The sequence below is a fragment of the Diceros bicornis genome (genome assembly GCF_020826845.1).
Source record: "Diceros bicornis minor isolate mBicDic1 chromosome 30 unlocalized genomic scaffold, mDicBic1.mat.cur SUPER_30_unloc_6, whole genome shotgun sequence".
NCBI lineage: Eukaryota > Metazoa > Chordata > Mammalia > Perissodactyla > Rhinocerotidae > Diceros > Diceros bicornis.
The window spans coordinates 835,965-1,124,322 of NW_026690904.1; the positions used below are offsets into that span (position 1 = coordinate 835,965).

Sequence of the window (288,358 nt, forward strand, 5' to 3'; positions counted from 1 at the left end):
TCAGACAGAGCCCCCTACGCTGACTAGCCCCCTATCCCCACCCCTTCTCAAGTTGCACTACTGCCAGGTCACCAGAGGGAGCCGGTCATGCACAGAAAACAGGACTTGGACCTAGGCCGGGCTCTGGGCTCCAGAGAAGCAGGACTTGGGGGAGAGGCTGAGGGACCTGGTAGCACAACCCTCTCTGATGACAGACTTGGAGGCTGAGGCCTCAGGCAGACAGGACTGCTCAGCCACTTATGTGCTGCCTGACTTAGAGGGGTCCGAAATGTCTCTCCCTCCATGGGCAGCATGGGAGGGAGATGCTGAGTCCAGCTCAGATAAAACCTGACGCAGCTGTGCCGTCAGGCAGCTCTGAGCTTCCCCAGCCTGAGGAACCGGAATAGGTGTCTCAGGTGGAGCCTCTGTTCACTCATCCCTAAGATGGGCCTGATGCTCCAGCTCCAAGGGGGGGCTGAGAGGCTCTTATGACAGGAGATGTGCCAAGTGCTGAGAGCACAGATCTCAGTTCGGGGGCTCCCCATCCCAAGGCTCAGGATCCTGGTCCTCCCTGCCTGGTCCTCAAGTGCACCGACCTCGAGATTATCACCCATCAGCAGGTCTAGCAACAGCAGGTGACCAAGGAAAGTGCCAAGATACGGGATGACACTCTGTGACATCGGGGTGTGGGTGGGATGAGTCCTTGCTCTCAAGTCGGCCCCCTGCAGACCCTCCCCTGAAAAGTACTCACCCTCAGCCCCTGGCCCACCCCAGTGTTCCCAAGGGGAGCAGCCTAGGACGCTTAGCAGCCTCCCCTCAACTCCTCCTCCTTTCACAGCCCAAGAACACCACACTCCTCCTCCTCACCTCCCAGTGCCAGCTTCTGGCAAATCACAGGGTGTGCGGTCCCTGGCCCTCCCCACAACAAACCCATCCTGCACCAGCTCTTCCAGGCCATCCTCCTGGTCACTTCTACTGGGGAATTCAGCCACTGTGGCACCAAGATGAAGGGGCCTCCTCTCTTGATTTGAGGGCCTCCAGCTGGGAGGGCAGAGCCCCTCCCCCACAGGCACACTCACCTGTTGCTGCTGCTTCTCCTGCACTATCTGGAGGCTGATCTGTGGGGGGGGCAAACGTGGATGGCCCCTGCTGCCAGGGTCGAGGAGAGTGTCAGTAAGGCCATAGTCCCCTCACCGCATTTCTCTCCAGCACCACTGGCCTCTGACCCTGGACATCTGACTCCAGGCAACTGGTACCAATAGCTCTCTATCCTCCAAGGTGTTGTGATTCTAGAACAAGCCAAGCTCCAACTCTCACTCTGGGTGTGAGCTTTAGCTTTGGGCCAGGCCTCCCCGAGCCTGTTTCCTCATCTGGAATGTGTGAGAACTCAAGCTACCTCACAGGTTCTCCTGAGGACTCAGTGTCACATGACATTGTTCTCGCCCTCGCCCTTCCAGGTGGAGCAGGCAGAAAGCTCCCACAGTCCTTTCTTCCCTCTTACCTCATCACCACCCTGTGTGGCCTGCAACTGAGGCTCAACTGGGGGAGGACTGGTCCCCAAGTTCACTCTCAGCTTTCAGGGTTCAGTTTGGACTGAGAGCCTGAGTTTCTTTCTGTCTGTTGGCCTGGGCAATCTCGTGCTTCTCTCCTCTCTAGCAGTCCACACTGGGCAGCCCGAAAACACTGGTATTTGATTCCTCAGTTACAGAGATTCGACAGAGTGAGAGAGAAAGAGAGAGAGATGGAACATGAAAGAGGGAGTAAGTGGAAGTGAGAGACTTTTTTAGTTAAAATTTAGACAAGACATCCCATCACTTTGGCTGTTATTATGTTAAGAAGCCAATTACTAACTACTTAGTGGTTCCACGGGGATGGCTATACCATGGGTGGGGCTTACTGGGTACCACTGTGGAGATTGCCCACCAAATAGGCCAAGGCAAGACACTTGGGTCGCATTCTCCATTAAACAGGAAACAATTGAATGGTTTTATGCCACAGGATGGCAGTATCTAAATTTCCATTAGTTTCAACCCCCTCATGATGCTGACCTGAAAATGAGGCGAAGTTGGAAGCCACTGTTCCAATATCACATTGCTAGAACCCAGGTCTGTTTTGAGTGGTGTTCTGTGCTACCTGTCACCCCTTCTTGTTATTCTTCCATCTGTAAGTTTGTGCCTTAGGTACATGTGACACCAGCCCACAGGGGTAATAGATATTGTGTCATATACACCGGGTGACATCCCTAGGAAGTAGATTCTAGCCTTATCGCCATGGTGCAGGTTTAGAGACTGTGGAGGACCTGAGAGGTACAGGGACATTCTCAGGATGAAAAACTGGGAAGAAAAAAGAGATCTGCATTCATCTCTGTCTCCTCAAAGCTAAGAACCGACTTAGGTTTCCAGGGAGCTGTGGCTAGGGCTGTGTAGGTTCCTTGTGTACAGTTCAGGAGATGACATGGGGGAGGAGGGTTAGCAGCCAGGGCACAGGGGGCAGCTCTGGACTAGTCTGATTGAGGGAAGGGGCCCAGGTAAAGGAATCTTGAAAAAAGACCTCACTTCCTTGTTCATAGACCTCAACAGATCTTAGAACTCTGGTAACCAGGCACCCACAGCCCCCCATCCAGCTCACATGACTGGAGACAGTCAACAGGCAAAAATATTTTGTTGTTGTATCTCAACTTTTGGAGGATCTAGGCTCAAAAAAAACCAGAAAGAGAAACTTTTTGGTCATTGCCGACGTTGGCTCAGCCCTCATCCCTGACGCCTCTGGGCGTCTGGCAGGAGGCAGTAAAGGGTAACACGGGGCAGCCCAGGAAAGGCTAGTGCAGGCCAGGACGCAACTGTGATGCCACTTGATCAGCCCCACACCCCTTACCCTTCATTATGTGTGTGTGTGTCTGTGTGTGTTTGTGTGGAGGGGAGAAGGCAGGGTATGAGGGGCAGGCCATTCCTGGGCAGGAGCTGGTTGTTATGTGTCGGAAGCATGGTGGGCCTGTCATGTTCATAGCCCAGGTCATGGCTGGCAGCATGAGAAAGTGAGCTCCTGTACTCTTATGTTACTGAGCCATAGAGGTTTCATCTCTTTTCCTGCCTGACCACAGTTCTTTGCAGGGATGTCCCTCTGTGACTGAACTGAGGAGAAGGCTTTCTCTTGGGGGATGACCCCAGTGGCAGTGTGCAGGCAGCCCCTGATTCCTTCTGGCCCAGCTCCAGAGCAGTCTTTGCAGAACTCCAGTCAGAAGGTCATCGAGGAGCTGCCCAATGGTTTCAATTTCACCAACTCACTAGGAAAGGGGAAGGTGCCTGAGGCCACAAACACCATCCAGTGCTGCTCTGAGATGAGAGCAGGAGCAGAGGGTCTCCACACTCAGGACCTTGAGATGACCAGGTTGGACCAGAACTAGGGCATGACCAGACTGGGGCTGTCCCTTTTTCAAGCTAAAGGGGATGTACACGCAGGTAACCTTGCCTGGTTTGGAGCTGAACTGCCATGACCCTCTTACCCTTGCCCGGTGTGAGCTTCTGGAGGCCACTGAGGCAGAGGCAGAGGGTAACTGGGACTGCAGGCTGGATATTCCTGGAAGGGAAGTGGGATCTTTCCTGTGTTTAGAAGGACACATGGAAAGTCAGCTATATGAGTGAATCTTTCTCTTTATCCCACTGTAGCACCAGCTGCAGAGCTCCAGCCAGTGGCAGAAGCAGAGCAGTGGGCAGTGGTGGAGGTAGAGCTGGCTACAGCTCCGTTCACATCACCCTTTCTAGCGCTGGAGGCGGCGTCCCCTCCATCAGCAGTGTTGGAGCTGGAGCAAGGGCCGACATCAGCTCCAGCAGGAGTGGGAGCTGCATAGCTGGAGTCACCTGGACCATCATTTCTAGTGGGAAGTCCGTCTCCACCTGTGGCTGTTAAGGAGCATGAGAAGAAGCCCAACCTCACGGCCTTCTCTCCTAAGCTGGTGGTGGAGCAGTTGACCGTGATGCATGCAGTGAGCACCTGGGCTCTCAGGGCGGGGTGGAGCAGGCCTTCCCTCTGCCATCGTTGCCCCAGACCTGATCCAGACTCCCATGATCTGTGCCCAAATCCCAGCTCCACCCCTTACCAACCATATGACCTGGGCAACTTCCGGAACCCCCAAGCCTTTGCTGTCCACCTGCAAACCGTAGAGGTGGACACTAACAGCACCTGCTGCACAGAGTGGCTGTGCTGGCTCCATGAGGTAGAAGAGATGGAAAGCTGGGCAAGGCCTGGCCCATCAGTGGTGGAGGGGAACTCACTGTGTGCAGCCAGGTCTACGGTGGCCCAGCCGTCTCCTCAGGAGGCTCAACAGCCTCAGGACTTGAAACCTGATGTGTGCTTCACTACAAGGGAGACAGACAAGGCCAGTGGTTGTAGCTACCACGGGGGAATGTGCATCAGAATGGGGAGTGGGACCAGAACGGAGATCAGGGTGGTGGAAGATGCCCCCTTGGCATGAGCAGAGTTGAGCCACCGTCTGGAGTTTGGAGTTAGCCAGGATGTGCTGGGTGCAAATGCCCCTCTCCCTTCCCTGTCGGGATTGGGTCCTGGGTCATCCTGTGCTGGGTACCCTCGGTGGACAGAGAAGAAAACCCATGGACTCTCACAAGGCTCAGGCCACATCCCGAGCTTCCTGAGCTCCAGCTCTAAACTGTGACACCTGTGTCGGACTTTAGGTGCTGTGGACAGAGAAGTGGCCTGTGGCAGGGCTGGATGACACTCCCCCTGTTCCCCAGGGGCTCTTCAGGAAGGTGGTGCCCTCTCAGTGCCTGGGATCCACCTGGCACAAGAAGAATAAGCCTGGCAGTGAGCACTAGACACCCACCATCCAGGCCACCATCGACCAGTTCAGAAGTGTGGCCAGGCTCGTCATCACCACCTGCCTCGGGGACCCGATCATGACAGCCGAGGACAGGGCGAGGGTGGTAGAGCACTGGGTCCAGGTGGCCCAAGTGTGCCGTGGGTGGCCCAATGGAGCTCCTCTCTGGAGACTTGGGAACTGCCTCTCCACCTTTATCAGCTCCCAGGATTGAAGAGTGTGGTCTAAGTTCCTGCAAGTCCTTAGTCCCTTCCTGCCAGGGGCCCACTGACCTTGACATCAGGTCCCAGTGGGAGGATGCTCACTTCCTACCTGGTTAATTCCCTGAGTTGAGCTAAACTCCTCCTCCTTGTGAGTGTTTCTCTCTGGCTCATAAATGTCCTTCTGGGGCTCCCTGAGCATCTGTCTCATCCAGGAGGGGCGATTTAAATAGAAGGGGACTGAAGCTAGAGCAAGCGGGGCTCCAGTGCCCAACCTCACACCTCATTCTCTTCCCTTCCTCAAGAGTGCGAGATCTGGAAGAACTTCTCCTCACCCCGCACTGTCATCTCTGATCTGCAGAAAACCTCCACAAGCCACCTGAAGAACACATGGGGGGAAGTTTCCCCGTGGGTAGGCCTCTCTCCATAGGAAGACCAGGATGGATGGGGGATCTCTTGTATGACTGCCATTGGCGCCTCAGTCAGCCGGGAACTCCTGGGAGGCAGCAAATTCTAGGGACAGGGCCTGGGCTTCGGCAGTTGGTCTCTAAGTCTCCTGGTGTCCTTAGTGAACAAGTTCTGCTTCAGTACTCGCTTTCCCTAAATGTCAGCTACTGGGTTGAGCCACATTGGAGATTTTCAAGTGTTTATAACAACAGAACGTTATGGCCAGTTGAAACTCATAGTGGTCAGAACAGAGCTGCTCTGTAGAGCTGGGGAGTGGAGACCTCAGTGACCAACAGGAGAGTCCCCTCCCAGTCCCATGAGACCTTAGTGCTCAGAGGAGCCCAGTGAGAACACTCCTCCAGGCAGGTTCAATCTCTTGGTTTCTCAAAGAAAAGGGATTTGCACTCAGACCCCTCACATTATCCCTAAATTTATCCTTCCCTCTTTCCCCTCCCCTAGAGTAAAGCTCTCAAAAACTTAAGGAACTCTATAGCCAAGACGAGTACTTGAGCAGAGAACTGATGATCAAGATAGAGTGGAGGCTGTGGGTCTGGAAAGAGAGGAGGGGAGAGAGGGGCAAGTGTACTGGGCAGGCTGTGGGTTTGATAGTTTCTCACTTGAACTTTCTCTGAAACATTCCCATCTATCTTGTCCAGGTTAACAAGCAGAGGAATCTGTTCCGCCCATGGGCAGCAGGGTGCCATTTTTGGGCAGGAGGCCCTGGTCATGGGACACAGTGGTGTTGGCTGGGCTGTTCCAAGAGGAGTTGCCGAGCTGGTACCATCAGCAGGTCTCTGACTTCCATGCACGTCCATCCTGCTGGATGTAGCTTCTTCCAGGCTGTTGCGGTGGGTTTAGCCCTCAGCCTAAACCTATCCTTAGGAAACCAGGCCCCTGCTGCTCCTTCTGTGTTCACCATGTCTACGAAGACGTGACTATCATCCTTCTTATCATCCTTCTTTTCCTCTTACCCTACAAAAAACAATCATGAAAGTGGGTCGAATGATAAAGGAAGCCTGCCTTTTTAGGACAATCATCCTGGCTGTTTTGTACTTCCACCTTCTCCCGATTCCCTGGGGGTAGATCTGACATGTGTCCTGGGATGTTAACAGGCAGGTTTGCATCAAGAACAGAAAGTTCAAGGTCAAAACTCAAGGCTACGCCAGATCATTGCTCCCCCTCCATCATGTTAACACCGCTCCTTGTTTGAGTGTGATTCTATTCTCTTCTTGTCCTTTTCACTCTCAACCTCACAAGTCCTGGCACTCCCACTCAGGACAGTAAGTCCCCAGTACTTTACTAACTCCCAATTCTTACCATTTCTGTGTTTTATGTCTACTCATTTGCTTAATCCATTGACCACGTGGTGTTCATAGAGGTTAAATCAATAGTGATATTATCAACCACCCACTGCTAATGACTTACTCCCACATCCCAGATTTCCACATAATCCAAGTGGTTGTGTTCAAAAGTAAATAATTCAGAAATCATATTCACCCACCAAAAATTCCTGATCTCTAATATTTTTCTTAAAACACTCATACAGTAAATACCTGTCCCTCAAGATCAGAAGTAATGCCAGATCACCAATCCTCACCTTAATTTTCTCCTCCACCTATGAAATCCTGTATTCCATGGACTATGATAACAATAACTTCCTTGGAAAAATAAAAAAATCCTTACCACTCATTTATTTTGTAAACCTCCAAATCCAGAAGATCCCGATTATCGGCCATGCTGTAGCTACTGCTGGTCTTATAACAAGTTGAAGAAAAAACATGAAACATGATCTTTTGGTACCACTGTAAACACAAAACCATCTGCATCAACTGGGAAGGATCCATAATGCCTGGAAATTTTGCTCTCCTTTTTTTTGTGTTGGCTTAATAACAAAAGACAAATCAATTTAAAAAATGGGCAAGGGACCACAATAGACTTTTTCCAATGAAGACATACAAGTGGCCAATAGGTCTATGAAAAGGTGTTTGGCATCGCTAATCATCAGGGAATACAAATCAAAACCACAGTGAGCTATCACTTCACACCTGTTAAGATGGTGATTATCAGAAAAACTAAAGATGAAGAATATTGGTGAAGATGTGAATAAAAGGAACCCTATGGGAATGTAAACTAGTACAACCATTATGAAAAACAGTACGGAGGTTCCTCCAGAAAAGAAAACTAGCATATGATCCAGCAATCCCACTTCTGGTATACACCCACAGGAATTGAAATCAGGGTCTCAAAAAGATACCTGTAATCTAATGTTCATTGCAGCTAATTCACAATAGCGAAGATAAGGAAGTAACCTAAACGTCACTGATGATGAATGGATAAAGAAATGGAATATTCTTCAACTTTGAAAAAAGAAGGAATTCCTGCCATTTTTGACAACATGAGGGACCTAGAAGATATTATGCTAGGTGAAATAAGGCAGACAGAGAAAGACAAATACTTATATGTGGAATGTAAAATTGTCAAACTCATACAAGCAGAGGTTAGAATGGTGGTTGGCAGGGGCTGGGGAGATGGAGAAATGGGGAGCTGATTGTCAAAGGATACAAAGTTTAAGTTATCAAGATAAATAAGTTATGGAGATGTAGGATATGGCGTAGTGCCTTCAGCTAAGAAAACTCTATTGCATACGTCACATTTGCTACTAGAGTAGATACTAAGTGTTCTTACCACAGAATGATAGTAATAAAGGAGGTGAGAGAAAACTTTGGAAGATGATGGATATGTTTGTGGCCTTGATGGTGCTGACAGTCTCAAGGGTGTATACTTATGTCCAAATTCATCAAGCTGTATATAGAAAAGTATGACAGCATGGTTGATTCTTCTGCACCCTGAAATATGTCATGTATTCATCACAAGACAAAAACATTAGTAACTATGTATGGGGACGGATGTTAACTGGAATTATTGTGGTGATCATTTCAATATATACTCAAACATTGAATCATTACGTTGTACCCCTGAAACTGATATAATATTGTATGTCAACTTTACCTCAATTAAAAAAACACAACAAACAAAACCATTTGAATATTGTAAATGAGTTCAGTGAATCCCTGAAAGTGCCCCATTCCCATATGAGAGTCACAGGAAGCAGAGAGGATGAAGTAAATGGAAGAAAGATGTACAAAACACTATTCAAATTAAAATCACTTAAGTTTCTATCAGCTCCTTATGGCAAAGTTCTGTGAGCACTGATCTTCTTTCACATTTTTCCTGGAAAAGCATACTTTCAGATCCAACCCATAACAATTTCATCATTTCCTCTAAGAAGACAATTTCAACTTAATAAATAAAACCAAAAGCATCCCTTATGTATGAATAAATTTAGTGAACTTTACACAGAAAAGAGCATATTTGCACAATCTCAATAAAGGAAACAGAAGAACTGAATGATGATCAAGTCTCATTCAAGCTTATCTTTGAAAACAAGTAAGACCAGGTTATCTTTTCAAGGATGTGTGTAGAGCTGTGAGCCTTGGAAGATAGAAATAGTGGCCTCCTCTGGAGCAAAGGGCAGCCTTGCTTACTGCCCAGTTTAATAAAAATAATACCCCCCCCAGGGCAAAGGTTAGCAGACATCCTGCCTGTTATCAAAGATTTGAGTTCCTTAGGCTCTGAAATCTTGCAACCCTCTCCATGTCACCTGGCCCACTGTGTATCACCCCGTAGGAAGTGGGATTTAGTGAATCAGTGCAAATGCTGATACTCTGGCCACTGCTATTGCTGTGTCATTAAGTCCTTTGTCTCTGACCCATGTGTCTCATGTCTTTTGCCAGCATCTGTAAAACCATTGTAGCCTAACTTATTAGCTTGCAGGAAAGGTAAAATATCAGACCTTTCACAGTTCCTGACAAGCCCTTAAAGTAGCTAGTAGTCTTAGGAACCGTAAGCTATCCAGAACAATATGCATGGATGGTCTTCATAGAAGACTTCATGCAACCAAAACTTTAATAAATCTCTCTGATCTCTTTTATTTCTACCCCAATTAGAAGGAGAGACACCAAGCTATTACAGACCTAAGGCTTGTGCAGGCCACCTGGAGACCTAGTAACCAGCAACTTCCCATGGGCAGCAAAGACAGATGGGCATATTTCCAAAATGGACCCATATGCCTCCCTAGCATCCAAAAGACAGTACACTATCTTAATTTATGATGATTTGAGTCATTAAAATCTTGTGATGGGCCAAAGATACACTTATACGAAGAATCAGGCACGTAGCAGTTATAAGCAGATTAACACACTTGGTGAATATCAAACGCTGAACTAAACGTAGTGTTCTAATCAATTATAAGGTACATCAAATTTAATTAGGTCAATTAAATGATATTTGATAGTATCCTTGATTATCACTCTCTAATAATGAACAAGAAACTCACGTAGATAACTATAATTGGTCTTACTTTAAAATATAGTAGTCAGAATTGTTTGAGATAAACTGGAGATAAGGAAGGGGAGAAATAGATAAAAATTAGCTGCTCTGAAGCCACTGTCAAGACACCTGGATCTACATGTAACCCTGGAGATCAAGGCAGAAGGCTTTGTGCCTAGATCCCCCTGCACTGTGGTTCTCAGTGATGTCACGGTGCTGAAGCAGCTTCCTGAATCGTGTTTACATGTCCATGTGTACAATACCCTTCACCATGGTGATGAACAACCAGTCAATCATCTCTTAGAACCCTCTAATTAACAATTAGATTTCAAAATCATTGCATCATTACATGATCATTTATTCCTCAAACCTTTGGGATGCCGAGCTAAAAGAAAATTAAATCTCAATGGTTTCTTTTTTGTGAAGGACCAAAATGTTCTTTCACACTCGGAATCCGGGTTAGAAGATAAATCCATCAAATCAGTGGAAACAACTTAAGAAATAGACAGAGGGATATTTCATTCATATATATACACAGTTTGCACTGTGGCAAAAATAGAGTTATATTTTTAAAAATTAGAATTTTTTGAAATTTTATAGATATTAATGACTTTGTTCTGCTTATACTCCATTTGGTTTACCAAACCAAACTCACTCTTTAATGGACATTTCTAGCATTGAGTGCTAATAACAGTAGCTTTTTTAAATTCTTATTTCTCCCAGGTCCAAGACCAAGGGCAGAGATCATCAAGAGATCAAGTCTAATCTACCTACAGATGTGGCAGGCTTAACTAGGGATGTTCAAGCCAGACATTGCCAGCAGAACCACATCTCTTTACCCATAGGTGAGTTTTTACTAATAATCACAGAGCCTTAAGGATATCAAAGGAAATTCTTTATTCAGAACAAAAGATATAGATTCCTATGTTGAGTTCATTACTTTGAATTTTTGAACCAAATCACATATATCGATTGGACCATGTTCAATTCTATGATCTTTAGAAGACACAGCCTACAGCTGAAGAGAAATAGATACAACACCAATATCTTACCCTCTCTGAAGCCCAACTGAGAGCCCCTGGAGTCAGAAGTTTTCAAGACAAGAAAAAGTCATCCTTCATCTAAACAGAGAGAATAGAGGCTATTCAAAGATTCAACTCACATTATTAACATGACTTGTTAGAATGTGATGGAGCAAGCATAATAACTTCTAAATTTCATGACTTTTCTCCAGAATACTGAGATGGATGACCTTGAAGTCCAGCCTCCGCATAAATGTGGTTATTCGGTGATAAAATTAATTTCCCTATAAAATAATTCCCATAAAAGTGTTACAAATATATCATAGTCTCTGACTAAAAGGAAACAAAGCATATTGAGCAGTTGAAAGCAGTGTAATAAATTCCATACAAGGATCTTATAGCAGCATTATGTATAATAGTGAAACTGGATGTCATCCCTTTTCTATCAAAGAAGATATAAACAGATCATGGTATACCTATTCTTTGGAATACCTCTAAAACTTCTAAAAAGGTAAGTTAGAGTGATGTGCACTGATAAGGAGAGAGGTCTATGAGATAGGGTTTGGGAAACAGTAAATTTCAAAACTATGTAGTTATGTAATTTATGTTTAAAAATAAAGTTGTGTATTTATAAATTCATAAGAAATTTCCAGAAGAATAAGCCGCAACCTCTTAACAATAGTTCCTTCTGAGTAGGAGAGTGAGGGGAATGTTTCACTTTATTCTACATAGATCAGTGCAATTTGACTTTTTTTACAGTGTGTATTTGTTTCATAATTAGAAAAATGAGTGATGTGACCATTTGGTGCAGGGCAACAGTATTATGTTCACCAGTCTCTGTACTCTATGTTACTGCACAGCATGGACTGTACGAGAAAGCCCAGAGGAGCAATGAAGACAAAGAAGACATGACACCGGCAAAAAGTCAGTGGAGTATTTCTACATAAACCTTCCAGGTGAGTGACATTCAGTATCTTCCACTGCTCCAGCTCTCGCCATGAACCTAGTACCTTCCAGAGTAAGCCGGAGGAACATGCCCCACTAGTCCAATCCCTGCCCGGAGACTGTTTGTGCAGGGTGACTGCCATCAAGCAGACAATGGACTCAGGGTGGGGCAAGTGCCTTTGGGGAGACTAGAAGAGAGGCATAAAGTGGAACACCAGCTAAGTGCTCACACCTGAGAAGCGGAGCTCCAGGTGGAGACACAAAATGTACTAAGAAACTGTGTCACGTGGAGGAAGCTACTCCATCTCTCTGAGCTTCAGTGTCCCTCCATGTAAAATGGGGATCACAGGACTACTTCACACAGCTGTTGGGGAAGATACATAAAAGTTCCTGTGACAGCCAGAGTCCACATTATTAACAAAGTCATATCCGACTTCAAAATAATTGGTGAAAAGAGTAATGGCAATGAGACCAAAGACGGGATGCTCAACTTCATAAGCAGCCCCAGCAGCATGAGAATGAGAGAGGCTCCTAGTAAGCAGGGTTCTTCACAGCTCCACTGGAGATGATGAACACGGGCTACACCAGGATAAGTCACTGTTGTACAGTGACTCGTGTAGTGAGGGTGGGTCCCTAAAGACACTGTGAAATCCAGTTACACACAGTGGATCCTAGGAAACAACTACAAAGCAATCAACTCAGCAGATAGGAATGGGAAGGGGGCGAGCATAGGAAGGTGAGAGCCACAAAATTTGACGGAAGACACTGAACCACGAGCGCTCAGCTCTGTCAACAGCTGCTGTGGTTGCACCAGGAGATCACATGTCTGAGACAGCCATTGTGGGGACTGCTGGGAGCACAGTGGTCACTGAAGCCACACCCCAACAGCAGATGCATCGGAGCACACAGAACCCGAGACTTTCCTCTCCATTATTCGTTGTTTTAAGATGATGAATATCCTCATGTTACAATGTCTCCTTCCAACCCTTGTGGATGAGTGTCATCAGAACCCCCTGAAGATGTCACAGGCCAGAGTAGGATGGACACTGGGGCTGGGGGAGTGGCGCTGCACGTGAACACACGGACTATCACCCGGGTCTATTGAACACGAGAGAAGAACTCGTGGATGTGGTCTAAAGAGAATTCCCCGTCTTCCCACATTCAGAGACACTGTAGAGTTTCTGGTCCGTTCTTTACAAAAATGTTAAAGAATTCGTCATTAATTCATAAAGAGGCAAATTCTTCACATAGTGACAGGCTCCATTTTCCATGACCAGCTTTTTCAGTTGGTTTGATAATATCCCACATTCAGGAATCGGAAATGTAACTTATTGGGATGTGTAATATAAACAAGGAATTTTTTCCTGTAGATCAACACCCAGGTATTTAGGGAGGACATGAATCATGAAAGTTGCTAAACATTCCTCCACAGGTTTCAATAAGACTTTTAAGTAAATTTACCAAGCTCAGGAAAATATAACTTGGCAATTCAACTTTTTTGTTTCTGCATTCAAGCGTACAGTACAGACAAGAGAATGAGGAGAAAAAAATTAACAAGAAGGTCTTGCTTGCATTTCATCTTTTGCAAATAATCAGTATATTTTATGCTCTGTTCATTTCATTACTCTAATCAATTTTTAAAGAATACGGTACATTTGACTATCCCTGGGCATATTTATCCTGGAAACTTGCCAGAATCTAAAGCAGAGATGTTTAAACTGACGGGTTTCAAATGCTGCCCAGGTGCTGTCTACCATGAACATGACTCTCCCAAAGCTGGACCACCAGTATCTTCCTGAAGGATCAGAGTCATCACTCATGTCCCTGAGAGACTGGCCACTCAGGCCCGAGCTGAGATTAGGTGATCAAATAATTAAGCTATTCTCATCTTAAGGATGCTGTTTCGGAGGCCTCTGCACTGGAATGGGTTAGTGAAAACGGCCTACTAGATACTTGCCTGGGAATTGTGTTGTTCCCCTCTGCTCTTAGCAGATCCTGGGGAAACCAATGATTAACCCCAAGGATGCCTCAACTTCCATATATGTGAAAAAGGCAAGCAACAGCTAATGTTACCACCCAGCAAACTCTTAAATTGTGCTTGCAAGAGGGGCCACAAGGGCGAATGTCTCCCAAAAGCTGATGAAATGATGGCACTTTGGCTGGAGAAGGCAGAGGTCAGCAGGCAAACTGGAAAGTCTCTGGGATGTCAAACCAGTTCCCATAAGCACTTTAGAGAAGCACCTGACCTTGGACTAGGTAGGAGGCTGTAGAAAGACCCACATGCATGCAGGTGGGAGGAGGAATCAAGCAACAGAGGGAGGTGGTGGGGAAGAGGCGCGAGTCCAGCTTCAATTTTGGACAGAAGCAGTTGTACGCTGCAGGCCCGCGGCTGCCCATGCAGCCGCCACACCCTGCTAACTCCCTGGTCACTCTCATCCCGTCACATCCCTCTGGGACTCAGTCCAGTTGGAGCGGGTGCAGGGCCAGAGTCCTGATTCAATGGGGGTTTGGCCTTCGGCCAAGCTCACATTGCCCTGTTCCTCCCCCCAGGGCTAGGCACGGCCCTGTGCCCAGAGCATCCTGGGAGTTCTAGTCCTGCAGCTCTACGGGCTGCCAGCTGGGAGTGGTTAAGAGAGAAAAGCTCCCAGCATGCACAGCTCGTGACCCCGACTCGTGCCTTTTCTCTCGGACCCTGGGCCCCACGCCTCTGATTCTCCATCCAACCCTCTTTTCTATACCACGCCCATTCTCTATGCCTTGCCCACCTCCCATAGTATGCGCAGTGTGGTTGGGCTGCATCCCTTGAGGCCGGTACTCAGGTAGGAGTGGGGTTCACCAGCATGGCTATTGCTGAGGTTGCTTGCAGCCCTGGTGGAAGCTCCCTGGCCAGTATTTGAAATGCAAATTCAATATCTAAAATGGAAATACCAGGTGCCTGGGATCCTGGAATTCGCCTTTTCAAGGCCACCTGTCCTACCATCCCCTCATGCCTTCAGGCTGCCATGATCCTCCCTCTGAACCCATGGTCAGGGTTGCTGCAGAGATCCTCCCTTTGGACCCAATCTGCTTGAACGGCCCATACCTTGGTCAGGAGTCTTAGAAGGACTGTCCTGAGCCATGTCATAAAAAGGAGAAAACATCACATTGGACAGCCCCAATTCCTGCATTATACAGTCAGGAAACTCAGGTGCACTGGTTAGTGGCCCCTAAGCCACTTCAGGGGACCACACACATGCCCCTTCTCCCACGCTACACACAGGCTGGTTCACTGGACTTCCTTATCCCTGTGTGGACCTCTTGGCCTCATTAACATAGGCAACAACACCGAAACTTCTCTTTGGTCCTTCCCACAGTGTTAGGCAAGTTTGTGCAGGAAGGTAATATACAATTTCTGCTCTACAATAGGGCTGGCTCCCTGGGAACTAATTTTAATATCCCTGTTTAAATATACCCTCAGAATCACAAAATAATTTGTTGCTGTGGGGGGTTATGGTGATAATTCTCTGAAGTCGTTTTTCCATTTAGCTTTCCTGATTGATTCCAAATACTACAGCACCACATGCTCCTCAGACTGGTGGATGCACAGCTCCACTTCTTTGCAGGGAGGACTCACAACAGCAGAATATTCGTGGCCTGACTTTCTGGAGCATCAGTATTACTACAAGATTTGGAAGAAGCAAAGTTAGGTCATTTCCAAGGTAAGGAATTAAAAACTTAACACTAAGATGAGGTGAGAAAGTCATATGCCGTTAATAATTGTCAGTAATCTCTGCCTGAAATGTCAGACTTTCTCTGAGAAAGAACTCTGAGACCCTATTTCCCATTGTTTTAAATAGGAAAAATTAGAAGGCATAGCAAATCTATTGAAAAACTCTACCAATTTCCTAAGTCACAATATGGCACCTAGACATAATTTACGAACATCATGTACTCCTCATTTTGTTCCTCATTCAACCCAGTCCCACAGGTCTTGAGTGCATGCTGTGAACACGGCACTGTACTAGGTGTCGAGGCCTTGGTGAGCATCGTGGTGGGGGTGAACCTTGCTGGAGAAAGATGGCCTCATAAAAACTCAAATCCATGCCACTTACAAAACTGAGGCAAAAATGGAAAGACCCAGGAGCCATGCAAAGATGAGGGCATTAATAGATACTTGGGAGTATTAAAATCCATCTAATGGTGTCATGAGTGAATGTGTTCCACTTTAAAACAAAACACTGCTGTTATTCTGAGATATTGAGTTAGGATCTTTTTGCAAATATGCAGGATTTAAAATGTTTATTGATGAATAACATGCGTACAGAAATAAATGGAGAAGTCATCCACGTAAATCTCAAAGAATTATTACAAAGTGAACGCACTTCTGTGACCAAGAACTAGCACCAGCTTCACTCAGGCCCCGACAATCCCTTTCTCCCTATTTCCTCCCCAAAGGTAACTGATATCTTACCAGCGAACACTGTATATCGAGTTTGTCTTCTTATACAAGTGTTTTATTACAGAACAATTTAAACAATATACAAAATAAGCAAAATAGCATAGTAGGCCCGTCACCCAGCTTCAACAACTACTAATCATCTGCCATTTTTGTTTCTTCCGCACTCCATCCCATTCCCACCTCACTTTATTCTTCTTTTAAGCCTTTGTGCGTGTGTGGTGAGTAAGATGTATGCACACTGAAAAGCACAAATCTCAACCGTACAGTTTTGGCAAATAAACATGCTCATACAACTTTCATCCCTTTAAGAATAGGATAATTTCCATCACCCCCAGAAAACTCATTCCTGTTCCTTCCGAGGCAATATTTTCCTTTCCCCAATGCAACCCCTGTTCTGGGTTTTTCAGCATAGGTTCATGGTGGCTGAAATCATCCCATGTGTGTTTTTTTCTGTCCAGCTTGCCTCCCTTAGCACGAGGTTGATGAGTCTCTCTCAGCATGTGTGTGTCAGCGTTTGCTCCTTGGCACGGCTGAGGGCGTTCTGCTCTGTGGATGCCCCAAAGTACGCTCATCTTCCTCCTGGGGACGTGCAGGTCATCTCCTGTGAACAGTCTTGTACAAAGGTTTTTTGGTATGCTGTTTAATTCCTTTATTAGCATTTAAGTGACACACCTTTGCATTTTTACTGGTTGATCCAGATTACAATATGCATCTTTAACATATCACAGCCTACCTAGAATCAATAGTTCACCAGTTTAATCAATGTAAAATATGGAAGAATTGCTACAGAATAGTTTCATCTACATCTGTCTGTCCTTTGTGCTATTGTTGTCATAAATTTTACATGTACCCATGTTATAAATCCCACAATACAGTGTTATAATTTATGCTTTAAATAGTCATAGGTATTTTAAAGAAATAAGAGAAATAAGTTAAGTGTTTGGAAGGAAATGCTTTGAGACTCTGCAATTGTACTGTTTCTTCTTTAAGTTTCCTCCACAGTTTTTGCATTCATCAGTCAATCTTTCCAACAGTAATTATTACTGTAGCGTTCTAATGGCGATTTTCAATTTCCTGCTATCTAGCACATTTATTATTTGGAATTCTGTGAGGAAGATTCCCCACCCTCCCTATCCCTTCTTTCTTCCTTTCTTTCTCTCTTTCTCTCATTCTTTTTTTTCCTTTTTTTCTTTCTTCCTTCCCTTCCTTTCTTATTTAATCTTTTTTATATCAGTATAGCCTCGTGGATATTTATTTTATTCTCTGGGTAATAATACAATGCTACCATTATTTATTTTGTTGCTCACAGTTTTCCAGCTTGAGTCATTGAGAAGTCTTCTAGACTGATTCATTTTGACACGTCCCATCATTTTCTGTGTGTGTGTGTGTGTGTGTGTGTGTGTTTTTAAAGCACTTTCCTACTTTCTGGCACTACAAGATGATCCAGGCTCATTTTGTATTTTCTATCTCCAACCATAGAATTAGCCATTTCTCCAAGAAAACCTGGTTCCTTTTATTGGAGTATGATATTTAGAAAACAAGATCTGGGAGCTAGATGTGCTCATTAATATTAGAGTGTCACTGCTTCTAGTCCCTCTCAGCAGAGCTTGGAAATGTATGTATGAATATAAACTCAAGTATATTCATCTGTCTATCGATCTATCAATCTGTCTATCTTTTTTGATAGATATATTAAAAGAAACATGGATTCATACTGATACTTCCAACTCCAAGCCAGCACCACAGGGTTTATTCTAGCGTTCTTCTTTTGTTTATTTGTAACTTCTTTCACCAACAGTGAGAAACCTAACTCCAGTTAGCTACAATATGTTTACTGTGTCAACTAGGTTCAGAATTGCTAATCCATACCCTTATGAAAAACAAATTTACCACCTAGAGTACAGTGTTTGTGTCCAGTACATTAGTTTTACAGTATCCCGTCAAAACACTGTCTTCCAAAGTAACTTAGGTCAGGATCTTTCATCCCCACTCCTTCTGTATGGTTATGTCACATGCTTGTAATACAGTGAGATTCATTTGTCACTGCATTCCATCTGGGTTCCCCAGCATCCTGATTGATTTTTAAAATTTGCAGAGTAAAATTCACTCTTTGCTGTGTACAGTTCTATGGTTTTTGACTTTATGGTCATGCATCCATGTCCACAGTACCATACAGAGCTGTGTTTTTCACCCCCAAAGTTCTCTCATGTTATCCCTTTGTATTCAACCCCTTCCCCTACTTCATCCCTTGGCAACCACTGATCATTTTCCATCCCTGTAATTTTGCCTTTTCTAGAAAGTCATATAAATGGAATTATATTCTATACAGCCTTTTGAATATGGTTTCCTTCACTTAGGGAAATGCAGCCAAGATTCATCCATGTTGTTGTGTGAATCAAGAGTTTATCCTGGGGCCGGCCCGTGGCTTAGCAGTTGAGTGTTTGCGCTCCCCTACTGGTGACCCAGGTTCAGATCCATGGTGCGCACTGACACATCGCTTCTCAGGCCATGCTGAGGTCGTGTTCCACATACATCAACTAGAAGGGTGTGCAAATATGACATACAATTATCTACTGGGGATTTGGGGGGAAAAAGGAGGAGGATTGACAATGGATATTAACTCAGGGCTTATCTTCTTCACACACAAAAAAAAGAGTTTATCCTTTTTATTGCCAAGTAGTATTATGATATACCAATGCAACACAGTTTCTTTCTCCATTCACCTGATGAAGGACATTTAGTTTATTTCCAGCTTTTGGCAATTATAAATAAAATGGCTATAAAGATTCCCACAAAGATTTTTGTTTAAACATTAGTTTTCTTTTTTCTTCAGTAAATACCTAAGAGTGGGATATCTGAGTCATATAATAAGTGTATGTTTAGCTTTATAAGAACCTGCTCAACTGTTTTCTGAATGCAACTATCATGTTGCATTCCCAGTTCTAATTGCTCCTAGTCCTCACCAGCACATGGTATTTGCAATTTTATTTTTTATTTCAGCCATCTAATAAGCGTGCAGTATCTTATTGTGGCTTCTACTTCCTTTTTGAAAGTGAGTTCTGCTAAATATACAATTTTGTGTTGACTTTTGGGTTTTCTTTCTGCACTTGAATGATGCCATTTTGTTGTTGAGTTGTATCTTTTGTTTTTGATAGTACATCATCCACATTATTTCTCCCTGTATGTAATGTTTTCCACTGTATGTGTGTATTTCCCTGACTGCTTTCAAGATTTTCTTTTTATCTTTGGATTTTAGTAGCTTGACTATCATGTACCTAAGTATGCTTTTCTTTTATATTTTATTTTGTGGGTTTGCTGACTTTCTTGGATCTAAAATTTTAGATTTTCCACCAAATTTTGGAAGTTTTATGCTATTACTTATTGATTTGCCTTTCTGCCTCATTTAATTTTTCTGTCTCTCTCCTCTCTGCTTGGGACTCAATCATCTCACAGGTAATAAGGCTCTCTTCATTTTTCTTCAAAATTTTTATATTCTTTTCTTCAGACTGGATAGTTTCTATTGCTGTATCTTCATGTTTTTTCTACTATTTCTAATCTACTGGTAAACTCAAAAGTATTTTTTTATTTCATCTTCCTATTTGGTTCTTTTGTGTAATTTCCACTTCTCTACTGAGTTCCCACATCTGTTCATTCATTATGGGAATATTTTTCTTTACCACTATGATCATCTTTATAATAACTGCTTTTGTATTCTTGAGTGCTAATTACAACACATTGGGGAGAGTTTCTACTGCCTGCTTTTGGTCACATATGGATTACATTTTCCTATTTCTTCAAATCTCATGCTTCTTTTAAGTTGTGTACTAGAAATCATGAAATATAAGTATGGAGGCTCTGGATTCTATTGTATTCCTTGGAAGAGTTTTGTTATTTTTCTAGAAGGGAATCAACTTGGCTAGACTGAAATTCCAATCCTATCTCATTTACAGTGGGCACAGCTGAAATCCTAGTTTACTTCTTTGATCTTCCAACTGCTGTTTTTACACTAGGCCTTCTGGGGCCTACCCTGCATGTGTGTTGTTCAAAGATCTGCCAATTTGGAGTGTGAGGGGTGAGACTTACATATATATTTTGCGATTTTCCTCTTTGTGGCTCCCTCCCTTCCAGAATTTCTCCCCTATCTTTCCAGCTACTCTGCCAGCCCCAAAATACATCCTCTAACATTACAAGTAAGACTGTAGTTTTTCCCCTGTCTAGGCCAAGTACAGATTTTGGAATGCTTTGAGGCAAAAGACTCAAGCTTGCAAATATCTCCTGGTACAATTCCCATCATTAAGGGAAGATTCCCTCTCAGTTCTGCTTGCTTTTGGAAGTGATTTATACATACACACAAATACACATTTACTATATGTGTATTACATATAGACACACGAGTCTGTATAAATATATATAATATTTTGTGCAGATTTTACCATTGTTATCTGTAAGAGTGTTAGTTCCACAGGCTACTCCACCATTAGTAGAAGCCAGACCTCGGTTTTGTTTCTTTCTTGGATTTTATATAAATGCAATTATAAAATATATAGCCTTTGGAATATAATTTCTTTTATGCAGCATTATGGTTGTGATATTCATCCATGCTATTACATGTAGCTAGTGTTTGTTCATTTGTTGAAAATAATTTTTTAATGGTCATAAAATATGCATAACATAAAATTTTAACCATTTTTAAGTGTACAGTTCAGTGACATTCGATACATTCACATAAGTGTGTAAACATAACCTCCCACCATCCACAGAACTATTTTCACCTTGCACTGAAACTTTGTGCACATTAAGCAACAACTCCTTGTTATCTCTCCCTCTTGCCCCTGGGAACCACCATTCTCCTTTGTATTCCTATAAATTTGACTACTCTAAGTACCTTATATGAGTGGAATCATACAGTATTTTTCCTTCTGTGACTGGCTTTATTTCACTTAACATAAATTCCTCAAGGTTCATCCATGTCATAGCATGTGTCAGAATTCCTTCCTTTTTAAGGGTGAAGAGTATTCCACTATGTGTATACACCACATTTTTTTGTCAGTTCGTCAGTGATGGACACCTGGCTTGATTCCAGCCTCTGGCTATTTTGAATAATGATGTTAAGAACACGGGTGTACACATATGTCTTTATACATCTGCGTTAAGTTCTTTTGGATGTATACCAATGAATGGTGTTCTCAGATTCACTTTTTCACATGTAGGAGGGTTCCCCACACATCCAACAAGCAATTCTTGGAATGCCAGCTGGTTGCCATGTAATTCAACTCAATTTGATGTTGACAACCCAGAGATACATCAGATTCCACAGGTTGATGGCTCCGTCCTATAAGTCTACACACCCACCCAACCTCACATCAACTGCAGATGCCAGTTACAAGCCCAGGCTGTTACCTATACTTCTGACTTACTGGCTAAAAACCAAAGCTTCCCACAACCTTCTCCTTGGGTTTGATTAATTTGCTAAAGTGGCTCACAAAACTCAGAGAAACATTTACCTGATCACCAAGTTATTATAAAAGGATATAATTCAAGAACAGCCTGTTGGAAGTGGTGCATAGGGAAAGGTAGGGAGATGGTACACAGAGCTTTCATGCCATCTCCAGGTGGACCACTCTCCAAGCAGTCCTTGTCATTGCCAACCTGGAAGCTCTCTGAACCGCCTTCTCTTGGGATTTTTATGGAGGCTCTCTCACATAGGCATGATCAATTATTAACTCAGTTTCCAGCCCCTCTCCTCTCTCTGGAGGATAAGGGGTAGGGCTAAAAATTCCAAGCTTCTAATCAGGGCTTGTTCTTTCTGGTGACCAGCCACCATTCAGGAGGCATCCAGGAGCCCACCCAGAGTTGTCTCAATAGAACAAAAGATTCTCTTAGTGTTCTTATCACTGGGGAAATTACAAAGGTTTTAGGAGCTCTGTGCCAAGAACTGGACGCAGAGGCCGATAAATATGTTTTTTATTATTTTACAACCCATAAGTGGAATTTCTAGATCATATAGTAATTCTACTTTTAATTTTTGAAGGAACTACCATACTGTTTTCTACAGTTTTATATTCTCACCATCAGAGCACAAGGGTTCCAATTTCTCAACATCCTTGCCAACACTTGTTATGTTCTGATTTTGTGATAGTAACTATCCTAATGGGTGTGAAAAGGTAGCTCATTGTGCTTTTATTTCACATTTTCCTGATACTTAGTGATGTTGAGCATCTTTTCTTGTGTTTCCTGTTCATTTTATGTCTTCTTTGGAGAAATGTCTATTCAAGCATTTTGTGCCTTTTTAAATTGAGTTTTTTTTTATTGTTGAGTTGTAGAAGTTCTTTATTTATTCTAGATATTAATCCCTTATCAGATTTGTGATTTCCAAATATTTTCAACCATTCCATGGTTTGCCTTTTTACTCTCCTGATAGTATCTTGTGATACAGAAAACTTTTTCATTTTGATGAAGTCCAATTTGTTATTTTTTTTGTTACTTATGTCTTTGGTGTCATATTAAAGAAATCATTGTTACAATGGCATTTGGACCCAATGACACACAAATTTTACCATGTGTTTTCTTCTAAGGATTTTATAGCTTCAACCCTAACATTTATATCTTTGATTCATTTTGAGTTAATTTTTGTATACGGTGTAAAGTAAGGGTCCAACCTCATTCTTTTGCATGTGGATATCCAGTTTTCCCAACAACATTTGTTGAAAAACTGATCTTTTCTCCAATGTATGGTCTTTGTACCTTTGTCAAAAATCATTGGATCATATATGCAAAGGTTTATTTCTGGGGTCTCTGTGCTATTTCATTAGTATAATGTGTGTATTTATGCCAATACCACACTGTTTTGATTACTTTATAGCAAGTTTTGAAATCAGGAAGTGTGAGTTCTCTAACTTTGTTCTTCTTTTTCTAGATTGTTTTGGCTATTCAGTGTCCCTTGAGAGTCCATATGAATTTTAGGATAGATTTTTCTAACTTTGCCACACCATCACTGGAATTTTTACCTCTTTGAGTATGTTAATTCTTAAGTATTTTACTCTTTTTGATGCTATTGTAAATAAAAATGTAAAGTTTTTAAATTTCTCTTTTAGATTACTTATTATTAATGTATAGAAGAACAACTAGTTTTTGCATGTTGATTTTGTGTCCCACTACTCTGCAGAATTTTCTATTTCTAACAAATTTTTGATGGAATTTTTAGGGGTTTCAACAAATAAGATACTGTTTGTAAGCAAATATAATATTACCTCTTCCTTTCCAATTTGGATGCTATTTCTTTCTTTTTCTTGTCTACTTGCCTTGGCTAGAGCTTCTAATACCATGTTGAATAGAAGTGGTGAAAATGGGCCTTCTTGCCTTGTTCCTGATCTTAAAAAAAAAGCTTTCCTTCCTTCACCCTTGAATATGATGTTCTCTGTTGATTTCTATATATGGCTTTTATTATGTTGAAGTAGCTTCTTTTTACTCTGAGGGGTTTTTTAGTGTTTTTAGCATGAAAGCATGTTTAGTTTTGTCAAACGCCTTGTCTGCATCCGTTGAGATGATCATGTGTTTTTTTTTCCTTCATTCTGTTAATGTGGTTTTTCACATTGATTCATTTTCATATATTGAAACATCCTTGTATTCCAGGAATAAATCCCACATAAAAATGTTGTATAATCCCTTTAATATGCTGATGAATTTAGTTTATTACTATTTTATGGAGGATTTTTATATCAATATTCATCTAGGATTTTGACCTATAGATTTGTTTTCTCTTAGTGTCTTTGGCTTTGATATCAGGGTAGTGCTAATCCCATAGGATGACTTTAGAGGTATTCTCTCCTCTTCAACTTTTTGAAATAGTTTGAAAAGAATTGGTGTTAGTTAATTGAAAAAAAAAGTCTTTGGCCCAGGAATAAATTCAGCATAAAATAAATACAAATAAATATTTTTTAAAAATATGAAAAAGATTTCTTACTAAAAAAAATTAAAAATTAAGCAAGTACATCACTTATCACTTTATTTCTAAAAAGTTTTTAACCTACTAGTAAGCATGAACCAAGTATTAGAATTAAAATGACTGAAGTGTTAATTTTCTTCATTGCAAATTTTCTGAGACAAGTATATGCTGTCATCATGTATGATATCTTTCATGAAAAAATGGTCATTTTTTGTAGTATTTGAGAATATTATGAATTTTCCCAGTGGCCTCTGACAATACTCTGATATGCAAAGTTATCTTTTCAACATGTATGTCTCATCATCATCCTTACCAAATTAACAAACTCAGGTGCTAATTAATCAACTACTTTTCATATGATTCAGGTTCTCCACCATCAACTTCCCTGAGCATCAGGAAATTCTACAACTTCTGCAAGATTAACAATTTTACCTTATATTGTATTCATCTCATGTGGTTTAAAACAGCCAAAAATCATTGATAAACTGACCCTACCTACACTAAGCATTGTGAATTATAAAAGGTGGTCTCTGTTAAGTGAGGAGGGATTTCAGCTTGAACTTAATTTTGTAAGTGGTCAATTTATTACAGTGTATTGTTCTGTTATGTATTTCACTTCTTTTCTAAAAAAAAAAGTGATAGCTGAGGGCACTTAGACAAAAATTTGAGAAATTAAGGAACTGTTACACACTGTAAGCATCAAATGTTTTCAAGCATAAGATACAATAAGAACTAAAACTACGAAATGGCACAGGAAATAGAGATAAGAGGATGAAATTGCAAAACCGAATCTATAATAATATCTCAATGGCTAATGTTGTGGTGCCAGGAAGGTGGTGAAGTCAAAGAATTCGTAAAGATGATAATAAACACACTACAAAGAAAAAAGATTGAAATTTTCATAGAGAGAATTTTTACAGTGATATGACAGATAGAGAACAGGGAAGAGAAGTTGGAGTAAGAGACTATCTGCTTCTTAAATTATTTCCACTGTTGAGAACAAAACTCCAATTTGCTGAAATCTTTATTCGCCTCTATGACCCTATGTTTACCTGCAAAATCTCAGCATTGAAATGATGTCACAGTCCAGCTTTTCCATGCCTGGGGAACAGAACAATTTATCCGATCTGAAACCTCAATTGCTCAGGCTGTGAAAGAAGGCCGGCTATCCATTCTCACAGAGGAGCCAACTGGAGGTAGGATTTTTGGTTCTGAATTCAGCTAAACATCTTCAAAGAATTGTATCTGGCCTTCCTTATCCAGGGCTATCAGTGAAGTGCTGGCTGGCTTTCAGAGAAGAGCAATTTACAATCAGTGGAGATATTTTGTGTTGAGCTCTCTAGAAAAGGTTGTGGTGCTTGTCAGTAAGAGTTGATTTCTATGCGGGTTATATTTTTTAATTTCATTCAGAGATTTACAAAGAAATTTACATGGTAAGTATTATTATCAACATAAAACGTTGTCTAGTCTCTGGTCATTAAAGCAAAATATTCCTCTCAGGGTCCACCCATGGACAAAGCCCAGATTTATTCTCCAAGAGTCAGCCAGGTACTCTTTGGTCCATGGGAAGCCCTCAAGTTTGCAGCCTGTTTCCTTGTGTGCTTTGCTGGTGTTTAATCTTCCTTCTCTTCCTGGTACAACTAGACAGATGCCTATCAAATCATCAAGGGAGTTGACATTCGAGAAATGTACTTTTCATTATCTTTAGACTTCTACACTTTTCAAAAAGACTCTCAGCATGTCCAGTAATTGTGCAGCAGTTTAACCAACACTAAGGTTCTCACTATTAAAAGTTAAAATAAATAAATTTTGAAAAGGAAAAAGTGATCTTTGCAATTTTGTACAGAATTTATATAATGGGTGCATCCTTATAAATGGAGGTGATGGTGTTCAGTGCAAGCTAACCCAGGAGGCACCACTCTTCTATGCAGATTATTTTGAGCTGGAGACAATAAGAACTCAGAGAACTCAGGGCGAATATTTGAGTTTCCCTTCCCAAACTGCCTAAAGAATTTAAAACAAAAGATCTGTTTCAGGAAGGAGTTATTATCATGATGGCTGTAAAGATAATGTAAGATAGAGGTTACAACAGGAAAGGCACCAAGCCCCTTTTATCAAAAACTCTATCTCTCCCTGACCACATTATCTATAGATGACCCTGAGAAGAGTTGTCAGGCAAACATTTGCATTTCTGTCTCCATGTGAGTTGCCTTCTTGCCCTCTGAGGTCCCAAACCACTACCCATCCCCAACACCTTCCTCGTCTTTAGCTACAATACTTAAGCGGGCAGCTTAGACAGAGGGACGAGTTGTTCATTTCAGAGTTTCTCCCATGTATACATGTTATTAAACTTGGTTTTATTTTCTCCTGCTAACCTGGCTTGTTAATTATTTGGCAAGCCATAAGAACCTTAAGATAGGGCAGAGGCAGATACTCTCTCTCCCGCAACAGTTTTTGCGCCCAACGTAGGGCTACACTGGCTGGCAAGTTGCATTCTCTGGCTGGAAGAACTGTCTTCTCCCTGGATTACTGCAAATGATGAGATACGGGAACGCCTGACAAAAGCTGGCAAAATGTAAGACTTCTTACCACGTCAGCCCCCCAGAATCTCTACCTGTGGAGTCCAGTGGAAGGAAGTGGTGAGAATTTTTTTCTCTTTCTAAATTTAGATTGGCAGAAGAAAATATTTGGGAAACTAGTTTCTTGTGCTTTTAGTGACGCTGGTAAATTTGGTAGAGTACCCTTGGTTTTGATCTTGATCCCTTTTCTCCCCAGAGATAGTCTCTGTTTTTCTCTTTTGTCTCTGTCTTTTGTATCGTGTGTCATAAGAAGGAAATACCATAGGGTAGGACGCAGGCATAGGCCCTATAAGCCTACGGTCCGGGCCGGCCCCACAGACTGGTGAGTTTGCGGGTCTCTCCAGACTGGCGTCTATTTAGACAAACTTTGCTGTGGGTTAATAGGCACATGAAGTGAAGGCCATTGCCAAGGGAATCTTGGAAGCCAAAAAGGCCACAAATTTGGTGGGCACGGGTCGAGCAGTTAAGAGCCATTAGGGCGCTCGCCACTTTCAGGAGACTCCTGTGACAGGATAAGTTGGGTTACGGAACGGGGTAGATGACACAGGTCCCCCGCAAACTGCAAGAAAATGTCCATGCAATGACGAGGTACTCTGTAAAGCACACAGTCTCCAACCCCGCAGCACCTCCCCCTCTAGGTATTATTCTGACTCCAAGAGACCTAATGTGTGGCTAAAGCTGTCATTGTGCACATAAGAAAAAAACTGGAGGAGGTTTTTCCTTCTGTCTTGTTCTGTGTCCTGAGACAACTTGGACTTGTGCCAAGTGAGAATATTCTCCTTGGTCTCCACTATACAGAAGGAGCATTTACTGGGGTGCCCCTTGGTAGCCAGTCGAGTAGACTGTGGTTCTGAACTGTCTCTTTGTTCGGCTGTGCCAAGCTCTCAGGGGAGTTTGTCATAAAGGACCCAGTCCATAAGGGTTTTTGTCATCTTAACCTTCGTTGCTTGTTAGTGCTGGAAAAATCCCATTCCAGTATCGCCTGCCCGGTGTCACAGATTAGCGGGTCTGTGACTGGAGGCGTCCCACACTATTGTGGAAGACCGGAGACATGGTTTTCACTACACTATCCTTACCGCCTGTGCAACGAAGGTCTTTACTTTCTCTGAATATATTTGATATTTAATTCTGTGGAACATGGGGGCTACATCATCTGCGCCTTCACCAGGGACGCCTCTTGCGTCCATGGTAAAGATTTATTCTAAGCGTGGTAAGTTACCTCTGGGTCTTTCCTTAAAAAGTCTTATTGGATCTAGTCACTATTGGAATAAATATACAAATGAAGATCCTACTTGTCAATGACCAGACGATGGATTCTTTGAATTGGGAAAACTTCTAAATTGGGGGAAAAATATGTTTTGAGAGCTCTCACACAATTGTTTAATTGGTACCTAAAAAAAAGCCAGAAAAAGGAAGGGAAAATTTAAATAGCCTTAAGACCTTGACTCAGGTTACAATTGAATTGAGAACATGTAAAAGTGTAAGTGTTGATAAGATTATAAAAGTTGGAATGTTTGAGCTAATTTTATATAAAGAGGTTACATCAACTTTGCCTGAGTATATTTTAAAATGTCTGACTGGGAATTCCTCCCTTGTCCAAAATCAGAAGACCAAGACCTATTAATAAAAATCTTAATGATAACTATGTTTAAAGGTATAAGAGGTGATGAAATTTACATGAACTTTTGTACAAAAAACTGATGTTATATCTATTACAGAACTGGTTAACAAAAATAGCAATTTAAATGATGGCTAATTTTATCTAATGTCTTATGAAGTCTTATAGACAATCTAAATAATTATTGGGAACAACTAAATAGTTGTGAAAAAGATGAATGTTGGATGAACTTTAAATAATATTTATGTCTTATGGTGGTTACAGCTTCCAAACTCTTTTTGGTGACATAAAACTTTAGAGTTTTGCTAAATTTTGTGATAAAAATTCACTGAGTATCATCATTTCCAAATAAGATAAGATATTAGACATTGATTGCTAAACTTACATTTGTCTACTTTTGACATTTCATTACAGGAAAACTAAAAGGTGTTTTGGGTCTATTGGTAAACGTGTGTCTTATTAAAAGATTGTACTATAAAGTAACATATTGCTAGAAGTTATGAAGTCTTTATAAATTTTCCAAGCCACAAGATCCTAGTGTAAAAGAAAGTTTATAATTGTTTACTTTGTTTGTACTTACAAATTAGGGTTTCTAAGAGTTAAAATTTCTAATTAGTATATGTGATTGAAGCTACTAAATATTAAGAAAATTATGTCTGTGTACAAGGAAAGTAAGATGTATAAAGAAGGAACAAAGAATGGAGATATTTTATTTGATTGATTAAGAAAGATAAATTTGTCTTCAAGTAGTAGGAGGGAAAAGAAAGATATGGGACAAATTCTGAATGTAAAAAGAAAGTTATAGGTTTGTGGAAGAGGAATTCTGGAAAAGGTGTTTTTGTATGGTCAAGTTGGCTCAGATTGAAATGAATCTAATTAAGTAAATGAGTTTTAATATCAGAAGGAAGCAGGTACAAAATTATAATTTGGTCTTATTTCTCTTAAAAGGATAATTTTCTTGAACTTGATAAAGAGGTTATAAAAGATTTTTCGTTACCTTTGGGTAAGTCTACCTAAAAGACAGAAAAAAAAATCTGTTAAAATAATTTCCTGTGTTCAAAAGACTGAGGTCTCTCTATTAAGGTTTTCGGACTGTCAATGTTCTCTTTGCTTTAACGTTTTATATTTTTGACAAGCTCCCCAAAATTCATATAAATAAAGTCTTTTTTTTACTTTTTTTCTTTGATAATTTTCAAAGGGCCCTGGAACTTCTCAAAGAAATTTGCTCTCTTCCGATAAGGGGAAAGACACTAAATTTATTAGGCTTATTCAGTATGTTAAATTACATGGAAAGCATTGTCAGACAAGTGATGATAAGTCTGCTTAGGTGCTGTTATGTGGGTAAATGTTATTGACATAGGTGTTTTAAAATTGTATAACATTACTGAAATTCTGATCTGTCCTGATTGTCAGTTATATTTCTGGTTATTATTATTTTAAAGTGTTGTATGTCACAAAATTAACCAAATTTCTCTGTCAATTGCCATTTTGAGGTCTTGTTGTTTACAGACTTATTTCCTGGCTCTAATGCTTTTGCAAAATGTTTCCACTTCAGAAAAAATCATGGAAAGTACTCTGGCATTTACGCTGGAGTACAGGTTTCTGACAGACTTTCTGATCATAAAACTGAACTTAGTAAGAAATTGCAGAAATCTGATGGAAAGACTGATAACTTCATGAAGCTGCTAACAAAAATATTGGGATCAAGAATGGATTACACAGGACTGAATGAACTGATAAGGATAATTATAATTCTTATGATTTTTCATTTGAAGTATTGCTGAATTTTTAATGTTTTGTTTTTTTAGATTTAAGGAAAACTTTTTCTCTTTTCTCCTGAGCTAGCTATGACATATAACAATTTGGTAAATGATATTTTTGTAAGTAAAATTGAAGAATTTTTCTTTCTCTCTCAATCTGATCCCTCGAATTTGGAAACTCTTAATAAGTGAGTATTGTTTTCATGGCAATATAGTTATTTGCATAAGTTCAATAAGAATCTGTTCTCCTTATAACAGGACACAATTGGAAACACTGGTTATAGTACCAAGGTTGTGATGGAACATCATATTTGCGATATAACCATACAGCTTTTGAGGAATGAAGATTGGACTGTATGGAATAAAGCCACGTGGAAATATTGGCCTGGTACCTTATGTTCCAAGCAGCACTTACCAGGATAAGTAAAGAATGTCACTTATCTGGCAGGTACAAGGAACCTCGAAATATTTTGGGGGAACCTCGGAGGAGAGGAATTCACCCAAATCTGTAGGTATTACAGGCAAATTCTGATGACAAAATCCTTGGCTTGGCTTTCCTGGCCTGGAGAGGCCTTTAAAGTTCAATCTGAGATTCCTTATAAAAAGTTCCAGCAAATCAGATTTAAAAGAGCCTATGTGATCAATTGCTATTCTTGCTGTACTTATGTAAATAATTGTGCCAACTCTATTGGAACTAGACTTATTTTGCAAACTACTTAGTTTTAATTTGTCTATCTTTGATAAAAATGAGGGTGATTTTAGAAAGAAAAATTATATTTCAGTAAAAACTATAGTGTACATTTGCGGATATTAGATCTTAGTTTTGTTAATTGTCTTTTAAGGGTTTTGTTTTATATTGTTGACTTTACTGGATCCTGATTTCTTCTAGTCTCCTCAAATATCTGGCTACAGATGTCCAAACTAACGTTTTTCATTTTTTCCATCATTTTTATTTGGAATCACTGAAAACTGAACCTGCCCTTTTTCCTGAAGCCTTACAAACTGAAGCTGATGGACTTGATATCAACTTAAGAGATTACCCGATGACATCATCAGAGACATTTTAAACTGCAAAAGCTGCTTTGACGCTGACATCTAAAAATCTTATCTGGCGGTCCTCTAAACTCAGAAACTGCTTTACAACTTGCTCCAACCATTAACATTGTTTTTCTTTTGTTTACATAGAAATGTTTCCATTAAATACTTGATTTCTTGCCTCCACAATATAGCTGTAACCTTGAGAGCTCACCTGCATCACCACATTCTAAAATGTACGTAATTGAACTATCTATTATCAGAACTAAGAAATGTGCTCAGTGAGATGAAACAATCTACCAACTCAGCTTCTGGACTATGAAACTTCTTTAATTTTCAAAAGGACTGTGAAACTTCTAGGGAAGTTTCAGAGGAGGGAACTGATGGTGCTCAGGGCAAGTTACCCCAGGAGACACCACTCTGGTATACAGATTATTTCGAGCTGAAGACTATAAGGTCTCAGAGAACTCAGGAAGAATATTTGATTTTCCCCTCCCAAATTGCTTAAAGAATTTAAAACAAAAGATCTGTTTCAGGAAGGAGTTATTATCATGATGGCTGTAAAGATAACATAGGATAGAGGTTACAACAGGAAAGACACCAATCCCCTTATATCAAAAACTCTATCTCTCCTTGACCACATTATCTATAGATGACCTTGAGAGGAGTTGTCAGGCAAACATTTGCATTTCTTTCTCCATGTGAGTTGCCTCTTGCTCTCTGAGGTCCCAGACCACTACCCACCCCCAACACGTTCCTCGCCTTTAACTGCAATACTTAAGTAGACAGCTTAGACAGAGGGATGAGTTGCTCATTTCTGAGTTTCTCCCATGTATACCTGTTATTAAACTTGGTTTTATTTTCTCCTGCTAACCTGTCTTGTTAATTATTTGGCCAGCCATAAGAACCTTAAGGGAAAGGGCAGAGGGAGATTCTCCCTCTTCCCCCAACAACAAGATTGTCTGATTCCCAGAAAAAGAAAACATTACTATAACATTAAGGCTACAACTGTCAAAATGAAGCCAAGATACACTCAAGTCAAGCTTTTGCTCAAAAGTTAATTGGCTCCTCTTTGAAACTTTATCATGTTTATTATGTAAGCATAATATAGAGCCTAGAATATAGAAAGTGCTTATTGGTAAGTTAACATTCTGATCATTTATTTTGTAAATGTTAGTATGAGAGATGTAATTTATTGTCTAGTATATTCAGATTTTCAAGTTCTGCTAAATCTAAAGCCACATTACTGGCAAGTGGGATACCTCTAGACATATGAAAAATATGAATCCTAAACAGAAGCATATAAATTCTCTATTCATCAGGTTCTAAGTTCTAAAACATTCTAAGGTTTTGGAACAAATCAATGGCATTCCAAATTTATAGTAAGGCTACATGTGCCACACAGGATCCTACAGGAAGAGAAATCCAGATTTTATGTAGAGGAAATTATGCACAAAAATAAAGGAGGTTTTCAAGTCTAAAAGGGGATTTCAAGAAAGAAGAGACTCTCAGAACATGTGGGAAGTGGTAAATAACTTACTACAGGCTCTCTAAAGGAGAACATCTTGTGGACAAAAGAGCTTCACACCAGAGAGCTAAAATGGCATCTCGGGAATCCTTCCAATGAAACAGATGCTGAACTACTATTTCCTGAAACTTAAAGTGCACCTTGGGCAGGCCCCATGGCTTATCGGTTAAGTGTGCACGCTCCGCTCCCTGCGGCCCGGGTTCGGATCCAGGGCGCACACCGACCCACCGCTTCTCTGGCCATGCTGAGGCCACATCCCACATACAGCAACTAGAAGGATGTGCAACTATGACAAACAACTATCTACTGGGGCTTTGGGGGAAAATAAAAGGAGGAGGATTGGCAGTGGATGTTAGATCAAAGCTGGTCTTTCACAGCAAAATGAGGGGGATTAGCATGGATGTTAGCTCAGAGCTGATCTTCCTCACAAAAAAAATAAAAATAAAATGTATCTTATCCTCCAAACAAATACCACCTCCCTGCCTTGCAGCTTACCTGGACATAGTGTTGTATTGGAATCGTTTTTCTAATTCATTGGTTCTTTTTTTTTTTTGAAGAGGATTGGCCCATGTTAGCACAAGGCTGACCTCCTCACAAAATTAAAAAAGATAGGCCTTGGATGAAGCACGGAGTCTGCAGGTGGAGGAGGCCAGGAGGTGGGAAGCAATGCTGGGCTCCTGCAGGAGGAAACTGAGCTGCCTCTCAGTCATGGGAAGACTGTGCCTGTCATGGCCTCCCCACCCCCATGCCCAAATGCCAAGTTCCTTTCTACTTCTGTACCTTTCCTCTCTTCTCCCATCTGAAATCCTCACCCTTTCTTCCCTCCACCTGCTCAAAAGTGGTCCCTTGGAGGACTTGATCTAGTCCACCTCTCCTTAGAAGCTGTCCTTAATTACAATTTCTCGATAACTTTCTCATTTTTTAAGGTTCTGTAATACAACATACACTAAATACCTTGACAGAATCAAATTATATCTTGCAAACAATTTCATGTATGTAGAGGAGTTTGGAACCTTATAATTCTTTACATTTCCTTCAATACCTATCACAAATAACTTGCACATAGAGGTCAACGGATGTCCAGTAAAGTTAAATAGAGTGGAAGCACACTTTATAAGCTAAAACTTTTATGAGTTCAGTTATTTCTTTAGATCAGCTGCTTGAACCATTTTTTTTTTCTCCACAGGTCAACAGTGTTGCCCAGCACAAATGAATTTTACACCTTCTCAAACTCAATAGAGCAAAGATGGAACTTCATTCCCCTTGCAAGCCTTACTGCCCCAGAGAAAAGCAAAAACATGTGATGTCTAATTCTTTCTTCACATTCTCATCTCAAATTGTAGCTGTTTCCCAGTTGCTAATTGGTGTTCATTATTAAAACTGACAAAAAAGAGTGACGTCAGCATCATGGCAGAGTGAGCTTTCCCGTGAACTCTTCCCCCGACAAGATACAACAAAAGCAACAGCCACAGACCAACAACGGAATCCCAGACAGTGAAAACCTAGAGCAGAGGGATCCACACTGCCGCACATCTGAGAGCGGAACGTGCTGGGCCCCCGGAGGAAGTGGGGAGAGGTAAGGAGAACTCCGCTCCCTCCCCATCAGATCAGCAATCCTGGTCCGCGCGGCTCCCAGAGACGGGGGAGGGGCGGCCCTCAGCGGGGAAACCGTGGCTCTTTGGACTGTCTCAGCCAGTGGGAAACTCCAGCACAGAGGACTCAGAGGAGCCACAGGGCTACCATCAACATCTGAGCACCCCAGAGAGCGGATAAAGAGGGGCAAAGGAGAAGTCTCCCACGTCAGGGACCCAGAGGGCAAAAGAGAGAGCTCCCCCCTCCCCGCAACCCGGAGTCTGCAGCTCGACCAGACCAGACCTAGCGATCTGAGGCAGACCTGATCAAACGACTGGACCCGTGGATCGCAGCGGGAAAAAAAAAAAAAAAAACGGTGGATCGCAGCAGAAAACCGGGGCAGAGCACAGGGGGCTTTGACTACACAGCCCTTTACCACCAGACAGTGGCAGCAGACGGAAATTGCAAACAGATACTTCCAGGATGAGGAAAAACAAAACCAACACAGGAACCACAATGCAAAAATATATGAAATCACCAGACCAGAAACAAAATGACAAACACCCAGAAATCAACCCCGAAGACACAGAAATCCATAAACTAAATGACAGAGATTTCAAAATAGCTATCATAAAAACACTCAACGAAATACGAGACAACACAAACAAACAATTCAATGAGATTAGGAGTTTCTTCACAAAAGAGATTGAAATCATAAAGAAAAACCAATCAGTGCTGATGGAGATGAAGAACACAATGGAGGAGATAAAGGAGAATCTGGAATCTTTAAAGAACACAGCTGACAATATGGAGGAAAGAATTAGTACTTTAGAGGATAGGAATACAGATATACTCCAGATGGAAGAAGAGAGAGAACTAAGACTAAAAATAAATGAAGAAAGACTCCGAGAAATATCTGACTCTATTAGAAAATGTAACATAAGAATTATAGGTATTCCTGAGGGAGAGGAGAGGGAAAGAGGAACAGAGAGCCTATTCAAGGAAATAATAGCTGAAAATTTCCCAAATCTGGGGAAGGACCAGGAAATACCAGTAAGCGAAGCCAACAGGACACCTATATATATTAACAGACAAAGGCCTTCACCACGACACCTAATGGTAAGGCTAGCCAGGGTCAACGACAAAGAAACAATATTAAGCGCAGCTAGACAAAAACAAAAAATAACGTACAAAGGAACTCCCATCAGGCTCTCAGCGGATTTCTCAACAGAAACTTTTCAAGCTAGAAGAGACTGGAATGATACATTCAAAATACTGAAAGACAAAAACTTTCAGCCAAGAATACTCTGTCCAGCAAAAATATCCTTCACATATGATGGAGAAATAGTAACTCTCCCATATAAACAAAAGCTAAGGGAGTTGATGGCCACGAGACCCCCACTACAAGAAATACTCAAGAAGGCTCTCAGGCCTGAAATAAAAGAAGAAAAAGGGAACACAAAGTTTGGAGGAAGGAGAAAAGTAGGTAGACAAAATCAGAGAAATAGTAGATCTTTACCGGAATAGGTTAGCAACCACTTAAATACTAAACTCAAAGATTAAAGGAAGAAATTCACCAAAAATAAATTTAACCTCATCACTGTAAACACACAGCCACAACACAAGATAGAATAAGGTATAACAAGAGCAACTTAGAAGGGGAAGAGGAAAGTGACTGAATTGACTTAGTATAAGGAAATAGGAGGCTATCAGATAATGGACTATCTCATACACAAGATTTTTTTGCCCAAACCTCAAGGTAACCACTAAACAAATAATCAAAGCAAAACCACATATGATAAACAAAGAGAAAACTAGAAGAATCATAAGACAGAACAACCAAACTGAATTGGCAGTCCAAAACAAATGGGACAAGAAACAAAGGAAATGCAAAAGAACCAGAAAATAAGTGACAAAACAGCAACACTAAGCCCTCATATATCAATAATTACCCTAAATGTAAATGGATTGAACTCTCCAATCAAAAGATACAGAGTGGCAGGATGGATTAAAAAGCAAGACCCAACAATATGCTGCCTTCAGGAAACACACCTTAGCATTAAGGAAAAGCACAGGCTCAGAATGAAAGGATGGAAGACAATACTCCAAGCTAATGGCAAACAAAAGAAAGCAGGTGTTGCCATACTCATATCAGACAAAGTAGACTTCAAGATAAAACAGGTTAAGAAAGACAAAGAAGGGAAATATATAATGATAAAAGGGACACTACATCAAGAAGACATATCACTTATAGTAGGGGATGTTAACACCCCACTTACAACAATGGATAGATCATCCAGACAAAAAGTTAATAAAGAAATATTAGACTTAAATGAAAAACTGGACGAGATGGACCTAATAGACATATACAGAGCACTCCATCCAAAAACAGCTGACTACACATTCTTCTCAAGCGCGCATGGAACATTCTCTAGTATAGACCATATGTTGGGAAACAAAGCAAGCCTTAATAAATTTAAGAAGATTGAAATCATAGCAAGCACCTTTTCAGACCATAAGGTTATGAAACTGGAAATGAACCAGGAAAAAAAAAACTGGGAAAGTGACAAAAATGTGGAGATTAAACAACATGCTACTGAACAACCAATGGATCATTGATGAAATTAAAGGAGAAATCAAAAACTATCTGGAAACAAACGAAAATGATAACATGCCATATCAAACCATATGGGATGCAGCAAAAGCGGTCCTGAGAGGGAAACTCATAGCGATACAAGCGCACCTTAAGAAACAAGAAAAAGCCCTAATAGGCAACCTTAAATTACACCTAACAGAACTAGAAAAAGAAGAACAAACAAAGCCCAAAGCCAGCAGAAGGAGAGAAATAATAAAAATCAGAGCAGAAATAAATGATATTGAGACCAATAAAACATTAGAAAGTATTAACGAAACAAAGAGTTGGTTCTTCGAGAAGATAAACAAAATCGACAAACCCTTAGCCAGGCTTACTAAGAAAAAAGAGAAAAGGCTCAAGTAAATAAAATTAGAAATGAAAGAGGAGAAATTACAATGGATACCATGGAAATACAGAGGATTATAAGAGAATATTATGAGAAATTATATGCCAACAAATTGGACAATCTAGAAGAAATGGATAAATTCTTAGACTTATACAACCTCCCAAAATTGAACCAAGAAGAAATGGAGAATCTGAATAGACCAATCACAAGTAAAGAGATTGAAATAGTAATAAAAAACCTCCCAAAAAATAAAAGTCCAGAACCAGATGGCTTCTCCAGTGAATTTTACCAAACATTCAAAGAAGATTTAATACCCATCCTACTCAAACTATTCCAAAAAATAGAGGAAGATGGAACACTTCCTAACTCATTCTATGAGGTCAACATCACCCTGATACCAAAACCAGACAAAGACAATACAAAGAAAGAAAATTACAGGCCAATATCGCTGATGAACATTGATGCAAAAATCCTCAACAAAATATTGGCAAACCGAATACAACAATACATTAAAAAGATCATACACCGTGATCAAGTGGGATTTATACCAGAGATGCAGGGATGGTTCAACATCCGCAAATCAATCAACGTGATACATCACATCAACAAAACAAAGAATAAAAACCACATGATCATCTCAATAGACACAGAGAAGGCATTTGACAATATACAACATCCATTTATGATAAAAACTTTCAATAAAATGGGAATAGAAGAAAATACCTCAACATAATAAAGGCCATATATGACAAACCCACAGCTAACATCATACTCAACGGAGAAAGACTGAAAGCCATTCCTCTGAGAACAGGAACGAGGCAGGGCTGCCCACTTTCACCACTCCTGTTCAACATAGTACTGGAGGTTTTGGCCAGAGCAATTAGGCAAGAAAAAGGAATAAAAGGAATCCAAATAAGTAACGAAGAAGTGAAACTCTCACTATTTGCAGATGACATGATTGTATATATAGAAACCCCTAAAGAATCTGTTGGAAAACTATTAGAAACAATCAACAACTACAGCAAAGTTGCAGGGTACAAAATAAATCTACAAAAATCAGTTGCATTTCTATATGCTAATAATGAACTAACAGAAAGAGAGCTCAAAAAGATAATACCATTTACAATTGCATCAAAAAGAATAAAATACCTAGGAATAAATCTTACCAAGGAGGTGAAGGACCTATACAATGAGAACTACAAGACATTATTGAGGGAAATCCATGATGACATAAAGAAATGGAAAGATATCCCATACACGTGGATTGGAAGAATAAACATAAATAAAATGTCTATATTACCTAAAGCAATCTACAGATTCAATGCAATCCCAATCAGAATCCCAATGACATTCTTCACAGAAATAGAAAAAAGAATACTAAAATTTATATGGGGCAAAAAAAGAACCCGAATAGCTAAAGAAATCTTAAAGAAAAAGAACAAAGCAGGAGGCATCACAATTCCTGACTTCAAAACATACTACAAAGCAATAGTAATCAAAACAGCATGGTACTGGTACAAAAACAGACACACAGATCAATGGAACAGAATTGAAAGCCCAGAAATAAAACCACACATATACGGACAGCTAATTTTCGACAAAGGTGCTAAGAACATACAATGGAGAAAGGAAAGTCTCTTCAATAAATGGTGTTGGGAAAACTGGACAGCCACATGCAAAAGAATGAAAGTGGACCATGTGCTATCTCCATTCACAAAAATTAACTCAAAATGGATCAAAGACCTGAAGGTGAGACCTGAAACTATATAACTCATAGAAGAAAATATAGGCAACACACTATTTGACATTGGGTTTAAAATGAATCTTTTCAGATGACATGCCTACCCAGACTAGGGAAACTAAAGAAAAAATAAACAAGTGGGACTTTATCAGATTAAAGAGCTTTTATAAGACAAATGAAACCAGAATCAAGATGAAAAGACAACTAACCAGCTGGGAGAGAATATTTGCAAAACATACATCTGACAAGGGGTTGATCTCCATAATATATAAAGAACGCACACAATTGAACAACAAAAAAACAAACAACCCGATCAAAAAATGGGCAGAGGAAATGAACAGACACTTCTCCAAGGAAGATATACAGATGGCCAATAGGCACATGAAAAGATGCTCAACATCACTAATCATCAGGGAAATGCAAATCAAAACAACACTAAGATACCACCTCACGCCTGTTAGAATGGCTATAATCACCAAGACAAAAAACAACAAATGTTGGAGAGGATGTGGAGAAACAGGAACCCTCATACACAGCTGGTGGGAATGCAAATTGGTGCAGCCTCTATGGATAACGGTATGGAGAGACCTCAAGGAATTAAAAATAGAGATGCCCTATGATCCAGCTATCCCACTACTGGGAATCTATCCAACGCACCTGAAATCAACAATCCAAAGAGGCTTATGCACCCTTATGTTCATTGCAGCATTATTCACTATAGCCAAGAAGTGGAAGCAACCTAAGTGTCCCTCGACTGACGATTGGATTAAGAAAATGTGGTATATATATACAATGGAATACTACTCAGCCATAAAAAAAGACAAAATCATCCCATTTGCAACAACATGGATGGGCCTGGAGCGTATTATGTTAAGTGAAATAAGCCAGAAAGAGAAAGACAAACACTGTATGATCTCACTCATATGTGGAATATAAACCAACACATAGACAGAGAAAACTGGACTGTGGTTACCAGGGCAGTGGGGGTGGGGGGTGGGCACAAGGGGTGAAGGGAGTCATATATGTGGTGATGGACAAACAAAAATGTACAACCCAAAATTTCACAATGTTAGAAACCATTAAAACATCAATAAAAATAAGTAAATAAAACTGACAAAAAAGTTTCTCATTATTTCTTTCTTTCTTTTTTTGTTTTATGAGAAAGATCAGCCCTGAGCTAACTTACAATGCCAATCCTCCTCTTTTTGCTGAGGAAGATTGGTCCTGGGCTAACAATTGTGCCCATCTTCCTCTACATTATATGGGATGCCACCACAACATGGCTCGACAAGCGGTGCATTGGTGTGCGCCCGGGATCCAAACCTCTGAACCCAGGGCTGCTGTAGCGGAGTGTGTTCACTTAACTGCTGCACCACCGGGCTGGCCCCTCTCTCTATTTCTAAAGCTAAAATGTCTAAATCTTTCTCTGGGCTAGTTGGAGTTTCCATAAAATGAAAATGTACATTCCAGAAAAATCCTTAACTTTTCCAGAATAATCTTTAAGGTGATAAAAACCTTGGCAAAAATGTCACTGATTTTCAATGTCAGTGCCTCCACAAGGGTATCCTTGCATTGTCTCCCCTCCCAACCACCTCTCACTTTGGCCCTCCCCAGCCTCATGGGGTCAAACTGTTTACTGAGCACTAGGAATGATCAGAGTCTGAGGGAGACTTCATGCATGACTAAGCCATGGTTTCTGACCCCAACCATCACTCTCCATCTCTGCTTTAACCTCTATTTTTCTTACTCTGGTTTCTACTTTAGTTGTTTACTTGTCTTGTGAATTGTTGTTTTGTGGTTTATAATTACCATGTAAATTCATATTACTTGTTGCCTTAGAATTTAGAAAGAACTTACATTAAACAATGTTTTTTTCCCAGCCCTTTGATGTGTTTAATACCTTTCAATGAAATTCAAGTGGCTTCTTGTTTTTACTTCTCCATCATTATTTAGAATTATGTTCACCCCACATTTTTGAACTGACTAATGCTGCTTTACTCTTTAAACTTTTCTATGACAAGACTCACGTGAGGAATCCCTGAAGCACCATCAGCTAGGCATCCCCACATTCCTCACATCTGTTTCCTTGATTTGTTCCTAACTAAAGATGTTTCTGAAACTAATATTGAATTGTACCAAGTGGTCATTGCATAAAAAGCACTATCACAGATACCTTAAAGAGAACAAATGGAAAAGAATATTCAATTCCTCAGATAAGTTTGCAATCAAATGAGGCATTGAGGCGACCTGGGGGCACTGATCAGAGCAGGAATCTAAGAGAAGAGTTTTAAGTCAATTTCAAATGAGGGTAAAACTGGAATGAGACAGTATTTTAACAGTTATCTGAAATCATAAACATTTTTCTGACCTTTGAGAATTTATTTGCATATAAACTGTACATGTGGGGTAAGAGAGTGCTGATATTGTTTAATTTCTTTTTATTATTCACCACTTTGTAATAGATGTGGCTATTCACAATTAATAAATATCATAAAGTAGAGAGACCCAACTGCCTCTTGTTATCAATTCTTACAAAAAGCTAAAGTTTTAAAGATCAAACTTCATTCTAGTAACCTTTCAACTAGTCTATATCAGAAAGATGCTGAGTCTTAGGAAAATACTTCAAAACACAAATTTTATATGTAATTTCAAAAGCAAAATATGAGTTAAAAATTGCGAGGTAACCAATTTTGCTGCTATATATTAAACTTTAACATGGGAGCAGACATTTTTAGAGAATATAATTGATATTTGCCTATTTATATGTTAAAGGATTTACAGTTTTAATAGTATTTCAAATGCCAGAGAATAAAAAACAGAACTGTTTCAGTTTTATGAAAAAGCTTTTTAGACATAGCAGATTTTCAGAGCATATTACTTGATAACAAAACAATCAGTTAGTGAGGTTTAAGCCATGTGGTTTTATTTTAAACTTGCTCATTCCATAAGAGCAGTGAAAGCCCTCCAGCAGTAGCTGACGCTCTTTCCTTCCGCCTGAGCACCAGCTGCATTTTCTTCAAGCATCAGTCTCTCGAGCAACACCATAGCCCTCAACTCCGTTTAGTTGAGAAAAGGCTTTATGTGTCATGTGTTGTTTCTAGGGGTATGGAGCTCCCAGACTTATTAACTACAGGGAGAGAGTAAGAGTCTGAACACATTCAATAAACTCCAATGTGCTCAGGTGAGAAGACAGGTGCCTGAACTCACACCTGAAGAAGAACTTAGAGGATGCTTTCTGACTCTGTTTTGTGCCTCTGACTAAGCAATCCTGGACATCCCCGTTACGGCCACGGAATAACACAGGCAGTCTTGATGGACCAGAAGTCCTCCTATGTCCATCATTTGTACAGAGCAAACTGGCTTAAGATCTCTCATTTCCTGCTGCAGTGGTAATTTACAGAGATACAGAACTGCCATCTAGTGACTAAGAGAGCAGCAAAGTGCTTTACATGAAAAGTGAAATTCTGAGTTTTATAAAACAGAACAGTGAAACACTAAACTTGGTAAAGGTGACACAATATGGCACACGAAAGTTATAGCAAACCTGAAAAATGTGTAGGTGAACTAATCAGTTGCTCTCTATGCCTCTAAAACATGTCTTGACATCCTACTCATACATAGTAGAGTTTAAATATAATAGAATAACTTTGGAAACAAACTTCTCATCTCATCTCATCCAATGCTGTTGGCAGGAGCCGATATTAAATAGTCAGATGGTGAGTACCCATGTTGAAGCACCATTTTTATCACAATGGAGAGAATATGAGGCATAAGCCCAACGGACTGATGTTCAGATCTTCCCTCTTACCCTTGATTAATTTTGTAAACATGGTTTTCTTTATCAGTTAAATATGAATTATAACAGTTACTTTAAAGGATTATTGTAAGAATCGCATAAGGGAATACAGTAAAGGAACTGGCGCACAGTAGATTGAGTTAATTCTCCTTCCCTGTCTCTCTTCTAAGAAACATACAGAAATAATCTAAGAATAGAACCCGTGTATAAAGTAAACTTATGACAAAGAGTCAATTGCTCCTGAAGTAAGGGACATCATTGTTGAGTGCTTAACCTCAACTGCCTCCAAATACTGTTAACTCTCAATTAATTTTACGTGTTTTCTGTCTTCCAGACACTTCACTGGCTACAAGGAAAGGAGAAGTGTGTAATTAATTTCACCCTTGAATGGCCTAGCTGTAACAACAGGTGTTTTAAATCACCTAGTTCTTCAGGTTTTTTGCTTATTACTATATAATTTAACATGGTTCACAGCTGGATAAAATAAGAAAATCATTATAATTTTACACACACGAATATGTCTTGACTATTACAGCTGGACTCTTAATTATAGGGCAATGTTGTACATGTTTTGTGCTTGTTGATAGTACAGAATACTTTTCTCCAGGTTTTCTTTAATTTTACAGAAAGGAATACTACATTCCAGGGAGCCTAAGTACGTTGTCACACACTAACCAGAAACAGACCTGGGTCTAGAACTCAGGTCTGAGTCACCTGACTTCTACTGGACCACACTCAAGGGAGCACACCCTCTTCTTACTGGTAATTTCTAATACTAAGTTATTTTCAAAAGCACAGTTGAGAGAAATTGTAAATAAATGAAACATGATTTTATAATAAATTAAAAGCTGCGACACACAATTTCTATTCCATATGAGTGTTTCCTTTCTTGTAGGTTTCTTGTTTTTAATACGAAGTCCATTTTGGTAACAAGAAAAAAGACATAATGTTTAGTTTCTTTAGTAACATAAAAAAAGCTTCTGTGGAAATTAAAAAGACACTAACTAATGTCTCGTCTACTAAAGCAACTGAAGAATATTATTTGATTTTAGGAAAGCTCTGAGAGATTTTTTTAAAAATCATATCCACGTGACTATTAGTCCAGCCAGGCACAACTCCACGTGACATCTCCTAGAGTGTCCAGTTTTCTGCTGGATCCAGCTATTGTCAGGCCCAATGCTCTGGCTGAGTAGAGAATGATGTTGCTTCTGAAAAGCATGTACTCAGTTCCACTTCAACGCTGATTGATGGAGACACTAGGAAAGGAAAAGATGAAAATATTACCCTAATCAATGATGTAAAACACAAGATATGAACAACCGTTAAAAGAATTTTCTATGAAATTGATCAATTCTACTATCACTACACCGGGCTATTTCCTATCAGTAATTTGACACATAAACAAATAGAATAGCGTATTTAATGATATCAATTCTTTTAGTTGTGTGCTTTTCCTTTTAAAACTACATATGCTTATATGTGTTTGTTTTATTTTCAGGTGGTGTCACAGTGTCAAATCCTCGCGGGCAGGTGGGGCCTTCACTGAGGACTCCCAAGGCCCCCCCTACCCCTGGTGGCTGTGCATGTGCCCTTGGCCTCATGGGTTAAACCCAAGGCCGCAGGGCTCCCATAGCGGCCAGAGAAAGAAGGGCCCATGAGAGAGGTATGCGAGGGGCGCAGGCTGTGCCAAGTTCCTCTTCTCAGGTCCCTGAGAGAGAGAGACAGAGAGAGAGTGAGAGAGCGAGAGAGATCCCTGACCTCTGCATTGCTGACTCCACCACTGGTGCCATGTCACACACCATCCCCCTTCCCCCAGCATCCACATGCCAACCCTGGGAAGACACCACCACTGGGAGGCCTGTTCCTGGTCACCTCCTTGTTGTCCCTTCAGGACCAGAGCCCAGTGCAGGGGAGTTGGTTCAGACAAACATTTACATGTCCCTCTCCATGAGAATTGTCTTCTGTCATTCTCACATCCCAAACTCCACCCCCAACTTCCTCCTTTGTCTTATCTGAAGATAGTATTTAAGAGGAGCATCTCTGCCATTCTTTTGAGAGACTCCATTTCTCATGTGTCTCCCATGTATACATGTTATGAGCCCAATTTAATCAGGCATGGATTCTTTTACTTGCCTATTTGCATCAGGAACATAATTACTAGCTAGAGAATTAATTAGAGAATATTCATGGTGAATGAAAGATGTTATTTATAATAACATAATGGAATTCCTTGAGGCTTTATTCTTGGGACATGTGTAGGATTAAGTCAGGACACACTGTGAGAGTGATAAATAAGTTCTATATATTTTTCTTCTTCAAGTCCATGAATTTCAGCCACAGTTCATACGCATCTACTTTGCAACAATGAAAAACAAACAATGATCTTGAATATTTTGCCCTCAGATTCATTAGTCTTTAACGTATTAATTGAGCAATTTAAATCTAGATGAGTGAAAGACTATGTAGACTTCTAGAATGTCACGTTAGGTCCTTTAGAAGTGAAGAATTGTTTTTATAAAACATTTCTATTCTTTCTTATACCTTGACAATAATGTTACTCTGAATCTGTTTTAAAGAGGATAATGTCAGATTTACTTTAATTGCACCCTTTTTTAAGTACATTTACCTAATATTTCTTAGTCTCTTGAAAACTTTTATCTTTAGCTCAATCTTCATTTAAATCACCAGAACTATTTGATGAAGGCTATATGAAAATTTACTCAAAAACTCCTCAGAAAATTACTAATTTAATCTGTACTCTGGACAATCCATTGTAAAACTCAAACTGGATTTGCCAGACCCCTCAAAACGGTTCATAACTCTGTTTGTACATTTATCTGGGAACATACTAGCTGAAGGTAATTGTTCATCCCAAATGCTTTCTTTAACTCAATCAGCAATACTTCCAAAGTTTTAATGTAAATGAGACCAATTTGGTGAAATCCAAGTGACTTTTTTTGTTTTTGCATGCCAATGAGATTAAGAAAATAAGTATTTTAATTATTGTTATTGATTTTAAAAATCAGAGATGAAGAAAACAAACTTCTTTGTCCAAAGACATTTCTGCAAATGAAATTGTCTGAAAAACTGACAGCTAGCCCCCCGTTTTAACCACTAAACCATAAGAAATGTAATACCGTGGGCAAACACTTGAGAGTTGTCACCTGCAGGAGTCCCCAGCGCTGTTGCCCCATCAGGGCCACGGATCAGGGGAAGGAGCCAGTGGAGGGGAGTCAGCTGGGCCCTCAGCATCCTTCCTTCCTTGGTCAGAACCCAGTCCCAGCTGCTCCCTGTCTCATCTTCTGGGGAAGCAGAGAATTCTTCTGGAGACACAACACACTGGGTGTTAAGGATGTCATCGTTCTTTTATAAACAGATGCTAGATCGTGTAATGGGCTTCTCAGGACAGGAGAAGCCACCTCAAGGGAAGGCAGAACTTCTCCAGGAGCTGAAGGTCATCCAGCGAGAGCATAGTCAAGGGCTGCACAGCGTCAGCCTGCTCCTGCTCTCCCTCTCATGGACACCTCGGTCCCCAATCCCCGACACCCCTCCCAGTGCCCCCACAAGGGTTCCCACTGTATCCAAAGGGTCCCGCGCAAGCGCAGGACTGGTGCTCAGAGTGGCAGAGGGGCCGCCGAGCTGGAGAGCCCCAGGTCGCATGCACTGGGGGCGGAGTCCCTGATGCGGAAGTGGTGGCCACTGGAGTTTGTGTGGGGGGGCTCGGGCAGTTTCTGGATCCTTCCTCCAGGATTTTCAGCGCGGGGAACTCTCCTTTCTGCAGTGTGGAGGAGCACTGGGCAGGAGCGGCGCTGAGGTAGGCGGTGGGCAGCGTGCTCGGCGTGGAGATCTCCGCCGCATATGGCGGGAGCGTGGTGTCCGGGGCGGCAGATGGGGTCGGGCGCTGGGGCTGCTGGCGGGCTGCACCAGGCGGGGGAGCCCAACCTCTGTCCCTTGGAGGAGCAGAAAAGGGCCGCTTGGCCAGCCTGTCCCTGTGCCTTGGCGGGGCCCCACCTCAGCGGGGCCTCACCTTGGCGGGGCCTCCTGCCCACCCATCCGAGGTGCAGGGTGCGGCAGGGAGTCGCCTGCCCTGTGTGCCTGGCCTTGAGTTCGCGCCCCCTGGGACCCCGTCTAGGCCAGGTCGCGACATGTCTGGGTGAAAGCTTTCCTTCGGAAGAGGGCCTGTGGTCAGCGCTCCTCTGCCTGACTCTGCTCAGGCTATTGGGCTCCTCATTGCCTTCATTAAACAAATGAACGGTTTCTACATCCTTGGGACCACCTTTATAGAAAAGCCTGATCGCATTCCTGGTTTCTGATAATTGACTCTATATTGGCAAGGTGAACTTTGAAGCCTGTGAATTGTTGTAAACTGCATTTAATGAAAGGAGCTTTAAACAATCTTTGGTGCAAATTGTGTAGCTTCCTAATACTAACTCACCTTCTGTTAACTTAGACTGATGACTGATCAATTGATGATTGACGTAATGTGTATGGAATTTTGGTTTCAGTTGAAAAGATTTTCTTGGCAGTTGGTGATAAAATTAAAATCTGATAAAGAGGAGGATTTTGGAAGTTGTATGTAGTGTCTGTTTTGTCTCCATACTCATTTAGAATTGTAAGAATTTAGATTTGGAAAACCCATAGAACAAGAAGTTTTAAATTTTGATTTGACTGACAAGGGAAAAGGTCAAATATGGTAGGATTTCATTTATGTAATATTCTAGAAAAGATAAACCATAGGGAAAGACAACAGATCGTTAGTTGTCATTAGTTTTCATATTTAGTTAATCATTTAGTTTAATAGTTTAATCATTAGTTTTAATTTTTCTTATTAAAAATACATTTTAATGATAGCATTCTAATTATGCTTTTGGATGATACCAGAAGTTAATAATCTATTAAATTCTGCAGTAGGAAGAAATGACATGTTGGTTATTGGTGTCTTTGAAGTGTAAGTATTGGCGGTAATGAAACTTTTAAATGAGCTTTTTTGGATTCTAAACTACTGATTTTTTTACTAGATCCTGTTGGGCATGGCATGTTACAAGTTTTAAAAGGCTCTTTAAATTATTGTAGCATGCTGAAGCTGTTAAATTATAATGTAAGCTCTTTATAGATGAAACAGGCAAAAATACGAAAAGCCATTCATCAATTTATCTTTGTTAAATAATCAAGTATATCTTACCATACACCTGAATGACTTTTGGCTAGACAGACCTGACCTTGACAAGATAGACTCATTGGTATGGGGAACTTCTTTCGGAATGTTAATATGGGAAAGGATATATAAATTTTACCTGAGGGTGACCCAAGTCGATATGGCAGGTTTAGTTGCTTTTACACTCTTTCTGAATTATGATCTTGATTAAAAACCTGGTCATAGACATTCCAAGACAATTGGAACATTTTATGTATCAATATATTAAGATGTCTCATTTCTCTGATACTTTCTGATTTCAGGGTGTCTGGGAAAAACAGTTTCTCAACATAGGTACTTTGGAATATAATTTTTGATTGTTGACTTATTGAATCATTGAACTGTTGAGTTGGAAATAATTTTAGTGGTTTGGAGCCTAACCTCTTCAATTTCCAGGAAATGGAAAGTGAGGTTTCTTGAGTTGTCGTCCACAGTCAGACTGCTACTTTAGTGGCAGAGTTGGAACTAAATGCTCAGATGCTTGTCTCCAGATTCCTAGTACAGTGCTTTCTGTGCTACGTACTATTAAGTAAACAAACCAATGAGTTATCTTCTCATATCATATAAGTAGCCAGCAGCGTTGATTATTTCCCATATGCATTTCTTTCCTTTCTTTTTTAAATAACTTCTAACCACAATTAATTTATTCCCCTACCATGTTTTTTTGTTTTGTGAGGAGATCAGCCCTGTGCTAACATCCGCCAATCCTCCTCTTTTTTTTTTTTTTTTGCTGAGGAAGACGGCCCTAGGGCTAACATCCGTGCCCATCTTCCTCCACTCTATATGGGACGCCGCCACAGCATGGCTTGCCAAGCAGTGCGTCGGTGCGCGCCGGGATCCGAACCAGCAAACCCCGGGCCGCCGCAGCGGAGCGTGCGCACTTACCTCTTGCGCCACCGGGCCGGCCCCTCCCCTGCCATGTTTAATGACTATCCTTGTGTGTGTCTCCTCGAGCACACGTGTGAACTCCCTAGAATGGACACCTGCCTGTGATTGGATTGTTGGGCCAGAGGCTGATGTGCATCTGCATCTTGACGAGCTGCAGCCAAATCATCCTCTGAAGTTTTAACAATTTCCATTCCCTCCAACAGTGTTTGAGTCATCCTTGCCCTGGGAATTGTCAGATTGGCATTGTCAGATATTTTAATTTTTGCCAATCTGATGGGTGAGAAATGAAGTATTTGTTTTCCTCTTTTGACAAACGCATAGAGCTGTGCAACTCCCAAAATTGAGATACAGAACAGTTCCAGCACCCAGAACTCCCTTGAGCTGCTCTTTTGTAGACAACCCTTCCCCTAACCTTAACCACTGGTGGCTAATGATCTGTTGTCTTTCTCTATGGTTTGTCTTTTCTGTAATATCATATAAATAGAATCCTACAGTATTTGGCCTTTTGAGTCTGGTCTCTTTCATTTAGCATGATACATTTATTTGAGTGTTCATCCATGTTGTTGACTGTATCAGCAGTTCCTTCTGTTTTATTGCTGAATGTAGTATCCATTGTATGAATTTACCACAGTTTATCCACCCACCAGTTGAAGGACATTTGAGTTATTTTCAGTTTTGTCTTTTTTGACTATGAATAAAGCTGCTATAAATCTTTATGATTTGAGAAAACAAACAAGTTTTGTATGATCTTGTCTTCTTCTCCTGGGTAAGCACATAGAAGTGGAATTGCTGGGTCATATGGTATGTGCATGTTTAACTTTATTTTAAAAACTCTTTGTGGTAGCAAATTCATGGCCCACAAAGATGTCCTAATCCCTGAACCTGGGAATACATTAGTTTACTTGGCAAAGGTGAATTAAATTTGCAGACAGAATTAAGGTTGCTGATCAACTGACTTTAAAATAGGGAGATTATCCTGGATTATCCAGGTGAGTCCAGTGCATCTCAAAGGCCCTTAAAAGGGAAAGAGAAGCAGTAGAGTAGAGAAAAAGATAGAACAAGGGAAGCAGGGCCAGAGAGATCCCGAGTTCTTGGTTTTGAGGGTGGAAGAGGGGGGCCATAGGGTAAGGAATGTGGTGGTCTCTAGAAGCTTGAAAAGGCTAGGAAATGGATTAAGCTTTAAAGTCCCCCAAAAAGAACCTAGCTCTGCCAACACCTTGATTATAGAACAAAGAGACCCGTGTCAGACTGCTAACCTACAGAACTGTAAAACTATAAATCTGAGTTGATTTAAGCCATGAAATTTGTGCCAATTTGTTACAGTAGCATAACAAACTCCACTTTAAAACTGTTTTCCAAAGAGGCTGAACAACTTTGTGTTCCCCCCAGCAATGTAGGAGTGTTCCAGTTACTTTCCATCCTCATTAACACTTGGTATGGTCAACCTCTTTAATTCTAGTCATACCAATATGTACATAGTAGGATCTCAATGTGGTTTTCATGTGCCTTTTTCTCATGATTAACGACCTTCAGCATCTTTTCATGTGCTTATTTGCCATCTGTGTATCTTCTTTGGTGAAGTGTCCAAATCTGTGACCATTTTAAACTTGGATTTTCTTATTGCCGAGTTTTGAGAGTTCTTTATAGTCTTGTCAGATATGTGATTTGCAAAGGTCTTCTCCCAGTCTGTGGCTTGCCTTCTCCAGCCTCTCACGGGTGTCTTTGTAACGTCTGTGTAAGGTAACTCGAGAGGTTTCACATGACCTTATCTTCCCTCAGATACAGAAAAAGAGTGAAGTTGGAGCACCTGAGTCCAATCAGACCTTGATCTGATTTGGGTCTGAGTCTCAGTTTTAGTAAACCCAGGCCTTCCACTTTCCCCCTGTTCCTGTTTGCGGTGCTCCCCTTCCCCGCACAGGGGTCTGGTACTAAGTCTGGTAGATCTCTGTCTCCTCAGGTTTGGGAGCCCACAGAAAACTTAGCTACGCCTGTCAGACATTTCAGTGTAGCTCTCCAGCCTCCTACCTTACATTGTTCACAATATGGCAAATTCCCAGTAGGTCACACTAGCAGTATGTTTGACTTAGGCCACTTCGACCACTTCTGGAGGTTTCCCTTTGCTTTGTGGAAGCTTTTGGCCTATTACCCCAAATTCCTGTGTGGCACCAAAACTTAACGGAGATGCTGTGAGGAAGAGAAGTTGTGTGTCTGAGAGCCTTCAGGTTTCCTCTGCCACACCAAACTAGAAGTTTGGCTAGTTTCTCTTCTCCCTAGCCGAGGCTCTGACTGAGCAAGCCAGATCCTCGGCAAGCACCCAGAATCAGAATATGCCTGCAGGGGAAAGAAAGATAAAAATCCCTGCTCACATAAAAGAGTTTTCTTCTTTCTGGAATTTTAGTTGGTTGGTTCTGAAGTTCTCTGATGCTCTAAAAATATATTTATAATTTATCTGGCTTTGTCCAGTTTTGCAGCAAGAGTGTTTTCCTGTCCTAGTCTCCTCTAAACCAGAAGTTCCCTTGTCATTAGTTTTTAACTCCATCAGTTATACCCTGTCAATATTATTATTGTTTGGTAAAGTCATGTTTTCAATGATTTATTCAGACGTTTACCCTTTTTTATCCTCACGATCCATTTTTACATCTTAGCATTTCTTCTTCTATCAATTTCTTCTTAAAGTACATTCTTTTTCACTTTTTAATTTTTTTCCTTGAGGAAGATTAGCCCCGGGCTAACATCTTTTCCTATCTTACTCTATCTTGCATGTGGGTCACCACCACGGCATGGCTGACGAGTGCTGTAGGTCCACACCTGAGATCCAAACCCATGAACCCAGGCAACCAAAGTGGTGCGTCGTGAACTTAAACCACTACACCAGGTGGCTGGCCCCCTTAAAGTACATTCCTTCGATGTTCCTTAATGAGCATTTGTTGGTGGTAATACTCTTAGTAAATGTTTGCATAAAAATATCTTTAATTCACCCCAGTTCTTGAGATATGGTTTGATTGGGTATACATTGAAAGTTATCGTCTCTCTGTACCCTGAAGAATTAATCCAACTCTCTCTTGCCTTCCATTGTTAAGAAACGTATCATGGGACTAAATGTAAGTCTCCATAAGTGTTCTGTCCCTCTGTGGGGCTTTGAATATCTTCTTTTGTATTTGGTGTTCTTTGGTTTCCCTGGATGGATCTGACTCTAGATTTATTTTTTTTAATTCTGCTTGAGATGTATTCAGCTGCCTGAAGCTAGAGTAGAAGAATTTTATCAATTTTGGAAATTTCTGTTATTATGTCTGTATATTCCTTTAAATCATATATGCATTTATATTTTTAAATTCAAATATATATACACATTCTTATTTATACACATTCAATATATATTCATTATATATATATTTATATTGTTTAACACAATGTATTATATTATTCAATATAATGATTTATGTTATTCAAAAAAATACATATATTATTCATATATATAGTTTCCTTTACTTGACCAAACTCAAGCCAGGCTCCTTTGAGCCCTCTTCTTCACTAGGCCTTGATCTTGGCCTATAATAACTACAGCCTCTCAGCACAAATGGTTTCACCCCACACACACACATTAAAGACTTAAACACTGACATAGTTTCTAACAGCTCAAATCCACATCCTTACGATGACCCCTGCCCCCTTACAGTGCCTGCCTGAGAAAGCTCAAGGCAGCCAAAAGATTTGACTGTTTGTTCTGGCCAACACTCGATCATTGGCCCCTGACATCCGTTTCTTAGAACATTTACCCAAAAGTGCTTACAACTCTGAATCTTTCCTCTGTCTTTTTGAGTTGTGTATGTGTCTCCTATAACTGCATTTCTCAAGGACCTGAGAGCCATTCCTTGAGTGGAGGACAGGGTCTCTGTCTCCCAGACTCTGTGAGAGGAGAGAAGTTAAACTTTGATCATTTCCAACTAGCCAACACAACTGGCCAGATCACACTGAACTGACCAACACTCTGTAGCTTTTCCCTCCCTGACTCTACTGAGCCCCTGCTCACCCCTCTGCCTGCTCCCTCATTCTCCCTTTCAAATGCCCAGTCACCTATGTACAAATCAAATTGAGTTCAGCCCTGTTCCCTCTTCCCTACTGCAGTGGTATATTACTGATTAAAATCTGTTCTGATCATTTTAACTAGATTCTGGCTTTGTGTATACTCTACATTTAACACACATTCTGATAATCTCATGCATATGCATATACCAACACAACCATGTGCCCTCCAGGACCAGTTCAGCTTACCCCATCTTATCAACAGAGTAGTTCCGCATTTTCTTTCAGGAACTGACACCCCTCGTCCAGTTCAGACCACCAACCCATCAACCGGGCCTGCGCACATGCTTGATAAGTGACCTTTTTGACATCGAGCTAAAAGCTCCATCCTCAGATCATGGTAACACTGCCAATTTGTGAACACACATCTGATGAAGAGTCATGAAGCTTGACTTTGCTTGCTTGAGATCATCAATATCCTCATTTTTCCTTACTTCCAATCATCTACCTCCACACATCAGACCACACTGCCCTTCATCCCATAAATTGTAACCCAAGCCCTGGCTCAGGGAGACGGATCGGAGACAAACACGTGCCCCCGTCTCCTTACAGATCAATCTCACAAAATAAAGCTACAATTCTATCCCCAAAAGCTAATGCCAGAATAATTGCGTTTTTTAATGTAGATTGAGCAAGAGAACCTCAATATTGTGAGGTAACATCAATACATATATATATATACTTAATGGATGTTTTATCTTCTTTTTCTTTTTCTTTGCTGAAGAGGATTCACCCTGAGCTAATATCTGTTGCCAATCTTCTTCTTTTTGCTGAGGAAGATTCACCCTGAGCCAATCTCTGTTCCAACCTTCCTCTATTTTGTATGTGGGTTGCCACCACAGAATGGCCAACTGATGAGTGGTGTAGGTCCATGCCAGGAACTGAACCTGGGCCGCTGAAGTGGAGTTCTCTGAATTTAACCACTAGGCCATGGGTCTGGCCCATCTCTAATTGTTTTAAAGATGTTACTAGGGATGTAATTGAAGTTTCACTATGATCTCTGGATTTCCTTGCTGCTCCTTTAGTCCCTCACTTCAGTGTATGTGTTTCTTGCTCCATCTTTCATTCTAGAGGAATTCCTCGAATATCTAGTGGTCCATGGCTACCCATTCGTATTTCTGTGATGAGGAGGAAACAGCTGAGTATGATCTCTGTGGGCCTGATGTGGCCTGTGTCTGTCTGGACTCAGTGTTTCTTCAGGGGTGTAGAGTGTTGACATAAACAAGCAAACAATGTTGGTACCCACGCTCTCTGTCTTTTTGTGTTAAATAAGTTAACATACTTATTCCACACATTCCCACAATGACAGACATCCTCTGAACACTTGGAAATGCTGACAACACACACACACAAACATACACACTATTTACAAATGACCAGCAGCATTCAGACTGTAAACTGCACCTGATAGTGCACACTGATAATCAGAACATAAACACAAACTCACACTCATACAGACCACTCACTGTCTCAGAGCCCACAGTGACTTGAACTCTCTAAACACACACAGACATCAACAAAACACACCTTCACATAGATGCTATAATAGCCATGCACCCTGTGACCATACAGAATTGCTGAACACACACACATCCACACAACAAGGAACGTGGCCATGCACGTGTGGGCTTGATCAGGGGTTTTTTCACACCTCAGCATCAACATGGACACCCCGGGGCGAGAGGGAGAGGCAGAGGGAACAGGGAGAACATGTGGGGAGCAGAGAGGAGGCACTTGCATAAAGCAAATATGATACTTGCAAAGCTGGTTGCTAAATGACATATGACTCAAGGGTATGAGGAGCCAAGAGGATCTGAAATGGTACAAAGGAGGTGACTGATACAAACCCATCACAAGATATTGAAATGTAAGGGACGGTGATATTTTAAAAGGCACTGAGGAGAGTTCATCAAAGCTTAGCTATAATTCCAGACAATTAGTGACATGGAATTCTGGCCAAAGAACAGCCATTATTGCTGTTAAAATGCCTATTTAAATGTTTCTTATAAAATTATACTCCTTGAAAAATGACAAATATTCATTGGTTTAAAACATTTAAAACATTTTAGGATAAAATTACTGCAGGTTCCACTTTTATTGAGTAGCTTTCTTGGGCAGCTATAAAAGCTGGACAAAGCACACAGAACAGCTGCTGGAAGGGTCAGAGAACATCCCGTGCAGGCAGGACTTGGGGGTCTATAATCTCTGAGATGAGGGAAGCACAAGATTGTGAGCACCAGCTCCATGCAGCTTCTCCCCTAAGGCATTTGCTATTTCAACAGTGAGAGAAGAGAGTCTGAGTAGAAAGAGGAGGAAAAATGAAATGAAATTTGGATCCAGCAAAGTCCAGTAACTTCTACTTCCAGTCAGATGTAAAGGCAGAGCAACAATTAAACATTGATTTAATAAATACAGTGTGTTTGAAAACACCAAAGGGATGTGGAAGAAACAAGACTAGATGAAATAAAATTTCAAAAAGGGAAAAGCCTTTTTAGGTGAGATTGGCAGACATACCCTCACCCAGGGTAATTTGCATAATCTGGACTGTGGTAACCAGACTTGTGTTAGCAGAAGACAATAGTAAGTATAATCTGTCATAATTGATCTATGTTAGTTTTTAATATCACAAGCTTTGTTTCCCTGTTAAATTTTATTGCCTCCACTAGAAGACTCTGTGAAGGGAAGGAAGTTGTATCATTTGACACGTGATCTCCCAAACATTCTTCAGTTGGGGCTGGATGACTACTATAAATATTTGTTAATTGTTGGTTTCATGAATGCTATGGACTGAATGTCTATGTAGCCCAATTTCATACGTTAAAATCCTAATCCCTGACTTGATGGTATTTGAAAGTGGGGCCTTTGGGAGTTAATTAGATTAGGTGAGGCCATGTGTGCAAAACCACCATGATGGGATTAGTGCCCTTATAAGGAGATGGAGGGCCAGAACTCTCTCTGCCAGATGAGGGTAGAGCAACAAGCTGTCTTTCTGCAAAACAGGAAGACAGGTCTCACCAAAAACAAATCAGCTGGAACCTAGATCTTGAACATCCCAGTCTTGAGAACTGTAAGGAATACATTTCTGTTGTTAAAAGTGCCCAGTCTAAGGACAGCACAATGGCGCAGTGGCTAAGTGTGTGTGCTCCACTTCGGCGGCCTAAGGGTTTGCAGGGTCGGATCCCGGGTGCACACTAACGCACTGCTTGTCAAGCCATACTGTGGCAGCGTCCCATATAAAAAGTAGAGGAAGATGGGCACAGATGTTAACCCAGGGCCAATATTCCTCAGCAAAAACGAGGAGGATTGGTATCAGATCTTAGCTCAGGGCTGATCTTCCTCACACACACACACACACACACACACACACACACACACAAACCCAAAAGTGCCCATTCTAGGGGCCTGCCCCACCACCCAGTGGTTAAGTTCAGTGAGCTCCTCTCCGGTAGCCTGGGTTCGGTTCCTAGACACAGACATACACCACTCATCAACAGCCATGCTGTGGGGGTGACCCATATACAAAATAGAGGAAGACTGGCATGGATGTTAGCTCATGGTGAATCTTCCTCAGCAAAAATATAAATAAATAAAGTACCCCGTCTATGATATTTTTGTTACAGCATCCCATACTGACTAGGACACTGAGTGTGTGAATAAGTTCATCTAGATCGATGATCCTTCTTCCACATGACACATTATTGCCAATGATTCCTAATTTGGTGTGAGTCAAATTTCCCTTAAGGATCATAAAGACGTTAGGACCCTTCTCCGTAGTTATGCACATATTGATACACATGAAAACGTTGCATCAAGTGCTATATCGATGCCTGAGTCTCACACCTCATCCCATTAGCCTTCCACGAACCTCAGTGTTACAGCCAGTGCTTTGGGAAATAGAGGAAAGTCCCTGGATGGAAGAGGGGCTGGTATCCATCGTGCAACTCCTGTCCTCTGCCCAGCCAGCTCCCGCGCAGGGTCAATTTATAAGATGGGCTTTCCTCCAGGCAGCTCTGTCTTTCTCCCAGCCTGTTCTCATTTAGGATGTTCTCACCAAGAACAATGAGTGGAAATTGGAAGAGAAGAGCTACAGAAGGCATCTGCCAGGGGAAATTCTTTGTGGTTACATGATCTAGAATATGGACACCCGGCTGCTCTAAGGTGTCCTGAAAATGGAACCCTTCCCATGTCTGCAATATCACTCTATGTCCTCTTTCCCCACCATCTCTCTGTTCTTGGTGGCAAAATTCCCTTGGCAACGACAATATAAAAATGCAAATAAGGAATGGTCCATTTCCAGTCTCAGGATTCTGTGAAATTTTACTGCCTATCCCCAGTCTCCCATGACTAATGCCCTTTTTACTGTTTTAAGATTAAATCACATTTTAATCTCCTTGAATCAGAGTTTTCTCTCATCCTTGTTATGTATATGCATTTTCTAACACAGAATATTGAAAACATTATTTTTGGCCCTACAATTTCCAGATTAATTCGCAGCTATTTTCTGATGGATGCATGCCTTTTTAATTATGTTTATAACTCCATTAACTATAGAAATTGACTAAATGATGAGTAGTAATGTACTAATACAGGAAAATGGTCCATTTTTATTCATCATAAAGTTTCATGTTTTCATCAAGACAAATACACGAATACTTAATTATTCAGCAAAAACTCTTACTGTGTACATGTAAGCAATTATAAATCTATTGGAGTTGGTTTACCTTGTCGATTATTCCTTGTTTCTGAATTGTCCCTTCAGCATTTCCATGAACATTTTGGAATCCTGCATCCTTTTCCTAACATTTTAAATACTAGGTCATTGACAAAAGTCCACGTGACTTATCCAGTTGTGTGCTAGTGGGTCCTTTGTAGGGTGTCTTTCCAGGTACGTTTTCCAATGTTAACTCCAGCTGATGGCCTTGTGACACCGACGTAAATACTGGTGTCTCCACATATCATGGCGCCAGTGGTGTATGGTCCTTTACGGAGTCATATATAACCTAATACTTTTCATTCAATCAGTGTAAACAATGCTATGGAAAGTAGATTGGGGACAATTAATAAAAGAAGATTGATTATGAACATGCTGTTAGGGAGAAAAATTGAACCTCTGGCTATAAAGGTTTATGTTTATGCAATTAATCAGCCACCCTAACAAACCCCGTTCATAGGCAGGGCTATATACATATATATATTATATTAAGATTGTATCATCCATTAGTTTGAATGTGCTTTTGTAAAGTATGCCTTGTTTCTCTTGCCCTTTCATACTGGGAGAAATACGGAATAGATAGAAAACGACGGGGTTTCTCTGGTCCTAACTCAGATCATGTAGGGCTTGAATCGTTGAACAAATGAGCCATTAACGGTGGCTACACCATTGGGATTTCCTGATCTAACATCGGTTATACACCCTATTGTGGATATGGACTCTAGAATCGGATTGTGCTGTTATCCTGAGGGTAACTTGTTCTGTTGATCAATATTTTAGATCAATAAGTGATAAAATATTTTGACTAGCTGGTCTAGATTTTAATCACTCGGTGGTTATTTTCTTCTCTGAGGTCACCACAACCAAAATTGTTAGTCCATTTAAGTATTGTTATCCCTTGATTTGGCTTATCTTTGTTTTTTTTTTTAATTAATTGAAGCTCCATAGAGTCTTCTTGTCTTATTTTGTCATTCCCGCCTCTTCAGACAAAGGTCAATTTCACTGTTTAAATGTAAGACAGAGTAAAACCCTCGAGTGGCCGCTCATACAAGTTCTCATTTAGACAACAAATGATGATGTTGCCTTTGCAAAGTCTGGTCACCACGGCTTTTACACCGTGTCACTGAGCAAGCAGTGTCTGTAACACCAGAAATGCCAGAAAGGATGCTTTAGGTAAACTGATGTGGGCTGTGTTTGCCGATTTTCTTTTACTTCGTAAAGCTTTCCTTGAATGCCTACCTGTGTTGGGTTAACAATTAATATAATAAATAATTATTGGGTTGAATTTATTTTATTGTTAACTTTTGGTGATTATGTGTTCTGATATAAGATTATGCAAGGAGAAACAAATCTTAATCCTCATAGTAACAGTACTAATTCTATGAATTAATAGATTAATGCAGTATTAAATTAGGAGTTAGTTTCTGTGATTGAAATCAAGATAAGTATATTGTCGAACCTGAAGGCTTTCTTAATTTGTGGCTGAATTTAGGCCAACTAAGGTATTGTTTGTACTCCCTCTCTAAGGAAGGTTGTAGCCTGTATCTAAAAGGCTGTACCTCTTTAGGGCTGGGTCGGGAGGATGCAGGAGTCTGGACAAGTGTGGAGCTGGCTCTGGCCCAGAGGGAAGAGCAAGAGACACAGGGCTCCTGCTGCCGGACACAGCTGCAGCAGACATCACTCATCAGTCATGACTTGCTTGGCTGCAGAGCAAAGAGAGCCCCCAGTCCTCAACAAGGTGCACTCCGAAGCCACTCCCGGGCAGAGCAGGGGACTGGGATGAACCCATTTGCACTCCCTGCTCCGCTAAGAAGTGCTTCAGGCCTCCTCTCCCCACTTACTTCAGCAGCTCCTCACTGTCCTCGGGACTCAGGCCTTCAAGGCCTGCCAGCAGGCTGCTCCAGCACTTCTCCTTCCTTATCATCGTCTCACCTCTCTGCTCCCAATCTAGTTCCAGGGCAAGTTACTTGTGGCTCCTGAGTGCTGTTCCTTGTCCTGGAAGGCCCTTCCTTCACCCCATCCACCCTGTGCACTCCTACTTACCCTTCAAGACTCGACTCCAGTGATGCCTCCTCGGGAAGAACTCCCTGATGCTCCATCTTCCCAGGCATGCTCTGGGCCACCACTCTGCCTCCTGCCTACGTCCATCACTGCCGGGAACCTTGCTGGGCCCTTATCTGGTCTCCACGTCCAGTCTAGCCCCTAAGTGGGGGAGGAAATGCTTAGGCTCAGACAGTGGAGCAGACTCCTGGACCGTGGTGACACTGCCCACCCAAGGAGATGTCATTCTTTGACCCACTTCCAGCTTGGGCCCAATGCAGCTCAGGGGGAGCCAGGACACAAGGAGGCTGGCTCTGGTCTCCACAGGTCACAGGGTCAGACTAGAGAAAGGGGACAAGGGACCACAAAAAGGGCCTCAGGACAGAACTCCAAGTCAACAATACGCTTGCCAAGGGCAGCAGGGGCCAAAGGCAGCTGCACAGGCTGCAGGAGGTTCTGGTGAGCTTTTCATCTGCTCAGAGAGGCCCAGGGCTGGATAGAAGGAACTCAGGAGGCCCGTCTGAGGTGGAGGCCACCTCGGGGGCATGTAAGCAGAAGCTGAGGTTCCCACAGCAAGTGGAATCTGAAGAGGTGACCCTCAGACCCCTGGCAGCTCTAACGTCTCCGAGTTGGAAGTCAGTGCCCTAAGTCACAGACTCTAGCTGCCTGCTCACAGGGCTGTGCCTCTCAAACACAGCTCCCAAGGCAAGTGGAGGCTGAGGGTGAATCAAACTTCCTACCCATGAGAACCTCTGTGATCCTGGCTTCCCACAAGTGGCCAGGGATGATGAGCAAGGGACAGAGGGACTGACCCACACGACTTCCCCATGGATTCTGAAGATACTTGTGATTCACGGGGCCAATTAGTATCTGTCCTCCTGTCCACTCCTCTCTCCCCAAAAGTACATGTCAGTATTTACTATGACATCCACAGACACATCAAGGGCATCTGGGAAGAATCATGTGTACACCTGGAGAGAAAGAAACTGTGAAAACCAGTAATATCTGCATCCATGTGTGCAGATACTGACATCCACATACAGCTGTCACATTGCTCCAGCAGCCCTGGAATACTCCACAATCACACTGACAGGTTTTGGCACATGGCAGCCAAACCAACTGGTGGTGTCCCCGAATGCCACCACTGCTGGGGCCTACCTTGAGATTGGGGGGAGCCTGGGTGCCATGCCCCATCTCACAATGTTCTGGCTGGTGTCCAGAAGGGTCTCACAGCCTTTGAGGATCATGCACTCCATGGCTATGTTTTTCTGGATGCTCTCTGTCTCGTTTACTTCATTGTTCCTTATCCTCTGGGGACAGAAAATAAGCCAGAGACAGGCTGCCCCCACCTCTCAGGGAGTAGGGAATGCCGGGCCTCTGGCCAGACGTAGGAAGAAGACCTGGCACCCAGGATGCTCAGGTGGAGCCTGTGGTCATGAAGGGGGAGAGAGCATGCATATTGAATACCTGCTGTGCTGGGCATTCTATGGGCATGATCTGACATCATCCTTCTGACAGCCCAAGGAGACAGATGGCCTTATTTCAGAGAGACGGAAATGGAGATAAATAGCTAGAAAGCAGGTCTGATCTAAAAGTCTGAACCATGTCGAACAGAGATGGCAAAACTGGGAGGAGGACGGGTGTATAGGAAACAACCTTTCTTCATTACTCTGCCCCCCACACCACTGTTGGCCTTATCTCCATCCATAGAAGTCCACCCACTCATCCTGCCTCAGGGCCTTTGTACTTGTTATCTCCTCCCTTCACCCAATGCACTTTATACAGTTCTTCCTTAATGTTTGGGCCCTGGAGTTGCTTAGCTTTGGAGCACCTGGCAATCCTACTTGCTCATGGAAAGACTGACTTCAGTAGGTTCCAGCACACCTGGGAGGGAGCAGGACACACCTTGCCCCTTAATCTGAGAATAAGGACAACTCTCCTATTTGTGCTGTTCTGACTGCTGCAACAGCTCTCCTCTCCAGGAGGTTGAGCCATTTAACTGCTTTTGAAAAATAACATTGGTGGAAAAATAGAAGTGTGAGTTGCCAACTTTGCTAAGAGCCTTGGTGGGTTTTCAGGAGTCTTAGGAAGTTAGTGATTTTGGAGGGAAGAGTGTCTGGAAAAAATACCCCACCTACTCCAAGAAAAGCACAAATCCTCTTATTTGTCTGCTGATGCCTCAAATTCTACAACCACGACCAGATCGCCAAGAGGGCTGTTTAATATGCATGGCTTTCGAAGTTCTCTCGTAGACACTGTCCCATTTAACCCTCCCCGCAATAAGAGATGACACTGGTGGGTCTGGATCCGTGATTAACGAACTCAGCATGATAAGCAAATTACTGGACCCTTCTGACCCTCAGTTTGTTCACCTGTAGAAGGTCGGAGTGAGGATGGAAGAGAACGCATTTCACGTGCTGACCTCAAGCTCATCACATGGAAGGTGCTTGAGTAAAGGTCCATGATGACTGTTGCTATTATCACTGGTTGCAAAGGTGTTATTATAAAACTATTTTTATCAGTTGTTTTCTGGTTATCAGACTGGGGCATGGAGATGGGGTCTCTTCCTTAGGAGCCTCAGTCCCTCCCTCCAAGCAGTGCTCTTCTCAGCAGCTCAGGCCCTAGCCCTGTTCTAGGATTTCAAGGATACGTTAGTTCCCTGGATATGGACTCGTTTTTGGAGGTTAGCAAAGGTAATCAGAACAATTTCTTTTGAAGAGGGTGGGGATTTTTCTGAGGAGGGCTGTATTTGCTAAAAACAAGGTGGCGATTCCAGACTAGCAACACTAGTTTCACTCTTAGACAAGTGCCAGCTGCAGCTGCTCAGGACTACTGCCAGCCCCGGCTGGGGATTGTACTGAGAGCCACACTGTCCACGCAGCTGGGGAGGAGTTCCCAGGGCCACAGGCTCCCGGGGGGACTGAAAGTGACGACCTGGGTTACAGTGAGCCCAAGAGATGAGGTTCAGGAGAAAAAGCGGGACAAAGGCCAGAGGTAGGAGAGAGTCAGCCCCAAGGGAGGAGTGTTTCTGAGCACAGCCAAGGAGGATAGGTTATCTGATGGCTTCTTGCAGGGCTGGGAGCCTTCCTCAGTCCCCAAAGGGAAAGAGAGAGAAGGATGAAAGGGCTGCTGTCAGGGTGACAGGAAAATCCTCTTCTGTGCTACTAGGGCTGGGTTCACGCCAGGTGCAGGTGATCAGGTGGGACAACGGAGGAGTAGGCTTCAGGAAAGAGGATCAGGGTCTTGGGACAAAGGTCTTGGCACTCGTGTGCCTTCCTCACTCCTGCCCGCAAGGGAACAGGGCATCCCGCAGTGACGAGGAGCCTCGCTGGAGCCCCAAGTCTTCTCCTTGGGGAAGTGTGCAGGATTTGGCTCCTTGAAGCACGAGAAGACTGGGGTCTCCCCAACACAATGGTTTTTGTTAGTCTGCAATCACACTCTGATTGCATTTGCTCCCTGAATGAACCTCCACTCCGGGGCCTGTGCCCTGCCTGGTCCAGCCTTGTCCTCCCTCTACCCAGTTGGGATCCGCGGCCCTACTGGCTGCCTTTTGCTGGATTCGGGAAACCATTTAGGGCACTGAGTGGTTGGCAGGGCTGGGTACTGGACCTCACATACTGCACACCGACACTCCTTTGCAGTTTGTGGCAGCCCAACACTGACTACGAGGCTGTTGATCATCTCTTGGCCTTCATAAAGTGGAGACCCCAAGGCTCAGCTCTTGGTGTGCATCTCGTTCCTGCCTAAACTCACTCCCCTGGTGATCTCACCAGTCTTGTGACTTTAAATACCATCCCTGAGCTGATGGTTCCTGAATGGCTCCCTCCCTGAAACCCCAGACTCAAACGCCCTCCTCCCTTCTTGTCCTCTCCACCACTGTTGTCCATCTCAAGTTCAACATGCCCCCAGTAAAGCTCCAGTGAAGCAAGAAAGACTGCCCCTCCACACCTGCCCTTCCTGCACCTTTCTCCATCTCGGTTAGCAGCAACTCCAACCTTCTGCTTGCTCAACCAAAAACGCTAGACTCACCCTTGACTCCCGTCTTCTCTCTCCTCACATCTAATGCATCAGAAACTCCTGTTAGTTCCATCTTCAAAACACACCCAGAATCTGAACCTCCTCCTCGTCTCCACTGCCACCACCTGGTACAGGCCACCGTCAACTGCTGCCTGGGTTGTTCTTGGTGCCTCCTTCCCGGCCCCTCTGCTTCTGCCCCAGCAGAGGAAGGTTGCCCCGTACTTTGGTGACTGAAAGAGGGGCAGGGGACGGGCCTTGACCAGAGGACTGGGGCCTCTGACACTGGACTAGTCATGGGTTTCTCCACCCATGACACTGCCTGTTGTTGACTGCAGCATTGGGCACATGGAGGCCCATCACCCAGGACCCCTCTGGGGCTCCTAAACCACAGATTGTGACACATTGACACTGGAGAACAGAGGAAGTTGGCAGAGTGCCTGTGAGTCCCTGGGCGGTTCCCCATCTTGGCAGGTGGGCTCACGTGAGTGCCCAGGGCCCTTCCTCGAACCCCATCTGTGCCCAGGACAGCACAGCACCCACACCATCCCACCAAGTGCCCACTGGGCTTCAGCTGTGACCTCCTCAGTTTGCAGGTGGGGCAAGCTGGGGGACCCCCAACTCTCACCACTTGGGATCTTATCCTGAACATGAGCTTTTACCATCTGGGGGACAGCAAACTCCCGCTGGGAAGCATCCTCAGCCTTGGCTTGTCCACTGGCGGGGGCACCCAGAAGCCAGGCTCACCCAGACAGCTCCTCCATTTTAACCCTGGTGTCGTCTAGGCTGTTGGCTTGATGTGCTCGTGAAAAGTGGGCCAGGAGCTCGTGCAGTGTAAGAATGTGCCTGGGAATCTGCAGCAGGGAGAGGTAGGGGGAGAGGAATAGAGGCAAAGATGGGGAAGGAGAGAGACAGTGATGAAGCAAGTCAGAGAGGGAGCAGCAACATAGAGAGGGAGAGAGAGAGAGACAAAGCAGATGGAGAATGGTTCTGTCAGCTCCGAGCACTCCCACGAGCAGTGCTGAGGATGGACACCCACAGCACTTCTGATTTCAGACTCTAACGTGGAGCCTCTTCCAGGGTCTTGTCTGGGGCAAGAGCCCAGAGCTTGAGGCTCTAAGCCGACAGGAGGAAGGGCTTGGAGGTAGGCTTAGGACCCAGAGCTCCCCCTTATATTCCCACACTACCTGCTCTGTGGAGCTGGACAGCCTGTGGTCCACTGGGTCAGGGGCTGGATCTAACCCCATTCTCCATGCAACCCAGAGCTGGGGCCTGTTAGGGCCTGGGACCTCCAGGCCATGGGCCCCTGGTGCCCCCAGGTGTGGCTTCCTCCCAGCTGGGGCCCTCACTGCCATGGCCCCCGAGTGGGCTCCCCAGGCATGTGCCCTCAAGGACATGGTTAAGACTTTTAGATCAGACCTGCTTTCTAGCTATTAATCTCCATTTCCATCTCTCTGAAATAAGGCCATCTGTCTCCTTGGGCTGTCAGAAGGATGATGTGTGATCATGTCTATAGAGTGCCCAGCACAGCAAGTATTCAATATGCATGCTCTCTCCCCCTTCATGAGCACAGGTTCCACCTGAGCATCCTGGGTGCCAAGCCTTCTTCCTACATCTGGCCAGAGGCCTGGCATTCCCTTCTCCCTGAGAGGTGGGGGCAGCCTGTCTCTGGCTTATTTTCTGTCCCCACAGGATAATGAACAATGAAGTAAACGAGACAGAGAGCATCCAGGAAAACATAACCATGGAGTGCCTGATACTCAAAGGCTGTGAGACCCTCCTGGACACCAGCCAGACTTTTGTGAGATGGGCCATGACACCCTGCCACCCCCAATCTCAAGGTAGGCCCCAGCAGTGGTGGCATTCGGGGACACCACCGGTTGTTTGGCTGCCATGTGCCAAAACCTGTCAGTGTGATTGTGGAGTATTCCAGGGCTGCTGGAGGAATGTGACAGCTGTATGTGGATGTCAGTATCTGCACACATGGAGGTAGATATTACTGGTTTTCACAGTTCCTTTCTCTCCAGATGTACACATGATTCTTCCCAGATGCCCTTGATGTGTCTGTGGATGTCATAGTAAACACTGACATGTCCTTTTGGGGAGAAAAGAGTGGAAATGAGGACAGATACTTAGTGGTCCCATGAATCACAAGCATGTTCAGAATCCATGGGGAAGTCGTGTGGGTCAGTCCCTCTGTCCCTTGCTCATCATCATTGACCCCTTGTGGGAGGCCGGGATCACAGAGGTTCACATGGGTAGGAAGTTTGATTCACCCTCAGCCTCCACTTTCCTTGGGAGCTGTGTATGAGTGGCACAGCCCTGTCAGCAGGCAGCTAGAGGCTGTGACTAAGGGGACTTCTCCCTGGACTACTGCAGATGATGAGATACGGGAACGCCTGCTGAAAGCTGGCAAAAGGTGAGACTTCTTACCACATCAGCCTCCCAGAATCTCTATCTGCAGAGTCCAGCAGAAGGAAGTGGTGAGAATTTTTTCTCTTTCTAAATTTAGATTGGCAGAAGAAAATATTTGGGAAACTAGTTTCTTGTGCTTATAGTGATTCTTGGTTTAAATTTGGTAGTGTACTCTTGGTTTTCATCTTGATCCCTTTTCCTCCCAGAGATAGTCTCTGTTTTTCTCTTTTGTCTGTGTCTTTTGTCATAGGAAAGAAATACCATAGGGTAGGACACAGGCAGAGGCGCTATAAACCTGCTGTCCTGGCCGGCCCCACAGACTGGTGAGTTTGTGGGTCTCACCAGACAGGAATCTACAAACTTTGCTGTGGGTTATTATGCACATGACGTGAATACCATTGCCAAGGGCATCTTGGAAGCCAAAAAGGCTGCAAATCTGGTGGGCACGGGTCGAGTAGTTAAGAGCCATTAGGGCGCTCGCCACTTTCAGAAGACTCCCGTGACAGGATAATTTGGGTCATGGAATGGGGTAGATGACACATGTCCCCCGCCAACTGCAAGAAAATGTCCATGCAACGACGAGGTACTCTGTAAAGCACACAGTCCCCAACCCTGCGGCACCTCCCCCGCTAGGTATTATTCTGGCTCCAAGAGACCTAAGGTGTGGCTAAAGCTGTCATTGTGCACATAAGAAAAAAAAAACGCGATGAGGTTTTTCCTTCTGTCTTGTTCTGTGTCCTGAGAAAACTTGGCTTTGTGACCAGTGAGGATATTCTCCTTGGTCTCCACCATACGGAAGGTGCATTTATTGGGGTGCACCTTGGTGGCCAGTCGAATAGACTGGGGTTCCGAACTGTCTCTTTGTCCGGCTGTGCCAAGCTCTCAGGGGAGTTTGTCATAAAGGGCCCAGTCCATAAGGGCCTTTGTCGTCTTAACCTTCGTTGCTTGTTAGTGCTGGAAAAATCCCATTCCAGTATCACCTGCCCAGTGTCACAGATTAGCGGGTCTGTGACTGGGGGCGTCCCACACTATTGTGGGAGACCGGAGACACCATTTTCACTACACCATCCTTACCGCCTGTGCAACAAAGGTCTTTACTTTCTCTGAACATCTTTGTGAGTGAATTCTGTGGATCATGGGGCTACATCATCTGCGCCCGCACCAGGGACGCCTCTTGTGTCCATGATAAAGATTTATTCTAAGCGTGGAAAGTTACCTCTGGGTCTTTCCTTAAAAAGGCTTATTGGATTGAGTCACTATTGGAATAAATATACAAATAAAGATCCTACTCGTCAATGGCCAGACGATGGATCCTTTAAATTGGAATAACCTCTAAATTGGAGAAAAAAAATGTTTTGAGGGCTCTCACATAATTATTTATTTGGTACCTAAGAAAAGGCCAAAAAAACGAAGGGAAAAATTTGACTAGCCTTAAGACCTTGACTCAGGTTATAATTAAATTGAGAACATGTAAAAGTATAATTGTTGATAAGATTATAAAGGTTAAAATATTTGAGCTAATTTTATATAAAGAGGTTACATCAACTTTGCCTGAGGATGTTTTAAAATGTCTGACTGGGAATGTTTCCCTTGTCCAAAATTAGAAGACCAAGACCTATTGATTAAAGTCTTAATGATAACTATGTTTAAAAATATGAGATGATAAAATTTACATAAAATTTTGTAGAAAAAAACTGATGTTATTTCTACTACAGAACAGGTTAACAAAAATAATAATTTAGGACCTGCCCCATGGCTTAGCGATTAGGTGCATGCGCTCCGCTGCTGGTGGCCCAGGTTCGATCCTGGGCGTGCACTGACGCACTGCTTCTCCAGCCATGCTGAGGCCGCATCCCACATACAGCAACTAGAAGGATGTGCAGCTATGACATACAACTATCTACTGGGGTTTTGGGGGAAAAAATAAAAAAATAAATCAAAAATAATAATTTATATGATGGCTAATTTTATCTGAATTCTTATAAAGTCCTGTAGGCAATCTAAATAATTATTGGGAATAAGTAACTAAATAGTTGTATAAAGGATAAATGTTGGATAAACTTTAAACAATTATGTGTTATGGTGTTTACAGCTTCCAAACACTTTTTGTGACTTAAAACTTTAGAGTTTTGCTAAAATTTCTGATAAAAATTCTCTGAGTATCATTATTTCCAAATAAGATAAGATATTAGACATTGATTGTTAAACTTACGTTTGTCCACTTTTGGCTTTTCATTACAAGAAAACTAAAAGGTGTTTTGGGTCTATTGGTAAACATGTGTTTTATTAAACGATTATACTATAAAATAACATATTTCTAGAAGTTATAAAGAGTTTATAAATTTTCCAAGCCACAAGATACTAATGTAAAAAAAAGTTTATAATGGTTTACTTAGTTTTTACTTACAAATTAAGGTTTCTAAAGGTTAAAATATCCAATTAATATATGTGATTGAAGCTACTAAAAAATTAAAAAAAAATGTCTGTTTACAAAAAAAATAAGATATATAAACGTACAAAAAATGGAAATGTTTTGTTTGGTCGATTAAGAAAAATAAATTTGTCCTCAAGTACTAAGAAGAAAATAAAAGACATGGGACAAATTCTGAATGTAAAAAGAAAGTTATAAAAGGTGTGAAAGAGAAATTCTAAAAAAGGAGTTTTTGCATGGTCAAGTTGGCTAAGATTAAAATAAATTTAATTAAGTAAATGAGTTTTAATAGCAGCAGTAAGCTGGTACAAAATTAAAATTTGGTCTTCTGTCTCTTAAATAGATAATTTGCTTAAACTTGATAAAGAGGATACAAAAGATTGTTCTTTACCTTTGGGTAAGTCTACCTAAAAGACAGAAAGAAAAAAAAAACTGTTAATTTCCTGTGTTCAAAAGACTGAGCTCTCTCTATTCAGGCTTTTTGGACTGTTAATGCTCTGTTTGCTTTGACTTCTTATATTTTTGACAAGCTCCCCAAAATTCATATCCTAAATAAAGTCTTTTTTTCTTTGGAAATTTTCAAAGGGCCCTAAAACATCTCAAAAAAATTTGCTCTCTTCCTATAAGGAAGAAAACAAGAAAATTTGCTCTCTACCTATAAAGAAAAAGATACTAAATTTATTAGGCTTATTCAGCATGTTAAATTACATGAAAAGCATTGTCAGACAAGTGATTATAAGCCTGCTTAGGTGGTATTTTGTGGGTAAATGTTATTGATATAGGTGTTTTAAAATTGGATAACATTACTAAAATTCTAATCTGTCCTGGTTATCAGTCATAATTCTGGTTATTATTATTTTAAAGTGTTATATGTCACAAAATTAACCAAATTTCTCTGTCAATTGACATTTTGAGGTCTTGTTGTTTACAGACTTATTTCTTTGCTCTAACGCTTTTGCAAAATGTTCCAACTTCAAAAAAATTCATAAAAAAGACTGACATTTACACTGGAGTACAGGTTTCTGATAAAGTTTCTGATCATAAAACTGAACTGGGTAAGAAATTACAGAAATCTGTTAGAGAGACTGATCACTTCATAAAGCTGCTAACAAAAAGATTGAGATCAAGAATTGATTACACAAGACTAAATAAACTGATAAATATGATTATAATTTTTATGATTTTTCATTTAAAGTATTGCTAAATTTTCAATGTTTTTTTTTCAGATTTAAAGAAAACTTTTTCTCTTTTCTCCAGAGCTAGCTATGACATAACAATTCGATAAATGATACATTTATAAACAAAATTAAAATATTTCTCTTTTTCTCTCTACCTGATCCCTCCAAAATTTAAAAACTCTTAGGGAGTAAATATTGTTGTTTTCATGCAATATAGTTATTTACATAAGTTCAATAAAAATCTGTTCTCCTTATAACAAGACACAATTAAAAACACTAGTTATATTACCAAGGCTGTGACTAAAACATCATATTTATGATATAACCATACAGCTTTTGAAAAATAAAGATTAGACTTTATAAAATAAAGCCACATAAAAATATTGGCCTAGTACTTTCTGTTCCAAACAAAACTTACCAAGATAAATAAAAAAGTCACTTATCTGACAAGTACAAAAAACCTCAAAATATTTTAGAAAAACCTCAAAAAAAAATTCACCCAAATCTATAGAAATTACAAACAAACTCTGATGACAAAATCCTTGACTTGGCTTTCCTGGCCTAGAAAGGCCTTTAAAGTTAAATCTGAAATTCCTTATAAAAAGTTCCAACAAAGCAGATTTAAAAGAGCCTATGTGATCAATTTCTAGGCTTACTATACTTATATAAATAATTCGGCCAACTCTATTAGATCTAGACTTATTTTACAAAGTAGTTAGTTTTATTTTGACTATCTTTGATAAAAATGAGGGAGATTTAAAAAAATTATATTTCAATAAAACTATAATATACATTTAAAGATATTAGATCCTAGTTTTGTTAATTGTCTTTTAAGGTTTTTGTTTTATATCTATTGACTAGACTAGATCTTGATTTCTTCTAGTCTCCTAAAATATCTGGTTACAGATGTCCAAACTAACGTTTTTGATTTTTTCCATCATTTTCATTTAAAATCACTAAAAACTAAACCTGCCCTTTTTCCTAAAGCCTCACAAACTAAAGCTGATAAACTTGATATAAACTTAAGAGATGACCTAACGACACCATCAGAGACATTTTAAACTACAAAAGATGCTTTGAGGCTGACATCTAAAAATCATCTTAACTGACTGTCCTCTGACCTCAAAAACTGGTTTACAATTTACTCCAACCATTAACCTTGTTTTCCTTTGTGTACATAAAAATACTTCTATTAAATACTTGATTGCTTGCTTCCATAATATAGGCATAACCTTGAGAGCCCACCTATATCACCACCTTCTAAAATAAACTTAATTAAACTGATCTATTATCAAGACTAAAAAATTTGTTCGGTGAGATAAAACAATCTACCAACTTGGCTTCTAGACTATAAAACTTCTTTAAGTTTCAAAAAGACTGTGAAACTTTTAGTTTCAAAGACGGGACTGTGGGAGATCAAGATTTGGCCATCCTAAAATATATCTCTTTACCTTGATTGTTTTCTCTGAGGGACATTTGACCTCCTCCACTAACTGCCTAAAAAATTTGACATGGTGGCTCCGCCCTGGAACAGATCTATCATGATGGCTATAAAGATAATGTAAGATAGAGGTTACAATAAAAAAGGCACCAACAAGCCCCTCTTATCAGAAGTTCTGTCTCTCTGGCCACATTCTCTAGATGGCCCTGCGAGGAGTTGTCAGACAATCATTTACATTTATCAGGAAAATCTCCATTTCTAACGGTATCTCCCTCTCTGTTTTAGAAAGAGTGGGGGATGGCCTTATTTCTAGAGGCTTATCAATGTAGAAGGTGAGGCATTAAATCTACATAATAACCTTACTCTTGTTTACTGTGCTTTAGTGGTAATCTCCTATAACTGACTCTCCCCACCCCAACATCCTCCTTTGTCATTGGCTGAACATGGTAATTAAGACGAAAATTTCTGCTACTGTGTTAAAAAACGCAGTGTCCCTGCTTTCTCCCATGTATACATGTTATTAAATTGATATTATTTTCTCCTGCTAACCTGTCTTGTTAATTATTTGCCCAGCCATAAGAACCTTAAAAAAAAAGGGCAGAGGGAGAGTCTCCCTCTTCCCCCGACACTAATGACTCCATCTTGTCAAGTTCAGGTCTGTCTAGCCAAAAGTCATTCATGTATATGGTAAGATTTACTTCATTTTTTTAACAAAGATAAAATGATGAATGGATTTTCATATTTTTGCCTGTTTCATCTATAAAGATCTTACTTTACAATTTAATAGCTTCAACCTGCTACAATAATTTAAAGAGCCTTTTGAAGCTTGTAATATGCCATGTCCAACAGGATCTAGTAAAAAAATCAGTAGTTCACAATCCGAAAAATCTCATTTATATTCATTACCAACAATACTTACACTTCAAAGACACTAATAACCAACATATCATTTGTTCCTACTGCAGAATTTAATAGGTTGTTAAATTCTCGTATCATCCAAAAGCATAATTAGGATGCTATCATTATAATCTATCTTTTTATCAGAAATATTAAAACTAATGATTATTAAAACTAATGGCAACTAACGACCTGTTTTCTTTCTCTATGGTTTATCTTTTCTAGAATATCATATAAATGAATCCTACCGTATTTGGCCTTTTGACTTTTCACCCTATCAGTCAAATCAAAATTTGAAAATTCCTGTTCTATGAGCTTTCCAAATCTAAATTCTTACAATTGTAAATGAATATAGAGACAAAACACACACTACATACTACTTCTAAAAAGCTCCTCCTTATCCGAGTTCAATTCTATCACCAACTGCCAAGAAAAATCTTTCCACTGATACCAAAATTCCCTACACATTATGTCAATCATCAATTGATCAGTCATCAGTCTATGTTAACAGAATGTGAATTATTATTAGGAAGCTACATAATTTGCACCAAAGATTGTTTAAAGCTCCTTTCATTAAATGCAGTTTACAATAACTCACAGGCTTCAAAGTTCGCCTTGCAAATATACAGTCAACTATCAGAAACTATTAATGGGATTAGGCTTTTCTATAAAAGTGGTCCCAAGGAAGTAGGAATATTTATTTGTTTAAAGAACGCAATGAGGATCCCAATAGCCTGAGCAGAGTCAGACAGAGGAGCGCTGACCACAGGTCATCTTATGAAGGGCCGTGTTCACCGGGAGATATCCCGACCTGGCCTAGACGGGGTCCCGGGTGGCACGAACTCAAGGGCTCGTCCAGAGGGCAGGCGACTCCCTGCCGCCCGCTGCACCTCTACTGGGTGGGCAGGAGGCCCCGCTGTGGTGGGGCCCCGCCAAGGCACAGGGACCGGCCTGCCAGGCGGCGCTCCTCTGTTCCTCCAAGGGGCAAAGTTGGGTTCCCCCGCCTGGAGCAGCCCTCCTGCAGCCCCGGCCCCCGCCCCCGACACTGCGCTCCCGCCATCTGCAGTGGAGATCTCCACACCGAGCCTGCTGCCCACCGCTTACCTTGGCGCCGCTCCTGCCCAGCGTTCCTTCACACTACAGAAAGGAGAGCTCCCCAGGGCTGAAAATCCTGGAAGAAGGATCCAGAAATCACCAATCCCCCCACACAAACCTCCGAGGTAGCCATGTCCACACCAGGGACCCCGCCTCCAGTGCACAAGTTCCGGGGCTCTCCAGCTCGCCGGCCCCTCTGCTGCTTTGAGCGCCCGTCCTACGCATGCTTGGGCATCTCCGAGGATTCAATGGGAACTGCTGGGGTGGACGCAGGAGGGGTTGGGGACTGAGGTGTCCCTGAGAGGGAGAGTGGGAGCGGGCTGTCCCTCTGCTGCTCTTGACTCTGCTGTCCCTGGATGACCGTCAGCTCCTGGAGAAGATCTGCCTTCCCTTGAGGCGGCTCCTCCTGTCCTGAGAAGTGCGTCACATGAACTAACATTTGTTTCAAAAAGAATGATGACATCCTTAACACCTGATGTGTCGTGTCCCCAGAAGATTTCTCTGCTTCCCCAGAAAACTAGACAGCAAGCAGCTGGGACCGTGTTCTGACCCAGGAAGGAAGGATGCTGAGGGCACAGCTGTCTCCCCTCTGCCGGCTCCTTCCCCTGATTTGTGGCCCTGATGGGGCTATAGCGTTGGGGACTCCTGCAGGTGACAACGCTCAAGTGTTTGCCCATGGTATTACATTTCTTATGATTTCTTGGTTAAAACGGGAAGCTAGCTGTCAGTTTTTCTGACGATTTCACTCGCAGAAATGTCTTTGGACAAAGAAGTTTGTTTAATTTCTGATTTTTATAATCAATAACAATAATTAAATACTTTTTTTCTTAATCTCATTGGCATGCTAAAACAAACAAGTCACTTGGTTTTCACCAAATTGGCCACATTTTCATTAAAACTTTGGGAGTATCGCTGTTTGAGGTAAAGAAAGCATTTGGGAAGAACAATTATCTTCAGATAGTATCTTCCCAGATAAATGTACAAACACATAGTTATGAGCCCTTTTGAGGGGCCTGGGAAATCCAATTTGAGTTCTACAATGGATCATCTGAAGGTTCAATTAGTAATTTTCTGAGGAGTTTGCAAGTAAATGTTCATGTCGCCTTCAAATAGGTCTGGTGATTTAAATGAAGGTTGAGCTTAATGATAAAAGTTTTCAAGAGAAATATTTCAAGAGAAATATTAAGTAAATGTACTAAAAACAAAAAGGTGCAAATCAAAATAAAGCCTGACATTATCTTCTTTAAAACAGAGTCAGAGTATCACTATTGTCAAGGTATGAGAAGGAATAGAAATGCTTTATAAAGTCAATTCTTCACTTCCAAAGGATGCAAGGTGACATTCTAGAAGTCTCCACAGTCTTTCACTCATCTAGATTAAAATTGCTCAATTTATATTTTAAAGACTAATGAATCTGAGGGCAAAATAGTCAAGGTCAGTGTTTAATTGTTTTTCATTGTTGCAAAGTACATGGGTATAAAGTGTGGCTGAAATCCATGATCTTGGAGAATAAAAATATATAGAACTTATTTATCACTCTCACAGCATGTCCTGACTTAATCCTACAAATGTCCCAAGAGTAAAACCTCAGTGAATTCTGTTCTGTTCTTCGATATCACATCTTTCCCTCATAATGAATATTCTCAAATTAGGCTCTAGCTAGTAATTATGTTCCTGATGCAAATATGCAATAAAGAAGAATCCATGCGTGATTACATTTCGCTCAAGAAGACTACTTAGAACCCAAATTTGTTTTTTGCTTTGTTTTTCTTTATCGATTTATTTCTTTCTCCTCAGCGGAGTCGGCAGATAGATGACACAGAAAGCTGAGAGAATAGAGGGCAGTGTCTTGAAGAATGTGGGATTTCCTAATCTTCCAGATCTTTTTTATCTTTAAAATTCTACTATTTTTCTATTTATATAGGGGTTCATTTTTTTCATTATTTCTAATAGTGATCATAATAGTGAGACTAACAAAACTTAGCACTTGTGGAACTTTTTTCGTCATAAAATTTATGTTATTTTGACAATTGTTAATATATTAAAAAGCGACTAAGAGCTAATCTGATCCTCAGAGGATTTTTAGGGTAGTGAGACTGTTCTGTGAATAATGGTGGCTACATGTCACTATATGTGTGTCAAAACCCATGGAACTGTACAACAAAAAGTGTGACCCTTAAACTAGAGACTGTAGTTCATAACAACATTTCAATATTGTTCATTCATTATAACAAACGTATCACACTAATGCAAGGTGTTAATAATAGGGGAAACGGGGCTTGGGAGAGAGGAGAGAGGCAGTGTGGTAGGTGTATGGAGCTCTATGTACTATCTGTTCAATTATCTGTAAATCTAAAACTGTACTTTTAAGCATAAAGTTTTTTAAAGTTTTTTTGAAAGGCACCGAAAGGTAAGCTAACACTGTAGGGCATCTATTTTGTGCAGAAGGGCAAGGAAGAAGTTGAAATGATTTAAAAAGTTCACCTTGTGAAGGTTTGAATTGTGGTGTGTTTCTGAAGCCTTAGACAAGGGCAGGACATGGAATTTGAGACATGGATGAAATAAAGGAGAAGGAAGACATCAGAGTGATCAGACCTGATCAATTAAATTTAGGACAAATTACTAAATTGGATGGATTTGTTTTTATTTTCTTTGCTTTTTAGAAACCTTACACCTTTCTATGAAAGCCACATGTGCACAGTGTCCACAGGTATGTTTCCTACCGAGCGGCACCTGCTTCTCTCCCTCTGCATCTTCTATTTCCTTTCCCCCTCCTCTCACTACCTCTGACTGATGGTCGCTGTTTCTATCTCCCTTCCTTACTCTCCCTCTCTCCTGTTGGTTTGTTTGTTTGTTTCCTTTATCTTTGTGTTTTCTTCCTGCTCTTACACATCAGACTAACCATAACCTTCCTGGTCATTGTTTAGTTCCACTGAAAGAACTCAGTGGATTCCATCAAGAAATGACCGATCAGTGTTCTGGGAAAAAATTCTCTATTTCAGCTACTTCACCCTCAATCTGAAGCAGGAAAATTTCTTGAATGTTGAATCAATTTTTTATATTTTTTTCTTTTTTGAATCGACATTTCAGAGCTCCTGGTCATATTGGAAAAATTCCTGAAGATGGCTGCCTGGAGTTGAGCCATAGGAGTTCTTCCTATGGCCATAAAAGGGAATCCTTATTTTGGCCATGGGGCCTCAGGAGAAGCCCTCGTGAGAGAGGAATCTTTGCTAACCCTATGTTGTACCTACGACTGGCTTCTCCTAAGACAGTGGTTCCTGAACTACAGTGTGCATTAGAACCGTGTGGAGGTCCCCTACAACACAGAGTGCTGAGCCCATCCCAGAGTTTGTGATCCAGCAGGATGGGGGGACCCGAGAATTTACGTCTCTGATCATTTCCCAGGTGATGCTGCTGACCAGCCACACATTGAGAACCACCGGCTTAGAAACCCTAGGTTTCAAAGGATGCTTTGCTTGAGCAGACAGCCAAAAGTATCAAAATCGTAATTAAGATTCACCAACAACTTGAATGTGTTGGCATTTGGATCTAGAGGCTCCTGAATTTTCAGGGGCTAAAGCAAACATTACTCTGAGTTCAGGACTTGTGACTCTCCTAAGTGTCACACAATTCCTTTGCTTGCTTCCCTTGAGCCCTACCTGGCTAGGAAAGAATATTAAAAACAAAGTCAGCTTTGATTATTTAATCCTCAGTCAATTAAGACATTTTTGAGTGAGGTTTTTTTGACAGAATAGCCAACTTTACTTACACTATTGGAAACGAATTATTACTGATAACAATGGTTATTTACTAAGGTCCCAATGCGTCTCAAGCCCTTTACATACTTTTATTTATCTGCTTCTCAGAGCCCTACAGGATCCCAGGTGTTTACTCTTTCTCCAGAACTCCTCTAAGGAACCCCCCAGAGCACACTCATAATTGACCTCACCATGCCTTCTCTCATTTAATTTAGCAGTAGATTAAAATTACAGAAGAATCTTGAAGGGATCTTGAGCCCCAGCAGGAGAAGTTCTAAAGTCTACCCAGGACAAATGGCTTAATGTTTGTTTCTGACAAGTTTCCAGGGACAAAGACTCCACAACCTCCAGAAACCAGTTCTGCTGATTATTAATATCTCTAATCAATGATATACATTAATTGTTTTTTTATTTATTCGTTGATTGTCTGCTATATTACTTTGCCATATAATAAAATTTTTGTGTTATTTAAATAATTTTCATTTTATATCCACTTTTTAAATTTAGCCTTCTCTGGACTTCCTCATACATTGAAGATGGTAATTGTCACCTAATAACATTTTCCTCTTCAGTTTAGATAACCTCAGTTTCTTTACTGTGTTAAAAATATTTAATAAGTGTAGTGCTTTTTTCTCCAGTTCTTCTCTAGGTTCAACTTATTGGGTAGTATAGCGGAAAGATGACTTCAGAGGTCCTGTGTGGTAAAGAATCTTCTCTGTATTGTATTCAATGTGAATAAAATCTCTATTAGTTTTGTGTTCAGTCTAATCTAGAATCTGAACCTTTCCTTCCTTCCTCCCTCTATTGTCTGGAATAGTTAATAGTCCCAGACCTAGAGTTTTGCTTGTGAAAAATGTTTGTTGTTTTTGTTGGTTAGTTGGCTTGACGTTTTAACAATTCAATTTATTTAGTAGATATGTGATTTTTCCTATTTTATGTTATATTTTGTGTCAGTTTCAGTATATTGGTTTTTTATAAAGTGAATTTTGACCTTTGTTGTCTAATTCACAGTCCTAAGTATTTCACAAAATGGTGTATCTCATTAAGATCTAAGCATTCTGTAGAGATTTCTTCTTATTTGATTTCTTTTTTTTAAGCAGGAGAAAATAATACCAAGTTTAATAACATGTATACATGGGAGAAACTCAGAAATTAGCAACTTGTCCCTCTGTCTAAGATGCCCCCTTAAGTATTGCAGTTAAAGACGAGGAAGGTGTTGGGGGTGGGTAATGGTCTTAGACCTCAGAGGGCAAGAGGCAACTCACATGGAGATAGAAACGCAAATGTTTGCTTGACAACTCTTCTCAGGGTCATCTATGGATAATGTGGTCAGGGAGAGATAGAGTTTTTGATAAAACGGGCTTGGTGCCTTTCCTGTTGTAACCACTATCCTACATTATCTTTACAGCCATCATGATACTAACTCCTTCCTGAAACAGATCTTTTGTTTTAAATTCTTTAGGCAGTTTGGGAGGGGAAATTCAAATATTCTTCCTGAGTTGTCTGAGTCCTTATTGTCTTCAGCTCGAAATAATCTGCATACCAGAGTGGTGCCTCCTGGGGTAGCTTGCCCTGAGCACCATCAGTTCCCTCCTCTGAAACTTCCCTAGAAGATTCACAATCATTTTGAAAATTAAAGAAGTTTCATAGTCCAGAAGCTGAGTTGGTAGATTGTTTCATTTCACTGAACACATTTCTTAGTCCTGATAATAGATCAGTTCAATTAAGTTCATTATAGAAGGTGGTGATGCAGGTGGGTTCTCAAGGTTATGCCTATATTGTGGAAGGAAGCAATCAAGTATTTAATGGAAGCATTTCTATGTAAACGAAAGAAAAACAAGGTTAATGGTTGGAGCAAGTTGTAAAGCAGTTTCTGAGTATACGGGACAGCTAGTTAAGAAGATTTTTAGATGTCAGCATCAAAGCATCTTTTGCAGTTTAAAATGTCTCTGATGATGTCATCGGGTAATCTCTTAAGTTTATATCAAGTCCATCAGCTTCAGTTTCTAAGGCTTCAGGAAAAAGGGCAGGTTCAGTTTTTAGTGATTCCAAATGAAAATGATGGAAAAAATGAAAAACGTTAGTTTGGACATCTGTAGCCAGATATTTTAGTAGACTAGAAGAAATCAGGATCCAGTCCAGTCAACAGATATAAAACAAAAACCTTAAAAGACAATTAACAAAACTAGGATCTAATATCTGCAAATGTACACTATGATTTTTACTGAAATATAATTTTTCTTTCTAAGATCACCCTCATTTTTATCAAAGATAGACAAATTAAAACTAACTAGTTTGCAAAATAAGTCTAGTTCCAATAGTGTTGGCCCAATTATTTACATAATTACAGCAAGAGTAGCAATTGCTCACATAGGCTCTTTTAAATCTGCTTTGCTGGAACTTTTTATAAGTAATCTCAGATTGAACTTTAAAGGTCTCTCCAGACAAGAAAAAACAAGCTAAGTATTTTGTCATCAGACTTTGCCTGTAATACCTACAGATTTGGGTGAATTCCTCACTTCCGAGGTTCCCCCAAAATATTTCGAGGTTCCTTCTGTTTGCCAGATAAGTGACATTCTTTACTTATCTTGGTAAGTGCTGCTTGGAACATAAGGTACCAGGCCAATATTTCCACGTGGCTTTATTCCATAAAGTCCAATCTTCATTCCTCAAAAGCTGCATGGTTATATCACAAATATGATCTTCCAGTCACAGCCTTGGTAATATAACCAGTTTTTCCAATTGTGTCCTGTTATAAGGAGAACAGATTCTTATTGAACTTATGCAAATAACTATATTGCCATGAAAACAACAATACTCACTTACTAAGGGTTTCCAAATTCGAGGGATCAGATAGAGAGAAAAAGAGAAATATTTCAATTTTACTTACAAAAATATCATTTACGAAATTGTTATAAGTCATAGCTAGCTCAGGAGAAAAGAGAAAAACTTTTCCTTAACTTTGAAAAAACAAAAAATTAAAAATTCAGGAATACTTCAAATGAAAAATCATAAAAATTATAATTATCCTTATCAGTTCATTCAGTCCTGTGTAATCCATTCTTGATCCCAATCTTTCTGTTAGCAGCTTCATGAAGTTATCAGTCTTTCCATCAGATTTCTGTAATTTCTTACCAAGTTCAGTTTTATGATCAGAAAGTTTGTCAGAAACCTGTACTCCAGTGTAAATATCAGAGTCCTGTCCATGAATTTTTCTGAAGTTGAAATATTTTGCAAAAGCATTAGAACAAAGAAATAAGTCTGTAAACTACAAGACCTCAAAATGGCAATTCACAGAGAAATTTGGTTAATTTTGTGACATACAACACTTTAAAATAATAATAACCAGAATTATGACTGATAATCAGGATAGATAAGAATTTCAGTAATGTTATATAATTTTAAAACACCTATGTCAATAACATTTGCCCACATAATAGCACCTAAGCAGACTTATCATCACTTGTCTGACAATGCTTTCCATGTAATTTAACATACTGAATAAGCCTAATAAATTTAGTATCTTTCCCCTTATAGGAAGAGAGCAAATTTCTTTGAGAGGTTCCAGGGCCCTTTGAAAATTCTCAAAGAAAAAAAGTAAAAAAATGACTTTATTTAAGATATATATTTTGGGGAGCTTGTCAAAAATAGAAAACGTTAAAGCAAACAGAGCATTAACAGTCCAAAAGCCTTAATAGAGAGACCTCAGTTTTTCGAACACAGGAAATTATTTTAACAGTTTTTTTTCTGTCTTTTAAGTAGACTTACCCAAAGGTAAAGAAAAATCTTTTATAACCTCTTTATCAAGCTCAAGAAAATTACCCTTTTAAGAGAAATAAGACCAAATTATAATTTTGTACCAGCTTCCTTCTGATATTAAAATTCATTTACTTAATTAAATTCATTTCAATCTTAGCCAACTTGACCATACAAAAACTCCTTTTCCAGAATTCCTCTTCCACAAACCTATAACTTTCTTTTTACATTCAGAATTTGTCCCATGTCTTTCTTTTCCCTCATAGTACTTGAAGACAAATTTATCTTTCTTTATCAATCAAATAAAATATCTCCAGTCTTTGTTCCTTCTTTATACATCTTACTTTCCTTGTACACAGACATATTTTTCTTAATATTTAGTAGCTTCAATCACATATACTAATTAGAAATTTTAACTCTTCGAAACCCCAATTTGTAAGTAAAAACTAAGTAAACCATTACAAACTGTCTTTTACATTGGTATATAGTGGCTTGGAAAATTTATAAACACTTCTTAACTTCTAGAAATATGTTACTTTATAGTACAATCTTTTAATAAAACATGTTTACCAATAGACCCAAAACACCTTTTAGTTTTCCTGTAACGAAAAGACAAAAGTATACAAACGTACATTTACCAATCAATGTCTAATATCTTATCTTATTTGGAAATGATGATACTCAGTGAATTTTTATCACAAAATTTAGCAAAACTCTAAAGTTTTAAGTCACCAAAAAGAGTTTGGAAGCTGTAACCACCGTAACACATAATTATTATTTGAAGTTCGCCCAACATTCATCTTTTTCACAACTATTTAGTTAATTGTTCCCAATAATTATTTAGATTGCCTATAAGACTTCATAAGACATTAGATAAAATTAGCCATCATTTAAATTACTATTTTTGTTAACCAGTTCTGTAATAGAAATAACATCAGTGTTTTGTACAAAAGTTCATGTAAATTTCATCACCTCTTATACATTTAAACATAGTTATGATTAAGATTTTTATCAATAGGTCTTGGTCTTCTAATTTTGGACAAGGGAAGCATTCCCAGTCAGACATTTTAAAACATACTCAGGCAAAGTTGATGTAACCTCTTTATATAAAATTAGCTCAAACATTCCAACCTTTATAATCATATCAACACTTACACTTTTACATGTTCTCAATTTAATTGTATCCTGAGTCAAGCTCTTAAGGCTATTTAAATTTTTCCCTTCCTTTTTCTGGCCTTTTTTTAGGTACCAATTAAACAATTGTGTGAGAGCTCTCAAAATATATTTTTTTCCCCCAATTTAGAAGTTTTCCCAATTCAAAGGATCTGTCGTCGGGCCATTGACGTGTAGGATCTTCATTTGTATATTTATTCCAATAGTGACTTGATCCAATAAGCCTTTTTAAGGAAAGACCCAGAGGTAACTTTCCACGCTTAGAATAAATCTTTACCATGGACCCAAGAGGCGTCTCTGGTGAGGGCATAGATTATGTAACCCCTATGATCCACAGAATTCACTCCCAAAGATATTCAGAGAAATTAAAGACCTTCATTGCACAGGCGGTAAGGATGGTGTAGTGAAAACGGTGTCTCCGGTCTCCCACAGTACTGTGGGACGCCTCCAGTCACAGACCCGCTAATCTGTGACACCGGGCAGGCGATACTGGAATGGGATTTTTCCAGCACTAACAAGCAACGAAGGTTAAGACAACAAAAGCCCTTATGGACTGGGCCCTTTATGACAAACTCCCCTGAGAGCTTGACACAGCTGGACAAGAGACAGGTCGGAACCCCAGTCTACTCGACTGGCCACCAAGTGCCACCCCGGTAAATGCACCTTCCGTATGGTGGAGACCAAGTAGAATATTCTCACTTGGCACAAAGCCAAGTTGTCTCAGGACACAGAACAAGACAGAAGGAAAAACCTCATCCGGTTTTTTTCTTATGTGCACAATGACAGCTTTAGCCACGCCTTAGGGCTCTTGGAGTCAGAATAATACCTGGGGGGGAGGTGCCATGGGGTTGGGGACTGTCTGCTTTACAGAGTACCTCGTCATTGCATGGACATTTTCTTGCAGTTGGCAGGGGACGTGTGTCGTCTACCCCGTTCTGTGACCCAAATTATCCTGTCACGGGAGTCTTCTGACAGTGGCGAGCGCCCTAATGGCTCTTAACTTCTTGACCCATGCCCACCAAATTTGCGGCCTTTTTGGCTTCCAAAATGCCCTTCGCAATGGCCTTCACTTTCTGTGCATATTAACCCACAGCAAAGTTTGTCTAAATAGATGCCAGTTTGGTGAGACCCCCAAACTCACCAGTCTGGGGGGCCGTCCCGAACAGTAGGCTTATGAGGCCTATGCCTGTGTCCTACCCTATGGTATTTCCATCTTATGACACACAATACAAAAGACAAAGACAAAAGAGTAAAACAGAGACTACCTCTGGGAGGAAAAGGGATCAAGATCAAAACCAAGAGTATTCTACCTAATTTAAACCGAGAGTCACTAAAAGAAAAAGAAACTAGTTTCCCAAATATTTTCTCCTGCCAAACTAAAATTAGAAAGAGAAAAAATTCTCACCACTTCCTTCCACCGGACTCTGCAGATAGAGATTCCGGGAGGCTGACGTGGTAAGAAGTCTTACATTTTGCTGGCTATTGTCAGGGGTTCCCGTATTTCATCCACTGCAGTAATCCAGGGAGAAGGCATTTCTTCCAGCCAGAGAACACAACTTGCCAGCCAGTGTAGCCCCACGTTGGGCGCAAAAACTCTTATTTGATTTCTGATACTGGTGATTTGTGTTTCATTTCTTTTTTTTTTCTTAATCAGTTTTGCTAGTGGTTTATTAACTTTATTAATATTTTTAAAAATAACTTTTAGCCTGATTTGTTTCTTTAATATTTTTCGATTTCATTGATTCTCATCTTTATTATTGTTTCCATTCTGTACTTTTTCCAGTGTGATTCTCTTTTAATTCTTAAGACAGAAGCTGAGATTATGGATTTCCTGTCTTTCTTCCATATTCATACATTCATTAAAGGCTACACACCATTGACTTCTAAGCACAGATGTAACTACTATCTCTTGTCTTCTCTAGTGTATTTCTAAACTCTGTGCTGCAAGCCATGTCTGTCCCATAGGATCTCCAGCCCATGAGCCTGCAACAATGCCAACCTTCGTGTGTCTCCATCCCTCTACCTGAAGCTGATATCTACTGTCCAGTGTCACCCTCTCATTTGATTGTAGCCCACGTCTGACCTTTTGGGTTGTCAAGGTTTTCTCTCCCCTCTGTCCATACCACCTCTCAAAAGTCTCCATTCCTTGTTCTTGTAGCCCATGGCAACCCATATATGTCTCCATTCCATCTCTCTAAAACCCATGTCAGACACTTAATTTCATTCTCTCACATACTTGCAGCACATATCTTTCCTCGAGTGTCTCTATCTCTTGTGCCCACATTTGATACCAGACCTCACATGTCTCTCTCACTCCATGTGTCTGCATCCCTTTCCATCCCTGAGTGTGCCTGTCTGCTGTGCTTCAGCCCATGCCAGCTCGTCTTTGTCTACGTTCTCTATGCCTCCAGCCCATCTAGACAACCATTGTTTTCATCTACTGTTCCTTTAGGCCCTGTCTGAACTCGTGTGTTTCCTTACCCTGTGCCTGTAGCCCATGTGTTCCTCAAGTATTTTCACCTAGTGTCTCACAATTGGGTGTCATTCACCTGTTAAAGGATATCATAGTTCCTTCTAGGTTTTGGTCATTGTGAATAAAGTTGCTTTTTAGATGTTCTTAGGGGTCTGTGTGTGGATGTATATTTTCACGGTAGTTGGAGAAATACACTGGTACACAATTGGTGCATTATATAGTGACACTATACTTAGCTTCACAAGAATTAATAAGATGTCTTCTTAAGAGGTTATACTATGTGTATTCCCATCAGCAATGAATGAGATTTCCTATTGTCCCACATCCTCACCAGTAATTGGTATTGTCAGTTTTGGGTTTTTAGCTATTCTACTAGAAGAGTAGAGTATCTCATTAGTGTTTTAATTTGCTTTTTCTTAATGCACAATGGATTTTATTTTCCAATAATTCCTTGTTGTTGAGCAATTTATATATGCTTATTTCCCATGTATATGTATATATTTTTGGTAACGTTTATTCATATTTTGGTCTATTTATTTTAATTTGGGGAGTTTGTTTTCTTGTTGCAGCGTTTGACTGGTTCTTTGAATAATTTGCATGCAAGTCTTTCTGCAGATATGTGTTTTACAAATGTATTATCTTAGTCAGGAGTTTGTATTTCCACTCTGTGAATGCTGTCTTTCCCAGATTGGAGAATTTAACTTTAACCAAGTCCACATGATCAATTCTTTTCTTCATGGATTGTGCTTTTTGTGTTGTATATGAAAACAAGTCATCAAACTATAAATCATGAAGATTTTCTCTTATTTCCCTGTATGATTTTTATAGTTTTGTATTTTAAATTTAAGTTGATGAGTGATTTTGAGTACATTTATTTCTAAGGTGCAAAATTTGTGTCTTTGTTCATTTATTTCCATAGGGCCGTCCTTTTGTATCATCACCATGGTTGATGATGACTAGAGACTAAAAGACTAAAGACTAAAAATCTATTACTTTTTATGTTGGAGTGCATTTATTGTCATGACCATGATCAAGTTGTCTGTACTTGCAGAGGTCTATGTGTGGACTTTCCATGTTTTTTCATTTACCTTTGTGTCTATTCATTTTAAAATATCACTGTCTCTTGATTATTCTAGTATTGTAAAATAGCACAGTCTCTTGACTTTGTAATTAATCTTGAAATTGAGAAGTGTGAGTTCATCAATTTATTCTTCATCAGGATTGTCTATCTGACAAAGAAAGTCTGTATGTCTGTGTTATATCCAATGCTGAAAACTAACAAGCTTAAATAAGCTTTTATTTACCAAATATTATTTCATATCATGTTAACTGGAAAAACATTTGGATTTAGAAATAATTTTTCTAAGCACTTACTTCAAGTTAACTGAATAGAGCTCTTAATTTTGACCATACCCTCCAGAGGTAGAATACCGTTCACATATAACATACATGTAGACAGACACGTATAAAGAAGAGACAGATGTTGGCGCTGACCCTGTGGCTTAGTGGTTAAGTGCGCAATCTCCGCTATTGGCGGCCCGGGTTCATATCTTGGGCGGACACTGACGCACCGCCTCTCTGGACATGCTGAGGCTGCGTCCCACATACAGCAACTAGAAGCATGTGCAACTATGACATATAACTATCTACTACAGCTTTGGGGAAGAAAAAAAGGAGGAGGAATAGCAATAGATGTTAGCTCATAGCTGGTCTTCCTCAGCAAAAAGAGGAGGGTTAGCACGGATGTTAGCTCAGGGCTGATCTTCCTCTCAAAAAAAAAAAGAAAAAAAGAAAACCGGTACTCAACTCGGCCTGTCAGTGGCAGTTTGGTGAGAAACTGAAGAGCCAGATTGTATGTATAACTGAGATCAAATGGTATTTGTCTTTCTCTGTCTCAGTAATTTCACTTAGCATAATGACCTCAAGGTCCATACATGACATTGCAAATGGCAAGATTTTTTCTTTCTTATTGCTGAATAATATTCCATTGTAAATATGTACCACATTTTCTTTCCTTTTTTTTGTGAAGAAGATCAGCCCTGTGCTAACAAGTGCCAATCCTCCTCTTTTTGCTGAGGAAGACTGGCCCTGGGCTAACATCCGTGCCCATCTTCCTCCACTTTGTATGGGACTCCATCACAACATGGCCTGACAAGTGGTGAGGCAGTGCACTCCCAGAATCTGAACCCCGGGCTACCACAGCGGAACACATGCACTTAACCACTATGCCACCAGGCTGGCCCATACATTTTCTTTATCCACTCATCTATTGATGGACATTTAGGTTGTTTCCATATCTTAGCTATATAAATAATGCTGTAATAATCACAGGGGTGCATATATCTTTTCAAATTAGTGTTTTCATTTTTTTAGGATAAATACACTGAAGTGTATCTATTTATAATTTTTTCAAGAACCTCCACTGTCTTTTCCATAGTGGCCACACCAATTTAAATTTAAATTCCCATGAACAGCGCACAAGGGTTCCCTTTCCTTCACATCCTTGCCAACACTTAGTATCTCTTAAGGATGATCACCATCCTTACACGTGTGGGATGATAGCTCTTTGTGGTCTTGATTTGCATTTCCCTGATGATTAGTGACATTGATCTCCTTCTCATGTATGTGTTGGCCATTTGGATGTCTTCTTCGGACAAATGTCTACTTAGTCTTTTGCCCATTTTTCGATTGGATTGCTATTTTCTTATTGGGTTGTATGAGTTCTTTATAAATTTTCTTATGGGTTGTAAAAGTTTTTTATAAATTTTGGATATTTAACCCTTTACCTGATACGTGGTTTGTAAAATTTTTCTCCCAGCCTTTTGATTTTGTTGCTTGTTTCTTTTGCTGGGCAGAAGCTTTTAAGTTTGATGTAGTCCCATTTGTTGATTTTTTCTTTTGTTGTTTGCGGTTTTGGTGGGCTATCCACAAAATCATTCCCAAGACCAATGTCGAGGAGCCTCTTCCCTATGTTTTCTTCTAGAAGTTTTACAGCTTCAGGTCTGAGAATGCACAAAAGGCCGGGAGGAGCAATGTCCCTTTTTTTCACAGCTGAACAGATTCAGTCTCTCATTTCTCTATCAAGCAGTTTTTTTCATAGCTTATAAACACAATTCTTTCCAATTTTAAGCCAAATTAAAAAGGTCAGCCTGCCTCATTCACTCCAAAAGTGTCCTCTAGGCTTCTCTGGTCTAGGAAATACCCCCCTGAGTTTCTCTTTCCTAGGAATGTTCCCTGGGTTCCTCTGACCTAGGGTATGTACGGGTACCCCCTTAAGACACCTAGCCTTAAGACTGGAAAACAGCTCAAATAAATTCTGAACTCTTGACTTACAATAAGGAGGTCCGAGTTTCAGGAGAACTCACAGGGATCACCTGAAGAATGCACTGATCTGGGGGGCACAATGGGCCCCTATTGGTACCCAATGCCAGTTCAGTGTAGATTCTAGGTGGTCTCTGGTGGGTTTCTCTGAAATCCTGCCATGATTACACCAACAAATGTCTACGTCAATAATCCATAATCAATCTATAAATCAAAATTGGAGTGAGTTTATTATGAGCCAACTTTTGAGGACTGTGCCCCTGGGCCTTCCTTCCCTAAGGAAGTAAGGGCACCAAAGAAGTGGGGTGTACAGAGCGGTTATATACCGTCAAAGAGCATGTATCACATAGGATTATAATGTCCCTTTTACTATAGCGACAAGATCAGCCTGTCAGATTGCCTGGACAGAATAGCTATTGATGGACACAGCAGGGAGCAGGTCTGCTATCTCGATGGGCTTGGCTGGGTCAGGTCTGTTGTCTCGAACTGGGTGGTCACAGGATGACTGCAACAACCAAATCCTAGCTTAGGGAGAAATGCTCATCCTTAAGATAATGTCAATGAGGGGGATATTGCATCCTTATCTTAAGGGCATTTACTCTTCTCTTTGGGACACGGGAAAGCAGATACACAATGCAGGAGACAGGCCATTTTGGAAAAACAAACTCTGGCCAGATTAGTTTTACCCCAAATGGCTTCCTCATGTGCTTTAATATATCCTATTGCTTGCCATTTATTTATCAGTTCCTTAGTACTCAATGTGTGTCTGTTATGTATATAGAATATGTAATACCCTGGGGAAAACAAGGGCCATACTATATGGTGCCTGGAGGCAGGGAGCATATAACCCTACTTGGAAAATAACTACATTTCTGAAATGCTAAACAGAAATAGAGCAGAGAAAAAGACATGCCTCGATGGTCGAGGAAATGTCACAGCAAAGTTATTAATTGAATGCAAAACAGTGACAATCAGCATAAATGCCAAGAAAGCTCTGGAGACTCAAGTTTGCTCAACTAGCATCTCATAATAAAGCAAAGATTCAGCACTGGTTCTGGAGAGACCTTGATGTGGACATATGGTGATGACATTGAATTCTTCTGAGGAGGATTTTTTAATTTTTTTTGTGTGTGTGTGAGGAAGATCAGCCCTGAGCTAACATCCATGCTAATCCTTCTCTTTTTGCCGAGGAAGACCAGCTCTGAGCTAACATCTATTGCCAATCTTCCTCCTTTTTTTTTTCCCCAAAGCCCCAGTAGATAGTTGTATGTTATAGTTGCACATCCTTCTAGTTGCTGTATGTGGTACGTGGCCTCAGCATGGCCGGAGAAGCGGTGCGTCGGTGCACGCCTGAGATCTGACCCCAGGCCTCCAGTAGTGGAGCGCGTGCACTTAACCGCTAAGCCACGGGGCCGGCCCTGAAGAGGATTTTTTAAACACAGGAAATAATGTGTCATTATTATAACTAAACATAGATTTTTAAAATCTCAGAACAAGTGGTACTCCTGGTGGGTTATTTCTGAATAACAGCTGTCATTGTCAGCTCTTTCTGCATAGTAGTTACTCCTGCGTCACACCAGCCCTATGAACAGGGCCAAGGCGAGTATCATTCCTGATTTCCTGGTGAGAACGCTGAGGACTTGTAAAGTTAGGAGATCTGTCTGGGCCCCAGTATTGATGATATCCTATGATTTTTGTCATAGGCTGAAAGCCTGGTGGACCAACTGAACTTTCCATATATATATAGTTTATATGGGTTTGTATAGAGTGCTTATAGCATACATTGTATTGGTGTGAACATGGAATCCTAAGTGAAACCATTTATCCCTTTGGCTGTTGGTGTTGCCTGTTTTATATGGAGCCAGTGAAGTCCAAGACTGAGTGGCATTCTGTTAGGATGATGAAGCGCTCTAGGCAAGAGTCCCTTAATCGGGGTATGTGCAGCTCGCTACCCGGATAGATGCCCGGCTACACCTTCCATGAAAGTTTCACATGATACAGATATGAAGGAGGCAAGATCCTGTGCCTAAAGGCTGGCAACAGGCAAGGAGACATTTTCCTAAACCAGCAGGTGGTGCAGCACTGTCAGGACATCACCCCTGACATCCTCTCTTGCTCGACTCTTACCTTCTTCCTCTAAGTATGAGGATATTCTCTGATGTTTCGGCCAATCCACGTATATGGAATCCCTTCAGTTTCACCAATGAGAGCTCATTTCTAAATTCATGCTAATTAAACGAACCACTCCTTTGACCAGTGAAAAGCTATTTCTGATATTCAGTAAGCTAAGTAGCAAATCCTCTGGTGCTTATCAAGATATGACTAGCTTAAAGAGACGTGAATAGCTGAAATGCACAGCCAGGTCTGAAATGTGACACTTTCTGATACAAGACTAGCTGACTCCTGGAATGTGAATTCTCTATTATGGTCAATGACTCTCCCTGAAGGTAAAGCTTGAACTAACTGATCTATGCATTGTATATTACCGTCAATGTTGAAGAATATTTTATGAGTTTTTTAATTTGTTAAAAAAATTTCAGAAAGAGCATCTCCTGTCCATCAGTTAATTCAGTTTGCTTTATAGTCCCAACACGATGACTACAGTATGTTTTTTGTTTTTAATTTGCTCTTTGCCTCTGCCACACAGTTATTCTCTTCGCTTTGCTTTATAATCAACAAAGGTTTAGGGAAATATACATATAAGTAAGGCAAATATCATGAGGAGAACCCGGGACATGCATATATTGAACACACACATCCTAAACAGTTGTTGTTCTGAAATCCTAATGAGTAGTTTTGCAAGGTGCTTATAGGCCTCAAAGTGGCCTCCCTTGTGAGATTTCCACTTTACTTCCTGGTGCCAGGTGTAGTTATGAGCCTTCTCATTCTCTCCAGATTCTATTGGTCTGTAGCTGGGAAAAGTATTTTTTGCCATCAGATCCCTGTCTAATTCTTTTATTCTTGTCTGGTTTATTTACTTTTTCACTATATTTCTCCTAAATAGTTCCCAACTTGGACCCAAGATAAGTCAGTTTCCTGGACCTTTTGTTGTTGAAGGCAGGGAAGCTATTATCATCCTGTGGTGCCTAGTATAGGCTGTCCTTTGACTTTGCCACACATATTCAAACAGATGTTAAAGGTACAGCATATTCGAATGTATTAAAGATGCTAAAAAGTTGCTTAAAAGATGCTTAAATTTCAGGGAGTTCTCCGATTGAGTGTCTGGATTTTCTGATCTTATAATCTCTGCCCATATGCCATCTCTACCTCTAAAGAAAGAGACATCTTCTCAAAGAAACAGCTCTTAGTTTCATTGAACGTTTCTATTCTTTTTCTAGCCTCTCTTTCATCTATTTCTGCTCTGATTTTTGTTATTACTGTCCTTCTACTGACGTTAGGCTTTGTTTATTCTTCTTTTTCTAGTTCTTTTAGGTACCGTGTTAGATTGTTTATTTGGGATTTTTCTCGTTCCTTGATGTAGGCTTCTATTGTTATAAATTTCACTCTTAGTACTATTTTTGCTGCATCTCATAAGTTTTCATATGTTGTTTTTCATTTTCATTTTTCTCTAGTAATATTTTGTTTTCTCCTTTGCTTTATTCATTGATCCAATAGTTGTTCAGTAGCATGTTGTTTAGTGTCCAAATGTTTGTGACTTTTCCATCTCTTTCTTGTAGTTGATTTCTAGTTTCACACAATTGTGGTCAGAAAAATGCGTGATATGATTTCCGTCTTCTTAGAAATATTGAGGCTTGCTTTGTTTTCCAACATATGTCTAACTTTGAGAATGTTCCATGTGAACTTGAGAAGAATGTGTAGTCTGCTGTTTTGGGATGAAATGTTCTCTATATATCTATTAAGACCATCTTGTCTGATGTTTCATTTAACGCCACTGTTTCCTTGTTGGCTTTCTGTCTGGATGATAAATCCATTGATGTGGGTGGGGTGTTGAAATCCCCTAAAATTATTGTGTTGCTGTCAATTTCTTCCTTTAAGTCTGTTAATAGTTGCTTTATATAGTTTGTTGCTCCTGTGTTAGGTGCATGTATATTAATGTGTTATGTCTTCTGGCCAACAGGCACATTAAAGGTGTTTAACATCACTAATTATTAGGGGACTGTAAATGAAAACTACAATGAGATATCACCTCACACCCATCAGAATGGCTATTATTAAAATGGCAAGAAATAACAAATGTTGGAGAAGATGTGGAGAAAATGGAACCCTCATACATTGCTGGTGGGAACGGAAACTGGTGCAGCCACTAGGGAAAAATGATGGAGATTTCTCAAAAAATTAAAAATAAAAATACCATAAGATCCAGCTACTCTACCTCTGCATATTTATCCAAAGGATATGAAGTCAGTAATTCAAAAAAAGTATGCACCCTTATGTTCTTCACAGTGTTATTCACAATAGTCAACACTGAGTAGCAACTCAAGTACTTATCAATGGATGAAAGAATAAAGATGTGATATATATACATATATACCATGAAATACTACTCAGCCATAAAGAAGACAATCTCATGCCATTTGTGACAGTATGGATGGACATTGACGGTATTATACTAAGCAAAACAAGTCCGATAGAGAAAGAAAAATACTGATTGATTTCACTCATATGTGGAAAATAAACAAACACATAGATAAGGACTACAGATTGTGGTTACCAGAGGAAAAGAGAGAAAAGTGTAAAGGGACACATATGTATGGTGATAGATGAAAACAAGACTATTGGTGGTGAACATGATCCAGTCTATACAGAACTGAAATATAGTAATGTAGACCTGAAATTTACACTTATAAGATATATGACCTCAATAAAATTAAAAAGAAATTTATTTTTAAATATAGCAAGACCCACTTTACACCTGGGCTGCAGGCAGCCCACACACTCACTGAATTACACAGAGGGGCAGTTTCCCAGGTGATTCCTGTCTGTTTTGCCACTATCGGAACCTCCTGATGAAGAACACAGGCCCAAGGATGCTGAGGCATGTGGGACCCCTGGAGCAGGGAATGGTCTGAGAGTGTGTGACACAAAGCATCTGTGCAGTGCATACTGGGTAGTGAGTTTGTGCTTCTCTTCAAGGTATGCCTTTGATCATAATCTGCAGATAACTCAAGGAAAATCACTGGTAGGCTTGTTAAATGGAAAACTCTCATGTCCCAACTTCAATGCTGCTGAGTTAGAATTCCAGGGAAGGGGACACTGGACTTGTGCAGTTATTACCGTGTAGACTGAAGTCTGAGAAGCACTGCTGCTGGCGTCCAGCTGTAGCCACTGCCCGAGGTCAAAGCTCCACATCTTTGTGAGGCCTGAGACGGCTCCCAGGGGAGATTTCTGTCTGTCGTCTGCAGAGGGGCAGCCACCTTTCCTCTTCCCGCTGACTCGCTTCCCTAACTGGCTTCCTTGTGCCTTTCTTAGTCCTTTTCTTTACCTTCAGAGATAACTGGGAGAGGCAAGATAGAGATACAAATTTTACTAAATCTAACTTTTAAGTAATCTTTAAAAAATTGTACAGCGTTCAGATATAATATTTAATTTTCTTTTGGGTTGTTTTTTGTCTTTGTGCCTTTTGTTGTTTTAAAGTATTTTGTGTTATTGGCTGGGAAGATAGCATGAGATTAACATCAGCTTTATATGGAGCCGTAAACCAGGAAAGCACTTTATATTTGTCACACGGCATTAAGAATCACATTTGTGTAATGATGTATAAAGGAATTTGGTTGTTTTATTACTTGTTTTTTCTTCTTTTTGGCATAATAAAGTCACAGTTTCTTCTTGGTGGACTGAGCAGGACTATTGATGTCTGATCTATAAGTGAAGAGTTAATATAAGGGCATTGTTACTATTCAGAAATCTCTCCCTCACCAACTTTTCCTAAACGGTAGCATGGGTGTTAGAGTTAAGAATTTTGATTTTTCCCCCATTGGATTATAGAGAGAAATATAGTCATTAGAGACTTCACTTGGAGTTGTAGTCAAAGAGCATAACATAAGAGCACTGAGCTTGGGCTCTGCCATTTATCAGCTTTGTAACCTGGGTGAGTTTTCTAGCCACTGTACCCAGTCTCTTCATCTGTAAAATGGTGAGAAGAACAACATCTACTACATCAGGATCTTTTGAGGGATATAGTAGTTCATGTATGTTCAAGCACAGAAGTAACATTCAGATTGCCGTGCCTGGTTCAGTAGAAGTATTTGCTGCTGTTATTATAATTATCATTATTTTATCTCCTTATCTTCCTCATGAGATCCCTGTAAAACCAACAATGGTCCACAGTGTCAACAGTTTTATTCTAGGTCCCTGCTTAAGGGCCTGCAAAGGGAGCCTCGTGCTTATAACCTCCTGTTTTATTCCAGTCTCTGGAGGGATGCATTGACCTCTTTCTTCTTTGCACTAGGCACTGAATGGGGGCCCACACCCAACCCCGCATGTCCTCCTTTTAGTATCCGATGCTTTTGAAACACTGCTTGGTGTTTACTTGGTGGACTATACTCCCTGACATGAACAACTCATGGGAGATAAGATGTAGGAAACATTGCCCTATGTAGGTCTCTGAGTTTATCCTAAAGCAGAGTACAGTTGATCAAGGGCCAAGGTAGAGTTCCTTAATGCAAAGATCTTCACAGATGAGGGTGTTCTAATATGACACCACCTGAAAATAAAGGAAGAACATAAAAGCATATGTAGTTTTACAAGGAAAAGCACACAACTAAAAGAATTGATCCCATTAAATACACTATTCTATTTGTTTATGCATCAAATTACTGATAGGAAATAGCCACGTGTAGAGATAGTAGAATTGATCGATTTCATAGAGAATTCTTTTTAACAGTTGTGCATATCTTGTGTTTTACATCATCGATTAGGGTAATATTTTCATCTTTTCCTGTCCTAGTGTCTTTATCTTTCTCAATTTTTCTAAGAGATATATTTATATTATCGTCTAAAATTCTAGGGCAATTTTAAAAAAATTATGAAACATTTTAAGTTGTTGATATTATGTATTGGAGGATCACTAGATTGCAAGTGAATTAGTGATAATTAGAGTTTTAGTTTGGTGAAAGATGGCAGTTGGAATTGATACCAGGATGTTTCTAACTCAGTTTTTTCTCCATTTTTTGATGTAGTTTTCAAAATGACAGAACAAGTAATTTTTAATATAATAACTTGTCTCATTTTAAAATATGTGTTCTTGGAGAGGGAGATGGAGGTAGGTAGAAAATAGTTTAATGTAGTGACTTGTTTTTCTCCAGTTGATCTGTTATAAACCCAACAGCCATACAGCATCCTTTTATCCAAATGACCTGATGGCACTTTCTTGACTTTTCTTACTGTGACTCTGGCAATCTGAGGTCACACTATCTTCTCCCTCCTAGTCATGTTTTCAGTAGTAAGAGTGACATTGTCAATAATATAGTGACAACATTGCACACAGTCTACTATTTACTAAAATATATACATCAATTGCAAACTTTGATAACATAATTGTTAAGTTTGAACTATTTGCAGTGCATTTAACAACTGATTGTTACCCATTATTTTGTAGTGACATCATGGTTAAAATCATTATTTGCAACATGTGACCACTTTCGATTTTATTTTAAAGGAAAGGGTTCAATGACTCTTTTCTTTTTGAAGAAGAAAGACTTGCATTTCCATCTTAGAAAATTGAGAACTGGTTTTTTGCCTTTATTTTTTTGTCTTCAGCTCTTCTTCCTACTGGTTACTAATTCACACGTCCAATTACTTCAGATTCATGGTGCTACCTCCTCTGCCTTTTTCATGGCTCTCACTTTAATTTTTCCATAATCTCTTCTGTGAAAGAGGTTTATCTCCATCTTCATAGATCAAGAAAGGAACCGACCCTCCTTTGTATGAACTTCGAGACAGAGGCCAAGGTGAAGCCTTGGTGCCCCTCCCCACCAGCGAATTTCAGATGGGCTGCAGATTCCTGTGAATCTTTTGCTCCCCTCCTGGCTCCCTACATACTTGGCATTGTCTCCAGGGAGGAGCTCAGCTTGGTACAATCAAATTTTTAAGTCTATAGAAGCATGCTGAAAGATAAGACTGGCTAGAAATGACATCCGCAAGCAGTGTGCTCCAAAAGTTGATAGCAGAAACATTAAGAAGAAGAAAACATTTCCGTTTATCTTGTTTTCCCTTTATCTTCTCTCCCTTCTGTTTCCTTTACCTAGATGGTACAAAACCTGTCCACCCCCACCATGGTGGTTGTTTTTTTCCTCAAAGCACCTGTACATTGCTATATATCTTAGCTGTATGTCAACCCATGGTGGCTCTTTTCCTGGAGTCCCATGGCATTTTCTTCATATCTCTTTCCTTCAAATTATTTCTGTAGTGTAATTTATCTGTTTATACATATGTGTTTTACTTGCAGACTGCCAACATTTCAAGACCTTTGGGCACATAGTATATACTTAAGTATTTGAGTAAATAAATGAAGCTCTTTTGTTGAATAAGATCTAAATAAATAAAATACTTACTCAGCACATGAATGCAAGCATTTGAAAGAGAGTTTTGTGACTGCTAAAGCAGACTGTGGATCAGTTTAGGGACTCAGTGCCAAAGTTACTCAATAGATTTAGATAAAATGAAAGAGATAATTAACTTTAGTTTTAAAATTCATGGAGAACAGGAGCAGGATATCTATGTGTGAATCAGGACTTGATCATTCTTGTTGCATCTTTGGAAAATCCAGTCCTTTATGTTTCTATGAAAATGTCACTGGCCAAGAGAATGAACAGAGGACTGATTTTCAGAAAGGCAATTTGGTCACAGGAAGTCCTGGAGAAAAATATATGGAAGGAGAGCTGGTAGAAACATGGCAGAAACGTTTTGTGTATAAACCTTAAAAATTGGGTTTACATGCTGTCTGAAAGTACTGTAACCCAATATTTCTCCAATATAGATTTGAGCAGCTTTTAAATACCTAGGTATACAAAAGGATTACAAAGGAAAATAGATCAAACTGAAAGGAGTTTAGAATGGAACAATGCAATGAAGCTGAAGTAAGCCAGCACACTGAAAAGTGTTTCGGAAAGACCTGCAGTTTTCTTTGTTTTTTTTTCCTTCTTTTTATTTATTTTTTCCCCCAACACCCCAGTAGATAATTGTATGTCATAGATGCACATCCTTCTAGTTGCTGTATATGGGACGCGACCTCAGCATGGCGGGAGAAGCGGTGCTTCGGTGCGTGCCCGGGATCCGAACCCGGGCCGCAAGTAGCGGAGCGCATGCACTTAACCACAAAGCCATGGGGCCGGCTCGGAAGGACCTGAAGTTTTTAAAGATAGTTGGAAATGTATCCCTCAGGTTTAAAGTAGAAAGGGTAATGGGAACAATTCTCTATCATCTCATGTCTATGAGATTAAAAGCAACAGTCTCTCAGAGAAGCAAAACTTTTCTGGTCTCTAATGTCCCAAAAAGTGTTTTGAATGGTACCTAATGAAAGAGATTCTGTGTCACATAATGTAAATACGGTATCATCAACTCATTTCCAAGTTTAGTTCAAACATTTTAGGACATGTTCAATTGATGTAATGCAGAATTCTATAAGGGGCCAAGGAAGAGGCAGACAGCATTCTCTCTCAGCTTTTCACTTGATCAAGTGAGAAAATGTTCTTGAACAGATTGACCAGGTCTCCTCAAGGCAATGCTCCATTTTCAATTTTTCTTTTTGTAAACTCAGCCTGCGTTTCCCATTACATATGCAAGCTAAAGCCAGTTTGTAGACATCCCTCGTTGGCAATGAGGAGCAGATCCATACTATTGAGTAATCAAATAAGCAGAACATCTGGTTGGCCCTTTTTAGGATAATGACAGGTTTAAGCCAACCTTCATTGGTGGAAGGACATGGTATAACAGAATTAAAATATCTACCATTTATTATGCAGCTAATCATAAGTCATGCTATTTAAATGAAACTGAATGAATTCTTCTTCTATTAAGTTGACTAGATTTTAGTCAAATTGATGTGTAATTTTATATAGGTGCATTTTTACTTAAAATGTAAAACTCTTTAGAGACCTCTTCATTCAGTTTTAGAGGCATATTTTATATATTTTGGTGATTTTATTTATTTTCCTTCACAGCAGAGAGGCACATCCTACTCTTTTTCTTGCTGCCCTCTCTCTCCAAGATAAAACTCATCCAAGTTTATTTTGTTTTATAAGGCATAGGCTTACATTGTGATGATAAAGAGATTATTTCTGAAACATATTTGGAACTGTAGGGAGCACAGAATTTTAGATTATGCTCAGAATTTTGTGAGGTACCTTCAAAAATGATGGAACATTTAAAGTTTTGCCAAGAAAGTTTTCTCCTACTTTTCGCCACAGTAATTAAAAAAAAAAAAAAAGTATAGTTTCTTAATTCTTCAGATGGGTGAGTGTAGGAGTTGGCAGGATTATATGTACCCTTGAGAGCTCTCTCTCTGAGTTACTTTTTCAAAACAACCATCCTGGGCAGGCCCCATGGCTTAGCAGTTAGATGATCGCACTCCGCTGTTAGTGGCCCTGGTTCAGATCCTGGGCGCGAACAGACGCACTGGCTTCTCCGGCCATGCTGAGGCCGCATCTTACATACAGCAACTAGAAGGATGTTCAGCTATGACATACAACTATCTATTGGACCTTTGGGGGAAACAAATAAATAAATAAAATTTAAAAAAAAGTAATTAAAAAAAAAACATCCTACTTCATGAATATTTAATGGGGACCCTGTCAGTCCCAGAGCTGCTGAGAGAAGCAGTTCCCAAAGCTCCAGCAGGTCCTGGGAGAGGAGAGTGATGGTAATCAGTGTCATCAGTGTTTGGATGAGCAGTAGTCATTCTCTGGATGTTAGAACTGAGTGGAGTTTTCAAGAACTGCCCAATGACTCTAGACCTGAGCCCTGCTCAGAAGCCAGTTGACTTGTCATTCGCTCTGAGCATGGTGTCTTCCCTCTGCTCGTGCCCTTTTTTGTCATTTCTCATGCTTCTCCTGACTCTTTCTCTTTCCTACACCAACTTTCTTCTTTTTCTCTCTTTCTTACTTTTACTCTATTATATTCCTTCTCCTTAGCATTTTTTCTTCCTTGTCTTATTGTTCTCATTCATTTTCTTTTTATTTGATAGTACAGTTACTCCGTACATCACTTTCATCTTAAAATCTTGACCCTCTACAATTCTTATACTTCAGTTAGCTATTTTGAACAGAGTATTTTGATAAATTTCTCTTAGATGTTATAACATGCTGATTCAAGGAGATAAAAACTATCACTAAATGGATGGGGATGGAGAATGAATTCAGTTCAGGTAGCCATGGAATTAGACAGAGGGAAACTGAGAGCTTAGCTGTGGGTGTTCAAAATATTTCCTGATACATCTTTGTTGATCATTGTTGTGGTAAACTGCACACAGTCTTATTTACTGTTGGAGCCCAGAAGTTTGCTCCTCTGGGCAGGTCAGCAGGTCTCGGCCCATAGAAAAGAAGCTAAGAAACACTGCATGCATTTCTAATGTAAAGAACTGTTAGTGTTTCACCAGGAGACATTTTGGGCTGTTCCCTGCACTATCTGAATAGAAAAAGAGGAAGAGAAGCTTTTCTCCATCTGCACAAAACCAGGACTTTATCTTCAGTTTGAGAGAGTTTGCATGTGACTGAAAACAAAAGTTTTCCCGAGTTTGGATTTGCTTTAATAGGATCTATTGGCTGGCTTTGATGTTAAAGGTTTTTATCCAAAATTGGTTACATCTAGTGCTAAGTTCAGAGTGGAGATTTGTCAGTATAAGAGAGAAGAATCCCTTTTGGATTAACTCAGTGAAATATAGTATTTGGGAAAAAGATTATATTTGAAGGCCACTTGTTAATATTCTGTCGCCGCAGTGAAATCTGTTGGTAAGTGACTATTTCATGCTATTCTCGATGATTTCTGTTTGAAAGACACACCCTGAGCTTGATAAATAAATGGCAAGCAATAGGATATATTGGAGCACATGAGGAAGTCATTTGGGGTAAATCTAATTCGGACTGAGTTTGTTTTTCCAAAAGGGCCTGTCGCCTGCATTGTGTATCTGCTTTGCCGTGTCTCAAAGAGAAGACTAAATGCCCTTAACATAAGGATGCAACTTCCCCCTCATTGACATTGTCTTAAGGATAAGCGTTTCTCCCTAGGCTTGGATTTTACTGCTGCACTCATCCTGTGACCACCCAGCTCCAGACAACAGACCTGACACCAGCCATGCCCAACGAGACAGCAAACCTGCTCCACGCTGTTTCCATCTATAGCTATTCTGTCAGGGCAACGTAGCAGGGCGATCTTGTGGCTATTGTAAAAGGGACATTACAATCTTATGTGATACTTGCTCTTTGACGGTATATAACCACTCTGTACACCACACTTCTTCAGTGCCCTTCCTTCCTTATGGAAGGAAGGCCCAGGGCCATCGTCCTCAAAAGTTAGCTAATAACAAATTCACCCCAATTTTGATTTATACATTGGTTATGGATTATTTATGTAGACATTTGTTGGTGTAGTCGTGGCAAGATTTCAGAGAAACCCACCAGAGACCACCTGGAATCTACACTGATCTGGCATTTGGTACCAATAGGAGCCCATTGTGCTCCCCAAATCACTGCATTCTTCAGGTGACCCGAGTGAGTTCTCCTGACACCTGAACCTCTTTATTTTAAGTCGACGGTCCAGAGTTTATTTGAGCTGTTTTCAAGGCTTAAGGCTAGGTGTCTTAAGGGGGTACTGATGCATTCCCTAGGTCAGAGGAACCTAGGGAGGAATTCCTAGGAAAGTGAAATGTAGAGAGAATTTCCTAGGCCAGAGGAGCCTAGGGGGAACTTTTGGAGTGAATGGAGCAGGGTGACTTTTTAATGTGGCTTAAAATTGGGAAAAATTATGTTTCTAAAGTATGAACAAAACTGCTTGATAGAGAAATGAGAAACTGAATCTGTTTAGCTCCAAAGAAAAGGGGCATTGCTCCTCCCGACCTTTCGGGAATTCTCAAGCAAATGAGAATCTCATCGGGGGTGTCAGAGACAAACCCCATGACTTGTAACCCTCTTTCCTATAGCGAGCTCCACTATCATTAATGTTAATTTATCACAGGTTTGTCAGGGGACGTGCACGGGACGGTTAGTCACCCGCACTCCAAACCCCCACGGCAGTACCTAGACTGCGGGCGGGAGAAACCAAGGCATGTAAAAGAGTGATTATGACCTTTCTTTAGGGATTAACACTCACAAGCAGCACACTCCTGACCCACTACACAGTCCCTAGAAATTGTTCAGACTTTGTAGCAAAATAAAAGAAAAGGAAAGTGGGAAATTGAGTTTGCTTGAGCATTCCCGGCTGGGCTGCCTGGCCTCTGAACCCAGGAGACTTGCGCAAGCGCTAAGACAGCAGGAGGCCTAAGACTGAAAGAAAAAAGAAATTGGAAGGAAGCTTTCTGCAGATGGAAACTGCTAAATTTTCTAAAACAGCGGCTATAAAATCTTTGTTGCATCTGTCTGTTCTTTATGTGTGTGTCTCTACATGTATGTTATATGTGCGTGGTATTTTACCTCCAGAGTTTATGGTCAAAATCAAGAGGTCTATTCAATTAACTTGAAATAAGCACTCACAAAAGTTAGTTCTAAATCCAAATGTTTTTCCAGTTAACGTGATATGAAATAATCTTTGGTAAATAAAAGCTTATTTAAGCTTGTTAGTTTTCAGCATTGGATATAATGCAGATATGCAGCTTTTATTCGTCAAATAAACTGATGTTATTTCTACTACAAAACTGGTCTCAAAAATAATAAATGATGGCTAATATTATCTAATGTCTCATAAAGTCTTGTAGGAAATCTAAATAATTATTGAGGGGCCAGCCCCATGGCTTGGCAGTTAAGTGCATGCACTCCGCTGCTGGTGGCCCAGGTTCGGATCCAGGGCGTGCACCGAGGCACCACTTCTCCGGCCATCCTGAGGCCGAGTCCCACATATAGCAACTAGAAGGGTGTGCAGCTATGACATAGAACAATCTACTGGGCCTTTGGGGGGAAAAAATAAATAAATAAAATCTTTAAAACATAATAAATAATTATTGAAAACAGGTAACTAGATAGGTGAGTATTAAGTGAACTTTAAACAATAATCATGTGTTATACTGTATATAGCTTCTAAACTCTTTTTGGTGACTTAAAAATTTAGGATTTTGCTAAATTTTATGATAAAAATTCATTGAATATCTAGATCATTTCCAAATAAGATAAGATATTAGACATTGCTAAATATAGGTTTATCTACTTTTGGCTTATTACAGAAAAATTGCAAGGTGTTTGGGTCTATTGGTAAACATGCCTTGTGTTTTATTTAAAAGATTGTACTATAAAGTAAGATGTTTCCAAAAATTATAAAAAATGTCCCTATATATTTGTCAAGCCAAGAAATGCTAATGTAAAATAAATTTTATAATTGCTTCCTTAGTTTTTTACTTAAAAATTAAGCTTTCTAAGGGTTAAAAATTTCTAATATGTGATTAAGCTACTAAAAACTTAAGAAAAATATGTTTGTATTCAAGGAGAGTAAGATGTGTGTTTTCATTAAGAAGATATAAAAAATGGAAATATTTTTGTTTGGTTAGGAAAGATAAATTTGCCCTGAAAAGTACTAGAAGGAAAAAACAGGAGCGCATGGGAAAAATTCTCAATGAAAACAAAAAGTTATAGAAGGTTTGTTGAAGAGAAACCCTGAGGAGTTTTATACATGGTCGAGTTGGCTAAGATTAAACTAAATCCCACTAAGTAAATGATTTTTAATATCAAAAGTAAGCTGGTACAAAATTCAAATTTGGTCTTCTTCCTTTTAAAAGGATAATCTTATTCTACTCTTTTTTTCCCCAAAGCCCCAGTAGATAGTTGTACATCATAGTTGCACATCCTTCTAGTTGCTGTATGTGGGACGTGACCTCAGCACGGCTAGAGAAGCAGTGTGGTGCGTCGGAGCGCACCTGGGATCCGAACCCAGGGCCGCCAGCAGCAGAAGGACACATCCAACCGCTAAGCCATGGGGCCGGCCCTATTCTACTCTTAATCTTCTCTTGATAGAGGTTATTACGTAAAAAGATTTTTCTTTACATTTGAGTTAAGTTTATCTAAAGAACAGAGATCTGTTTTGTTAAGGTAATTCCCTATGTTCAAAAGACTGAGGTTTCTCTATTAATCTCTTTTTGACTGCTTAAATGTTGTTTGTTAATTAAGCATGGTTTCACTGCGACAAGAACAGGAACTCCTTGATCTTGTCTGACCAAGTGTTTAAAACCTCTCTGTATTTTTGACAATCTCCCCAAAATTCATATCCTAAATAAAGTCTTTCTTATAACTTTTTTCCTTGAGAATTTTCAAAGATCCATGGCAATTCTCAAGTAAATTTGAACTCTTCCCACAAAGAGGGAGATACTAAACTAATTAGCCTTGTTAAGTATGCTAAATTGCATGGGAAGCATTATCAAGTAAATGATAAAACTTCTTAGGTTACACTGCGTAGGTAAATATTACCCATTATTTTAACCCTGCTATCTTGCTTCCAACATTACAAGAGGAAGGACCACGACTGCATTCTATTTAATTTGGTTTACAGATGGGTCTTACTTAAATGATAAGCAAGATATTACCAAGCTGGATATGCTGTCCAGCCTCGAGAATCCCTGTGTGGGGGAAGAAGGAGAATCCTCCTCTGCCCTTTCCCTTAAGGTTCTTATGGCTGGCCAAATAATTAACAAGACAGATTAGCAGGAGAAAATAATACCAAGTATAATAACATGTATACATGGGAGAAACCAGGGACACTGCATTTCTCAACAAAATAGCAGAAATTCTCATCTTAAATACCGTCTTTACATAAAGACAAAGGAGGAGTTTGGGGGTGGGAGGTGTCAGTTACAGGAGATCACCACTAAAGCACTGTAAACAAGAGTAAGGCTATTATGCAGATTTAAGGCCTCACCTTCCACATTGATAAGTTTCTAGAAATGAGGTCATCCCCCCTCTTCCCAATACAGAGAGAGAGATACGTTTACAAATGGAGATTTCCCTTATAAATGTAAATATTTGTCTGGCAACTCCTCACAGGGTCATCCAGAGAATATGGCCAGAGAGACAGAATTTCTGATAAGATGGGCTTGTTGGTGCCTTTCTTATTGTAACATCTATTTTACATTATATTACAGCCATCAGATAGAAGATCTGTTGCAGGAAGGAGTTACTATGTCAAATTCTTTAGGCAGTTAGTGGGGGAGGTCAAATGTCCGTCAGAGAAAACAATCGAGGTAAAGAGATTTATTTCAGGGTGGCCAAATCCTCATCTCGCACACCTGCTAATTCCTATAACTCTGCTAACACAATAAAAGACTTCTTTCCACAGGCTTGAAAGAAATCGCCACGGAAGAATAGAAACAGATATAGCAGTCAAAAGGGGGAATTTTTATCACCCCCTCACAGCTGTGGCTTGCACCTAGTAAAAAAACCCATAGTACTGTGGGGAGACAGGGAAAATCCCCCTCTGCCCTTTCCCTTAAGGTTCTTATGGCTGGCCAAATAACCAACAAGACAGGTTAGCAGGAGAAAATAATACCAAGTTTAATAACATGTATACATGGGAGAAACTCAGAAATGAGCAACTCGTCCCTCTGTCTAAGCTGATTGCTTAAGTATTGTAGCTAAACGTGAGGAAGGTGTTGGAGGTGGATAGTGGTCTGGGACTTCAGAACACAAGAAGACAATTATTTTCAAGGTCATCTATAGATAATGTGGTCAGGGAGAGATAGAGATTTTTGATAAAAGGGGCTCGGTGCCCCTCCCATTGTAAGATCTATTTTACATTATCATTACAGCCATCATGAGAGAAGATCTGTTCCTGGAAGGAGCCACCATGTCAAATTCTTTAGGCAGTTAGTGGGGGAGGTCAAATATCCCTCAGAGAAAACAATCAAGGTAAAGAGATGTATTTCAGGGTGGCCAAATCTTGATCTCCCACAGTCCCGCCTTTGAAACTAAAACTTTCACAGTCCTTTTGAAACTTAAAGAAGTTTCATGGTCCAGAAGCTGAGTTAGTAGATTGTTTCATCTCACTGAACATATTTCTTAGTCCTGATAAAAGATCGGTTCAATTAAGTTCATTTTAGAAGGTGCTGATGCAGGTGGGCTCTCAAGGTTACGCCTATATTTTGGAAGCAAGCAATCAAGTATTTAATAGAAGCATTACTATGTAAACAAAAGATAAACAAGGTTAATTGTTGGAGCAAGTTGTAAAGCAGTTTCTGAGTTTACAGGACAGCCAGTTAAGAAAGTTTTTAGATGTCAGCATCAATGCATCTTTAGTAGTTTAAAATGTCTCTGATGATGTCGTCAGGTCATCTCTCAAGTTTATATCAAGTCCATTGGCTTCAGTTTGTAAGGCTTCAGGAAAAAAGGCAGGTTTATTTCTCAGTGATTCCAAATGAAAGTGATGGAAAAAATGAAAAACATTAGTTTGGAGATCTGTATCCAGATATTTTAGGAGACTAGAAGAAATCAGAATCCAGTCCAGTCAACAGATAGAAAGCAAAAACCTCAAAAGACAATTCACAAAACTTGAATCTAATATCCACAAATATACACTATAGTTTTTACTGAAATATAATTTTTCTCTCTAAAATCACCCTCATTTTTATCAAAGATAGCCAAATTTAGACTAACTAGTTTGTAAAATAAGTCTAGTTACAATAAAGTTGGCCCAATTATTTACATAAGTACATCAATAATAGCAAATGATCATATAAGCTCTTTTAAATCTGCTTTGCTGGAACTTTTCATAAGGAATCGCAGATTGAACTTTAAAGGCCTCTCGAGGCCAGGAAAGCCAAGCCAAGGATTTTGTCATCAGACTTCGCCTGCAATACCTACAGATTTGGGTGAATTCCTCTCTTCTGAGGTTCCCCCAAATATTTTGAGGTTCCTTGTACCTTCTAGATAAGTGACATTGTTTACTTACCCAGTAAATGCTGCTTGGAACATTGAACGTAAGGCACCAGGCCAATATTTCCACACAGCTTTATTCCATAAAGTCCAATCTTCATTCCTCAAATCTTTATGGCTATATCGCAAAAATGATGTTCCAGTCACAACCTTGGTAATATAACCAGTGTTTCCAATTGTGTCCTGTTATAAGGAGAACAGATTCTTATTGAACATATGCAAATAACTATATTGCCATGAAAACAACAATACTTACTTACTAAGAGTTTCTAAATTCTGGAGGGATCAGGTAGAGAGAAAAAGAGAAATATTTTAATATTGCTTACAAAACTATCATTTACTAAATTTCTGTAAGTTATAGCTAGCTCAGGAGAAAAGAGAAAAAGTTTTCCTTAAATATGAAAAAACAAAACATTAAAAATTCAGCAATACTTCAAATGAAAAATCATAAAAATTATAATCATCTTTATCAGTTCATTCAGTCCTCTGTAATCCATTTTTGATCCCAACCTTTTTGTTAGTGGCTTCATGAAGTCATCAGTTTCTCCATCAGATTTCTGTAATTTCTTACCCAGTTCAGTTTTATGATCAGCAAGTTTATCAAAAGCCTGTACTCCAGTGTAACTGTCACAGTCCTTTCCATGAATTTTTCTGAAGTTGAAACATTTCGCAAAAGCATTAGAGCAAAGAAATAAGTCTGTAAACAAGACCTCAAAGTGACAATTGACAAAGAAATTTGGTTAATTTTGTGACATACAACACTTTAAAATAATAATAACCAGAATTATTACTGATAACCAGGACAGATCAGAATTTCAGTAATGTTATACAAGTTTAAAACGCCTATATCAATAACATTTACTCACAAATACCACTTAAGCAGGTTTATCATCACTTGTCTGACAATGCTTCCCATGTAGTTTAACATACTGAGTAAGCCTAAGAAGTTTAGTATCTTCCTCCTTCTAGGAAGAGAGCAAATATCTCCACACTATGATGAGAACAAGACAACATCAGTTGTAGACAGCTGCCCCAAGACTCCGGACCAGGCCTGTATTCTCAACCTTAAATCCACTCATTTAAACCTTTATTATGCTTAAACTGTATACCTATTTTATAATTTGATGGTGCTCTGGGCAAGCTACCCCAGGAGGCACCACTCTGGTATGCGGATTATTTCAAGCTGAAGACAATAAGGACTCAGAGAGCTCACGGAGAATATTTGAGTTTCCCCTCCCAAACCGCCTGAAGAATTTAAAACAAAATATCTGTTTCAAGAAAGAGTTGTTATCATGATGGCTGTAAAGATAATATAGGATAGATGTTACAATAGGAAAGGCAGCAAGCCTCTTTTATCAAAAACTCTGTCTCTCCCTGACCACATTACCTATAGATGACCCTGAAAAGAATTGTCTTCCTGCACTCTGAAGTCCCAGGTTACTACCCACCCCCAACACGCTCCTCACCTTTAGCTGCAATACTTAAGCAAGCAGCTTAGACAGTGGGACGAGTTGCTCATTTCTGAGTTTCTCCCATGTATACCTGTTATTAAACTTGCTATTATTTTCTCCTGCTAACCTGTCTTGTTAATTATTTGACCAGCCATAAGAACCTTAAGGAAAATGGCAGAGGGAGATTTTCCCTCTTCCCCCGACAAATTGTTACAGTTAAGATTTTCAGAATACTATCATACTTAAGGAAAGTGATTGATTTGGAACAGACTGGTCTTAAAGTCCAGGCATTTATCAGGAGGCTCCTAATATAACTTAATGGTTATATAGAACAAATCTCTGGCCCTTGACTACTGGCCTGATGGCTAAAACACCGCACCTGATCTTCCCTCAAATGCAGGGAAGGATTCACAGTGACAACTGCTGCCAACATTCCTCTGCTTAAGGCCAGATGGGCTCATTCAGTGTTCCCCTGGTATCACCACCGAGCAGCTAGCTATATTTGTTCCTTTTTTAGGGCTAAATGATGTCACATCACATACAGAAGCCCTTAATGACAGTCAAGCAGGAATTGCCTTATTAAATACTAAGTAGTCTTTAATAAAAAGACTGTCCTTCAAAATAGAATGGGCTTAGATATTTTAACTACATCCCAAGTTGGTACACGTACAATCATTCAAGCTGAATGCTGTGTTTTCATACCTGACGAGTCTTCCAGTGTGTCATCTCTGCTAAAGCACATGAATAAGCAGGTGAATGCCATAAGCGATCCTGCGTTCAGTCTTGAGTTTTTTGGTTTGCTCCCTTCTGGTATTGGTTCCCTTTTTCGATCTGGACTGAAATTCCTATTTCTATTACTTCTTGGAATACTTGTATAATCATAATATTTAAACTAATTGCTGTTTTCTTTACTCAGTGCTGTGAGACTGTCATGTAAGCTGGAGTAATGAAAGCTGAGGTGGCCGATTCTTCTTAGATCCTTGGACAAACTTCCTTTTTTGATAAGGACTAGGCCTAAGAACTCATTTTAAACTAATCTTTTCAAAGATGTTAAATTATTATCATTGTTACTGTACTTGTTTTATAATTGTGAATAGCATAAATACCAGGAGTCATAAAAAGCACATATGCAGTGTTTGTGCAACAACATAAAATTAATCCAAAACCCATGAAATGCTTCCTCTATTAGTATATATATATATACCTCTTTGTTTGTCCACTATATCTAATTAATTCCCCCCAAGGTGGACAACTGGGCAAATAAATGAGACAAAAGCCTGGCACCGAGGGACATGAGGGACCCAGGGCAGGCAGCAACCACTCGGGGGCCGAAAGACAATATTTTGATCATCAATACTTTTTATCAAAAGATTATAGATCAAAAAGGAGAAAACGATAAATAAATGGGAAGCAATAGGATATATTGGAGCACATGAGGAAGCCGTTTGTGGTAAAACTAATTCGACCTGGGTTTGTTTTTCCAGAAGGGCCTGTCACCTGCATAGTGTATCTGCTTTGCCATGTCCCAAAGAGAAGAATAAATTCCCTTAAGATAAGGATGCAACTTCCACCTCCTTGGCATTTCCTTAAGGATAAGCATTTCCCCCTAGGCTGGGATTTGACTACTGCACCGATCCTGTGACCACCCAGCTCCAGACAACAGATCTGACACCAGCCACACCCTCCCCACTGTGTCCATCAATAGCTATTCTGGCAGAGCAATCTGGCAGGGCGATCTTGTGGCTATTGTGAAAGGGACATTGCAATCTGATGTGAAACATGCTATTTGATGGTATATAACTGATCTGTACACTCCACTTCTTTGGTGCCCTTCCTTCTTTAGGGAAAGAAGGCCCTGGGTCATGGTCCTCAAAAGTTGGCTCATAATAAACTCACCCCAATTTTGATTTATAGATTGATTATAGATTATTTACGTTGACATGTTTTACAAGTAATATCTTGAAAGGAAAAAACAATAAAGCAGTAGCCCTGCATTACACATGAAAGTTGTGCTCCCCCTGGAGGGAAAATGAGGATACAACATTGGTCGAGTACTTGATTTTATAATCCACTGGTGCCTTTCAAAAATATAGTATTATTGTAAGAGTAAAGATATCCTTAAGAATACTGTCACAAAACAGGTTTTCCAGCTTCTTTTCGTCAGAGATGAGACCGACATCAGCCTGGGGCACTTGAAGAGGCATGGTGGACTCAGCTGAGGGTTATTTAATTACTGTGAGTTAATTAGCCAATAGCTAATAAGATGCAGAATGATTAAAAAGAGGTAAAGGGACATAAAGTTGGAAATAATTAAGAAAAATAGTGCCTTCAAAATATCCTCTCATTATTTTTATAGCATTTGTTTTGAGGCATGACTAGGATAGTATGTTAGATTTTTCTAAATCCTTATCTCCAGAGCATATATTACTGAGTTCTTCATTATATATGATAATGCCAAAGAAAACCTTGACAAAAGTATTCTGTACTATCAACAAGGACAAAACATGTACAGCATTGCTCTATATATTAAGATTCCAGCTGTAATAGTCAAAATATATATTCATGTGTGTAAAATTATAATGATTTTCTATTTTTCTCAGGCCGTGAACCATGGTAAAATATATAGTAATAAGCAGAAAACCTGATGAACTAGGTGATTTAAAACACCTGATGTTACAGCTAGGCCATTCAAGGGTGAAATAGATCAATTTAAATTTCACACCTTCTCCTTTCCTTGTAGCCAGTGCAGTGTCTGGAATACCGAAAACACATAAAATTAATTGAGAGTTAACAGTGTTTGGAAGCAGTTGAGGTTAAGCCCTCAACAATGGTGGCCCTTACTTCAGGAGCCATTGACTCTTTGTCATAAGTTTATTGTATAGACGAGTTTTATTCTTAGATGATTTGTGTATGTTTCATAGAAGAGAGACAGGGCAGGAGAATTAACTATCACTCTACACCTGTTCCTTTACTGTATTACCTCATGCAATTCTTACAGTAATCCTTTAAAGTAACTATTATAATTCATATTTAACTGATAAAGAAAACCATGTTTAGGGGCCTGCCTGGTGGGACAAGCAGTTAAGTGCGCGCATTCCGCTGCATCAGCCCGGGATTCACCGGTTCTGATCCTGGGCAAGTGCCAATGCACCGCTTGGCAAGCCATGCTGTGGTGGCGTCCAGTATAAAGTGGAGGAAGTTGGGCACGGATGTTATTCCAGGGTCAGTTTCCCTCAGCAAAAAAAGATGAAGATTGGCAGATGTTAGCACAGGGCTGATCTTCCTCACAAAAAAATATTTTAAAAAGACCATGTTTACAAAATTGATCAAGGGTAAAAGGGAAGATCTGAACATCAGTCTGTTGGGTTTTATGCCTCATATTCTCTCCACTGTGATAAAAATGGTGCTTCAACATGGGTACTCATCATCTGGCTATTTAATACTGGCTCCTAGCACCAGCATTGGATGAGATGAGATGAGAAGTTTATTTCCAAAGTTATTCTATTATATTTAAATTATACTATTTATGAGTCAAATGTCAAGTCATATTTTAGAGGCATAGAGAACAGCTGATTACTTCACCTACACATTTTCTAGTCTTACTATAACGTTCGTGTGCCACATTCTGTCAACTTTGTGTCAACTTTACCAACTTTAGTGCTTCACTGTTCTTTTTTTAAAAACTTACAATTTCATTTTCCATGTAAAGCACCTTGCTGTTTTCTTCCTAGTCACTAGATGGCAGTTCTGTATCTCTGTAAATTACCATTGCAGCAGGAAATGAGAGGTCTTAAGCCAGTTTGTTCTGTACAAATGATGGACATAGGAGGACTTCTGCTCCATCAAGGCTGCCTGTGTTATTCCGTGGCTGTAACGGGGATGTCCAGGACTGTTTAGTCAGGCATGAAGCAGAGTCAGAAAGCATCCTCTACTAAGTTCTTCTTCAGATGTGAGTTCAGGCACTTACCATCTCACCGGAGCACACTAGAGTTTATTGAATGTGTTCTGACTCTTACTCTCTCTGTGTAGTTAATAAGGCTGGGAGCTCCATACCCCTAGAAAAAAACACATGACACATAAAGCCTTTTCTCAACTAAACGGAGTTGAGGTCTATGGTATTGCCCGAGAGTTTGAGGCTTAAAGCAAACGCAGCTGGTGCTCATATGGAGGGAAAGAGTGTCAGCTACTCCTGGAGGGCTTTTATTGATGCTCCTATGGAATGAGAAAGTTTAAAATAAAACCACGTGGCTTAAACCTCACTAACTGATTATTTTATTTTCAAATAATATGCTGTGAAAATCTGCTATGTCTAAAAAACTATTTCATAAAACTGAAACAATTCTCTTTTTTATTCTCTGGTATTTGAAATACTATTAAAACTGTAAATCCTTTAACATTCTACAATATACAAATAGGCAAATATCAATTATATTCTCAAAAAATGTTTGTTCCCATGTTAAAGATTAATATGGGTTACCACCCAGTTTTTAACTAAATTGTTGCTTTTGAAATTACATATAAAATTTGTGTTTTGAAGTATTTTGCTAAAACTCAGCATCTTTCTGATATAAATGGACTAGTTGAAAGGTAACTAGAATGAAATTTGATCTTTAAAACTCTAGCTTTGTGTAAGAATTGATAATATCAGGCAGTTGAAAGTTGGGTCTCTCCACATTATGATATTTATTAATTGTGAATAGCCAGATCTATTACAAAGTGCTGAATAATAAAAAGAAATTAAACAATATCAGCACTCTCCTACCCCACACATACAGTTTATATGCAAATAAATTCTCAAAGGTCAGAAAAATGCTTATGATTTCGGATAACTGGTAAAATACTATCTCATTCCAGTTTTAACCTCATTTGAAATGGACTTAAAACTCTTCTCTTAGGATCCTGCTCTGATCAGTGCCTCCTGGTCCCCTCAATGCCACATTTGATTACAAACCTATCTGAGGAATTGAATATTCTTTTCCATTTGTTCTCTTTAAGGTATCTGTGATAGTGCTTTTTATACAATGACCACTTGGTACAATTTATTATTCGTTTCAGAAACATCTTGGGCCAGCCTCGTGGCTTAGCAGTTAAGTGTGCGTGTGGCGCTACTGGCAGCCTGAGTTCGGATCTTGGGCGCGCACTGACGTACCGCTTCTCTGGCCATGCTGATGCTGCATCCCACATATAGTACCTAGAAGTATGTGCAACTATGACATACAGCTATCTAGTGGAGCTGTGGGGAAAAAAAAAGGAGGAGGATTGGCAATAGATGTTAACTCAGAGCTGGTCTTCCTCAGCAAAGAAAAAGAGGAGGATTAGCATGGATGTTAGCTCAGAGCTGATCTTCCTCACACACACAAAAAAGAAACATCTTTATTTAGAAACAAATCAAGGAAACAGATGTGAGGAATGTAGGGTCAACTAGTATGGTGCCTTTTTTTTTTTTAATGTTTTGTTCATTACAGTAACATTGGTTTATAACATTGTATAAATTTCAGGTGTACATCATTATACTTCTATTTTTGCATAGATTACATCATGTTCACCATAGTGGCTGCACCAGTTTGCACTCCCACCAACAGTGTATGAGACATCCGTTCTCTCCACATCCTCTCCAACACATGTTGTTTCCTTTCTTGTTAATTATAGCCATTCTGACGGGCGTGAGGAGATATCTCATTGTAGTTTTAATTTGCATTTCCCTGATAGTTAATGATTTTGAACATATTTTCATGTGTCTGTTGGCCATCTGTATATCTTCTTTGGAGAAATGTCTGTTCAGGTCTTTTTCCCATTTTTAATTGGGTTGGTAGTTTTTTTGTTGTTGAGATGCATGAGTTCTTTATATATTTTGGAGATTAAGCCCTTATCAGAAGTATGGTTTGCAAATATCTTCTCCCAATTGTTTGGTTGTCTTTTGGTTTTGTTGATGGTTTCCTTTGATGTGCAGAAGCTTTTTAGTTTGATGAAGTCCCATTTGTTTATTTTTTCTATTGTTTCTCGTGCCCGGTCAGACGTGGTGTTTGAAAAGATGTTGCTAAGACTGATGTCGAAGAGCGTGCTGCCTATATTTTCTTCCAGAAGTTTCACAGTTTCAGGTCTTACATTCAAGTCTTTAATCCATTTGGAGTTAATTTTTGTGTATGGTGTAGGGTAAGGGTCTACATTCATTTTTTTGCACGTGGCTATCCAGTTTTCCCAACACCATTTGTTGAAGAGACTTTCTTTTCTCCATTGTATGTTCTTGGCTCCTTTGTCAAAGATTGCCTGTCCATAGATGTGTGGGTTTATTTCCGGGCTTTCGATTCTATTCCATTGATCTGTGTTTCTGTTTTTGTGCCAGTACCTTGCTGTTTTGGTTGCTACAGCTTTGTAATATATTTTGAAATCAGGGAATGTGATACCTCCAGCTTTGCTCTTTTTTCTCAGGATTCCTCTAGCTATTTGGGGTCTTTTGTTGTTCCATATAAATTTTAGGATTCTTTGTTCTATTTCTGTGAAAAGTGTTGTTGGAACTTTGATAAGGATTGCATTGAATCTATAGATGGCTTTAGGAAGTATGGACATCTTAACTATGTTAATTCTTCCAATCCAAGAGCATGGAATATCTTTCCATTTCTTTGTGTCTTCTTCAATTTCTTTCAGCAATGTTTTATAGTTTCCGTGTACAGCTCTTTCACCACTTTGGTTAAGTTTATTCCTAGGTATTCTATTCTTTTTGTTGCAATTGTAAAAGGTATTCTATTATTTTTGTTGCAATTGTAAATGGGGTTGTATTCTTTTTTTTTTTTTTTGAGGAAATCAGCCCTGTGCTAACATCTGCCAATCCTCCCCCATTCTTTTTTTTTTTTTTTTGCTGAGGAAAAGTGGCCCTAGGCTAACATCCGTGCCCATCTTGCTCCACTTTATATGGGATGCCGCCACAGCATGGCTTTACAAGTGGTGCGTCGTTGCACACCCAGGATCTGAACCGGCGAACTCCGGGCTGCCGCAGCAGAGTGCCTACACTTAACCACTTGCGCCACCAGGCCAGCCCTGGGGTTGTATTCTTAACTTCCCTTTCTGCTACTTCGTTGTTAGTGTATAGAAATGCAACTGATTATTGTAGGTTGATGTTGTATCCTGCAACTTTATCATATTTGTTTATTACTTCTAAAAGTTTTCTGGTGGATTCTTTAGGGTTTTCTATATACAAAATCATGTCATCTGCAAGTAGTGACAGTTTCACTTCTTTCTTTCCAATTTGGATTCCTTTTATTTCTTTCTCTTGCCTGATTGCTCTGGCTAGGACTTCCAGTACTATGTCAAATAGGAGTGGTGAGAGTGGGCATCCTTGTCTGGTTCCTGTTCTTAGAGGGATAGCTTTCAGTTTTTCACTATTGAGGATGATATTAGCTGTGGGATTGTCATATATGGTCATTATTATGTTGAGGTACTTTCCTTCTATACCCATTTTATTCAAAGTTTTTATAATAAATAGATGCTGTATCTTGTCAAATGTTTTCTCTGCATCTATTGAGATGATCATGTGATTTTTATTCTTCATTTTATTAATTTGATGTATCACGTTGATTGATTTGCAAATGTTAAACCATCCCTGCATACCTGGAAGAAATCCCACTTCATGATGGTGTATAATCTTTTTAACGTATTGTTGTACGCGATTTCCTAGTATTTTGTTGAGGATTTTTGCATCGATGTTCATCAGTGATATTGGCCTGTAATTTTCTTTTTTTGTGTTGTCCTTGTCTGGTTTTGGTATCAGGGTAATGTCGGCTTTGTAGAATAAGTTAGGGAGCTTCCCCTCTCCATCAAATTTTTGGAAGAGTTTGAGAAGGATAGGTATTAAGTCTTCTTTGAATGTTTGGTAGAATTCACCAGGGAAACCATATGGTCCTGGACTTTTATTATTGGGGAGGTTTGTGATTACTGTTTCGATCTCCTTACTGGTGATAGGTCTATTCAAATTCTCTATTTCTTCTTGATTCAGTTTTGGAAGGTTGTATGATTCTAAGAATTTATCCATTTCTTCCAGATTGTCGAATTGTTTGGCATATAGCTTTTCATAGTATTCTCTTATAATCTTTGGTATTTCTGAGATGTCTTTTGTAATTTCTCCTCTTTCATTTCTGATTTTACTTATTTGTGCCTTCTCTCCTTTTTTCTTGGTGAGTCTAGCTAAAGATTTGTCAATTTTGCTTATCTTTTCAAAGAAGTAACTCTTGGTTTTATTAATTTTTTCTATTTTTTTTTTGGTCTCTACATCATTTGTTTCTGCTCTGATTTTTATTATTTCCTTTCTTCTACTGATTTTGGGCTGTGTTTGTTCTTCTTTTTCCAGTTCCTTTAGGTGCATTGTTAGATTGTTTATTTGAGATTTTTCTTGTTTGTTAAGATAGGCCTGTATTGCTATAAACATCCCTCTCAGAACCGCTTTTGCTGTACACCATAAATTCTGGTATGTCATATTTTCATTTTCATTTGTCTCCAGGTATTTTTTGATTTCTTCTTTGACTTCTTCGTTGACCCAGTCGTTGTTCAGTAGCATTTTGTTTAATCTCCATGTATTTGTGGCTTTTCTGAGTTTCTTCCTATAGTTGATTTCTAGTTTCATACCGTTGTGGTCAGAAAAAATGCTTGGCATTATTTCAATCTTCTTAAATTTATGGAGACTTGTTTTGTGGCCTAATATGTGATCAATCCTGGAGAATGTTCCATGTGCATTTGAAAAGAACGTGTATTCTTCGGTTTTTGGATGGAATGCTCTGTATATATCTACTAGGTCCATCTGTTCTAGAGTATCATTAAGGCCAATGTTTCCTTATTGATCTTGTGTTTGGATGATCTATCCGTTGGTGTAAGTGGAGTGTTAAAGTCCCCCACAATTATTGTGTTACTGTCTATTTCTCCCTTTATGTCTGTTAATAATTGCTTTATATATTTAGGTGCACCTACATTGGGTGCATAGATATTTACATGTGTTATATCCTCTTGTTGGATTGTTCCCTTGATCATTATGTAATGCCCTTCTTTGTCTTTTTTTACAGTTTTTGTTTTAAAGTCTATTTTGTCTGATATGAGTACTGCTCCTAGCTTTCTTTTCATTGCCATTTGCATGGAGTATCTTTTTCCATCCCTTCACTTTCAGTTTGTGAGTGTCTTTAGGTCTGAAGTGTGTCTCTTGTATGCAGCATATATATGGGTCTTGTTTTTTTATCCAGTCAGCCACCCTATGTCTTTTAATTGGAGCATTTAGTCCATTGACGTTTAGAGTAGCTATTGATAAGTATGTACTTACTGCCATTTTTTAACTTTTTTTCCTTACTGTTTTAGTAGTCCTTCTCTGTTCCTTTCTTCTTCTATACAGAATTGATGGTCTCCTTAGTTTGACCTCTGTCTGAAAGCTCTACTCTTTAACTTCCCTCCTCCCTCCTTTTATGTTTTTGATATCATATCTAACCTCTTTTTCTGCATTTCTATCCATTACCCTCTTATGATGGAAATAAATAATTTTTCCTATTTGTTTTCTTCTCTTTTCCCCTTAAATCAGTCCCTTTAACTTTTCATGTAGCACTGGTTTCTTGGTGATAAACTCCTTTAATTTTTGCTTGTCTGGGAAATTTTTTATCTCTCCTTCCATTTTGAATGATAACCTTGCTGGATAGGGTATTCTTGGCTGTAAGTTTTTTCCTTTTTAGCACTTTAAATATCATGCCATTCTCTTCTAGCCTGTAAGGTTTCTGCTGAGAATTCAGCTGATAGCCTTATGGGGTTTCCTTTGTATATAACTTGTCTTCGTCTTGCAGCTTTTAGAATTCTCTTTTTATCTTTAATTCTGGACATTTTGATTATGATGTGTCTTGGTGTGGGCTTCTTTGGGTTTATCTTGTTTGGAGCTCTCTGTGCTTCCTGTACTTGGATGTCTGTTTTGTCCCTTAGGTGAGGGAAGTTTTCATCTATTATTTCTTGAAATAGATTCTCTGCCCCTTTTTCTCGCTCTTCTCCTTCCGAGACACCTATCACACAGATGTTAGTGTGCTTGATGTTATCCCAGAGGTCCCTTAGACTGTCCTCACTCTTCTTAACTCTTTTCTCTTTTATTTGTTCAGCTTGGGTAATGTCTTCTAGTCTTTCATCCATCTTACAGTTCCGTTCTTCTGTATCCTCTACTCTGCTTTTGAGTCCCGCTAGTGAATTTTTCATTTCCAGTATTGTATTCTTCATTTCTGATTGGTTCTTTTTATATCTTCCATTACTTAGTTGGCATTCTCACTGAGATCGTCTATTCTTCTCCCCAGATCAGTGAGCATCCTTAACACTCTTTGTTTGAACTCTCTGAAAGGTAGGTTGCTCATTTCTGTTTCACTTAGTTCTTATTCTGGGGTTTTGTTCTGTTCCCTTACTTGGAATGTATTCCTTTGCCTCCTCATTTTGCCTGTTTCCCTGTGCTTGTGTCTACATATTACATAGGTCAGCTACATCGCCTGCTCTTGGATAGGTGACCTTATGTAAGTGATGGCTTAGGAGGCCTGCAGTGTGCTTCCCTATGTTCTCAATGTTCCAGGGGTGACCACTATGTGGGCTACATGTGTCCTTCTCTTGTGGCCAGTTTGCTCTCCCTGTAGGCGCCCAGGGAGGCTGAGTTATGCTCCTGGCCAGCTGTTGTAATGCTCAGCTTCTTGTATTTGTTGTGGGCCCTTCAGTCTCCTTATCAGGTGTGGGGAGCCCCAGCACAGTTGGCTGCAAGTTCTAACACCACATTTGTGTTGCAGTATTTCTTTTAAGTGAGTAGGCCCCCAGTGTGGCAGGTTGTTAGGCTCAGGGCCTTACAATTGCTATAAGCCTCCAGCCTTTAGGTCTCCTGTCAGCTCTCTGAGGATTGCAGCTGGGTGGGGCTGGCCTCAGGCATGGGAGCACCCAATTGTTTCAGGCTTTGGAAGGTGGGGCAAACCCCCTCTCTGGGTCTTTGAGAAGCATAAATCTTCTGCAGCTGACAAGCCTTGCAACCCACAGGTCCACACACACTGTCAACACAGTCCTGCCCCATATGCGCACCCCAACCTCCCGAAGCGGACCCAGTCTCTCCATGGCTGGAACCCCGCACACTCCACCACCGCCCCACACTCTCCACCTGCTCATTGTGCACACCCTGCCCCAATGAAATTGTCTCAGTTGCCAGGCTGCAGAGAATACTGTCACCAATCTATGCAGGCCCACAAGTTGCCTGAGGGCTTGCTGTTGGGTGGGGCCAGTCTCTAGGGTGGGCTGCCTGCCCTGGCTGAGCTGGATTAAATTGGTGCTCTAGCGGGTGGGACAGACCCTGGGCTAGCAGACCTAAGGGAGAACTCCAATGGCGTCTATGTCAGCACGCCCACACCAGGCCACAACAATATTCACCACCAATGTCCCAGTCCCTGGAGATGTCTCACCTCTCACCAAGATGCACACAGGGCCTATTAGGTGAGTCTCTTTTCACCAAAGCACTGTGCACCTTTCTTTCTGGTGATTTTAGGTTGCTTTCTGAAACAGGTGAGTTTGTGCATGGGCCCTTTAAGAGCCGGTTTCTAATTTGATTGTGAACCAGCTTTTCTGGTCGTACTCCCTAATGTTTTAGTAACAGGCAAAGTCAGTTATTCTGCCACTCGTCTCGATTGTGCTGGGTCCACAACATGCCCACAGTGGGGGTGCTCCCCGTCTCAGCGCCCCGCTCCTCGAGGGAGGGCTGCCTACCTTTGGGTGACTCCTGGGCGGCCGTGAGGCGCTGCGGCTTGTGAAGGTGGCATTTTTCCTCTCCAGAAGGGACTTTCTTCCTCTTCTACCTCAGTTAGGATTGTCCGTTGTTGTAGGAGTTCCTCTTATCCAGTTTTCAGTTCTGTCTCAGCGGTAATTTTTCCACGAGTAGTTGTAAATTGGCCGTGTCTGCGGGAGGAGGTGAGTTCAGAGTCTGCCTGTGCTGCCATCTTGACTTCCTCCTCCTGATGGTGCTTGAGGCATTTCTAACGTGAGTCTTGGCATAGAAAAGTTTAAAGAGTAAAGCAGCATTGGTCAGAATAAAAGTGTTGGATGAACATAATTCTGAAGGAATAATGATGGAGACATAAAAACAAGAAGCCACTTGAATTGCTTTGGAAGGTATTAGAGTCATCAAAGGTCTGCGAAAAGCACCTTGTTTAATATAAGTTCTTTCTAAACTCTAGGGCGAAAAGTAATATGAATTTACATGGTAATTATAAACCGCTAAACAACAATTCACAAGACAAGTAAACAACTAAAATAGAAACCAGAATAAGAAAAAGAGAAGTTAAAGGAGAGATGGAGAGTGATGGTTGGTGTCAGAAAACATGGCTTAGTCATCCTTGAAGTCTCCTTCAGACTCTGATCATTCTTACTGCTCAGTGAACACTTTGAGCCCATCAACCTGGGGAGGGGCAAAGTGAGAGGTGGTTGGAGGGGAGACAATGCAAGGATACCCTTGTGGAGGCACTGACATTGAAAATCAGTGACATTTTGCAAAGGTGTTTACCATAATATATTAAGGATTATTCTGGAATGTTAAGGATTTTTCTATAATGTACATTTTCATTTTATGGAAACTCCAACTAACACAGAGAACGATTTAGACATTTCAGCTTTAGAAATAAATAGAGGAGCCACCCCTGTGGCACAGCGGTTAAGTGCGCACGCTCCACTGCAGCGGCCCCGGGTTGACAGGTTTGGATCCTGGTGCGCACCAACATACCGTTTCTCAAACCATGCTGTGGTGGCATCCCATATAAAGTAGAGGAAGATGGGCACAGATGTTAATCCAAGGCCAATTTTCCTCAGCAAAAAGAGGAAGATTGGCATCAGAAGTTAGCTCAGGGCTGATCTTCCTCACAAAAAAAAATAAAAATAAAAAATAAATAAGTTGATGGTCCAGGAGTTTATTTGAGCTGTTTTAAAGTCTTGAGACTAGAGGCTTTGAAGGGTACCAGTACATTTCTTAGGTGGAGAAAAACCTAGGGGGAATTTCCTAGGCCAAGGGACCTTAGGGGAAGCTTGGAGTAAACTGAATTGGTTGTCCTTTTAATTTGGCTTTAAAATTGGAAAGAATTATGTTTATAAGGTGTGAACAAAACTGCTTGATAAAGAAATGAGAGTCTGACCTTGTTCACCTATGAAGAAAATAGACATGGCTCCTCCCGGCTGAGAAGGCGTTTTACAGGTGACGGAAAATCCTCAGTAGGAGTGTCAGAGGTGAACCTCACGACGTATAGCGATCCTATAGGGCGTTCCATTATCATTCACATTAATTAATTATAGCTTCGTCCAGGGACTGGCACATGAGGGCTTGTCACCCGCACTCCGAACCCCCTCGGTGGTCCTAGACTGTCAGCAGGAGAATCGAGACAGGTAAGAGAGTGATTACGACATTCCTTTAGGGAATAACACTCAAAGCAGCACACTTGTGACCCACTACACAGTTCCTAGAAGTTGTTCAGACTTTATAAAAAAACAAACAAAAAAACAGAACTAAAAACGGGAAACCATGCCCCAAAAGCCTGCTGGCTTCCAGATGGACAACCCCCCACGGGGACTCCCGCTGGTTTCATGTATACTGCATACGGAAAAAATCCTTGCAAGTATTTAACTAAATGGGAAAGGTTAACTAAGGATGACTTAGGTCATAAATGGCCAAAATTGTGAAGTTTGACTTCTGAAAACTACTGTATTTGCACACACAAGTTGAAAAAGCCTGCAATAAAACCAAAACAAAAGAAGAGGAAGCTTATTATGATTGACACTTAGAGGCTTCAAAGAATAATAATGATAAAATGACTTCTTTACGGGAGACTAACCATAAACTGACTGAGACCATTTCTGAATTAAAGAGAGAGAAGTCACAAGCTGTCCACCCCCCTCACCTCCTCTACCTCCTCCACCGCCGCTGCTTTCAGCACCTCAGAGCTCATCTCCTTTCCCTCAGCACCCGTGTATCCTTTCCTTTCTGAGCTTCCATACCCTGACCTATCCACTTCACCTCCTCCTCCCTCACCTTCTCCTCCTCCGTCACCTCCTCCTCCTCCCTCACCTCCTCCTCCTCCTTCACCTCCTCGTCCTCCTTAACCTTCCCCTCCTCCTCCACCCCTAGAGAAAACAAGGAGTAACTCTCAGGGAACAGATACTGAAAGTCCTAAAGTTGTAGTGGCTGCCTTTAAGCAGAAACCTGTTACTGGGTGAGGTGAACCCGCTCTTGTGTATACTCCTTGGACTAGAAGTGAATTTAAGAATTTGACGAAGGACTTCCCAGACCTTTTGCAAGATCCTTTAGGGTTTGTGCAAGAATTTGATTTTATTGTTAGAACATATGCACAGGATATTCAGATTTATATCAGCTTGTGCATTTGCTGGTGTCTGAGAACAAAGCAAATGAATGGATAAAAGAGGCAGATTGGAGAGACCCCCTGGAGGATTTCCATAGGCATGAGCCTCGTGACCTTAAAGAGTGTAGGGTTGTCACTCAAAACTTACACAAAGCCATTCCAGTAGTTTTTCCCAGGAAGCTAGATTGGGCTAAAGTCGATCAATGTAAGCATAGACCCGAGGAATCTATCTTTGATTATTTTGCAAGGCTTGAGAAAACCTTAGAACAGCACTCTGGGCTGGCTCCTGAATGTTTTGAGGATCATTACAATGATTCAATTTTCAATTCAATTTCCTTAGAAGGATTAGATGAGGAATTAGCAATGTTAGTTAAGAGACATGAACTGGATTGGACTTTAATGCACACTAGTGCTCTTGTCACTATTACAGATAAACTATCTAAAACCTTCCAGAAAAAAAAAGGCCACTATGGTTATGAGTATACAGCTACAACAGCTTCGTGGCACAACCAAGGGTATCCTTGAGGGTATAATGCAAAGTGAAATAAGTCAGAGGGAGAAAGTCAAATACACTATGATTTCCTTCATTAAGTAGTAGATAATAACAACAATAAACAAACATATAGGGACAGAGATTGGATTGGTTGTTACCAGAGAGGAAGGTCGGAGGGAGGAGGGTGAAAGGGATAATTCGGTACATGTGTGTGGTGATGGGTTGTAATTAGTATTTTGGTGGTGAACATGATGTAATCTATGCAGAAATAGAAGTACAATGATGTACACCTGAAATTTTTACAATGTCATAAACCAATGTTACCGCAATAAACAAAAAATTAAAAAAAAAAAAAAATCTAACCGGAAACGAAATCACCGTTTCTGTTACTATTGCAAAAAGCCTGGTCGTTTCAAACAAGACTGCCATAAACTCAAACGGGATTTAGGGGTTGACAACAATAAACAGGAATAGGGCTGCTCCGAAGATTACGAGAGGGCATTTCCCCTCCTCCTCACAAATGCCGTAGGGGAAATTGAGATAACTGTTGGAGGGGAAACTTTAAAGGTCCTTGTAGATACCATGGCTACCTTATCTGTCCTCAACCCTACCCTTATTCACTGCCCTCTCCCTCGGAGTAAACAGTTCAAATGGTAAGGGTTTCGAATTTCCCAATGCAGGTTTTTAAATCAGAACCAGTAATTTTTCAATTAAGAACCATCACAGGAAAAAATGTGTTTCTCCTGGTTAAATGTGCTCCAATTCATTTGATTGGACGAGATCTTCTAGAAGCATACAACGTCCTTTTCACAAAAGGGTGAAATGTTTCTAGATTCAGAAAATCGGGATGCTGACCAGACTGTAATTGCTGAAAGGTTGATGATTGTGAAATCAGTGACTCAAATAGAAGAGAAAACTGATGACCTGTTATTACAAGTGCCTAGAGAATTATGGTCATCATCCTCTTCAGATATTGGGAAAATTAAATCAGCCACTCCTATTAAGGTGACTTTGACAACTCTAAGCCTCTATCTAACATCTGGCAACATCCACTTAGACCAGAGGCATTAAATGGGATAAGCCCTATCATTCAGGAATTTCTTGAAAATAGACTTATAATTCCTTGTCCTAGTCCCTGTAATACACCTATCTTGCCTGTAAAAAAGCCGAATGGGAAAGGCTGGACATTTGTTCAAGATCTGAGACCTATAAAGAACATCGTGATTCCCCGACATCCTGTGGTTCCTAACCCACACATTTTGCTCTCGACCATTCCAACTAACAGCTGCTATTTCTCAGTCACTGATTTGGGCAGTGCCTTCTTCAGCATTCCCGTGGAAAAGAATAGTCAATATCTTTTTCCTTCACGTGGGAAGATCGCCAGTATACCTGGACAGTGATGCCACAGGGCTATACTGAGACGCCCACTTAATTTTCCCAGATACTCAAGGCTGACTTAGTGAATATAGAATTCCCTAATGACTGCACTTTAATTCAATATGTGGATGATTTCTCTTGCGTTCAAACACTAAGTTGGATTCTCAGAAGGACACAATTTATCTGTTGCAACAGCTAGCATCTAAGGGGCATAAATTGTCCAAGGACAAATTACATTTTTGCCTGCCTGTTGTAAAATATCTAGGACACTTGATATCTAAGGATGGACTGTTGATTGATTCTGAAATGATTAAAGGAATCCTGGTTTTTTCTCTCCCTAAGACAAAGAAACAGTTAAGAGGATTCCTAGGACTAACTGGATATTGCAGGAACTGGGTACTTAACTTTTCACTTATTGCCCAGCCCTTATATACATTACTAAAGTCTGAGCAGTCTGATTTCATTGTATGGACACCAGAAGGAGAGACGGCAGCAACTACCTTAAAGTCTGTTTTGGCCCAAGCACAAGCCTTAGGACATCCTAATTACAGCTTGCCATTTTTCCTCTTCATACATGAAGATAAAGGAAATCCCTTAGGTATCTTAACTCAAAAACATGAAGGTCGACATCGACCTATATGTTATTATAGTCAGCAGTTAGACTCAGTGGCAAAAAGGCTTCCGCCTTGTATGAGAGCCATTTCAGTAGCAGCACTCTTATGCAAGACCAGTGAAGAAATGCTGATGGGGTCTCCTTTGACTATCTATGTTCCTCACTCAGTCAAATCTCTCCTAAATTCTCATCACACTCAGCATTACTCTTTCAGCCGACTAGCCTCCTATGAAGTTCTGTTGCTCTCTGCTCCTAATATTACCTTAGCCCTGTGTAATAATCTTACCCCTGCAACTTTACTTCTAGCATCCCAAGAAGAAGATGGCCACAACTACATTTATTAACTAATTACCTACTTACTCCTAGGAATGATTTGCAAGAAATTCCCATTGATAATGCTTATCTAATTTGGTTTACAGGTGGATCTTACTCAAAGGATGAACAAGGATGTTATCGAGCTGGATATGCAGTAACGTCCACAGTAGATGTAATCGAGAGTTTTTACTTAGCAGAGATAAAGTCAGCACAGCAAGCCGAGTTAATTGCTTTAACTTGAGCTTGTCAATTGACCAGAGACCAGGTAGCAAATATCGACACTGACAGTCGTTATCCTTTCAGAGCAGCACATGACTTTGGAATGCTGTGGAAACAACGAGGGTTTTTAACCTCTTCAGATCAGCCTATAAAGAAGGGGAAACAGGTTGCAGAATTATTATATTTTATACAGCTACTGAGACAACTAGCGATTATTAAAATGCCAGGGCATCCAAAATTTGATACTTTGGAAGCTAAAGGAAATCAGCTTGCTGATGCAGCTGCTAAACAAGCAGCCTTGAAGGCTTGCCCTACCCAGCCTCGAGAATGCCTGCTGCTTCCTAGTAACTCTGCTAACCCAGTAAAAGACTTCCTCTACAGGTCCAAGAAGTGACCATGGGAGAAGAAAAACACATATGACAGTCAAAAGGGGGAATTTTTGAGACCCCCTCACAGATGTGGTTTGGGCCCAATAGGAAACCCATGGTACTTGTTGGAGCACAATTGCCCCTGCTCCAGCATATACACCAACTAACCCACTGGGCACCTGAAAAGGTGATTTTATGGGGAAAACAATACTTTTGGAAACTTTTTCCCACAGTGGCCCATAAAACTTATACTCGTTGTGTTATATGCCCAAAGTATAATCCAGGGAAACCACTTCATGGGTCACAAGGCCACTTTCCCCTTCCTAAGGGACCCTTTGAGGGCAATTGAACTTTGTCTAAATGCCACCATCTCAAGGATATAAATATATCTTGGTAATAATCTGTGTGTTCTCACATTGGGTTGAGACCCTTCCTTCCAGAAGAGCAACGGCTCTAACAGTAGGTAAATTCCTATTAGAGAGAATAATTCCTGCTTGGGGAATTCCTACCGAGTTACATAGTGACCAGGAAACTCATTTCACCGGACAAATAATTAAATCTATTTGTAATATTTGGCCAATAATGCAGAATTTCCACTGCGCTTACCATCCCTAATCCTCAGGATCGGTGGAAAGAACTAATAGCTCGATCAAAATTCAGTTGGCAAAGCTTTCAGAAGCATTTAATCTCTCATGGCCAAAAGCTCTTCCACTAGTGCTCCTCAGTCTTAGATCTATATCCTTTGGTAATCATCAACTGTCTCCTTTCGAAATAATAACTGGACGACCAATGCAATTAGATGAAGAAATATAGGAACCAACGTTACTTAAAGGAGATAGTTTATATTACTGTCAAGGTCTCATTGAGGCTCTTAAGAGAAATGAGAAATTGGTAGCTAATTCTTTTCACAGTAAGCTCCCAGGAGACGAAGACCTTAAGGATCATGGATTACAACCTGGAGATTTTGTTTATTGGAAAAGACACCTGATGAAGGACTCTTTGCAGCCCCATTGGAAAGGACCATATCAGGTGCTTTTAACCAATCCGTGTGCTGCAAAATTAAAAGGCGCAAACTCATGAATTCACATTTCTCATTTAAAAAAGCTTTCTCCACCTGAATGGACTTCAACTCCAGTCTCTGACACCCAACTTCGACAGACCAAGACGAATATCTCCAAATCAGGATGAGAAGAAGACGACATCTGTTGTAGGCAGCTGTCCTGAGACTCTGGACCAGGCCTGTATTCCTAACCTTATAGCTCCTCATTTAAACCTTTGTAGTGTTTAAGCTTTATGTAATTGCTAAAATAACCAATTTCTAGATTGTCTTACAATTTTCCTACACCAATGCTTTACCCTTCAACTTTATAAGATAGATTAGAACCTAATTACAAAACCATTTGTTGATTACAAAAAATAAATGCCATTTAACGTTTCCCTAATGCTATGTTTGTTTTTCCAATCTACATCTGAATGGACCTCTGATGGCAATGTTTTTCTGCAATGGGCACATTCCTTTGCTACACATAAAAATTAGTCTACTTGTTGGCTATGTGGCCAACTTCCACTTTCTAAGACCCTTGGTGGGTCTTTCCCTTTCGAGGCACAGATTGGAAAGCTCTAAACCAATTTATTGTGATACAAAGATCTAGTTCTAATGTTCACATTTCGTCTGATATTACTAATTATGATCCTGAAACATGGTCAATAGCCCATACTATTAGTAATACAGGACACGGTTATTCTTTTCTATTACTCAAACCATCCAATTATCTCAACAAATTGCAGATAAACAAAAGAAACCAGACATTACAGTAAAAACCATGGAAGGTTTCACACAAATTTGGGATAGATATGTTTGGCTTACTCCTAGTCATGGATCTTTCAACATACCAGCACCTTTATGTTGGGAACAGAGAAATCATTCCAAACAAAATCTACCAAATTACACTCTAAAGATGGGCTGGATACCCACCGAGTCATGTCAGAATACTATTATACGTAAAAAAGTGATTGGTTTGGGACAGACTGGTCTCGAAGACCAGGTGTCTATTGGATGGGTCCTAATGGAACTCTCTGGTTATGTCGAACAAACCTCTGGCCTTGGCTGTCACCAGGATCGTTAGGGTGCTGCACTCTGGGCTTCTCTTGCATACAGGGAAAGATTCGTCCAGAGCTAACATCTGTGGCCAATCTGCCTCTCCTTAAGGCCAGATGGGCTCATTCAGTGTTATACTTGTATGACCACCTAGTAGCTATATTTGCTACTTCCTTGGGGCTGGAAGATGTCATATCACATATAGAATCTCTGACAAAATTTACTCAACAAGCCCTTAACGATAGTCAGGAAAGAATAGCTTTTTTAAATACTGAAATATCTTTAATGAGAAAAGCTGTCCTTCAAAATAGAATGGCCTGAGATATTCTTACAGCAACCCAAGGTGGTACATGTGCGATCAAACTGAATGCTGTGTGTTTATACCTGACGAGTCTTCCAATGTGTCACCTCTACTAAAGCACATGGAAAAACAGGTGAATGCCTTAAATGATCCTACACCCAGCCTTGATTTGTTTGGTTGGCTCCCTTCTGGTATTGGTTCCCTTTTTCGATCTGGATTGCAATTCTTATTTCTATTACTTTTTGGAATTCTTGTACTAATCATTATATTCAAACTGTTGTTTTCTTTACCTAGTGTTGTAAGGCTGGCATGCAAACTAGAGTAATGGTGGCTCAGTGACTTGAGATGGCTGATCAATCTTATAACCCTGGACAAATTTCCTTTTCTGATAAGGACTATGCCTAAAAACTCATTTTAAACTAATCTTTAAAAAAATGTTTAATTATTATCATTGTTACTGTATTTGTTTTATAATTGTGCACAATGTAGCATAAGGAGCTATATATATTTAAAAAAAAAGCACATATACAATGTTTGTGCCACAACATAAAATTAATCCAAAATCCATGAAGTGCTTCCTCCGTTTATATATATATACCTCTTTGCTTGTCCACAATATCCGACTAATTCCACCCAAAGTGAACAACTGGGCAAATAGATGAGATAAAAGCCTGACACCGAGGGACGTGATAGACCCAGGGCATGCAGCAACTACCCTGACACTGAGGGACAATATTTTGATCATCAATGCTTTCTATCAAAAGATTATACATCAAAAGGAGGAAAATGATAAATAAATGGTAAGCAATAGGATATATTGGAGCACATGAGGAAACCATTTGAAGTAAAACTAGTTGGGCTTGACCTAGATTTTTTTTTTCGAAAATGGGCCTGTAGCCTCTGTTCATCCATTATATATTATATATCATGATATATATATATATCATCCATTATATATCATCCATTTTAAGCAATTAGCATGTCCCAAAGACAAGAACAATACCCTTAAGATGTAAATGCAGCTTCCCCCACATTGGCATTTCCTTGAGGATAAGCATTTCTCCCTAAGCTAGGATTTGATTGCTGTGCCCATCCTGTGACCACCCAACTCACGACAACAGCCATGCCCATGGAAACAGCAGAGCTGATACCCACCGTGTCCAACAATTGACGTGCCGACAGGTCACTGTCGTGGCTATTGTAGAAAGGACATTGCAATCACATGTGGTACACGCTCTTTGATGGTATATAACCACTCTGTACACCCCACTTCTTTTTTTTTAATAATTTTATTTATTTATTTATTTTTCCCCCAAAGCCACAGTAGGTAGTTGCATGTCATAGCTGCACATCCTTCCAGTTGCTGCATGTGGGACGTGGCCTCAGCATGGCCAGAGAAGCGGTGCGTCGGTGCGTGCCCAGGATCCAAACCTGAGCCACCAGCAGTGGAGCATGTGCACTTAACCGCTAAGTCATGGGGCTGACCCTGTACACCTCACTTCGTTGGTGTGCTCCATTTCTTCATGAAAGGACTCTCCCGGGCTATATGGTCCTCAAAGGTTGATTCATAATAAACTCACCCCAATTTTGATTTATAGATTGGTTATGGATTATTTGCATCGACATTCTATTTGTCCCTCCAGTATCTAAACACAGTACTTGACACCTCTGGTGCACTCAGAAAATGTTTGATGACTGAATAAGTATGTGGGAGACCACACTGACTGGAGCAGAAGGGGCTTTTCGGGGAGTGGTAGAAAATTTGCTGACATTCCTACCATTAGTAGTTGAAGCTCTGGGCTTTGGACCAGTTTGTCTGGTCACCAATCCCAGTTATTCCACTTTTAACTGGGGAATCTGTGCAAATTATTTACTCTCTGAGCCTTAGTTTCCACATCTATAAATGGGGCTACTGAGAACTCACGTCTCATAGGGTTTTAGTGAGATTTAAATGCATTAACTAATGTAAAGTGCTTAAAAGAGCTCCTGGCACATAGTAGGCACTAAAATGTTAGCTGTTATGTTATCATTATTGCTCTTATTTCTGAGCAATTCTCTGGTTTTGAAAAGATGCTTTCATAATATAGTTGATCCTCATTATTTGTGGAGTCCGTGGTTGCACACTTGCCCACTAGCTAAAATGTACTGGCAGCCCCCAAATCAACACTCTCGGGGCTTTCATGTCCATTTGAAGATAAGCACAAAGTGATGAGAAATTTGATTCACTCGACGTGCATGTTCCCAACTGAGGGGGAACCAGGTGACGCTCTGCCCTCTTGTTTCAGCCTATACTGTAAACAAGTGTCCTTCTTGCAGCCTATTTAGTGACCCATTTCTCATCTTTTTGTGCCTTGTGTTGGTGACTCTGCTGTTTAATATGTCCCCCATGTGTAGTGCTGCAATGCTGCCTGGTGTTCCTCAGGGCAAGAGGCTGTGACGTGACTTTACAAAGAAAGTATGCGTGTTCTACAAGTTTCTTTCAGACACGAGTTACAGTGCTGTTGGTGTGAGTTCAATGTTAATATATCAACAATATATATTAAATAAGGTGACTTTAAAGAGAAACACAGAGAACAAGGTTATGTATTGATCAGTTGAAGAAAATGTGACTAAGGCTTGCAGGAACCTAACACTGCATTTCCCATAGGAACAGTGGGTCATATTCACTGATTCAGTGTTCACAGTGACTTTATAGAATGTCCTACTGTGCATAATTAGAACTGTCTGTATCTTATGTAATCCTCACATACTCCTTTATAGTAGGTAGTGTAGGGAACAGGGTGTCCATATTTTGCTATTAAAGTAAGGCTATTACAGACCTTATGAACAACGTAGAGAATTTAAAATGTCTTGTGTTCAGCATAAGAGCTATGATATATATATATATTTTTTTTTGGTGAGGAAGATCAGACCTGAACTAACATCTATTGCCAATCCTCCTCTTTTTGCTGAGGAAGACTGGACCTGGGCTAACATCTGTGCCTATCTTCCTCCATTTTATATGGGACGCCGCCACAGCATGGCCTGACAAGCGGTGCATCGGTGCACGCCTGGGATCCGAACATGGGCTACCAGCAGCAGAGCGTGAGCACTTAATTGGTACGCCACGGGGCTGGCCCCTAGCCATGAGTTTTTGAGCAAGGAAGATCTATGATGAACTCATGTTTAAGGAAAAATTACCTGACAAGTGAATGTGGTATTGAGAGGAAGAAGGAGAATTGAGCCGGAAATGAAGACCAGCTGTGAAACTCTCGAAGAATTCTCTTTGCTATGTGAGGATATTCAAAGCTAAGGTGCTGATGTGATAAAGGAAAAGTCGCAGCCAAATGATGAACTAATGGGTTTTGTAATCATATATAGGGTATAAATCAGGCTGTGGTTCTCAAAGTGAGGTCCCTGGACCAGCAGCATCAGCAGCACCTGGGAACTGGGTAGAAATTCAAATTCTCTGGTGCTGCTGCAGACCTGCTGAACTGGAAACTCTGTGGTGGGGCCTGGCCATCTGGGTTTCAACAAGGCTCCCAGGTGCTTCTGGTGATCATCAAGTTTAAGAGCCAATGAATTAGAAAAATGATTCCAACACGTCACCATGTCCAGGTAAGCTGCAAGGCAGGGAGGTGGTATTTATTTGGAGGATAAGATGCATTTTAAATTTTAGGAAAAAGTAGTCAGCATCTGTTTCATCGTAAGGTTTCCAGAGATGCCATTTTAGCTCTCTACCTGTGAAGCTCTTTTTTCCACAATATGTTCTCCTTTAGAGAGCCCTTGCCACTTACCACATGTTCTGAGAATCCCTTCTTCCCTGAAATCCCCTTTCAGACTTGAATACGTACTTTATTTTTGTGCACAATCTCCTCTATTTAAAATCTGGATTTCTCTTCCTATAGGATCATGTGTGGCACATGCAACCTTACTGTCAATTTGGAATGCCATTGGTTTGTTCCAAAACCTTAGAAAGTTTTAGAATTTAGAACCTGATTAATAGAGAATGTATAAGGTTTTGTGTAGGACTCATATTTTTCACATGTCTAGAGATATTCCCAACTTGCCAGTAATGTGGCCTTAGATTTAGCAGAACTTGAAAATCTGAATATAGTAGAAAATGATTTATATAACTCATACTAACATTTACAAAATAAATGATCAGAATGTTAACTTACCAATAAGCACTTTCCATAGTCTAAGCTCTGAATGTATCTTGCTTACATAATAAACATGATAAAGTTTCAAAGATGAGCCAATTAACTTTTGAGCAAAAGCTTGACTTGAGTGTATCTTGGCTTCCTTTTTGACAGTTGTAGCCTTAATGTTACATTAGCCTTTTCTGGGAATCAGATGATCTTGTATTTGGTGAACATTTTAATTTTTAATGGCCACTTGTATTTTGTGATACGCACGTCTTCAAACAATCTATAAGAACTAACCTTTACCACCCACATATAAGAGTATACAGGAATGGAGGAATTTTGGCTGACATGTGTTTAATTGTTAAGCCAAAGCAGATGGCAGACTCTACCACATACAATGATTTAAGGGTTTGAAGCAGTATTTTTAAATACAAATAATCTCAAAATTGATAATATAGACAATATAGTACTTACTGTGTTAGCTAACCAAAACAGTTAAATTTGCTATCTTTCCTCCATTTTTTAAGCATGCACTCATTATATAGATTCTGTACAAAATTGCAAAGATCACTTTTTCCATTTTCAAAATTTATTTATTTTAATTTTTAATAGTGATAACCTTAGTGTTGGGTAAATTGTTTCACAATTACTGGAAATGCTGAAAGTCTTTTGGAAAAGTGTAGAAGTCTAAAGATAATGAAAAGTACATTTCTCCAATGTCAAGTCCTTTGAGCTTCTGTCTAGTTGTACTCTGAAGAGATGGAAGATTAAGTACCAGCACAGGACACAAGGGAACAGGCTGCCAACTTGAGGACTTCCCACGGACCACAGAGTGCCTGGCAGACTCTTGGAGATTAAATCTGGGCTTTGTCCATGGGTGGGCCCTGAGAGGAGGATTTTGCTTAAATGACCAGAGAATAGACAACCTTTTTTCTTGATAATAAGTAATATTTATCACGTAAATTTCTTTATAAGTCTCTGAATAAAATAAAAAATCGGAGCCCGTATAGCAATCAACTCTTACTGACAAGCCCCACAGCCTTCTCTAGAGAGCTCAACAGAAAATGTCTCCACTGACTGTGAATTGCTCTTCTCTGAAAGCCAGCCAGCCCTTCACTAATAGCCCTGGGTAAGGAAGGTCAGATACAATTCTTTGAAGATGTTTAGCTGAATTCAGAGCCAAAAATCCTACCTCCAGTTGTCTCCTTTGTGAGACTGGATGGCCGGCCTTATTTCACAGGCTGGGCAGTTGAGGTTTCAGATGAGCTTAATTGCTCTCTTCCCCAAGTATGGAAAAGGAGGCTTAGAGATGAGATTTTGCAGGTAAAGATAGGGTCATAGAGGGGAATAAATATTTCAGCAAATTGGTTTTTTGTTCTCTATAGTGGAAATAATTTAAGAAGCAGATAGTCTCTTTCTCCAACTTCTCTTCCCTTTTCTCTATTTGCAATATCGCTGTAAAAATTCTCTCTATAAAAATTTCAGTATTATTTCTTTACAGTCTGTTTATTATCATCTTTATGAATTCTTTGACTTCACCACCTTCTTGGCACCACAACGCTAGCCACTGAGATATTATTATAGATTCAGTTTTGCAATTTCATCCTCTTATCTCTATTTCCTCTGCCATTTCTTAGTTTTAGTTCATTTTTTTTAATTTTTTGTTTATTGCAGTAACATTGGTTTATAACATTCTATAAAATTCAGGTGTACATCATTATACTTTTATTTCTGCATAGATTGCATCACGTTCACCACCCAAATACTAATTACAACCCATCACCACACACATGTGCCGAATTATCCCTTTCGCCCTCCTCTCTACCACCTTTCCAACTGTTAGTTTTAGTTCTTATTGCATCTTATGCTTCAAAACATTTGAAGCTTACAGAGTATATCAGTTCCTTATTTTCTCAACTTTTTATTATCTGTGTCCTCAACTATCACTTTATTTTAAAAAAGAAGTGAAATACATAACAGAACAATACACTGTAATAAATTGACCACTTATAACATTAAGTTCCACCTGAAATCCCTCTCCACTTAACAGAGACAATCTTTTATAATTCACCATGATTTAGTTCAGGCAGGATCAGTTTATCAATGATTTGTGGATGCTTTAAACCACATGAGATAAGTACAGTGTAAAGTAAAATGGTTAATCTTGCAGAATTTGTAGAATGTCTTGATGGTTAAGGAAGTTGATGGTGGAGAGCCTGAATCACATGAAAAATAGTTGATTAATTAGCACCTGACAGAGTTTGTTAATTTGGTAAAGACTTATATGTTGAAAAGATAAGTTTGCATATCAGAGTATTGTCAGATGCCACTGGGAAAATTCATAATGTTCTCAAAAACTACAAAAAATGACCATTTTTTCATAAAAGATGTCACACATAATGGCATCATATACATCCGTCAGAAAATTTGCAATGAAGAAAATTAACACTTGAGTCATTTTAATTCTAACAATTTGTTTATGCTTACTATTAGGTTAAAAAAATTTTCTAGAAATAAAGTGATAAGTGATATACTTGCTTAATTTTTAATTTTTTTAGGAAAAAGCATTTTCACATTTTAAAAAAAAATATTTATTTTTATTTATTTTATGCTGAATTTATTCCTGGGCCCAAAGACTTTTTTTTAATTAACAAACACCAATTCTTTCTTTTCAAACGCTTTCCAAAAGTTGAAGAGGAGAGAATACTTCTAAAGTCATTCTATGGGGTTAGCACTACCCTGATATCAAAGCCAAATGGATTAAAAGAAAAGAAAACTACAGGTCAATATCTTTGATGAAGAGTGATACAAAAATCCTCAATAAAATAATAACAAACCAAATTAAGCAGCATATTAAAAGGATTATGCATCATTTTTCTAAAATAATTTTATTTATTTACTTAATTTTCCCCCTAAATCCCCAGTAGATAGTTGTATGTCATAGCTGCACATTCTTCTAGTTACTCTATGTGAGACGTGGCCTCAGCATGGCCGGAGAAGCGGTGCGTCGGTGCGCGCCTGGGATCCAAACCCAGGCCGCCAGCACTGGAGCACGTGCACTTAACCACTAAGCCATGGAGCCGGCCCATTTTAAGTGGGATTTATTCCTGGAATTCAACATGTTTCAATATATGAAAATGAATCAATGTAATAAACCACAATAACAGGATGAAGGAAAAAAACACACGATCATCTCAATGGATGCAGAAAAAGTGATTGAAAAAGTAAACATGGTTTGATGTTAAAAACACCAAAAAACCCTCATAGTAAAAGGAAACTACTTCAACATAATAAAAGCCATATATAGAAATCCACAGAGAACAATGTATTCAAGTGTGAAAGAGTGAAAGTATTTCCTCTAAGATCAGGAACAAGGCAAGAAGATCCACTTTCACCCCTTCTATTCAACATGGTATTAGAAGATCTAGCCAAAGCAATTAGGCAAGAAAAATAAAGAAATAGCATTCAAATTGGAAAGGAAGAAATAACATTGTATTTTTTCACACATAATATCTCATATGTTGAAACCATTAAAAATTCCACAAAGAAATTGTTAGAACTAATAAATTCTGCAGAGTAGTGGGACACAAAATAAATATGCAAAAATTAGTTGTTCTTCTACACATTAATAATAAGTAATCTGAAAAAGAAATTTAACAACTTTACATTTTTATTTACAGTAGCATCAAAAAGAGTAAAATACTTCAGAACCAACTTACTCAAGGAGCTAAAAATTCCAATGATGTTTTTGCAAAAATAGAAAAATATATCCTAAAATTCGTATGAACTATCAAGGGACCTGAATAGCCAAAACAATCTAGAAAAAGAAGAACAAAGTTAGAGAACTCACAATTTCTGATTTCAAAACATACTACAAAGCAAACAAAACAGTGCGGTACTGGCATAAATACACACAATATAGTAATGAAATAGCATAGAAAGCCCTGAAATAAACCTTTGCATATATGGTCAAATGAATTTTGACAAGGGTGCAAAGACCATTCACTGAAGAAAGGATAAGTTTTTCTAAACATGGTGCTGGGAAACTGGATACCCACATGCAAAAGAATGAGGTTGGACTCTTACCCTACACCACATACAAAAATTAACTCAAAATGGATCAAAGATCTAAATGTTAGAGTTGAAGCTATAAAATCTTTAGAAGAAAACACAGGGTAAAAGCTGCATGTCATTGGGTCCAAAAGACATTGCCAACAATGATTTCTTTCATCTGACACCAAAGCCATAAGCAACAAGAAGAACAAAATAACAAATTGGACTTCATCAAAATGCAAAAGTTTTCTGTATCACAAGATACTATCAACAGAGTAAAAAGGTCACCCACAGAACAGTTGAAAATATTTGCAAATCACATATCTGATAAGGGATTAATAGCTAGAATATATAAAGAACTCCTACAACCCAACAATTAAAAAAAACACAATTTAAAAATGCAAAAAGGACTTGAATAGCCATTTCTCCAAAGAAGATATAAAATGGCCAGTACACATATGAAAAGATGCTCAACATCACTAAGTATCAGGAAAATGCAAAATAAAACCACAATGAGATACCTCTTCACACCCATTAGGATAGTTACTATCACAAAATCAGAAAATAACAAGGATTGGCAAGGATGTTGAGAAATTGGAACGCTTGTGCTCTGATGGTGAGAACATAAAACCGTGGAAAACAGTACGACGGTTCCTTCAAAAATTAAAAATAGAATTACCATATGATCTAGCAATTCCACTTATGGGTTCTGAAATAATAGAAAATATATTTATTGGTCTCTGCCTCCAATTCCTGGCACAGAGCTACTAAAACCCTTGTACTTTCCTAAACGATAAGGACACTAGGAGCATCTCTTGCTCTAATATTTGTCTTTGACTCCATCCCTGACACAGAGCTCCTAAAACACGTGTAATTTCCTAAGTGATAAGAACACTAGGAGAATCATTTGTTCTATTGAGACAACTCTGGGTGAGCTCCTGGATGGTTCCTGGATGGGGGCTGGTAACCAGAAAGACCAAGCCTTGATTAAAAGGTTGAAATTTTTAGCCCTACCCCTTATCCATCACAGGGGGGAGAGGGGTTAAAAACTGAGTTAATAATTGATCATACCTATGTGAGGGAACCTTCATAAAAATCCTAATAAAAGGAAGTTCATAGAGCTTCCAGGTTGTCCATGACAGGGAGTGCTTGGAGAGTGGTGAACCTGGAGATGGCATGAATGCTCTGTGCCCCTTCTCACATATCTTTCCCTATGCACCACTTCCATCAGGCTGTTCTTGAGTTATATCCTTTTATAATAAACTGGTGATCTAGTAAATGATTCTCTGAGTTTTGTGGGCCACTCTAGCAGATTAATCAAGCCCAAGGAGGAGGTTGCGGGAAACTCTGGTTTATAGCCAGACAGTCAGAAGTACAGGTAACAACCTGGGCTTGTAACTGGCACCTGAAGTTGAGGTGAGGTTGCGGTAGGTGTGCAGTCTTACAGGACTGAGCCCTCAACTTTTGGAATCAGGTGTATCTTTGGGTTGACAGCATCAAATTGAGTTGAATTATCTGATGACCAGCTGGCATTCCAAGAATTGCTTGTTGGAGGTGTGAAGTACTCTCCCACATGTGAAAAAATGAATCTCAGAACACCATTTATGGGTATACACCTAAAAGAATTGAAGAGAGAGGAAGAAAGACATATGTACACTCGTGTTGTTAACAGCATTATTCAAAATAACCAAAAGCTGGAAGCAAGCCAGGTATCCATCAATAGATGAATTGACAAAAAAAAATGTGGTGTATACAGACAGTGGAATACGATTTACCCTTAAAAAGGAAGGAATTCTGACACATGCTGTGACATGGATGAACCTTGAGGACTTTATGCTAAGTGAAATAAAGCCAGCCACAAAAGGAAAAATATTGTGATTCCACTCATATAAGGTACTTAGAGTAGTCAAATTTATAGGAACAGAAAGGAGACTGGTGCAAGAAGGAGGGACAACAGGGAGTTGTTGCATAATGGGCACAGAGTTTCAGTGCAAGGTGAAAATAGTTCTGTGGATGGTTAGAGGTTATGGTTACACAATAATGTGAATGTACTGAATGTCACTGAACTGCACACTTAAAAATGGTTAAAATGGTCAATTTTATGTTATGAATATTTTATGACCATTAAAACTATTATTTTCAACAAATGAACAAACACTAGCTACATGCAACAACATCGATGAATATCACAACGATAATGCTGCATAAAAGAAATTATATTCGAAAAGCTATATATTTTATAATTCCATTTGTATAAAATCCAAAAAAGAAACAAAACTGAGATCTGGCTTCCAGTAATGGTTGAGTAGCTTGTTGAACTAACACTCTCACAGATAACAATGATAAAATATGCATAAAAAATATATATTTATATAGAATCATGTATCTATATGTAATACAGATACAATAAATGTGTATAAGTGTGTATGTATAAATCTCTTCCAAAAGCAAGCAGAACTGAGAGGGAGTCTTCCCTTGAATGATGAGAATTGCACCAGGAGATATTTGCAAGCCCGAGTCTTTTTCTTCAAAGCATTCCAAAATCTGTACATGGCCCAGACAGGGGAAAAACTACAGTCTTACTTGTAATGTTAGAGGATGTATTTTGGGGCTGGAAGAGTAGCTGGAAAGTTAGGGGAGAAATTCTGGAAGGGAGGGAACCATAAAGAGGAAACATCTCAAAATATGTGTGTAAGTCTCCCACACACAGACATCAAATTTGCAGATCTTTGAACGACACACATGCAGGGTAGGTCTCAGAGGGCCTAGTGTAAAAACAGCAGTTGGAAGATGAAAGAACTGAATGAGTATTTCAGCTATGCCCACTGTAAAGGAGAGAAGATTGGAATTTCAGTCCAGCCAAGTTAACTCCCTGCTAGAAAAATAACAACACTCTTCAAAGGAATACAATAGAATCCAGAGTCTCTATAACTATGACTCATGGTTTCCAGTACACAATTTAAAAAATCATGAGATTTGAAGAAATAGGAATATGTAATCCGTATATGACCCAAAGCAGGCACTAGAAACTATCCCAAACGTGTTGCAATAAGCAGACAAGGATAAGAAATCAGCGATTATAAAGATGATCATGGTGGTAAAGAAAAATATTTTCATAATGAATGAACAGATGTTGAAACTCAGCATAGAAATGGAAATTACAAAAAAGAACCAAATAGGAAGATGAAATAAAAAAATACTTTTGAATTTACCAGTAGATTAGAAATAGTAGAAGTAACATGAAGATAGAGCAATAGAAATTATCCAACCTGAAGAAAAGAATGTAAAAATTTTGAAGAAAAATGAAGAGAGCCTTACCTGTGAGATGATTGAGTCCCCAGCAGAGAGGCGAGAGACAGAAAAATTAAATGAGGCAGAAAGGCAAATCAACAAGTAATAGCATAAAACTTCCAAAATTTGGTGGAAAATCTAAAATTTTAGATCGAAGAAAGTCAGCAACCTCACAAAATAAAATACAAAATAAAACCATACATAGGCACATGATAGTCAAGCTGCTAAAATCCAAAGATAAAAAGAAAAACTTGAAAGCAGTCAAGGAAATACTGGGGAAGACACTACATACAGGGAGAAATAATGTGAATGATGAATGATATATTATCAAAAACAAAAAAGACAAATCAACAACAAAATGACATCTTTCAAGTGCAGAAAGAAAACCCAAAAGTCAACACAGGATTCTATATTTAGCAGAACTCACTTTCAAAAAGGAAGCAGAAGCCTCAATAAGATACCGGGCACCTATTAGTTGGCTAAAATAAAAAATAAAATTGCAAAAGCAATAAAATTGCAAATACCAAGTGCTGGTGAGGACTAGAAACAACTAGAACTGGGAATGCAACATGATAGTTGCATTCGGAAAACAGTTTAGCAGGTTCTTATAAAGTTAAACCTGCACTTATTATGTGACTCAGATATCCCACTCCTAGGGATTTACTGAAGCAAATTGAAAACTAATGTTTAAACGAAAAAGCTTTGTGTGAATATTGATAGCCATTTTATTCATAATTGTCAAAAGCTGGAAATAAACTAAATGTCCTTCATCAGGTGAATGGAGAAATAGACTGTGGTGCACTGGGACATTATAATACTACTTGGCAGTAAAAAGGATAAACTCTTGATTCACACAACAAGATGGATGAATCTTGGATGCATTTCTCTAAGTGAAGGAGGCCAGATTCAAAAGGCTATGTACTATGATTCCATTTACATGACTTTCTAGAAAAGTCAGATTTAAAGGGATGGAAAATGATCAGTGGTTGCCAAGAGATGGAGTGGGGGAAGGGGTTGACTACAAAGAGACAGTATGAAAGAATTTTGGGGGTGAAAAAAACAGCTCGGTAAGGTACTGTGGAGGTGGATACACGACCATAAATTTGTCAAAACCCGTAAAACTGTACATCACAAACAGTGAATTTTACTCTACAAATTTTACAAATCCATCAGGATGCTGAGGAACTCAGATGGAATGCAGTGACAAATGAATCTCATTGTATTACAAGTATGTGACATAACCATGCTGAAGGGCTGCGGATGGAAGGTCCTAACCTAAGTAACTGTGGAAGACAGTGTTTTGATGGGATACTGTAGAATTAAAGTACTGGACACAAACACTGTACTCTAGGTGGTAAATTTGTTTTCATAAGGGTATGGATTAGTAATTCTGAAACTAGTTGACACATTAGTAAATATTGCAAATATCTGGAGTTAAGTTTCTCACTGTTGGTGAAAGAAGTGACGAATAAACAAAAGGAAAAGGCTAAAATAAATTCTGTGGTGCTGGATTGGAGTTGGAAGTATCAGTATGAATCCATGTCTCTTTTAATATATCTATCCAAATAGAAAGATAGATTGCTAGATAGATTGAAAGATCTATAGATTGATGTGTATACCTGATTTTATATTCATACATACATTTCCAAGCTCTGCTGAGAGAGTCTAGAAGCAATGACACTCTAGTATCAATGAGCATACCTAGCTCCCTGATCTTAGTTTCTAAATTTCATTCTCCAATAAAAAGAACCAGATTTTCTTGGGGAAATGGCTGATTCTAAGGCTGGAGATGGAAAATACAAGGTGAGCCTGGAGCATCTTGTAGTGCCAGAAAGTAAGAAAGTGTTTTAAAAAAACACAGAAAATGATGAGATGTGTCAAAAGGAATCAATCTGAAAGACATCCCAGTGGCTCAAGCTAGAAAACTGTGAGCAACAAAATAAATAACAGTAGCATTGGATTATTACCCAGAGAATAAAATAAATATCCATGAGTCTATACTGATATAAAAAAGATTAAATAAGAAAGGAAGAAAGAAAGAAAAAAAGGGGAAAAAAAGAATGAGAGAAAGAGAGAAAGAAAGGAAGAAGGAAGGAGGGGATCTTCCTCACAGAATTCCAAATAATAAATGTGGCTGGATAGCATAAAATAGAAAATCGCCACTAGAATGCTACAGTAATAATTACTGTGAGCAAGACTGACTGATGAATGCAAAAACTGTGGGTGAAACTTAAAGAAGAAACAGTACCTTTGCAGAGCCTCAAATCATCTCCCTCCAAATAATTAACTTTTTTCTCTTAAATTCTTTAAAAGACTTATGACTATTTAAAGCAAAAATTATAACACTGTATTGTGGGATTTATAACATGGGTAGATGTAAATTTTATGACAACAATAGCACAAAGGACAGACAGAGGTAAATGCAACTGTTCTGTAGCAAGACTTCCATATTTTACATTGAATAAACTGGTGCACTATTAAGTCCAGGTAGACTGTGATATGTTAAAGATGCATATTGTAATCTGGACCAACCACTAAAATCTGCAAAGGTGTGTCACTTAAATGCTAATAAAGGAATTAAACAGCATACAAATAGCGTTTATACAAGAATTTTCGCAGAAGATGACCTGCACATCCCCAGGAGGATGATGAGCCCACTGCGGGGCATCCGCAGAGCAGAATGCCCTCAGCTGTGCAGATGAGCAAACACTGACACACATGCTGTGTGAGCCTCACCATCCTCGTGCCGAGGGAGGCAAGGTGGACAGAAAACAATACACGTGGGATGATTTCAGCCAAGATGAACCTATGGTGAAAAAACCAGAACAGTGGTTGCTTCAGGGGTAGGAAAAAATTGCCTGGGAAGGAACAGGAAGGAGTTTTCTGGGGTTGATGGAAATATCGTATTCTTAAAGGGGTGAAGGTTATATGGGCATGTTTATTTGCCAAAACTACACTGTTCATATTTCTGCCTTTCAGTGTGCATACATCTTACCCCACTCCCACACACAAAAGACTAAAAGAGTAATAACGTGAGGTGGGAATGGGATGGAGTGTGGATGAAACAAAAATGGCAGATGATTAGTAGTTGTTGAAGCTGGGTGACAGGCCTACTATGATATTTTGTTTATTTTGTATATTGTTTAAATTGTTCTGTAATAAAACAATTGTGTAAGAAGACAAACTTGATATACAGTGTTCACTGGTAAGATACTGGTTATCATTGGGGAGGAAGGAGGGAGAAAGGGATTGTTGGGGCCTGAGTGAAGCTGGTGCTAGTTTTTAGTCACACAAGTGTGTTCACTTTGTAATAATTCTTTGAGGTTTACATAGATGACTTCTCCATATATTTCTGTACATGTTATACATCAATAAACATTTTAAATCCTGCATATATGCACAAGGATACTAACTCAATATCTCAGACTAACAGCAGTGTTTTGTTTTAAAGTGGAACATGTTCACTCATGACACCATTAGATGGATTATCATACTCCCGAGTATCTATTAATGCCCTCACACTTGTGCGGCACTGTGGGTCTTTCCATTTTTGCCTCAATTTGGCAAGTGGCATGGCTTTGAGTTTTTATGATGCAATCATTTTCCAGCAAGGCCCACCCCCACGATGATACTCACTAAGGCCTCAACACCTAGCACAGTGCCGTGTTCACAGCATGAACTCAAGACTTGTGGGACTGGGTTGAATGAGGAAGAAAACGAGGAGCAATGATGTTCATAACTTATGTCTAGGTGCCATAACGTGACTTAGGAAATTGGTAGGGTTTTTCAATAGATTTGCTATGACTTCTAATTTTTCCTATTTAAAACAATGGGAAATAGGATCTCAGAGTTCTTTCTCAGAGAAAGTCTGACATTTCAGGCACAGGTTACTGACAATTATTAATGGCATATGACTTTCCCACCTCATCTTAGTGTTAAGTATTTAATTCCTTACCTTGGAAATGACCTAACTTTGCTTCTTCCAAATCTTGTAGTAATACTGAAGCTCTAGAAAGTGTGGCCATGGATATTCTTCTGTTGTGCGTCCTCCCTGCAAAGAAGTGGAGCTGTGCATCCACCAGTCTGAGAAGCGTGTGGTGCTGTAGTATTTGGAGTCAATCAGAGAAGCTAAATGGAAAAATGACTTCAGAGAGTTATCACCATAACCCCCCACAGCAAAAACTTATTTTGCTTCATTATTTTATGATTCTGAGGGTATATTTAAAAAGGGATATTAAAACTGGTTCCCAGGAGCCAGCCCTATAGTAGACAAGAAATTGCATATTACATTCCTCGACGAACTTGCCTAACATTGTGGGAAGGACGAACGGGAAGTTTCAGTGCTGTGGCCTGTGTCAATGAGGTCAAGAGGTCCAGATTGTGATAAGGAAGTCCAGTGAACAAGCCTGTGTGCAGCCTCAGAGAAGGGGCGTGCGTGTGGGCCCCTGAAGTGGCTTAGGGGTCACTTACCAGTGCACGTGGTTTTCCTGTCTGTATAATGCAGGAATGGGGATGCCCACTGTGATGATTTCTCCTTTTAATGACATGGCTCGGGGCAGTCCTTCTAAGACGCCTGACCAAGGTATGGTGCCTTCAGGTGGGTGGGGTCCAAAGGGAGGGTCCCTGCAGCGACCCTGACCACGAGGTCCAGAGGGAGGATCATGGCAGCCTAGAAGGATGGAGGGGATGGTAGGACAGGTGGCCTTGAAAAGGCTAATTCCAGGATCGCAGGCACCTGGTATTTCCATTTGAGATATGGAAGCAGAAAGTCGGGGCCCAGGGGCAGGGGGACAAGGCGGGAGTTGGGGCCCCTAGCTGTGCATGTTGGGAGCTTTTGTCTCTTAACCGCTCCCAGCTGGCAGCCTGCATGGCTGCAGGACTACAACTCAAAGGATGCTCTGGGCACGGGATGATGCCTAGCCCTGTGGGGAGGAGCAGGGCGGTGTGAGCTTGGCCGAGGGCCAACCCGCCGTTGACTTAGGACTCTGGTCCTACACCTGCTCTGTGTGGACTGAGTTCCAGAGGGATGTGATGGGACGAGAGGGACCACGGTGTTACGAAGGGGTGGCGGCTGCATGGGCAGCTGGGGCCTGCAGCGTGCAACTACTTTTGTCCAAAATTGAAGCCGTACTCGCACCTCTTCCCCACCGCCTCCCTCTGTTGCTTGATTCCTCCTCCTACCTGCATGCCTGTGGGTCTTTCCACAGCCTCCTACCTAGTCCAGGGCCAGGTGCTTCTCTAAACTGCTTATGGGAACTGGCTTGACATCCCAGAAACTTTCCACTTTGCCTGCTGTTCTCTGCCTTCTCCAGCCAAAGTACTATCATTTCATCAGCTTTTGGGAGACATTCGCCCTTGTGGCCCCTCTTGCAAGCACAACTTAAGAGCTTTGCAGGGTGGTAACATTGGCTGTTGCTTGCCTTTTTTGCAGATGTGGAAGTTGAGGTATCTGTGAGGTTAATCATTGGTTTCCCTGGGATCCGCTAAGAGCGGTGGATAAAATCCCATTTCCCAGGCAAGTATCTAGTAGGCAGTTTTCACCAACCCATTCCAGTGCAGAGGCCTCCGAAACAGCAACCTTAAGATGAGAATAGCTTAAGCATTTTGCCCTTTAGGTTGATCACCTAATCTCAGCTCAGGCCTGAGTGGACGACCAGTCTCTTAGGGACATGGGTGGCAACTCAGATTCCTCAGGAAGAGAACGGTGGTCCAGCTTTGGGAGAGGGATGTTCAAGGTAGAGAGCACTTGGGCAGCATTTGAAACCCATCAGCTTTAACATCTCTGCTTTGGATTCCTGCAAGGTTCCAGGATAAACATGCCTAGGGATAGTCAGATGTATGATATTCTTTAAAAATTGATTAGAGTAGTGAAAAGAACAGAGCATAAAATATGCTGCTTATTTGCAAAAGATAAAATGCAAGCAAGACCTGCCTGTTAATTTTTTTCTGGTCATTCTCTTGCCTGTACCGTACACTTGAATGCAGAAACAAAAAACTTGAATTGCCAAATTCTCTTTTCCTGAGATTAGTAAATTAAGTTAAAAGTCTTATTGAAACCTGTGGAGGAATGGTTAGCAGCTTTCATGATTTATGTCATCCCTAAAAATCTGGGCTTCGATCTACATGATGAAAAGTCCTTATTTATATTACACATCCCGATACGTTATCTTTCCAATTCCTCAATGAGGGATATTATCAAAGCAAGTGAAAAACCTGGTCACGGAAACTGGACCCTGTCAATTTGTCAAGAACTTGCTTCTTTATGAATTAATGACACATGAATTCTTTAACATTTTTGTAGAGAAAGGATGAGAAACTGTAGTGTCTCTGAATGTGACAAGACAGGGAATTCTCATTAGACCACATCCTTGGGTTCTTCTCTCGTGTTCAATAGGCCCAGGTGATAATCCATGTAGTCAGATGCAGCGCCGCCACCCCAGTCCCCAGTGTTCCATACTACTCTGGCCTGTGCCCTCTTCAGGGTGTTCTGATGACACTCGTCCACAAAGGTTGGAAAAAGACAATGTAACTTGACCATATTCATCATCTTGAAACCGGGATTAATGGAGAGGAAAGTCTCGGGGTCTGTGTCCTCCAATGCACTGCTGTTGGGGTGTGGCCGCAGTGACCACTGTGCTCCCAGCAGTCCCCACAATGGCTGCCTCAGACGTTTGATCTCCTGGCGCAACCACAGCAGCTGTTGACATAGCTGGGCGCTTGTGCTTCAGTGTCTTCCATCAGGTTTTGTGGCTCTGACCCTCTTCTGCTCTGCCCCTTCCCATTCCTATCTGTTGCATTGGTTGCTTTGTAGTTGTCTCCTAGGAGCCACTGTATGTAACTGTATTTCAGTGTCTTTAGGGACCCACGATCTCTAAACGAGTCACTATACAACATCCACTTATCCTGGTGTAGCCCGTGTTCACCGTCTCCAGTGGAGCTGTGAAGAGCCCTTCTTACTTGGATACCTGGAGCTCCACTCATTCTCACGCTGCTGGGGCTGTTACGAAGCTGGGCCTCTTTGGCCCATTTGGTCTCATTAACATTATTCTTTTCATTGATTATTTTGAAGTCAGATATGACTTTGTTAATAATGTGGACACTGGCTGTCACAGGCACTTTTATGTATCTTCCCCAACAGCTCTGTGAAGTAGGCCTGTGAGCCCCATTTTACAGAGGAGGACACTGAGGCTCAGAGAGGTCGAGTAGCTTCGTTCACTTCACACAGTTTCTTGGTACATTCTGAGCCTCCACCTGGATCTCTGCCTCTCAGGTGTGTGCACTTAGCTGGTGTTCCATTTTGTCCCTCTCTGCCAGGATTCCCGAAGGCACATGCCCCATCCTGAGTTCATTGTCTGATTGTTGGCAGTCACCCTGCACAAACAGGCCCTGGGTGGGGAGTGGAGTAGCAGGGCGTGGTCGTCCGGCCTACGCTGGGCAGGGTCTAGGTTCATGGTGAGATCTGGAGCAGTGGAAGATACTGACCGTCACTAGCCCAGAATGTTTCTTATGTAGAAATACTCCACTGACTTTTTGCACTTGTCATGTCTTTTTGTCTTCATTGCTCCTCTGGGCTTTCTCCTACAGTCCATGCTGTGCAGTAACATACAGTACAGAGACTGGTGAACATAATACCTTTGCCCTCCACCAAACGGTCACATCACTCATTTTTCTAATTATGAAAGAATTACATACTTTGTAAAAAAAAAGTCAAATTATACAGATCTATGTAGAGTAAAGTGAAACATTCTCCTTCTATCCCCTTCCCTGCAAACTCACTCCCCTACTCAGAAGGAACTATTGTTAAGAGGTTGCAGCTTATTCTTCTGGACATTTCCAATGAATTTATTAATACACATAAAGTTTTTTTTAACATAAATTACATAACTACATCGTTTTGCAACTTGCTGTTTCCCAAAACATATATCATAGACGTCTCTCCTTATCAGTGCACGTCACTCTAACTTAGCTTTTTAGAAGTTTTGGAGCTACTCCAAAGAACAGGAATACCACGATCTGTTTATTTCTTCTTTGATAGAAATGGGGTTATTTCCAGTTTCACTATTATACATAATGCTGCAGTAAGATCCTTGTATGGAATTTATTACACTGCTATTCAACTGCTCAATTTGCTTTGTTCCCTTTTAATCAGAGACTATGATATATTTGTAACAATTTTATGGGAATTATTTTATAGGGAAGTTAATTTTATCTCAATAAATACATTTATGGGGAAACTTGACTTCAAGGTCAACCATCTCAGTATTCTGGAGAAAAATCATGAAACTTAGAAGGTATTATGCTTGCGGCATCACATTCTAACTAGTCACATTAACAATTTAAAGTTGAATGTTTGGGCTGGCCCTGTGGTGCAAGCGGTTAATTGCGCATGCTCAGCTGCGGCGGCCTGGGGTTCACGGCAGCCTGAGGTTCGCAGGTTCGGATCCCGGGCACTCACCGACGCTCTGCTTGTCAAGCCATGCTGTGGCGGCGTCCCATGTAAAGTGGAGGAAGATGGGCATGGATGTCTTCCTCAGCAAAAAGAGAAGGATTGTCATATGTTAGCTCAGGGCAGATCTTCCTCACAAAACAAAAATAAAAAGCAAAATAAATAAAGTTGAATGTTTGTATAGCCTCTACAGTCTTTGTTCAGAAGAAGGATGACTTTTTCTTGTCTTGAAAAGTTCTAACTCCAGGGGCTCTCAGTTGGGCTTCAGAGAGGATAAGATGTTGGTGTTGTATCTGTTTCTCTTCAGCTGTAGGCTGCATCATCTAAAGATCACAGAATTGAACATGGTCCAATCGATATATACGATTTGGGTCAAAAATTCAAAGTAATGAACCCAAGATAGGAATCTATAACTTTGGTTCTTAATGAAGAATTTCCTTTGATATCCTCAAGTCTCTGTGATTACTAGTAAAAACTCACCTATGGATGAAGAGATGTGGTTCTGCTGACAATGTCTGGCTTGAACATCCATAGTTAAGGCTGCCACATCCCTAGGTAGATTAGATTTGACCTCTCTATGAACTCTGCCCTTGTTCTTTGACCTGGGAAAAATAAGAATTTAAAAAAACTGTTGTTACTAGCACTGAATGCTAGAAATGCCCATTAAAGAGTGAGTTTGATTTGGTAAACCAGAGGGAGTACATGCAGAACAATGTCTTTAATAGCTATGAAATTTCAAAAAGTTCTAATCTTTTTAAATGTAACTCTATTATTGCAAAAATGCAAAATGTATATATACGAATGAAATATCCCTCTGTCCATTTCTTAAGTTATTTCTATTGATTTGATGGATTTATCCTATAATCAGGATTCCAAGTGTGAAAGAACATCTTGGTCTTTCAAAGAAAAGAAGCCATTGATATTTGATTTTCTTTTAGCTCGGCATCCTACAGGTTTGAGGAATAAATTATCATGTAATGATACAATGATTCTGAAATCTAATTGTTAATTAGAGGGGTGTAAGGGATCATTGAATGGTGGCTCATCCCCATGGTCAGGGGGTCAGGGGTATTGTACACATGGATATGTAAACATGATTCAGGAAGCTGCTTCAGCTCCGTAACATCCCTGAGAACCACAGTGCAGGAGGATCTAGGGGCACAGCCCTTTGCCTCGATCTCCTGGGTTACATGTAGATCCAGAGGTCTTGACAGTGGCTTCAGAGCAGCTAACTTTTGTCTATTTCTCCCCTTCCTTCTCTCCAGCTTATCTCAAACCGTCCTGACTATCATGTTTTAAAGTAAGACCAATTATAGTTATTTACATGAGCTTCTTGTTCATTATTGCAGAGTAATAATCAGGGATACCATTAAATATCATTTAATCTACCTAATTAAATTTGTTGTGCCTTTTAATTGATTAGAACACTAAAGTTAGTTCAGAGTTTGATATGCACCAAGTGTGTTAATCTGCTTACAACTGCCATGTGCCTTACTCCACTTATTAGTGTATCTTTGGCCCATCACAAGATTTTAATGACTCAAGTCCTCATAAGCTAAGATAATGCACGGTCTTTTTGATGACCGGGAGGCACATGGGTCCATTTTGGAAATATGCCCATCTGTCTTTGCACCCCATGGGAAGTTTCTGGTCACTAGGTCTCCAGGTGGCTTGCACAAGCCCTAGGTCTGTAATAGCTTGGTGCCTCTCCTTCTACTTGGGGTAGAAATAAAAGAGATCAGAGAGACTTATTAAAGTTTTGGTTGCATGAAGTCTTCTATGAAGCCCATCCATGCATATTGTTCTGGATAGCTCTCTGTTCTTAAGACTACTAGTTATTTTAAGGGCTTGTCAGGAACTGTGAAAGGTTTGATGTTTTACCTTACCTGCAAATCAATAAGTTTGCCTACAATGGTCTTGCAGATGCTGGCAAAAGTCACGAGTCCCATGCGTCAGAGACAAAGGACTTAATGACACAACAATAGCAGTGGCCAGAATATCAGCATTTGCACCGGTTCACTAAATCTCACTTCCTACAGGGTGATACACAGTGGGCCAGGTGACATGCAGAGGGTTGCAAGATCTCAGAGCCTAAGTAACTCAAATCTTTGATAACGTGCAGGATGTCTGCTAACCTTTGCCCTGGGGGGTTGTTATTTTTAATATACTGGGCAGTAAGCAAGCCTGCCCTTTGCTCCAGAGGAGGCCACTATTTCTATCTTCCAAGGCTGACAGCTCTACACACATCCTTGAAAAGACAGCCTGGTTTTACTGGCTTTCAAAGATAAGCTTGAATGAGACTTGATCATCGTTCAGTTCTTCTGTTTCCTTTATTGGGATTGTGCAAATATGCTCTTTTCTCTGTAAAGTTCACTAACTTTATTCATACATAAGAGATGCTTTTCTTTTTATTTATTAAGTTGAAATTTTCTTATTAGAGAAAATCATGAAACTATTATAGGTTGGATGTGAAAGTATGTTTTTCCAGGAAAAATGTGAAAGTAGATCGGTGCTCTCAGAACTTTGCCACAAGGAGCTGATAGCAACTTAAATGATTTTAATTTGAATACTGTTTTGTACAACTTTCTTCCATCTTACATCATCCTCTCTGCTTCCTGTAATTCCTATATGGGAATGGGGCAGTTTCAGGGATTCACTGAACTCATATACAGTATTCAAATGGTTTTGTCTGTTGTGGTTTTTTTAGTGAGATAAAGTTGACATACAACATTAAATTAGTTTCAGCGGTATGACATAATGATTCAATGTTTGTATATATGTTGAAATGATCACCACAATAAGTCCAGTTAACATCTGTCCCCATATAGAGTTACAAATTTTTTCTCTTGTGATGAGGACATGGCATATTTCAAGGTGCAGAAGAATCAACGATGATGTCATACATTTCCATATACAGCTTGATGAATTTGGACATAAGCATACACACTTGAGACTATCACCACCATCAAGGCCACAAACATATCCATCATCTCCCAAAGTTTTCTCTCACCTCCTTTATTATTATTATTCTCTGGCAAGAACTCTTAATATCTACTCTATTAGCAAATGTAACGCAAGCAATACAGTCTTGTTAGCTCTAGGCACTATGCCTTATCCTAGATTTCCAGAACTTATTTATATTGATAACTGAACCTTTGTATCTTTGAACATCAGCTCCCCATTTCTCCATCTCCCCAGCCCCTGGCAACCACCATTCTAACCTCTGCTTGTGTGAGTTTGACTATTCTAGATTCCACAAATAAGGAAATATTTGCCTTTCTCTGTCTGCCTTATTTCACTTAGCACAATGTCTTCTAGGTGCATTCATGTTGTCAAAAATAGCAGCAATTCCTTCTTATTTCAATGTTGTCGAATATTCCATATCTTTATCCATTCATCCATCAGTGACGTTTAGGTTACTTCCACATCTTGGCTATTGTGAATTTGCTGCAATGAACATTAGAGGGCAGGTATCTCTTTGAGACCCTGATTTCAATTCCTGTGGGTGTATACCAGAAGTGGGATTGCTGGGTCATAGGCTAGTTTTCATTTTTGGAGGAACCTCCATACTGTTTTCCATAATGGCTGTATTAGTTTACATTCCCACGAGGTTTCCTTTTCTCCACATCCTCAGCAACATTTGTCATCTTTAGTTTTTTTGATAATCGCCATCATAAAAGGTGTGAAATGATACCTCATTGTGGTTTTGATTTGCATTCCCTGATTTGTGATGCTGAACACCTTTTCATACACCTGTTGGCCTCCTGTATGTCTTCACTGGAAAAAATTTACTCTGGTCCCTTGACCATTTTTTAAATTGATTTGTCTTTTTGTTTTTGAGCCAAACAAAAAAAGAGAACAAATTTTCCAGGCATTATGGGTGCTTCCCAGTTGATGCAGATGGCTTTGTATTTACAGTGGTACAAAAAGATCATGTTTCGTGCTTTTTCTTCAGCTTGTCATAAGACCAGCAGTAGCTGCGGCATGGCAGATAATCGGGATCTTCTGGGTTTGGAGATTTACAAAATAAATGAATAGTAAGGAATTTTTTTATTTTTCCAAGGAAATTATTTTGATCATAGTCCATGGAATCCAGGATTGATAGGTGTAGGAGAAACTTAAGGTGAGTATGGTTGATCTGGCATTACTACTGATCTTGAGGGACAGGTATCTACTGTATGAATGTTTGAATAAAAATATTAAAGATCAGGAATTTGTGGTGGGTGAATATGTTTTCTGAATTATTTACTTTTGAACATAACCATTTGGATTATGTGAACATCTGGGATATGGGAGTAAGTTGCTAACAGGGAGTGGTTGATAACGTCACTATTGATTTAATCTGTATGAACACCAAGTGGTCAATGGATTAAGCAAATGAGTAGACAGAAAACACAGAAATGGTAAGATTTGGGATTTAGTAAAGGACTGGGGACTGACTGTCCTGAGAGTGAGTGCCAAGACTTGTGCTGTTGAGAGTGACAAGGAAAAGAAGAGAATAGACTAACACTCAAAAAAGGAGGGCGTGTTAACAGGATGGAGGGGGGAAATGATCTGGAGGAGCCTTGAGTTTGACCTTGAGCTTTCTGTTCTTGATGCAAATCTGCCTGATGACATCCCAGGAAACAGGTCAGATCTATTCCCAGATGATAGAGGGAGGGTGGAAGTACAAAACAGCCAGGATAATTGTCCTAAGAAGGCAGGCCTCCTTTATTATTTGACCCAGTTTCATGATTTGTTTTTATAGGGTAAGAGGAAAAGAAGAATGATAAGTCACATCTTCACAGAAGAAGAAACGTAACTGTGGGAACCAGTCCAAACCAAAGCCAGGTTTAAGCCTTTCCATTCTTTTGAGGATGTCCAGTGACATATTCAAGAGGCCAGTTACTAGAATCCCATGCCATCCTGGCAATGACTGGTCTCTGAGAGGACAACTTGGACCAGCCCCACCAGATCTGCTGGCCCGAGAGACCACAAGGACTCCAGGCCTGCAGCAGTGTAGGACTACTCGTAAGTCCTTTCAATCTTGCCAAAACGTTGCAAAAACTTGCACCTAGTCACACAGGTGAATCCCTGCCAGGTGTGCTCCCAGGTGGTCTGCATTCCAGGTCCCATTCCCACTCCTGCTGGACTTCAGATTTGGCAGAGATGATTCCAGGAACTGATCTGTGCATTCCACAGCTCCACTGTGGAAGTATCAGGAAGGAGTAAAGTGCAGCGAAGAGCACAGGAGCGAGACTGGTGATAGCACTGATGGCGGACAGACTTGCTAGCGAGGCAGAGAAAGCGAGGGTCTAAGAAGGCCGTCCTGACAGCAGATGAAATGGAGCATGCACATCAGTGAGGTCTCTAGGCAGCATCCCTAATGTTTCCTTGCTTTGAGCTCTTGAAACTTTAAAATATATCGATATTTTCTTTTATTAAACTCTGCTTCGAGACAGAAAATATTGACAACAGTTTCTTTCTTAGGTGAGAGCTTGAGTTTCAGGTGAGGAGAGAAAGATCTTCCTTTTTCATGCTGTTCTCTCCTTTTCCTTTACTATGAATATTATTTATTTGTACTTTAAAGTCAGCAGTGAATTATCAACGTCAGGGTTGATTCAGTTTTTCCCCTCACAGTCACAGTAAAACCTACTAAAAGTGGATTCTTCTTTTTGTATAATATTCCAATAGATTCCAAAACATTATTTCAAACGCACTTTTATGTCTATGTTCTCAAATTAGATATTTAATTCTAGGTCTCCAATTTTCTGGTCTCTGTTGCATGCTAATTCAAAGTTGCATCTAAGGAAATACCAGATTTCCCTCAGTTTTTTGGATCCATATGTGTTGGAAATGTGATTCATGGAAATGGACATGGCAGTTGGGGGATCGTGTTATTATCAAAAGAGATCTTTTCAGCATCAGTAATGCTGAAAGAAACCACTGCTTGTTGGGATTTAATTGTCTATTTGAGGGATCAAGCTTTCACTGTTGGTACTTTCTCCTTGGAGGGAAAGTACAGCCTTCCCAGTCTTTCCATTACCAAATCACATTCCTGGGTGGCTGTGCCATGTCAGGAATGGCTTGGGATGCCGGGAACCAGGATTCATTTTCAGCTTCTGGGTGTCCTGAGAAGGCTTCCCTGGCAGAGTGCAGCCTGTGTGTCTGGGTGAAACTTGCAGCCATCAGAAAGGAGGGGACAATTCACAAGTGCGAAGCGATTCATCTGGTCCTTGTCTTACAGGGAGTTCCCAAGTGATGAGGTTCAAAATGCCACTTAGTATCCCTTTGAAAGCTCCTAGTCATGGGGTGGGTTCTCGGTGTGAGCTCAGAGCAGTGTCTGTTCACCACCAGATAGGAAGCATTTCAGTATTTTAATTGGTAAGGCTGTGTTCATGCATGTCCATGGACCATCAGTTCAGTGGCATTCCCTGCCGGAGCCCCCACACCCCTGTCATGCTTCATCTTTCAAAGCTTCAAACAGTGTTCACACCCCAGCAGGTGGTGGTAATGTGACCACAGCATAGGACTGGGGACAAGAACACAACCACCGAGGGGCGACACAGTTTAAGGGCTTGGGCCCAATCGCCACATTTGGACGAGTTGGTAATACCAACACTTAGTGTGTAAACTGGAGGATTGTCCAAGAACATGGACCTCAGAATGAAACGGGCTCAGAAGTCACCTTGGACAGCAAGGGACATGTGAGGTCACTCACTGGCCAGGATTATGGTCGCTTATACTGGCAAAGTAGAGCTCACCAGGGGTCCATCAGGCCAAGCAAGGGAGGAGGCTTGGGGACTTCTGGGGATTGTTTGCCCTAAAGGGAATTGCATAAGGAAGGCAGGGGTGCTGAAAATCCTAGTTGACAGGGAGCAGTCATGTTTATGGAACGAGGCCCAGCAGTAGCCTTAAAAGCTGCGTCACAAATCTTTCTGCCTGGATACAAAACAAGCAGGAAAACGAATTCAGAGTCTTGGACAAAGATCCAAGCAGGATTCAAATCCAGGTCAGGGGTGAACAGGGAGCCCCTAGAGGGGCCTCAGGAGATAGGTCCTGCCTGCTTTTAGTCCATTTGCTAATGAGCTTCCTTGGGCCTTGTCCTCTCCAAGTGCACGTTTTGATCTTTTTACATTGTTTTCCCCACTTAGAGCTGATGTAATTCCAGAGATTGAACTAGAAAACTACAAGTTCCTAAAATTTAGTCAAAAGAAATCTCAAAAAGAGAAGCAGAAAACGTTCCCTGTTCCTCAAGAATGTAGAAAGGTAGCCCCTGCCTGTGGCAAGACATGGTCCTGGGTAGTGCTGTTTTAAAGACACCCACATTTCAGTGGTTGTTGCTCTGCCTGTGAAAGTACCTTCAACCTTAAAATCCCAAGAGAATGGGCGGGGGGGCCATGTCTGCTCCTGGAGGAGCTGAATGACACTGAAATGAACTGGTCTTCGGAATTAGGGGGACTTGGGTGTGTTCCCACTAGCCAGCGAAGAGCTGGCCCTTCTCCCTTCTCCCACATACAATAAGGTGATGACCCAGAAGAGTTAGTGATTCAAGGAGAAATGTGAGATTCAGTGTCTCACTTACATGCCTACAGAAAGCGACAGAACCACACCACAACTCTCAGGCTGTAAAGGGAACAGGACTTTAATATAATATTCAAATATGGCATTTATTGTTTACAACAAATAACTACTGTCCCTCCACAATGTGTGAATTGGTCCTGGGGTAGAGACATCAGGGAGCTGGGGTGGGGCCGTCCCCTCTCTCTTGGGTTTAAGGGGACCTCAGAGATCAGCTTACAATGCTCCCCTTCCCGTCAGGAGGTAGGAGCTGGCCCAGTGCGTCGAAAGCCTCCCAGCTGTGTCCCCGCTGCTGAGCATGGGGCTGTGGTCGGCCACTGGTATGGGTGTTGGTGTTGGGGCCTGGGAACTGAGTAGAAGAGTCGGGTTATCCTGGGGGGCCTCCCTCAGAATCATGGCCCCCACCCTGTCCCCACTGCACTGAGTGCTCCAGGCTCTGTGCTCAATTCTGCCAGCCACCTGTACCCCATTTGTCCCTGCCATGCGAGCGATCATTTGGTATCACCTATTTCACAGAGGAGGAAACGGAGTCTCAGGAAGCTGAAGAGAGTCACCCCAGTCACAGAACTGCTCAGTAGTGGAGCTGGGATCCCAGTGCCAGCTGTCCGACTCCCAAAGGGCACGTTTACCCCGAAGTTTTACTGAACCAATAGGAGTCAGTCACCACAGCCCAGACACTCACTCACGCCTGAAATTGATGATGGCAGGTTCTTCTTGGCCTTGAGTATTTTGCTGGCCAACTAGGTCTGGGTGTCCAGCTGGCAGGACAGGCTGTAGCTTCAGGACAGAGAGGCACCTGTGAGCCTAACAGGAGCCACACCTCAGGTGTCCCCCCACTGCCTGCCCAGCAGCTGGAATCTGGGTGTCCCATAGGTCGCCATGCAATAAGGACTGGGGCTGAGTGGAGGGCCACGGAGACAGGATCTCTGGACTGGCCAACAGGGAGAGTCCACCCCTGCCCTCACCCAACTCCTGCCCGGCCTCACCTATCATTCTTGTTGAGCAGCTCCATGTCCTGGAACCAGGCCCCAAATGGCTCCTCGGGCTCTACGCTGTAATTCTTTGTGGCCACCTGGAGCAGCAGGATCTCCCTCATGACTGGGTATTCCTGGGACCAGAGGGAAAGAGAGGCTGCAGATAGGGCCTGAGTGGAGGATGCTGCATGGACATTGTGGGGGTGAGGAGTGGAGCAGGGGACCAGTCCTGAGAACAGTCCTTCCCTCCAGTTCCATCCAGGCTCTACATGTTCTCAGAATGGGAATAATCAGCCCCTCCTCCAGCACATTTTCCTTGATGCCATCCTCCCCTCAACCCACCCGCCAATTGGATGGGTCTCTCACTTCTCTGTTATCAAACTATTTCACTCAATGTAAGATACAGGGGGTGGATCCAGGGACTGCTCTGCCCAGAGGATCTATGAATTCCTCCTCCTTCCCCTCCCCTGAAGGGGGTGCGGCAGCTGTTCACTTCAGTCCTCTTCTCAGGTTGATCTCATTCCCCTGGAAGGCAGACAGCCAGAGTCCATCAGACAGAGCAGCCTAGCCTGACTAGCCCCCTAGGCCCACCCCTTCTCATGTTGCACTACTGCCAGGTCCACAGAGGGGGCCGGGCAGGCAGAGAAAACAGGACTTGGACCTAGGCCTTGCTCTGGTCTCCAGAGAAGGCGGACATGGGGGAGAGACTAAGGGACCTGGCAGCACAACCCTCTCTGATGACAGACTTGGAGGCTGAGGCCTCAGGCACAGGGGACTGCTCAGCCACTTATGTGCTGCCTGACTTGGAGGGGCCCGAATCCTCTCTCCCTCCACGGGCAGTATGGGAGGGAGAGGCTGAGTCCAGCTCAGATAAAACCTCATGCAGCTGTGCCGTCAGGCAGCTCTAAGCTTCCCCAGCCTGGGGAATCGGAATGGGTGTCTCAGGGGGAACCTCTGTTCACTCATCCCTAAGATGTGCCTGATGTCCCAGCTCCCAGAGGCGGCTGTGAGGCTCTCATGAGAGATGTGCCAAGTGCTGAGAGTTCAGAGCTCACTTTGGGGGCTACCGCATCCCAAGGCTCAGGATGCTGGTCCTCAATGGCTGGTCCTCAGGTGCACCCACCTCGAGATTATCACCCATCAGCAGGTGCAGCATCAGCAGGTGACGAAGGAAAGTGCCAATCTAGGTGATGACACTCTGTGACATCAGAGTGTGGGTGGGATGAGCCCTTGCTCTCAAGTCGGGCCCCTGCAGACCCTCCCCTGAAAAGTCCTCACCCTCAGCCTCCTGGCGCACCCCAGGGTTCCCACGGGGAGCAGCCTAGGACTCTTAGCAGCCTCCCCTCAATTCCTCCTCCCTTCACACCCCACGAACACCACACTCCTCCTCCTCACCTCCCAGGGCCGGCTTCTGGCAAATCACAGGGTATGCCGTCCCTGGCCCTCCCCACAACCACCATCCTGCACCAGCTCTTCCAGGCCCTCCTCCTGGTCACTTCTACTGGGGGATTCAGGCACTGTGGCAGCAAGAGGAAGGGCCGTCCTCTCTTGATTTGAGGCCTCCAGCTGGGAGGGCAGAGCCCCTCCCCCGCAGGCACACTCACCTGCTGCTGCTGCTGCTGCTTCTCCTGCATTCTATGGGGGCTGATCTGCGGGGGGGAAAACGTGGAGGACCCCTCCTGCCAGGGTCAAGGAGAGTGTCAGTAATGCCATAGTTCCCTCACCACATTTCTCTCCAGCACCACTGGCCTCTGACCCTGGACATCTGACTCCAGGCAACTGGTACCAATAGCACTCCATCCTCCAAGATGTTGTGATTCTAGAACAAGCCCAACTCCAACTCTCACTCTGGGTGTGAGCTTGGGCTTTGGGCCAGGAGTCCCTGAGCCTGTTTCCTCATCTGGAAGTTGTGAGAACTCCAGCTACCTCACAGGTTCTCCTGAGGACTCAGTGTCACATGACATTGTTCTCGCCCTCACCCTTCCAGGTGGAGCAGGCAGAAAGCTCCCACAGTCCTTTCCTCCCTCTTACCTCATCACCACCCTGTGTGGCCTGCAACTGAGGCTCAACTGGAGGAGGATTGGCCCCCAAGTTTGCTCTCAGATTTTAGCGTTCAGTTTGGACTGAGAACCTGAGTTTCTTTCTGTCTGTTTGCCTGGGCAATCTCGTGCTTCACTCCTATCTAGGCGTCCACATTGGGCAGCCCTAAAACACTGGTATTTGATTCCTCAGTTACAGGGATTCGACAGAGTGAGAGAGAGAGAGATGGAACATGAAAGAAGGAGTAAGAGGAAGTGAGAGACTGTTTTAGTTATAATTTAGACAAGACATCCCATCACTTTGGCTGTTATTATGTTAAGAAGCCAGTTACTAACTACTTAGTGGTTCCACTGTGATGACTATACCAGGTGGCCCAGGTGTGCCGTGGGAGGCCCAGTAGAGTCCCTCTCTGGAGACTTGGGAACTGCCTCTCCACATTTATCAGTTCCCAGGATTGAAGTGTGTAGTCTAAGCTGCTGCAAGTCCCTAGGCCCTTCCTGCCAGGGTCCTCGCTGACCTTGACTCCAGGTCCCAGTGGGAGGATGCTCACTTCCTACCTGGCTCCTTCCCTGGGTTGAGCTAAACTCTTCCTCCTTGTGAGTGTTACTTTCTGGGTCCTAAATGTCCTTCTGGGGCTCCCTGAGCATCTGTCTCATCCAGGAGGGGAGATTTAAATAGAAGGGGACTGAAGCTAGAGCAAGCGGGGCTCCAGTGCCCAACCTCACACCTCATTCTCTTCCCTTCCCCAGGAGTGCGAGATCTGGAAGAACCTCTCCTCGCCCCGCACTCTCATCTCTGCTCTGCAGAAAACCTCCACAAGCCACCTGAAGAACACACGGGGGTAAGTTTCCCTGTGGGTAGGCCTCTCTCCATAGGAGGACCAGGATGGATGGGGGATCTCCTGTATGTCTGCCATTGGCGCCTCAGTCAGCCGGGAAATCCTGGGAAGCAGCAAATGCTGGGGACAGGGCCTGGGAGTGCGTAGTTGGTCTCTAAGTCTCCTGGTGTCCTTAGTGCACCAGTTCTGCTTCAGGACTCGGTTTCCCTAAATGTCAGCTATTGGGTTGAGCCACATTGGAGATTTTCAAGTGTTTATAACAACAGAACTCTATGGCCAGTTGAAACACATAGTGGTCAAAACAGAGCTGCTCTGTAGAGCTGGGGAGTGGAGACCCCAGTGAGCCACAGGAGAGCCCCCTCCAAGTCCCATGAGACCTTAGCGCTCAGAGGATCCCAGTGAGAACACTCCTCCAGGCAGGTTGAATCTCTTGGGTTGTCAAAGAAAAGGGATTTGCACTCAGACCCCTCACATTATCCCTAAATTTATCCTTCCCTCTTTCCCCTGCCCTCCGGTAAATCTCTGAAAAACTTAAGGAGCTCTACAGCCAAGATGAGTCCTTGAGCAGAGACCTGATGACCAAGATAGAGTGGAGGTTGTGGGTCTGGAAAGAGAGGAGGGGGGAAAGGGACAGGGGTACTGGGCAGGCTGTGGTTTTGATAGTTTCTCACTTGAACTTTCTCTGAAACATTCCAGTCTATCTTGTCCAGGTTAACAAGCAGAGGGATCTGTTCAGCTAATGGGCACCAGGGTGCCATTTTTGGGCAGGAGGCCCTGGTCATGGTACACAGTGGTGTTGGTTGGGCTGTTCCAGGAGGAGTTGCTGAGCTGGTGCTATCAGCAGGTCTCTGGCTTCCGTGCACGTCCATCCTGCTGGATGTAGCTTCTTCCAAGCTGTTGCGGTGGGTTTAGCCCTCAGCCTAAACCTGTAATCAGGAAGCCAGGTCCCTGCTGCTCCTTCTGTCTTCACGATGTCTCCAAGGGGAGGCCCCGTGCCTGTGCCAGGGACATGCATGGCAGAGGATTCCCATGGTCCAGGTGGACAAACAGGCTGCTCATCCTTGGGCCTGAACGGCTGGACCAGAGACAGATGTGTGTGCTTTCGGGGACACCCCTGGACCCCTAGAGCAGTCACTCGAGTCAACAACAAGAGTCTCATCTGAGTGCCTGGTTGGCAATGACATATGCCCCCAGGGGCTTATGAGAAGGCTCTAGGCAACTCATGGATTCTTAGTGGATCCTGCTGAAAGGACGTTAGGAGCTTCACGTAAATGAGGAAGCAAAGCGTCCTGTCACCACCTTCCCTGTGGATCAGAGGTGGCACATTAGGGGTTCAGTTCCTGAGTGGATAAAGAAAGAGTTCAGGTCAAGGGAATGTCCTGAGGGGTTCCTTGGTGAGGAGAAGGCTTTGGCATGGCCTTTGGCCCAGCCTGGGGGCCAGACACTCCACGAGACTGGGGCAGGCAGGAGCCATGCAACCAGACTCCCAAGACACCCTGTTCTCTCCACTGCTCAGCCCAGGACCAAGCTGTGAGAGCTCAGAGGACAGGACTGTTGTCAGTGGTGGAGCTGCGGGTTAGGTGAGGATGTGGGAACAGGGCATCTGGCTGGGAGGAGCAAGCGGCCTCTCTTCTTTGGGCCCCTGAGCAACTCACTGCCCCTGTTTGGGCCTCTGTCTCCTCATCAGGGAAGGGAGGGATGGTGATTGTGTGGTGCAGGCCTCACACGGTGATGATGATTTAAGAGGGAGGAAAGGACTGTGGGAGCTTTCTGCCTGCTCCACCTGGAGGGGTGAGGGCGAGCACAATGATGACAGCCATGTGACACTGAGTCCTCAGGAGTACCTGTGAGGTAGCTGGAGTTCTCACACCTTCCATATGAGAAAAGAGGCTCAGGGAAGCCCGACCAAAAGCCCAAGCTCACACCCAGAGTGAAAGTTGGAGCTGAGCTTGTTCTAGAATCAAAACATCTTGGAGGATGTATTGGCATTGGTACCAGTTGACTCGAGTCAGATGTCCAGGTTCGGAGGCCAGTGGTGCTGGAGAGAAATGTGGTGAGGGGACTATGGCCTTACTGACACTCTCCTCGACACTGGCAGGAGGGGCCCTCCACGTTTGCCCCCTCGCAGACCAGCCCCCATAGGGTGCAGGAGAAGCAGCAGCAGCAGCAGGTGAGTGTGCCTGTGGGGGAGGGGCTCTGCCCTCCCAGCTGGAGGCCTCAAATCAAGAGAGGACGGCCCTTCCTCTGCTGCCACAGTGCCTGAATCTTCCAGTAGAAGTGACCAGGAGGAGGACCTGGGAGATCTGGTGCAGGATTATTGTTGTGGGGAGGGCCAGGGACCGCATACTCTGTGATTTGCCAGAAGCCAGCCCTGGGAGATGAGGAGGAGGAGTGTGGTGTTCGTGGGGTGTGAAAGGAGGAGGAATTGAGGGGAGGCTGCTAAGGGTCCTAGGCTGCTCCCCGTGGGAACCCTGGGGTGTGCCAGGAGGCTGAGGGTGAGGACTTTTCAGGGGAGAGTCTGCAGGGGCCCGACTTGAGAGCAAGGGCTCATCCCACCCACACTCTGATGTCACAGAGTGTCATCCCCTATATTGGCACTTTCCTTGGTCAACTGCTGTTGCTGCACTGGCTGATGGGTGATAATCTCGAGGTGGGTGCACCTGAGGACCAGGCATTGAGTACCAGCATCCTGAGCCTTGGGATGTGGGAGCCCCTGAACTGAGCTCTGAGCTCTCAGCACTTGGCACATCTCTCATGAGAGCCTCACAGCCGCCTGTGGGAGCTGGGACATCAGGCACATCTTAGGGATGAGAGAACAGAGGTTCTACCTGAGACACCCATTATGGTTCCCCAGGCTGGGGAAGCTCAGAGCTGCCTGATGGCACAGCTGGGTCAGGATTTATCTGAGCTGGACTCAGCCTCTCCCTCCCATGCTGCCCATGGAGGGAGAGAGGATTCGGGCCACTCCAAGTCAGGCAGCACTTAAGTGGCTGAGCAGTCTCCTCTGCCTGAGGCCTCAGCCTCCAAGTCTGTCATCAGAGAGGGTTGTGCTGCCAGGTCCCTTGGCCTCTCCCCCATGTCCTCCTTCTCTGGAGCCCAGAGCAAGGCCTGGGTCCAAGTCCTGTTTTCTCTGCCTGCCTGGCCCCCTCTGTGGACCTGGCAGTAGTGCAACTTGAGAAGGGATGGGCATAGGGGGCTAGTCAGTCTAGGCTGCTCTGTCTGATGGACTCTGGCTGTCTGCCTTCCAGGGGAATGAGATCAACCTGAGAAGAGGACTGAAGTGAACAGCTGCCGCACCCCCTTCAGGGGAGGGGAAGGAAGAGGAATTCAGAGACCCTCTTGGCAGAACAGTCCCTGTCTCCAGCCCCTGTATCTTACATTGAGTGGAAGAGTTTGATAACAGAGAAGTGGGAGACCCATCCAGTTGGCAGGTGGGTTGAGGGGAGGATGGCATCTAGGAAAAAGTCCTGGAGGAGGGGCTGCTTATTCCCATTCTGAGAACAGGTAAAACCTGGTAGGAACTGGAGGGAAGGAGGATTCCTAGGACTCGTCCCCGCCCCACCCCTGACACCCGACAAGTCCCATGCAGCATCCCTCACCCAGGCCCTAAGTGCAGCCTCTCCTTCCCTCTGGTCCCAGGAATACCCAGTCATGAGGGAGATCCTGCTGATCCAGGTGGCCACAAAGAATTACAACCTAGAGCCCGAGGAGCGATTTGGGGCCTGGTTCCAGGACATGGAGCTGCTCAACGAGATTGATAGGTGAGGCCGGGCAGGAGTTGGGTGAGGGCAGGGGTGGACTCTCCCTGTTGGCCAGTCCAGAGGTCCTGTCTCCGTGGCCCTCCACTCAGCCCCAGGCCTTATTGCATGGCGACCTCTGGGACACCCAGACTCCAGCTGCTGGGCAGGCAGTGGGGGGAAACGTGAGCTGTGGTTTCTCTTAGGTTCACAGGAGCCTCTCTGTCCTGGAGATACAGCCTGTCCTGCCAGCTGAACCTCCAGACCTACGTGGCCAGCAGAATACTCAAGGCCAAGAAGAACCCGCCATCATCAAGGTCAGGGGTGAGTGAGTGTCTGGGCCGCGGTGACTGACTCCTAGTGGTTCAGTAAGGCTTCGGGCTAAGCATGGCCTTGGGTAGTCGAACAGCTGGCACTGGGATCCCAGCTCCACTACTGAGCAGTCCTGTGATTGGGGTGACTCTCTTCAGCTTCCTGAGACTCCATTTCCCTCTCTGTGAAATAGGTGATACTAAATGATCGTTCGCATGGCAGGGCCAAATGGGGTACTGGTGGCTGACAGCACTGAGCACAGTGTCTGGAGCACCCGGTGCAGTGGGGACAGGGTGGGGGCCATGATTCTTCCAGGCCACCAAGATAACAGGACTCTTCTCAGCAGTCCCCAGGTCCCAACACTGAGCCCCGTACCAGTGACCCATCACAGCCCCATCCTCAGCAGCAGGGACTCAGCTGGGAGGTTTCCCATGCACTGGGCCAGCTCCTACCTCCTGACTGGAAGGGGAGCATTGTAAGCTGATTCCTGCGACCCCTGATGCCCAAGAGAGAGGGGACACACCCACCTGAGCTCCCTGATGTCTCTACCCCAGCAACTATTCACCCACTGGGGAGGCACAGAAGTTATTTGTTGTAAACAATAAATGCCATATTTGAATAATATATTAAAGTCCTGTTCCCTTTACGGTCTGGGAGTTGTGATGTGGTTCTGTCGCTTTCTGTAGGCATGTAAGTGAGACACTGAATCTCACATTTCTCCTTGAATCACGAATTCTTCTGGGTCATCAGCTTATTGTATGTGGGAGAAGGGAGAAGGGCCAGCCCCTTCCCTCGTTAGTGGGGAACCCCCAAATTCCCCTAATTCCGAAGACCAGTTCATTTCAGTATCATTCAGCTCCTGCAGGAGCAGACGTGACCCCTGCCTGTTCTCTTGGGATTTAAATGTTGAAGGTACTTTCACAGGCAGAGCAACAACCACTGAAATGTGGGTGTCTTTAAAACAGCACTACCCGGGACCCTGTCGTGCCACAGGCAGGGGCTGCCTTTCTACATTCTTGAGGAACAGGGAACATTTTCTGCTTCCCTTATTGAGCTTTCTTTTGACTAAATTTTAGGAACTTGTAGTTTTCTAGTTCAATCTCTGGAATTGCATCAGCTCTAAGTGGGGAAAACAATGTAAAAAGATCAAAACGTGCACTTGGAGAGGACAAGGCCCAAGGAAGCTCATTAGCAAATGGACTAAAGGCAGGAAGGACCTCGCTCCTGAGGCCCCTCTAGGGGCTCCCTGTTCACCCCTGACCCGGATTTGAATCCTGCTGTGATCCTTGTCCAAGACTCTGAATTCCTTTTCCTGCTTGTTTTGTATCCAGGAGGAAAGATTTGTGACGCAGCTTTTAAGGCTACCGCTGGGCCTCGTTCCATAAACAAGACTGCTCCCTGTCAACTAGGATTTTCAGCACCCCTGCCTTCCTTAAACAATTCCCTTTAGGACAGAAATTCCCTAGAACTTCCCAAGCCTCCTCTCTGGCTTGGCCAGAGGATCCCCGGTGAGCTCTACTTTGCCAGTATAAGCGACCATAATCCTGGCCAGTGAGTGACCCCACACTGTCCCTTGTTGTCCAAGGTGACATCTGAGCCCGTGTCGTTCTTAGGTCCATGATCTTGGACTATCATCCAGTTTACACACTAAGTGTTGGTGTTACCAACTCGTCCAAATGGGGCAATTGGGCCCGAGCCCTTAAACTGTGTCACCCCTGGGTGGTTGTGTTTTTTTCCCCAATCCTGTTCTGTGCTTACATTACCACAACCTCCTGGGGTGTGAAGGCTGTTTGGAGCTTTGAAAGATGGGGTATGACAGGGGTGTGGGGGGCTCCAACAGGGAATGCCACTGAACTCATGGTCCATGGACGTGCATGAACACAGCCTTACCAATTAAAATACTGAAATGCTTCCCATCTGGTGGTGAACAGACACTGCTCTGAGCTCACACAGAGAACCCACCCCATGTCTAGGAGATTTCAAATGGTTACCAAGTGGCATTTTGAACCTCATCACTTGGGAACACCCTGTAAGACAAGGGACAGATGAATCGCTTGGCACTTGTGAGGTATCCCCTCCTTTCTGATGGCTGCAAGTGTCACTCAGACACACAGGCTGCACTCTGCCAGGGAAGCCTTGTCAGAACAGCCAGAATTTGAGGATGAACCCTGGTTCCCGTCATCTCAAGACCTTCCTGACACGGCACAGCCACCAAGGAAAGTGATTTGGTTATGAAAATACTGAGAAGGCCATACTTTCCCTCCAAAGAGAAAGAGAAGTGCCAACAGTGAAAGCTTGATCCCTCAAATAGACAATTAAATCCCAACAAGCAGTGGGTTCTTTCAGCATTACTGATCCTGAAACGATCTCTTTTGATAATAGCACTATCCCCCAACTGCCATGTAAATTTTCATGAATCACATTTCCAACACATATGGATCTAAAAAACTGAGGGAAATCTGGTATTTCCTTACATGCAACTCTGAAGTAGCATGCAACAGAGAACAGAAAAATGGAGACCTAGAAGTAAATATCTAATTTGAGAACATAGACACAAAAGTGATTTGAAATAATATTTTGGAGTCTATTGGAATATTACACAAAAAGAATAATCCACTTTATGGAGGTTTTACTGTGACTGTGATGGGAAAAGCTGAATCATCCCGTGACGTTGATAACTGGCTGCTGACTTTAAAGTACAAATAAATATTGTACATAGTAAAGGAACATGAGAAAAGAGCATGAAAAAGGAAGATCTTTCTCTCCTCACCTGAAACTCAACCTCTCACCTCAGAAAGAAAGCGCTATCTCTATTTTCTTTGTCACGCAGCAGAGTTTAGTAAAAGAAAAGTATTGGTATATTTTCAAAGTTCAAGAGCTCAAAGCAAGGAAACATTAGGGACGCAGCCATGAGACCTCACTGAGGTGCCTGCTCCATTTCATCTGTTGTCAGGACGGCCTTCTTGGCCCCTCACTTTCTCTGCCTCGCTAGCAAGTCTGTCCGCCATGAGTGCTATCACCAGTCTCACTCCTGTGCTCTTCACTGCTCTTTCCTCCTTCCTGATACCTTCCTCAGTCGTCAGAAATTGTTGGCAGTCGAGCTGTGGAATGCCCATATCAGCTCCTGGAATCATCTCTGCCAAATCTGAAGACCAGCAGGAGTGCGCAAGGGACCTGGAATGCAGACCACCTGCGATCACACCTGACAGGTATTCAACGGTGTGACTAGGTGCAAGATTTTGCAATGCTTTGGCAAGGTTGAAAGGACTTACAAGTTGTCCTGCACTGCTGCAGGCCTGGAGTCCTTGCGGTCTCTCGGCCCAGCAGACTTGGTGGGGCTGGTCCAAGGAATCCTCCCAGATACCCGTCATTGCCAGGATGTGATGGGATTCTAGTCACCGTCCTCTTGAACATGTCACTGGACATCCTCAAAGGGATGGAGATGATTAAACCAGGCTTTGGTTTGGACAGTTTTTCACAGTTATGCTGCTTCCTCTGCGAAGACGTGACTGTCATCCTTCTTATCATCCTTCTTTTCCTCTTACCCTACAAAAACCAATCATGAAAGTGGGTCAAAAGATAAAAGAAGCCTGTCTTTTTAGGACAATTATCCTGGCTGTTTTGTACTTCCACCCCGCCTCTATCCTCTGGGGATAGATCTGACCTGTGTCTTGGGATGTCATCAGGCAGATTTGCATCAAGAACAGAAAGCTCAAGGTCAAAATTCAAGGCTACTCCAGATCATTTCTCCCCCTCCATCCTGTTAACACCCCCTCCTTGTTTCAGTGTGATTCTATTCTCTTCTTGTCCTTGTCACTCTCAACCGCACAAGTCCTGGCACTCCCACTCAGGACAGTCAGTCCCCAGTCCTTTACTAAAACCCAAATCTTACCATTTCTGTGTTTTCTGTCTACTCATTTGCTTAATCCATTGACCACTGGGTGTTCATAGAGGTTAAATCAATAGTGATATTATCAACCACCCCGTGTTAACGACTTCCTCCAATCTCCCAGATGTTCACATTATCCTAGTGGTTATGTTCAAAAGTAAATAATTCAGAAAACATATTCACCCACCACAAATTCCTGATCTCTAATATTTTTATTCAAACACTCATATAGTAGATACCTGTCCCTCAAGATCAGAAGTAATGCCAGATCAACCAATCCTCACCTTAATTTCCTCCTACACCTATCTAATCCTGGATTCCATGGACTACGATCACAATAATTTACTTGGAAACATACAAAATTCCTTACCACTCATTTATTTTGTAACCCTCCAACCCCAGAAGATCCCGATTATCTGCCATGCCGCAGCTACTGCTGGTCTTATAACAAGCTGAAGAAAAAGCACGAAACATGACCTTTTGGTACCACTGTAAACACAAAACCGTCTGCATCAACTGGGAAGCACCCATAACGCCTGGAAATTGTGTTCTCCTTTTTTTCTGTTGGCTCAATAACAAAAAGACAAATCAATTTAAAATATGGGCAAGAGACCACAATAGACTTTTTCCAATGAAGACATACAAGTGGCCAATAGGTGTCTGAAAAGGTGTTTGGCATCGTTAACCATCAGGGAATGCAAATCAAAACCACAATGAGGTATCACTTCACACTTGTTAAGATGGCGATTATCAAAAAAACTAAAGATGACAAATATTGGTGAAGATGTGGAGAAAAGGAAACCTTGTGGGAATATAAACTAGTACAGCCATTATGGAAAACAGTATGGAGGTTCCTCCAATAAAGAAAACTAGCATATGATCCTGCAATCCCACTTCTGGTGTATACCCACAGGAATTGAGATCAAGGTCTCAAAGAGATACCTGTACTCTAATGTTCATTGCAGCTAATTCACAATAGCGAAGATATGGAAGTAACCTAAACGTCATTGATGGATGAATGGATAAAGAAATGGAATATTCGTCAACCTTGAAAAAAGAAGGAATTCCTGCCATTTTTGACAATATGAGGGACCTAGAAGATATTATGCTAACCTAAATAAGGCAGACAGAGAAAGGCAAATACTTATATGTGGAATGTAAAATTGTCAAACTCATACAAGCAAAGGTTAGAATGGTGGTTGCCAGCGGCTGGAGGGATGGGGGAATGGGGAGCTGATTATCAAAGGATACAAAGTTTCAGTTATCAAGATAAATCAGTTCTGGAGATGTAGGATATGGCGTAGTGCCTTCAGCTAACAAAACTCTATTGCATACGTCACATTTGCTACTTGAGTAGATACTAAGAGTTCTTACCACAGAATGATAGTAATAAAGGAGGTGAGAGAAAACTTTGGAAGGTGATGAATATGTTTGTGGCCTTGACGGTGCTGACAGTCTCAAGGGTGTATACTTATGTCCAAATTCATCAAGATGTATATAGAAAAGTATGACACCATCATTGATTCTTCTGCACCTTGAAATATGCCATGTCCTCATCACAAGAGAAAAATATTTGTAACTATGTATGGACGGATGTTTACTGGACTTATTGTGGTGATCATTTCAATATATACTCAAACATTGAATCATTACGTTGTACCCATGAAACTGATATAATATTGTATGTCAACTTTACCTCAATAAAATAAACCACAACAGACAAAACCATTTGAATATTGTAAATGAGTTCAGTGAATCCCTGAAAGTGCCCCATTCCCATATGAGAGTTAAAGGAAGCAGAGAGGATGAAGTAAATGGAAGAAAGTTGTATAAAACAGTATTCAAATTAAAATCATTTAAGTTGCTATCAGCTCCTTGTGGCAAAGTTCTGTGCGTACTAATCTTCTTTCACATTTTTCCTGGAAATCATACTTTCAGATCCAACCCATAACAGTTACATCATTTGCTCTAATAAGACAATTTCAACTTAATAAATAAAACCAACAGCATCCCTTATGTATGAATAAAGTTAGTGAACTTTACAGAGAAAAGAGCATACTTGCACAATCTCAATAAAGGAAACAGAAGAACTGAATGATGATCAAGTCTCTTTCAAGCTTATCTTTGAAAGCCAGTAAAACCAGGCTGTCTTTTCAAGGATGTGTGTAGAGCTGTCAGCCTTGGAAGATAAAAATAGTGGCCTCCTCGGGAGCAAAGGGTAGGCTTGCTTACTGCCCAGTATAATAAAAATAACACCCCATCAGGACAAAGGTTAGCAGAAATCCTGACCGTTATCAAAGATTTGAGTTCCATAGGCTCTGAGATCTTGCATCTCTCTGCATGTCCCCTGGACCACTGTGTATCACCCTGTAGGAAATGGGATTTAGTGAACCAGTGCAAATGCTGATACTCTGGCCACTGCTATTGTTGTGTCATTAAGTCCTTGTCTCTGACCCATGGGTCTCGTGTCTTTTGCCAGCATCTGTAAAACCATTGTAGGCTAACTTATTAGCTTGCAGGAAAGGTAAAATAGCAGACCTTTCACAGTTCCCGACAAGCTCTTAAAGTAACTAGTAGTCTTAGGAACAGAGAGCTATCCAGAACAATATGCATGGATGGTCTTCATAGAAGACTTCATGCAACAAAAACTTTAATAAGTCTCTCTGATCTCTCTTATTTCTACCCCAATTAGAAGGAGAGGCACCAAGCTATTAGAGACCTAGGGCTTGTGCAAGCCAGCTTTGCTCCATAGGAGGCCACTATTTCTATCTTCCAAGGCTCACAGCTCTACACACATCCTTGAAATGATAACCTGGTCTTACTGACTTTCAAAGATAAGCTTGAATGAGACTTGATCATCATTCAGTTCTTCTGTTTCCTTTACTGAGATTGTGCAAATATGCTCTTTTCTCTGTAAAGTTCACTAACTTTATTCATACGTAAGGGATGCTATTGGTTTTATTTATTAAGTTGAAATTGTCTTATTAGAGGAAATGATGAAACTGTTATGGGTTGGATCTGAAAGAATGATTTCCTGGAGACCTAGTGACCAGAAACTTCCCATGGGGAGCAAAGACAGATGGGCATATTTCCAAAATGGACCCATATGCCTCCCTATCATCCAAAAGACAGTACATTATCTTAATTTATGATGATTTGAGTCATTAAAATCTTGTGCTGGGCCAAAGATACACTTCTAATAGGAATGAGGCACATAGCAGTTGTAAGCAGATTAACACGCTTGGTGAATATCAAACGCCGAACTAAACGCAGTGTTCTAATCAATTATAAGGTACAACAAATTTAATAAGGTCAATTAAATGATATTTAATGGTATCCTTGATTGTTACTCTGCAATAATGAACAAGAAACTCATGTAGATAACTACAATTGGTCTTACTTTAAAATATGGTAGTCAGGACTGTTTGAGATAAACTGGAGATAAGGAAGGGGAGAAATAGATAAAAGTTAGCTGCTCTGAAGCCACTGTCAAGACCCCTGGATCTACATGTAACCCAGGAGAGCGAGGCAGACAGCTGTGTACCTAGATCCTCCTGCACTGTGGTTCTTAGGGATCTCATGGAGCTGAAGCAGCTTCCTGAATCGTGTTTACACGTCCATGTGTACAATACCCCTGACCATGGGGATGAACCACCATTCAATCATCCCTTACACCCCCCCTAATTAACAATTAGATTTCAAAATCATTGTATCATTACCTGATCATTTATTCCTCAAACCTGTGGCATGCCGAGCTAAAAGAAAATTAAATTTCAATGGTTTCTTTTCTTTGAAGGACCAAGATGTTCTTTCACACTTGGAATCCAGGTTAGAAGATAAATCCATCAAATCAATGGGAACAACTTAAGAAATGGACAGAGGGATACTTCATTCATATATACACAGTTTGCACTGTGGCAAAACTAGAGTTATATTTTTAAAAATTAGAATTTTTTTGAAATTTTATAGATATTAAAGACTTTGTTCTGTTTATACTCCCTTTGGTTTACCAAACAAAACTCACTCTTTAATGGGCGTTTCTAGCATTGAGTGCTAATAACTGCAGCTTTTTTAAATTCTTATTTTTCCCAGCTCAAAGACCAAGGGCAGAGGTCATCAAGAGGTCAAGTCTAATCTACCTACAGATGTGGCAGGATCAACTATGGGTGTTCAGCCAGACACTGCCAGCAGAACCACATCTCTTCACCCATAGGTGAGTTTTTACAAGTAATGACAGGGACTTAAGGATATCAAAGGAAATTCTTTATTAAGAACCAAAGTTATAGATTCCTATCTTGGGTTCATTACTTTGAATTTTTGAACCAAACGATGTAGTTATGTAATTTATGTTTAAAAAAACTTTGTGTATTTATAAATTCATAAGAAATTTCCAGAAGAATAAGCCACAACCTCTTAACAATAGTTCCTTCTGAGTAGGAGAGTGAGTTTTCAGGGAAGGGCAGGAAAGGGGAATGTTTCACTTTCCTCTACATAGATCAGTGCAATTTGACTTTTTTTACAGTGTGTACTTGTTTCATAATTAGAAAATGAGTGATGTGACCGTTTGGTGCAGGGCAACAGTATTATGTTCACCAGTCTCTGTTCTCTATGTTACTGCACAGCATGGACTGTAGGAGAAAGCCCAGAGGAGCAATGAAGACAAAGAAGAAACGACACCTGCAGAAAGTCAGTGGAGTATTTCTCCATAACAAACCTTCCAGGTGAGTGGCGGTCAGTATCTTCCACTGCTCCAGCTCTCGCTATGAACCTAGAACCTGCCCAGGGTAAGCCAGAGGACCATGCCCGCTAGGCCACTCCCTGCACGGAGCCTGTTTTTGCAGGGTGACTGCCATCAAGCAGACAATGGACTCAGGATGGGGCTTGTGACTTTGGGGCGGCTGGCAGAGAGGCATCATGTGGAACACCAGCTAAGTGCACACACCTGAGAGGTGGAGCTCCAGGTGGAGACACAAAATGTACCAAGAAACTGTGAAGTGAAGGAAGCTACTCCATCTCTCTGAGCTTCAGTGTCCCCCCTGTAATGTGTGGATCACAGGTCTACTTCACAGAGCGGTTGAGGAAGATATATAAAAGTTCCTGTGACAGCCAGTGTCACATTATTAACAAAGTCATATCCGACTTCAAAATAATCAATGAATAATGTCAATGAGACCAAAGACAGGATGCTCAACTTCGTGAGCAGCCCCAGCAGCATGAGAATGAGAGGAGCTCCGAGAAAGCAGGGTTCTTCACAGCTCCACTGGAGACGATGAACACGAGCTACACCAGGGTAAGTCGCTGTTGTACAGTGACTCGTTTAGTGAGGGTGGGTCCCTAAAGACACTGTGAAATCCAGTTACACACAGTTGCTCCTAGGAAAGAACTACAAAGCAATCAACTCAGCAGATAGGGATGGGAAGGGGGCGAGCATAGGAGGGTCAGAGCCACAAAATCTGACGGAAGACACTGAACCACGAGCGCTCAGCTCTGTCAACAGCTTCTGTGGTTGCACCAGGAGATCAAACGTCTGAGACAGCCATTGTGGGGACTGCTGGGAGCACAGTGGTCACCACAGCCACACCCCAACAGCAGTTGCATCGGAGCACACAGACCCCGAGACTTTCCTCTCCATTAATCCTTGTTTCAAGATGATGCCTATCCTCATGTTCCAATGTCTCCTTCTAACCCTTGTGGACGAGTGTCATCAGAACACCCTTAAGAGGTCACAGACCAGAGTAGGATGGAACACTGGGGGCTGGGGGAGCGGCATTGCACCTGACAACACGGACTATCACCTGGGTCTATTGAACATGAGAGAATAACCCGAGGATGTAGTCTAACGAGAATTCCCTGTCTTGCCACATTCAGAGACACTGCAGAGTTTCTCGTCCGTTCTTTAAAAAAATGTTAAAGAATTCGTGTCATTGATTCATAATGAGGCAAATTCTTCACACAGTGACAGAGTCCAGTTTCCATGACCAGCTTATTCAGTTGTTTTGATAATATCCCACATTCAGGTATTGGAAATGTAACCTATTTGGATGTGTAATATAAACAAGGACTTTTTTTCATGGAGATCAACACCCAAAGTTTTAGGGAAGACATAAATCGTGAAAGCTGCTAACCATTCCTCCACAGGTTTCAATAAGACTTTTAAGTTAATTTACCAATCTCAGGAAAAGATAACTTTTCAATTCAATTTTTTTTTCTGCATTCAAGCGTACAATACAACCAAGAGAATGAGCATAAAAAAATTAACAAGAAGGTCTTGCTTGCATTTCATCTTTTGCAAATAATCAGGATATTTTATGCTCTGTTTCTTTCAGTGCTGTAATCAATTTTTAAAGAATACATTACATCTGACTATCCCTGGGCATGTTTATCCTGGAACCTTGCCGGAATCCAAAGCAGAGATGTTAAAGCTGACGGGTTTCAAATGCTGCCCAGGTGCTGTCTACTATGAACATGCCTCTTCCAAAGCCGGACCACCAGTCTCTTCCTGAGGGATCAGAGTCATCACTTATGTCCCTGAGAGACTGGCCACTCAGGCCTGAGCTGAGATTAGGTGATCAAACTGAAGGGCAAAATGCTTAAGCTATTCTCATCCTAACGATGCTGTTTTGGAGGCCTCTGCACTGGAATGGGTTGGTGAAAAAGGGGAACTTGCCTGGGAACTGTGTTGTTCTCCTCTGCCCTTAGCAGATCCTGGGGAAACCAATGATTAACCTCACGGATGCCTTAACGTCCACATCTGTGAAAAAGGCAAGCAACAGCTAATGTTACCACCTTGCAAAACTCCAAAGTTGTGCTTCCAAGAGGGACCACAAGGGCGAATTTCTCCCAAAAGCAGATGAAATGATGGCACTTTGGCTGGAGAAGGCAGAGGGCAGCAGGCAAAGTGGAAAGTTTCTGGGATGTCTAACCAGTTCCCATAAGCAGTTTAGAGAAGCACCTGGCCCTGGATTAGGTAGGAGGCTGTGGAAGGACCCACAGGTACACAGGGGGGAGGAGGAGTCAAGCAAAGGAGGGAGGCGGTGGGGAAGAGGAGCCAGTCTGGGCTTCAATTTTGGACAAAAGCAATTGCACGCTGCAGACCCACGGCTTCCCATGAAGCTGCCACACCCTCCTAACTCCCTGGTCCCTTTCGTCCCGTCACATCACTCTGGGAATCAGTCCACATGGAGCGGGTGCAGGACCTGAGTCCTGAGTCAATGGTTTGGCGCTCGGCCAAGCTCACAGCACCCTGTTCCTCCCCCCAGGGCCAGGCACCGCCCTGTGCCCAGAGCATCCTGGGAGTTCTAGTCCTGCAGCCCTACAGGTTGCCAGCTGGGAGCGGTTAAGAGAGAAAAGCTCCCAGAATGCACAGCTCGTGGCCCCAACTCTTGCCTTGTCCTTAGGCCCCTGGGCCCCACCCCTCTGCTTCTCCATCCCACCCTCTTCCCCACCTGTTCTCTATACCACGCCCAATCTCTATGCCCTGCCCACCCCCAAGAGTATGCGCAGTGTGGTTGGGCTGCGTCCCTTGAGGCCGGTACTCAGGTAGGGGTGGGGCTCACCAGCCTGGCTATTGCTGAGGTTGCTTGCAGCCCTGGTGGAAGCCCCCTGGCCAGTATTTGAAATGTAAATTCAATATCTAAAATGGAAATATCGTGTGCCTGGGATCCTGGAATTTGCCCTTTCAATGCCACCTGTCCTACCATCCCGCCTATCTCTCCAGGCTGCCATCATCCTCCCTCTGGAACCCGTGGTCAGGGTCGCTGCAGAGATCCTCCCTTTGGACCCAATCTGCCTGAAGGGCCCATACCTGATCAGGAGTCTTCGAAGGACTGCCCTGAGCCATGTCATAAAAAGGAGAAAACATCACATTGGACAGCCCCAATTCCTGCATTATACAGACAGGAAACTCAGGTGCACTGGTAAGTGACCCTAAGCCACTTCAGGGGAACACATGCATGCCCCTACTCCCACGCTGCACACAGGCAGGTTCACTGGACTTCCTTATCCCAGTGTGGACCTCTTGGCGTCGTTAACATAGGCAACAACACCGAAAGTTCCCATTGGTCCTTCCCACAGTGTTAGGCAAGTTTGTGCAGGAAGGTAATATGCAATTTCTGCTCTACTATAGGGCTGGCTCCTTGGGAACTAGTTTTAATATCCCTGTTTAAATATACCTGCAGAATCACAAAATTATTAAGCCAAATAATTTGTTGCTGTGGAGGGTTATGGTGATAATTCTCTGAAGTCGTTTTTCCATTTAGCTTTTCTGATTGACTCCAAATACTACAGCACCACACGCTTCTTAGACTGGTGGATGCACAGCTCCACTTCTTTCCAGGGAGAACACACAACAGCATAATATCCGTGGCCTGACTTTCTGGAGCATCAGTATTACTACAAGATTTGGAAGAAGCAAAGTTAGGTCATTTCCAGGGTAAGGAATTAAAAACTTAACACTAAGATGAGGTGGGAAAGTCATATGCCATTAATAATTGTCAGTAATCTGTGCCTGAAATGTCAGACTTTCTCTGAGAAAGATCTCTGAGACCCTATTTCCCATTGTTTTAAATAGGAAAATTTAGAAGGCATAGCAAATCTATCGAAAAACTCTACCAATTTCCTAAGTCACAATATGGCACCTAGACATAAGTTACGAACATCGTGTGCTCCTCATTTTGTTCCTTCCAACCCAGTCCCTCAGGTCTTGAGTGCATGCTGTGAACACGGCACTGTGCTGGGTGTCGAGGCCTTGGTGAGCATCGTGATGGGGGTGGACCATGCTGGAGAACCATGACATCATAAAATCTCAAATCCATGCCACTTACAAAACTGAGGCAAAAATGGAAAGACCCAGGGGACCATGCAAGGATGAGGGCATTAATAGATACATGGGTGTATTAAAATCCATCTAATGGTGTCATGAGTGAGTGTGTTCCACTTTAAAACAAAACACTGCTGTTATTCTGAGATCTGAGATATCTTTGTGCAAATATGCAGGATTTAAAATGTTTATTGACATATAATATGTGTACAGAAATATATGCAGAAGTCATCCACGTAAATCACAAAGAATTATTACAAAGTGAACACACTTGTGTGACCAAGAACTAGCACCAGCTTTACTCAGGCCCCGACAATCTCTTTCTCCCTATTTCCTCCCCAAAGGTAACTGATATCTTACCAGCGAACACTGTATGTCAAGTGTGTCTTCTTATACAAGTGTTTTATTACAGAACAATTTAAACAATATACAAAATAGCACAGTAGGCCCGTCACCCAGTTTCAACAACTACTAATCATCTGCCATTTTTGTTTCATCCACACTCCATCACATTCCCACCTCACTTTATTATTCTTTTAAGCCTTTGTGCGTGTGTGGTGAGTAAGATGTATGCACACTGAAAGGCACAACTCTCAACCGTACAGTTTTGGCAAATAAACATGCCCATATAACTTTCATCCCTTTAAGAATAGGATATTTCCATCACCCCCAGAAAACTCCTTCCTGTTCCTTCCCAGGCAATTTTATCCTTCCCCGAATGCAACCCCTGTTCTGCTTTATTCAGCATAGGTTCATCTTGGCTGAAATCATCTCATGTGTGTTGTTTTCTGTCTAGCTTGCCTCCCTCAGCACGAGATTGATGAGTCTCTCTCAGCATGTGTGTGTCAGCGTTTAATCCTCAGCACGGTTGAGGGCGTTCTGCTCTGTGGATGTCCCAAAGTGCGCTCATCTTCCTCCTGGGGACATGCAGGTCAGCTCCTGCGAACAGTCTTGTAAAAACGTTTTTTGACATGCTGTTTAATTCCTTTATTAACGTTTAAGTGACACACCTTTGCATTCTTACTGGGTGGTCCAGATTACAATATGCATCTTTAAGCTATCACATCCTACCTAGACTTAATAGTTCACCAGTTTAATCAATGTAAAATATGGAAGCCTTGCTACAGAACAGTTCCATTTACCTCTGTCTGTCCTTTGTGCTATTGCTGTCATAAATTTTACATCTACTCATATTATAAATCCCACAATACAGTGTTATAATTTTCGCTTTAGATAGTCATAGGTATTTTAAAGAAATAAGAGGTGCCGGCCCCGTGGCTTAGCGGTTAAGTGCATGCACTCCGCTGCTCGCTGCCTGGGTTCGGATCCCTGGCACACACTGATGCACCACTTCTCCAGCCATGCTGAGGCCGTGTCCCACACACAGCAACTAGAAGGATATGCAGCTATGACATACAACTATCTACTGGGGCTTTGGGGGGAAAATAAATAAATAAATAAATAAAATCATAAAAAAAGAAATAAGAGAAATAAGTGTTTGGAAAGGAAATACTTTGAGACTCTGCAAATGTACTGTTTCTTCTTTAACTTTCATCCACAGTTTTTGCATTCATCAGTCATTCTTTCCAACAGTAATTATTACTGTAGTGTTAAAGTGGCAATTTTCTATTTCATGCTATCTAGCGCTTTTATTATTTGGAATTCTGTGAGCAAGATTTCTCCCCCCCCTTTCTTCTTCCTTTCTTTCTCTCATTCTCTCATTCTTTTTTTCCCCTTTTTTCTTTCTTCCTTCCCTTCCTTTCTTATTTAATCTTTTTTATATCAGTATAGCCTCGTGGATATTTATTTTATTCTCTGAGTATTTATCCAATGCAACCATTATTTATTTCGTTGCTCAGAGTTTTCCAGCTTGAGTCATTGGAAAGTCTTTCAGATTGATTCCTTTTGACACGTCCCATCATTTTCTGTGTGTTTTTTTTTTTGGAAAGCACTTTCATACTTTCTGGCACTACAAGATGATAAAGGCTCATCTTCTATTTTCCATCTCCATCCCTAGAATTAGCCATTTCTCCAAGAAAATCTGCTTTATTTTATTGGAGAATGATATTTAGAAAACAAGATCTGGGAGCTAGGTGTGCTCATTAATACTAGAGTGTCACTGCTTCTAGACCCTCTCAGCAGAGCTTGGAAATGTATGTATGAATATAAACTCAGGTAGACACATCTGTCTATCGATCTATCCATCTATATATCAGTCTATCTATCTATTTGGATAGATATATTAAAAGAGACATGGATTCATACTGATACTTCGAGCTCCAATCCAGCACCACAGAGTTTATTCTAGCATTCTCCTTTTGTTTATTTGTAACTTCTTTCACCAACAGTGAGAAACTTAACTCCAGTTAGCTACAATATATTTCCTAATGTGTCAACTAGTTTCAGAATTGCTAATCCATACCCTTATGAAAAACAAATTTACCACCTAGAGTAGAGTGTTTGTGTCCAGTACTTTAGTTCTACAGTATCCCGTCAAATCACTGTCTTCCAAAGTAACTTAGGTCAGGACCTTTCATCCCCACCCTTTCTGTTTGGTTAGGTCACATGCTTGTAATACAGTGAGATTCATTTGTCACTGCATTCCATCTGAGTTCCCCAGCATCCTGATTGATTTTTAAAATTTGCAGAGTAAAATTCACTCTTTGTGGTGTACAGTTCTATGGGTTTTGACTTTATGGTCATGCATCCATATCCACACTACCATACAGAGCTGTGTTTTTCACCCCCAAAGTTCTCTCATGCTATCCCTTTGTATTCAACCCCTTCCCCTACTCCATCCCTTGGCAACCACTGATCATTTTCCATCTCTGTAATTCTGCCTTTTCTAGAAAGTCATATAAATGGAATCATATACTATACAGCCTTTTGAATCTTACTTCTTTTACTTAGAGAAATGCATAGAAGATTCATCCATGTTGTTGTGTGAATCAAGAGTTTATCCTGGGGCCGGCCCCGTGGCCTAGCTGTTGAGTGCATGCACTCCCCTACTGGCAGCCCAGGTTCGGATCCAGGGCACGCACTGACACATCGCTTCTCTGGCCATGCTGAGGCCGTGTCCCACATAAAGCAACTAGAAGGGTGTGCAATTATGACATACAACTATCTATTGGGGCTTTGGGGGGAAAAAGGAGGAGGATTGGCAATGGATGTTAGCTCAGGGCTTATCTTTCTCACACACAATAAAACAGTTTATTCTTTTGATTGCCAAGTAGTATTCTAATGTACTGATGCATCAGAGTTTCTTTCTCCATTCACCTGACGAAGGACATTTAGTTTATTTCCAGCTTTTGGCAATTATGAATGAAATGGCTATAAAGATTCCCACAAAGATTTTTGTTTAAACATTAGTTTTCAATTTTCTTCAGTAAATACCTAGGAGCGGGATATCTGAGTCATAAAATAAGTGTATGTTTAGCTTTATAAGAACCTGCTCAACTGTTTTCTGAATGCAACTATCATGTTGCATTCCCAGTTCTAATTGCTCCTACTCCTCACCCACCTCCTCATGTGGTATTTGCAATTTTATTTTTTATTTCAGGCACCTAATAGGCGTGCAGTATCTTATTGTGGCTTCTGCTTCATTTTTGAAAGTGAGTTCTGCTAAATATAGAATCTTGTGTTGACTTTTGGGTTTTCTTTCTGCATTGAAAGATGTCATTTTGTTGTTGAGTTGTCTCTGTTGTTTTTGATAATATATCATCCATCATTCACCTTATTTCTCCCTGTATGTAATGTCTTCCCCTGTATATATGTATTTCCCTGACTGCTTTCAAGATTTTCTTTTTATCTTTACATTTTAGTAGCTTGACTATCAATTACCTAAGTATGCTTTTATTTTATATTTTATTTTGTGGGTTTGCTGACTTTCTTGGATCTAAAATTTTAGATTTTCCACCAAATTTTGGAAATTTTATGCTATTACTTATTGATTTGCCTTTCTGCCTCATTTAATTTTTCTGTCTTTCTCCTCTCTGCTGGGCACTCAATCATCTCACAGGTCATAAGGCTCTCTTCATTTTTCTTCAAAATTTTTACACTCTTTTCTTCAGACTGGATAATTTCTATTGCTGTATCTTCATGTTTTTTCTACTGTTTCTAATCTACTGGTAAACTCAAAAGTATTTATTTTATTTCATCTTCCTATTTGGTTCTTTTGTGTAATTTCCACTTCTCTGCTGAGTTCCCACATCTGTTCATTCATTATGGGAATATTTTTCTTTACCACCATGATCATCTTTATAATAGCTGCTTTTGTATTCTTGACTGCTATTTGGAACACATTGGGGAGAGTTTCTACTGCCTGCTTTTGGTCACATATGGATTACATTTTCCTGTTTCTTCAAATCTCATGATTCTTTTAAATTGTGTACTGGAAATGATGAAAGATAGGTATAGAGGATCTGGATTCTATTGTACTTCTTTGAAGAGTGTTGTTAGTTTTCTAGCAGGGAATCAACTTGGCTGGACTGAAATTCCAATCCTATCTCCTTTACAGTGGGCATAGCTGAAATCCTCAGTCAGTTCTTTCATCTTCCAACTGCTGTTTTTACACTAGGCCTTCTGGGACCTACCCTGTATGTGTGTTGTTCAAAGATCTGCCAATTTGGTGTGTGGGGGGGAGAGACTTACGTATATATTTTGCAATTTTCCTCTTTGTGTCTCCCTCCCTTCCAGAATTTCTCCCCTAACTTTCCAGCTACTCTGCCAGCCCAAAAATTCATCCTCTAACTTTACAAATAAGACTGTAGTTTTTCCCCTGTCTAGGCCATGTACAGATTTTCGAATGCTTTGAGGCAACAGATTCAAGCATGCAAATATCTCCTGGTGCAATTGCCATCATTTAAGGGAAGAATCCCTCTCGGTTCAGCTAGCTTGTGGAAGTGATTTAAACATACGCACATATACACATTTATTATATGTGTTTTACATATAGCTACACGAGTCTGTATAAATATATATAATATTTTGTGCAGATTTTATCATTGTTATCTGTGAGAGTGTTAGTTCAACAAGCTACTCCACCATTAGTAGAAGCCAGACCTCGGTTTTGTTTCTTTCTTGTATTTTATATGAATGGAATTATAAAATATATAGCCTTTTGAATATAATTTCTTTTATGCAGCATTATGGTTATGATATTCATCCATGCTATTGCTTGTAGCTAGTGTTTGTTCATTTGTTGAAAATAATTAATTTTTTAATGGTCATAAAATATGCAGAACATAAAATTGTAACCATTTTTAAGTGTACAGTTCAGCGACATTCGATACCTTCACATAATTGTGTAGCCATAACCTCCAACCATCCACAGAACTATATTCACATTACACTGAAACTTTGTGCCCATTAAGCAACAACTCCCTGTTATCCCTGTTATCCCTCCCTCTTGCCCCTGGGAACCACCATTCTCCTTTCTATTCCTATAAATTTGACTACACTAATTACTTTATATGAGTGGAATCATACAGTATTTTTCCTTTTGTGACTGGCTTTATTTCACTTAGCATAAAGTCCGCAAGGTTCATCCATGTCATAACATGTGTCAGAATTCCTTCCTTTTTAAGGGTGAATAGTATTCCACTATGTGTATACAATACATTTTTTTGTCACTTCATCCACTGAAGGACATCTGGCTTGATTCCAGCTTCCGGCTATTTTGAATAATGCTGTTAAGAACATGGGTGTACATATATGTCTTTATACCTCTGCGTTCAGTTCTTTTGGGTGTATACCCATAAATGGTGTTCTCAGATTCACTTTTTCACATATAACAGGGTCCACCACACCTCCAAGAAGCAATTCTTGGAATGCCAGCTGGTTGCCAGATAATTCAACTCAATTTGATGCTGACAACCCAGAGATACATCAGATTCTACAGGTTGATGGCTCCGTCCTATAATTCTGCACACCCACCCAACCTCACCTTTACTTCAGATGCCAGTTACAAGCCCAAGTTGTTACCTGTACTCTGACTTACTGGCTATAAACCAGAGGTTCCCACAACCTCCTCATTGGGTTTGATTAATTTGCTAGAGTGGCTCACAAAACTCAGAGAAACATTTACTAGATCACCAGTTTATTATAAAAGGATATAATTCAAGAAGAGCCTGTTGGAAGTGGTGCATAGGGAAAGGTATTGAGATAGTACACGAAGCTTTCATGCCATCTCCACGTACACCACTCTCCAAGCAGTCCTTGTCATTGCCAACCTGGAAGCTCTCTGAACCGCCTTCTCTTGGGATTTTTATGGAGGCTCTCTCACATAGGCATGATCAATTATTAACTCAGTTTCCAGCCCTTCTCCTTTCTCTGAAGGATAAAGGGTAGGGCTAAAAATTCGAAGCTTCTAATCAGGGCTTGGTCTTTCTGGTGACCATTCCCCATCCAGGAGCCATCCAGGAGCCCACCCAGAGTTGCCTCAGTAGAACAAAAGATTCTCTTAGTGTTCTTATCACTGGGGAAATTACAAAGATTTTAGGAACTCTGTGCCAAGAACTGGACGCAGAGGCCGATAAATATGTTTTTTATTATTTCGGAACCCATAAGTGGAGTTTCTAGATCATATAGTAATTCTATTTTTAATTTTTGAAGGAACTGCCATACTGTTTTCCACAGTTTTATATTCTCACACTCAGAGCACAAGGGTTCCAATTTCTCAACATCCTTGCCAACACTTATGTTCTGATTTTGTGATGGTAACTATCCTAATGGGTGTGAAAAGGTAGCTCATTGTGCTTTTATTTCACATTTTCCTGATACTTAGCGATGTTGAGCATCTTTTCTTGTGTTTCCTGTTCATTTTATATTTTCTTTGGAGAAATGTCTATTCAAGTATTTTGTGCATTTTTAAATTGAGTTTTTTTATTGTTGAGTTGTAGAAGTTCTTTATTTATTTTAGATATTAATCCCTTATCAGATTTGTGATTTGCAAATATTTTCAACCATTCTATGGTTTGCCTTTTTACTCTGTTGATAGTATCTTCTGATACAGAAAACTTTTTCGTTTTGATGAAGTCCAATTTGTTATTTATTTGTTACTTATGGCTTTGGTGTCATATTAAAGAAATCATTTTTGCAATGGCATTTGGACCCAATCACATACAGCTTTTACCATGTGTTTTCTTCTAAGGATTTTATAGCTTCAACTCTAACATTTATATCTTTGATCCATTTTGAGTTAATTTTTGTATATAGTGTAAAGTAAGGGTCCAACCTCATTCTTTTGTATGTGGGTATCCAGTTTTCCCAACAACATTTGTTGAAAAACTGATCTTTTCTCCAATGAATGATCCTTGTACCTTTGTCAAAAATCATTGGACCATATATGCAAAGTTTTATTTCTGGGGTCTCTGTGCTATTTCATTAGTATAGTGTGTGTATTTATGCCAGTACCACACTGTTTTGATCACTTTATAGGAATTTTTGAAATCAGGAAGTGTGAGTTCTCTAACTTTGTTCTTCTTTTTCTAGATTGTTTTGGCTATTCAGTGTCCCTTGAGAGTCCATAAGAATTTTAGGATAGATTTTTCTATTTTTGCAAAACCATCATTGGAATTTTTATCTCTTTAAGTAAGTTGATTCATAAGTATTTTACTCTTTTTGTTGCTATTGTAAATAAAATTGTAAAGTTTTTAAATTTCTTTTAGATTACTTATTATTAATGTATAGAAGAACAACTAGTTTTTGCATGTTGATTTTGTGTCCCACTACTCTGCAGAATTTACTAGTTCTAACAATTTTTTGGTGGAAGTTTTAGGGGTTTCAACATATAAGATACTATTTGTAAACAAATAAATATTACTTCTTCTTTTCCAATTTGGATGCTATTTCTTTCTTTTTCTTGCCTAATTGCTTTGGCTAGATCTTCTAATACCATGTCGAATAGAAGTGGTGAAAATGGGCCTTCTTGTCTTGTTCCTGATCTTAGAGAAAAAGCTTTCAGTCTTTCACCCTTGAAAATGATGTTCTCTGTGGATTTCTATATATGGCTTTTATTATGTTGAAGTTGTTTCCTTTTACTCTGAGTGTTTTTTTAGTGGTGTTAGCATGAAAGCATGTTGAGTTTTGTTAAATGCTTTCTCTGCATCCATTGAGATGATCATGTGTTTTCTTCCTTTATTCTGTTAATGTGGTTTATTACATTAATTCATTTTCATATATTGAAACATCCTTGTATTCCAGGAATAAATCCCACTTAAAAATGCTGTATAATCCTTTTAACATGCTGATGAATTTAGTTCATTAGTATTTTTTGGAGGATTTTTATATCAATATTCATCAAAGATATTGACCTATAGTTTTCTTTTCTCTGAGTGTCTTTGGCTTTGATATCAGGGTAGTGCTAATCCCATAGGATGACTTTACAGGTATTTTCTCCTCTTCAACTTTTTGAAAGAGCTTGAAAAGAATTGGTGTTAGTTAATTAAAAAAAAAAGTCTTTGGGCCCAGGAATAAATTCAGCATAAAATAAATACAAATAAATATTTTTTAAAAATATGAAAAAGTTTTTTACTAAGAAAATTTAAAAATTAAGTAAGTATATCACTTATCACTTTATTTCTAAATAGTTTTTTAACCTACTAGTAAGCATGAACAAATTGTTAGAATTAAAATGACTCGTGTTAATTTTCTTCATTGCAAGTATTCTGACAGAAGTATATCATGCCGTCATGTATGACATTTTTTATGAAAAAATGGTCATTTTTTGTAGTATTTGAGAATATTATGAATTTTGCCAGTGGCCTCTGACAGTACTCTGATATGCAAAGTTATCTTTTCAACATGTATGTCTATCATCATCCTTACCAAATTAACAAACTCAGGTGCTAATTAATCAACTACTTTTCATATGATACAGGTTCTCCACCACCAACTTCCCTAAGCATCAGGAAATTCTACAACTTCTGCAAGATTAACGGTTTTCCCTTACATTGTATATATCTCATGTGGTTTAAAACATCCAAAAATCGTTGATAAACTGACCCTGCCCACACTAAAGCATTGTGAATAATAAAAGTTTGTCTCTGTTAAGTGGGGAGGGATTTCAGGTTGAACTTAATTTTGTAAGTGGTCAATTTATTACAGTGTACTGTTCTGTTATGTATTTCACTTCTTTTCTAAAAAAGTGATAGTTGAGGGCACTTAGATAAAAATTTGAGAAAATAAGGAACTGATACACACTGTAAGCTTCAAATGTTTTCAAGCATAAGATACAATAAGAACTAAAACTACGAAATGACGGAGGAAATAGAGATAAGGGGATGAAGTTGCAAAACTGAATCTATAATAATATCTCAATGGCTAGCTTTGTGGTGCCAAGAAGGTGGTGAAGTCAAAGAATTCATAAAGATGATAATAAACACACTACAAAGAAAAAAGACTGAAATTTTCATAGAGAGAATTTTTACAGTGATATGACAGATAGAGAACAGAGAAGAGAAGTTTGAGTGAGAGACTATCTGCTTCTTAAATTATTTCCACTTTAGAGAACAACAAACAAATTTGCTGAAATCTTTATTCCTCTCTATGACCCTATCTTTACTTGCAAAATCTCAGCCCTGAATCTATGTCACAGTCCAGCTTTTCCATCCCTGGAGAACAGAGCAATTTATCTCATATGAAACCTCAACAGCTCAGGCTGTGAAACAAGGCCGGCCATCCATTCTCACAGAGGAGCCAACTGGAGGTAGGATTTTTGGTTCTGAATTCAGCTAAATATCTTCAAAGAATCGTATCTGGCCTTCCTTATCCAGGGCTATCAGTGAAGTGCTGGCTGGCTTTCAGAGAAGAGCAATTTACAGTCAGTGGAGACATTTTCTGTTGAGCTCTCTAGAGAAGGCTGTGGGGCTTGTCAGTAAGAGTTGATTTTTATGAGGATTATACTTTTTTATTTTATTCAGAGATTTATAAAGAAATTTACATGGTAAGAATTATTATCAAAAAAATACGTTGTCTATTCTCTGGTCATTTAAGCAAAATCTTCCTCTCAGCGCCAACCCATGGACAAAGCCCAGATTTAATCTCTAAGAGTCTGCTAGGCACTCTGTGGTCCATGGGAAGCCCTCAAGTTGGCAGCCTGTTTCCTTGTGTGCTGTCCTGGTGTTCAATCTTCCATCTCTTCCGGGTACAACTAGACAGACACTTATGAGATCATCAAGGGACTTGACATTGGAGAAATGTACATTTCATTATCTTTAGACTTCTACACTTTTCAAAAACACTCTCAGCATTTCCAGTAATTGTGCAGCAGTTTCCCCAACACTAAGGTTCTCACTATTATAAGTTAAAACAAATAAATTTTGAAAAGGAAAAAGTGATCTTTGCAATTTTGTACAGAATCTATATAATGGGTGCATCCTTATAAATGGAGGTGATGGTGCTCAGGGCAAGCTACCACAGGAGGCACCACCCTGGTGTGTGTATTGTTTCGAGCTGAAGACAATAAGGACTCAGAGAACTCAGGAAGAATATTTGAATTTCCCCTCCCAAACTGCCTATAGAATTTAAAACAAAAAATCTGTTTCAAGAAGGAGTTATTATCATGATGGTTGTAATGATAACATAGGCTAGAGGTTACAATAGGAAAGGCACCAAGCCCCTTTTATCAAAAACTCTATCTCTCCCTGACCACATTATCTATAGATGACCCTTAGAAGAGTTGTCAGGCAAACATTTGCATTTCTATCTCCATGTGAGTTGTCTTCTTGCCCTCTGTGGTCTTAGACCACTACCCACCCCCAACACCTTCCTCTTCTTTAGCTACAATACTTAAGCGGGCAGCTTAGACAGAGGGACGAGTTGCTCATTTCTGAGTTTCTCCCATGTATACATGTTATTAAACTTGGTATTATTTTCTCCTGTTAACCTGTCTTGTTAATTATTTGGCCAGCCATGAGAACCTTAAGAAAATGGAAGAGGGAGATTCTCTCACTCCCTCAACAGTTTTTGCGCCCAACGTGGGGCTACACTGACTGGTAAGTTGCGTTCTCTGGCTGGAAGAAATGCCTTCTCCCTGCATTACTGCAGGGGATGAAATACGGGAACTCCTGATGAAAGCCGGCAAAATGTAAGACTTCTTACCACGTCAGCCTCCTGGAATCTCTACCTGTGGAGTCTGGTGGAATGAAGTGGTGAGAAATTTATTCTCTTTCAAAATTTAGATTGACAGGAGAAAATATTTGGGAAACTAGTTTCTTGTGCTTTTAGTGACGCTGGTAAATTTGGTAGAGTACTCTTGGTTTTGATCTTGATCCCTTTTCCGCCCAGAGATAGTCTCTGTTTTTCTCTTTTGTCTCTGTCTTTTGTATCGTGTGTCATAAGAAGGAAATACCATAGGGTAGGACGCAAGCATAGGCCCTATAAGCCTACTGTCTGGGCCGGCCCCACAGACTGGTGAGTTTGCGGGTCTTACCAGACTGGCGTCTATTTAGACAAACTTTGCTGTGGGTTAATATGCACATGAAGTGAAGGCCATTGCCAAGAGCATCTGGAAAGCCAAAAAGGCCGCAAATTTGGTGGGCACGGGTCGAGCAGTTAAGAGCCATTAGGGCGCTCGCCACTTTCAGAAGACTCCTGTGACAGGATAAATTGGGTCACGGAACGGGGTAGATGACACAGGTCCCACGCCAACTGCAAGAAAATGTCCATGCAACGACGAGGTACTCTGTAAAGCCAACAGTCCCCAACCCCGTGGCACCTCCTCCCCCAGGTATTATTCTGACTCCAAGAGACCTACGGCGTGGCTAAAACTGTCATTGTGCACATAACAAAAAAACCGGATGAGGTTTTTCCTTCTGTTTTGTTCTGTGTCCTGAGACAACTTGGCTTTGTGACCAGTGAGAATATTCTCCTTGGTCTCCACCATATGGAAGGTGCATTTACCGGGGTGCCCCTTGGTGGCCAGTTGAGTAGACTGGGGTTCTGAACTGTCTCTTTTTCTGGCTGTGCCAAGCTCTCAGGGGAGTTTGTCATAAAGGGCCCAGTCTATAAGGACTTTTGTCATCTTAACCTTCGTTGCTTGTTAGAGCTGGAAAAATCCCATTCCAGTATTGCCTGCCCGGTATCACAGATTAGCGGGTCTGTGACGGGAGGCGTCCCACACTATGGTGGGAGACTGGAGACACCGTTTTCACTACACCATCCTTACTGCCTGTGCAACGAAGGACTTTACTTTCTCTGAATATCTTTGGGAGTGAATTCTGTGGATCATGGGGGCTACATCATCTGCGCCTTCACCAGGGACACCTCTTGCGTCCATGGTAAAGATTTATTCAAAGCATGGGAAAGTTACCACCGGGTCTTTCCTTCAAAAGGCTTATTAGATCAAGTCACTATTGGAATAAATATACAAATGAAGATCCTACTCGTCAATGGCCCGACGACAGATACTTTGAATTGGAAAACTTCTAAAGTGGGGAAAAAAAATATGTTTTGAGAGCTCTCACACAATTGTTTAATTGGTACCTAAAAAAAGGCCAGAAAAAGGAAGGGAAAAATTTAAATAGCCTTAAGACCTTGACTCAGGTTACAATTGAATTGAGAACAGGTAAAAGTGTAAGTGTTGATAAGATTATAAAGGTTGGAATGTTTGAGCTAATTTTATATAAAGAGGTTACATCAACTTTGCCTGTGTATGTTTTAAAATGTCTGACTGGGAATGCTTCCCTTGTCCAAAATTAGAAGACCAACACCTATTGATAAAAATCTTAATGATAACTATGTTTAAAGGTATAAGAGGTGATGAAATTTACATGAACTTTTGTACAAAAAAATTAAGTTATTTCTATTACAGAACTGGTTACCAAAAATAGTAATTTAAATGATGGCTAATTTTATCTAATGTCTTATGAAGTCTTATAGGCAATCTAAATAATTATTGGGAACAAGTAACTAAATAGTTGTGAAAAAGATGAATGTTGGGTGAACATTAAATAATAATTATGTATTATGGTGGTTACAGCTTCCAAAATCTTTTTGGTGACTTAAAACTTTAGAGTTTTGCTAAATTTTGTGATAAAAATTCACTGAGTATCATCATTTCCAAATAAGATAAGATATTAGACATTGATTACTAAACTTACGTTTGTTACATTTGGCTTTTCATTACAGGAAAACTAAAAGGTGTTTTGGGTCTATTGGTAAACATGTGTTTTATTAAAAGATTGTACTATAAAGTAACATATTTCTAGAGGTTATGAAGTGTTTATAAATTTTCCAAGCCACAATATACTAATGTAAAAGAAAGTTTATAATGGTTTACTTAGTTTTTACTTACACATTGGGGTTACTAAGAGTTAAAATTTCTAATTAGTATATGTGATTGAAGCTACTAAATATAATGAAAAAATATGTCTGTGTACAAGGAAAGTAAGATGGATAAAGAAGGAACAAAGAATGGAAATATTTTATTTGATTGATTAAGAAAGATAAATTTGTCTTCAAGTACTAGGAGGGAAAAGAAAGACATGGGACAAATTCTGAATGTAAAAAGAAAGTTATAGGTTTGTGGAAGAGAAATTCTGGAAAAGGAGTTTTTGTATGGTCAAGTTGGCTAAGATTGAAATGAATTTAATAAAGTAAATGAATTTAATATCAGAAGGAAGCAGGTACAAAATTATAATTTGGTCTTCTTTCTCTTAAAAGGATAATTTTCTTGAACATGATAAAGAGGTTATAAAAGATTTTTCTTTACCTTTCGGTAAGTCTCCCTAAAAGACAGAAAAAAAAAAACTGTTAAAATAATTTCCTGTGTTCAAAAGACTGAGGTCTCTCTATTAAGGTTTTTGGACTGTTAATGCTCTGTTTGCTTTAACGTTTTCTATTTTTGACAAGCTCCCCAAAATTCATATCTTAAATAAAGTCATTTTTTTACTTTTTTTCTTTGAGAATTTTCAAAAGGCCCTGGAACTTCTCAAAGAAATTTGCTCTCTTCCTATAAGGGGAAAGATACTAAATTTACTAGGCTTATTCAGTATGTTAAATTACATGGAAAGCATTGTCAGACAAGTGATGATATGTCTGCTTAGGTGCTGTTATGTGGGCAAATGTTATTGACATAGGTGTTTTAAAATTGTATAACATTACTGAAATTCTGATCTGTCCTGATTATCAGTCATAATTCTGGTTATTATTATTTTAAAGTGTTGTATGTCACAAAATTAACCAAATTTCTCTGTCAATTGCCATTTTGAGCTCTTGTTGTTTACAGACTTATTTCTTTGCTCTAATGCTTTTGCAAAATATTTCGACTTCAGAAAAATTCATGGAAAGGACTCTGACATTTACACTGGAGTACAGGTTTCCGACAAACTTTCTGATCATAAAACTGAACTTGGTAAGAAATTACAGAAATCTGATGGAAAGACTGATAACTTCATGAAGCTGCTAACAGAAAGACTGGGATCAAGAATGGATTACACAGGACTGAATGAACTAATAAGGATAATTATAATTTTTATGATTTTTCATTTGAAGTATTGCTGAATTTTTAATGTTTTGTTTTTTCAGAGTTAAGGAAAACTTTTTCTCTTTTCTCCTGAGCTAGCTATGACATAACAATTTGGTAAATGATATTTTTGTAAGTAAAATTGAAATATTTCTCTATTTCTCTCTATCTGATCCCTCGAATTTGGAAACTCTTAGTAAGTGAGTATTGTTGTTTTCATGGCAATATAGTTATTTGCATAAGTTCAATAAGAATCTGTTCTCCTTATAACAGGACGTAATTGGAAACACTGATTATATTACGAAGGCTGTGACTGGAAGATCATATTTGTGATATAACCATACAGGTTTTGAGGAATGAAGATTGGACTTTATGGAAGAAAGCCACGTGGAAATACTGGCCTGGTACCTTATGTTCCAAGCAGCACTTCCCAGGATAAGTAAAGAATGTCACTTATCTGGCAAACACAAGGAACCTCGAAATATTTTGGGGGAACCTAGGAAGAAAGGAATTCACCCAAATCTGTAGGTATTACAGGCAAAGTCTGATGACAAAATCCTTGGCTTGGCTTTTCTGGCCTGGAGAGGCCTTTAAAGTTCAATCTGAGATTCCTTATAAAAAGTTCCAGCAAAGTAGATTTAAAAGAGCCTATGTGATCAATTGCTATTCTTGCTGTACTTATGTAAATAATTGGGCCAACACTATTGGAACTAGGCTTATTTTGCAAACTAGTTTTAATTTGTCTATCTTTGATAAAAATGAGGGTGATCTTAGAAAGAAAAATTATATTTCAGTAAAAACTATAGTGTACATTTGCGGATATTAGATCCTAGTTTTGTTAATTGTCTGTTAAGGTTTTTGTTTTATATCTGTTGACTGGACTGGATCCTGATTTCTTCTAGTCTCCTAAAATATTTGGCTACAGATGTCCAAACTAACGTTTTTCATTTTTTCCATCATTTTCATTTGGAATCACTAAAAACTGAACCTGCCCTTTTTCCTGAAGCCTTAGAAACTGAAGCTGATGGACTTGATATAAACTTAAGAGATTACCCAATGACATCATCAGAGACATTTTAAACTGCAAAAGATGCTTTGATGCTGACATCTAAAAATCTTCTTAACTAGCTGTCCCCTATACTGAGAAACTGCTTTACAACTTGCTCCAACCATTAACCTTGTTTTTCTTTCATTTACATAGAAATGCTTCCATTAAATACTTGATTGCTTGCTTCCACAATATAGGTGTAACCTTGAGAGCCCACCTGCATCACCACTGTCAGGGGAAGAGGGGGAATCTCCCTCTGCCCTTTTCCTTAAGGTTCTTATGACTGGCCAATTAATTAACAAGACAGGGTAGCAGGAGAAAATAATACCAAGTTTAATAACATGTATATATGGGAGAAAGCAGGGACACTGCCTTTCTCAACACAATAGCAGATTCTCATCTTAAATACCATGTCCAACCAAAGACAAGGAGGATGTTGGGGGTGGGAGTGTTAGTTACAGGAGATTATCACTAAAGCACTGTAAACAAGAGTAAGATTTATTATGCAGTTTTAAGGCCTCACCTTCTACGTTGATAAGTCTCTAGAAATGAGGTCGTCCCGCCACTTCCCAATACAGAGAGGGAGATACTTTTACAAATGGAGACTTCCCTTGTAAATGATTGTCTGGTAACTCCTTGCAGGGCCATCCAGAGCCTGTGGCCATAGAGACAGAACTTCCGATAAGATGGGCTTGTTGGTGCCTTTTCTATTGTAACCTCTATCCTACATTATCTTTATAGCAGTCATGATAATAACTCCTTCCTGAAACAGATCTTTTGTTTTAAATTCTTTAGGCAGTTTGGGAGGGGAAACTCAAATATTCTTCCTGAGTTCTCTGAGTCCTTATTGTCTTCAGCTGGAAATAATCCGCATACCAGAGTGGTGCTTCCTGGGGTAGCTTGCCCTGAGCACCATCAGTTCCCTCCTCTGAAACTTCCCTAGAAGTTTCACATATTAAAAGCTGAGCTGGTAACTGTGGAGAGAGAAATCCTGGTAGTATCCGAGTGATAAGAAGTCTGCAAAGAGAGAAAAGAACGCAGATTAGAATGAGGATGAACAAGCAGAAAAGAACAAATCGGAGCACATTTCCCCACACTCCATTAAACCAGTCCCCCAATCTTGGAAATAAGTCAGTCCAATAAAATGTGTGAGCTTCGTTTATCTGATGAAAAATGTCAATCTTCTCTTTTAATAGATTTAAGTTAGATATTACTTGACCTGTTTGATTCACATAAAAGCAACATTTTTCTCCAATGATTGCACATGCTCCTCCTTGCTGGGCAGTGAGTACATCCAGAGCACATCGATTTTGGAGCACCACAGATGCTAGGCTGTTAATCTCTGACTGGAGTATGTTCAAGGTTTGCATGGTGGTGTTGAACTCTTGCTCCATTACCATAGAGAGATTTAAGATTGCCTTTTCCAACTCATAATCTCCAAAGCTGGGGAATAGGACTCTCAAGGCTGAAAGAACTTAGAGTTGTGATATACAAGTGGAGTTTTCACGATTTCTCGACTGGCACGTTTATGTGGCACAATCTTATGAACAAACGAACCCAAGTTTGCAATTTGGCTGGCATTTCAGGTGGAGTGCTTGGTGACAGAAGGAGCCAGGTATCCAAGTCCGCATTGTCCTGACCAGTTAGGTGGGAATCCTTTATACACTTTGTTGCCGCATAAAATGAAAAGAGCAGTGTAGTTTAAAGACAAGGTTAGAATTGAGTCTATAGTTCCCAGGATCTGGACTATTTCATGATCTGTGTCACTTGCACTGTTACTACCTAAACATCTCCATTTCCCATGAGCTCCTGTCAGTCTGCGAGAACAGAACAGATTGCAGAATAGCTGGTACAGGAGGCCTGAAGTCTGATTTTGGCAGCTATAAAGCCTGGTCTTGTCACCTGACCAGGTGAGTCCAGATTTTTGATCCACCCATATATAGTCTGTGGCATTGGGCAGCTTAACCATGCGGATAGCTGCGATACCTCAAGTTGCACACGGGTGGCTCGGAAGCCATCCAGAGCACTTGGTGATTTGGCAAATGTCTGTGCCAGAGGGAGTAGTGATAGAGTCACTTACAATTCCCTTGAGAGTTCTGAAGATGCCACCTGCGGAATCAAACCACAGAGTTTGACTACAATATTGTCTCGGTATGTCACCCAGGAAAGGTCCAGCGCCATGTTTACTTTCAATGCAGAGGGAAAAACTTTCACTTATTGCTTGTACTTGGGCAAGGGACAATCCTTGACCTTCTAAGTAGTCTTTCTGGGGCCCAAGTGACTCACCAGGAGACGAAGCAGAGTGAAGTTTCCTTTGTTGCGGATACCATACTCTGTTATTCATCCATTTTCCGTACTTAGTCCACCAGGTGTTCATATCAGCAGGAACAAAGACTAGTTCAGGTTCTTTTGCACTGTCTAGCTGTTGACATAACCAACAGTCAGATTGATTAGTTAGCGTGGCTAGGGCTTGGTAAACTGGCATAAGGGGGTGTTCGGTCTGTGCCCGACCTGTTGAAAAGGAGAGGGTTAGTAAAAGCAAGACACAGATCGGAGAAGAGCCCATAGCAGAGACTTAGAGAGGGGAAGAGGGACAGATAGAGACCAGCACTCTCCAGTCAGCTTTCTAATAAATGATTAAAAAATATGTATATATACATCCACTAATATTTTGTGTGAGTGAGTGTGTATATATATCCTGAGTTTTAAAGCAAGGGGGAGGAAATGGGTCAAAGTAGGTTTTCTTGATCCGTGATCTTGGGAAAAGCTGTCTACTTCGTGATGTCGGCTGCTTCTGGGGCCTGGGTTTTGGCCCTCGAAATCCTTAGTTTAAGGTCACCTGTGGGGATTATCTCTCAGTTGTCTTGAGAGCGATGTTCTGGGTCTATTTTGGTGTGGCTTGCATGGATCCAGGAAGATTTTTTTTTTATTTTGATGACAGTGCAGGTCGTCGGTAAGATTTCATAAGGTCGTTCCCAGCGAGGTGACAGTGCGTGTTTTCTTCTAAAGACCTTGATGTACACCCAGTCTCCTGGTCGAAAGGGATGGCGAGGCTTGTCAGAAGGTGGGGGCCACGCCTCTTTTACCTGTTGACGATATGCTTCAAGTATACTAGTTAATTTTTGTATATAACTAGTCATAGCATCAAATTGTTCACTTAAGTTCCCGTAATATTCATTTAATCCAGGAATTGAAGGTTTAGAGACGCCAGTAGGCATCGGATGTCCAAAAACTATTTCAAAAGAAGTCAGTCCATGCCTTTTATTTGGAGTATTTTGAATCTTCATAAGGGCCAAGGGCAGAGCTTCTGGCCATTTAAGTCCAGTTTCTTGACAGACTTTTCCTAGAGTTCTTTTTATATCTAGATTTTTATGTTCCAATTGCCCTGATGACTGAGGGTGATATGGGGTATGAAATTTTAATGACTACCCCAGAGTTTTTGCAAGCAAGTGTTTTTTCTCTGCTGTAAAATGAGTTCCTTGGTCTGATTCAATCTATAAAGGAATGCCAAAGCGAGGAATAACTTCAGTTATTAATTTCTTTACCACTGTTGTGGCATCTGCATGTCTGGTCGGATAGCATTCAGTCCATCTACTAAACATGCAGACAATAACCAAACAGTGAGAGTAACCTAAAGCTGAGGGCAAGTCCATAAAATCCATTTGGAGTGCCGCAAAAGGCAGCGTGGGCCTGGGAGGACTTCCTGGATCACACCGATTTCTCCCAGAAACTTGGTAAGATTTGCAAGTTGTGCACTGGGAGGTGATTTGGTCAGAAATTTTATGGCTGCCAGAGCAAAACCAATTGTTTTTTAGTTCTTTAGCTATCCTCTGTTTGCACATATGTCCCATTTGGTGGGAGATAAGTGCAAGCCAAAAAGTCAAAAGAAAAGGAGCTACTGGAAGTCCATTTGGTCCAATGTATAATCCATCTGATAATTGTTTGGCACCCTTTTGTATCCAATTGTCTTTTTCAGATTGTGGGGCATTTGTCTGATAGTTAATAACATCAGTCAGGGATAAAGGAAGGTTTAAAAATTGGGTGGAAATCGGATAAGGGGGTCCATAGTGAGCTGCATATTTAGCAGCTCTGTCAGCCCTGTCATTCCCTAAAGATATGACATTAGTCTCCTTAGTATGGGCTGAACAATGAACAATGGCAATTTTTGAAAGAAAGTGAATAGCTTTTAATAAGGCTGTAATTAAGTGTCCATTAGCAATAGGAGTTCTTGCAGAGGTTAAGAATCTACGGGATTTCCAAATTGTGCCAACAACATGGCAGACTCCAAAAGCCTATTTGCAGTCTGTGTAAATAGTGGCAGTTTTTTCTTTTGCTAATGTGCAGGCCCTAGTAAGAGCTATGAGTTCAGCAGCTTGGGCTGATCTTATGGTGGGCAAAGAATAAGCTTCAAGAGTTTCATGTGGGGAAACTATGGCATAACCAGTTATTATGCTTCCCCGGGAATTTCGTTTACAGGAGCCATCACAAAACAGAAGTAGGTCTGGATTGTCTAAAGGGATGTCTGAGAGATCCTCTCGTGGCTTTGAGACCATTTCTATAGTTGCAAGGCAATCATGTGGAATGGAGTGGGGCTCTCCATTATCAGGAAGGGGCAGTAAAGTAACTGGATTTAAAGTGTTTCAACGATGTAAGATGATGGAAGGAGCCTGCTCATAGGTGGTCTGTTGACGTGTAGAGAGGTGTTGTGTCCTATGAACTTGCAAAATAGCTGACACAGAATGTGGGACATAGAGGTGAATGGGAGAGCCTAATGTAAGAGTACTGACCTTATCAATCAGGGTGGCAGCTGCAGCCACCGCACGTAAGCATGGGGGCATGCCTGATGCCACAGGGTCTAGTTGGCATGAGAAATATGCTATAGGATGCATTAGAGAGGCAAAAGTTTTCCCTAGAATGCCTGTAGCAATTTCATTATTTTCATGACAGTATAGATGAAAAGGCTTGTCAAAATTAGGTATGCCAAAAGACAGAGGCATGGACAAAGCTATTTTTAAGGCCACAAAGGAGTTTAATGCCTCTGAGGACCAGGAAATAGGCTCTGGGGCGATATCTGGGAGAAGAGAATACAGAGGTTTAGCAAGGGCTGCAAAATTAGGAATCCATTGGCAGCAGTAACCAGCAGCTCCTAGAAATTGACGTAGCTGTTTCTTTGTTTTGGGGAGACGGATGGATAAAATTGACTCAAGGCGTTTGGGGGTTAGCTTTTGAATGTCTTGAGATATCTCATGCCCTAAGTAGGTAACAGTCATTTGCACCCACTGAAGTTTAGACCTGGAGGTTTTATGGCCTCGTTCAGCTAGGGCTTTCAGGAGAATGAGAGAATCTGTAAGAGCCCCCTGCTTAGTTGGATTACAGAGTAAAAGGTCATCAACATATTGAACAAGAGTGGAGCTTTGAGTAAAGACTACAGAATCCAAGTCAGCTTTAAGGACCTGGGAAAATATTGAGGGGGACTCACAATATCCCTGAGGTATTCCAGTCCATGTTAGTTGTCTCCCTTTAAATGTAAATGTGAAAAGAAATTGTGAGTCAGGGTGTAATGGGATTGAAAAGAAAGCTGAGCAGAGGTCAACTACTGTAAGGCAGGCTGCATCAGCAGATATTGAGGTCAGGATGACAGCTGGATTAGGGACCACAGGATGCCGAGGAATTACAAAAGAGTTTATGGCTCTGAGGTCTTGTACAAATCTATAGATTTGGTTCCCGTCTGAGTCAAATTTGCCTCCCTTTTTTACTGGCAAGATTGGAGTGGTACAGGGCGAGGAAGTAAAAGCTAGTACACCCTGTTGCAAAAGGGAGTCTATTATGGGTTGAATTCCTCGCTCGGCATCTCTAGAGAGCGAGTATTGGGCTACTGATGGAAACGGTTTATTTTTTTTTTCCAAGTAACGGGCACGGGCTCAGCACTAAGCAACAATCCTACGACATTTGCATGTGTAACCCAAAGACTGGTTGCAACATTCTTTAAAGACTTATCTTCCTCAGAAGGATTTAAATCAGGACAAGTTTCCATCATGGAAAGTAGGAGACTTGGGGCTTGGTCAGAAGACAAGGAGATAAAAACACCTTTTTCATTACAATTTATAGTGGCATTGAATTTACATAACAAATCTCGGCCAAAGAGGTTTGCTGGTGAACAGTCAGAAACTAAAAAATCATGATGAGTGTTAAGGGGGCCTAAATATATTGAAGTGGGCTTAGATATAGGCAGTGAAATAGGCTGTCCAGAGACTCTAACAGCTTGATAGAATCAGAGGTAACAGGTAGAGATAAATCCTTTGAACGGATAGCAGAGAGTGTCGTACCAGTGTCAATTAAGAAATCCAGTTTCCGATCCTCTATTTTAAGTTTAACTGTAGGCTCAGGGGTGCGACTAAGGATCGGCTGACCCCATCATTTGAGGGAGAAATGCCCCTCAGGTAGAGAACAATGAGCCTTTTGGGGGTGCTGGGGCCAAGGGGGAACATTTTTTAAACTTTCCCTTCTCTTAAGAGCGGCACATGCCATTTTCCATTGCCCTGGTTTCTTGCAATACCTACAATTGTCCGAAGGCAAATAGGGAGACCTCTGAGTGGGCTTTAGTTTACTTTCAGGGTTGAATTTTTGCTTTTCAAAGATTCAATTTGCAAAGCAAGAAGAGTTGCCTTTAATTCTTTTTTTTTTTTTTTTGCTTTCTTGCTGACAATTTTCAAAGAATTGTGTAGCAACTTCCATTATTACACTTAATGGTTGCCCTGCCCAACCAACCACACTGTTTTGAATTTGTTTCTTTATATCAGGAAGAAAATTTCCAACTAAAGCAAAAATTAGGAGATTCTTATGCTCTGGAGCTTCCAGATTCAATGCAGTGTGTCTTTGGAAAGTCTGAATAAACCGTTCAACAAAAGCTTTATGATGTTCCCCCTCGTTCTGAGTGCATAATTCAATTTTTGACCGATTAAGTTTAGGAGGAAACGCCTCTAGAATCGCTCCTATTAAACCTGGAATATCAGCCTGTAGCTGTGCCACTTCCTGGTCATCTGCAGGAGGGCCTGGGATAGGGTCTGGCCATCTATTTCCTCTATGAGGGGGGTTTTTCCTAGGGGGCCGTCTGACCTGTCTGATAACTACAGTGTAGTCATGGGATGGAAGAACGCCCCTTAGCAGCCAGTCAAGGTCTCGGTGGGTGGGGCTATGAATAGCCACTAATCGTTCTAATTCTTCTCTAAATTTAGTAGGGTCTTCTGACAATGGAGGCAGGAGAGTTTTATAATTTAAAAGATCAGCTGCTGTCCAGGAGACATGAACTCTCTGCAGCGGAGGTCCAGGATACATCCTCAATGGATACTGCATAGGAATGTCTGAAGCTGACAGAGCCTGATTACAGAGCCCTGGAAAGTAAGAGGAGTTGTAAGACACAGCAAAACGAACCTTCTTGCCCTTCCTGGATGTTTCTACTAAATTTATTTCTTGGTTTTCACCATTTACACAAGTAACCTGTATGCCCCTTGCTTGGAGGTCAGGCCTAAGCGCCCCCTGTAAGTCTTCAACAGTGAGAGAAGTTAAAACAGGCAGCTGAATGCCCTTCGGAGAAGTTGGAGTCCTGGGACCTAAGGGAACTGGTTGAGGAGGTGGCTGAGGAGATAAATCTTGAGGGGGAGGATTTGGGACAGGGGCCCAGAAATCCAAAAGATCTTCTGGGGAGTCAGGGACAGGGAGTTGGGGATATAAGGGAGTGTAGGAGGGAGGAGACAGGGAATTTTCAGTAAATTTGACTTTCAATCTTTGTTCTAACTCCGACTTTTGTTCTTTCATTTTATTAAGAGATTCCCTAAGGCTAGCCGTTATACTTTTCTGGGTTTTCTTTTCAATTTGATCTTCCCATAAATACCAATAAGGCAGCTGCTTGGGATGAGTCAAATTTCCATAGAAAGTAAAAGGACTGGGTTTTCCAAAGATGCAACAAGAATGATCAAGTCCGGATTCACACCTAGATATCCTGCTCCTTTTCTCCATGAATTGTAAAATTGAAGTTAATTATCTCGTTCATTTGGTCTAAATCTATTGAGTCACTATGGCACTGAGCCCCTAAACTGGTCCACAGCCTGCTTCAGCAGACACAAAACTCTCTCTCAAGTGCTTGCATTCATGTGCTGAGTAGGTATTGTATTTATTTAGAACTTATTCAACAAAAGATCTTCACTGATTCACTCAAGTCCTTAAGTATCTACTGTGTGCCCAAAGGTCTTGAAATGTTGGGGGTCTGCAAGGAAGACAGATATGTCTAAACAGATAAATTACACTACAGACATAATTTGAATGAAAGAGATATGAATAAACTGCCGTGGGACTCCAGGAAAAGAACCCCCGTGGGTTGACCTACAACTAAGAGATACAGCTCTGTCCTGGGGCTCTGAGGAGAAAAACAACTACCATGGGGGATGGACAGGCTTTGTACCATCTAAGTAAAGGAGGAGGAAGGGAGAGAAGATAAAGAGAAAACAAGAGAAACGGAAAGGTTTTCTTCTTCTGAATGTTTCTGCCACCAACTTTTGGAGCACACTGCTTGCTGATGTCCTTTCTGGCCAGTCTTATCCTTCAGCCGGCTTCTAGAGACTTCAACAATTCGATTGTAACGAGCTGGGCTCCTCCGTGCAGACATTGCCAACTCTGGAGGGAGCCAGGAGGGGAGCCAGAGATTCACAGGACTCTGCAGCCCTTCTGCAGCTCACTGGTGGGGAGGGGCACCGAGGCTTCACCTTGGCCTCTGTCTCCAAGTTCACATCAGGGAGGGTCGGTTCCTTCCTCGCTAGATGAGCGTGGAGAGAAACCTCCTTCACAGAAGGGATGATGGTAAAATTAAAGTGAGAGCCGTGAAAAAGGCAGAGGAGGTAGCACCACGAATCTGAAGTAACTGGACATGTGAATTAGTAACCCGTAGGAAGAAGAGCTGAAGACAATAAAATAAAGGCAAAAAACCAGTTCTCAATTTTCTAAGATGGAAACGCAAGTCTTTCTTCTTCCAAAAGAAAAAAGTCATTGAACCCATTCCTTTAAAATAAAATTCAAAGGGGCCACATGTTGCACAGCATGGTTTGAACCATGATGTCGCTACACAATCATGTGTAGCCATCAGTTGTTAAGGGCACTACAAATAGTTCATTCCTTAACAATTATGTTACCAAAGTTTGCAGTTGATATATATATATATATATAGTTTTTTTTTAGAAAAGAGTAGAGTGTGTGCCAATTGCTCACTGTACTATTGACAATGTCACTCTTACAACTGAAAGCATGACTAGGAGAGAAAAGGTGGTGTGACCCTAGATTGCTAGAGTCACAGCAAGAAAAGTTAAGAAACTGCCATCGGGTCATTTGGACAAAAGAATGCTATATGGCTTTTAGGTTTATAACAGATCCATTGGAGAAAAACAAGTCACTACTTTAAACTATTTTCTACTTACCTGCATCACCCTCTCCAAGGACACATATTTTAAAATGAGACAAGTTATTACATTAAGAATGACCGGCTCTGGCATTTGGAAAAGTACATCAAATAATGAAGTAAAAACTGGGTTACAAACATCCTGGTATCAATTCCAACTACCACCTTTTACCAAACTAAAACTCTAATGATCACTAATTCACTTGCAATCTAGTGCTCCTCCCATATACAAAATCAACAACTTAAAATGTGTCATAACTATTTTCAAATTTCCCTAAAATTTTAGAGGATAATGAAAATATATCTCTTGGAAAAGTTGAGAAAGGTGGAGACACTAGGAAAGGAAAAGATGGAAATATTACCCCAATCAATGATGTAAAACCCAAGGTATGAACAACTGTTAAGAGAATTCTCTATGACATTGATCAATTCTACTATCTCTATACCTGGCTATTTCCCATCAGTCATTGGATACATAAACAAATAGAATAGTGTATTTCATGGGATCAATTCTTTTAGTTGTGTGCTTTCTCTTTGACCACTACATATGCTTTTATGTGTTTGCTTTATTTTCAGGTGGTGTGACATTAGAACACCCTCATCTCGGCAGATCGTTGCGTTAAGGAAGTCTACCTTGGCCTCTGATCAACTGTACTCTGTGTTATGGTCAACTCAGAGCCCTACGTGGATCAGTGTTTCCTACCTCCTCTCTCCCGTGCGTTGTTCATGTCAAGGAGTATAGTCCAGCGAGTGAACAGTAAGCAGTGTTTCCAAAGCATGAGATATTAAAAGGAGGAGACGCAGGGTTGGGTGTGGGCCCCCATTCCGTGCCACAGTGCAGACAAGAAAGAGGTCAATGCATCCCTAAAGAGACTGAGATAAAAACAGGAGGTTATGAGCACGACGCTCCCTCTGCAGGCCTTGAAGCAAGGACCTGGAATCAAACTGCTGACACCATGGATCTTGGTTGGTTTTACAGGGAACTCACGAGCAAGATAAGGACATGAAATAATGATAATTATATGAAGAGCAACAAACACTGCTACGCAGCCAAGGACTGCACTCTGAATGTAAACAGACGAGAGGTGAACTGTGAGCCCACAGTGCTCCAGTCCCCCTCTGCTGTGGTCTAGAGGGAGGCTCCTGTGGCCTTCACAATAGGGCTTTAGTTTAAGGATTCAGATGCCCTTTGACCTGGACCCTACAAAAGATTGTCTGTAAGACAACTGGCTCACCAGATCCCCCTGGCTCCCGGACCCCACTTCAGAGGCATCTTCTCCTGCCAAGACATCAGCTTCTCTTTCAACCATTTCTGTCCCCCGCTCTGCCTATTCTTTCTGTACTTGGTAACTTCTGTTTACCCAGTTGTACTTCCTCCGCTCTATGATCTCTGCATGTCAGGACTTTTCAGTGCAGCGTCCCTTAAACAACTCAGAGGGAATCTCATGGTGAACTCCTGGTTTGAGTCAGGAGACATCCTATGTGTCTGCACTACCACATTGACACGTGGTGGATGGGGCCCGGGCCTGGCCCTGCCACCTGGTGCGCGACCTTCCTCCGAGCTCCAGCTCCGCCTGAGCGCCGTCCCCTCCCCGCGCAGCGCACGTTTCCCGAGCATCTGCCTGGCTCAGGCGGGCGCAGGGCGCTTTTCTGTCGCGAGGCCCTTTGCTTCTTGGCATCAGCCTTGGAAACCCTGGATGGGTGGCGCCCTCCGTGCATCTCCAGGTAAGGCCTTCCCCTGCCCTGTGTACTCCCTTTGCCACTGTCCGTCGTCATCTCTTCCCTGCCATGTCATGGGCATTCCCTGCCCCCATCAGCTACTAGGCCACTCAGTCCCTGCTCCACCCACAGTGAGCTAGATGGTAGCTCTTCCTATTGGCATTCGCTGCCAAAACCCCTGCAGGCATTCCCTGCTGTCTTCCACAGTGCGTCCTCCTCCCCTGCTCACCTCACTCCTCAGCACTTCTTCCACTTAGGCAGAGGGCTCCACTTGTGCCTTCTGATCCCAGCGCTGTTTCAGGCCTCCCTACTTTGCATGCACTGCCTCCAATGCCCTTCAGATGTCTGGCAAACTCCTAGTCATCTTCTAAGATCCAGCTCAAGCACCTCCTTTGAACTTCTGTGATGGCACGAACTTCAGTTCCTTCAGGTTGTCCTCACCAATGTTGTCCTCCTACAGGTTGGCAGGCAGCCAGGAACAAGGGGTGCCCTCCTGAATGAATGACCAGGAGTCTGGGGCCCTGGGTTCTAGTCCTGGTTCTGCTACTGACGAGTTGTCTCCCTTTTCTGGATCTCCTGTCTGAAATGAGGGGACGGGTTAAAACAAATGTCAATACATGAAATGCATTTTTGTAAATGAATGAGCTGTTTTGACTTTATGGCTTGTAGGATGTCTTGCAGCCGGTTATGATCCCTGATGGGCATGCCCAAATACTAGCCCCAAATGCTGAGGGCCAACGCCCTCTGTCTTCCCTCCCTGCTTCCTTCTCTCTCTTTCTCTTAATATTGCTTGATCCCTAGAAGTAATGCAGTTTTAATCTACTCCGAACACCAGTCCAGATTACTTGTTGTCCTGGAATGTGCCTTGTATCCAGTCTGAAATGTGTTTTTACTGTTTCCTGGTGAAATGTGGTTGATGTTTTACTGTTCTGTGGGGCTGTTTTGCAGAGAGTGATCAGGGAAAACTGACTGATAAGATATGGTATCCAGGAGACTGCTCCTCGAAGGCCTCCACCTGCAGCAAACTTAATTAACCAAAGCTATAAAGTCAGTAGTCTGCTGAGCTATGAGATCTATCCTCTGTTTGCACTGAGGTCGTGCTTCCCTTGGACTGCTCCGAATCAGTGAGTGAGGCAGGGCTAGACACTCAGGTAGACCTGTTCCTGCGAGGCATGGACTCTTCTGCTGATCTGCTTGTGCTCAAGGACTCCCCAGTGGCATTCCTAAGCCTTCCTTAGACTATACAGCAGTGTAGGACACTTGGACCCATCCTTCCCTCTATCTCCCCCTCATTTAGAGTCAGACTTGCATCATGGCCTGATGGCTCTCCCACTTTGCCAGGCTCCCCCACCTCATTTTCTGTTACAGAAGCATTTCCCCTCATAAAATCCTTGCCCATTTAATCATGTCTTGGTATCCACCTCTCAGAGGACATTTGAGCCAAGGCATGAAGAAATGAAGAGTGAGCCATTTACACATCCTGGGTAGAGGTTCTAGGCAGAGGCTACCTCAAGTACAGAGGCCCAGAGGTGAGAGACTTCTTGGGGCTGTGTGCTGCAAACCAGCCCAAATACCACCAGCTAACCCAAAATAGTCCTGCCCAACTTTTAGGTTGCTTTTGGTAGAGGTGAGAGCCAGCAAAACTTTGCCTTGGTAATGGTTAGCTAAGCCCCACAACCTCATTACCAGGTTATAATGCAAGCGAGTCTCACGTGAAATGTTGTAGCATAAACAGACATTTACTTAAAAATATTCCTTAGGAATCAGGGAATGAAAGAACTCGTAAATCCTATTCTGTAAGCTCAGCAATTTCTCAGCTCTCTGTCCTTTTAGATGAACCTACCAGCCACATGCTTACAAGATTTTCTTTAGGCAAATAGCACATTCCAGAAACAGAATTTTTATTTCCTTTTTCACAGCAATTGGCATTAGGCTTGATAGAGCTGCTTGGAGATCAAACCTCAGGCAGACCTGTTCCTGTGAGGCATGGACCTGGTTCTGCAACCTCCTCTTTTCACTCAAAACTATATTGGAGATACTTTTGTAACAATTTGCTTGGACCTATGCCATTCTTTTTCACTGTTACATGTTAGTATGGGTAAACTCACACACACAAGCACAGACACACACACTCTGACTGCCCAGCCCTGTGTCAGAAATGAAGTGCACACTGGGGAGGTGACAGGAGCAAGGAAGAAAGAGGTTGGAGGCAGTTCTGCCATGGGGCAGGGGCATCCGGTCCCCTAGCAACATGCGCAGGCCCATAGCGTGAAGGGGAGAGATGCCAGACTATGGGCAGGGGGTCCCCAAGGTACTCAGGGGGATGCAGGGTTTGGAGCCATCCTTAGAGCAGCCTGCAGAGAACCAGGTCTGGCGTCCTGTGTCCACCACTCTGGGCACCGGGAACTAGGATGTGACCCCCTAGGGGGGAGGGGCTACAGGAGAGAAGGCCTGATCTTCGACCTCTGTAATTGGGGTGCATAGATGGGGTGACTCTAAGGGTCCCACAGGCTTGTAGAAGAGTCTATTGACCTTCGTTCTCCATCTATGACCCACTGTTCTCTGAGTCCTTGTAAAATGCATTCCATTCCCTCGAGTTCTTGCTGAGCAGAGGGCAGCCTGAGAGCTTGGGGACTGGGGCCCGGGGCAGTGCAGAACATGGCAGAAAACTGGTCGACTTGTCTGGGGACCAGGGACAAGGCCATCCGTGTCGGAGCCTCGGGGTCTTGCTTTGGAAGTGAGGTGGAGTCATTGCCCTTGCTGGGGTGAGGAGGCCTTGTGAATCAACGGGACATGCCAGCGCCAGTGTAAGGAAAGTGGGGAGCAAGAGAGGCTTCTGAGGTCCCTCACGTCCCTCCTGGAGCCCTCAGGTCCTGCTCCTTTGCGCCCTCGGCCCTGGTGGAACCACTACCTTGAGGACCCCAAACAAAGAAATGTGTGTGTTTTGCTTTCTGATTTCCTGCCTGGGGCTGCAAGGCTAGGGCTGACCACCAGGTGTGTCCTGTGTCCACTCGTGCTCAATGGAGCAAGTGGAGCAGGGAAGGGACGCCCAGGGCTCGTTCTGGGTGTTCCCCTGTCCAAGGCAACAGGCACTTTTGATTACTGGCATCCACGTCCACAATGGGAGCTGCTCAGTGGCGGGAGGGGACTCTGAGAGCCTCTCATGATTCTGTCAGCTACTGTGGTCCCAGCACTCACCCTGAGCAGGGCCCATGTTAGTCCTGAGGGCAGTGCTGAAAGCACCCACATGGTCCCTGTCCTCCAGGAGCTCACAGCCTGGAGGTGGAAGGGACAAAATCATGAACAAATCCATGCGAAAAAGAAGAGCAGGTGCTACAGGACAATGAAGCAGGGTGCTGGAGGAGGGAGGGCATGGAGCCCCTAGCTGGGTGGAAAAGGCCCCCCTGGGGACATTTGTGCCAAGAACAGAGGGACAAGAGGAACCAGCCCTGCATCTGTCTGCAAACAGCGTGCTGGGGGGAAGCTCAAAGGCACAGAGACTTGGAGGCAGAAGAGAATTTGACGAGAGAGGAGGTGAGAAAAGAGCCAGTGTGGCTAGAGTGAGCTGGGGAGGAGAGAAGTGAGGGAGATAGGATGGTAGGGCCAGACCCAGGCTTGGAAGGAGGTACTAGCTGTCTATGCTGGGTGACAGCATTAGCCTCACTTAGCACTTATGAGACCTATCATTGAGCATCTGAGAGTGTCTCTACCAGGGTCCAGGCTCAGGTCAGCTGGGAGGCTCCACGTCAAGGTCTAGCAGGAGGCTTGGGCTGTGTTCTCAACTCAAGCTCGATAGAGGCAAGAACCATCTCGGAGATCATTCACAATTATGGGGGCAGTGGTAGGATTCAGTTTGGATGGGGGGTTTCAGGCCTTTTCTGTCTGTGGGCCTGGACCCTCTGCCAGTTCTTTGCATTAGGTGGTGCCATAGGGAAGGAAGCTCATAATATCTGATCTGGCTTCTCCTGAATAGTGGATCAGAGAGACAGAAAGAGAGAGAGAAAGAGAGACAGACACACACAGAGATAGAAAGATGGGTAGGAGAGACAAAGAGAGGAGACACAGACAGAGACAGGGAGACAGAGAGGAGAGACAAAGAGAGAGACAGAGAGACAGGGAGAGACCAAGAGAGATACAGACAGCCAGAAACACAGAGACAGGGAGACAGAGACAGAGAGAGAGACAGAGACAGAGAGATAGAATGAACACAGGAGAGACAGAACCTGGCAGAAGTCATAGACTTTTCGTTAAGCCGACCGTGGAAGTGACATCCCATCACTCGGCCCTATTCTATTGGTTAGAAGCCAGCCGCAAAGTCCATTCTCATTGAGGAGCAGGGATTACATAGGTTGTGTGCCTAGTAAGTGGGAACACTGGGAGCCATTAGGGGGCTTCCCACCACATAGGCTGAGATGACCGCCACTCAGGCACTTGGAACTGAGTCTAAACATAACAGGAGGCCCTGGAGGGTTGCGAGCCAGGAGATGATGTCTGAACGTCATTTCATTTCAACCCTCCCTAGGGACACTGGGAAACAGGCAAGAGGGGAAGTGCCTCTCCCAGACGCCCAGCAGACCCAAGCCTCTTTGCGTTGTATTCTCTGCTACAGACAGCCCTTTCTGTAATCCTTGCACTGCCAAGTCTGTGCAGGAGCTACGTGTGGGAGCAGCCCACGGGATTCACAGACTCTGAAGGGATCTCTAGGTCTATACACCTGATGACATCCCTAGGAAGTAGATGCTAGAATGACCCCCACTACACAGAGAGGGACATGAACACAGGAGAGACCCTGAGAGGAGAGGCCCTGAGAGGCGCAGGGTTGTCCAGGGTGACATCACTGGCAAGAAGCAGGAGCGGGACTGAAGTCAACTCTGTGTCCTCAAAGCTGGGGCCCCGGTTGCGTCCAGACCTCCCCAGAGGCTGTGGGGTGGACTGTGTTGGTGTGACTGTGTCTGGACAGGGTATGGAGATGGAGAGTGAGCAGTCAGCAGCCCGGGGGGCCCTTAGGAAGGTCTTGTGTGAGGAGAAAGCTTAGGTAAGAGGATCCCAGGAAGTGACCTCACAGAGCCCAACAGAACTTGGAACCCTGGTAACTAGGCACCCACATCCTAAACACAGCCCCCAAGCGAGCTCACTTGTCTAGCACTTGTCTAGAAGGAGCAACATGTTTAGTTGCTGCTTCCCAATGACCAGGGGCCGGAGCCCCAGGAAAGCCCCCAAAGACTGATGCAGATGCTGGTGCTCCTCTCACGGCCGACAGCTCTTGCCGTTTACCCGGAGGGACGGAAAGGTAACACCGGGAGGCCCAAGGAAGGCCATTCCAAACCAGGCTACCACTGTGGTCCCATCTGGGTAGCCCTACATCCCCTCCCCATGTGTGCCTGGAAGGGCGGGTTCATGTGGGTAGACCACCGTGAGCAGGAGCAGGAGCAGTCGGTGAGGTGTTAGAAGCCTGGGGGTGTCGGTCAGGTTCAAAGCCCAGGTCAAGGCCGGCTGGGTGGGACGTGGAGTGCGGGGGTGGCGCCCTTCTGCCTGAGGTTTATCCCAAGCCCCTGAGGTGTAGGTCTTTCCTCAGGGGTAGAATACTGTGCAGACACAGGTGTGTGCCTGATCTGGGAGAATTAGGTCCAGAGGGCAGAAGCAGCAGCAAGGACAGCTGGGCAGGGCTCTGATGCCTCTGGGACGGAGCCAGTCACTGTCTTTGCAGAGCTCCAGACAGGAGACAGCGTGGAGCTAGTGGAAGAGGATATTCCATCCATCTCCCAGATGGAGGGGCCGGTGTCCCACAGGACTGAATCAGCAGCTACCGGGAGAGGGTCTGCAGTGACAGTGATAAAACCTTCAGAGCCACCAGAGGACCCAGCTTCAATCCCCGGAGAAAAATTATATCCACCATGTCCTGCAGCAGACCAGGAGGCAGCTGAGGCCCCAGCGTCCGTGCAGGGAGCGCCATCCCCTACCCAGGCTCCTGTAGGATACCAGGAGGCAGAAGAGGCCCAAACCTCTGTGCAGGTAGAGCCATCCCCTGCACAGCCTCCTGCAGGAGACGAGGAGGCAGCTGAGATCCCTGCCTCCGTGCTGGGACAGACATCTCCTGCACAGCCTCCTGCAGGACTCCAAGAGGCAGCTGAGGCCTCAGCCTCCATGCAGGAAGAGCCATCCCTTGCAAAGGATCCTGCAGGAGACCAGGAGGCAACTGAGGCCCCAGCCTCCGAGCAGGGGGAGCCATCTCCTGCACAGTCTCCTGCAGGAGACCAGGAGGCAGCTGAGGCCCAAGCCTCTGTGCAGGGAGACCCAAGCCCTACACAGTCTTCTGGACGAGACGAAGGGGCAGCTGAGGCCGCAGGCTCCGTGCAGGGAGAGCCATCCTCTGCACAGTCTCCTGTAGGATACAGGGAGGCAGCTGAGGCCCCAGGCTCTGTGCAGGGAGAGCCATCCCCTGCACAGGCTCCTGCAGGAGACCAGGAGGCAGCTGAGACCCCAGCCTCTGTGCAGGAAGAGCCATCCCCTGCACAGGCACCTGCAGGAAACATTGATGCAGCTGAGGCCCCAGCCTCCGGGCAATGAGAGCCATCCCCTGCACAGGCGCCTGCAGGAGACAGGGAGGCAGCTGAGGCCAATCTCTGTGGCCTGGGAGCGCTGGCTCAGGAACTTCCCTCATTAGCACCTCCAGTCCCACCTGTTCCACCTGCTCCCTTACCACAAATATCCTTCCCTACCCTGTTTATTGTATTTGTTTCCTTCCTTGTTCCTTTTATTGCTTTGTTTTTATTGTCTATATATTTAATATTTAAAATAAATTTAACTTTCATCTTTTCACAATTTATTGTTTTTCATTTTAAATTGTACACCTCATGAGCATCAAGTACATTCACAATGCTGTGCATCCATCACCGTTGTCTGGGTTCAGAATATTTCATTCTCCAAAAGGAAACCCTGTTCTAAAAACACTCACTCCCCATTTCTCCCTCAGGCCCTGGCAACCCCTAATCTGTTTTTTGTCACGGTATTTTTTTTTTTAATCTGTTCTGGATGTGTCCTATAAGTGAAATCATGCCGTAGGTGGCCATTTGTGTCTGCCCACTCATTTTCACACGGCCTGATAGGTTTTCCTTTCTGTTTTTATTTGAAATAGAATTTCTCTAATTTGATAGGAAAATCCCAGATGAGTCTAGATTTTATGTATCCAAGAAAGCCCTTTTGGTACATAGGTGCATAATCTTGGGGTACAGACTGTTGTTCTAAGTGGGACACCAGAGCCAGAAGCCACACACGAAACGCGTTGTTCTTCGTGCGGAAAAAACAAAAACAAGAAAAAGGTTGAAAGCTGGAAAGACAAACCATAAACCGGAATGTATTCCTCATAACACAAGGCCAGGGAAAGGTTACGCATCCTTGTGGTCTAAAAAAACGCTCGAAAGTCAGAGTTTTAAAAAGAGATAAAGAGAAAACACATTCTACGCCAACGAGAGGCGCTACGCAGGGGCAGCATGTGTCAGAGATGCGCGAGTTCCCCGAGGAGGAGACGGGCACACGGAGACACTGTGGAGAGGGCACTGGTCCCCATCAGACGGGCAGGGTTCCAGTGTGGTGATGACAAGCCCTGGTGACAATGTGAGGAAGCAGAGGTCCCAGCAGACCGCTAGAGACAAGTGTGAAAGGACACTCCTCTCTGGAGACCAGCCTGCAGGACACATCGCTGTCCCCAGGGGCACATCTGTGCTGGCGGTGCTGATCCCAGGACTTCATCCCACAGAAATTCCTGCCCAACTTTTCAAAGATGGATTTTCCAGACTATTCATCACAGCACTGGTTGCAATAGCAAGCAATTGGAAGGAACGCTACTGTCCATGGCGAGGCGATGGGATCCATCCGTCCCATCTGTAAGACCACTATGTGATATCAGCCGGGAGACACGCATCTATGAAAATGAATCTGTGTGTGAGAGAGAGACAGAGACAGAGCCAGAGAGATACGCACCAAATCATCCATGGGGTTCACCACTGGGGATGGGAATTGCCACTTGCTTCTCTTCTCCTTTAGGGGCCTGCGTGATGTTTCAACTTGATAGAATGTGCCTCTATTCCTCTTATAATTCTAACAAGATTAAAATCACATGGTTAATGTTATCCATTTATCACTCATCTTTGGACTGAAGTACATTATTTAGTTTTTCTTTGTAAAGGTTTTTATTACAAAGACAATGAACGTTTATTATAGTAAAAGAATGAATTCTAAGGGAATTAAGAATTAAGTGGAAACTGAAGAGTGCCCTTAATAGGCAGTGTTCACCGTTTCAGTCCTTTGCCTTTGTATGCACGTGTGTGTGCACGTGTGTGCACGTGCCCATTCAGCTATGTGCATCTGTATGCTCATGGGTATGTCTATGTGCAAGTGTGTGTGGGTGTGCACTTGCGTCTATCGTGTGGGAAGGACTGCAGGGAGTGTGCTCTTCTGGAACCTGTTCCCCAGGGCTGGACCCTGGCCAGTCAATCCTCTTCCTCCTCTGCGTCGGCCTCAGAATTTCCTAAGAGCCCCTGCTGGTCAACACGGATCATTTCTGATTTTTCACTCCCGTCAGTGTGCTGAAAGGAACGCCTGCACCCATAAATCTCTACTTCTTTAGGACCGATCGCTAGAGGTCGAGATTCTGGCTCATAATGTAAACGCGATGTTAAGGTGTTGCTCACAGTCTCTGACACCCAAGGTCTCCTTCTACCCTGTGATCCTGTTTGGGAACAGGGAGTCCAGAGACCCTGAAGCAGAGACCTGAGGGAGGGAGGGAGAAGGAGGAGCAGCTAGGATGCAGGGGATGAAGGTACTTGGGGTGACCTGCCCACCTGGAAGGCCCCGCTCCTGTTGCTTCTGTCCCTACCACTCCCCTCACCCCGGGCCCCGCCCGTACCACACCTGACTCTACTTTGGCCTTGCCCATGCCCCTCCTGCTCCCTAACTCACCTGAGCTGAGCAGCCTGGCCTGCCATCCAGGACAGATGATGATGAGGGTCTGGACACTCCTGCCTGCTCCCTCTCCCTCCAAGCAGAGAGCCCCATCCTCAGTAGGGAAAGCACATCTAGGGCAGTGCAGTGAGTCACAGGGACCTCCTTGAACATGCTCCCTCCAGGGGGAGTTCTCAGTTGCAACAGCAGGACCCACTTGAGCTTGTGTGAGCAGAAGTGACTTTGACAAGACACAGTGGAGGTGTCATAGAAGGTGCCAGAAGGTCAGAGCACAGGGGTGGAGGCTTTGGAGAAGGTCATTGTGCCCAAAGCACACCTCAGGGTCTTCCAGGAGTGATGGCTGCCTCAGGCACTGTGCCAGCCCCAGCCCACATATCCAGCACATTCAGCCTCTGCGATGGAGGGGCCCTGCTCAGTTGGGACGAGTGAGAGAGCCCTGGTGACCTCGGAGAGGCACTGCCATTGGAGCCTCGGTTTCCTCACCTGTGAAGTGGGGTGGCAGCTGACCTTTCATGGTGGTGTTAGACAAGTTCGCTGAGGCTGCACCTGGAGTGCCCTGCACCTTCTCAGATCTCAACAGCTACTAGCTCTAATGAAGAGGAATCACGGGAGGAGAGATAGGGCTGGGTCCTGGATCCAGACCTGGTTGGCTGACTGCTGTGGGACGAGATGGGGTGGAGAAAGGCATTCCAGAGGAACAGCGGAGTCAGAGCGAGTAGGGCATGCCTGGTGGGAGATCAGAGTGGGCAGAAGTGAAGGGCCCCAGGGGGCTCTCAGTGGGGTGACATCAACAGGAACAGCTCACGGTGATGAGCACTTACCGGGGCCTCTGTTCTCCTCTTGAGCTATCTCCTTGAATCCTCCCCACAACTCTTTGCGGGAGGAGCAATTATTGTCTTCATTTCACTGATGAGGAAACTGAGGCTCAAAGAGACTTGCCCCCTCTGTGCCCTGCAGAGTGGCAGAGCTGGGATTTGAACCCAGTGCCTATTAGACCCCATGGGGCCTGCCTGAGAAGGGCTCCCCCATGCTGAGGGAGGGACCTCTTTTCCCTAAAGTTCTGAGAACTTTTGGTCCTGATGCCCAGATAGACCTCACTCTGCGGTGGGATAGGCTGGTCCTTGGTACTGGGAGAGCCCACAGCGCCCACGGCTGCCATTCCCTGGTCACCATACCCAGCCCAAGGCAGGCGGAGTGGCCCTGTCCCTTTAGTTCAGTGATGGCTGGAGGCCAGAAGGGTGCAGGCCCCAGGGAGGCCAGGACCCCTGAACCCGAGGAGGCCGCAGTGCAGGACAGTGGTTTGGAATGATCCAAAGTCAGAGAAATAGGGGTCCTAGTCCCTGCTCAGCCTCTTTCCAGCTGCTGATGCAGGTGAGGCTCTCAGCCTCAGTTTCCCCTTCTGTACAATGAGGAAATAACTTGGCCTCCTGATAGGCTGTTGGGAGACTTCCCTGAGGAATGGCTTGAGCATCTCTAGCCTGGTGCCTGGAGCGTGTTAAGAGCCCCCTGCCAGGCTGTCACAGTGGTCCTCCAGGGCACAGGGTCTGGGAAGTCCCTCTTCAGGCTCCCTTCCTGCTGCCCTGCTCCCGGGAACATTCAGCAATTTTTGAGGAGGAGCTGAAGAAGATCCAGGAGAACACTGTGTTGAGGGTGACGGAGGCTCAGCTCTGGAAGGACAGCTGGACATGCTCCATGCCACCGTCCAGGGCTTGTGCTGTGACCCCCTGTGAGCCCGCCACAGATAAAGGCTCCTCTTGTGTGGATCCAGCTTCTGTGGTTTATTCACTTATTGCTTCATTCACCCAGTCATTCCTTCACTCATTCCTTCACTCACTCACTCCTGCACTTATCTACTCATTCATGCATTCGTTCATTGTTTCACTCACTCATTCAGCCAATACGATCTGGTGCCTGCCATGGGCTGAGCACTGTAACTTCACCAGTGAGTATGACCCAACGTGGTCCCTGCCCACCTGGATCTCACATCCATTGTGTGACCTGAAAGAGGGCTGTCCCTCAGTTAGCAGGGGTGATGAGCACCAGGAATACACTTCTGAAAGTAGAGGCCACCCATGCAAAGAGAACAACGGAGAAAACCCATGCTTGGAATTTCATCGACAAAAAAAAAATAATTAAAAGTTAAGAAAAATAAAAATATCCTATATTTAACAAAATGTGGGTGCTAATCACAAGTGTGCACTCATTCCTACAACCAATGAGAAGTAATCCAGAGTGGACTGGGTATTTGTAACACATTTATCCAGCCAATAATAGCATTTCAGTAAAACTGTTCCAGTGCCTCACGATTTTCCTAAGGCCTCTGTGATCCTCCAACACTTAAATCTTTCTCCTTGGAAGCCTCTGTCCTGTCACCCTCCTTGTCGAATGGCTCTTCCACTGTTCGGGGGCCTACCCTGCACGTCCACACTCGTCAGTGATTCTCCACGTTGTTTGGACAGGCTCTCCGCGTTCCTCCCTCAGCCTCACGAGCTCCTGTTTCTTTGGCAAGGTTGGTGTTTTCACTGGGTGATCACCTGGCATCCTTCTTTGCAGCGGTTTGCATCTTCCCATGCTGTGTCTCCTCTGACGACTCCGGGAGGCAGGCCTTTAATCCCCATCTTACAGATGAGGAAGCTCAAGTCCAGAAGGCTGGACGACCTGCTCCAAGTCACAGCCAGCGTGGAGCCTCGGCAGGGTTTGGGCCCAAAGCAGACAAGGATGTATGGCAAGTGGTTTGTTTGCAGGTGATGGAGGAGGTCCAAAGGAGGCCAAGGGGAAGGGAACATGGAGGAGGAGAGCCAGTGTGGTGGCTGACGAGGGAGCACTGAGGTGAGCATCCATCCTAGTCCTGTTGGGAGACGAGATCCCACCCGGACTGGCTCTGTCCCCGTGGGTGGAGGGTTTACCCCAGGGTCATGAAGGCTTCTGTGCTACAGGCTGGCACAGGCTTGCAGGAGAGGAAGCTCCCGGTGTGGGAGAGAGCCCTCAGGAAGAGAGTGGATGCAGGTGCTCCAGGGGGACACTGTGGGCCTGCTGGGGACTGGCTCCCAGGGACTGCAGGGACTCAAGTGGGCCGAGGGAACTGAAGGGCAGCAGCAGCAATGTCTGAAAGGGGGACCTGCACACATGTCCCACACTTATGCACCCAGAAAGGCTGCTCTGCATGGCATTTCTCCTCCCAGATGCGTAGTAGGCCCAAACCGCCCCTCCACTCCACACCCCCAATTCTTTTCCAATCATCTCAGGTTACTAGAAATTCAGAATATTTTAGTTGCTGTTGGAGCCCAGAGACTTTTGTTTGCCCTGCCCATGTTCTAACATTGTTGGCTTTTTAAAGATCTCAGGGCTTTGACTCCAAAACAGCAAGATGCTGAGGATCCCAGACAGCTTTCTGGAAGCAAGACCTTATGCTTTGCAATACTGCCATCCCACCAGCTCTTCTCAAAATCCCTCCAGGACACAGACTCACAATCTTGGGTCCTCAGATTGCTGAAAGGATGCGCCTTAAGAAAGTGATCGGCGTGGGGCGGCAGGACACATCGAATGATGGAGTGAGGAATTCAGCCAATCCTCTTCTCGGAAGCCATGATCACACCGTACGCGCTGTCAGAAACAAACTCTGGGAAGAGACCAAAGACATTCAACCAACTGAGGAGCATTTGAAGCTGAGGGAAGAACAGTGAGAGTCGTGGTGTTTTTGCCCGGGGCACCTCCCGTCCCCACCCCATCAGAGTGATGGACCTGTGAGCCACGCAAGCCTGAAGGGGGGTGGCTTCACTGTCAGAAGTTGCCCACTTGATGTCTCCATGGGTGGACAAAGCCCAGCCCCTAAGCATCTCTGGAAACAGTAGCCATCTCAGTGGCAAGCTGACGTGGAAAGTCAACTTTGCAGCCGCCTGAGGTTGGATCTAGAAAAGAGCAGCGAATCAGCCAGGAAGGTGAGACGGACAACCACACAATGAGACAGACACAGTGGCCTTGATGGGCTGCACTTAACCCCAGGGGTTCTGAAATGTTGTGTGCTTGTGCAGGCCTGTTCCGAATCAGGAGAGAACAGGAAGATGGGCATTGTGGGGATGCTTAGAGACCTGCCACCAGCCTAGGCCCTGCCCCCAGGGGTTGCTGCCTCCCAGGAAGTCCAAGTTGATTGAGGGGACAATGCCCAGCCCTGTCGAAGGTCCCTGTCCACTCTGGGGCTCCCATGGAGAGAGGCCTTCCCACCTGCAAACTTCTCCCCAGGTCTTCTTCAGAGGCTGAAACGAGGTGCTCTCAAAGCAGAGAAGATGGTGAGCAGTGAGGAGAGGCTCCTGAGGAGTTGGCCCACCTGGGGAAGGAAGCAAATGAGCTGGGAGGGTAGACTGGTCCCTGCTTGCTCTGGCCTCAGCCCCCTCAGTGTACATCTCCCTCCTGGAGGGGACAGGAGCCCAGGGTACCTGGGAGAGCACAACTGGGCCCTGACAAGCAACACTCCCAAGGAGGAGGATCTGAGCTCAACGTAGGATGAGCCCAGGTAGGAAGGGAGCCTTTCACCACCACGACAATCGAGTCAATGTCAGCGTGCCCCTGCAGGGATGATCTCCCTGCCTGTTCTATACGTCCCTGTGGACCAACGACCGCTTAGGTATTGGCTTCTGACCAGCAGACCCAGCACAAGTGACAGGACGACCCTTCCCACATTCCACCACCGAGGCTGTCATTCTCTCTCACTCACTCTCTTCTGTTCCCTCGAACCTCTCCCATTGCTCCCCTCTCTCAGTCTGTCTGACCCCTGGACCTGGGGAAATACATGGATGTCCTGAGCTCCCCTATGCAGAGGCCCACACAGAAGAAACCAAGGGAGTGCCCTGGCCAACAGACAGAAAGGAGCCGGGCTGTCAGTGAAGCTGATCCTGACCGAGCCCACAGGAGTTAGCTTGACAGCACATCTCATCCTGGTCCAGCCTCAGTGGAGGCCACAGCCCCAACCTGGAAGACGCGATGAGCAGAGGCTCCAGCTCAGTTGTGCAGGATTCCTGGTCCACAGAGATGGAGAGAGAGCGAATATTTGTGGTTTAAAGATGCAGGGTGGGGAGCGGTGTTGTCAGAGAGGAGGAGACACCCCACACCATCTCCCAGTTCCCGGTTCTGGCCTGCCCTTCTCCCTTCTCTCCCCTCCAGGCTCTCCGCAGCCACAGTGCCCACCTCTCTAACCTCCTCTGGCCAAACTCACTTCTGCCTGGGTGTCTCCACACCAGCAGTGCCTTCTCCCTGGCACGCTGACCACAGGTGAGTGCAGCGCTGGGTCCTCCTGTCATTCTGATCACAGCAAACGTCACCTCAGTCAGGCCTTTCAGACCCTCCTACCCAGTGAGACCCCAGCCCTCCCTGCAGGACACTCTTTATTTTCATTCCAGTTCATGCTCTTCTCTTTCACGTGTCTCTGATTTTGTGCTTTTGTCCATCTGCCTCCAGACTGAGCTCCTGCTGGGCAGGGACCGCTGGGTAGATTTCAGCACCACCCTTGGGCCCACCAGGGCTCCTGGCCCAGGGTGAGGGCTTGGCACGTAGCTGCTGAATGAACAAATAGGGGCATCTTGGATCCCTCTTTCCTGCTTTTGCTCCACTCAGATGGTGAAGAGGAACACTAGTAATAGGAAGTGCAAGTGGGTTCCGAGGCAGGCGGAGGGTCAGCATGACTTCTGCATGACTCCTCCTTTTTCCAATTGCTCCAGCAAAGGTCAGTGGGCACCACTGACACAGGAGGCTGCCACCTGATGGCCAGCACAGGAACTGCAGCCTCAGGCAGGGACAGCACAGCACACCACCAGGCAGGCATATATTTCTTGTGGGGAAATGCCTATCCAAATGCATTGCCCATTTTTCATTGTGCTATTTGTATTTTATTGTTGAGAGGTGAGAACGTATTATATATTCTCAATAGTGGACCCTTATCAGATATGTAAAGATCTGTAAACATGTTCTCCCCTTTTGTGAGTCGTCTTTTCACTTTCTTGATCATTTCTTTCAACGCACTCAAGTTTTACTTTTGATGAAGCTGAATTGATCTCTTTTCCCTTTGGTTGCTTTTGTGTTGGGTGCCATAATTACAAAAACATTGGTTAATCCAGGGCCATGTTTTCTTCCAAGAGTTTTACAGTTTTAGGTCTTACATTTACATCTTTCATGGTAAGAAGATGTAACATTTTTGTATATGGTGTGAGGTAGGGGTTCACCTTTATTCTTTCACATGTGGATATCCACCTGTCCCAGCACTACTTGTTGAAAAGATTATTTCCTTCTCATTGTCTTGGCATCTCAAATAATTCTAGAACCTGTGGTTTTTGCAGGTGGTGTGACTTACAGTTCCTTAGAATTATTCTTTACACGAAGGTTGCTTTTCTCTGGCCTTGTGGACTTTCACCCACTGCATATGTAGACTGATCATTAGCGAAATAATCATATCAGGTATTTGGACTAGTTTTTTCTTTGCTTGTGGTGGGTATGTAAGTCCACACCCTGTTACTCCCTGATGGCTGGGTGGAGCACATTGCACCATTGTTCTGGCCTGGATTATCGCTGTATCCTTCTAACCGGTTTTTCTGCCTCTATATTTGACCCGCAATCTATCCCCAATGCACCAATTGGAGTGACCCTTTAAAGCCAGATGTCACACCCTGACATTGTGAAATCTCTCAAGGGGCTCTCCATTTCTCTCAGGGGGAAAGTTCAAGTCCCTATGATGGACCTCAAGCCCCATACAGTTGGTCCCACACTCTCTCTGACATCATCTTTGGCCAGTCATCCCCTGTACCTCTGCCCTCCATTATGCTCCTGGTACATGCCAGGCACTCTCCCATCTGTAGACTTGCACTCTATGTTCCTTCCACTTGGAATCCTCTTCCACATGATGATTTCATGCCTCATCTTCTTCACTATCTGTAATTCTGTGTTCAAATGTCATCTTGGTGAGGCTGTATTGACCATGTCATTTAAAATATAAACTATCCTCTTGTCCTGACACTCCCTATCCAACTTGTTCCCCTTTCATTTTTCCCCTTAGCACTAACACCTTATAAAATAATATATAATGATAAGAATCAGTGTTCACTCAGGACAGGGAAACCAACCCATTGATTGAGCAGGGACAGTTTATATAATGAACAATTAACCATAAACCTTTAAAGGGAACTATAGAGAATAGCCCAGAATTACAGTAGAGTAGTTAAGAAAGAAACAAATTTGGGAGAGGACCCCCTCACCAAGGCTGCCTTCAGGCCTTGTTGGAGAAGGAATGATTGCAGCACAGGGATGGTGGAGAAGATTGTCATGTTTCCCAAGGCCAGTACCGGTCCCTGATCAGGGCAGAGCTCAGCAGGTAGGGAACAGCAGGCTGTGACTGGCAAACAGGAAAGCCCTGTCCCCTCCCAGGGGCAGGTAGGCTGAGGCTGGGATGCCTACTGGATTCACTGGGATTCCACTTGTAGAGGTGCCACTCATTCTCCTTATTAAGCCATCCAAGGGGATCCACTGAATCCACTGTGGATCACCCACTGTGGGTGAGTCCCTGTAAACACCCCTGAATTGTGCCACTGCTGGTTGTACTGCAGGAGAAAGAAAAAGGAAAGAATGGAAGCACCCTGGAATTAGGAAGGAAGGCCCTTTGTCCTAAACTTTCTCTGACAAAGCTTAACCCCTGCCAGGTGCAAAAGAGAAATGTCTACTGGGTGCAGCTCCATTATTGCAGAACAGACAACAGAGGCCAACAGTCTGACGTTGTTACACAGGGGCAATCCATTGATAACTGGCACCATAATTCCCTTATTATTTCTTTATGTATTCCATGCTTTTACTTCCAACTTACCTCTATTGCTTTATTTGAAGTAAGATTTTGAAGACAGCATATGGTTGTATCAAGGTTTCTAAAAAAAGTTATTTTGACCCCCCAAAATGCCATTATTAGATCAAAACAACAGAAGAATTAAAAGTAGAAAGTAGCTATACTATCAGTATATGCCTTAAGTAAATAGTTTACTGTCAAATTCCTCTTATATAAGAAAGCACCATGCAGTTTCATTTTAATGATGTTAGCCTCAATAATCTAGTATAATAATAAACTCCTTTGTAATGAGTAACTATATAAAATGAAGTTACAATAATTTACAATTTACGTCTGTGACATGACCCAACTACTCTCTACAAGCACCACTGAAATCTTGATTGATGCTTGGCTACCTTTTTCTACTAGAACTAACGGGAATATTTCACTGCCAACAAATTCTGTTTACCTGCTGTGTAGTTTATAAGGGTTGAATTCTTCTCTACTTGAAAATCACCATTTTCATCTCTCCATACGGATACCTGTTTAATGGCAGATAGCTTTGCAGCCAGTATAGTTTTTTTCAGGAGAGTCTTATATAAGAAATCATAAAAAATGAGTATAAATAACTTACACTTAGGCAATTTTTTTCTTTTTTTTTCCCTGCTTGGAAAGATTTGCCCTGAGCTAACATCTGCTGCCAATCTGCCTCTCTTTTCTCTTCCTTCCCAAAGCTCCAGGACATAGTTCTATATTCTACGTGTAAGTCCTTCTAGTTCTTCTACACGAGCCACCGCCACAGCATAGTCAATGAGAGACGAGTGGTGTGGCTCGTGCCTGGGAACTGAACCTGGGACGCCGAAGTGGAGCGTGCCAAACTTTAACCGCTAGGCCATCAGGGGTTGCTCCAGGAAAAGTTTCTAGAAAAAAATTGGAATCAAGATGTATAATTTATTTCTAAAAATTTCATAACATACTTTAAAACATGAAATGCTCAACATGTTTAAAAGCACTTTACCACTCAGTTTACCTTAACAAAGATATAGCAAACATTTTGAGAAATATACTTTCAACAGGAAAGTCCAATTGTAGCTTTATGCTTTTGTAGACCACTCCCAATAACGTGGCTTAAAAAATATAACTGTAAGATTCTCTCAAGAAAATGTATTTCATTTCTATAAAAATCGTTCCTTACAGCGTCTCAATGTTTGTTTCCTACTGAGCTTCTCAATGTTCTTTAGGCTTAACAATATAGTAGAATCAAGCTCCTATAATCTAGCTTTTAATCCCGCAATGCAGAAAGCTCTATCTCAAGGTCATCACTGACCTCTTAAATCACCGAATAATATTATTCCCATTTTATAAGTGTGAATACTAGGTTTTAAAGAAGTCAAGTTCATGCCCAATATTGTTTAGCTAGTAAGAGGCAGAGCCTAGATATGACTGACTCCTGCTGTCTGATTCTAAAATCCATAAGCATAACCTCTAGGTATGCAGCCAAACATAACACTCTGTATTCTTGCAACAGAATAAATGCATTTGCTTTCTCCTTAATATCTGTAACACGGTTCTTAACTATTCCAATACAATGGTTTCACCCTTTCTGTAAATGAGAGTGTTCTTCAAAGAACCTTCCTTCCTCTCTGCTCTTCTCTATACATTCCCTCCACTCCCAGTGCTTGAATTCATTTAACAAGCATTTATTTTATTGAGTCCATATAATTCCAGACCCCATGGAAAAACAATGAAAAGAAACCAGCCCCTGGTCTTGAAGGATTTACAGACTACTAGCGCAGAAAGCCCTATAAGCAAATCCAATACTATTTTCAAAAAAAAAACAAGTTTGAGTCTGCACAAACATAGAAGGCTATCTGTGCCACACAGCACGGGTTTTCAAGCCTTTTCTGAGGAGGACTACAGTTTTTTAAGAAATAGCGTTTAAAATTTCCAAAAGAGCACGCAAGACCTAGAACTTCCCTGATCCACTGTCCCCTTCCCACTACAAGCCATGTTTTTTCTAAGACTCTTAAGAACATCATTTGAAAACCACTATATTCAAACATCTTAATAGTTTTGCCTTTTATGCCTAGGTCTTTAGTCTACCTGGAATGGATTTTTGTATATGGAGTAAAGTAGGGTTCCAATTTGAATTTTTTCCATACTGATATCTAATAGTCCCTGGACCACTTAAGGAAACGCCCCTCCTTTGCCCTCTGCTCTGTAAGAGAACTTCTATTAAAAGAAATCAAGTTTCTGGATACACGTGGAACTGGATTTGGGTTCTCTACTGTTTTCCACTGGTCTAACACTGTGCTAATACCAAAGTGCTTTAGTTACTATAGCTTTATATATAATAAATCAGGATATCTCATAGATCAAGTCTTCTCACCTTGACCTGCTGCTTAAAAAATATCTTGGCTATTCTCAGTCCTTTGTATTTCCATATGTATTTTAGAAAACACACGTAGTTTTCAGCTCTGTAATTTCCTGGCAAACTGGTAAAATACCCACAAAACAAATCTAGATCTGTGGTTCTCGACCAGGGCAATTTTAACACCCTCACCTCCCACCCCAGGGACATTCAGCAACGTCTGGAAACATTTTTGGTTGTCACAAAGTGGGGGGTAGGTACCACTGGCCTCTAGTGTGTTGAGGCCTGGGAGATGCTGCTAAGCATCCCACAGTGCACAGGACAGCTGCCACAACAAAGAATTATCCCATTCAAATTTTAATAGTGTCACTTTTGAGAAACCCTGTCCCAAATAAATCAAGGGGCAAATTGGTATGGGCCCATTAAAGGCCAGGGAACATCTACCAGAAACAATAATTTAGTTTTAGAAAAACTGAACTGCCATATGCCAAATGAGATTCACCTCAATTTATTAAAAAAAAAAATCATATTATTTGCATAGACCAAAAGGTTTATCTTCCTGTTCTCTACAGCAGGGACATTTGCAGGAAGCTTATTGGAGGGGTTAAGTCTTTAAAATACAAAGTTATAAAGAAACAAGACATAGCCAGAATATATTAAAAAAAAAACTCATAAAAATCAGTAAGAAACAACCCAATAGAAATATGGGCAATCTGTATAGACAATTCACTAAAAGGAATATTCAAATGACCAATAAACATATATGAAGATTCTCAACCTCATTAGTCACCAGAGAAATACCAATTCAAACTCACAAGAACACCATCCATGCACCAGAATGGCTAAAATTTTAGAAGACTGGACATATCAAGCAGTCTTAACAAGACTGCTGAACAAAGTAATTCCCATATACTACTGGATGTAGTGAAGGGGTTGCATAAACTGGTTCAACCACTTTGGAAAATGTTGGCAGTCTCTACTATAGCTGAACATATCCATACACTATGACCAGCAATGCCATTCCTAGGGATATATCCAACAGAAAGTACTTACCTATTTGCAAAAGAATGAACAAGAATGCTCATAAAAACATTAAAAGCCTAAAGGAGAAACCATCCAAATGTCTAATAACTGCAGAACGGATTAATAAACTGTGATATGTTCATAGAAGGAAATAATATACCACAACAAGAACTACTACTATATGCAACAACACAAATGAATCCCCAAAATACAATGTTAAGCAAAAGTACGCAGACTCAAGAGTACAGATATCACTCCATTTCTATAAAGAGGCAAAACTCATCAATGGTGACAGAAGGGAGGAGAGCAATTACCTGCGCAGAGAAAGGAGAGTGACTAGAAAAGAGCATGAGAAGGGGCTGTAGGGTGTTGGGAATGTCCTATTTTTATCTAGGTGGTAGATACATGACTGTGTTTACTTTGTGAAAATTCATCAAGCTATACACTTAGGATTTTCATGCTTTTCTGTATTTAGCTTATATATTATTAAAGAATTTGCTTAAAAATATAAAGAATACAACCCTGATTTACTGCATCTGATGCTTCAAGAGACTATTCTAAACAGCCCAAACTCACAATGATGTTAAAATGCAAGTTGTGTATATATTGACAACTGATTTTTTACCAAGGCACAAAGGCAATGCAGTGGATAAAGGGTAGCCGTTTCAATAAATGGTGCTGAACAATGAGATATCCATAGGCTAAATAAATGAACTTGGATCCATACCTGACACCATATACCAAAAATAACTCGAAATGGATTTTAGACCTAACGGTAAAAACTAAAACTATATTTGATAGAAAAACACTTGTATTCAAAATATATAAAGAACTCTCAAAAATTAACAATAAAAAAAAAACAGGCAAAATATTCGAACAGACATTTTATCAGAGAAGATATACAGATGGCTAATAAGCACACGAAAAGACGCTCAACATCATAAGTTATCGGGGAAATGCTGATTAAAACCACAATGAGATACAACACTACATGCCTATTAGAATGGCTGACAAGACTGACCATACCAAGTGTAAGCAAAGATGTAGAGAAATGGGAACTCTCGGACACTGCTGTTGGGAATGTAAAATGTTATAATGTATAAACAATTTGGGAAACAGTTTGGAAGTTTCTTAAAGAGTTAAACATAAGTGATCCACTCACTCCACTCTTAGGTATTTGCCCATAAAAAAGAAAGCACATGTCCATAACAAAGACTTACATACAAATGTTCATAGCAGCTTTATTTGTAATAGCCCCAAACTAGAAACAACTCACATATACATCAACACGTGACTGGATAAACAATTTGTAGTATATCCACAGAGCAGAACATTACTCAGCAACACAAAGGAACAAACTGTTGATACACACAACATGGGTGAATTTCAAAAGAATCACGTTAAGTGACAGAAGCTAGACAAAATCAGTGTACAAATTGTCTGATTCCATTTATATAAACTCTCGAAAATGCAAACTAATCTATAGTGATAGAAAGCAAATCAGTGGTTCTTTGGGAAGAGTAAGTCACAGAGGGGTGGGAAGGAGGGATAACAAAGGTGCATGAGAAAACTTTTGAATGTAATGGATATGTTCACTATCTTGACACTGACTGAATGTTTCATGGAGGTACAACTTATGGTGGAGGTCATAACTTATCAAAGCATACCATTTAAATAAATGCAGTTTGTTTTCTCAAGTATATTTCAATAAAGCTTTTCTAAAAATAATACAGTTTGTATATAAATAGTGTAAACCATAGTTCTTATAATTAGCTCAAAATCAACTCCATTCATTCACACAACAAATATTTATCTAGCACCAACTATATGCCAAGCACTCTGCTAGGTTCCAGGGTTACAATTGTAAACAAACTGACATGGTTCCTGACCTCATGGAGAACACAGTCTGCTAGGGGAAGCAGAGATTAATAAAAGATGCACACAGACACATAGATAATAAAAACTTCACAGACAAGTGTTGTCAAGGAGACAAACACAGTGAGATGACACAAAATAACAGGGAAACCAAATCTGATCTAACGGAAAGGTCAGTATGGCTCCCTCAAAGAAGCGACACTTAAGCAACTCCTAATGGAAGAGGAGGATAACAAGTTGAAGATGTAACTTTCCTCAGAAGAGACACTAACACAAGCAAAGGCTCTGAGGCAGAAGAAAGCATGACCCTTTGAAGGAATGGCAAGGAAGTCAAAAGGGATAAGGGTCAAAACAGTGTAGACAACACTATTGGTCACCTCTCCAGTAACTATTCCATCTCCTCTTCCTCACTCCTAATAGAATCACACTTGGGTTCCAGCAGACACCCTCATCCACACATAGTCATGTGCTTTAGAGCAAGATGACTCCATTCTTGATTTTAGGAAGTGGATACTGTTGAGACTTCAGTCAGTCATGGCCACCTCCTTTCTCCCTGCCAGTGATTAGTTAAAGAATGGCATGAGTGAAAGCAGGAAAAGAAGTTGTTGCATGCGCTAAACAAGAGATGGTAGTTTGGACCAGGGAGTTGTCAATGGAGATAGAGATTTGCATGGAGAAATAAGGTAGAGCAACGTGTACAGGATGTCTCCTAGGTTTCTGGCTTAGGCAAATAACGATCAATCTTTTCCATATAGTCAAAGCCAGAGAAATATGTTTTAAAAATGAATAGTCTTATGTTAGTCTTAATATATTTCTCTTAAATAAACCTAATTAGAACTAGTCAAGGATCATACCTAAAACATATCTCATCCTCATACAGGATACTGGCTTCAGAAGTTCATGCAAACTTATCAAGAATGAATGAGGCTAACTAGATTTTGTCTTACAATACAAATCAATGTTTTCTAAAATTCTAACCTATAACTAACAATCCTGCCTACAAATAACATCAATTTCTGAATATCATTTATTTTGCCTTGCCTGCTTCAAAAAATGATTTAAGCTAGCAAAATGTCCAAATCAATTAAAAGCCAAGCCAAGAATAAAGTAGTCCAAGGATTTCTGACCACTCTTGTGTTCTCTAAAAATAATTCCAGAGAAATTAGATGGAGGTACCTAATCAATTATGCTCATCAAATTTATCAAATTAGGTCTCATAACAACAGTAATGAAGGATCCTACTACAGATACCAACAGACCCAGGCAAAAATATAACCTACCTTGACAAGTTGATGAAGTGCCATTTCTTTCAGAAGGTGGTGTACTTGGACTGCTGAAATGACGTGAAGTTCCTCGGTCCTCGTCATCGTTTGTAAAATTCTTTGAATGGCACGTACAACCACGTGACAATGGTACTTCAGCTTTTTTGCTTAAGCTTTCATCCGCTGGCTTCCCTAAAAGTGAAAGAACCTCTATTTATAATATTTCTAATTCAAAAAACATTAATCATCCTCTGCAGCTACAGTGAGCAAGCACTCGAATTTGCCCAGGATTGGGAGATTTCCCAGGCTGTAAGATTTTCAGTGCTAAACCTGGGAAAGTACCTGGCAAATCTGGACAAGTTGGTCACCCTATCTGTAGCATCAAATTAGGACAGGAGAGAAACACTTATGATGTCAGAGACATTTATAGAGAAATTATCATCAATTTGCATAACTTACAAAAAGATAATAGTCAAAAATTAATAATGTAATAAAGGCACAACCACTTGAGTATTTGTTTATATTCAGACTTATTAAAATATCAAGCAGGGAGGATTAAAAGAAAGACCAAAAGTATATTCTTAGTTACTGCTATTTCTTTAAATGAATCATTCTGGATAAAAAGTACTTTATTATATTTTTTTCCAGTCCCAATAATCAAGCTGAATATATCAACCAAATACTTACCACGAAGAAGAGACTGTTGCCACGCTAAAGCAGCACAAAGTAAAACTAAGCTTTTCCCACTTTCTGTAGGGCTCTCCAACAAACAGTGCTGCTTACTTTTTAATCCTCGGACAATCTATTGACACAAAAACAATAAAAAAATAATCAGTAAACAATTTACTTCATTAGGGTCTGTCTCCATCACAAGTACAAACACAACAAGAAGTAAGGTTGTACTTGAGGGAACATAGCAATAGCAGAAGGGAGAATTAGTATTTAGTTCAATCTAGACCTTATGCCTTTATCTTTCTCCCTAAAATTATGTTGGACTTAAAAGCATATAGGCATAAAAGAAATGAACAAAGCAATTTGTACCTTAATGATGCAAGCACCGTCATTTCTGTAAAACTAGAGTACACTAATATCATGGATGAAAACTTAATGGAGGATACTGCTAGGGGGAGTGTAAATCGCTACAGCCACTTTGGACAGAAATTAACAATTTCTAGCAAAGTTGAAGATACCCAACACCAGGAAGTCCAGTCCTATGTATATATCCAAAACCTGTCCCACAGGAACATAAGGAAACATGCATAAGAAAGTTCATAGCAGCATTGTTTAGAATTGCAAAAGAATGTAAACAACTTAAATGTCTGTTAAAGGAAAATGGATAAAAAAATTCTGGTATATTCATACAATGGAATACTACGCAGCAATTAAAATAGAGGAACAATCAATAAGGCTACTTCTTAAAAATAATGTTAAGCAACTAAAAACACTTCTGAACAAATATAGGTACAGTATCATATCATTGTACAAAGTTTATAAACAGGTAAAGTAATGCTCTATATTGTTTACGGATACATACGTATGTAACAAAAGTATAACAACACGTCTAGGAAAGAAAAAGAATAAATTCAGCATACTAGTAATGTTACTTGCAAACAAGGTATAAAGTAAATATGGCAAAAGATTAAGATTGAACAACTCTGGAAAGTTGGCTTACTCATTTGTCTATTAATTTTCTATATGATTGAAACATCTCAAAAAATATTGTGAGAAATATAGTATTCTGTGTAAAAGACAGTAAATACTTTGTAGAAGGTAGTAATTCCGTAAAGTAAATAGAAGTGCCAAATGAGCTGAGAATAGTTTTCAGAATATTCCCCTTTGCCTCCTAACCATATACAGTTTATAGCAATCAGGATTATTTTTTGAAAGGTTACATGTTCTTCCATGAACCCAGCAAATATTTTCAATCCATTTACTATCTGAGAAAATGAATGTAGTCACAGATTCAGTATACGTTATGAATTATCAGCATCTTTATCTTAACGAAGACTTAAGTATGAAAAATATTTGCAGAATTCATTATAGCAAGCTATGATGGACAAGCTTTACAAGGAAAGTTCATCTTCACCCCACCAACTGTATATTCAGACCATATTGAAGAGTCATGCTTTCTTGTTTACTTAGATTCCTAACTGCAGCAGAAACGAAAATCAAGACTGAAACAATGCCATTCAAAGAAAACCAGATACCCAACTAGACTAGGACAGAAGTCTAGAAATAAAAAGGGGATTCCTAAATGTATAAACGAAACAAATGCAAGTAAAAAAATTTCCTAGTCTTAACCATCACAGTGGTTGAGAACATGTCTCAGAATCTGACAAATCCGGATTTGTATCCCTACTCTGCCAAAGCTGTGGACCAGGAGGTAGAAGTACGAGTTCTAGATCAGGTTCCCACAACTCAGATGTGTTTCCTTGATCATGTCTTCACTTCTCTAGACTAAGATCCTTATCTGTAATAATCCCTAATTGAAAAGCTGTTGTAAGGGAGAAAATGCCTCGGCACACAGTAGGTGCTTGATAATTCTGATTTAAAGGTCAGAAGGGTATAATGAAAAGAAAATGGGCTTTGGAGTAAAGCAAGCTTAAGTGTGAGTCCCACTGTGTGAATCACTGAACCTCAGTCTGTTTCTTCATCTGTGCAATGGAGATAAGATTATCTACCTGATAGAGTTTTGATGAAAATTAGCCAGGCATTGAGTTAAGAATTAAGTAAGGTAATGGAGAGAACGTGCCTAAACTCCAGTATTTGACACAGATGAGGTGATCTACTTTAATCCCCACCTCTTCTAAACCACCTATGCTTAATCTAGGATCCAGAGACGGAAGTCAGAGACTGTGCTCTCTTGCTATTGTGTGCAGAAGTCTTGGTACATGACTGCATTTCTCTGAAGAGAAAGTCCGTGGATTTCTCATTCCCAGAACTATATCCTAATAAAATAACTGAAAACAGAGGGGACACTGATATGCACTGTTATCAACTGAGGACTTCCTTGCAATAGTGGAAAAAAACGGTAAATTCGACCTGGGGATGGAGGGATGGTTAAAGGGGTAATTCAACAGCTTATGAAGCCAATTATACCCTGACCCCTAGCCTGTGTTCCAAAACAAGCTAATAACCACTATTCTGAGGTATTTCCCAGTTCTAATATTCTGTGACTCTATCTGTGCAACTCTTGAGTAGAGATTTGGTGGACTCTAACCCCTTCACCGAAGCCAATAACGCAACGCCGGCTAGTTCCTCAGATACAGCCTAGAAATCCATCCCGCCCCCAAGTCACCGCAATCCCCCAGTGGATAAAGCACGAGCCCCCATCCACCTCCCGCCGTCGTCCCCGCCGCCACGAGTCAGCGGAGGGCCAAGGGGGCCCGGGGCCTCTCCCCAGGGGTCGGGACAGGCTCCCTCCGGCCTCCGCGTGTTCAGAACCCCGAGGCCCGGGGACGCGGTCACCCCGACGGCCCGCACGGCGGCCAGGCGAGAGCAGAAGGCTCTCTTCGGGCAGGCTGCACGCAGCCCCAGGAGAGACAGGCTGGCCTGTTCTGAGGAAAACCGAGGCAGCGCTGCCTGGGCTCCGAGTCCTGGGAGAAAAGGAAATGGTATCTGCGAGCACACACTGCGGAGCCTGGCAGAGAGGAGAGGCCCCAAACCTCTTGCCTCCTCACCGGGTTGCCACTCCCCGGCCGAGCGCGGACTCCGGCGCCTCGCCCGCTCCCTCCTCCGCTCTCTCCAGGCCGCGCGCAAGCGCTCTTGCGGACGAATTCCCGCCTCCCACCCCCTCGACTCCCAGCACCCAATCACCCACCAGAACAGAAACCAACCAACCAATCCCGGCGTGAGGTTTGGGGGCGAGAACGCTGGCCCCCGAGGGAAGCCTCCGCAATAAAAACCAACGCAAAGTATTTCGTGGCCCTGAGGCGAACGCTTGAAGAGGGAGGGACGCGAGCAGACCGCAGGGTTTAAAGGAAAAGTCTTCTCCGTTTTGAGATTTTGAAACCGGCAACTTAACCCGTGCAACCGTTTCCTTGGAAACTCGCAGTCTCATTCTTCAGGTCTGTAGACCATCGAAAGGAAACCCTTTGAAGCCTTGCCAGGTTCTTCCCAGAGCGCCCGTCAGTGCCGCTCAGCTCACGTTTCCGAACTTCATGGCGGCCCGGGTGTCGCACAGACGGAGGCGGGAACTACCAAATGCCTGAGCCTGGCCAGAGGACAAGGCTGGTTGACGAGTGGCCGCAGAACCTCAGGATGTTCCAGGCTTCCCCGGATAGCGAGTTCCACCAGAGCGAATCTGTAGAGCGCTCTCGCCCCAGTCACTTCTGCTCCATCAAGGCTCATCCGCCTTCTGTCCCTCCTAAAACCGGGTTGTTATTCTTTGCCATGAAGAACATTTCAGTTTCCTCAAAGGTAGGGAGTTAATCGTGATCTCTCCAAATTGTGATTTTGTCAATTTCTGAATAGCCTAAGCTTGGCTCCGATACGAGTGTCTCAAAAAAGTAAAACGTGAGACAGTTTCTCAAGTTTGAGCACCTAGTTTGGGGAGAGGTTTGCTGCAGGGGGAGCAGCGGGAGGAGAGTGGATTTGTTTGCTTCCCTTTCAGTTTTACTGCATCGTCCCCAATTGCAAAATGTACAGTGCTAAAAATAAATTCTACCTTTTAATTTAGTAATCTCAGGCTCAAAAATTTATCCTAAATGAGTAATCTAAAAGAAAGAAAAAGTAAAAATACCTAAATTGATAACATTGCCTATTGTAATCCTGAAAAAAGTCATCAACCTCCCGGTCTAGAAATAGCACCCTATACGGTTATGATACATCAGTTTGATCATTAGGAAGCCAATAAAATAATTATCAAAAGTAAACAACTTTCGGGCCGGCCTCGTGGCTTGGTGGCTAAGTGCGCGTGCTCCGATGCTGGTGGCCCGGGTTCAGATCCCGGGCGCGCACCGAGGCACCACTTCTCTATCCATCCTGAGGCCGAGTCCCACATACAGCAACTAAAAGGATGTGCAGCTATGACATACAACTGTCTACGGGGGCTTTGGGGGGAAAAATAAATAAAATCTTTAAAAAAAAAGGAAACAACTTGCAAAAAAATTTCATATAAAGTTAAATGAAAGAAAGCAGACTCCCTACTGGGTATTATGAATTCCATTATGTGAAAATATATATGCATAAAGAAAGATGGAAAGTATAAAAAATATAACTTACTGTTAAAACAGTGGGATGAAGGATAATTTATCAATACTTAAAAATATCTTAAAATTTTTATTCTGCTTTTACAATTTTTTTAAATATCAAATCGTTTAAGTAACTGCTCCAGGGAAACTGCTACGATTTTCGATTTTCCTCCGCTCAATTCCTAAGGCTCTCAACCGATTCTAGCCTTGTATGGCCATTTGACGTGTGTGGCGTTAACAGAAATGGATACACGTAGGCTCTGGAGCCAGACAGTCCTGGATTCCAGTCCCTTTAACTGTTCCTTTCAGGTGAACAGTAGTGAAAGAAAACACAAAAAACTACAAGTTCATTTGATAAAGAATATGAATGTTTATAAACCAATATTCAAAATAGCTGCACACATCTGTTTTCACTTGAATAAAAAAATCACATTGTGACAAATTTTGTAAGCTTAACTTAAAATACATGAATCTTAACATTTACTAATAAAGTTACACTTTTTGTTTACATCATCAACGAATGTGATGAAAAACAGCATGTTGTTATTTGAACACAGCAGGTTTTGACCAGCCTTTGAAAACTGATCCAAGAATGTGCGCTGCATTTAGTTAGAAACCATTTATTTCAACTTTTTGAACTCCTAGAGGTTTCCTACTCACATAAAATATTCCAAAGCCTCAGTTTAAAATAAAACAAAACAAAAGAACACAGGACCGCTGTATTTAATCTTAGAAGACTACAAAACTGCCTTGTTTAAAAATATGAATATTCTTAAAGTATTTTTTAAGTGTATGCTTTTATTTTTCACATCGAAATTACTTGATTGGACATTAAGCATCTGATATCTCAGGGAAGGCCAGCCCAGTATCCTGTTTTTCAGAGCTGACCAGGTGTTTCTGATGCAATCTATGGACCAGCAGAGACCCATTTGACTAAAGAAGAAATATCTAATCAAGTGTTCTCTAAACATTGCTGCATAATGGAATCAACTGGGGAATCTTAAAAAAAAATACTAACGCCTGACTCCCAACCGCAGACATTCTGACTTAATTGGCATGGGTTACAATTGGGGATCAAGAGTTTTAACAGCTCTCCAGGTGATTTTAATGTGCATCAAAATTTGGAGCCACCACAATGATGCAAGACACAATAGTGATCTAAATCACAATTAGCCACAAATGACAGATGTCTATAGAGGAGAACTCACTTTTAAAGAAGTTTCTCAAGTTGGAAATACTTTATAGTTTCTCTCTGTTTCTTAAGATCAAATTTATGCTTTTTCTGAAAGTTATAATGACTCTTTAATTAGTAGTCTTCAGAGGGGATTTATATTGTTAAACACTCAACAATTTTTTTCAATCATTCAGTTTAGGTTATTGTATATAATCACTGCTATACACTTATCTATTACGTGTAACAATACACTGAAATTACCTTCTAGGCATCACGGTATTAAGAACCATCCATAGTTTATTGACTGAAGCATTCTCCACAGAACCCCTGAATTCAATAGGTCGTTCATATTGGATGTTAATACTTCTGCATATGGTATAAGTTCACTGGCAGAGAGTAGAGTCAAGTGTTCTAGAATCTGTATCGTATCCAAATGTCTTACTGGGACAGCTGAAAATGCTAAAGGGGAAACTTAGCAGTCATAATCTAAATTCTATAGAGTTTACCAAATAGGAAGTAACATTGCTTTATCAGACTACACGCCAAAAAAATCAAGAAAACAATGTTGTTTTCTCCTGCAGGAGACCAGTAGGCAGCTGAGGCTCCAGCCTTTATGCAGTGAGAGCCATCCACTGCACAGGCTCCTGCAGGAGACAGGGAGGTTGCTGAGGCCTGGAGTCTTGGAGGCTGGATGGAAGGGCTGCGTTTGCAGAGGTCACCCCCACTGGGTGAGTGGGGACTCTGGGACACCTGACGTCACAGATGCAAGTGACCCGCACCTGGGAAGGTGTGAGGGAGGTGCACAGAGGGCAGTGCCTCAGTGGCAGGCAGGGCTTTATGCCCATGGGCAGAACTCCTTGGCAAAGGTCAGCTACTCCTTTGCACCCTGGAGAGCAGAAGGCACCTAGGGCTGCCAGTGGTCCATGGGAGGCCAGGACAGCCTGCTGACTGGCAGACATCAGGCCTGCAGCACGAGAGGTTCATGGTGAAACTGCTCCTGGGTAGCCTGGGCCAGCGGGTTGGACAGAAAAGATGGCCACCTGGTTTTTGTCACTCTAGTATGTACGTGCTCGTCTCCCCAGCTAGCCAGACCCTGGGGAGTGTGGCCCTGTGGCTGAACAGCACTAGGGACTGAGGAGAAGTTGCCCTTGGCAATATCGAGTCCCTCCTCTTCATGTGAGGCCGGGTTGAGCTGGCTCCATGCCTGACCTCACCCCCTTGGCGACAGTGGGCTTCTTCAAGTCAAATTCATACTAGGCTTCGGGTTCATGGTACTGAACACATTGGCATCCTCAGGGGTCTTCAGCATGGGGGTGAGGGGCCAAAGGAGGGTTGGCTATTCTCAGGACAGCCACACCAGTGACAGGGAAATGCACAGAGACAGGAAGCATATCAGTGCTTGTCAGGAGGTGGGGGAGTGGATATGGGGGCATGGCTGCTTCATGGGTACAGGGGTTCTGGTGGGGCGAAGCAATGATCTGGAACTAGATAACAGTGACGGTACACAGCATAGAGAATGTAGTTAATGGCCGGCTCTGAAATGTAGAAATTTATGTGAAGAAAACATTAAACTTTATTGAATCTAAATTTGAACACATAGAACATAAAAAATTATAAAACATTGAAAAGGGAAAAGACATCCTGCCCTCACAGGCAAGGTGAAGGACAGCTCTGGTGTGGAGCTGGAGCCGGCCGGGCCTTAATTGCTGGCGATGAGGGCGGTGCTGCAGCTGCTCTAGCGCTGGATCCACTGCTGTGGCTGATGCTGGAGATCCCACCAGCTCTGGCTGTGCAACTGGCCCAGGAGCTGGACCTGATCTGGGGCTGGAGCTCGGTCTGACTCAGGCGATGGTGCCTGACCTGATTCTAGAATTAGTTCCGGTCCTGAGACGGACTCTAGCTCTGCATTGTTGACAGATTTGGTGCAGGAGCTAGTGATGGAAATGGCTGCTGCTCTGGAGCTGGTCAAGTGTGGGAGCTGGAGGGAGCTCTCGTTCTTGATCTGGCCACAACTGAGCTCTAGAGCTGGCACCAGAGCTCTCACTAGTCCACAGCTGGAGCAGGATCTGGTGCTATGTGGCTCTAACTTTGTAGGTTGAGGTAACTCTGGCTCTGCTGTTGGTGACCGAGCCTTCTCTAGCTCCACAGCTGGTAAACAACGTGTCCTGACCTTTAGATGGGGTCAGTGACATCATCAACCCATCATGAGATGTCCATCAGATGGTGGGAGAACTTCAGCAAAGAGCATCTATTACAGTAGTGTTATTTCATCTCAGTTCCAGTTACATATTGATTTTAAATATACTTAGAAGGAGAATAGGATAACAGAAACCATTTACTCTTTGCTGAGATTTAACAGAGCACACCTTATTGATGTCGTTTTTTAAGAAATATTACACAGTGGACGACACCATTCTCTTCCCTCTCTCTTTCCTCCCCAGAGGTAACTATCGTCTTGACGTTAATATATGTATTCTGTGCACATTGTCTTTTGCAAAAAGACAATCGTCCCAAATTTGCTGAGGTTTTTGCTATAAGTGGCCATCAAAGATATGCATCCTAGTGAATACTGTTAAAAACACTCTCCTTTCAAAGTAAAGACAACAGTTCAACAGTTAGTTGAGAAGGTACCTGCTTTGTAGATATGGTTTTTAAAAGAGAGGTTTGAAAATATCTCCATTCTGTTACCATTGATCCTCCTTATTTGGAAGAGTTATGTTCTGTCAATTCTTCACTGACACTGCATGAGCAAGAATGAACCAGTGCTCCCAGGGGAAGGACAAGGTGAGGTTTCTGCAGCCTCTGGTCGTGACATGTTTGGGAACCTCTCAATGCACAACCTTGTCTTATGTGTGTCTCTTGAAAGACACCTTATTTCATATAGATTGTTGATTCATTAGTTGAACTCTCGGCCAACAGCACTATCTATAACTCATGCCTGAAGGAAGCTCATCTAAGACAACCATTTTCTATGAAAGGCCCATCACAGGCTCCTTGTGCTTACGAACACTACACAACACTTCAGCACTACATTTGAGGGCCATTCTAAAGAGCAAAAGCACCAAGGAGAAGCACAAAAGGGGACAAACTTAGCATTCCATAGATTAGAAAAAGAACATTTGTTGACGTGAGAATTAAAACAAGAGTTTTAATACTGTAATAGCAAAAACTGGAAACAACCCAAATGTGCACCAAAAGAAAAACAGTCAAAGGAGATGTTGTTTACTCATACTAACATGTAACAGTGAAAAAGAATGGGTCCAAGCAAATTGTTACAAAAGTATCTCCAATGTAGTTTTGAGTGAAAAGAGGAGGTTGCAGAACCAGGTCCATGACTCACAGGAACAGGTCTGCCTGAGGTTTGATCGCCAAGCAGCTCTATCAAGCTTAATGCCAACTGCTGTGAAAAAGGAAACAAAAATTCTGTTTCTGGAATGTGCTATTTGCCTTAAGAAAATCTTGCAAGCATGTGGCTGGTTGGTTCATCTAAAAGGACAGAGAGCTGAGACTTTGCTGAGCTTACAGAATAGGATTTACGAGTTCTTTCATTCCCTGATTCCTAAGGAATATTTTTAAGTAAATGTGTGCTTGTATGACAACATTTCAGGTGAGACTCGCTTGCATTATAACCTGGTAATGAGGTTGTGGGATTTAGCTAACCATTAGCAAGGCAAAGTTTTCCTGGCTCTCTTCTCTACCAAAAGCAATGTAAAAGTTGGGCAGGACTATTTTGGGTTAGCTGGTGGTATTTGGGCTGGTTTGCAGCACACACCCCCAAGAAGTCTCTCACCTCTGGGCCTCTGTACTTGAGGTAGCCTCTGCCTAGAACCTCTACCCAGGATGTGTAAATGGCTCACTCTTCATTTCTTCATGCCTTGGCTCAAATGTCCTCTGAGAGGTGGATACCAAGACAGGATTAAACGGGCAAGGATTTTATGAGGGGAAATGTTTCTGTAACAGAAAATGGGGTCGGGGAGCCTGGCAAAGTGGGAGAGTCATCAGGCCATGATGCAAGTCTGACTCTAAATGAGGGGGAGATAGAGGGAAGGATGGGTCCAAGTGTCCTACACTGCTGTATAGTCTAAGGAAGGCTTAAGAATGCCACTGGGGAGTCCTTGAGCACAAGCAGATCAGCAGAAGTGTCCATGCCTCCCAGGAACAGGTCTGCCTGAGTGTCTATCGCTGCCTCACTCACTGATTTGGAGCAGTCCAAGGGAATCACGACCTCAGTGCAAACAGAGGATAGATCTCATAGCTCAGCAGACTACTGACTTCATAGCTTTGGCTAATTACATTTGCTGCAGGTGGAGGCCTTCGAGGAGCAGTCTCCTGGATACCATATCTTATCAGTCAATTTTCCCTGATCACTCTCTGCAAAACAGCCCCACAGAACAGTAAAACATCAACCACATTTCACCAGGAAACAGTAAAAACACATTTCAGACTGGATAGAAGGCACATTCCAGGACAACAAGTAATCTGGACTGGTGTTCGGAGTAGATTAAAACTGCATTACTTCTAGGGATCAAGCAATATCAAGAGAAAGAGAGAGAAGGAAGCAAGTGAGGGAAGACAGAGGGCGTTGGCCCTCAGCATTTGGGGCTAGTATTTGGCCATGCCCATCAGGGATCATAACTGGCTGCAAGACATCCTACAAGCCATAAAGTCAAAACAGCTCATTCATTTACAAAAATGCATTTCATGTATTGACATTTGTTTTAACCCGTCCCCTCATTTCAGACAGGAGATCCAGAAAAGGGAGACAACTCATCAGTAGCAGAACCAGGACTAGAACCCAGGGCCCCAGACTCCTGCTCATTCATTCAGGAGGGCACCCCTTGTTCCTGGCTGCCTGCCAACCTGTAGGAGGACAACATTGGTGAGGACAACCTGAAGGAACTGAAGTTCTTGCCTTCACAGAAGTTCAAAGGAGGTGCTTGTGCTGGATCTTAGAGGATGACTAGGAATTTGCCAGACATCTGAAGGGCATTGGAGGCAGTGCCTGCAAAGTAGGGAGGCCTGAAACAGCGCTGGGATCAGAAGGCACAAGTGAAGCCCTCTGCTCGAGTGGATGAAGTGCTGAGGAGCGAGGTGAGAGCTGGGGAGGACGATGCACTGTGGAAGACAGCGGGGAATGCCTGCAGGGGTTTTAGCAGTGAATGCCAATAGGAAGAGCTACCCTCTAGCTCACTGTGTGTGGAGCAGGGACTGAGTGGCTTAGTAGCTGTTGGGGCCCAGGAACGCCCCCAACAAGGCCAGGGAAGAGATGACGATGGACAGTGGCAAAGGGAGTACACAGGACAGGGGAAGGACTTACCTGGATATGCGCGGAGGGCACCACCCCTCCAGCGTTTCCCAGGCTGATGCCAAGAGGCAAAGGGCCTCATGACAGGAAAGCGCCCTGTGCCTGCCCGAACAGGGCAGATGCTTGGGAAATGTGCGCTGCGTGGGGAGGGGACAGTGCTAAGGGGGAGCTGGAGCTCAGAGGAAGGTCGTGCACCAGGTGGCATGGCCAGGACCTGGGCCCCATCTACCACCCTGAGGATTGCAGGTCCCTGGCTCCGCCCAGCCCAGCCACCCCCCCCAGTCTGCGCCACTGGGGGCCCTCAGCGCCTTTGCCTTCAGCCAATAGGAAACCTGGTGGCGGCGCATTCGCCAGGGCCTGGGGTCACACAAGTTGGCCTAGCCTGGTGGCCTGAAGGTGCGATGGCGCCGGCGTTGAGGGCCCGGCTGGGGCGCCGGCTGGGCTGCCCTGGGCCAGGGTGAGGGCCCTGAAAGGCGGCGGTGTGCTAGTGGAGCAGGCAGGAGGCGGCAGAGGCCGGGGCGCGCCGTGGGCCTGTAGGTTGGCGAGCGCGCAGCCCGCGCTGACTGCACCCTCGTGGGGGCTGCATCTTTTCGGGGCGCAGGTCGCCCCCCCTTCATGCTGCCCAGCTCTGGGCCTAGCCCAGCCCCGTCTCGCGGACGCGCCGCCGGGTGGAGTTGCTGCCATCCTGCCTGGAGCTTGAGCGGAAGAAGTGGGCTGCCCCTCCCTCCGCGAGTTCTGCCCGCCGCCGCCGCCACTGCTCCTCCCCGTGCCCTTGCTCCCTTGAGAAGCTGCCACGCTGGAGGGTGAGACACTGGGAGGGCGCCCCTCGAGCGGCCGCAGGCACGGGAGGGGGAGGCGACAGGGGCGCTGCCCGCCTTGATGGAGGCCCAGAAATGGCGGGTTTGTGGAGGCCCGCTGCATCCGCACCTCCCCAGGGGGTCGGGGTTGTCCCCACAGATCAGGGAACAGAGGGAGGCTCAGACAGGTCAAGGGACAGGCCCCAGGCCCCACAGCTGATAGTGGTACGTACAGTGGGATCCGCACTCGGGCGGTCGGCCCCGGGGGGTTCTGATGTTAGGACAGCCGGCTGCAAAAGCTCCGGGACCTTGCGGGCCGGCTCATGTCGGTGGACCAGTGGGAAAGGAAGCATTAACTGGAGCAGGTACAGGGATGAGCGAGGAGGAGCGGAGGTCCGCACACACTAGGGTGTTTGCACAGGAGGCGTCTGCCTTGACTCAGGTTTGAAAAGATGGCAGCAGAGGGCGACTTGCGGTGGCTTCTCTTGGAGCCAACAGTCAGAAGAGCAAAACAAGGTACTTAGGATAGGTTCTTGTTGGGGATGCTTGTGGGAATCTCGATGCAGGATGAAAAAGCAGCAGTTTGGACCAGTTTGGCTTCTGACTTGTCTGTCAAGGGTAACAAGTGATCTTGAACTGAAAAGGGGAGTTCAAGAGAAACGGACCATTGAAGCTCCAGAGGAATGACAAGTTGCATTGTTTTTTCCTTAATATTGAGATGTAAGAGTTATTTATGTGTGCTGGATAGAGGTCCTTTATCATATACATGATATGTGCAGATATTTTCTGCCAGTCCACGGCTTTTCTTTTGATTTTCTTAAGTGTCCTTTGAAGAGGCAAATGTTTAAATTTTAATGAAATTCAGTTGATCAGTTTTTCTGCTGTGGATTGTGTTTTTGGTATGTGTAAGAAGTCTTTGCCTAACCCAAGATCACAAAGATAGTTTTCCTATGTTTTCTTGTAGGAGCTTCATAGTTTTAGTTCTTCTGTTTAGGTCTATGAGCCAGTCATTTGAGCTGGTATTTGTGTATGGTGTGGGGTAGGGGCCTTTCTACATGTGGATATCCCATTGTCCTAGGATCTTTAGTTGAAAGACTAGCCTTTGCTTATTGAATTGTTTGTCACCTTCGTCCAAGTCAGTTGCCTGTAATAGTAAGGGTTTATTTCTGAACTGTCAGTTCTGTTCCGTTGATCTATATGTCTAACCGTATGCTAAAATTATGCTCTTTTGATTACTGTAGCTTTATAATAAATTTTGAAATTGGGAAATGTAAGTCCTCCAGCTTGTTCTTGTTTTTAAAAATTGTTTTGTCTATTCTGAGTCTTTTGATTTTCCAAATAAATGTTAGGATTAGCTTGTCAGTTTTTGCAGAAGTACTTGCTGGGCTTTTGGTAGGGATTATGTTGAATTTGTAGATTGATTTGGGCACAAATGCCCTCTAAAAATTCTTTTGTCTTCCAATCCATGAACGTGGAATTTCTCATTTAAGTAGGTCTTTAATTTCTCTCAAGTATGTTTTGTAGTTTTCAGTTTACAAGTCTTGCATTTCTTTTGTTACAGTTATTCCTAAGCATTTTATCCTTTTTGATGGTATTTTGAATAGAATTGTATTCTCAACTTAATTCTTGGAGCGTTCCTTGTTAGTATATAGAAATACCTTTGGTTTTTGTATATTGACCTTCTATCTTTTGACTTTGTTGAACTTGTATATTAGTTTTATATGTTGTTGTGTATTCCTTAGGATTTTCTACATACAAGATCGTGTTGTCTGGTTGTCTGTGAATCAAGACAGTTTCACGTCTTCATTTCCAATTTGGATGTCTTTGTTTCTTTCTTTTGCCTAATTGCACTGGGTAGAGCCTTCAGTACAGTGTTGAATTGAAGTGCTGTCCGTGTTCTGTTCCTGATCTTAGGGAGACAGCATTCAGTGTTTGACCATTGCGGGTGATGCGAGCTGTAAAGTTTTCACAGATGCCTTTCCTCAAGTTGAGGAAGTTCCCTTCTTATCCTACCTTATGCGGAGTTTCTTTTCTTTTTTTAAAATCCTGAATAGGGACTAGATTCTGTCAAATGCTTTTTGTATATCTGTTGAGGTGATCATGTGATGTTTGTCCTTTATTCTGTGAATAGGATATATTACGTTAGTTGATTGTTGGATGTTAAACCAGCTTGCATCCCTGGGAGAAATTCCTCTTGTTCTTGGACAATAATTCTTTTTCCACTGAGTTGGTTTTGCTAACATCTTATTGAGGATTTTTTTCATGTGATGTCTTTGACTGGTTTTGGTATGAAGATATTCCTGGCCTCACTGAATGAGTTTCTGGAAAAGTTTGTGAAGAATTGGTGTTATTCCTTAGGTAAATGTTGGGTTAATTTACCAGGGAAGTAAGTCATCTGGGTCTGGACTTTCCTTGGTAAGAAGAGTTAGTTTTATTACTAATTTAATTTTTTTAAGCTTGTTATGGGTATATTAAAATTTTCTGTCTCTTCTTGAGTCAGCTTGGGTAATTTGTGTCTTTCCAGGAATGTGTTCTTTCCTTGTTAGTTATCTAATTTGTTGGCATAAAGTTGTTTGTAGTATTCACTTCTGATCTCCCACAGTTCTGTAGGTTGGTAGTGATCTTCTCTCTTTAGTTCCCGATTTTGGTAATTTGCATTTTCTCTTTTTTCCTTGGTCAGTGTAGCTGAAGATTTGGCAACTTTATTAATATTTTAAGAGAACCAAATTTTGGTGAATTCATTTTCACTATTGATTTTCTATTATCTGTTTCATTGATTTATAGTTCAATTTTTACTATTTCCTGTAATGCTTGCTTTGGTTTTAGTTTGTTCTTCTAGTTTCTTAAGGTGAAGGGTTTGGCTAGTGTTGAGGTCGTTTTTCTTTTATAATGTAGGTATTGGAAGCTACATTACAAGCTTTAAACTTCAGTTTAAAGCTCAAATTATGAGTTTGTCTCTAGGCACTATTTAGCTGCAGCCCATAAATTCTGATATGTTGTATTTCCTCTGTCTTCATTCACCTTCAAGTATTTTTCAGTTTTCTTTGGAATTTCTTCTTTGACCCTGGAGTTATTTAGAAGTGTTTAATTTCCAAATATTGATGGTTTTCCTAATTTCTTTATTGTTTGATTTCCAATTTCATTCTGTTGTGGTTATAGAACATACTTTAATTTCAATCCATTGAAATGTATTGAGATTTTGTTTTTTCGCCTAGCATATGGTCTATCCTGAAGAATGTTCCATGTGTTCTCTAAAAGGATGTGGATTCTGCTGTTGTTTGGATAGAGTGTTCTAGAGATGTCAGGTCAAGTTTGTTGATAGTTTCTGGGTTAATCTATTATTTGCTCCTACTATTATGCACCACCCAGGCAGCTTCAGTGTTCCTCATTAGCCTCTCATTGTTTTCAGCAACCATCCCAGGAGGAAAGGCTGTTTGCTCTTGGTGATATCTGCATCAGGTCAGAAAAATAGAGCCTTGTTAATGTGGTCTTGCAGGGAACCACCAGGCAGAACAAATGCGAGTTCTCTGGGAGTAGGGCTTTCCAGTTGTTCCAATCCTTTTCTGCCTCCCCCCGTGGCTGCCAGATTGTTGATTTCCACTGAAATTGTGAGCTGTTGGTGTTGAGGGCTCCTGCAGAGTTGAGGAGAGGTGGATGGGAATAGGTCAGATTAAAATGCGACCAAGCTTGCTGGTCTGACTGAGAGTCAGCTGCTTTCTGGAGTGAACCTCCCCGAGATTGCTTGAAGTCTTTGGTTCTTTGTCAGAGTTTTGAAAAGTGGATTTTGACAGTTTCCCCGTGTTTTTGTTGCTCCACTATTTTTACTGACGTTGCTCAATCCATATCCTTTGAATGTAGTTACGGATGTGGTCGGATCACATCTGCCGTTTTGCTGTTTGTTTCTTTATGTCGTTTTTATCTTTCTGCTCTTCCTTTGAGGCCTTATTTTGTGGTTAATAGGTATTTTTCTAGCGGACCTTTTAAATTCCTTTGTTGGGTGTTTTACTATATTTCGTTTGTTTTTTTTAGTAGTTGCTCTTGGGATTAAAATATATGTCTTAATTCATCACAATCTACTTCCGGTTTTTAGTGACCTAATCCTGAGGAAACTAAGGCAACTTTGTTCCAACATTGCTCCATTTCCTCCTCTCTCTTTTGTGTGGTTGTTCTGATATATACCACATCTTTATACATTTGAAGCTCAGCAAAGCAATTTATAATTATGATTTTGTGCGATTGTCCTTTAAATCTCTTAAGGGATGAAGATAGACAAAATATATTTGTGCAGTGTTTTATATTTACGTTTATAATTACTTTGACTGATGTTCTTCATTTCTTCTTGTGATTGTTACTGACCATCTGCTGTCATTTCCTGTCAGCCTGAAGGACTTCTTTAGTTCTTGTTCAGACACGTCTGCTCTCAGTGAATTCTGTCAGTCTTTGTTTGGTCATGTCTTTATTCCAGCTTCAATTTTTTTTAAAGTGTAATTTTGCTGGATATAGAATTAATGCTTGGTTGACAGTTTTTGTCTTTCAGACTTTGAATATGTCATTCTATTCGTTTCCGGTCTCCATAGCTTCTGATGAGAAGTGAGCCGTGAATGTGATTGTTGTTGCCTTGTACCTGATGAGTCCATTTTCTTTGGATGCTTTCCAGAGTTTGTTTTTTAACGGCTTAACTGTGTTTTGTTGAGCATCTGTGATCTGTAGGTTTATGTTTTTCATAAAATTTGGTGGGTTTTCTGCCATTCTTTCTGTAAGTGTTTTGTTCTACTTTCTTTCTCTCTTGCCCTTCTGAGACTCCCATTTCCTGAATGTCAATACACTTGATGTTGTGCCACAGGTCTCTGCAGCACCATTCGTTTTCTTTTTCAGTCTTTTTTTTTTTCTATTTTTCAGAATGAATACTTTCTATTGGTATTTCTTCAAGTTCACTGATTCTTTCTTCTGCCATCTCAAATCTGCTGTTGAGCCTATATAGTGAATTCTTTATTGGTTATTTTGCTTTACAACTTTAGAATTTCTATTTAGGATATTTGTGTTTGTATTTCTGTATTCAGCGTCCGTATTTGTCAAGTCATTGTCATCATGTATTCATATGGTTTTTTAACATGGTCTTAAAATAGTCTTTGAACAACAGTTCATTGAAATCTTTGATAAATCTAACATCTGGGTCAACTGCATGTCAGTTTCTGTTGGCTGCTTTTTTCCCCCCGGTATATGTCACTCTTTCTTAATTATCGAATTTTTTTTGTTAAAAATTGGAGTTTTTCATGATATATAATAACAACTTTGTATTCTGATATTTTTCATACTGAGTTTTTTTTTTCTTTTTTTGAATTTTTATTGACTTGATTTATAGCCTCAGCCTCCTGGACTGTGCTTGGCCACTGATGTCTTTGCTCGGTTCCTGTTTTGTCCCCCTCCCTCTTATTTTTTTAGCCTGACTTCCTGAGGGTTACCCCCAGTCTGCATCCCTTTGTGGTCAGCCAATGATTTGGGCTGAGGTTGTGCTCAAACACCTTGAGCTTCTAAGGTTTCTACCCTCTACCTTTGATTGTATGTAGGTTGGAACCACATCAAAGTTCAGCCTGTTCTCCAGTCTCCTCATCTTTACTTTCCACTGGTGCTCAGGTGTCATCTGTCCATTCGTTCAGTTTCTCATTCAGCCGTGGATGTGGGCAGAGGCTTCTGTCACTCTCTCCTTTCTAGCATCTTCCCGTGAAATTTCTGGCTGGTCTGCCTCTCCTCTTTCCCCAATCAGGATTGCAATCAGGCTCATCGAGGTGTGCATTGTACTTGTTTGTTTCCTACTAGTTTGCTGATGGGCATGAGTTTGCACCTTCCAGTTTCAGCATCCAATGTAAGTCTGTGCTTTCTGGCAACAAAGCTGAAGGATTTCATGGCCAGCCCTGCCTTGTTCAAAATTCTGTGCTAACTGAGCTGGGGCAGACGGAACAGCACGAGACAAGAAGTCTGAAGACTCCAGCTGTTCTTACCTGTAGTTCTCGCAGTCTTCTGTGAATAATTCCTCAGTTTATTTGTGTTTTATTGATTTATCAGGCTGTGAAGTGATTTTTTTTAAATAATTTTGTCCATTTTTGTAGTTCTTTTTTGGTGAGAGCTTCACTAACCTCTTCACTCCACCATAGTTGGAAGTGCTCTGCTCGCACTTTATTATAACACACATTACTGAATGCTGACTCTGTGTCAGGTGTTGTTCGAAGCCTTTTCTCATACTAGGAGATTTAATAACACAGTAGGTGCTCACCAAGTATTTGTTGAGTGTTGAATCAACAGCTACTACAAGCAATGAGAAAAAGCATAGAGTGCTGGACATCCTTTGTGGACTCACTTCTTTTCTATGTTTCCTGCCGTGTGGTCCGGGGCTGTGTCCAGCCTCCCCAGTGGGTCGTTTCTGTGGAGCTAGAGCCGTTCCCAAAGGCCAAGGAACTGACCTTTTTGACTCACACAAGGATGCATGTGTATATGTTCCCTGTGAATGTGAGGAGAGAAAATATCACAGGGCAAAAGGAAGGATATGTCACTTTAGGATGACTTGATTAAACAAGTCACCAACAGGTCAAATTTAAAGGAAATATTTAGCTAACTTTCTTCAGGCCGTGATGCAATTAAAAAAATAATCTTTTTTTTTTTTTGCTGAGAAAGAGTCACCCTGAGCTAACGCATGTGCCAATCATCCTCTATTTTGTATGTGGGTCGCACCCCAGCTTGGCCACTGACAAGTGGTATACGTTTGCATCCTGGACCCGAACCCAGACCGCCCTAGGAGAGCGTGCCGAACTCACCCACTGGGAACTAGGCCACAGGGCCGGCACCCCCGCCAAGAAAATTCTTCACATTTGTTCTTTATTGGTCAGCTGGCTTTTCCTAAGGATTAGGTTTATATATAGTCTCTGAGACTGACTACAGAGGCCTGTGATAAACTCTAAACAGCCAACAGACAGTGGGGCGTCGTTTGGGTTACCATAGAATTTGTCATCCAGTTTGTTCGAGAGTGAACTTTGGGACATCAGGTGTAAGCTAGGACTACCCCAGGCCACCCGGGGAAGGTGCTCACTCTGGGTTTTATGGGAAAGGAGCCGATTCTAAAGCCAAGCTGCCTTTGGCTTCAGCCCTACCAAATCCTCAGTTTGCTCCTGCGGCCCGTGAAAGGGAGGATTGATAACATCACATCGCGTTTGGGTGAAACACCCAACAGAGTCACTGGGCTGTGAATGTGTTACTTTTGCTGTGGCTGTGGTATGAATGGTTCTTCATGGCAGGTCTTTGAGAATGTCACAGTGCAGCATCAGGGTCAAGAGGGTGCATTCTGGAATCAGACAGCCTCCACTTCTTAGCCGCGTGACTGTATTAGGCAAGTTACTTAATCTCTAGGAGCCTCGATTTTCTCCTCTATCGACTACTCCTCTTACTACCACCAGTAATGATAGTGAGTATGTGCCGTCGCTCTTACACATGAAGTCAGGCACTATTCACTGTAGGGGCTTTAGCTCTATTAACTCATTTAGTCCTGACAGCAACCCAAAAAGAGAGATATTATTCTGAACTCCAGTTCACATAGAGGGAAAGAGTCACAGAGAGGTCAAGCAGTCTGTGTCAGGTCACACAACTGGTCAGAGTCTACCAGCTGTAGACCCTTTGGCGTTGCGAATATTAAAACGAAGGTTATGTTCAACTTTACTGCTTTGTGAGACTGTGTCTTGGTGAATGGGGAGGATCTGATAACTAGATCCTTGGGTGAGTGTGAAGATGAAATGAGATAGTGCATCTCAAACACTTAGCATGTAGCAAACATTCCATAAGTGTTGGTTGCTGTGTTAATAGTGTGTGTTCTTGGAATGGGTAAACAAGCTGCCATTTATTTCTGGAAAAACTGGATGTCCCAGATAAGTGAATGCTTTATGGGAACTCTTTTTCAGATTTCACCTGCCGCCTGTGGCCATGGATTCACACTGCTGTCCTCTAAAAGTAAGGATGGGATGAAAGTTTGGGAGATGGAACTCAACAGAGATTCTCAGTTTGGATTTGACAGGAGCCAAAAAGAGAAAATTGAGGCTCTCCCCTTGGCTTTTTCTGCTGTGATTCGCTGAGGAAGCTCCCTCTGATTTTCAAGAATCTGATGACATAAAGCAGACCGTAACAACAACATAGATGGAGTCTTCAAAGGCACATTGTTTGGAACTATCTGGACTAGATTATTTTCAGCCTGTTTGGTAAAGGTCCTTTGCTGATAAGTAGGGATGTTATTTTTTGGCCCCAGAGTGATGACCTTTGTTTCCTAACTTGAGATATCCTGAGACACTGTACAGTGACTAGAATGTGGTCTGGGCAAAAAATTCAATGAAAGCCTTAAGATGGAGGCTTTATTCCAGATATTTGAAATTGGATTATAAAATGTTAGAAATGATTTATGATATTTTCAAAAGTAGACACTAGTCAATCAATATTATGAGGACCATATGAAACATTTTTTAAAATAAAGGAGAATTACCCAGAAATACATACTGGACAAATCTTTCTTTTCATTTTTTTCCCTCTTCCTTCATTTGTATGCAAATGTCTGTTTATAGAATTTTGATCACAATGTATATTTTGTTTCCTGCCTTTTTTCACTGAATTTCATATCAGAATCCTTTTACCCTTAGTATTGAAGTCTTTATTGGCTGTACGATGCCAAATGACATTTCTTTTTACCTTTTGTTTCGAATGATTGTAAACATATGCAGAGTGGATGGAATAGGGTAATGCACCCCATGGGCCATCACCAGCTTCCACCATCGTCAGCTCATGACGATCTTATTTTACTCATTTCCCTCATGTGATCCCTCAGCAAATTTGGAGCAAATCATAAGAAAATTGATTTCATTGATAAATATTTCAGTACATATCTAAAAAAATAAGGACTGAAAAGAGTGGTAAGTATAGCATCACACCTAAAAATAATGAACAGTGTAATCCCTTAATATCAAATACTTTGTCAGTGTTCAAACTGACAGTTGTCTCATAAGTGTCAATAGATTTTTATGTTATTTTAAAAATTTATTTGAATCCAAAGCCAGATAAGGTCTAGACATTGTAAGTGGTTGAGAAGACTTTTATAGTCTTTTAAGTCTGTTTGAATCTTTTTTCCTTGAAATGTATTTAACGAAGAAATGACATTGTTTATTCTATAGAATTTTCCAGTCTGCAGTTTGTTGAATGCATCCCTGTGGTGCTGTTTGACATGATCCTCTGTCCTCTGTATTTCCTGTCAATTGGTAGTTGGAGCTAGAGCCAGTTTACCTTTCAATGTTATATAGTAACCTTTCCCAGGCCCTTAGGGGTCTATGCAGATAGTAATGGTGGATGTGAATCACTTGTCAGTATTTTAATGTACTTCATATTTTCAGCTACTAATATGAGCTAACAACATTGTCCATTTTCTTTGATTTTGCCTAGAATCATATCATCTCATTGTGATAAACCAGTTATTTCATGCAGATCAAAAGCTCTGTCTGCAAATTATATCAGTCACTGATGAATATGGATGGACAAGTAGATTATTATAACAGTCATAATGCCATTTATTAGGTAGATGAGATGTTTTTAAAGATGGGGATCATAGGAGAAGATAGAGGGTCATTAGTGAGGAGTATGTTGAGAACCAGTGCGTTCGCAGATCTTCTCCTCAACTCCAGCCTCCACTGTAAATAGTCAAAAGTTCATTGTTTAAGACCTGTCAGAGGAATTCCCTATGTAGACCAATCTGGCCTCTCCAGTAGGATTATAAAGAACACTAAGTTTCTTCTTTAAATCATTTATTTATTTATTTATTTATTTATTTTTGTGAGGAAGATCAGCCCTGAGCTACCATCTGATGCCCATCTTCCTCTACTTTATATGAACGCCACCACAGCATGGCCTGACAAGTGGGGCGTCGGCATGTGCCCGGGATCCAAGCCAGCGAATCCGAAGTGCAGCGCGCCCACTTAACCGCTTGCGCCACCAGGCTGGCCCCAAGTTTCTTCTTTAAAGTGACTTCTAGACAACATTCCCACTTACTTGCTTATTTAAAAATTAAAATTTTCTGTTTTGAATACATAACATATTTACATAATTCAGAATCATAATGGCGCCATAGAACATATGATGAAGAGTCTGCTTTCTACCTCTGTCCTCCCAGCATCATGATTTTTCTCCTTGTCGTTAACATTTTCCAGTTTATCCTTCTGAAGAGATGTAATGCATGTACAAGCAAATGCATCTACAAATGTATTCTTTTTGCTTCCTTTTATTAGAAGAGGAGTCATATAATATGTGCTGTTCTTCACCGTACTGAGAAATCCTAGTGGCTATTGCAGAAAGTGGCTATTGCTTTTACTTTCCTGAAAAATTCAAATGGTGTGAAATGACATGTGAAGAGCTTTCTTTAATAAGACTAAGGATGCTTTTCAGTAACCCCGTGTGTCATGGAGGCAGTGTGGTGCAGTGGGTTGGACTTGGGGACTTATGTGGTTTGAGTAAGTCGTTCTGATCTCACTGTGTAACAATGTGGGGGTGGGGCAGTGTCATCTCTCATGTTAGAAGTGCTCTGACTCTGCATCAGTGCACTCGCCCTGGTTGTGTTTGTTTCAGCGAGGGGAGACGCGTGTGTTTTGGAGCTCTCACCTGTCCCACTGCCTCTGGACAGACCTCAGGAGACACAGGTGCTACAGGTCTCCTGCGGCAGAGTCCACTTTCATCCTGACAAGACGGTGAAGGACGTGAATTGACCTGTTCAAGATTGATGGAGGGTGGGGGGACCACTTTCTTGCCATAGGGCCTGAGGTGACCCATTTGATTGAGTCACATCTGATTGTGAAGCTTTGGAATTTCCCGAGCAAATCAGGAACATGGCTCAAGAGACTGTGTTGGGCAGACTTGGCTGACTCTTGTCTGTTCTCTGCTCTCTGTGGTTCTTGAGAAATCTCAGGTATTTATAAACATGACAGCGTACACCAGGCAACCTCATCAACGCCTGCCTTTGTTGTGAAGTCACTGAGCTGGGCTATGTGTGTAAATGGCTTTTCTACTGTACTGAGAGAAGCCTGTTTGCTAACACTTCCTCCAAAACGCGGGGCTTTCAGAGTCCAGGCTCTTGGGTAATCCCGACCGTCTCAAAAAAAGCGGTTATTCCAGGGAAGGCCAACTTCACGAAATTCATCACATTTCATTTTCTGACTTAGGGTGCTTTGTAGGAAAAGGCGAAGGTGGTGATTAGGAACTCTTTCCAGAGGGGCCTTGGCCTTGAGGGCAACCTGGTGACAGGTGCAAGGAATGGGGTGTTATGAGTGGTTCGGAGGATTCAATCAGAGACGTAAAAGAAACTCCATTCCAAACAAATGGACTGAAGGTATTTTTTATTATCTAGAGGATAGTAAAGGCGATAGTCCTCCAACAGATCTGAATAGGTCAAGTAATAAGAGGGAAAAACACCAGCTCGATCAGAAAGGGAAACACCAGATCGACTGAAGGGAAATGACACAAGTCAACGGGAAAGAGAAACACCAGGTTGACCGAAAAGAGAATACATCAGATCAATTACTTCACAATGAATCAATTACTCAAAACATCCACACCCCACAGCCGGGAGAGTCCTGTCAATCGACACGGCTGGTTGGGAATCATACATCCTGGGCAAGGCGTCCCTTCCACAGGTAGAACTCTCACCAGGCCTCGCTTTCCAGCTGTTTATATAAGCAGTTACAGAGTTTACAGAGCAAGTATTCAGTGTTTCAATGCACAAAATATTATCAGTGGTGTACGTGCACTGAGCCCCCTGGCTATTGTCGCAGCCCAGTAGCTGTGTATGTGCATTGTTTTTGTGGTTTCTTTCCAGCCCGGCACAGATGGCCAGTCAGCACCAGGCTACGGCGCCCGAAGGGCCTTGAAATTTTTACACATTGCAAATATATCCATCGGAGAATGGCCAGTTCCAACCATGCAGAAAGCAGCTTTTATATTTCTTTTTGTGCTGCTGGTTGTAGGTCAATGGAGCGGCCAAACATGGCTGTACTCATGTCAAGACATGGGGGTGCTGAGGCCTATCACAGGAGGTGCTGGCCTCTCATGGAATTCCTGAGAGGCAGAACGAGGGCCCAGAGAGGAAGCAGAGGGAAAGTACAGGTGGCCCAGCCTGTTGCAGCATGTCTGCACCCCAGCATGCCTGGAGGTGAGCCTGCACTGGTTGGAAATATTGGAGAAGGAAACCCAGTGGCAGTTGGGTGACCAGTTGGACTAGGACCGCTTTCCAGACCCCTTTCCAGTCCTGACGTCCTCAGATTCCCCAAACCTGTAGAACTGATTTCTGATTTCATTGGTGGTGGTATTCTTTAGTCTTCAGCCTGGGCAACAGCTATGATGGACAATGTGGAAGGAAGGTGGTGGAAAATGAACTTTACAGGTGAGTTCCCACAAGGACTACCCCTCTCCAAGTTGTATTGAGTATTAAACATCTCTGGAGTGATTACTATGTGATAGAGCCATAGAGCAGTACAAAGCCAGGTTCCTCATTCCTGAGAGGATCAGTGAGCGCTCCCCGGAGAGTTGTGGAGGGTGTTGTTCCATCTCAGGGGGAGATTCGTGCATCAGCCTGGTGGGAGGGAGGGCGCATGAGCATTGATTGGGATGCCTGGACCTTCTTTGGATTCCTTCTTTATTTTTAGCCAAATTGATTAACTTCAAAAATTCCTCTGTTTCAGTTATATTTCTGTTGGTCTTTAAAAATTTTCTCTCTAGTTCCTCGTGTTATGCTAGTTGGTCTAAACACCAGTCTCAGCTCTGGCAGCATATTAAAATCACCAAGCGATTTAGTTTGTATTATTTTACCTTCGCACCTGTGTCTAACTCTGCCTTCTTTTTAACCTAGAGAGTTTCCCTAACAGTTACTGTGTGTGTGTGTGGGGCCACCAGTGAGGAATGACAGAGGGGAGGCCAGAACCCCACAGTGCTTACCATGACCATATCTCTTGCTTCTCTCCAGATTGCCCTCAGCCATTAGCGGAAGTCACAAAGTCCACAGAACGCAGGCCTTCGATGGACAGGTGGTCCGGGTAAGAGGCGGGGGCTGAGAGCCAATCATTCTGCACCCTGGGGCACTTTTGAAAGGGGGAAACTTGGGTGGGGTGATGGGAAATTTCTTAGGGGGATTTTCTGAGTTAATAAATTTTTTTATGCAAATGATTGCCTGGCTACTGTAGACCAGGATGTACAGTACTCGAACATGGGGTACCAAGTTGAATAAGGTTTGGGGGGGATAACACTCTAGTGGGAGAGACAATTGAAAAAACTAGCTGTACTCGAGTGTGTCCTGGCACTGTGTGTGTTCCAGGCTGGCTTTATCTTGTTCACCATTTATTCCCATGCCTGGGGCAGTTCCTGGCACATGGTAGATAGCTATAATCAATACTTAAATACATAAATGAATGTATACAGAAAGTGCTATAAGAGTAGCAAAAGGGAGTCGTTAAGTCTTCCGTGGGTGGAAGGAAGGGACAGAAGACATCGTGAAGGAGGTGGCAGAGGAATTTACCAGATAGACTGGGGATGGGTGGTAGGAAAGTTTTCATGGCAGAGGGGAGGAGGCAGGTGGAGACTTGAACTGCTGAGAGCAAGTGGCGTGGCTGGAGTTTGGTATGCTTACAGGGGAGTGCTGTGGCATAGGCTGGAAGACAGGTGGAGAGTGAGCGATGCAGGGTTTTCTAAGGTTGGGGGGGAGGTGATGAAGGCCACTTGGGAAAGCGTGGGGAAAAAGGACATGTGGAGAGACATGTAAGGAGGATTGACAAGATTTAGGGCTTGATAAGAGGTCCAGGGAGTGAGCTAGAGGGAGTGGAGCCTGACTCCACTGGCAAATGAGTGGCTGCTGATGTTCTCAACCCAGATCGGGAGTCCTAGAGGAGGGGAGGCTTGGGTTGAGTGGGAGAGAGAAGCTAGGAGGAGGTAGAGAGTGAAATTGCTTTTAGTATGCAGTAGAGTATAGTGCTTCTTGCACAGACTTGAAAGTCCCATGGATGCGAATTCAAGTCCCTGCTACCCCACATATTAACTGGATGACTTTGGGCAAGTTACCAACCTTCTCTGAGATTCGGTTTCTTATTAGGTGTTCTTGGTTATTGACTTAGCACAGTGCCTGGCAAAATAAGCATTTAGTAAACGGTGCTTTTCATTAGGCAGTTAGAAAAGCAGGTCTGGAACTCAGTAGAGTTGTCGGGATTGGAGATAACAGTGTACAGGTGACAGGGAAAGCCTTGGAAATGTATGCAGCCTCCCAGGGGAGTGTGAAGAAGAGGAGAGAAGAGGACAGAAGACTGACCTTGGAGAAGGATTCCAACACTGAAGGTAAGTAGTAAGGCTGAGCTAGGGAGCAAGATTGGAAGCTATTGGAGAGGCAGAAGAGAAGGATGGGGAAGAGAAAGGCTTGTGGAGGAGGGAGTGATTCCTCAGGGATGGACTGGGATGGAGGAGCTCTTGGGTCTTCTCCTTAGGACATCTCGCCCTTTCCTTTAGCAAGAGCCACGTCAGTGGAGGGGCAGGCAGAAACCAGGCTGCAGTGGAGTGAGAAAGAATAAGAAGTGGAGGTTGTGTGGGGCAGCCTGCCTGGATCCGGCCCCCTCGGGGCTCAGGAGCAGTAGGGAATGTTCTCGTACTTTGGGTCCCTTGAGCAGGACACTGGTCTTCAAAGGATTTCTTCTCATCAGCCTTCCCTCTGTTTGTCTGATAGGTCGCCAGTGGTCAGGACTATAGTCTGTTCCTAACGTATAAAGGAGAGTTCTATTCTGGGGGATGGGGCGCAGATGGGCAAACAGGTAGTGGACCTTACACCCCCTTGGCATGGTGTAGCCTGGAGCTGTGAGCGGTGGTTCTTTCATGGGCTAGAACCACCTGCCTTCATTTGACTCTTACCTCTCTTATCACTTCCTCGGGCGCCACTGTTCTGTTTGTCCCTTCCCAGTGCCCTCACCCCTGGCTCCCATGGAAAGGAACCGATAAAGGATTGGGTGGAGGATTAAAGCCAACCCTCAGCAGAGGAGCTGTGAGCCTTTCTCTCAGCAGAGACAAGAAACCGTGTGAGGCTTTCAAATATAATACAAGTGTCCCCTAAAAGGATCTTGATGTTCACTGATTTGAGAAGAATGTGATTAATGCAGGGAGGAATGATTGAGAAATTTTCTCAAGCTGGTATATTTAACCTTTTTGTTTCTGATATTGGTCTGAAGGGAGGGCCATTAAATATAAGACTAAATCTTTTAGAAATCCTCAGTAATCCTACCAGCACATGAAATCATCTTTGTTCATTGTTTAGTGTTTTCTTCCAGTCCTCGTTCATATGTGCACTACTTTTTTTTTTCCTCCAAAGCCCCAGTAGATAGTTGTATGCCATAGCTGCACATCCTTCTAGTTGCTGTATGTGGGACGCGGCCTCAACATGGCCAGAGAAACGGTGCGTTGGTGCGTGCCCAGGATCCGAACCCGGGCCGCCAGCAGCGGAGCGAGGGCACTTAAGCGCTAAGCCACGGGGCCGGCCCTTTTTTTCTTTTCTTTGTTTTTTTTTGATGAGAAAGTTTTGCCCTGAGCTACCATCCGAAGCCAATCCTCCTGTTTTGTCTAACAAAGATTGCCCCTAGGCTAACATCTGTGCCCATCTCCCTCTACTCCACATGGGACGCCGCCACAGCATGGCTTGACAAGTGGTGCATCGGTGCACGCCCGGGATCCGTAACTGGGAGTCCCAGGTCGCCGCAACGGAGGAGCGTGCACAATTAACCGCTCTGCCACTGGGCTGGGCCCCACGTGTGCACATTTGTATACAGTAATCACACCATAGGTGTGGTTTTATATGCTTGTTTTATCATTTATACTTACATAAAGCATTTTTCCATGGTGGTAATGTTTTCACAGTTACAGTTTTTAATATTTGTATGATATAGCATCAATTTAATTTATCATAATTAATTATTCATTTAACTATTTTATTAAATAATTACATAAGCATTTCCCTGTTGCCAGGTGGCATACTTCTTTGGAGGCGGAGTGCAGTGGTCATTGGAGATACCATGACATTTATCTTATGTACATACGTGACTTTTTCTTTCGTTTGGATTATTGCTCTAGGATAAATCCCAGGAGTGTCAAAGGAGTAGGATATTTTTATTGTTGTCAGAAAGTGTTGTTAAATTGCTTTCCAGAAGTTTTACCAGATGATACTGCCATCAGCAGTGGGTAGAAGTACCACTTGAATTTTGTGGGTGAGGCATCTGGGGGGGCTTAGCTGGGTCTTTGGCTCTGAGTCTCTCAAAGGCTGCAGTCATCGTAGGGTTCCACTGGGAAGGCTCTGCTTCCAGGAGCACACTGATGGTTGTTGGCAGGATGCAGGGGCCCCAATTCCTTGCTGGTAGTAGTCCAGCAAATGGTTGCTGGCCAAGTCTTCTTCGGTTCCTTACCATGTAGGCTTCTCCATGTGGCAGCTCCCAACATGGCAGCTGGCTCCGTCAGAGTGACCAAATGAGAGGGTAAGACGGAGTGCCAGTGAGACAGAAGCCGGTGTTCTCTCATTTAATCTGGGCAGTGACCTCCCTTCACTTTTGTTGGCCTTCTGCATGCGAGAAGCAAGTCACTAGGTCCAGCCCCCACACAAGGGTGGGGAGTACACGTGGGTGTGAACAGCAGGAGACGGGGATCACTATGGGCCATTTTAGAAGTAGCCTGCCACAACCATGATCTTGACTGTGGCCTGAGCCTCCCCCTGTCAGTGACAACAGTGATTTCTTTCCAGTGACCTTTACCAGAGCACAGTTAGGTAAAGAAGCTCTCTGCGAGCCAGGCAGCAGAGGCCAGGCACCAGCTCTGTCAGCCTCACTCACCTAGGTGTACCTTTTCTGGATCAGTAAACCCCTCTTTTCCTTTTGAGTCAACTTAGGGACTGTTGTTGTTCCGCTGTCTTCACCAAAGCACTTAGAATCTGCCTTTCCAAAGTTATCCCTCAGCAGAGGCACCAAGATCAAATCCTGCTGGAAAGCTAAGTTGGCCACACTTCATCCTCCAGACCGCTGACCCTCCCATCTCTCGCTCTCAGCAGAAGAACCTGCCTCCTGTTTCATAGAGGAAACAGATGCCGTCAGCTGAGAAAGCCCTCAGTTTCCCACTCGTACTCCTGCACACTTGCCTCTACCTGTCCCTGCCCTGGGTCCCTTCCCTTTATAGCGGTGGGGGAAGCGTGTCTCTTCCTAATGAAGCTGATGCTTCTCTCTGTGCCCTGGATCCCATCTCCCCCCGTTCCTCAGATGTCTCACTCCATCTGCTGGGCCTTCTTCCCCACAACTTCAGCGTCTCCCTCTCTACTCGTCCCTCGCCATCAGTCTTTACACATGACTCAGGTGTCTTCCACCTTAAGAGGCCCTGTGTGGAGCCCTCCACATCCTCCCATTCCCCCAAGTCCCACCTCTTCGCTTCACCTCCTGCCTCCACTTCTAGGCCAGACTTCTCAGGAGCTGCATTGACTTACTGTCCCCATTTCCTCATCTCCTTCTCATTCCTCTGCCCGTTCCACTCAACTTCCACCCTTATCAGTTTGCTGAGTGGCTCTTGCTAGGGTTACGGTGACCTCCATGTTGCTGAAAACAATAATAAAGAACCTGGAGACCATTGTCCAATCTTTCCCTTTCTTGATCTCTCAGCAGCGTTTGACATTGGCTATGACGTGCTGAGCATCTTGGTGAAGAGCAGTCTTCCTTTCACCACTGTGACAGGGTTCTCTGAGGGCTCTCTTCCTTTCTCATTCCTTCTAGGCTCATTTCCTGGCTGTGCTCCTGGGCCAGGCCCTCCCATGTCGGAGGTCCCCGTGGCAGGACTGTGCTCGCCTCCTTTCCTCTGCCTTCTCCTTCAGAAGGTCTCACCCTCACTGTGGCTGCAGTCACCGTCTGTGTGCTCAGGACTCTCCAGCTGGCAGCTGAGGCACAGCCTGCTCTTGGGAGGTACAGACATCTCTCAGTGCCACTTGACGTTTGCCCTTGGCCATCTCTAAGCACTGTGAGTTCAGTGGGTCTAAAAGTGAACCCCTGCTCGTCCCTCACTTGCTCCTTCTCCACTGCTTGCCATGTCCACTTACGTTCCCCTCTAGGAATCATGTCTACTCCTTACTTGGAACACTTACCAGCTACGCATTGTGCTTAGAATAAAGACCAGGCCCTTCCGTGATCTACAGCATCCTGCATGATCTACCCTCCCTGCTCCCCACTGGCGTCTTGCAAACTTTCCCCCTCGTCCCCTGGCCTCATCCACTCGGCCCTTGTTTAAACTCGCTCAGTGGGCCATGGCCCCTCCCTCCCTGTGCAGGTGCTGTCTCCCCTACGTGGAATACCGTGCTCTCCCCTCCCCTCCACACTCCTACTCATCCTTCAGACTGCGTGGATAGAATGAAGCCTCCTGAACACTCCTGCCCATGAGCTACTTCAGGCTTCCTGAGTTTCCTCACAGAGGCCCCTGTCCTGCCATCCTTGCAGTCAGCACACATTAATTGGGTGATAATTTTGGCTGACCTCTGCCTCCTCCACTAGACTGAACTCAGAGAGAGGGACCGGGTCTCTTCCTTCCCCTCATGTTCCCATCACCAGTTAGATATTTAGCTTATGTTTGCTGTTTGGGACATATTTGTGGAGTGAATGAATGACCTGGCAATTATCTGCTCCTTCCATTCACCAGAATCCTTCCAAGTTCTCACTGGTTTGTCTTCCTATCAGTATGGACCCTTCCTGTGACTCGGGTGAATGTCCCCCGGTACTTGCCCTTCTCAGTTGTGGGGACCGTTAAGCACGTGGCGTGTAGGTGCACGGGCTGTGCTGTATGAAATGGTGAGAGCCTCTTGCAGGCAGGTCATTGGGAAGATCTAGAGGGGTCGATGGCGAAGGGTTGGTGTCTGTTGGATCCACAGGCACAGACCTCAGCCTGAGGGAGGGAACGTGGATGTGGGAAGACCTAGTTAGAGTGAGTTCAGTTAATAGAGGGTGAGGGTGACGTTCCTGACAGAACGATAGTAGCCCTGGTTTCTCTGTAGACAAATAGCCAGCCCAGAGCTTAGTAATTCTGTAGTAAACCTCTGGAGTGGAGAAGGAACTGCTTTCTCCCCCTCCCGTCGCCTGGACCAGAGACTCCGTCCCTGCCTTCTCCAGAGAGACTGCACCAAGAAACAGAGACAGAGGGAGAAGATCCTTAGTGTTTCGACGCTGAGGTCCTTGCCCCTGGGATGAAACATCTGGCATCACTGATAGGTATTTCACTTTTTATAAGCAAAACATCATTTCTGATGGTTTTCGGCATCTGGCCCTAAGTTGTTTTGTACTTGGCTTGCTCTCCTGGTCAGTGTGAAACTTAGAGCTCTTAGTAGGGGGACAACTGTCTTTCTGAGGCTCTCCTGTGTTCACATGGGGTTTCTGGGTGATTTGTTGACTAGGCCCCTCCAGGTTGCCCTCCAGGTTTGGGAAGTTTATATTCTGAGCTTGGTTAGTTTGCTTGGCATACGCCCAGAGTAAGAATTTAAAAGAGGAGAAAATAAACTGATTCTTTTCCAAGTGTCATCAATGTGTTTTGCCAAGCAAGGAGGAGAAAACAATCCCTGTGGATCTAAAGCATCCCGGTGGTGCAGTTTGAATTTCTGGTGAGGAGGGCTGCAATTGGTTTGACTTACTGACCGCTGTTTTTACTGTCATGTAGAAGGACATGTTTTTGTCTGAGGCTACGGAATTCTTGGCAAAAGACCAAACCTAGTGGAAACTGCTCTTCCGGAAGTGATTCCACCCACTCTCTTCAGCTTGATGGAGTTCAACCCAGAAGTCCAGGTTTCCTGCATTTGCTGTGGACTCAACCGCTTTGCTCCCCATACCAGTAAGTGACCAAGCTCGTGTGGCCCCAGTGACGGGCCGACTGCATTCTCTTGGGTTCACCCCAAGCCGTGGGCAGCTTTCGGTGTCCATCCATCCAGTGGAGGGGCGCCCCACGTGGATAATTACAGAGAGCAGATCATCCAGACGTTGTTTGGCTTGAAGTTGTATAATGTGTGTCTTTTTTCATCCTGGAGTTTTGTTTTTGGTTCCTTTGGTTTGTGGTTGGGCTCATGTGAAAGTGAATTTTATCAAGAGGACGCCAGTCGGTGGTGGGGGGGGACCCTCGAGATGTCGGGTTGTTGGGGAACCCAGCAGAGGTTTGGTGAATGCCCGGGAGTGCAATTGGGAAATGAAAGTGTGGGACTCATCCCGCTCCTGGCCAAGCCCAAACCCTGACCCGACCCAGGAATGGGGGACGGCAGGACGCTGATTTGTCAGATGCCCTGGGGTTTTGTGGAGGAAAACATGCCCCATTTCTCCAAAGTGCCGAGAGAGAATGATCAAAGCCAAGGCTGGAATGGAGCTGTTCTTGAAGGTTTGCCCAGTTACAAAGCCATCAGACACCCAGGTGCCTCCCGCCCTGGGATATGCGCTTTCCTTTTTTGCCTCTCCCGTTCCACCACAGTAACTGTCGGGTCAGTCTGCTAGTCTTTAGTTGACCTGACTGGTAAGACTGAAGAAAATTAATTTCATTTTGTGGAGATCCTCACGTAACTTCGCAATTTCCTTGCACCTAAGAATGTTAATTTGTAAATCTCAATTACTCATCTCTGGTGAGTTATTATTTTCGCTTTAAGCGTCTGGGCCGGGACAATGAGTTGGGTCATCCTCATTTGTGTTCTCTGGTCCCACGTTACTGTGAGGACTATCCAAGGGCCCCCCGACCCAGAGTCCTGACTGCCCTTAAATTGTCTTCTGATGTTCAGATCTCAGGCCTGTAACACACATGGGCTGTGGCGTGGACTGTGGGGGGGTGACTGTGTGCACAGCACCCTTGGTTGTAGTGATGACCGGGCTAATCCCTCAGCACCGTCACTCGGAGTCAGCACTTCCATATGCTAATGTCTTGAGGGTGCCAGACTCTTCTAAAGCTATTTTGATTTAAAAAATGAGAGTCATTATGGACTCAGTCTGGAGGTATCAATGATCTATGGCTTAAACTGTGCAGAGTCACATCCTTGGAAATCCGTATGAAATGTGCAAAGTATTCAACTAGAGTACACTCTTTTCTGTTTGATGTCATGCCATGTGGACATTTTTGGGTCACACCAAAATGAAATCCCCTGCTAGCTTTCCCCCAAGACCCCACAGCCACCCTCCAAGTGCCGTGACTGTCCTCAGTAGAGGGAGCATCAGAGCTTGGGTATCTCCCCTTCTGTGCCCAGCGTTTGCATGTGGTCAGCTGGGAGTTGGACTTGGTTTGTTTCCCCTGAGATCTGCTAACCTTTTGGGTGCCGGACTGAATTGTTCTGTTAAATATGTAAAATCTGAGGGTGGAGGCCCCAAGGTGGTGGTTAGACCAGAGGGCCTCTGGCAGATGGGAACAAAGGGATTCCTTATTAATCAGTCAGATTATTTTAGTCCTGGCTTCTCCATGTCTTGTCTACTTCTTCTGCTTCTCAGGTGGAGGTGGTTAAATGGGGCCTCTGTGGCAAGGAATGCCTAGAGCTGATGTGGACGGAAGTGGTATCTAAAGGCTGGGTAGCGGGAGGCTGCCCCAGGAGGTCTGGGGTCCCATCCTGGAGGTGGACATTCCCGAGCCCAGTCTAAATTTGTTCTCCTGGACTGTCCTCTAGAGCACTCTGTCCTTTCTTGTCCCTCCTGGCACATTTTACTGTTTGTAAACATGTATATATTGGTTTGATCGTTTGTTTCTTTCTAACTGTTTGACTAGCTCCTGCCCCATGAGGACAGGAACCGTACATGTTCACTCACTGTCCTGTCCCAGCTCTCAGCACACAGACATCAACCCGGCCCAAAGAGGTGCCCAGTCACCCTGTGTCCCTTGACCAAATGCTCCCGAGATGTGGAAACCCAGACAAGGAATGACAGATGGAGGTCTCCCTCTATCAGGGCATGACCAGGACTGCAATGTGTTCAGACTTCGGGAAGTGTGGAGCTCAGGGTGTGGTCGGAAGTGGCTGTGGGTGAGGGATGTGCATAAGGGGTGAGCAAAGCAGGCCAAGACCGTTAGTGAGGGGCATGCATAAGGGGCGAGCAGAGTGGGCCGTGTCCAGGAGCCTCCTGGGCCTACAGCTCTGTGCATGTGCTCTTCTCCATGTGAAGGACACACCGTCATTCGGGGCTTGCACATGTCTTTGGTTTGGGGATAGTATACCTTTCCTTTCAAAAGGAGACGTTAATACCTGGTAGAAATTGAAGTTTAAAATTGGGCTCTGTTTGTACCTGGTTCTAGAAAGCCTCTTCTCATGACCCTTCCTCTTCTTGGTGACTTGCCCCTGGCCTAGCCCAGCCAAGCCACCCTTTTCCTTTCTATGCAGACAAAGGAGAGCTGTTTGTGTGAGGCAAGAACATCCGAGGGTGCCTGGGAATCGGTTGCCTGGAAGACCGGTATTTGCCATGGAGCGTAAGGCTGGACTGGACGGGCGTGAGTGCGTGCCCACAGAGCAGACTACCTGATGTGGCAGCAGCATCCAGTGTGTGGCTGGGCCAGGACTAGGTCCCTGGGCACTGCTTCCCCTCCCAGGTCCCCGCTGGCCTCCTCCTGCCCCAGCGCACCCTCTGCCAGGGCATCAGGAGAGACCACATAGTGGTGAGGAGCCAGAGCGAGCGCCCAGCAGCAGCTTCTCAGGCTGCAGGCTCCCTGGCGCTGCGCTTCTTCCTGGGGCTGTGAGTGAGCAGCCTGTGCAAGCAGGGGGCAGCCTGACCAAGGGTTCCAGTCCCCCTGTGCCCTGGAAGAGGCCCTGTCAGAGGCTGTCCACGGGCACGTGGAGCAGAGAAACAGAGGCCCCCCGGGGCCTCAGAGAGGCAGAAGCTACAGGCCAGGCTCCACAAGGCCCAGAGGGGCTCCCAAGGGGGAAAGATTTGAAATGACAAAGCTGGCGTGCCAGGAGCTGTTTGCAGAGGCCCGTTTGGAGGAATGTTTTACATGCATTTAAAAGAAAGCAGGATATTTAATATTTAGAGTGCCTTACCGCAGCCACCAAAGTGAAAAATAATGGTTTTCATAACGAGGAGGATGCAATTAGACCAAAAGTCTCATTTCAGAGTTAAAAGGTTCTTTCTTAAATTGTAGTTTATCTTACTGTTTACTAAGTCAGTTCTTCTAAACAAAGCTATTGATATTTTTGAACACAGAACATATGTACTTGGTACAAAGTGTCTTATGAAAACTAAGTCTCCCGTCTCTTGTCCCAGAGGCACCACCGGTTCTGGTTCTCATGTTCCCTCCAGAGAAAGACTGTGGAGAGAGCGTGTGTGTGCGCGTGCGACAGTGTGCACACACAGGCCTAAGTATTTCCTTTGCAGGCTGGATTTTAATAATGTCTTTTGAAATTGTGAAAAGCATTTTTAAAAAACACTTGTAAAAATGCAAAAGAAATGTATAATTTAAATACAATAAGGATTTATCTTTCAAAAACCCACTGCAGAGTGTTTCGAGGCACTTTGGTGTTTCAGGGGCTGTTTCCATCGGGCCTTCCCTCTGCCGCTGGCTCTCCTGGTTCCCTGTGACCTCGGCAGGCCCAAACACACAAACTGTCTACACCACTAGATTCGTTGCTATAATTTATCCTTTTTTTCCCTGCAAAAAGTCTGTCTGCAGGCTCCGGGCTCCTGTCACTTCAGTGAGTGTGTGAGGACACCCTGAATACAGTGACCACGGGCCACTCCGACGTGTCCTCTGGCTGTCCTGACTTCTTACACTCAGGCCCTGTACTTCGGCATGTATTGGGGTCTGTAGAGGAGGGCAGTGCAGAGCTCGAGTGGCAGGTGTGGCCTGAGAAGGTGGAGGGACTCTCATCACACGGTGGCCACCACAGTCTCCCTCAGTGGATAGCCGTTCCCAGGGGCCTAGGTCTCGGTCTTCTGTTCCCTGACCATATGCCGGGCATACAGGCTGCCACTCGATGATTTCTGGTGGGGACGGTGCCCTGCTTGCTGGCAGGCAGACCCTGACATCAGTGAATCCAAAACACTTGGCCTGCCATTCTCGTCAGGTCCACCCCTGACTCACACAGGAGAGTCCTGTCCTGATCATGCTTGTTTCTTGAATATGTGGTTGTCTCACATTTTCACGAGGTCAGGAAACACCTACTGTGCAGTCACTGTGTTCATGTGACACAGTCAAACGCTGAGCACCACACGGCAGGAAGAGTGCTCTGACTTGGCAGAGCAGGTGACAGTCTCGCTGAGCACCTGGCACAGGGTAGACACTCGGGCTGCATTTCTGAAGATCCACACTGTTCTCTCTCACATTACACTCAGGTCCCAGCACCTCCTGACCAGCAGCAGAGTTACTCACACCTTCTGAGGGCCGGTCTCCCCGCAGGGGCTGCATGGGGGCTGCTCAGGTGCCTCTGCCTAACCATGCTGCCTGACCTTCCCAGAGACCACTTCAGATGGCGTTGGGGGTGGCCCCCAGGACTGGGGTGGCTCTGTGAGGCCTCCATTCTCCTGGGGCCTGCCCTGCCCCATGATTGAGCCCCAGGAATATATCCCCTCCCCCAAGGAGACCACACTTGCCTTCTCTCTCCCAGGGTGCATCACCCAGCTACCCTCAGGCACTCATGCTGCGGCGACGAAGAAACCCAGCCTTTCTTCCACACAAACCTTGATATTTCACACGGAACAGCCCAGATTGAGCTTGAGCTGGAGACAGTGCTTGGAGTCTCTCTTGTTGTGATTTTCTTGGGGCCACACTGAGGGCATGCTGAGCAGTCAAGTTTAAAAGGAAAAATCCTGAGAGTGTGGTCACCTCCTTGAACCAGGAGTCCATTGTCTTGCTAGGGAGGCAAACAAGTGGGATGTAGCTGGTGTGGGGGCTGCCCATGAGGAGCGGAGAGACTTGGTCTTGCTGTCGTTCTGGTAGGGTGGTGCCAGCTGTTGCCAGAGAAGTGCACAGGAATCTGTGCCCAACAGAAAAATGCCCCGTGTGAGTCCACCCTCAGAGACGGAAACTGAACAGGATCAGGCTCATGACTTGTAGCTGTTCCACAGCTAAGTCATCCACCCTCATTACAGCGGGAGAACACTGAAGATGAAGTAAAGGCCTGATTGGGTCCCTGTTCCTGTCTGACTGTATGCCAGGAGTTTCCAGGTGCAGGGGATGCAGTGGTGAGAAGGACTCGTTCATTCCAGCTGGTGCATCGGGCGGCAGGCTGCCTCTAATCAGTCTGGCCTCAAACTAGGAAATCAAGATGAGGCCGCCTGCCCCCAGAGCAGGCGAAGGAGGCCATGTTCATGAGGGGATTCCTTTGGGCAGATTCTACGCCTCACCCTGGGCCTCACAACCGTGCCTGTATGATAGAATCATCTGGGAGGTTACTGATTGATTGTTTTGCTGTACTGTATTCAACAGTTGGTGGACATTTGGGTGGTTCCAATTTTTGGCAATTATGAATAATGCCAGAACTTCATGTATGAGTTTTACGTTGGCCCAGCGTTTTATTTTTTTGGATCATTCACATACAAGTGTCTGTATGAACGTGTTCTCAGTTTTCTCGAGTGTATACCTAAGGAGTGGGATCACTGGGGCCTTCATTTAATTTTTTAAGTTTGGACACTTTTACCACGTAATACATGACACGCTCGGTGATCTTGAGTCCAAGACACCGAGTATTAACTGCCCTGAAGACAACACGGGCTGTTCCCTACAGGCTCCTCAGAGGCTCTGCCTGCTCTCCGAGGTTCTCCCTGGACATCAGGACCCTCCCGGTGCCCCCATGCTCATCAGGGTGGCAGATGGTCATGGGTCTCGCTGATGCTGCACTGCTTCCCGCTGGGTCAGCTCAGGTCCAGAGCTCCTGGAAAAACAGCTCCAATGAGATGCTCCCCCATCAACATTTGTGAGGTGGGAGCTCCGGATTCTTGCCTCCGTCCTCCTCCTCGTTCTCTGTGCTGCTTCCGCCATGTTGATAGGGACTTCCTTCAACCCTCAAGAGTGTCAGAATAACTCACATTCTTTCTTGGCCATCCTTCACGCCCAGCATCCATTCCTGTTCCTTTTTCTATGACATCGATATTTTTAAAACATTGACATGTGGGTCACATAATGTAAGACCATTTTAAAGTGTACAGTTCAGTGGTTTTAGTGTATTGTCTATGTGGTACAACTACCCCCACCATCTCATCCCACACATTCCCTTTGGAGAGCTCGTTTTCACCATCATGAGCCCCCCCGCACCCCCAGTGGAATGTCACATGATAAAACCAAGGGGGCCCATGTGACCACAGATGCTGCTCTTTCCTCATGTGGCCGAGTTCTTTATGTTAACTTTTGAGAGAGGGTGGGGGAAGCTTTAAACCGTTATTTTATCCAAGAGAAACTGACTCTGACTCCTTTGGGTGGAGTCCTGGCATGGGTAACCCCCTTGGGCATCCGAATGTGTGCTGCGGTGAGAACCTACCAAGAAGCAGCCAGAGCTGCTCCAGGAGGAATTATGCCCTGGTTGGGGGCGGGGGGGCAAAGTCATGATTCTGAGGGTTGGCTGGACATCTGCTGGTTCCCTGCATGCACCACTGCCCCCACCACCCCAACTCTGCACACAGAAGACACTTGAACCAGCCAGGGACCCCTCCTGAGAACTGAGGCCAGGACGCTGGCAGTACCCTTTCCCTCCTCCTGTCAGCCCTCTTCATAACGCAGACCCCCACTCAGATGTTAAGTTTTATCCCCTGCGTGGAAGTCCTCGGTGGCTCCCCATGGCCTGTAGGAGGGTGAGGTCCCTGGCGGACCTGAGCACCCACCTTGCATTTCAGCCTCAACCCCTACCTGCCCCATCCACTCCTCCCTCCCCCGCCACACTCCTCCATTCCAGACAAGGTTCCCTCTGGCCCTCTGCGCCTTTGCTCCTCCCTCTGCTGGGTCCCCATCTTACCAAGCTCAACCATAATGTCCTGTCTTCTTGGTCTGCCCCCTACTGCTGGACAATGGTCATTCCCTACCCCTGGGCACAGCACACCCTTGTGGTCTAGCCTGGCTCTGCACTCCCTGAAATAGCTCCTTTCCCTGTCTTCTCACCTCCTAGAGAGACTCAGGTGCAGGGGCCACAGCAGGTTCCTCAGGGTCCCCAGCATCTGGTACAAGGTCCAGCACCGCCTGAGTGACAGCAACTGTGAGTGAGTGGTGGGAAAGGGAGGTCGGGCTCTGGAGGCCTTTGTAACTTTTGAGAGTTTGGGGGACATCAAGAGTCCCTGTGGATGTCCTAGCTCCAATGGGGTCTCTGAAGGAATGAGGGGGGCATAGTCTGAGGACCCCAGAAGGGAAAAGATCCACAGCATCCAGAACTTTCTTGGGCTCAGGGTGGTGAGAGAGCTTCAGCCCCATTGTCACTCCCTTCAGACACCAAGTCTGCTTGTCCTGCGGGCGGGGGTGAGGCGGGTGGGGATGGAGGTTGGTGGGGTTCAGTGCAGACTCAAGTCTTCAGCCCTGTCCTGGTCACACCGGCCCTCCGTGGAAAATGTCAGAGAGGGGCAGTGAAGGATGTCCAAGGTCCAAGACCTCTGTCCTGCCTGGGCATCCCCAGTACCTACCTGCCAAAAGGGCAGGAACCAAATGCCAGAGCCCTTGTAGGAGGGACGCTGGGCATGGAGCTCTCTCTCGTGCCCCCAGGGTATCTTGTCGGGAGCCATCACCTCCTGGGCTTCTAGCACCAGGGACCTTCCTGGGGACGTGACATCCACAGTAGGGCTCCAGGCTTGGGCCAGAGGCCCTGTGGCCCAGAATCCAGCCCCTGATCCTCTGCCTGCCACCAGCAAGGCCCTGTCCTGCTCCGCAGGCCCCCTGACCCCCAGGCCCACCTAAGCCAGATGTTTGGGAGGATGGATGGGCATAGCAGTCGGTCTCCAAGATGGCCCCAGTGATCTTGCCTTCTTGGTTTCACACCCTTGTGTGTTCTCCTCTTGTGTCAAATCAGAGCGGTGCTGTATGCTCACAAAGTATGGTGGAGGCAGAGGCATGTGAATTCAGAAGCTTGGGGCCAAAAAACCATTTTGGCTCCTATACTGGCCCTTGAATCCCTTGCTCTGGGGGAAGCCGGGCACAGTATTGTGAGGTCACTCAAGCATCCCCATGGGGAGACCAATGTGGAGAGGAACAGTCTCCCTGCCAACAGCTGAGCCCAACTTGTCAGCCCTGTGAATAAACCACCTGGGAAGTAGATCCTGCTGTCCAAGCCAGGACTTGAGATGATCGCAGCCCCCTGAGGGACCCTGACCCAACTGCTCAAACTGCTCTCGAATTCCTAACCTACAGGAATGGTGACACATAAACAATCATTTTAATCCATTGCGTTTGGGGCAACTAGTTACCCTGCATCAGGTAACTAATACAGCCCCTCTCGCTCTGGGGATGTGCCCTCTCTCAGATGCTGGGTGTGGACGGGAAGGTTGTTCTGCCTTCCTCCCAGCCCCTGACCATGTTCCTCGACCATGGAATGGAGAAGGAAAGAGATGAGATGTGGCCCTGGAGCAGCACAAAATCAGAGGCCCTCAGCCAACATATTTTTCTCCGTTTTAATTAACACTTTACAAAGTACAAAATACATTGTCTTTTTGGGGGGACATTTGGTATTTGTTTCTCTCCATCACACAGTACATGAATCTTGAGGGTTTCGTGTTTCTTCAAGAAAGAAAGAAAGCGTGAGGGTCCCCACCAGGGTGTAAGGTTGCCCGGTTCTCCCCTCTCCAGACCTTGGGACAGATGTAAGTGCCACTGCTACAGCTGGTGACCTGGGGCAGGCCAGGTGAGGGCCAGACCCCCAAAGACGAGGTCCTGGACATGGCAAGACCCCCCAGAATTCCACTCTACCCCTAAAATCCACTCACCCCATCTCAGGATAATGGAAATGATCTTGGCATAGAGCAAGAGGGGGGTGTGGGATTTTGTTTCTTACTCCCCGACCCCAGCATGGAGCCCACCCTGCTCAGTTCTTCCCTGGACCATTTCCTGCAAAGGTAAACTGAGGCAGGGGACGGGGAGACTCACTGGGCTTGGCCTGTGACTTGGGACATCGACTTGGCCTCTTTTTCAAACCCCCTTCCCACCCCATCTCCAACTTTGCTGGACCCTCTTCAGGGACGAGCCCCAGTAGGCGAGGGGGAACCAGCACCCAAAACCTCTCCCTATGAACAGTATCCTGAGGACTGCATGCTTCTGAAGAGCAGGCTCAGTAGGTCTAGCCCCTTTGGGCTGCATGGACTGCCAGGCCTCGCAGAGCACAGCAGAGCCCCTACTGGGAACACATCTGCCCCCTCCACAGAGCAGAATTACACAGTCAAGTGGGCTGGGGCAGTCCTGCATGCAAGGCCTGCCACACCACCATCAACTCCACATGTGGCCCCGGGGTAAGAATGCTACCAAGGCCTCAAAATACTGAATGGGTCAGTCCCTCAGCTAGGATTTGGGCTCTACACACGTGTGCTCGCACACACACTAATGTGGATGACATGGCACATGCCCACACATACATGTGTGTATATGAACACATGTGTGGCCGTCCACAGAACACTGTCCTGCCCCCAGCACAGGGGCCACCCTGCACTCCTGACTCTCACAGCCTCCCACCACCTTGAAGCAAGAGCCACAAACTCCCTCACCACCAGGCTGCCCACAGACGCCAGGGGCCGGGCCGCCGGCTCCTACCTCCACTCCAGTCGCTCCTGGTGCCGCCTGCCTCAAGGACAGAAGCTGCTTCAGCCACCAGCTCCTGCCTTTACCTTCCCGAAAGAGCAGGCATCAAAGGAGTGGTGGACATCAAAGCTGAAGGTATGGAAAGGGGATGAGAGACAGTTAAGCTTGTCCTTTTGCTGCCTCTAATTTGAAAATGAAAGAAAGAAAAGATCTGGATAGGTCTGAGAGGTAGGAAAAGGTCTCTCCTTCAGCCGGGCTCCACTCCCCTCAGGAGAGCCCCACCACTCTTCGTAAGCCTGCCCTCTGCTGGGCCGACCACCGTCCACCATCCTGGTTTCTCCCCTCCCAGGAGGCCTCTGTGAATGGAGGGCTGCTGCCCCTCCCTCAGCACAGTATCCAGGAACCTGAAAGGCCAAAGCTCATTTTTTTCCACTGCTGGGAGACTCTGTCATCCTCCCCCAGGCTCCGCTCACGAAGCGACACCAACTTCATTTCTCCATGGATGTGACAGCAGTGACTGGCTGCTCCCTGCCCTGGCATACAGTAGGCATAGATATATTGGGGGTATTTTCTTCCTACCCCTGCCCAGTGTCCACTCAGAGAGTGGCAGCAAAAATTCCTCAGTCACGGGACTGGAGTCCTCTGCTCTCATTGGGTGCTCCTCAAGGCCCCTCTCTTAGCTGGGACCGACAAGGGCCCTAGTTATCCCCACATCCAGATCCAGAGGCTCAGAAAGGCGGCCCAGGGTGGCTGTGGGACTCCTAAAGTTCTTCCAGGGAAATGCTGCCAGGTGGGTGGGCCGGATCATCTTTGATTATTAGGCAAATGGTGCCTTGGCTTGGGGTGGGAGCCTGGCCCTTCCTATCTCCTCAGAGCCTTCTCTCCTGACCTCCATGGCCTTCTCTGTCCCCTCATAGGGGACAAGGTGCACAAGACCATTCATCTTCTTCTGGACACTACACTGGTCCCGAGGCCATGCTGCCTGTTGGGAGAGGGCACAGTGGACAGCTCTGGGTCACCTGGCTCCCTCCTTCCCCTCAAGGGGCCTGTGGCCTGGAGTTGGTGGGAGGGGGAAAATACTGATTCTTGGGGGGCTCTGGACCCCCTGAATCTTGGGGAGGAGAGGTCTGCATGCCTCTCCAGCTCAGATGTGTGCCCTGGGCTGAGGGCAGTGGCATGGGCAGCACCTGCTGGGGGTCTTTGGAGACCCCCGTGGAGGAAGGGGGTGCAGAGGTGGCACTGCACATCTCTCTGATGGAATAGGGTTGGGGGATGAGGGAGAAAGGGGTTTCTTGGGAACCAGTGGAGGCCATGCTGACGGTTGAGCCAGAGCACATGTTTCTAATTGGGGGTGAGGGACAAGGGGTGGTCAGGGCTCCCCCGTCCCTCACTCTCCCCTCCTTGAGCTCTCACCACTCTGGAATGTACAGGGATGGGGCAGGGAGGGGCTCGGTATGAGGGTGGTGCAGAGGGTGTGAGCTTTCCTCACCAGGGAGAGGCACAGAGGCAAAGACACACCCGGGAGCCCAGGTGGGGGCTCCAGTCACTGACTCACCCCGTCTCTCGGCAGCGGGGCCCAGGAACACCATTGCCCTCTCGTGCACCTGTCTGTCCAGCCAGGGCCCAGAGATGCTCAACACCAACAGGACTCACTCCTCAGGCCTCCCTGAGCTATTGGCTGCACTCAGTGCCTTTGCCTTCAGACAGTAGGAACCGTTGCCATGGGCTCTTCCACTGGGGAGTGAGGGCAAAGGTCATGCAAGATGGCGGTGCCCAGGAGAGCTGAGGCGTGAAGCAGAGAATGGCACTGGCAGCCCTGGCATTTTGCTGACGTGAATTTCCACTCCTGCGGAGATGGTTGAGCTTGCCAGATGCAGGTCCCCTTGTCAGCCCAGCAGAGTGAAGGAGATCACTGAGCAGTGCCTCAGATCACTGATGGTCCAGCTCAGGGCTGCCCCAGGTGTCCTGCAACAAGCACAGAGCAGAAGAGAGCGGGGACCTCCCTAACCACCACCCAGATGAGAAATCTCCGGGAAAACCTTGGCCCTGAGTCACAGAACTCCCTGGTCCCATGAATGGCCCAGAGTAGAGTTCACAGGGCTGTGGGGAGGACAGGATAGGGGCTCAAGGTGGGCGCTGGTATTTTAGATGATTGGGAAGGCATGAATTTTACCACATTTTATCCTTAGGAGAGTTGGAGAGGAAGGTGAAGTCGTGTCTCCATATCTGCCCTCCCTGTGTTGATTCTACTCACCTTGACAACTACCGCTGCACTGTCTGCTCCACGTGCACTGATCTCATTCAACGGCACAGAATCCCTACCCTGAGAGCAGCATTGTCCCCATGTCATATGGGGAATTGGAGGTGCAAAAAGTGTCACCAATGCCCTCCTTCAGCTAGCAAGTACACCTGGTGTGGAACTCAGGGTCAGGAAAAGTGTTCCTGGAGTTTCTACCTGCTGAGCTTGGCCAGGTTCTCACCCTGCCCTGGGCGGCGTGGTGTCTCCTGGGTTTTGGGAAATGTGTGGAGGCTCTTTGGGCTGTGCCAGTGAACGGGGGAGACCACTGTCATTTAAGGGGGCAGAACATGCCACAGACTGAAGAATTGTCGCCACCCCCAACCCACACCCAGTGTTCCGAGGTGAGAACCCCTGGGAAGACAGGAGAAGGACATTCTAGCTCTGACCTCGCTTGGTCACTGGGGATAAAGAAGGTGCTCCTAATCAGCACAGGTGACTGGTCCCTGAGGGCATGGGCACTCTGCACTTGGAGCATATTAATAAAGACTTTGAAACACTTAGAGCCCCAGAGTGCTCTGGTCCTTTCGCCTTCTCTAAGAAAGGATACCCTTGGCCTTGGAGCTGAGTTGAAAGCCACAGGGTCAGGGGCCTTGTGTGACCTTGAGGGAGACTCTTGTCACTGTCAGCCCTGGGCAGCTTCCCTGAGCCCCAGTGACACCCCTGTGCTCCTCAGCATCTCTCAGACATAGCCCTGCCCCTTAGCCAACCCTTGGTTCCTTTGCTGGGACTCCCTCCCAGGCCCCTGCTCTACTTTGTCCCAGCCCCTGTCCAGCCCCCCACCACCCCTCTCCAACTGAGCTACCAACCTTCCTTGGTCCTGCCCACCTGTGACCAAGATAACAAACCAGGTCCTGCTGGTCACTCAGAGGCCACCACTCAGCAGGGCTTCACCCTGATGGGGGCCACCTGCAGCAGGAGCTCTGCAGCCACACTGGTGGGGCCTGGTGGACACCTGAAAGGCTCTGGGGAAGGAGACCCTGGGCCAAGCAGATTCAGGGCTGCCTGCACTGCCCACTGTTCTCCCTCCAGCCCTCCTGGGACCAGTAGGGCTAGGGGTGCACACTCTCATCTCTCCACCTTTTGTTGTGACTCACAATTGCTGCTGGTTTTCTTCTGGTGAAGTGAATGTGCTTTTAAAAAACGTGAGAAATTGAGAAAGGTGTAAAGAAGAAATTATTAATCGCTGTTAATCCCTGCCCGTGTAACCGAGCAAAGGCTCCTTCTGCTTGCTGCAACCTTGAAGCCAATCAATCACAAGATGAGTCGGTGGTCAAGAAAGGGATTTACTCGATTAGCTAGCAAAATTGGAAGATGATGGACTCATGTCCCAGAGACCATCTTAAACAAGGACATAATCTGTGGCAGTTCTATAGGGACTAGTGGGCTGTGAGGGGGCTCAGGAACATTGACCATCTGGCATCGGCGACTGGAGACATCACACCAGGTCTTTCAGTTGTCATCGATGATGGATGCCGGCATAGATGATCTTCCTGAGGAGGTCGTCATGTTCCTAAGAAACTCAAAAGAATAAAGTTATCATCTATCACTCTTGGGAGGTACGTGTGTCAGCCAGGATTATTTCCGAGAGCTGTTTATCTCCTAGGCTATGTGCAAGGTAAAACACACAGAGCTTGAGTGAGCTACTCAGAGGTTACTCTAAGTTACAACACGGCTTCCCTCGAGTTAACTTGCTCTAGGCCAGTATCACCCACGGGTAACATTTGGCAAATTTTCTCCCAGGCCCTGCTGCATTTGTGCTTTCACTTTTTGTTTTCCTCATTCACATTAATTCGTAAGCATTTTCTGAAGTCAGCACAAATATTTTTCCACCTGTATTGAGGTATGATTAACAAAGAAATGTTGTATATATTGAAGGTGTACAATGTGATGATTTGATGTATGTACACATTGTGAAATGAATACCACAATCAAGCTAACAAACAGTTCCGTCACCTCCTTTAATAACTCCCCCGTTTTTTAATGCTAAGAACTCTTAAGATCAATTCTCTTGGTATAAAATGCATTATTATTAACTCTGGTCACCTCGTTCTATATTAGATCTTGAGAACATCCTCATGTTATAATGAAAGTTTGTACCCTTTGACCAACATCTCCCATTCCCTTCGCACCCACCAACCTCCATCCCTGGTAGCCACATTCCACTCTCTGTTTCCACGAGTTTGACGTTTTTAGATTCCACATGTAAATGAGATCATGCAGTGATTGTCTTTCTGTGTCTGACTTATTTCACTTAGCCTAATGTCCTCCAAGTTCAACCGTGTTGCCAGAAAAGGTAGGATTTCTCTCATATTTAAAGCTGGATACTATTTAATTGTAGATACATGTAATTTTTCTTAATCCATTGATCCATCAGCAGACACTTAGGTTGTGTCCATATCTTGGCTATTGTTGTCACCAACTAACTGCCCCGAGTCATTCAAAGGCAGTTTCGAAAGTGCTTAACTGTTTCTTTTTTGTTGTTTTGGTGAGGAAGATTAGCCCTGACCTAGCATCTGTTGCCAATCTTCCTCTTTATGCTGAGGAAGATTGGCCCAGAGCTAACATCTGTGCCCCTCTTCCTCCGTTTGATATGTGGGACGCCTGCCACGGCATGGCTTGATGAGTGGTGCATAGGTCGGCGCCAGGGATTCGAACCTGCTAACCCAAGGCTGTTGAAGCTGTGTGCCAAAACCCAACCACTATGCCACCAGGCCGGCCCCTTAACTCTTTCTCAAAGTTGTTTCTCAGTTACGTTAAGAGACGCAATCACCAACCACCATGAACCAGTCCAAACCCCACTGCAAAAGCAACGCCTGCACAGATGGGCCAAGAAGTCTCGAAAGTTACTTTTGCTTCATTTTAATGTTAAGATCTCCACCTCAGGAGGAGCTTAAGCCTTATTAGCATAACATGAAATATACGGGAAAGCATGTTTTCAAACTACGACTGGGATAGCTTGTACTCACCTCTATACGTGATGACGAAACATTCCTTTTGACTATTTATTCCCTACCAAAAATAAAAGGCACTTGTTTTCCCTTGCTGGGAGAGCCACAGCTTTGGAAGTGATTCCCTATGGTCCCCTTATTTGCGGCAAATGAATTGTACTTTGTGTGAGAACTACTTCTGCTAAAGGCTTTGATTTCAACTCACCAAATAGGGAACTCATTTTGGTTCGGTAACATTGTGACAAGTGCTGCAGTGAACATGGGAGGGGAGATATCACTTGAAGATACTGATTTCATTTCCTTGGGAACTATACCTAGTAGTGGGATTGCTGCATCACATGAGAGTTCCATTTGTAATCTTCTGAGAAAACTCTGATCTTTAATCTTTGAGAAACACTATTTTCCATACCGGCTGTACCAACAAAAATCAATTCCAGGTGTATTTTAAATCTAAACGGGGGTTTTTACAATAACTTCTCTAGTAGGTACCTTAGGAAAACAGTCTCAAGATCTTGGGGCATGCAAAGATTTCACAGAACACAAAGAATAGTAAACATAAGGAACAAAAAGATAAACAGGAAATTATTAAAAATGAGAACTGTCAGTGAAAAGAAACTTTTAAGAGAGGAAAAAAGGCAGGCACAAAGGGGATAAACACTTGCCATTTATTTACCTGACACAAGACTCTTATCTAGGATATTTAACTAACTCGCATAAATTTATAAAAATATTACAGACAATCCACCAGAAAAAAAGGGCCAATTTTACAAGGCACTTGAAAAAAACGATAACAAAATGGGAAAAATGAAATGGAAAAGGGCTCCACGTTATTACTCAGGAGGAAAATGCAAATTAAGACCACAATGAGCTACCACTACACATACACCACCACGGTTAAAATCAAACCTCTGACGGCACCAAGCGTTGGTGGAGATGCAGAGCAACTGGAACTTTTATACACAGCTTGGAGTGCAAACTGTTTAATCCACTTTGAAACTCTTTGGTGGTATCTCCTAAAGGTGGACGTACACATACTCTATAACCCAACAATTCCACGCTTAGGTATATACCCAACACAGATATGTTCATATGTTTACCAAAAGATGTACAAGTTGTCCAGAGCAGCATTTTTTGGCATATCATCAAATTGTAGACAACTCATCCCGCATCCGTAGTGGAATGGATACATAAAATGGGTTATATATTTTATAGTGGAATACTATACAGAAATAAAAATTAACTACAGCCACATTCAAGAATATTGATGAATCTTACAAGCAAAATGAAAGAAGCCAGACACCAAAGAAGACACTCTGTATGATTCCATTTAAATAAAGTTCAAAGACAAGAAAAACAAATTCAGAAGTTAGAATATTGGTTCCCCTTGGGGGAGAGAGGGCAGTGACCTGGGAGGGGCACATAAGAGGACTGTTGGAGGGCTAGTCATGTTCTATTTTTTGTGGGTACTGGTTAGCGGTTGTGTTCCCTTTGGATAATTCACGGATCAATGCAAGTATGATTTCTGTACTTGCTGGTATGTCTGCTATGCTCCAACTTGCAAATCCAATCTCATGATTATAAACTTTTTTACTGATTAGTCCCAAAGCATACATGTTAGTGCGAGACTCCAGACTTATGGGTCTACATTCATATCCTGGATGTAACCTCTTCCTACCTCAGAGACCCTGGCCATGAGATTAAATCTCTGGGCTTCAGTTTCTTCATTTGTAAAATGGGTTACTTTTGGAACCTCTCTCTTACTCAGTGAGATAATTAACTCCTTGCTGGCACAGCGCAAGAACTCCATAAATAATGGCTCTTGTAGTTGTTCTTGTCATCCTTAAATCTTTGGGCTGGGGAGCTGGTGGACAATGGCCTGTGGCGGAGGGAGGAGCAGGATGGGGATCCAGTCAAGACACATGCTCCAGGTGAGGGTGAAGGGACAGAGCAGAGCTGATGCTGAGGTGCAGGAGGAAGGGTCAAAGACCTGGGGCTCCTCCTTCCTTCCCCATCTCGGTTCCTGCCCCTCTATAAATACAGAAGGTTAACTAACCGGGTGATCTTTAGCTGGTTAGTCCTTCCAGCGTGGACATTGAAGAGTCGGAAGGGTTATGGAAATGCCATGAAAAGCCAAAAACGAATTTCCCAGTTTGACCCACACTCAAACCCAAAGGACCAGACCTGGCAGTTAGGGGAGGTGGATATAGTGGTGGGATTATGGGTCCTGTCTATTTTCTTCATTGTACTTTTTTCTATTTGGGACAGGAGCCACCTGAGCCAAGGAGCCGCCTGAGTGGCTGAGGCCCCTGGGGTGGTCCCCTTATCTGAAGACTCCACATGAAAGGGTACCCTTGGACCGGGAGAGCAGAGAATTGCCCTCTGTGGATGGGATGTTGTGGAACTCCCTGGGCTCAGGGGTGCTCTGTCCACCCTGCTAAAGCCCCTCCATGAGGGACATACCTGCATTTGATGGCTTGCAGGGGGACCACACCAAGAGGAGGGGGCTCAAGCTGTCAGTGCCCGGCCTCCAAGAGCCAGTGACCTTACACTCTCTTCCCCCTCACCTGAATCAGCCGCCAGCCCCTCCTGAGTGGAGTCCCATCTTCCTAGCCTGGCCCATTAGAACCTGAAGCCCCCTGAGATGTTCATCCTGGAGAGGAGACAGTCCCTTTGTGTGGTCCTTGTCCCTTCCAGGGTGTCTGCCCTTCCCAGCCACCGGGACCTGACCTCTCCCTGGGGGAGTCTGAGTCTCAGAAACTGCACCTCAGCCCTCTGCCAGCTGGCAACATGTGTGCACACCATACCCACAACCTGTTCCACAGAGCCGTGCACACTGCACTGTGCACAATCCGTGCACTCAGCCTTGTTTGCGGTAAAGGTTTGTCCTGCACAGGGAAGCAGGGGTGGATGGTGAGGAGAGAAGGGACATGTGAAATGCACCTAGAGCGGGGAGGAGTGAGGTGACGTGGGGACATTGGGAGGGGTGTGGGCAGTACCGAGGGACCTTGTGGTCTGCCATCATGATGTGATGGTGGGACCAGCCCTCGCTCTGCACCAGCCTCTGCCCCTCTCACAACTGGGGCAGAGAAGTGTAAGGCAGAGGTGCAGAGAAGGTGCAGAGCTGGGTCCCAGGGTGGATTTCACCTTGCCAGGACCATGGAACGAACAGGACTGAGTTGCAGGACAGGAGCGTGGGGCTGTGCTGGAGCTCAGTGTGTGCAGAGGAAGGAAGGACGTGACGTAGAAGAAGGAAAGCGAACGTGGAACAAGGTTGGCAGACGGAGACCTAGTGGGCTGAGGACTCATCAGAGGAGGGAACCCCAAGTGGGTGGGCTGGAGAGACAATGATGGGTACTGGCTAGAGTGGGCTGGCCATAAATGGGGGTGTCGGTCATGGTGGAGATAGTTAAATGCGCAGAGTGATGCCAGGGCAGTGGGTGGTGGGGGTTGAGTGAAGGTGGGCGGAGGACAGGGCCTGAGGGTCCAGGATGTCAGAAAGATCATCTGGGTGGATGCAGAGTGACCAAAAGGGGTCGATACACAGTGATGGTGGAGAGACAGACAGTGCGGCCTTACACCCACACCTTGAAGTGCACACAGGTGAACACACAGACACACACTCCCCCATCAGTGCACAGGGTGCAGTTTGGCCCACAGGCTCAGTGCAGCTGCTAGATGTGCTGGCCCAGGTAGGCAGCCCACTCTGTGTGGCCACGCCACTACCTCTAAGGCCCCTCCTGACCTGTGGAGACCCCCAGTGAGGAGCTTCATCATCTGCATGTCCTGGTTACTCATCTTGTCTTGGAAGTAAGCGATGCCATGGTCCCTCTCCAGGATAAATCAGCTGTTGATGATGGGTCTCCACCCTGGAAGCGACATGGGTTAGGGTCATGTTGGACTTGTTGGGGTTCATGCAGTTCGGGAGGGTCTTAATGCCTAAAGGAGGGAGAACAGGGTGGGGCAGGCCCCAGTACAGAGAGCTGCGAGGTCAGGAGGGATGCAGGCTCAGATCCCCAGCAGTACAGAGTACACGTGTCTGGTCGCTGGTAGGGATGCTGTCCACCCCAGGTCTCTCTGCTGGCCTCAGATCACTGCCATCAGTCAAGGCTCCCTAAGGCTTGTTTTGACAAGTACTCCCATATGCTGCAGGGAGCTTAGGAGCAGCTGACCTGAACCCCAAATTTATTTGCTGGGTCTCTGGATGGAATAAGAGAAGATGATTGAAGTGTATCAGCATGGTGTCGTGTCCCCTGAGGGTGATGACCCTGTGAGTTAGGGGAAGCACAGGTGTCCTGTCCCTGGGGATGGGGCCAGTTTCAGTGAGAAAGGCTCACAGGTGGAGGGCTGCCCAGCAAAGAGTGTGTCTGGGCTCTGGGAAACTGGAGAAAGTCGGTTCGTGGATATGGTGTAGAAAGAACACGAGCTGTGTGTGGGGACCGGCCGGGATGACTGATGGCTCTGAGCAGTAGAGGGGAAACTGTCTCCCTAGTTGATGATCTGAGGTTTTCAAGGGACAGGCGAGGGGGCTCTATCACATGAGTCCTCATCCAAATTCACAATCTAGGTGGTCACCTGGCACATTCCTGCAGAAATGCTGCCCCCTGGAAGCCCAGGCCCTCCATGCAGCTGAGCCAGTGGCCACTTACAGGTTTTGAATTTCGAGGTGATGATTCCACAAAGGGCACTTTAAATACTTTGCATCCGCTGGGCTTCCTGGACAACAGAAGCCACCTTGGAACCCTGTTCTGGTGATGGAAGCATCCCAAGGTCTCCAGGGGGTGAGCCCCGACTGTTGAAACCAAAAGGCACCCTCCTCCCTCCTCATTCTTCACTCAACGCCCATCCCGCCTCCCCCAACCCAGGGAAGCCCCACTAGCCTATCCATTTGGCCCAGCCCCTGCCTGTCCTGGGGTTCTGCACCATCTTTACTCAAACAAAAAAAGTATATGGTCAATCCTGTAGCCCCTTCCGTCACCTCTCATCATCCTCCACTGCCATGATCTTCTGAGCTCACGGATACCCATGACATCCCCCACCAATGTCCCCAGGATGTACCAATGTGGCCACATAGAATGAACGGTCAGGAGATTGTCCAATGAATCTTGCAAATTCCTCCTCCCTCAATCTCAGCCAGGAACACACTCCTTGGTGAAGTCCTCCCATCTCAAGCATGATGAGGCTGCGGACTGCAGGTGGCAGGACTGTCATTCCTCTTGGGACAAGCTTGTCCATCTGCTGCTCAAGGAGACGGTGAAGGTGGGCTGAAGACTCCATCTGATATCTCTTTGTGTCTCCAGAGACCAGGATGTTATAAAACAACACCCAGCAAGTGTGGTGGGCAGAGAGAATGATCTACGAAACATTCAACCTCCTGACTACCTCCTCTTGCCCCTGAAGGATGGGAATTTTGGCCTCTCATTAACAGAATTTCAGAATTGCCCCCTCAGGCCTATTCTAAGTACTCATAAATCTCATCTTTCTGACAGTGCCCAGCAGGATCCTGAAGAGGCTGTCAGCCTACTGTGGGGAATATCCTGACCATCGCCCCCGCCCATCCCACTTACAGTGCTAAGCCGACAGGTGAGCCTACCTGGGCCCCACCGGCTACAGCAGGATGACAGCGGTACTGTCTGCCCCTTGCCCATTTGCCCACCTGTCCTGTAGACAAGAGACCTCTGTTCCTTGTCTCAACAGAAGCCAGTCCAAAACTTATATTCCAGGCTCAGAGATCACCAATACCTATCAATCTATTGAATTTCTAGCTCACATGAGAAGTACAAAGACTCCCCTTCCTCAAGCACCCGCAGCACAGGGCTTTTGCAAGATATGAATGAGGTAAGGTGGGTAAAGCATTTTTCAGAGAACCACCCCAGAATTAGTTTTCAGTACACGATGGTGACTTGCCGTTACGTTCCTTACCATCACCACCATCTTTGTTGTGTTGAGTCTGCTAGAAAAACCAGCACATTAATAATGTAGAGGATGTTGGATCAACTTGGCAGGCTGCGGCCTGGCTGCAGAGCACTGGTGGGGGGTGAGGCCTGTTTCCAGGACCCCAGGCTCAGGATTGGGGAGCTTGGAAGTGGGAGAGGAGAGAAGAACACCCGCATGATGAGCATCTTGAAAACCAAATGACCTTGAAGTTCATTGTGAAGCTGAAGGGCAGCAGGGCTGATGTCACTTTTCCTCGAGGTTACTGGTCTAGCCCAGGGCTTTCTATACCATTTTCCTCAAAGCTGGAATAAAGGGATGTCTGCAATAAGGGCTTTCGGGAGAAAAATGTAAAAAACTGAAAGAACTGAGCCCAGATGTCTCTAAAATGACTAACATCGGAGCAGATGTGCATAGCTCAAGGATTATGGACTGTGAAGTTGGATGAAATAGGGAAAGAAGGATCAAATGGTTGAGGGAGTTGTGGGAGGCAAACAGCCATGTGTCCCCACATTTGGGTTCACCCTCCCATCTGATCAGCAGAGGAAGCTGACACTAATAGGAAACGTCTTGTAAGATTTCCATAGGAGCTGCCATGGCCCTAAGATCCTGAAGGGGAGGCGCAGTTAATGGGCCCTTTGAGAGGAGAACTCCAAAAGGAATTGGATGCCTCTCAGAACTGGACATGCCCCCAATCCAGATCAAGGAAGGTGTGAGCAAGCAAGAGGAGAAGATGGAGCAAATGTGCATGGAGCTCACAGTGATGGTCAAGTGGATCTAGACCCCATTACCTTAGAGGTGTCCATGTGTGCTTTATTAATCCTGGCCTCATAGGTATCCATCGATCCATCTATCCATCCATCCATCATGCATCCACCCACAATCCATCCATCCACCATTCATTCATCCATTCATCTATCCCTCATCCATCCATCCAACTGTAAACCACAGCTCCACCCACCCATCCATCCATCCATTCACTATCCTTGCATCAACTACCCTTTCATCCATCCATTCATCATCCATCCATCCAGCATCCATCCGACCATTCATTTAATTGAGGAACATGGGATGAAAATTATGATGATTATGTGTACAGACCTTCCTTTGTCCTGACACCATTGAAGGCCTCAGGTCCTCTAACCATTACTATTGCCAAAGTGTTTCCCCTGAAATCAAGTACAGTTTCATTCTGATGATGCGCACATATTGCATGATATTCCCCAGGTTTTGGGTGTGACCAACCACCAGGATCTGGTTTCCCAGCACCAGCTCCCACCTCACCCCTGGGTCTGCTGGGACTCACTTTCCTTGAGAGGCTGAGGACCACTCTCAGGACTGAATGAGACCAGTATTTTCAGGGGTAGGGGAGAGGGAGGACCTAGACATGGGAATTTAAGAAGGAAAAGGCAAAGAGAGGGGAACTTGGGTCCTCAGGCCCGGGTGGACAAGACTGAGGCTGGCAAGTTGACCAGCTCCGAGAGAGGGACAGTGGGCATAGGGAGGCAAGTGGGCAGACAGGGGGCAGGAACCTTGTACTGTACAGTTGGGGATGCCTGGAGCCCAGGCCTGAGTGTCAGGGATGTCCAGGTCACATAAGTACCAACAAGAGGCACAGAGGGCTCACAAAGAGGTGAGGATGTGACGGTCCCTGTGGGAGGGTAGTGACTAGGGACTGGGTGGCACCTAGACATTTGCAGACCTCAAATATTGTTCCAACAGCACCATGGATTTTTGAAGTTGGAAACACGTTTTGTAACAATGTGTTTGATTTTTAATGGCAACCCCAGCGCAGTAGTCTTGCAAAATATAAACAAATAATAAGGACAACAGTCCTCACATTTATAGATGGGCTTATAATATACAAAGTTTCTTCCAAAACATGACTTTGGCCTCTGAGGAAACTATGTCTTAGAAAGGCTACCTGACTTGCCTATAACTTCACCAGGAGTAAGGGGTTAGCAGGGACCCGTTGTGGATGGAAATCTGTCCAAGGCCTCACTGAGTTCCTCTCTCCCCTGCTGGGCAGGAAGATGTCCCGCTGTGCCTGGGAGACACCATCAAAGACACAAGAGAGTAAATTCTGGCCCAAGTCCACCTGGGGTTCTGAACAACAGGACTGAGACCCTAACCCAGTGCGGGTGGCTGACCTGGGACACACACATTCCCACTGCCCAGACCTCCCAGAGACTCTCAAATGACCTCCACAGTGTGGGGAGGAATAAACTGGGTCCCTCAGCTCACAGCACGAAGAGCAGACTCAGTCCAGGAGTCACAAGGGACAGCTGCAGGGCTGGGTGGGGGACCCTACACCTGCTCCCTGCTCACCTGTCTGGCCCTTGGCTGACCTGGAGACAGGATCCTGCACCTCCCTCATCTTCATAAAGGCCCCTCATTTTTGCCATGTAGGTGGTGATTAAATCATTTGGGGAGGATCCTGTGAATTTAGGTTCTTAATTTTGCATAATTAGCCATCATTACTATTGGCTTTGATTTCTTCTGAGAAAGCTTATCTGGAAGGGAGCATGTTATCAGAATGGGAAGCAGTACACCTCTGCATTAAGAGCTAGCAAGATAAAGCAATGGCTTCCTCGTATGTACCCCCTACTCCCATGGTCTTTGCTGCCCCAGCCCCAAGGATCCTGGACCAGCCCCCGTCACTCCAACCTCCCCTGAGAGAGCTGGTCCTAGTCCAGGCTCCAACTCCAGCCTTGGAGCTGATGTCGCCACCCCGCCCTTTCCTACCAGACCTCTTGAACTACAAGCAAAGTGTCCAGCCTGCTCTGAATGTCCCCACCAGGATGCCCATGGTTCCCATTGCAGCCCCCTCACCCCCTTGCAGGCTGAATTGATCTCCTTTCCCTCAAATGTACCCCGACTCGTGTGTTCTGTATTCCCATCAGTGCCCCCAGTGACTCTGGGAGACCACATTGACCTTCATGTCTGCTACCCATACCACCAGGGCTGCTGGCCCCACACACGCCCCTAATCCACCTCCTCCCTCTATTACTGCTGCCCTTCCCTCGTTCCGGTATTGTGAGTACTGGGGTGACTGCACTGACTGACACACCCTGAGTGGTCTCTGCTTTCCCTGTCCCTCGTTCCTCCTCCATTCTTCTCCCAGAACTTTCTACCAAATGCAAATGGCATCATCTTGCTCCTGTGCATGTGTGGGTGCATTTGTGTGTTTGTGTGCATGTGGATATGCCTGTGTACACGTCTCTTTGTACATGTTTCTTTCTATTTGTATGCAGCATGTGTACACGTGCATATATATCTTTTGTGCCCACACATATCCATGTGTATGTGCGTAGACGCATGTGTGCATGTGTGTCTTCTGAGTGTGTGCATGTGCAGAGTTGTGTATGTGTCTCTGTGTGTGCATATTGTGCTGCATATGTGTCTGTGTGTGAGTGCATGTGTATGTGTGTGTGCCAGTGCATGGCAGGGGGAGGCTCCAGAACATTCCCACTGCTACCAAGTTCTTGCTCCAAGGGGTGCGTGAATCCAACTTTACCAGGCCCCATAACCTTCTGTGAACCCTCCAGTCCCAACCATGCTGCACCCCTGCTGGGGTGCATCATGCATATGGTAACCACAAAGCTCAGGGATCTCTTTTTTGAGACGTCTTCCAGCTGCTCCTGAGGAGGGTCAGCCATCCAGTTGTGTCCCCCTTTCATGGCTCCTCACACACCAATGACTCCATCCATGACTGCTGTAGGCAGGAAGGTATATTTGCATTCTGTGTGCACTGCACCACCCAGAGGTCCTTGGAATTGTTCATGTCAGAGAGACGGATCCTCACTGATTCTCTAACAACACTGCATGCAATGCCCTTCCCATCCAGTCAAGGGCCTGAACCTGTGAATATGTTAGGTTTCAAGGCAAAGAGACATGAAAGTGCTCATGGATTAAGGGGCTGGTCAGCTCACCTTGAGATGGGAGCCATCCTCGATTGTCCAGGTGGGCCCAGAGTAATCATATTTCTTACAAGTGGAAGAGGGCGGCAGGAGGGTCAGAGGAGAGAAGACGTGAGGACGGAGGCAGAGTCAGAGTGATATGATGTGAGGAGGACTCTGCTGGACACTGCCGGCCCTGAAGTTGAAAGAAGAGCCCAGGAGCTAAGGGATGCAGTGACCTCTAGAGGCTGGAAAAGGTGAGAAAATGGATCCTCTCCAGAGCCTCCAGAGGGAACCTGCATGAATTAGAAAAACCACACTGGTCTGTTGAAATTGGTGATTTGAGCAGCACCACTTCAGCTGAGTCAAGAAGGCGTCCCGTTGTCCAGCAGACAAGGAGGCAGGGCTGGTCTGCACAGAAAAGGTACAGGAGGTGTGTCTATGTGAAGATACCTGGCCCAGCCCCTGCAGGACCATGGGCAGGACTTGTTCTCCAGTCTTCAAGTGGACGTTTCAATGGGTTGTGATTCAGCCTGAGGTGGAGAGCACTGCCCCTGAGCATGAGATTGGCCTGTGAGTGTGTGTGTGTGTGTGTAAGTTTCTTAGGACTGTTGTAACAAATCACCACAATGTTGGTGGTTTAAAATAACAGAAACCTTCTCTCACGGTTCTGAGACCAGGTGTCTGAAATCAAGGTGTTGTCAGGGAGCTGTGTTAACACAGCGCAGATCCTAATGAATGATACCTGTGGCCTCAGCCCCATGTCTGAATGCCCAAGGTGGCCTACTGACTGGGCTCTTCCTAGGGTGGGACTGGGGCGTCCCACTGCCCCCTGCTTCCTGTACATTCTCCAGGACGATTGTCCAGATATTTGTGAATTCTGTGAACTACAGGATCATCACCTTGTAGTTTATTTCTGCTTAAATTAGCTAGAATTTCCTCTGGTATTTGTAGTCAATTACCCTCATTGGTCCAGATGCTCATAAAGAAAAAATTCACCCCTGTGACCCTTGCACTTCGAGATCAATGGCAAAAATAGCTTTCTAGTGTCCGTGGACTGGGTCTGTCAGACAGAAGGACAATGAAACGTACAGCTTGTGAAGGGAAATAGAAAGCTCCTGGAAGGTGCATTGAGAGCCTACAAAACTTTTATGATCCAAAGAATTGCGACAGGGACTCAGACAAGTCCATGAATGAGCATGTTCATTGCAACATTATTCACAATAGCCAAAGGGTGGGAACAACCCAACTGTCCACCAACGGAAGAATGGATAACCAAAGGTGGTCTCTCTGTGCAATGGAATATCATTCAGCCATAAAGAGGAATGAAGTTCTGACACACACACATAACATGGATGAACCTTGACAACATCATGCTAGGTATTTTCATATTGTAGGATTCCGTTTATAAGAAATGTCCTGAGTCAGCATATCCATAGAGATAGGGAGTAGATTAGTGTTAGTCAGGGGGTGGGGAAGGGAGGGAGAAGTGAGAAATGACCGCTAATAGGCATGAGGAAGCTTTATAGGATGATGAAAGTATTCTGGATTAAGACAGTGGATGGAGGAGGTGTGGCCAGGGGCTGCGCCTCTCAGAAGGGGCAGTGGAGGAGTTGAGTGGAGTTTTTGAACTTGATGTGGAGCAAAAGTGCAGTGATCAGCGACCTTAGCTGGCCTAGTGGCCTTTGCAACCCCCACCTATGGCTGGGACCCCTCAAGGCTGACCCCAGCAAGGTTAAGGTTGAGGTCAGTGAGCCCCCATAGGGCCAGCTTCTTGGCTGTGGGTCATTTCCTTCTGCTGAGTTGGATGGCAGGGCCTTTGAAGTGCTGGGCAGACTCAAACTGAGTTCCTCTGGGAGGAGACCAGCGTGACTCCTTCTCCAGATTGTTCTTCCCAACACTTTCGTAACTAGACTTCAGTGGGCAGGCAGCTCGTATGTGCAGACCAGTTGTTCCTAGGCATAGTGACCATGAGTAGACATGCACCGCCCTCTTGACCAGTGTGTGAGCAGGAGGAAGTCTGGCATCACCCACCCTGGGAACGACTGAGATGAGGGGGTCTCAGGGTGAGTAGCATTGAGAAGGGACAGCTGAGGGGAGGCAGTGACAGTCAGACTGGCCCCAGGACAAGCTGCAGCAGGTCGGGGCTGTGGTTTGACCACTGACCTCCCTCTTCTGAGTGTCCCCTCAGGAGGGACATTTCCTGGACCCGGAGAGTCTGCTCCCCAAAGGTGAGCAGGGGCATTTACTTGCACACATGACACAGCAGATGGGCTGTGTTGTCCTCACAGAGCACCGCTCAGAGCCTCTTCACAAGAGAGCTTGCCACTGAGCTGCAAGACCAGCAGCTGACTGAAGGCCATCAGTGGCAGTGCCCCAGGATGGAGCACATGGGGAGATTTGGGGAGGAGGGCGCTGGGCTGGCCTTTCCACTCTGAGGCCTCCTCCAGGGGCAGCCATGGCTCCCACCTCCCTGCTGGGCCAGTGAGGCTCCTGGGAGGGTCTCCTGCCTCTTTGGGCTTCCTTCTCCTTCATATCAGGCATCAGCCCCCACACCCCTCTCGCTCTCCTACACAGCTCAACAGCCACTTCCCAAAGGACCCAACTGAGTAAGAAACCAAAAAAAGGTGCTAGGAGTAGAAAGGGAGAAATAGAAATGTTGTGTCTGCAGGAAAGATGAACTCTACATGGTCAAACCCCTTGGGGTCCCAGTGTCTCCATGATGAGCTCTCTGGATGTCATGTGTGTTCCTGGAAAAAAGGCTTTGCTGTATTGTATGTGTAGGGAGTATCTTGTTCTTGCAGACATAGCGTGAATGTTCCAGTGTGGGAATGAAGAGTGCGGCCAAATGGGGCGGCCACAGAGCCTTGGGCCCCAGCATTTCAAAAGGCAAGCATATGCTTTGGTTCATACTTTTTGAAGCTGAGGTCCAAGTTGTCACTGCTAGAAAAAGTCCCACCCCAAAACTAGAGAGTATGGGCGTTGACACCAAGTAGGTCAAGAAAGGATCGGATGCCCATAGACAGCCCGTGTTAGCAGTGTGTCCTGTCCAGCCAGCAGGCTCAGAGCCCCACATCATAGCATCTGGGTCCTCAGCCACTGGCAGCACTCTTGTATTTCTCAGGCCCGGCACTCGATCAAGGTCCTGCAAAGATGAGCCCCTCAGATATGGAAAACCGTGAACACAATTCTTACAGGGTTATTTTGTCATATTGTTTTAATAATGCGGCACATTAGCACCAAAAGTCTGTCTTATTTAAGGACATTTGGGGACAAATATTCTAAAGACTCAATCCATTCCTGAGAACTCCACCCTCTATTTTCCCACACCTCCTGAGTGGTGCCTGCGATGGGTCTAAAGTATTCCTTAGCATCCTTTTCATCATTGCCCCTCTGGCACCTGCCACAGGCAGACACTCCATAGATGCAGGTGCAGTCAATCCAGCCCAGTGTCTCGTCTGGGGTGGGGAAAGACAACAGCAATCAGAAGAATAATAATAGGTGAGCATCGGCACATACTATGTCTTCCTGAGTCCCCCTATCCAGGAGGCACTTGACCCATGGTCACATAGCTGGTCGGGCCTGTCTGACTCCTAAGGCCCAAGCCTTGGCCCCTGCTCCCTGGGAATTCAGAGAGCCCAGAGGTGAATGGGAGTGAATGGGGTCACAGGAAGGGTGCTCTGGTGTTGTTGACACTGGCTAACCCAGAAATAGCTGTCATGCATCTCCAACATCCCTTCTCCTCTCAGGACTGCTTCACCATCCATTTGGTCTCAGTTGTAAAGATGAAATGTGTCTAGTCAGGAGTAATGAATGACAGATGGAAGATGTTATTTTCCCCCAAAAAACATCCTCGGTTCTTTTGGAATCCCTGCAGTGCAACTTGGACCAGCAGGTTTGGGGAGCAGGTAAGCACCCCACTGGTTGCTGGTCTCCTCTTGCATCAGGCCCAGTGGAGGTGTTGGGGATGGGCTGGACAACACCTGGTGTGGGCCAGGGACTCTGACACCCACTGGGTCCTAGGAGCACCCAGCTTCACCGTGCATCCACACAGACCAAGGCAAGGAACTGCCATTGAGGATGGTTTCCAAGTCTTCATGGCTGGTTTCTCCTAAATTTTAAATGGCTCCAGGGGCTCAAATCTTCCCCCAGTGGCCCTCCCATGCCAGGGTGCAGGGTTTTCCAGTCTGATGTCTACAGCCTGCGGGGATGCGTTTGGGCTCTGGATGGTCACCTGGATCCCACAGCAGCAAGTAAATCCCAGAAGGAGGCGAGGAGCTGTGAGAACCAAGGCTATTTTAGTTCTGACATGTTAATTTTGTAAACGTGTATGAACTGTGCATTAGACACCAGCTTTTAGTCACTCCCATCTGATCTTTCCACGTTTTTCTCCCCTCCAGATAACTCTTGTGTTGTCAAGCTACCAGACCATAGTAGTGTGTTTCCTCCTTCCAGGAGAGGTTCCTCTGTTGTGGGGTCCCACCTTGCCTATGGGTTCAGAAGTCCAAAAGATAGATTGTGTTTTGAGTGAGTTGTCAGTGTCTCTGCATTCTGCCTCTGTCTTCCCTGGGCGAGGTTGAGCTGAGGCATGTGGAGCATCCCTGGGGCTCAAAGTTCACAGAGACTGGTACCCGACACCAGTCCCAAGGCTCTAAAGGCAACGACTGGCCAACTCCCAGGTCCTCAGGGCCACAGGGAGCTGTGTGAGGCTGTGCATGCTTCCTAAGCACCAGGTGTGAATGCTGGGAGGAGATCCAGGCTGAGCTGTCTTCAGGGGGACTCTGCCTACGATGAGAGTGGACCTCAGAGGCCAGGCCTGAAGGGCTGTCACAAGCTGTCAGCTCAGAGCACCATCACCTCTGTCCGGGGCTTGAAGACAGAGACCATCAGCTGGGGGGAGGTCTGAAGACCCACAAAAGCACTTCCTTAGAAATGGGGTAAGCATTTGGACCTCCACTGAGCCCAGTGGGCACCCAAAAGAAGAGTCAAGAAAGGATTTTGCTTCTCTCTAGCCTTTCCTCTGTGGCCTGTGTTGGCCCCACAGGCTCATTTGGAAACCTGGTACACGTGGGAGAGGGACAAGTACAGCAGCTGCAGCAGCACTGGTCTTTCCTTCTGTCCTGCTCCCTGCCCAGCTCCTGCCCCTCTGGTAACAAGACTAATGGGGACAGACTCTGTTCTTCTGCTCCCTGGTGTGGGCATCGGACTGGAATCATGTTTTAAACCTGTTACTTTCCCAGGAAATGACCAAGTTAAGTATCTGAAGAGGTGGGAAGGGACTAACGGCCAGACATAGTTGGGTATGAACTTGGAATTCTTCCTCTCTTCCTCCTGCAAAACTCACAGTGGTGGTCCCCAGGCTCACTGGCAGAGCCCAGGCAGGAGTCTCTGCAGGCTGGGGTGAGTGTCCACTACTCGCTCAAGGAAAAGGGTGGAAACTAGTTTGGCATCCAGGGAGGGTGAGCCACCAGCCAGATAGCTACCATGGACAGGCTGCTTAGAGCTAATGCCCCAAAGTACGTGATCATAGAGCAGGGCGCCCTTGAAGACTCCAGGGAGGCAAGGCCAGTGTGCGCTTCTCGTTGAGCTTCAGGTGCTGAGAAAGACAGGTGTATGGCACCCACAGACGCAGATGTGGCAAGAAAAATGAAGAGTCGAGAGCCAGGCAGGGCAAGGCACACTCAGAACTGCAGGACAAATTCCCTTTGATGCTACTACATGCAAAACAACATGTATCAGTTTCTCT

At 43.1% G+C, this 288,358-nt stretch overlaps 2 long non-coding RNA genes across 9 annotated transcripts; one reads left to right on the top strand and one right to left on the bottom strand.

Annotated features, from left to right (window-relative positions):
• Nucleotides 1–43,687: 43,687 nt before the first annotated feature.
• On the bottom strand, nucleotides 43,688–172,094 carry LOC131402196 (uncharacterized). 7 transcript variants are annotated; one of them, XR_009218359.1, is made up of 4 exons: nucleotides 172,082–172,094; nucleotides 45,944–46,129; nucleotides 44,375–44,514; nucleotides 43,688–44,062 (listed from the first exon to the last, which is right to left on the bottom strand). It is a non-coding gene; the product is annotated as an uncharacterized LOC131402196 (long non-coding RNA). The 7 variants fall into 7 exon arrangements; XR_009218354.1 differs by lacking the exon at nucleotides 172,082–172,094 and adding an exon at nucleotides 73,312–73,358; XR_009218355.1 differs by lacking the exon at nucleotides 172,082–172,094 and adding an exon at nucleotides 73,203–73,289.
• Nucleotides 172,095–232,382: 60,288 nt separating this feature from the next.
• Nucleotides 232,383–257,595, top strand: LOC131402197 (uncharacterized). 2 transcript variants are annotated; one of them, XR_009218362.1, is made up of 4 exons: nucleotides 232,383–232,431; nucleotides 245,749–245,797; nucleotides 250,830–250,899; nucleotides 257,555–257,595. It is a non-coding gene; the product is annotated as an uncharacterized LOC131402197 (long non-coding RNA). The 2 variants fall into 2 exon arrangements; XR_009218361.1 differs by lacking the exon at nucleotides 232,383–232,431 and adding an exon at nucleotides 237,754–237,811.
• Nucleotides 257,596–288,358: the final 30,763 nt, after the last annotated feature.